General features: G+C 32.3%; 29 protein-coding genes, 6 long non-coding RNA genes, 1 other non-coding gene and 2 pseudogenes across 48 annotated transcripts in view; 11 read left to right on the top strand and 27 right to left on the bottom strand.

Annotated features, from left to right (window-relative positions):
- The window catches only part of LOC112735006 (floral homeotic protein AGAMOUS), a 4802-nt gene extending 859 nt beyond the window's left edge, over positions 1-3943 (bottom strand). Inside the window, exons 1-8 of the mRNA XM_025784558.3 lie at positions 3770-3943; positions 3419-3693; positions 1038-1119; positions 907-968; positions 735-834; positions 585-626; positions 449-490; positions 1-54 (exon numbers count right to left, since the gene is read on the bottom strand). The exon at positions 1-54 is cut by the window's left edge and continues 859 nt beyond it. Of these exons, the coding sequence (XP_025640343.1) occupies positions 1-54; positions 449-490; positions 585-626; positions 735-834; positions 907-968; positions 1038-1119; positions 3419-3672 (636 nt within the window). The 5' untranslated portion in view covers positions 3673-3693; positions 3770-3943. The remainder of the gene's footprint in view (positions 55-448; positions 491-584; positions 627-734; positions 835-906; positions 969-1037; positions 1120-3418; positions 3694-3769) is intronic.
- Positions 3944-18635: 14692 nt separating this feature from the next.
- On the bottom strand, positions 18636-21249 carry LOC112735005 (cyclic phosphodiesterase-like). Its single transcript, XM_025784557.2, has 3 exons — positions 20129-21249; positions 19975-20029; positions 18636-19181 (listed from the first exon to the last, which is right to left on the bottom strand). The coding sequence occupies exons 1-3, from the start codon at positions 20408-20410 to the stop codon at positions 18976-18978; spliced, it is 543 nt and encodes a 180-aa protein (XP_025640342.1). The 5' UTR covers positions 20411-21249; the 3' UTR covers positions 18636-18975.
- Positions 21129-23133, bottom strand: LOC112736121 (protein NRT1/ PTR FAMILY 4.5-like). The gene is made up of 3 exons (XM_025785462.3): positions 22950-23133; positions 22083-22872; positions 21129-22011 (listed from the first exon to the last, which is right to left on the bottom strand). Exons 1-3 carry the CDS (start codon positions 23131-23133, stop codon positions 21129-21131), a joined length of 1857 nt encoding a protein of 618 aa, XP_025641247.2.
- Positions 23134-25329: 2196 nt separating this feature from the next.
- LOC112735004 (MACPF domain-containing protein CAD1-like) lies at positions 25330-28898 on the bottom strand (annotated as a pseudogene).
- Positions 28899-39149: 10251 nt separating this feature from the next.
- On the top strand, positions 39150-41292 carry LOC112735003 (dynamin-related protein 4C-like). The gene has a single exon (XM_025784556.3). It carries the CDS (start codon positions 39150-39152, stop codon positions 41169-41171), a length of 2022 nt encoding a protein of 673 aa, XP_025640341.1. The 3' UTR covers positions 41172-41292.
- A 4-nt stretch (positions 41293-41296) lies between these two features.
- LOC112735002 (probable LRR receptor-like serine/threonine-protein kinase RFK1) lies at positions 41297-48000 on the bottom strand. Of its 9 annotated transcripts, none has more exons than XM_029291865.2 (25): positions 47905-48000; positions 47666-47706; positions 47315-47475; positions 47035-47106; positions 46855-46923; positions 46704-46775; positions 46512-46583; positions 46353-46424; positions 46200-46271; positions 46031-46102; positions 45875-45946; positions 45712-45783; positions 44892-44960; positions 44753-44818; positions 44561-44623; positions 44412-44459; positions 44270-44313; positions 43747-44132; positions 43478-43676; positions 43171-43320; positions 42785-42903; positions 42482-42692; positions 42166-42400; positions 41931-42081; positions 41297-41801 (listed from the first exon to the last, which is right to left on the bottom strand). In XM_029291865.2, exons 3-25 carry the CDS (start codon positions 47317-47319, stop codon positions 41433-41435), a joined length of 2760 nt encoding a protein of 919 aa, XP_029147698.1. In that variant the 5' UTR covers positions 47320-47475; positions 47666-47706; positions 47905-48000; the 3' UTR covers positions 41297-41432. The 9 variants fall into 9 exon arrangements, with proteins under 9 accessions (XP_029147698.1, XP_072086008.1, XP_029147699.1 ...); XM_072229907.1 differs by having other exon boundaries at positions 47307-47475; positions 47905-47983; XM_029291866.2 differs by having other exon boundaries at positions 47353-47475; positions 47905-47981.
- A 6562-nt stretch (positions 48001-54562) lies between these two features.
- LOC112736119 (uncharacterized) lies at positions 54563-55185 on the bottom strand. Its single transcript, XR_003168730.2, has 2 exons — positions 54861-55185; positions 54563-54734 (listed from the first exon to the last, which is right to left on the bottom strand). It is a non-coding gene; the product is annotated as an uncharacterized lncRNA (long non-coding RNA).
- Positions 55186-59313: 4128 nt separating this feature from the next.
- LOC140182720 (uncharacterized) lies at positions 59314-60733 on the bottom strand. Its single transcript, XR_011878777.1, has 2 exons — positions 60012-60733; positions 59314-59605 (listed from the first exon to the last, which is right to left on the bottom strand). It is a non-coding gene; the product is annotated as an uncharacterized lncRNA (long non-coding RNA).
- A 9431-nt stretch (positions 60734-70164) lies between these two features.
- On the top strand, positions 70165-72913 carry LOC112735001 (seipin-2). The gene is made up of 2 exons (XM_025784553.3): positions 70165-71391; positions 72238-72913. The coding sequence occupies exons 1-2, from the start codon at positions 70306-70308 to the stop codon at positions 72697-72699; spliced, it is 1548 nt and encodes a 515-aa protein (XP_025640338.1). The 5' UTR covers positions 70165-70305; the 3' UTR covers positions 72700-72913.
- A 914-nt stretch (positions 72914-73827) lies between these two features.
- On the bottom strand, positions 73828-75847 carry LOC112735000 (nodulin-26). Its single transcript, XM_025784552.3, has 5 exons — positions 75295-75847; positions 74997-75221; positions 74481-74678; positions 74209-74270; positions 73828-74122 (listed from the first exon to the last, which is right to left on the bottom strand). The coding sequence occupies exons 1-5, from the start codon at positions 75418-75420 to the stop codon at positions 73909-73911; spliced, it is 825 nt and encodes a 274-aa protein (XP_025640337.1). The 5' UTR covers positions 75421-75847; the 3' UTR covers positions 73828-73908.
- Positions 75848-82576: 6729 nt separating this feature from the next.
- LOC112734998 (nodulin-26) lies at positions 82577-85967 on the bottom strand. Its single transcript, XM_025784551.3, has 5 exons — positions 85749-85967; positions 85441-85665; positions 84570-84773; positions 83524-83585; positions 82577-82980 (listed from the first exon to the last, which is right to left on the bottom strand). The coding sequence occupies exons 1-5, from the start codon at positions 85842-85844 to the stop codon at positions 82785-82787; spliced, it is 783 nt and encodes a 260-aa protein (XP_025640336.1). The 5' UTR covers positions 85845-85967; the 3' UTR covers positions 82577-82784.
- Positions 85968-112610: 26643 nt separating this feature from the next.
- Positions 112611-115553, top strand: LOC112734996 (heat stress transcription factor A-4c). Of its 2 annotated transcripts, XR_011878692.1 has the most exons (3): positions 112611-113756; positions 113884-114944; positions 115128-115553. XR_011878692.1 is itself a non-coding variant. In XM_025784549.3 (2 exons), exons 1-2 carry the CDS (start codon positions 113541-113543, stop codon positions 114877-114879), a joined length of 1212 nt encoding a protein of 403 aa, XP_025640334.1. In that variant the 5' UTR covers positions 112611-113540; the 3' UTR covers positions 114880-115086. The 2 variants fall into 2 exon arrangements, 1 of the variants encoding a protein (XP_025640334.1); XM_025784549.3 differs by lacking the exon at positions 115128-115553 and having other exon boundaries at positions 113884-115086.
- A 1936-nt stretch (positions 115554-117489) lies between these two features.
- LOC112734995 (uncharacterized) lies at positions 117490-118710 on the bottom strand. The gene has a single exon (XM_029291305.1). The coding sequence runs from the start codon at positions 118708-118710 to the stop codon at positions 117490-117492; it is 1221 nt and encodes a 406-aa protein (XP_029147138.1).
- Positions 118711-122005: 3295 nt separating this feature from the next.
- LOC112734994 (uncharacterized) lies at positions 122006-124209 on the top strand. Its single transcript, XM_025784547.3, has 4 exons — positions 122006-122487; positions 122610-123232; positions 123325-123840; positions 123926-124209. The coding sequence occupies exons 1-4, from the start codon at positions 122235-122237 to the stop codon at positions 124052-124054; spliced, it is 1521 nt and encodes a 506-aa protein (XP_025640332.1). The 5' UTR covers positions 122006-122234; the 3' UTR covers positions 124055-124209.
- Positions 124210-127030: 2821 nt separating this feature from the next.
- On the bottom strand, positions 127031-130048 carry LOC112734993 (U-box domain-containing protein 17-like). The gene has a single exon (XM_025784546.3). The coding sequence runs from the start codon at positions 129339-129341 to the stop codon at positions 127185-127187; it is 2157 nt and encodes a 718-aa protein (XP_025640331.1). The 5' UTR covers positions 129342-130048; the 3' UTR covers positions 127031-127184.
- Positions 130049-137579: 7531 nt separating this feature from the next.
- Positions 137580-139104, bottom strand: LOC112734992 (fasciclin-like arabinogalactan protein 11). Its single transcript, XM_025784545.3, has one exon. The coding sequence runs from the start codon at positions 139028-139030 to the stop codon at positions 138107-138109; it is 924 nt and encodes a 307-aa protein (XP_025640330.1). The 5' UTR covers positions 139031-139104; the 3' UTR covers positions 137580-138106.
- Positions 139105-146390: 7286 nt separating this feature from the next.
- LOC112734991 (ER lumen protein-retaining receptor A) lies at positions 146391-148909 on the top strand. Its single transcript, XM_025784544.3, has 6 exons — positions 146391-146674; positions 146802-147067; positions 147955-148070; positions 148355-148428; positions 148512-148575; positions 148661-148909. Exons 1-6 carry the CDS (start codon positions 146584-146586, stop codon positions 148695-148697), a joined length of 648 nt encoding a protein of 215 aa, XP_025640329.1. The 5' UTR covers positions 146391-146583; the 3' UTR covers positions 148698-148909.
- A 4393-nt stretch (positions 148910-153302) lies between these two features.
- On the top strand, positions 153303-155054 carry LOC112734985 (uncharacterized). Its single transcript, XM_025784538.2, has 5 exons — positions 153303-153619; positions 153744-154320; positions 154415-154539; positions 154609-154744; positions 154833-155054. The coding sequence occupies exons 1-5, from the start codon at positions 153303-153305 to the stop codon at positions 155052-155054; spliced, it is 1377 nt and encodes a 458-aa protein (XP_025640323.1).
- Positions 155055-155377: 323 nt separating this feature from the next.
- Positions 155378-156509, bottom strand: LOC112734987 (glutathione transferase GST 23). The gene is made up of 2 exons (XM_025784540.3): positions 156056-156509; positions 155378-155896 (listed from the first exon to the last, which is right to left on the bottom strand). Exons 1-2 carry the CDS (start codon positions 156368-156370, stop codon positions 155522-155524), a joined length of 690 nt encoding a protein of 229 aa, XP_025640325.1. The 5' UTR covers positions 156371-156509; the 3' UTR covers positions 155378-155521.
- A 2442-nt stretch (positions 156510-158951) lies between these two features.
- Positions 158952-161456, bottom strand: LOC112734989 (uncharacterized; annotated as a pseudogene).
- Positions 161457-163278: 1822 nt separating this feature from the next.
- On the bottom strand, positions 163279-164419 carry LOC112734990 (probable glutathione S-transferase). Its single transcript, XM_025784543.3, has 2 exons — positions 163765-164419; positions 163279-163680 (listed from the first exon to the last, which is right to left on the bottom strand). The coding sequence occupies exons 1-2, from the start codon at positions 164077-164079 to the stop codon at positions 163330-163332; spliced, it is 666 nt and encodes a 221-aa protein (XP_025640328.1). The 5' UTR covers positions 164080-164419; the 3' UTR covers positions 163279-163329.
- A 208-nt stretch (positions 164420-164627) lies between these two features.
- Positions 164628-165753, bottom strand: LOC112734988 (glutathione transferase GST 23-like). The gene is made up of 2 exons (XM_025784541.3): positions 165305-165753; positions 164628-165130 (listed from the first exon to the last, which is right to left on the bottom strand). The coding sequence occupies exons 1-2, from the start codon at positions 165617-165619 to the stop codon at positions 164777-164779; spliced, it is 669 nt and encodes a 222-aa protein (XP_025640326.1). The 5' UTR covers positions 165620-165753; the 3' UTR covers positions 164628-164776.
- A 3205-nt stretch (positions 165754-168958) lies between these two features.
- On the bottom strand, positions 168959-170523 carry LOC112734983 (probable glutathione S-transferase). The gene is made up of 3 exons (XM_025784536.2): positions 170279-170523; positions 169577-169947; positions 168959-169491 (listed from the first exon to the last, which is right to left on the bottom strand). Exons 2-3 carry the CDS (start codon positions 169892-169894, stop codon positions 169141-169143), a joined length of 669 nt encoding a protein of 222 aa, XP_025640321.1. The 5' UTR covers positions 169895-169947; positions 170279-170523; the 3' UTR covers positions 168959-169140.
- A 4707-nt stretch (positions 170524-175230) lies between these two features.
- LOC112735670 (protein MAIN-LIKE 1-like) lies at positions 175231-177010 on the bottom strand. The gene is made up of 3 exons (XM_072229309.1): positions 176683-177010; positions 175466-176380; positions 175231-175370 (listed from the first exon to the last, which is right to left on the bottom strand). The coding sequence occupies exons 1-2, from the start codon at positions 176749-176751 to the stop codon at positions 176006-176008; spliced, it is 444 nt and encodes a 147-aa protein (XP_072085410.1). The 5' UTR covers positions 176752-177010; the 3' UTR covers positions 175231-175370; positions 175466-176005.
- Positions 177011-177132: 122 nt separating this feature from the next.
- LOC112734982 (glutathione transferase GST 23) lies at positions 177133-179397 on the bottom strand. Its single transcript, XM_025784535.3, has 2 exons — positions 178983-179397; positions 177133-177717 (listed from the first exon to the last, which is right to left on the bottom strand). Exons 1-2 carry the CDS (start codon positions 179295-179297, stop codon positions 177367-177369), a joined length of 666 nt encoding a protein of 221 aa, XP_025640320.1. The 5' UTR covers positions 179298-179397; the 3' UTR covers positions 177133-177366.
- A 227-nt stretch (positions 179398-179624) lies between these two features.
- On the bottom strand, positions 179625-181212 carry LOC140172890 (probable glutathione S-transferase). Its single transcript, XM_025784534.3, has 2 exons — positions 180637-181212; positions 179625-180122 (listed from the first exon to the last, which is right to left on the bottom strand). The coding sequence occupies exons 1-2, from the start codon at positions 180955-180957 to the stop codon at positions 179763-179765; spliced, it is 681 nt and encodes a 226-aa protein (XP_025640319.1). The 5' UTR covers positions 180958-181212; the 3' UTR covers positions 179625-179762.
- Positions 181213-186578: 5366 nt separating this feature from the next.
- Positions 186579-188745, top strand: LOC112734980 (protein GRAVITROPIC IN THE LIGHT 1). Its single transcript, XM_025784532.3, has one exon. It carries the CDS (start codon positions 187144-187146, stop codon positions 188512-188514), a length of 1371 nt encoding a protein of 456 aa, XP_025640317.1. The 5' UTR covers positions 186579-187143; the 3' UTR covers positions 188515-188745.
- An 8085-nt stretch (positions 188746-196830) lies between these two features.
- TRNAG-UCC (transfer RNA glycine (anticodon UCC)) lies at positions 196831-196902 on the top strand. The gene has a single exon. It is a non-coding gene; the product is annotated as a tRNA-Gly (tRNA).
- Positions 196903-196958: 56 nt separating this feature from the next.
- Positions 196959-201228, top strand: LOC112734978 (protein HIGH CHLOROPHYLL FLUORESCENCE PHENOTYPE 173, chloroplastic). 3 transcript variants are annotated; one of them, XM_025784528.3, is made up of 16 exons: positions 196959-197141; positions 197204-197422; positions 197552-197713; positions 197881-197931; positions 198293-198427; positions 198514-198537; positions 198615-198726; positions 198956-199081; positions 199184-199233; positions 199442-199600; positions 199688-199783; positions 199873-199988; positions 200078-200201; positions 200309-200422; positions 200499-200579; positions 200911-201228. In XM_025784528.3, exons 1-16 carry the CDS (start codon positions 197082-197084, stop codon positions 201058-201060), a joined length of 1779 nt encoding a protein of 592 aa, XP_025640313.1. In that variant the 5' UTR covers positions 196959-197081; the 3' UTR covers positions 201061-201228. The 3 variants fall into 3 exon arrangements, with proteins under 3 accessions (XP_025640313.1, XP_025640314.1, XP_025640315.1); XM_025784529.3 differs by having other exon boundaries at positions 196975-197141; positions 197204-197357; positions 197568-197713; XM_025784530.3 differs by having other exon boundaries at positions 196993-197141; positions 197568-197713.
- A 597-nt stretch (positions 201229-201825) lies between these two features.
- On the bottom strand, positions 201826-202993 carry LOC140182901 (uncharacterized). Its single transcript, XR_011879223.1, has 2 exons — positions 202257-202993; positions 201826-202177 (listed from the first exon to the last, which is right to left on the bottom strand). It is a non-coding gene; the product is annotated as an uncharacterized lncRNA (long non-coding RNA).
- A 4826-nt stretch (positions 202994-207819) lies between these two features.
- LOC140182900 (uncharacterized) lies at positions 207820-209733 on the bottom strand. The gene is made up of 5 exons (XR_011879222.1): positions 209586-209733; positions 208793-209133; positions 208596-208715; positions 208360-208489; positions 207820-208279 (listed from the first exon to the last, which is right to left on the bottom strand). It is a non-coding gene; the product is annotated as an uncharacterized lncRNA (long non-coding RNA).
- A 47-nt stretch (positions 209734-209780) lies between these two features.
- LOC112734976 (probable WRKY transcription factor 65) lies at positions 209781-211481 on the bottom strand. 2 transcript variants are annotated; one of them, XM_025784527.3, is made up of 2 exons: positions 210774-211481; positions 209781-210686 (listed from the first exon to the last, which is right to left on the bottom strand). In XM_025784527.3, the coding sequence occupies exons 1-2, from the start codon at positions 210932-210934 to the stop codon at positions 210059-210061; spliced, it is 789 nt and encodes a 262-aa protein (XP_025640312.1). In that variant the 5' UTR covers positions 210935-211481; the 3' UTR covers positions 209781-210058. The 2 variants fall into 2 exon arrangements, with proteins under 2 accessions (XP_025640312.1, XP_025640311.1); XM_025784526.3 differs by having other exon boundaries at positions 209781-210689; positions 210774-211439.
- An 18128-nt stretch (positions 211482-229609) lies between these two features.
- Positions 229610-230525, bottom strand: LOC140182837 (uncharacterized). Its single transcript, XR_011879024.1, has 2 exons — positions 230139-230525; positions 229610-230046 (listed from the first exon to the last, which is right to left on the bottom strand). It is a non-coding gene; the product is annotated as an uncharacterized lncRNA (long non-coding RNA).
- A 3965-nt stretch (positions 230526-234490) lies between these two features.
- On the bottom strand, positions 234491-235231 carry LOC112736118 (uncharacterized). The gene is made up of 2 exons (XM_025785460.3): positions 235083-235231; positions 234491-234997 (listed from the first exon to the last, which is right to left on the bottom strand). Exons 1-2 carry the CDS (start codon positions 235167-235169, stop codon positions 234647-234649), a joined length of 438 nt encoding a protein of 145 aa, XP_025641245.1. The 5' UTR covers positions 235170-235231; the 3' UTR covers positions 234491-234646.
- Positions 235232-257970: 22739 nt separating this feature from the next.
- LOC112734974 (uncharacterized) lies at positions 257971-259432 on the top strand. Its single transcript, XM_025784523.3, has 4 exons — positions 257971-258489; positions 258569-258656; positions 258863-258979; positions 259140-259432. The coding sequence occupies exons 1-4, from the start codon at positions 257999-258001 to the stop codon at positions 259188-259190; spliced, it is 747 nt and encodes a 248-aa protein (XP_025640308.1). The 5' UTR covers positions 257971-257998; the 3' UTR covers positions 259191-259432.
- A 3929-nt stretch (positions 259433-263361) lies between these two features.
- LOC140182533 (uncharacterized) lies at positions 263362-263926 on the bottom strand. The gene is made up of 2 exons (XR_011878294.1): positions 263692-263926; positions 263362-263612 (listed from the first exon to the last, which is right to left on the bottom strand). It is a non-coding gene; the product is annotated as an uncharacterized lncRNA (long non-coding RNA).
- A 12257-nt stretch (positions 263927-276183) lies between these two features.
- LOC112734973 (uncharacterized) lies at positions 276184-277275 on the top strand. The gene has a single exon (XM_025784522.3). It carries the CDS (start codon positions 276368-276370, stop codon positions 277121-277123), a length of 756 nt encoding a protein of 251 aa, XP_025640307.1. The 5' UTR covers positions 276184-276367; the 3' UTR covers positions 277124-277275.
- Positions 277276-279581: 2306 nt separating this feature from the next.
- LOC112734972 (large ribosomal RNA subunit accumulation protein YCED homolog 1, chloroplastic) lies at positions 279582-282177 on the bottom strand. The gene is made up of 3 exons (XM_025784521.2): positions 282067-282177; positions 281070-281821; positions 279582-280127 (listed from the first exon to the last, which is right to left on the bottom strand). Exons 2-3 carry the CDS (start codon positions 281624-281626, stop codon positions 279704-279706), a joined length of 981 nt encoding a protein of 326 aa, XP_025640306.1. The 5' UTR covers positions 281627-281821; positions 282067-282177; the 3' UTR covers positions 279582-279703.
- Positions 282178-287540: the final 5363 nt, after the last annotated feature.

The raw sequence follows: 287540 nt of genomic DNA, 5'->3' as shown, positions 1-287540 counted from the left end.
CAACACATTATTGTTGTTGTTATTGCTATGTTGGTTCCTCTCACTTTCTGCTATCTACATACACAAAATAATTAAGACCCATGAATGTTAATCATATTATATTAGGAAAAATTATATTTTTTTTATAAAATTTGTCAAAAATTTTAAAATTTTTATTTGCATCGAATATACTACTGACAATTAAATTTTAAAAAAATTTAGGACTAATTCAGTAATGCATGACCATTATTTCTGATTTATTTGTGTTGATGATTGTTCTTGTAAAATTATTACTAAATTAATTCTAAATTTTTTGAAAAATTAGCTGTTTTAAATATATTTGATGTAAATTAAAAAATTTTAAGACAAAATTAAAATAAAATAAAACTTAAGAGTACAAAGTTAAAGAACAAAAACTTGTTCTTTACCATGATATTACATACGTTATGTGAAATATGCAGATGCATACCTTAGCTCTAAGAAACTGGTTGTTGTTATGCAAGTCTACCTCCTGTAAATTAAAGTAGTTTAGTACATTTAACATTTGAAAGCCATATAATCTAAAGAAATAATAATAATAATCAATGTTACAAATAAACATTTACCCTCTTCTGCATGTAATCTATCTCTGCAAACAGCAGCTCGTTCTGATGTGGAACAAACATGAAGTAATTAATTACTTTGAAAGCAATAATATATATATACTCTTAGCTTCTAAAATAATAATAGAAAGATATATGTATATATATAAATACCTTCTTGGAACGAATTTTGCTAATCCCTTTTTCCAATTTGGTCTCAAGGTTTTTGAGATCCTTGATAGCCATATTGCTCAAAGCCTCACCTAAGATTTGCCTGCATAATGCAATAATTGTTCAATTTTTCTGTGATTCAATTATTTAGTAATAATTGATTCATTGAACTTGCCTGTTGTGGTTCTGAAGGTTACTGATTTGCACACGCAGTTTTGCAGATTCTTGCTGGTAATGCTGAAACAATATATATATTTAGTGAAGTATGATGCTGATGAGATTAATAATGAATTAATAAGTAATAACCTGAGCATTAATCTCAGAAGTGGATCCACCATTAGAAGAATCTGAACTGGCTTTCTTGTACCTCTCAATAGATGCTTTGACACTGTTAAAACGTTGAAGAATTGAAGGTCAAATCATCCAACTCAATGAGTTAACTCAACCTTAAACGCAACTATTCAAATACCTCAACGTCAAAGTCTGATTGGATTTGATCAAAAATAAAATGTTAAAATAGTACCCTACTCTTACAAATACCTTAATTTCCTCGACCCACTCATTGGCTGCACCTGCCACCGTGGCACACCTTCCCACAATATCATTGCTTCAACCATTTCTAGACCTATGTTTTCTCTCTCCCACTTCCACCAAAACCATTACACACCGGATTTTTCGTTTCATTAATTACTCTGCAACTCCATTAATCTTAACTAGTCATTTTATCATTTATAAAATGTGATAAATTAAGAATTTACATGTTTAAAAAATGTCATTTTATTATAATAAAATAACGGTTTATTATGTAAGTGTGCTCTTTTATGGGTTTTCAGTTTTCAATCAAGTATACGATTCAAAATTGATTTTTTTTAAAAAAAAATAAAAACTTCAACCATCTTGTTGTACTAATTTGGATCTTTGCTTGTTCCTTCTTTTGACTTTTTTCCTAAAAAAAAAGGAAAAACCCCACATGATTTAACTTTGTTCGGAAAAATGTTTTCTAACAACAAATTGTTTTGTGCAATAATAGATCAACACTTACTTTAGCATTCTAAGTTTCAAGATCATTTCCATATTAATAAAACAATGGTTTATTATGCAAGTGTGCTCTTGAGAATTTCAAGTGCAAAATTTAAAAAAAAAAGTTCAGAACTTTCAATACATCTTTTGTGGTAAATATTTAAACTTTCAATCAAGTAAAAGGGTTCAAAATTTTTTTTTTAAGAAAAAAAAACTTTATCCATCGTCTTGTACTAATTTGGATGTTTGCTTGTTCCTTCTTTGAATTTTTTTTAAAGAAACAACCCCACATGACAAAATAAACTTTGTTTGGAAAAATGTTTTCTAACAACAAAATATGTTGTGCAATAATGGATCAACACTTACTTTACCATTCTAAATTTCAACATGATTTCCATATTAATATTCAAATTCTTTTTTTTTTCCCTTAACTTATATTGAATTATTGTAATACTTTACTTGATAATCATTTTTAAATGGAACTCAGAAGTGTCCCATTGGATCCATCACTCACATTATCGTACCTTGTCTCTTCCACACTCATCCGTTCACTCACTCACTCACTTCACCCTCTTTCCCTTTAATCATATCAAAGAAAACCATTAATTTTCATTGATGTATATTTCTGCAAGTTCCTGAGCAAATAAATTGCAAAACCTCAGTCACAGTGATGAAATGAAATGTTCAGGAATCAGGCCTCTCGTTCTCTCATTGGCTCATGAATCATATCAATCTCTTTCAGTCTTTTCATCTTTTCAATCTTTGCAATATATATATAAAAAAAATATTTCCAAGGGGAATGGGAAATTAAGGAAGAAACTAAAATAATTTCACACATAACTAGAGGATGTTAGAAGTTAGAAGCATAGTTACTTTTTAGGGTTCAGATGCAAGATTTAAATAGAGATCCAAGTATGGGAATCATGACATAAACACACTTGTCAGAACTGAAAAATCATGTGTGACGTGACCAAAGATTCTTTGAACCAAAGACAACAAATTAAAGTCATTCGTAACTCTCTCCAACTAGATCACTTTAATTTGTTGAAGCCCTAACCACAATTAACCAACTTGAAACTTGGTCTTTCCTTAAACGGCGTTTAAATAAACGAAAAAACTTCAACTTTTGACACCCTTCTTGGCCATTTTCAAGTCGGAAGAAAAAAGACATCTTTTTTTATCCCTTGATTGGTAGTGGATACCCAAGTTGTGTATTATTTCCTAATAAAACCCTAATTTCTAGGGTTACTCTTCACCTTCCCACGTGGAGTATGCGGCAAGGTGAGATTTTTGAGATGGAAAATAACTGTTTCAAGTTTGGAATGGAAAATCTTTATCTAGTCTCAGTATTTCTGTGCAGATTTTGTTGTGATGGGTTAAAAAAGAGAAATTTTCTCAATAATCTGAGACAACTAAGTTTTAGGCTTTTTACAAACCCTAAAGAACCTTTCCTTTCTCTTTTCTTGTCTATTTATAGCTCGATTTAACTTATTAAGAATAATTTCTTGTAGCCCAACCTTACTTTAGTGTCAAAGGGTTTGAGGGATTAGACTAAAGGAAGCCATATTATAGATGATTAAGAGAGAGAGAAGGAAAAAAAATGGAACTTTAAGCTGAGAAGAATGAAAAAGGAGTTAGGGATTTGGGTGATTGACAGATCTAGGTACCTGTTATTAGCATATTCATAGAGGCGACCACGGCTTGAGAAGACAATAAGAGCAACCTCAGCATCACAAAGAACAGATAACTCATATGCCTTCTTGAGCAAGCCATTCCTTCTCTTGCAGAATGTTACTTGCCTGTTTGTTGTGTTCTCTATCCTCTTTATCTCTATCTTCCCTCTTCCCATGTTGTTGTTCTTTTTCTGTTGAGAACAACTGTCTGACATCGATTCCTGATGATGATGGTTTGGGAAATCCATCCTTTCTTAGCTTGCAACAACCTGAAACAACATCATCAATCATCACTCTCAACAAATATCAAAATACAGGCTAGGATCGGAGAGGTTTAATTTCAACCTCTTATACTTAGTGCCTCAATATATATATAATTTAGCTAGCTTCTTCTTTTGCACTTTGCAGAAGACGACTTTGTTTTATCAGAAAAATGAAAGCCTATAACCAAAGATGGGGTATTTATAAAAGTGAAAAAACAGGTCTTTCATCCAACAAGGTGGTTTTTTGCATCTGAAACTATATATATTAATGTACTCAGATATATCTATCTATATCAGTATTTTATATTGGTGGATTCTAGTATAATTAAATTAGCTATAGTAATTATATAAATGTTGATAAAATTAAAGTTATATTTTACTTTATATTTTGATAATATTTTTTTAAATAATATTTTAAAAATATTATTTTAATTTTAATAATATTTTTTAATATATTATAATTACCGTAACATAATTATATTAAAATAATTTTTTATATATTTTATTTTACTTTATCTTTTGTCTTTGTTGCCTTTCCTTTTCTCTTTTCTTTGCCCTATAGTGATATGTGATTGAGATGGATCAAAAGGGAGGGATAAAGCTGGAACAAAAGCCTTTAAAATTAAGCTTCGTTTACAATTTTATTTATTTGCTTATTTTATTAAACAATAAATAATCAATTGAATGAAGTAGGACATGAGAGAGAGAAGTTTTCTTCACTTATTAAAACAACATATATATATATATATATATATATATATATATATATATATATATATATATATATATATAACAATAGTCAATTTAAATGGATCAAATAATTAATTTATTTGTCTACTTAATTAAGTATTAAAATTTTGAATTTTATTTGTATATATATTTATTAGTCAATAATAAATACTTAAATAAAATTTAAATATATTATAAATTAATTTTTATTGTGTCAAATTGGTTAAATACCGTTAAAATACTATATATATAATTTAAAATTAGCTATTAATATAAAATACACATTAAAAATAATTAAACTATATATATTATATTTGTATATAAATATATAATAACTAATTTTAATATATAAATAATATTAAAAATACTATTTATATATTAAAATTAATCACTAAAATTAACTACTAAAATATTTATGTATAAATATATGTACGGTTTAATTTATTTTTAATATGTATTTATATTTTAATATATATTTTATACTAATAACAGATTTTAATAGCTGATTTTAGTATACATGTAGCATTACGATTTTGATATATGTAAAAAGTCTTATAAAAAGGCATAGAGATTATTGTCTCAAGAAAAAAATCTCATTACATCCACGAAAAATAAATATATATTCTTCTAAAATACTATTCGAAATTATAACTTATAAAAATCCCTTATTTTGATCGGCACGTGATTTTCCTTACATTACTGTGTAGCAGTATAGCACAGAATAACTAGTTTCTTTCTTTCTTTGACTTTAGTAGTATTTTCGATACAAATTTCATTATCATAAAATATTCTTTATATAAGATATATAATTGCTATTAATTAATTGTATATTTAGATTATTTTGTTAATTGATAATATATATATATATATATATATATATATATATATTAAGTACTTGTGTCACAATAATTTTTAGTATAAAAAATATATATGTAACGAAATATATTCTAAATTAGTTATCATATATTTATATATAAGTATGTATTGGTGTTTAACTTATTTTTAATATATATATATATTATTAATATTGTACATAAATTATTGATTTATTAATTGATTTTTTTAGTACAAATACCATGATTAATTTGAATTATAGTTTATTGTTTGTGAAGTTTATTTTGTATTATAGATAGTTTACCCCATTGACAAAGAAAGAGAACAGACCAAGAAGAAGTTCTCCTTTTAACTTGTATGTATATTTAATTCATACCATGTTCTTCATTTTCCATTTTGGGATGCCGCTAATACCTAATAATGCCCTAGAGAATTCGCTTTCTTCAGAGCATTATTATGTTAATTAAACTATTCTTATTCTAACAAACTGACAATCATAGACATTACATACACTTTTATACTTTTATTCTTCTTTTTGCACTTTTTCAAGGTTGCACATATTCTAACATTATATTACAATAAAAAAATAAAATACTAAACGGGAAAAATAGTTGTCCTAGTTAAATCTATGAAACCTAGGAACTAGGCTTCATTGCATAAATTCAAGAAGAGAATAAAATCCAATTCCTTTTTCAAATCAGTCATTACAAATTAATCACTGATAATTTATTTTTATAAAATATGTATTAAAAATATAAAAAAATAATATATATAAAAATAAATAGATATATAATATTATTTTTTTATTTTTTAATACGCACTCAGATTTTTTTTTCTTTATTCTTTCATTCATTCATTTAGCATACACATCACTTTTTACGGAATGGAAACTACTCTCATATTAAGGTGGCTGCAATTTTATACTCCTATTATCTACATGAATTTCAATTTTAATAATTATTTATAATTGATAATTGATAATTGATTGATAATTGATTGATTTGACTTGTTTTTAATTGCACTGGTTGCAACATAGCTACAATTTTAGGTTGCCCCAAATTCTGGAGTTTACCTCCTAATTAATAATTATTATTAATAATATTTCACTTCATTGGACCTACCAATTGCAGAGGAAATATGTATAGTTTGTTCTATTCATGGATTGTGGCAAAGGATGTGTCACCTAAATCGATGGCTATTTTGGAAATGCATGTCAAATCACTTGTTTAATTAGAAATTATTGCATGCATTTTCTTTTCACAAATTTTTTTTTCGTGTGAGAAAGATGTGTATCACAAAATAGTACGAGAAGAGAAGTGTTTTACGTTGTTATGAGTTATATAAATTGATGCTTTCGATATTTTTTATATTGTTTTATTTTTTTAAATAAATAATCACAAATTAAACAGTTCGATTTGTGGTTTAGAAAATAAAAAAAAAATTAATATTAAAATCGAATCTTTCGAATTTTATTTTTAAAAATAAAAAAAATAAAAAATACAAATCGAATCCTAAATTTTTCACACTAAAACTGAGTAAAAACTATCCCACACGTTAGTATAATACTCAGAAACTCATAATCATGAAGAACACAAACAAAGTTTTCATAACAAAAAAAATGAGCCTTTTCTTTTCTTATCTTATTTATTAAGTATTCATTTATTAAACACTAATTAATTTAGCTTTAGCTTGGGGAGAAATTCTTACGCCATCATGATGAAAAGTTATGGTGATATATTTGACTTGAGCACTACTGCTACGAAAATAATAATTTAAAATTATTTTATTTAATTTTATATATATAATATTGAAAATTATATATAATATTATGTATTAATAATACATATAAAATAAAATAACTTTGAACTGATTTTTAATTATCTATTAGTCATTTTCGATTAACTTATAGCCTCATTAGTATTAACAGAATGAGTGACTCATTTATAATCTAACTCAGTCTATTAAGAACAATAGCATTATTTATTACTAATAAATTAAATAATCGTAGTTAATCTACCATGACGGGGATAAACTAAATTTTACTATGACAATAACAATAAAAATATTAAAAAAAATTGCGTTCTTGTTATCTCATGATATAAGTACATATGTATTTATTATAGGCTAAAGCGGTTGGACAACTTTGGTTTGGTAGGAGAAGACAGGAAGAAGAGTTAAAATTAGGGATTTATGGAAGATCAGAGTTTTAATGATGTAGATTCCATTTTTGCATTTAGATGCAGGGATTATGCAGGTACGGATTGTGTTAATGAACACAATTAATATGGAAAATAGCAATATCCCTAACATGTCCCCACTCCTACAGTCCATGTGATCAACTCATTCAATTTCGTATCATTTCTCATACACTGAACTTGCCCATATTATCAACTCTAGCTACCTTAGCTTTCTTCGATATGCACTAATGCGTTTACTCATTTTTATAAATATAATAAAATTAAATTATCAACAAACTATAACTCAGATGGCATATTTTTTTTATCTTCACTTAAAAATTTTGGATTCGAATCTCATTTCTAACTTAAAAAAAAAGTTCAAATTAGTTGGAATAATAAAATTATTTATAACTTAATTAATTAAGAAATTGTAGGTCTAAATCTTAAAAATAATAATTTTTTATATATTATATATAATAAAAAATATTTTAAAAAATAAAATTGTTCACTAATCATTTTCATATCCTCATTATAAAAAATGTTTGAAAAAAAATACAAAATTTATCTATATCAGTTCAAAGTTATATCAGTTATTTTATTTTGTATTCTTTCATTATTGCTAGAATAATTGAATAATATTAATTATAATAAATATATAATTATAGATATTATATGTATAAAATTATAAATATTAAATTAAATAAAATAATTTTGATATATTGTCTTTCTGACATTACGGGCTCATTGTATATAGTATATGCAGGAAATCGGTTACTCTCATTTAATTCCTTTTGAAAATATCTCTTTAAGTTTCTTGGATGAACCTAAAAAAAATTAAGAGCGTAAAAGAAATATTTATTTTAAGAAAGAAATAATAATATTCTACAAAATCTATTTCAATTTTTACAAAAGCTTAAATACCAAAAACGCAGTTAATTAATTTCTTTTTTGTTTTTTGTTCAATAATAAAATACTTAGAACAAATTACTTAATTTTTGGTGACTCGAACAAATTACTTAATTAAAGTATTTGAAAAGCAAATTTATTAGAATACAACTTTTAAATATTGAAGATATTTTTATAATTTTTTTTATTTTAATAGAAATTGTTATAGGATGTAGTAGATCAATCTACAAAATATAGCATTTTTTTTTAATTTGCGCTTGTCAAAAACTGCTACCGAATGTAGTAGTTTTATAGGCAAATGTTATGTTGCATAAATCACAGATGAGTGTCGCATTTTATATTGGTAGTCTATAAAACTACTTTAGACAGTAGCAGATTCTTCATTTGAAATGTAAACCAAGTTTGGTTAGAGAAAGAATCTTGTTTAGAAAGAGAGAGAGAGTTGTGGATTGAGAGAAGGAGGAGGAGGCTGAGAAGATTTGGGATTTTTAGATGGACCATATTCAAGTGAGACTATGGCGGACGAAAACAGGTTGTACCGATTTAACGGCGTTGCTCATGTTGCTAGCGGCATCAATGAAAAAATATGCACCATGATATAGGCTCTTAGATATGCTCTGTGAGTACTTCTAAGACTAATGTGAAAAGATATGAACTTAAGGATGATCTCTTGTGTAATCCTATACCAATAGAAAATTCCTCTATCACACTACCTTGAGTCTTTACACTAATAGTAGCCCCATCGTACATGTCTTTAATTGCACGAATATATGCGATCCTTACTCTCTTTCTTTCCAAAACCTTCTATATAAGACCTCGTTTAGCATCCTATCATACACTTTTTTCCAAATCAATAAACACTATATATGGATCTTTTTTATTATTACGATACCTCTCCATCATCCTTCTTAACAGGTATATCGTTTCAGTGGTGGATCTGTCTGGCATAAAATTAAATTGGTTCTCTATTACTTGTGTCTTTTGTCTTAACCTCTGTTCTATCACTCTTTTTCATAACTTCATGGTATGGCTCATGAGATTGATCCCTCTATAGTTTTGTAACTTTGTATATTCCCCTTATTCTTGTAGATAAGTACCAAGGTGCTCTTTCTCCACTCATTTGACATCTTCTTTGACCTTAAAATCTCCTTAAAAAACTTGGTTAACCAACTGATGTCTTTCTCTCCAATGCCTTTTCAAACTTCAATTGAAATATTATCGGGTCCTACCACCTTGCCATTTTTCATCTGTTTTAGAGCATCTTTTACCTTAAAGTCTCGAATCCTTCGATAGTAGTAGAAATTTTGATCTTCTTTCCTTGTGCATAACCAACCAAGGCTCAGAAGAGTCTTTTGTCCTTCATTAAATAACTCGTAGAAGTAGCTTTTCCACCTTTCATTGATCTTCTCCTCTTAAGCCAAAACATCTCCGTCTTTATCTTTTATGCACTTAACCTGGTCCAAGTTTCTTGTTCTTCTTTCACCGTTGTTTGCGATTTTATATATACCTTTTTCTCCTTCCTTCGTGCCTAAAGATTGGTAGAGACCCTCATATACTCTTGGTCTTACTTTACTTACGGCCACTTTTGTCTCTTTCTTTACTGCCTTATATTTTTTCCAATTATCTGAATTGCAGCACAAATACCACTCTTTATTAAAGCATTCCCTTTTTCCTTTTATCTTTTCTTATACACTCACATTCTACCACTAAGACTCCTTATCTCTTGGTACTATCCCTCTAGATTCACCAAAATTTTTTTGTTGTTCTTCTAGTAACTTCTGCCATCTCTTTCCACATCTTCTCCGCTTCTATCCCCATTTCACTTTTTCTCTTCTCCTACCCGTCTTAGGAAGCTTCTTTGTTTCTCACCTTTCATCTGCCACCACCTCGTCCTTGGGTTCTTCATATGATGTATTTTCCTTAACTTTTGCTCAATACGAAAATCTATGGCAAGCATCCTATATTGTGTTGTTAAACTCTTTCTAGAAATAATTTTACAATTAATGCAAAATTTCTAGTCAACTTTTCTCAACAAGAAGAAGTCAATTTCAGAGCACGCCACTCTTATAGGTTATACGATGTTCATGTCTCTTTTTAAAACATGTATTTGTGATGAGAATGTCAAATGTTGAGGAAAAGTTCAAAATAGTTTTACCTTCGGTATTGATCACTCCAAAACCATGGCCTCCGTGAATATTTCCATACCCAGTTACATCTCTTTCAACATGGCCATTTAAATCTCCTCCTAAGAAAATTTTATCTCCTCAAGATACGTCTTGGACCAAACTCTCTAGATCCTCCCAAAATCTTATCTTGTGTTGCTCGTCCGAACCCACTTGCGGTGCATAGGCGCTAATTACATAAAAAGTACCTCCTTCCACCACAAGTTTAATAGAGATGATCCGATCTCCCACCCTCTTGACATTCACTACGTCCTTCTTCTATTGTTTATCCACGATAATACCTACCCCATTCTTATTCTTTACCTTTTCTGGATACCAAAGTTTAAACCTAGAAGTATACAACTCCCTAACATTTGCACCGATCCATTTTGTTTCTTGTAAGCACATGATGTTAATCTTTCTCCTTGTAATGGTATCCCCCACCTCCATGGATTTTTTTCTGTTAGAGTGCCTATGTTCCATGTCCCAAATCTCAAGCTCCGACCTTTACCTATACCTTTTTTCTTTGTGAACTAGCTTATTTACCCTCGTCCATTGACGAAGACGCGAGAATCCTTACTCATTCAACACTACACCCAGGCATCGATGAAACGACTCTTACTCATCATTTGACATTGTACGCGAGGCATACAGCGAGTTGCTTTCGAGAAACGGCCTAATTTTAGCGCAATAATGTCTTTGATCCATGTCATGAAAATTCGACTAAGTTTTTATGTTGGCTGTCGAAGACCTAACACAACCCTCTTTTTTTATCCGGATTTGAAACTGGTTATATACCGCAGGTGTAGCATATGCAGAGTTATATCTATTACATTATATTATATTAAAATTAAAATTTTTCACTTAATAATAAAATTGATATGACATATTTTATTTTTTTAAGTTATTAAATTAAATTAATTATAACTAATTAATTATACTAATTAATTAATTAATTTAATTAGATTTTTAAATGTTATACATTTTATTAACATTTATATCAAATAATTAATTTGATTAAAATAAATATTAAATTATTTACTAAATAATAAATAAGACGGCAAAATACATAAGTTAATTTAATTTAATCTATTCTTTTATATATATATATATATATATATATGAAATCAGAACGTGCATTTTGCTCTTCTCTTTATCTATTCTCTCTCTTGTGTCAAATGTACAATTTTTGAATTTTTTTATTTTTTATTTCTTTTTATCTCTATGCATTCATTCTTTTTTTTTTTCATTTTTATGATCAAACTTGTGTTTTTTTTCTAACCTCTGATGAATAAAAAAATATGTGCTCTATCTGCTATATAGTCGAATAATTTTGCTATTAATTTTATTTTATAATATTCATTTTTATTATGCATATTTCAGTTCATATGTATATTTTTTTGTTTTTTTTGGTGATCTATAATTAATATATGCATTATGCTATGGTTTATATGTTAATGTTTTTGTTGATGATCTTTATTATTTTAGTTGTATTCACTTATTTTTTTCTGTTGATGATTTTTTTAGCTGCAAACTATTTTTTATTTTTAAATAAAATTGTTACTTATAATGTTAATTTTTTTATCGATCTAAATCTGAATAATTATATTTTCACTTTTTGTTATGATCATCATATTATTAATAGTGAATAATAATTAATTATTTATATTTTTAATCATCAAGTGTTTTGATGATAATTTTTATTTATTGATATTAATGGTTGATTTTTTTTAAATAATTATATTATGATTTTATGTTACTTCAATAATGTATTGATGTTCTATCCCTATCCCTCTTATTTGGCCTTATAATAATAGCCATTATTATTTCCGTGTGAGGATAATAGATTTTGTGTGGATACTATAACATCAAATTTTTTTATTAGGTCTACAAAAAATAAAATAGTCATTTTTCGCAGTAAATCTTTTGTTTTTCGCTTATAGAAAAGGACAGGAGAATTGCCAATAAATATAAAATTAAGGAGATTATTATTATCTTATTTTTAGTTTTAAATATTTTATTTTATTTTATTTTAATCTTTTAAATATATCACTTTTTTATTATTATTTTCTTTTTTTATTATTCTATTATTTTTACTCTCAAATCATTATAACTACCGTTATGATTACTATAATTATGATTTTTTAATTTGCTTCTATCTAAAAAAATCATAATAGAAAAAATGGTATTTTGAAAAAAAAAATTTCACTAATAGACTAAAATAGGACAAAATATGACATTTAGAATAAAAATAAGATATTAGTAAACTCAAAAATTAAGAACTAAAACATATAGTACTTTGTTTTAATATCTTTTGCCATGATAATTAAAAAATTTCAAAATTTTTTATCTCAAATTTGGTCGTAACTAGACAAATCAGTTTTTATACATAGTCAATTATATATATGACATTTTTAAGAGTTTATAATATGAATGATTTAAAAGTTTTGCTTATAAATTACAAGAAAATGTCTGATAAATCTATTAATAATATTTTTTAAAAATAAAAATAGTAATTTTATTAATGATAATTTATTAAACTTTAAACACACATAAAATATTTATTTTTTATTTAAATTTTTTTAGTATTAAAAATATTTAAACTTTGCAATTGATTGTGATTTTATAAATTATAGTAATGATTTTTTCATATTTTTTCAAAAAATAAATACTTTATGTATTTTCACGTATTAATGCAAGACACGGATAAATATACTAGTTTAAGTAAAATTGAGGTTGAAAATTTATCTCATTTTTCAATTATTACAACCAAACATAGTACTAGATGAAGATAAATATCTGAGTAAAATTGAAGCACAAATATAATAGTCTTCTCAACTCTAAAGCTATCTGAATTTATTATTTCGTTCTTGTGATTAGACTTTAGTTCAACATCAACAGATGTATCCCACATGACATATATTCCATGTTTTTCTTTGAATTGCGAAGGCTTTTTATAAAGAGTAAAATCTCTTTTCGGTTTCTAATTTTTTTAATTTAGATAATTTATATTTTAATGATTAAAAAATAATAATTTATTATTTTTTTTATTAAATGCATGAGATCTTTGTAAAAATTTTTGACAAAAGATTATGAAAAATATTTACATATAACATAACTTATATAGTTTGACTTTTATCAGATTTACATGAATAATAATTATTTGATTGTGATTTTTTAGTTCTTATATAATCATTAAAAGATGTTTCAATCAAATAGTTATCATCCTTCTGTATCGTTATTTTGATAATTTTATAAATAAAAAGATCTCAATCAAATAGTTATCATTCATATAAAATAAATAAAAATCAACTCATACAACCTAAACTAATGTCACATATAAATATTTTCAACCTTTTTTTATTAAAAATTTTCATAGAAAAATTCATGCGTTTAATAAAAAAATAAAATTATTATTTTTCAATCGTTAAAATATTAATTGTCTAAATTAAAAAAAAGGACAGAATCGAAAAAAGGTTTTACTCTTTTCTAAAGCTTCCAAGTGACCTTCCACGTATAATGGGCTGATTCATAGTTTGCTTAGCTCTGAAATGGAAAAGGCCAGAGAGATAAGGCATGTTCTGATGGGTCAAACTCACAACATGAAAATCTTGCCTATATCTGCCATTAGGAGTTAGGACCACAACTTTGAGTGGTTCCACATGCCACCTTCCTTCAACCATCCAAATGCTATTCTTAAAGTTCAGAAATCTGTCATAATCATCCAGCATGATGTATATAGATTCTGATCACTTAATTATTATCAACAAATTTCTAATTAACTTGTCACTTCTCGTACATTTTATATAATTATTATTAAATGAGCATAAGCTAATTACAAATTAGGTTATAACAATGAAAATGCAGTTAAAATGGTTAATAATGATACTGTATTCTAGGTATAGTTTAGGCGCATTCTAATTAATGGTCTATATACTATAGGAGACACCTGAGATATAATTCATCGTCTAATTAACTATTATTATTATTATTATTATTATTATTATTATTATTATTATTATTATTATAAGAGAAAATTCTACTTTCTTTCTTTGAGAGATATTAAAATGATACTTCTGTTCATTCTATTTGTAAAATATATATTTTTTCCCATAAATTTTAAAAAACCTTCTGTTTAATCCATTTTAAATTTTTTGTGTTAATTAATGTTAACTTTTATCTATTTTAAAAAAATAAATTATTTTTTATAAAAATACTCATTAGCAAAAATTTTATTTTTTCGTCATTAAATTTTACTTACCAAAATACTCTTTAATAAATTATTTTTTTATTAATTAAATTGTATTTTTATTAAAATATTTTTTTTAAAATTTAATAATTAAATATTTTTTTCTAAGATACTGTTTAATAATTTTTTAAATATTAAATTATAATTTTTTATCAAAATTTTCGTTAAAAATTATAGTTATATTTTACTATTAATTTTTCGATTTCAATATATATTATTTTAACATTAAATAAAAAATCTTGGTAAGATTATTTTCTGATATCAATATATATTAATTGTTATACATATTAACATTGCTAAAAAATTTTTATTTAATGTTAAAATAATATTTATTAATATCGAAAAATTAATATTAAAATACAAAAATAATTGTTAACCAAAATTTTGGTAAAATCACAATTTAATAATTAAAAAATTATTGAAGGGTATCTTAAAAAAAATAATTTAATTATTAAATTTTTTAAAAAATATTTTGGTAAAAATACAATTTAATTAATAAAAAATAATTTATTAAAGGATATTTCGACAAGTAAAATTTAATAAAAAAAATAAAATTTTTACTAAAGAATAGTTTGTAAAAAATAATTTATTTTTCTTAAAAAATAAATAAAGTTAATATTAATTAATATAAAAAATTTAAAATAGATTAAAGAAGAGATTTTTTAAAAGTTATAAGGGAGGGGAATATACATTTTATAAATAGAGGGGAGGGGAGTATCATTTTAATATCTCTCAAGGGAGGGGAGTAGAATTTTTTCTTATTATAAATACGATTTTGATCCCTAAAATATAAGTCGAAAATTTTTTTCATTTTCAACTTTTTTTTACATACAAAATTGTCTTAAGATTTAACTGAGTTTTAAAATTGTCTTTTTTACCAAAATTTTAATTTTTATTACCAAATTACTCATAATAAAAAAATTATAAATAAAAAAAAAGAAAAAAAAAGAAAAGAGAGAGAACGAGGAGGGAAAGGGGAACCGTGAGGGGAAGGGAAGAAGGAGAACGAGGGAAAGGGAAGAAGAAGGGAAAGAAAGGAAGAGGGGGAAGGGGGGACGATGAGGCTTGGAGCCGCCGTCGCCATTAGGAATTAGTCTCTCACCAAGCGTCGCATCATCATCGAAGTTACGCTCGACCGCATTCTAGCCCTCCTTACTGCTGCTGCCACAACAATGACGTCCTCTGCCAGGTCTTCTCCATCACCACTACTGACGATTTTCAATTTTACTAGAGTTCTAATTTTGTTTTTGTTTTTGATTTTGTTAATCAAATTGTTAATTATATATTTCTTATTCTGATTTTGTTAATCACATTGTTTCTAATTTTAATTATTTGTTCTTCTACTTCTGTTATTTCTGCATTTGATTCTACTTCTATTTCTAATTTTGATGCTTTTGATTCTACTTATATTTCTGTTTTTATTTCTATTTCCAATTTTGCTTTTACTTTTGTTTTCAATTTTGTTTATGCTTGTATTTCTTCTGCTTAGGTTTTTGTTTTTTCTATTTTTAATTCTACTTTTGTTTTGGTTTTATTGTTGTTGCTGAAGGAAAAAAAAGAAGAGATGTTTTTGCTTTATTGTTATTGTTGAAAGATGGCTTCATTGTTTTTGCTTCTGATTTATTGTTGTTGCTGTGTATTTTGGTGACGAAGGAGAAGAGTATAATTGTTCGAAGGATGATTTTAAAATTAAGTTAAACTTTAGAGATGATTTTGTATACAAAAAAAGATTAAAAACAAAAAAAAATCGACTTATACATTAAAGACCAACTTAATCCTTATTATTATTATTATTATTATTATTATTATTATTATTATTATTATTATTATTATTTTAAACTTCCAACTATGGAAATGTAAAGCACAAAGACACTCTTTTTTTTTCAGGTTGAAATTTAGAGCATGAAACTTGCTTCTAGTCATGAGAAATATTTAACTAATTAAGAGTATGTTTGGGATAGAAAGGAAAAAGATTATCTAAAATAAAAATTAATAAAATAATAAAAATAAAAAATTAATTATTATTAAATTTATAATTTCATTATATATATTTTTATTTTATCAAATTTTTCACTTGCTTGATTTTTAAAAAGAAGTTTGAAATAACAAAAGAATGGAAAGACAAATTAAAAAGGGTACTTACATAAAGTGACTAAAGCTCAATGTTTTTTAGCGGTTTTCATGGGAAGATTCCAAAGAGTGGAAAGGTTAATGTGCAAGGATTCATTGTCTTCATTTAATTCTTATCCTATTTCTCTAATGTATCAAATCGATAATCACTTTCCCGTTGTCTAGAATCACCCTCTTTTAGCTCCATCAAGCAGTTTAATAATTGTACTCTGTTCAATTATTCATAGATTGCCCTTTAATTTGTGTTGTCGTATTATATTGAAGAACTGTTTCAACAATAGAGGAATGCAGAGTTATCTTTTTCCTTAGTCATTGTTTCACTTAATAAAGACAAAATTACATATACAAACAGTCAAACACCCTATTAATTCAACAATATATTTGTACTTTTATGTGATTAAGCAATATTACATATAAAGTAATTACACATGGTACCAAGGAATTTGGTGTGTACAAAATATGCGAAACAACTATTTAATATTTACAATTTAGATACAGTAAAATATCCTAACTATTTTTAAGCCTGCTACACATACAAGTATTTTTGACTTACAAATTATACAAGTTGGCCAAAGTCTAAGAAAAAAACACGCGTACTACTCCTTTAAATTGAGCGTCCAACGCACGTGCCTTACAACACGTTTATTATGCCGCACTCTTCCTCTTCTTCCTCAATCAAAACGCAAACCTTCAAGATTCAAGCGACATTCGAAACAAACTACGATTCTACGAAGAGTAGAAGAAATCAAGAAGAAAAGATACAAATCTCCATAAAAAATCACTCAAAAAAACGAAGAAACATTATTCAAGGTACTGTTTTACTGTTCTTCTAGGTTTTTTTCTAGATTGTCTCTGCTGTGTCTCATTCTTAACCAGCAAAATATTAAAAGATTTCAAAAAGAAATATACTGTCTTTTCCCTGATATTCGGTGTATTTCTTAAATCCTTTGGGTGTATTTCTGTAATCCTTTAGGTGTATTTCTGTAATCGTTTGGGTGTATTTCTGAAGTTCCATTATCTTCAAAACAATTTCAACGCTTGATTTCAGAAACCATGAAAATAAAAAAAAACAGAAGGAGATCGAAGGCAAAGAGAAAACGCACGAAGGAGATCGAAAAAAATTTGGCAAGAAACTCGAAAAAGGAAACAAAATCTTTTGAAAAATGAAAGTTATATATTCACGCGTTAATTGATTTGGATTGATTTAAAAGTTTGTTAAAGAGACACGTAACATAAACAGCGCGTTTAGAAATTTCGTTCTTTTCAGACTTGTAAAGCTTGTAAGCGCAAAATACTTGCACGTAGAGATTAATCCTTTTAAATAATAACCAATGAAACTATGAAAGGAAATAATATTTTTTTTGGGTGTACTGAAAGGAAATAATATATTAGCTGCAGTAGGGGACAATAAAATTGGGCTTTCAAATAATGTTACGGGTCGAAGTTTCTTCAATGCTAGTCCATAATATTATAATAATAAATGCATTGCACAACACATATATTTAGGTTGCTACATTGTCAACTTGGCGTCATGCTATTGTAGTGAGTTCAAGCTAGGTGGGTCAAGTACAAGCCTTTCCCACATACTTGAATAGAAAGTTGGGCCAAAATGGGAACTAAATTAATTTCAACGAATGGGGAAACCCTAATAAATTTGCTCTTCTTGAACTGCTATTGTCCACCAGAATTCCGAACCCACTATGACGCTTGATTGCATTTTAAACTAAACCATAAAATTCATCCACAACACCAAGTCAATTATTTGAGTTTATGCCACCTAAAATGATTGAAGCATATACCATAAGAGCGTATTACATCAAACAAATTTGATAGTATAATACTATAAAGTTTACCCCCGTCTGCTACAACTGTAGTAGTGCATTTCTTAAGGTAAATTTTATTATTAGAAATTTAGCAGCAGAGAAACAAGTAAAAATGAAAGAGAAAAGGACTAAAAAAGACAACTATAACTATGCAGTACAAAAAGGAAAAAAGAAAAAGTAAATATGGAAAACGGACAGTTTATAAAACGACGGCAGAGGTCAAACTCTTTGTTATTGGTGTTTGTACACCAGAGGCAGTAGTATCAAAGTTGACCAGGCTAATTTGAGTCAAGGGTGCATTCAGCAATTTTCTCCCAAGACTTGCAAGTTTTGTCTTCAGTGTCAGTTTTGTACAATGCAAGGCGATTGATCTGAAAGCTCAAGCCATTGAGACTTTCATCAAGAACATTAGCCTTCTCTATAGCCTTCTGCTTCTCTTCCTCAGTTAAATCGCCATAAATAAGACTCAAGTGTGGCATGTAAGCTGCACATGTAAGCAATATATCAACTAGTTTTTTTTTTAATTATTATAAATAAAAAGAAAAACAAAAAGGGGTAAAAGTCATGTTCCATGAATCTCCCACCTACCCTTCACTTCACATTACAGCATTGTCACTTGTACCTAAAAGGGTTTGCCTTTATGATACTGCCTCACAAATCATTTAACCCATGTAAACTAGATAGGCTTTCTGATCTATAAACCCTTGCTGAACAAGTCAACAAAAAGGGTGAACAATGAACACAGTATATCTCTCATCAGAATAGCAGACCTTAAATCCTTAATGATTGGTACTGGCACTACAAAGTCTTAATTAACTGCATGTTAGCTTAAATCTCACAGAATTGATCGAACGATTTACTAATTACTAGCTTAAAGGCTCCTTTCTTTTTCTTTTCTTGAGATAAATTAATATAAAGAGTCAGATTTTGTAATTTGTATCCATCAATTAGTCAAATTAATATTTTTAATGGTGTGATATTATATCTAATAGTATAAAATTACACACATTTTTTTTAATAGTTAAATACCAACTAAATTTTAATAAAAATGCTGGCTCCTAACACTTTTTCATTACCATAAATGCAACAGCAACACTGTGATGTAATAATGTGTGGATCGACAAAGACATAAACAAGGCCGATAAATTGAAATTGGTCCCATGTTTTAATGATCATACCTACTATCTACAGCAATCCTATTCATCAATTTATTATAACAACATATCTTATTCAAAAAATGACTAAATTAATGGTAGGAATTAAGATCTGTAACTTACCAGTTGAACGCTCGTAACCAAAGTGGTTGCAGCAGTGTGAGCTAGCTTCCATAACCTAATAATTAGTTCGACGAAAAAATAGTTTCAGTTTCCCTTCTTCCTTTCCGCAATAACAGAAATGACGAATTGAATTACTGGAAATTGAAAAAATAACCTGAGGATGGGGGTGAAGGAGAAGATAGACACACTGATAGAAAAAGGTGCCAGAGGCGACGCGGTCAACGGTCACATCGTAGGCCTTGAATCCTTCACACGCCGATCGGAGCTTGTTCTGAGCCTCATCGGCGGTCAATCTGATGGCTCCGACCACCGTGATGTGCGGCTCGAAATGCGGACCACCGAACTCCGATCGAAGTCCCGCCATGAGGTTCCCCAGCCTTGCCGCCACGTCAGGCGGTGGAATCGCCCACACAGAATACACTTGCGTCGCCATCATTCACTTAAACCAGATCGAAGAGTGTTAGTAGATGAAGACCACAACTCTTTCGGATTCAGTCCCTCTCTTGGGTTGCGTTATCTATAAGCTGATTCATTCCGTAACTCATTATTCTTTATGTGTCTTAATAAATTCTTAACACTCCCAAGTTAATTAAATTATTAAATCGCACATGTCCGTTATATTATACACCTTTTTCTTTTCTTGAAATATAATTATTTTAATTGGAATTAATTTCTATTGTTATGAAAAACTATTATTTATATATAAAAATTACTCAAATTATTATATGTTTGTGTATAAATAATGTGGTATTTTTCATGTATATATTTTATACAATGAGTTAAGTTGGTGTTAAGTTTTTATATATATTCTTGTAACATAATAATACCTATGCTTTTAATTAATTAACATTAGATTATTTTTAAATTATTCTAGAAAATTTTAATTAATTAAGTTTAATCCTCAGAAAATATTTCATATCTGTTACAAATAATATTCGTCTGAATACTGTTTAACTCAGATCAATCAGTTTATGTTACACGAAAATAATTACAATTATTATTACCTCTATAAAACAAACTCAACATTAAATAAGCGTTTCAGAGAGTTGTATCCTCCTGACCCAAGATATGAAATCAACTTATAAAGAAAGAAAACATACACACATCAATACATTCATTCATTGATACGATAAATAAAAGGGAAAGTAGAGAATTCACAAGTTTTCATTCATTGGAATGGTCCTTCTGGTAACTGTAACTGAAGCCGTAGGTCCTTGAGGTCTGTACTGGTACCTTGTTGAAACCACCAAATACACAAAGAAGTTAATCAAACTCAGCACCGAAAGTAACAAGAAGAACAAGTTCAGATGGTTCCTGTTAATGTTATTCCCCCTCAACCACCCTCCACTTGCAGTGATATTCTTCGTTGCACCATTCACAATCTGAACCATTATGGTACTAAGAAAATAGCCAAGCGCCATGGAGCACCAAAGGAAGCAAGTGGACGTGGACTTGAGCGCTTTTGGCGCCTCCGAATAGAAGAATTCAAGTAAGCCGACGTAGGTGAACATGTCCGCTATTCCAAACACAAAGTACTGAAAAGAGAGCCAGAATATGCTGAGTGGCAATGGCTCAGTTGCATCGAGCATGTTGTTGTCTCTTGCAACGTTCTTTCTTTTGACTTCTATGGCTGCAGCAATTGCCATTGAGATTGAGGAGAGGAGGAGGCCGACGCCTATGCGCTGGAGGTGCGTTATGCCGGTAGGGATGCCGGTGATCTTGCGGAGGAGGGGGACGCAGACGCGGTCATAGAGAGGGATGATGATGAGCAAGAAGAGGACCGGGATGATTGGGAGAGATGCAGGGGGGATGTTGAAGTGGTTGGTGATTCTTGTGTCCATGGTGTAGCCTTGTTGGACTGAAAAGGTTTGGAGTTGTGCTAAGCAAAGAGTCATTATTATTGTGCACAGGAATATTGGCACCATGCTTGCAATCACTTTTGCATTTTCCACTTGTGTCACTCTGCATACTTTCCATGGACCCCTTTCTGCTTCCGCGTTCCATCTTCTTTCTTGGATTGCAGCTTTGTCCAAGAATCTGCACAATTACTCTTTTTTGTTAGTATTAGCAGAGAAATTATTATTAAATCATTGCGGAATCGGACTTACCTGTAAATATTTCTATGTGGTAGATATTCCAAGTCTAGGGCTGCTTCTTTGTCCTGTTCAATCTCGTAGAGTTCCATAGGATCTGCAGGAAGTTGAAGGTTTCTGTTGCGAATTGCAGCAACATAGACCTGAATGATCTGAATGATGGCGCTTGTTTCACTTAAAACATGGATTCGGTAAAGTGGAATTCCAAAAGCAAAGATTAGGAGGCCTAAGAAAATAGCAACAGTGGAGATTCCAAAGCCCCAATCCCATCCTTTATGGTCTTCTATGTACACAAACAAGGTTAGGCTGACGGTGCCACCAACACAAACAGCAAATAACAGACCGTTGAAGAACGTGGACATCTGCACGGATTCCTTAGGGTGCTTCTCATCAAACTGATCTGCACCGTGCGATGGAAGCGAAGCCTTCACCCCTGCACTCCCCAAGGCCAAGACATAAAGGCCGAGATAGAGAAAAGCTTGATTACTGCCAGCGAGTTTGTCACACTTTGCAGTTGGATCCAGCACGTTGCAAAGTGGGGGTTTGAGGGTTTTGCTGTGTGCTTGAACTGTGAGCAATGAGAGGCCCAAGAACTCGAAGAAGGCAGAGACGAGAACGGATTTGCATCTGCCAATCCAGGTGTCGGCCAGAACGGCCACAAGAATGGAGAGAATGTAACTGACACCCATGTAGTTTGTGACCATGTTAGCCGCGTCTGATAGCACGTAGTGCATGGTGCGGTTGAAGTATGTCACCGAGTTCACTGCTATTGAGAGTGTTGCCATGTTCTCAAATGCAAACATCACTGCATGCATGCAACGTGCGTAAGTGCATGCATGTATGTAAGTGTAACATTCACTAGTTATATATACGTATACGTACCTAGTGCGAGCACAGCAACTGTGAAGCCACCATGCTTGTTTCTCACAGCTCTTCTTCCTCTCCAATCAACTTTTCCATCCACCACCAACTCTTCTTCCTCCTGCTCCACCCACTCCATATTCCTTCTCCTCTCAACAGCTTCAGAGTTTTCCTGCATATAGTATATGTTTATCTTTATCAACATATATGCGTGTGAGCTAGCTTGCTATATGTATATAAAGGAGTGAAACTCCCTTACAGTTGTCTTTAGGTAAAGTTGACAGTTGAGACTGTTCGATGACAATTTAGTCAAATTTATCAAATTATTTAACAGTTCTTAGTTATCAAATTAATGTAAAAACAACTGTATGTGAATCTCCACCGTATAAAGAATTACGTACCATGGTTAATTACTGATCAGAATGTAACAAATGCTTTAATGAGCTAGTATATCGATCTGTCCAATTAAAGAGAAAGAGAGGTGGCACGTATATGTGCTTTGTTTCAACTTATCGTTATCATTATATATAGTGTTATAGGTGCTTGTTGCTTACAAATCATGTGTGTGTAATGAGACTGAATACATCACACATACAAATTGAAGGTAGTTGATGACCAGTTCTATGAGAGAGCTGTTATTGGCTGCTAGCAGAATTGAATGTTATGCGACTTGCCGGCTTTAACAAAACTAAGATTCCAAAACACTCACCATCAACACTACAAATTTGGATGTTCCCTATTTTAATTTCATATACCTTAATGAAAAATATTAGGTGATCAACTCTTTTTCTTTATTTTTGTCTTACATTTAAATCTAACAGACTAACACTAATCACTGTTGCAGAGTATCGAAGTAATTGTTAAATTATATATAGCTGCAGAACTATCTAGCTTTCACAGTACATTGAAAATATCAATTTTATGACAGGAACGTGGTTTTTTGGTGACTTAAAAGAAAATAACAAAAACTAAGAAAGAAAAAAAAAAAACAAGAAACTGCTTAAGAAAGGCAGTTCCGCTGAATACTACTCTCAAACTCCTTCCAAGGCAATGGAAGCTCCACTTGGGGAGAAATAGTCCTCATTGCAGTCTTTGCCATGATGTCTGCTACTGTATTTGTATCTCTCAAGATCAACCGAAGATCAGCACGCCATTTCCAAGACATGATATCTCGGATATTTAACACCAAAGGATTAATAAACCCAGAGCAATCTTGTAAATTATTGACAAAAGTAAATGCCTCCACACAGTCTGTCTCACATATAATGTCTCTTTGTCCCGAGTCCCATGCTAAAAGAAAGTCTCTCCAAATAGCAAACAACTCTCCTTGCAAAATGCTACGACTCTCAATTGTTCCCAGACAGCCTCGTTGCCACCTTCCCTTCCAATCTCTGCTAACACAAGCAAAACTAACTCGAGCACCACTGCCAGGATAGCTAGCATCACAATTAATCTTAAAGGTACCCACTGAGGGGGGAATCCAAGAGCCACTAATGGTTGAGGAGATAGATAGCAGAATGTGGTTTAACATGCACGTCATAATGCTAAGAAATTTTTTTTTTTTCAAAGTTAGGAGTGAAGTTTGAACCCAAAACCTCTAGATGGATGAGGAATTCCATAAAAATATTCGAATCTGAACTCTTGTTATGTTTGACTTTAGTGCATGCAAGTGAAGCAAACTATCCGTAAAGAAAACAACTAAGAGATAGTCCAAAGATACCTTCTAGAGTATATGCGTATGTCTATTCTATTCCTTAGCGAATAATTTTATTCTCTTTGAAGGCGACTCCTAACACTCTTTTAACGATCCTTTGCAATCAGTTAGGCTTAAAGTATTAATTAGCACTCAACATTGAAACATCACCACCTTTTGGTGATAATAACTTATAGTGTTCCATAATGAGTGTCACATCTAAGAGAAAATTTTGATGGTACATTTTACATACAATCCAGAAACAATAATGCAAACAGATTTCACATCAGACTATACATAAATTTGGAGGATGAAGAAAAGTGCATGAGTTGCTATTGCTACCCCACTTGCCACTTGTTGATCCTAGTTTAAGCTCTCAACTGGCACTGATGGCGTCTCCAATTAATTAGATATTGGATTATTTGCCGGCTAATGATAGCTTTGCTGCCAATTATTATATTCAACTAGCTAGACTGATATTCTTACATATTCAATTAAATAAATAAATGCTCATTTTCAAACCATATATATATTGTATACCTCATGTCCTGATGATTGCGTTTAATTTATTTTATCTTGCATTGAACAAAATATCTTAGGATGAAAAAAGGCATAATCTGTTAACAATATCATTATATTTTAATCAATCATTGAATGGCTTATAAAACTAAACTCACAAATAAACAATTCTACTAAGAATAAAAATGAAAAAGACCCTGTGCAGGGGGGAAAGAATAATTAAAAGAGAAAGAATGTTAATCAGTAGTTAAGCAAAGAATACTTAATTCTGAGTACAATTTTTCCCTTGTCCACTCCAAGCTTAGCCCCTGTGACTAACCAATGACCAGGAATATCTTGAGGCCCTTTACACATCTCTGTCATGTCCACAATCTTTGCATGTTTTGCAGTCTTGAGTGAATTCTCTTCCTTTCTATCATCAGAGTTTTTCTTTGTCATCGACGATGAAGAACCGTCCTGCTTATGATCCCAAACAGACCTCCTTATGGTACATCCAGGTACCTTAGAGTAGAGGAGCTTGAGGTGCAACACATTCTTGGCACCAAAGTCCCAAACACAAAGCTGAGCCCCAGTCACAATGTGAACACCAGAGAGCTCCCCAATACTTGTTTCTGTGTACTCAACTGGTGCAGTGCTTACATGGGAGAACTTCTTCCATTTGATCTTTTCGAACCAACGGCTGTCTTGCTCCTCTGGACCTTGCCACTTGGGAGCACCTATGGCCATGTCTGCATCCCAGTGGGGTACAAGGATTCTTGGCAGGGAGACTAGATGCTGCAAATGAATTGCGAGTCGGTTCTGTTTGATGCCTTCTAGTCCAAGCCTTAGCCCAGTGACTGGTTTGCGTCCAACTGTTACCTGCAAACAACATGTCTAGGAGTGTAACTGCAACTTATTACCAACAACACTATAAATTGATCAACAATGTTAACTGAATCCATATATGGTTTCAGTTCAATTAAAGTTTAGCACTTTTCTCTGAGTTTTGTATTCTGAATTAGTTAATTCCCTGGATCAAGGTTTGGTAAACAATACCTGATCTGTAGTAATATAAAGCTTTGGTCCCATCAAGCTGAACTGGAGGGATGGACAGACAGGCTCCTTCCTTTGTACATTGCCCTGCTCCGGTGCCCAAACTCGAGATATTTGGAAATCTAAGAATTGCTGAAGATCTTCCATAGGGGGTTTGTCTGGTGGATTAGCAGACAGAAGAACTATTAAAACTAGACAAAACTACTACTAAAACAGTTAAAAAAAAAAAGGGAAAAGAGAAAAGGGTATTTGCTGCTTTATTAAGTATCAAACTTGTAATGTTAGGTATGAAGAATCTCCTAAAAGCTTAAGTTATTAAATAAAACTCTTGAATAGTTTAATCTGTATCAATATTTTTAACTTGTATATTTGATAGTTTATGATGTTAACTATTTGAAGGACTAATTGAGTTGCATTATCTCTTAATACATATCCACAAGAATAATGTACAGCACAGTCGTAATAACTATATTAGACTTACATTCTAGATATAGATCAATTGCACGGGTCAAATGATTTACACCAGCCACTCCTTCAAGAAGAGAAACAATGGGTGTAAATGTCATGTTAATGATATCTGGTGCTAATTTTACTGTCTCAGCCCATTTGGCATGATCTTGCTCAAGATCATTACCACCTCTTCTTCTAAAAATGACAGTAACATCCTACACCAAGAAAATGAAAGGTCGTATATTGACATAAGTTTAGTTAATCTATGGAATCATTGTCAGCATAATTTTCAATTAAATATATATAGCAACCAAAATGATGTAGCACATGACAGCCAGAACTTACACCTGCTTTTCAAAAGCATAGCCAAGTTGTATAAATGATCATGGATTAATAGTAGGAAAATGACATATACTAACCTTCTCCTTGTATTTTAAAGGATTAGGGACAGGCAGGTTTTCACACCAAGAAACCTATCATCTACAATGTCATTTACATATTTCCCAATGTCTTGGTAGCTCAAACTAGATGTTTGATGCTGCTTGATATAGATGACATCTCTGCCACCAATTGTTGCAGATGTGACAATATGTGTGCCGTAGTTCTCAATAAAACTGTGGTGGAGTAAGGGATGAAATGTTGAGTCAGAGTATGTATAGGATTAGATCCTTTTTCTACTCTAGAATTAAGTCAGATTACAAAAAATGCCTTATGCAGTCTATATTGTTACTGACTTACTGTACAACTCAGAAAGTATCTGTGATTATATGCTTACTACAAACATTTAGTGGTTAGTGGTTCAAGCATATCAAACCAAAACCATTTTCTACAAAATGAAGTTGAGAACTAGAAAATCATTCTTTACAGGCAAACAATGACAACGTAATTTACCTTGCCAAGGATGCTGGATCCCAAGAGTGAGGAACAGAACACTTGATTTCTTCATTCAAGACCAAATTCAGGCTGGTTAGTCTAACCTCGAAAAGTGGAATGAAATATCCAACAATGGCAAGGGATTTTGTAGCTGTTGCGTCGACTGTGTAGGAGCCATTAAAATTGAACATAGAATTGAAGCTTCCATTTGGAATTTCCCCAGTTAAGCCGGATTTCTCATTGAAATATTTTGCCATCTGCAAAAGTCGATCATCAAATAAGGTTTCAAGTACTCTTCTGGTGAGGAGGAATACTAGCTAGAGAACCATCAGAATTTATTATTTTTAGCCATCAGTTAGCCATCAATGTTTAAAAGTATGGGATAAAGTATATTGTTGAATTACTAGACTAAAAGAACTATACTAAAAAAGAATTGAGTTGATGGCTAAGTGATTGCCAAAAATAATAAATTCTAATTGTCCCCTAATATTTTTCTTCTAGTGAGTCCAATGCGGCCAGAGGAATTACAATGTATGTTTCATGTAAGCAGAACCAAAAGAAAATAACTCATCAACAAGAAGAAACTAAAAACAAGGACTAATGTTTATAATGAATGCAGGTACTAAAAGATGAACAGATTGTAGCAAAAATGGAAATATAGGTTTTGAAGTTCAACACATCAAGAGAGCTACAAGATTATTATTATTATCCATCAAAACACTATATTTCCATTGCAGCATAAGACCAAACATAATGCATGCACTTCATAAACTACTCATTTCAAAATAAACAATTCTTGCCACCTTGCCACCAAATACACCAAGTGTCGCAAAAGCAAAGATTATTTAACAAACAAGAAAACAAAACTACATATGAAAAGTAACTGAAAAAAAAATCTTATACCCCGACTTCGTTTTTATTCATCAAAACCAGGAGAGAGCTATTGTGAAAGCAAAACAATCACCTCATGGAAAGTGCAGACAGGGAGCTTCTTCACGTGACTGTTCTCTGCGGTGCAAGTGATGATGCCAATGTCAGCATGCACATTTGGAACAACTACGCCATCAGAGACAATAAGATCCTTCTTGGCATGTTCCTGATGAAGAAGCCTAGACCCTTTACAGTAGAGAAGGCGAAAATCATTAGAGACATCAAAGCCTCTACCAAGAGCATGGGTTGTGTTGGTGAGAGTTGCAGTGAGGGATTCAGAGCTCATTGTACTTGGATTCTCCATTGCTGATTCTCATAATAAGGATTAGCCAATGGACTGCTCGGATCGGTTGTGAATTGCATCTTTTTATGTGGAAAGTGAAGTTCTTTTTGTGATTCTTATGCGGGAAAATTGGTGGGGTTGGGATTGGGAACCTTGGACTTTGTGATTGGTGGCCTTTTGTTACATTCGTTGTTTCAAAAACATGCGTTTGACTTGAATGATGATAATGTCTGAAAAACGCGTGCTCCATGCAGATGTGCAAAACTTTGTTGACAATCAAAGTTTGACAAGAATGAAAATTCATTAATTTTAATTTGAACTGTGACCAAGAGTGATGATGACACACTGTTTGAATCATGTATCAAATGTCATTCTCGGAGCACATGTCAATGCGATCATACAACGTACTTTTTACTTTTATTAGTGTATATTCCCGTGCAGCATATAAATTTTTTTTGTTAAAAAATTAAATAGATATATATATATATATAATAAAAATTATTATAAATATTTTACAACTTGACCATATTAAAAATAATTAGTTTTTGTTTTAATTAATTTGAGTTAATTAAGTGGTCATCTCACTAGCCTGCTTAAGTAAGTATTAGAAGTTTGGATTTCATCTTGTGTGCGATTCATTGACTAGTGGCATAATCTTGTCTTCAATCTGTCAAGTTAGAAAATACTGTATAAAAAAATATAGTATTTATTTTTAAAATAGAACAATCTATTATTGATGGTAATACTTATAGAAATTTGTTTTTGTAAAAATTTACCTAAAATATTTTCATTTGTTAGTATCATATTCATTTTTAAAGTAAAAAAAATATGATCAATATTGTTATCCGTTAAAACTTCACATTTTATAACATGATTTTCAAGTTTTCAAATTTATAGACTTATGTCATTATAAAAACTATTAGATTAATCAATATTTTTTTGTAACATTACCAGAACATCATTGTTAAGTATTAGTTAGTATGAAAAGATATCAATAACAATTTTTATTATTCAATATACAATTTATTCTATTAAAAAATAAATTAATATTCTGTAAATCGATAAATATATTTTCTTTTAATTTTTTATACCATTTTATTTGATAATATTTGTCATTAAAAAATAATAAATGACCACATATTCTATAATATAATGTACAAAATAATTTTTTATCTTAAAATTAATTCTAACTAGTGAGATAAAATTTAAAATAATATTTTTATTTTTTTACTCAAATTTAAATATGAATTCAGAATTGATTAACAACTCATCCTTTTTTAATTTTAATAAAAAAAATAGTTTAGTATAAAATATTCAGCATTTAATGATTTCGATCATTTATATTTCAATTACTAAAAATTGAATTAAAAATTAATTATAATTTAATAATCAATAATATATATGTAAATACATAAATAATAATATTTAATGTATTAATTATTTATTTTTTTAACAGGACTAATATACAATTTATTATCCAAATTTTTTTTATAAATTTTATAATATGTGAAAATTGTGATATTATTATTATTATTATTATTATTATTATTATTATTATTTAGAACTATTCATAATTTTTTTATTATGTAATTAACTTAATTAATAATTTTTATTATTTATTTTCTTAGATGATAATTTAAGTAATTTATTTTATATGTTAAATAATATAAATAATATCTTATATCTTAAATTCATTAAATATTAAAAGGAAAAAATCATGCAATAAATCATATAAATAGTCATTACAAAAAATAGAAAAACTATTTATCATATATAATAATTTTTTATATAAATAGTGCCATGTATATATTAGGATTATCTATTTTAAATATGTGAGTGATTATTATTAATTTTACTTTTTTATTATATTAATAAATAATATTTAAAACTAAAAGAGAGAAAAAATATAATTAAATTTTTTTTAAAGAGATTTTAAAAAATCTCTTGTAAACATATCTAACTTTTACATATACTAAATGTTATAATATTTAATAGTATAGTATTTATTACCACAATCAATGACTCAAAATATTAATGAGATAATAGTCAAATTAGTCCCTTAAATAATGGAACATTCTTTAAATTCGTCCCTAAAAGATTTTTTCAATCAAATTGGTCTTTCAAAGATTACCAATTAATCATATTTGTCTTTCAGTGACTTCATTAATAATTTTTGTCAATGATTGATGACATAAAATGTTAACTGATAGCATACATGATACCTAATATATCCGATTATACACTGACCAAGTGCATGTTTGGGCGCCATTATTTTGTTAAAAAAAGATCTTTTTTCCAATGAAAAAAGATCTTTTTTTATTTTTTAACGTGTTTGGCAAATTTCTAGTAGTAAAAGTAAAAGCACTAGTAAAATCAAAAAAAGATCTTTTTTGAGAAGTTGTAATTTACATCTTTTTTTTAAAAGATCTTTTTTCCTTAAAAAAAAAGATGTTTTTCATGTAATAAATAAACAAAAAAGTACTTTTATATTGTTATACCCAAACATAATTGATTGATAAAAAGATCTTTTTACATGAGATATCCAAACATAAAATTACTTTTACTTCTCTATAAGATCTTTTAAAAAAAGATAACTCAAAAAAAGATCTTTTCTTAGAAGCTCACCCAAATATTAATAAATTAACGTAAATTAATAAGGTCTTTTCTTAGAAGCTCACTCAAAAAAAGATCTTTTCTTACATGGTTATATTGGGAATATAATTTATGTAAATGGAAAAAGAGACTAAATTAATAAATTTTTATAAAAATATAGTCAATATTCAATTAGACATGTCAAATATTATGTATGTTGACAATTAACGTTTATATTATTAATTGTTGACGAAAATTATTAATGAGGTCATTGAAGGACAAATATGATTAATTCGTAGTATTTGAAGGACCAATTTGATTGAAAAAAAAATTTTAAGGGCGACTTTAAAAATGTTCCATCTTTCAGGGATTAATTTGATTATTAACCCAAATATTAATTTAAGATATACTTAGATCCAGTAAGACCTCAAAACAAGTAAGATCAATCTAGGCCCATTGTTAGAATTTCAAATCCGACTTAAGTTCATTACCTTAAGGCCCAATGCAAAAGAAGTCCACGTAACCTCTCTCAAATTGGCTCAAATTATATCTCCATTACTAGTTAGGTATGGTAATAGGGTACTCAGGAGAGCGTGACGGGCCCTTTTCTGTCTCTCGTTCCCGTTTAAAAAAAAATGTCTTTGTCCCCTCTCCGTCTTCGCAAGTTCCCATTTAATTATTCCCGCAGGGAACGTAGATTCCTTCGGGTATCTATAGATATTCTTTGAAAATTTTTGAAAAAAATTAACAAAAAATGGTATAATACAATAATCATAAAACAATCAATTTAGTATAATTCAACACATTTCATAACATATTAATTATGAAAAATAACATTTCAAAAGAAAAATATAAAAACATATTCCAACACAATAACATAACATAATTTTTTAAGGAGATACTAAGCGACGTAATGACGAACTTGAGAGACAGAAAAAGTGAGTTAGAGAAAGAGAGGGGAAAAGGGGGGGGAGATGAGAATGAGTTTGAAAGAAAAAGAAAAGATTCGAATTGAAAGTATAAATTAAGGTTATTAGATTTAAGAAATAAATTTATACATATATAAATTAGGATAAATAAGTAATTTTATATTCACGTGAATTTAACGGGTCCCATGATGAAGTCGGTACCTATGTCTCCGTTCTCATCTATTTTATGTGGGTGGATTGTGAGAATTTCACGGGTCCTCATCCACTTAAGGTTGGATTTGAGTCCTAACACTAAGAGAACAAACTATTACCCGACCTTATAATAGTTTGTTAAAAATAAATTGAGAAAAAGAAAAGTAATCCAAATAAGTGTCTGACCTTTCTCAAGAACAAGAGGATAATATCCTCAAATAAATTAAAGTTTATTAAGTGGTATTTGAAAAATCATGAAAAAGCAAACAAAGCCACAATTTCTACATGTAAATCAATCAACAGCTATAAAATACTTATAAATTACAAAATAAGTATAAAAAGCAGAAACTAAGACATTTCAAAGGCCCTCAAAGGGACAAATAATATAAACAAAATATTCAAAAAGTTCAAAACAAAGCGACGAGTACCTGACTACTCAAACTATTACAAAAATAAGTGTTCAAAAGATTCACAGATGGCGCTGTCAAAGATAGAAACAAAAGAGTTCCGAAATAAAACTAAGAGAGAGGAGGATCCTGTTCATCAGTAACCATGTTAGTCGCTTCATCAACTTGGATAGGAGAGGGAGATTTTCGACAATAGGAGTGAAAAAATCCAGGAAAGTCTCATCAACTCGGGCACCAAAAGTTTTCGGGTCCTTAGAAGGGGTAGCTTCAACATCGGAAGAGACTATCTTCCCATTTACCACAATCCTGTCCTGGTCGACGAGAGAAAAGTACACCTCGGGGGCAAGAAGTCGGAGTTGGGCCTTCACATGTTCTCGGCCATTTGGTCCATATCCTCAGCTATATTAAACTCCAAGTCCTCATGGCTCTGTTTAAGCTATTCCAATTCTTCTTAGAGTTCTAACTTCTCTCCAAAGACCCGTGTGTAGCTCTTCTCCGCCTTCTCCTTCAAGCCCTCAGCCATGGCACAGGCTGTTTGGAAAAGTTTCAATTTTTCTTTAAGTCCTACCACGTCCAACCTCAAGGTCGTCCTCTCAGCCTCAAGCTCTAGTTTAGATTCCGTCAGCCTAGCCACTTCATCCCGCAGGTCAGTCACTTCCTTTTGAGTAGCACCAAGAGAAGTCACTCTAATGCTTTTTAATAAAGATGTACAAATTCCTACCGTCCGAATTTCACCTCGAGCAAGCACCTCCAGATATTTCTCCATTGAACGATCATCCATAGCAATTGAACTATGAGAAAGGATGTATTCCTCGCTAAACCCAATAGCGTCAAACCTGAGTGTCTTCCATTTACGGGGTTTCAATTCAGTATCTGATTTTGGACGCTCCTAGAAAGGGGAAAGTGAGCTCTTGGCGACTTAGAGGGAGAAGAGTCTGATTAGGGAGAAGAGGCAGCTGACTTCTTAGCCTAAAGTTGTGGGCAAGTTGGGACAACACGTTCTTCCTAGCCACTCTTAGCTTGATAAGAGAATTACTGTCATTGGTTATTTTTGCGACAAAAGGGAAAGAAAAACAAGCTTCAGAATGTAGTAGTAAAAATACACTTGTCTACAAAATAAAGAAAATAACTACTTAATTTGATCCGAACATAACTCGACTTGGCTACCAAAAATTTTTTTGGTATTTAGGTGAGGAGAACGACCCTAGAAATCCTAAAAAAAGGCAATCGTACACTGCTCCACCTCGTCCAGATCCTCCAAATTATATTTCACAACATTTGAGATCTCTTCTCAGAAAAAGACAGAACATATACTCTCCCCTCTCGTTTTGGTAAAAAGGTCGGACTTCACAGGTCGAACTTTGAAGAAATAGTTTTTAAAATCGTGAAAGAAATTTTCGAAAATCAAGAAAACTTTCCGACCTTGGGAAGCTAAAAAAGAAGCCCATTATTGTTTCTTTAAGCTTAAAGGTTTGGTAAGTTGGAAAAGATAAAAGAAGACTTTGACAAAGAGAGAGATATCAATCTCTCGACATATCAGCTGATAAACTTCATAAATCCCAAGAGTTCGGGTGAAGCTGGTAGGGAGCGACCTTTGAAGCCAAAAGGACGTCCATCTCAAAAGTGGTAAAAGGAATCAAGACTCCTAACCTAGTAAAAAGACACTCATACATAACAAAAAAAATGCTCTTTCGACTTATTATAACGGGATAGCAAATTCTCTCTTGGGGTCAGGGGCCTCTAAAGTGTACTTCTCATCTTTCTGACTACCACAAATCCTATATTGAAGTCATAATTTTTCTAAATATTCCCTATCAAATACAGAAACAGCTGACAAAATGGAACTATCAATCCAGTTTAAATCGGCAGAAACGTTAAAAGACATTATGTGAACTACTGAACGAGACATAAAGAGTTACACCTACAAAAAATAGCAAACAAAGTTATGTCACCACTAAAGCTCACAAACTACAAGTTGGGTACAATAGCACAAGATTTAAAATACTTAAAGAAGTCGGACCATCCTCAAGGATGAAAATTTCAACCTATTCTACCATAATACGAAACCATTACTCAAAATAAAAATGACACCATTTAGGGACAAGATAAAGCCCAAAAATTCAACACAAACCCAGAATTTACAAATTTTGCAAGTTTTTACAACAATATCAAAGTCCAAAACAAATGGATAACTTATAAAAATCTACTACTACAAAAATAGCTAGAAGATCATTGCAATGGCAACAAACAAGAAAATCTCTACAAGCAAGTGGTAAGAAGCCAAATTTTTGAAAATACCATTTTCACAAAAAAAAAACATCAAAATTATAGCTTCACCTATCTTAACACATCAACCAGCAAATGATAATAATGAAAGAAAAATCAACTTTGATGAAGAATAGAAAGCAAAAAGGAACATGTGCAACAGTAAAACAAACGGATGATCCTAAACGTCTTAAGTAACACGAACGAATATTCGAAGTAGAATTCTAAGAGAGAAATCTTGAAAGAAGATCAACGAAAATGAAGTCACAGTGAAGAAAAAGAAAATTCTTGAGAGAAAATGAATTAAAATTTCAGGAATAGAAGCAAAAAAGAAGAAAGAGAAAAATGATTATGTTTATATAGCCATTAGGGACAAAATGGTGAATTTATCCCTACTATAATGGCATGCACGATTACAATGTAATAGAAAAAGCGCACAAACGGTTACAAAAAGGCGTAATATTCAAGATTCGAAAATACGTTGAGTACCCGACTTGCTCTCCAAAGCATATCACAAACTTGACATTTAAGAAAATCACCCATTCAACTACTCTTGAAAAGTGTAGCTAAAAATAAAAAAAAATTATGCCTTTGGCTAAGGCTACGCTTTTTTGGCTTTGGAATCGCTTTAGTGCGGATGCCTATTTAGCCGTTACCTATTCTCAAAGACTACGCTTTTCTGTATCAAAAACTACACTTTTAGTGTTCAAAAATAAAATGCATTTTTCAAGTGATGTTGTTCATAATCAAAGGCTACGCTTTTCAACTTCCATGCATGATCAGAATTCAAAGAATAAATTACACATATTTTTGCTATTGCTTTACCTCAAAAACATAACAATGTTATATACCTATAATACTCTATATAAGCTTAATCTCAAGTCCTTCACTTTAAAAAACATTATTAGAATATATATATTCTAATAATTTTTTTTAAAACCTAATATTTAAAATATATATATATATATAATTTTATACTTTTAATTAAATTAGTCAAATATTATAAAATAAAAATAAATACATAATATTACGATACAATATTTTTTAAATAATAAAAATTATCCTTAATAACTACTTGCTTCCATAATAATAAATACATAATAATAATATATATATACACAATATAGCGTAAATTCAATACAAACTCAATATTTTTAAGATTAGAAAAATTCACAGCTACGACAGCTGTTACAGTCTCATTAATAGCTACTTGCTTCCAAGTCTTTATATTTCTTTGTTTTTTCTCGAGCATTCTTCATTCTGTCATTTGTGCAACTTGTAATAGGTCATTAGTAGTAATCTGCTTACAGTAAAAATTATAAAGCAGTAAATACAATTATGCAAGCTACGAAAATTGGTGGCCCAACTATTAGGGTGTTTGTTTATAGAGATAGGACACTGAAATAGGGATACAGATACACAAAATCGTATTTGACAAAGGAGATATGGACAGAGATAATATGTCCAGAGACACTAAATTAATGTATTTTGTGTCCATCCTGACAAGAAGGACACATAGACACTAACAAGAGACATAACTTATTTTTTATTTTTTTTCATTATTTTTATTAATTTTTTATAATTATATTTTTTTATTATATTTTTCATCTCAAATTTTTTGAATGAAAAAAATAAGAATAAATTGAATTTTCATAATTTGTTTTAGTTTATCGTCAAACAAAATATAAAAACACAAAATTTTGTGTCTCTATTCATCAGTATCTTATCCTGTCCTGTTCTCAGTGTCTTGTTCTATCCTATTCTTAGAAACAAACAAACCTTAAATCCTTTTCAATAGGAGATATTACCTCAGTTCTTGAACTCTGCATCATGTTAATTAATAGCAGCAACCTCAATTATGTTAGCTAGCTCTATACCAACCATGCTATTAGCTGTCGAGAATGATTCCTCTTAATTGTTAAAAAGAATAATTGAGAGTGTAAAGTGTGATTTTTAATTTTTTATTATTCTCTTTTTTATATTTATTTTTTGTTTAATTTATAAAATTAATAGTGAGAAATCAAACTTTACTCTCTTAATTGTTAAAAAAATTGAGAAAATTTATTTTTACCGTCAGTCATATTAACAAAATTAATCATTTTTAAATTAAGATAATAAAACACACATTTTATAAAAATTACAAAATTAATAATGATTAATTTTTTATTTTATTATTTTATTAATTTTTTCACTTTAAAAGATTCATATTCTTTTATCCAACATTTTTTTAATATTTTGTGTTAAAATGTATCTTAATAAAATATAAATATTTTTTTATCATATCCAAATATTTATGAGCATTAAAATGTATTTTTTAAATGAGTTTAATTAAAAAGAGTATATATAAGTTTACACGATGATCTTAAGTGTATTATATAATTAAATAAAAAAGATATTAATGTGAGTGGGAATAAGAAGGATGAGTGTATAACTGTATATAGATGTGTACATTGTAGAGACTAGACAGTGAGAGAGAGAAGATGCATGGAATAAAGGGTCGTTTATCTTATAATTGAAGCAAGAAAAGTCTAAGAGACAGTAATTTTTGTATTTTTTGGCCAATATTTAATCACTAAAATAAAAGTGAGTGATTTTTTATCATTAGATATAATTTTACACCATTAAAAATACTATTAATAACTAATTAATAATTACAATACACAAAAATTACTGGCCCTGTAGCATTCCTCAACTAAGCATGCATGCAACCTTGTTAATTAAGGGGAATTGAGTTACGGTTCGCGCGTGCAGCAATAATTGGAGAGTATTGGAGTTACGGTTCTTAGTGTATACTTTTATAATCATACTATAATCTATGGACCTACAGATAGATAAAATAGCATGGATGAATCTTATTCATTTAAACAATAAAATTAAAAATCATAAGACAATATTTCTTTAAGTTAATTAATAATTTTTTTATATCTTCTGTTACAAAATAAACTGAAATATTCTGAAATAAAACTTTTATTCTATATTTTTGACAATTATTAATTTATTTTTTAAATGCATTTTATAGTGTCCGTTACACAACTACACTGCTGTAGTATGTATCAATAAATTTCTTTTTATATAATTAAATCGGATAATAATAAAAAAATTTTAAGGACCAATATTCTTAATTAAAAAAAATAAAAAATAAAGCTAGTATTAATTTAAATATAAAAGAAATATAAGAAAAATATTAGTAAATACTAAATAGGAATTTCTTTATTTCATTTTATATGTTATAGTACCAATGTGCAATAACTTGGGAGCAAGAAGAATATATAAAACAGTAGTGTTAAGGAGAAGTATATTTAATTAATTTGTAGTCATTAATTAGTTATTATTAATATTTTTAATGATGTAAAATTATGAAATAGATCATCATCAGTGGAAAAAACATTTAAGAAAATAAAGTGTAATTTTTTACCTTTAATTCTTTAAGTGGAACTAAAATTAAATAAGAGAGAGAAAATAATGAATAATTAGATTCAACACTTACAGCATCTAATTTTTTTTTTACTGAAAATGATCCACTCCGATAAAATTATATCTAATGATATAAAATTGGAAGAGTTTCAAGTGTACCAGGAACATCGGTGTTCCAGTTGTTTTAACCGTTGATCTAAATTATAAAAAAATATATAATATATATTAATTAAAATTAACGGTTAAAACAACTGGAATACCGGTGTTCCCGTTACACCTGGAATTTTTCCTATAAAATTACACATTTTTTTCTGCTAGTTAATGAAAACACCGACTCCTTAGACTTTGTGTATATAGAAAACCGTGTGAAAATAAATGAAAGTAGAAGTGCAATTCCCCTTGAAATTAATTTTGGTGAAGAGCCCAAGCAATAGCAGCAGCATTTCAACTGTAACTCCAATTCCCCTTAAAAACTTTGCATGCTTCAATTCCCTTTTTCTTTGATAAACCAAACGCCATTTATTCCATGCATCTTCCCTCACTCACTCTCCCTACGTATAAATACACACACTTGTTCCTTATCCCCACTACTCGCATCTCATTTTACCATAACCATTTTGTTTACACTTGAGAGAAACTAATATGGTGGGAACAGCAAAGAAAACCAGGAGAACCAACAAAGATGACTCACTTGCAGTAGTACATGGAGAAAACCCTGAACCTGTTTCAACTATTATTGCTCCTATTGTCTCATCCTACAATGAGAAGATTCGTCCTATTCTTGATGCTGTTGAGAATCTCAGGAGACTCAACATTGCCAAGGAAGGGATTCAGCTTCCAACCATTGTTGTTGTTGGTGATCAAAGTTCTGGCAAGTCTAGTGTGCTTGAATCTCTTGCTGGCATCAGCTTGCCACGTGGCCAAGGCATATGCACCAGGGTTCCTCTTGTTATGAGGCTCCAAAGTCATCTTTCAAATCCTGAACTCATGCTTGAGTTCAATGGCAAGAGCATCTCAACAGATGAAGACAATGTGTCTGATGCTATCAACATTGCCACTGAAGAACTTGCTGGAAATGGCAAAGGGATATCAAACACCCCTTTGACATTGGTGGTGAAGAAAAATGGTGTTCCTGACTTGACAATGGTGGATCTTCCTGGTATTACTAGGGTTCCTGTTCATGGCCAGCCTGAAAATATCTATGATCAGATCAAGGATATTATCATGGAGTATATTAAGCCTGAAGAGAGCATTATTCTGAATGTTCTTTCTGCTACCGTTGATTTTACTACTTGTGAATCCATAAGAATGTCTCAGTCTGTGGATAAAACTGGTTTGAGAACCTTGGCTGTTGTAACAAAAGCTGATAAGTCTCCTGAAGGCTTGTTGGAGAAGGTAACTGCTGATGATGTTAACATTGGTCTTGGTTATGTCTGTGTCAGGAACAGGATTGGCGATGAATCTTATGAGGAGGCGAGGATTGAAGAAGAGAGGCTTTTTGAGTCTCATCCAATGCTTTCAAAGATTGACAAATCCATTGTTGGTGTTCCTGTTCTGGCACAGAGGCTAGTTCAGGTTCAAGGCATGATCATATCCAAAACTCTACCAGAAATTGTAAAGAAAATCAATGAGAAGCTGACTTACAATTTATCTGAGTTGGATAAGTTGCCTGTGAATCTGACTTGTGTTGCTGATGCTATGACTGCATTTATGCATATCATTGGTTTATCCAAAGAGTCATTGAGGAAGATTCTTCTGAGAGGGGAGTTTGATGAGTACCCTGATGAAAAGAATATGCACTGCACTGCAAGGTTAGTTGATTTGCTGGATTCATACTCTAATGATCTTCAAAAGTTCTCTGAAAAAGAGGCCACGAAAGATTTTCTCATGGACGAGATTAGGGAGCTGCAAGAAGCTAAATGGATTGGTTTGCCCAACTTCATGCCAAGAACTGCTTTTCTATCAATACATCAGAGGAAGGTTAAGGCAATTGCTCACATGCCAATTGATTTTGTTCGTAATGTGTGGGAATATTTGGAAACTGTTGTGAGTTCTGTTTTGATGCGTCATTGTGAGAGTTATTATCAGCTTCAGGTTTCTACACGGCGTGCCGGCCAGTCTCTTATCTCCAAGATGAAAGAGAGTTCTATTAAGCATGTCTTGGTTGTTGTTGAAATGGAGAAGCTGACTGATTATACCTGCAACCCTGAGTTCATTGGAGAGTACAAGAAGTTGATTTTGCAGCAAGATGGTTTTGTAAAAGCTGTTTTGGATCATCAGAATAATCAGACTTCAAAGGTGAAGCTTGAAGGTGTTGGAGAAATCGATGTTGCTCATCTGAAGCAATATTCCAGTATGCTTACTCAAGCTTTTGACTTAAAAGTGAGGATGATTGCTTACTGGAGGATCGTACAGAAGAGGTTCATTGATAGCATTGCGATGCATTTGATGCTAAGTATCCACAATCTTGTGAACAAAGACCTGGAAAAAGAAATTGTTCATGACTTGATGTCACCAAAGGGTGGTGGAATTGAAAGGCTGCTGGAGGAGTCACCTTCCATTGCAGGGAAGCGTGACAAGCTGAATAGGAGTGTCAAGGTGCTCAGGGAATCCAAAGAAACGGTTGGAAATCTTATGGTTAGGATTGGAACATATGGTGATTAGATATGTTGGCCTTTCTTGGAATGGAGCACTTTTTGTAATTTGAATGTGTCTTTTAATATTTGTGTCAATGAAAATAGTTTGTAGTTTATAATTTTGAAAGTTAATGTTTTCTTTAGACAAAAATATACTAGAACAATATTGAAGATTTCAAATGCAGTATTCATCCTATACACAAGTTTATACTAGAGTGAAAAATGGCCAAATGCAAGTCTTCTATATGCTAAAAAAGCCTAAACTATTGATCATTAAAATTGTGCTTCCCTATGATTTTGAGCATATTTCATGCATGTCATTGCCAGAGACTGAGGAAGAAGTAGGTACAAAATATCCTATTAAACTGCCTGTTTTGCTTGAAGACAAACTTTGATTTTCACCGTGTTGATAGATGTCTCTTATGGCTCTAAACCTTAAATCTTCACGAAAAAAAGATTCCGGTACAACATCTGGGATGCTAGTTTTTTCTTCAAGCATGTTCACAACCTCTGACATTGTAGGCCTAAGAGACGGCGATACATTCGTACACAGCAGAGCTACTTTCAACATGTTTTCTGCTTCGGTTGGGTTCACCTCTAATCCCAGCCTTTCATCAACCAGTGCCATTATGTTTTCAGTGGATTGAAGATGAAATGCCTGCAATGTTAATAATTATTATCTTTGTTATACAAAACTGATGTTTGCATTGGATAGCTATCAAAAGAACAAGATGGTTTTGGTTTACAATGACAAACATGGAAAAGAGATAGTAACATAGTAGAATACCTTATCTAAAAGACAAAGACAATCATCACTTGGCATGTAACTTTTATTGTTCTTTCCACTGACAATTTCCAAGACCACAATTCCATAACTGTATACATCAGCCTTGTAAGACAGGTGACCCCATAATGCATATTCCGGTGCCATGTATCCTCTGCAAAACAAAAAAGAACAAATTCAGTTCATAATAATAAAAACATTACTCAGATTTTGTATTGCCAGGTGACAGATAACTCACACTGTTCCTGCCACTCTGGTGCTGATGTGAGTCTCTTCCTCTTCATCAAGCCTAGCCAACCCAAAATCGGATATTTTAGGGTTTAAGTTCCCATCCAGTAACACATTAGTAGATTTGATATCTCGATGAACAATCTTGAGTCTAGATTCTTCATGAAGAAATGCAAGACCTTTTGCTATGCCAATACAGATTCTATGCCTTGTTGACCAATCAAGTTTAAGCTGATTCTCTGAGCCTACAGAATGAACAAAATGAAGTTGTAAAAAATTTCTATTTCTGCTGCTGAATTTGTTGATTGAACTGCTGGTATACTTACTGAATAAAGCATGAGCCAGGCTATTATTTTCCATGTACTCATACACCAGCATTAGTTGATTGTTTTCAATGCAAAATCCATGAAGTTTCACAAGATTAGGGTGTTGCAAACAAGATATCATGGCTATCTCATTTAAAAATTCACGATTCCCCTGCCGTGACTTCGAAGAAAGCTGTTTGACCGCTACCCAAGTACCATCGGATAACTGACCCTGAAATCCAAATGTTATTCAGAACTTTACATGCTGAGTCCAAACAACAAAATTCTGTGTGCCTTGCAAGAAGTGTGTTCACTCTTTAATACCTTGTAGACAGGACCAAAACCACCTTCCCCAATCTTGTTAGCAGGAGAGAAATCATTTGTGGCAGCTCTAATTTGTTCTAATGTATATGTCCCTGTCTGATTATATTGTCCATCAACACCTGTCCAATAAGTCAACCAAAAAAATATGAATGTGTGCCAGTGAAATAAAATATTGTAGTTTGGGAAATCTTTTGCACTACCTGACCTACTTCACCATGCAATATATCTCATATGGTCTATCATTATTTCATTACCAAGCCGGGATCCCTTAGCCAGCTTCCCGGATGCTAAGGCTATGTGGTTGATTTTAGATGCTTAAAGTCAGATATCACTCTAGCAAATTAAATGAACGAATTTTGGAATGATGTGAAAATGAAGGTATTCACCTTTTTCTGTCCTAATTATTCCTTTGAAGAAGTGTTTCCACCAAAGAATCCCTACTATAATAAGGACTAGGCAAAGAGCTGTAATTCCAAATCCAACTCCAACTATTATATAATTCACTGCTTTCTTTTGGACTGAACAAGGTTTAGAATCTGCAGGAGAAAAGAAGAAAACCATAAGCGAGTTGTCCTTATCAAACTTTCATGCACTAGCACTAAAAGGGAATACTGTCAAAGTATTTAGATATGAAGCCTCCAGTTCAATGTGAAGATGTTGTGATCAAATGTTGCTTAGGCTGATATGACTCACTAGAAACAATAGAGAAAGCTGATATGAGGGGACCATAAGCTGCAGGATAAGGAACCCTTTCAGTTCCCTTGCCAGCATAGTAGAGTCGGATCTCTAGAATATTGTCTGTTACGCTGACATTAGGAATTGTTGCTATATATGGTTTTTGAGCACCATGTGCTTTCTCTTCAATGTTAAAATCCTTCAAAACTAGTCCATCCTGAAACAGACCAATCTTTTTAAGTCCTGATTTGGACAACAAAACATATTAACTTCATTTTGACTGATACCTGGACATAGATATCGAATAAGCGTTTCCCAAGACTGTTACATGTCCTATCATTAGTAAACTGTATTTCTGCAAAGTGGAGCTTTACTGTATAGTTCCCATTTTCCAAGCAATAATGGAAATAGGTGAGCGAAATAGGGGACACTCGTGCCGTTGCATATAATTCAGACAAATTTGAAGGTGACAATGTCTTGGTGTAACGTGTATTTTGGATGTCATCATCATCCATGAAGTCACCAGTGCTGCTAAACCCCCAAAGCTTTTTAAGGTCATTATAATATTCAGCAGTACCACCCGGCACACTATCCCCTATATAAAGGATATTTTGACCATTTTCTTTCATCATTACATCCTTTCCACCACTATTCACATGCAAACAGCTTGAGTCTGATACAGTATTAAATTGAAAGTTACATATATATAGAAATGAAAAATCATAGAATAACTAAGAGCATCCATGATAATGCATCTTCTGAGATGATCATCATGTTAACATTCCAAAGTATTAAAGAGCCCATACTTACATCTAGGACACTTAAAGGTCTTTGAACATGGGAGAACATCCTGTCTGTCGAAAATCAAGAGCAAAAATGATATCACCAGAACTCCATTTTGCAACATAGTTGAACAGTAAATTATTGAAAGATGAAAGAATTGAAAACTTACAATTTTGTGGTCCCCAAAGAACTCCGGAACAAGTTTAAGTTTAAATTCCTGACAAACTCAAACAAGGTGAAACCATCATCAGTTTACTACTAATAGCATCAAATTTGAAGATACTTTACTAATACTTCAAAATATTTTGCATTTCTAACAAGTTATCTTGACAAGCAGATTGCCCAGGTCCTTGCCACGTAAGGTTGTTATAAGAAAGATCACTGCATAAGAAAAATGAGAAAGAGATGTTATCAGTAATGAAATGAACAATTTCATCATACCAACATGCACACAATTCATATTCAACTAGCGAAGAATTCATCCAATAAAATGACTGTTAAGAGACATACACATTGCCTCCCGCCGCCAAGATTGAGTCAGGTACATTACCAGTTAGTTTGTTGCCAGTTAGGAAGCTGGGGAAAAAAAGTGTTACTATTTACATTTGAACACTGCAGTATATTCTAAAATTTATATAAGCATACTCACATAAAAGTCATTGGTGCTGCAGGTTTGATAGTTGGAATTTCGCCAACCAACTGATTAAAACTCACATCCCTACAAAATTTGAAATAAATTTCCAAACTAAGAAGCTTGTGTGCTTACTATTCTGAAATACAGTTATGGTAGTATACTACTAAGTTTTGTTCTTGTGAATCACCAAGTTATATGAAGCAACGTTATGTAATTTGCTCTTGAAAGCAAATACTAGTTAATGAATATGCTGTTTAAAACAGCATCCAAGAAACAGTAGATGCAGCCTAAAATGATAAAAATAGGAAAGCAGGGAAACCATTTCATTTTACACTTAATTATATATGTTAATATAAGCTGTGGTGGCATATACATATGTATCTTTCATGGACATTTATCAATGAACATGTTTTGATGTTACCCCCCTATTTATTCTAGCATACTAGAATTTTCACTTCAGAATTATCACAGAACTCTTTAAAACTAACACAGCTTTGCATATTACCTTAATAACTTTTAGATTCCTCTAAACACTAGTCCCATTTCTTGTGGACAAAAGGATCCATCTCCTTATACAACAGCATTTTATCAGGTATGAAAAAATGAATAGGATGCAGGAGCATAATATTTTTATATACCAATCTATGTGTGTCTGTGTCTGTGTATGCATCTATATATACATGGGAAAGTATGTCCTATTGATGTATCAAGGGGTAGAGAGTTATGATAGTTGAATTTGATCCCAGTAACAAAAGAACTAAGAAGGGAAAAAAAAAAAAGAAAAAGAAAGAAAAACCTTAGGCATCAAAAAAGAAGGGGAAATCAAATGTCTTACAGCATTTTCAAATTCTCCATTTTCCAGATGTCACTAGGAATCTCTCCAGTAATATTGCAGTTTCTCAAAACCCTAAATGAAAAAGACTGGATTAGTTTAAATCAAACAATGGTAGATAATGTGGCATCTACTTTAAACCCATAGAAGATTGAACTCAACATACAATCTTCTCATTTTTTTCATGCTGCTTAAAACTGGAAAATCCTGACTTGGACCATCTATGTCACTAATCCTCCTGTATAATATTCACCACAATGAGCTAAATATGATGAACTGGAGGGAAAACATTACAGAAACTAACAGTATAAATTTTACTTACAAAATAGTTAAATTACTCAAAAGAGATATATTTGATGGGATTGGTCCCTCCAGTCCACTTGCATGCATCTCTCTTCAAATATGTACATATTTATAGCATATTGTGAAGACTTGCCACATAGATAGAATATTTTGTAAAAAGAAAAAAAAAGAGCTAAATGCAATCTCACAGTCTTTGAAGTAGCTTCCAGTTCTGAATGAAGCTGGGTATTTTTCCACTGAAACTATTATCACTTATCCTACTGCAATGCATGATGAGAAGATATTTATCAATAAAAGTGACAGCATTTATTTTATAAAGAAAAATATCAATAGAAACTTACAACTCTGTCAAATTATGTAATAGAGCAAATGTCTCTGGTAGGGTCCCAGACAAATTATTGGATGATAGAACCCTGCATGATGGAGTATGACATAAAAACATTGTTCTTTGCAATAAAATACAAGGGTCTTAGAAAATAAATAGAAATTCATTGTCTTACAATCTTTGCAGGTTAATCAGATTTCCAAGTTGAGAGGGTACATGACCAGATAATTGGTTTGCTTCAAGGTCCCTAATTTGAGGTGAAAGAATGATAAATGCATTATACCCTTAATAATGCTCAAAGAAATAACACTATTGGACTTCAATCAAAGTAAATCTCCACAAGATAAATGTATGAGAATAATCTTACAGGTTCACTAGAGTTGTAATATTTCCCAACTCCTTAGGAATCTCCCCCGATAAACGATTAGCCATTAGAGCACTGCATAATTTTGTTGCATTCATTAAAAGAAAAAATACAAGTTGTTGGATGCAAGCTTAATTAGTTGATAAGAACTTACATTGTAGTCAGTTTCATTGAAGCCCATTCCTTTGGGATGGTACCATTTAGGTAGTTGAGAGAAAGATCACTATAATGAGAGAATTTTTTTTCATTTAAATTAACAAATCAAGAAGTTAAAGTAACTATATTTTAATATAGAATAACTAATGGAGCATTTTAAGGTGTACATAGTTCATACATTTCTCTGAGGTAAGGAAGCTTAACCATCTGAGGTGGAAGAGTGCCAGGAAGATTGTACCATTTGAACTCACTACAAAAAGGGGAAAAAAAAGTATCAAAATGAATATACATGTTAGACTCATTCTGATTGTGTTCCAACAAAGTTGACAATGAATTGGATTCCTCATATCCATGACCAAAGGGAAATTAAAAATTTGAACACATAAACAGCTAGCTATATCAGAATATAAATGACTCTGTAGCAATCAGATATGAAAAAGAGATTTTTACATCCTTACTACATGAGAGAAGTTGTCCTTTTCAGGATGGTACTCACAACCAATGCTGCTTTTAGCTTCACTGGGTGGCTCTAATGTCACCTTTTTAATTTGACAAGTATCACCATCAAATTCCCAGTGGGTGACACCCATCATGGTAGTGATTTCTCCAAGAGCATCAACTGGAAAACATTTCAGGATGATATAAGAAAAGGAAACAAAATAACAAACAATGTTTGAAGTCCACAAGGCTGGATTAAGGTATCTCCTTAATTATGATGATCCAACATTATAACTAACTAACATGGCTGCAGAGCAGTTAGAACAAACAGATGATCCCAGTTAGATAAAATAAATGTTCTTAGTTCTTACCTTCTTCCTGTGGTAATTTGGATTCTGCAAACCTCATCCATCTGAAACAACTCAAAGCAATGATTGATAAAGCAAAGAAGATTCTGAATTCCATGCTCTCAGATGCAAAAAGTGTTGGTTTTTATATTCAAAGTTGGTTCCTTTTTTATATGAGCTATCTAAGAACTGTGCAGTGAGGACTTAATCAGAAAGAAGCCACAAAAAGACACATGCATTTGTATTATTATATTGTATCATACATTTGAATACAATGCTACGAACTAGCAAACAAGCAACCTTCTTTTCCAACAAAAGCATTACCGGCCATAAATGGTGTAAGAGGAATTGGATATTATCTCTTTGTATATCATGGTGCCACAAACTGTAGTAAATGCAGAATTGTGGGACCTCTATTCCATTATTGCAATTACAACTTTCTATTCTACCATGTAATGATGATAACCAACACTATCTTGGATGGCATACTTTAATTAATTAAATAACTTTGCTATGGAAAATATTAATTTTGATTCACATACAAAATATGATACATAGGAGGGGTGTTTGCATCGGTTTAAAAATAAAATAAAATAAAATAATTTGATGTAAAGTATATAAATTGGCTTAAGGTTTTTATTAAAAATTAAAGTGAATTTAAGTTAATAAAATAAATAAATAAAATTTACATTCACAAATATTCATTAATAATAATAATGATATTCATAATATACGAATACGATAAAAATGTGTGATAAATTAAATATATTATAAGTAAAATTTTAAATTTATAATAAAAAGATATCATATTATGAATAGATTAAACTGGTTTTGAAAAATAAATTTGAGATTCAATTTCTGTGGTTTGTAAATAACGAAATTCAATTAAATTTAAATTAATACAATTTTGATTTTTTTATATTTACATCAATCTAGATTTGAACTTCTATTGTATAGTTCCATCAAATTTATATTTTTCTGCTTTTATTTTCTCTATCCACTTTCCATTAGTTCTTTCTATTTTTTAATTTTCTATTCTTATCTGCTTGGGAGTATATATATATATATATATATATATATATATATATATATATATATATATATATATATGAGCTGAATTGAGATAGGGCTAATTATTTAGGATTTGGATCCTCTAAATTTTAGATTTTCACTTTAGAAGATAAAGTTAAATCTCTAACTATTAAGGTCTAGTTTGGGTAACCAACTTAATTAAACTCCTTTTAATAAAATAACTTAAACAATAAATGACTCTGTTAAAAGTAACTTATAAATAAGTTATTTTGTGTTTGAATTTTTAACTCTAAAAGTGCTTATTTTATAGAAATGTAATGAAAAGTAGAAGTATTACGAGAGAAGTCATTTTTTTAACTTCTCTATAAGCTTCAAAATAGCTTCTTAAAAAGTTGCAATTTGGTTTTGAAAATTGCACCAAACATTAATAGTACTATTTTTCATAAGTCAAAAGTAAAAAAAAAGATACTTCTAGAGTTTCCCAAACGGGCTCTAAATGTTTTCTCTCATGTTTTTTCTCTCTCACCTATGAAATAAATAGTGATAGATTATATTTTATTCTCTAAAATAAATTTCAAAATTTAGAGGATCAAAATCCAATTATTTAGATTATTCTATTTGTACATTTGATCATTTGATGCAATTCATCATTTTATCCAAAAAGAGAAATTAACAATATTCTAAGAAAATAAATCCTCTTAATTTGTTTATTTCATTTCATTCGCTTATAAGATATTCCCACCAAACAAACTTGTTAGAGGTACAATACAAATATACAATAATGGCCCCAAATGCTTAGGTGTCATAAAAAATAGCATTTTGATGAAAATGAGATTCTTTAATTAAGCAATAATGTTTTATTCTTAGAGTGTGACTCTGTTGAGTCACTATCTATTTGTGTGTGTTGGTACGCAACCCATTTGTCATTTGTCACTTATCACTTGTGACTTGTCCCTTTTCCCTTTCTTTTTTTAGCTCTCTTGGATTGGATCCTTCATATATCATCATATATATACCCATGTTATGCATGTGAGTGTATAGCTCACGTGAAAATTTTTCCTAATTTAAGATATTTTTTAAAAGAAGATTGTCTTTTCAAGAGTTAATCTCTAGCACTAATAAAATATCATTTTTGTGCTCAATATTTGAGATAAGTTCTAAAGTTATCTCTAATATTTAAATTGTCCTATTTAAGTTCATAACGTTTTTGTTAGAAATAAGAAACTAAATTGGAGGAAGAATTTGTGTATTATTGAGTTGTGTCCAAGTTGTCTATTTAAGTTGTGTGGAATGATACAATATAAAAGAGTATTTATAGGTACTAAGAGAATTGTAATAATAAAGACGTAATCTCGTATATTAAATATTCAGATATACTAAATAATACTAATTGATCCTAAGCGTAGACAGAACTGCCGCTTGTCTGAACGAAGCGCAGACGGAACTGCCGCTATCTGAAGGAAGTGCAGACGAAACTGTCGGAAAGAAATGCAGATGGAACTGCCACAAGGAAACACAGACGAAACGCAAACGGAACTGCCACGAGAAAATGCAGACGGAATTGCCACGAGAGAACATAAACGGAACTACCACGAGAGAACGCAGATGAAACTGCCACGAGAGAACGCAGACGAAACTGCCACGAGATAACGTAGACAGAACTGCCAAAAGAGAGCGAAAACGATATGATTTCTTCATGAGAATAGGTAAGCAGCGGATGACAATGGTGTTTGATCATTCAACTCAAAATAGGCTAGTCAGTGAGGTGAAACAGCATCAAAAGAGTGACAAAAAAGAAAGAAAAATGGCATAGAAAAAAAAAAGTGAAAAAACTACGCTGATTTCATTACAAGGAAAACAACATATTCTCTTCAAGGAGGATACCATAGCGTTAGAAATAAGAAACTAAACTGGATGAAGGATTTGTGTATTGTTGAGTTGTGTCCAAGTTGTCTATTCAAGTTGTGTGGAATGATACAATATAGAAGGGTATTTATAGGGGCTAAGAGAATTGTATATACTAAATAATTATAATTGATCTTAATTGATCCTAATTATATTCTAACATCCCTCCCAAACTCAAGTGACAACTTGATTTTGAAACATATTTAAAACAACGAAATAGAAAAAAACTGCATAAACTGATAAAACGGTGCAGACAGAACTGTCGGAAAGAAGCGCAGATGGAACTGCCACTTATCTGAAGGAAGCGCAGATGGAACTGCCGCTAGTCTGAAGGAAGCGCAGATGGAACTGCCACTATCTGAAGGAAGTGCAGATGAACTGCCAGAAAGAAACGCAGACGAAACTGCCGCAAGAAAACACAGACGAGATGCAGACGGAATTGCCACGAGAAAATGCAGACGGAACTGCCACGAGAGAACGTAGATGGAACTGGCACGAGAGAATACAGACGGAATTGCCACGAGAGAACGAAGACGGAGTTGCCGAAAGAGAGCGAAAACTATATGATTTCTTCATGAGAATAGGTAAGCAGCAGATGACAATGGTGTTTGATCATTCGACTCGAAAAAAAATAAGACAGAAAAATAGGCTAGTCGGTGAGGTGAAAAAATGACAAAAGGGAAAGAATAATGGCATAGAAAAAAATACAAAAAGTACGGTGATTTCACTGCAAGGAAAACAACCTATCATCTTCAAGAAGAATACCATGGCTCTGATACCATGTTAGAAATAATAAACTAAACTGGAGGAAGGATTTATGTATTATTGAGTTGTGTCCAAGTTGTCTATTCAAGTGGTGTGGAATGATACAATATAGAAGGGTATTTATAGGGGTTAAGAGAATCGTAATAATAAAGACGTAATATTCTATAATAAATATTCAGATATACTAAATAATTCTAATTGATCTTAATTGATCCTAATTATATTCTAACAGTTTTAAAATTGGCTCAATGTTGTCTTGTCGTTAGAGATCTATTAAGAGAATTGATGGCGAGACAAAATTGAGACAATTTTGAAACGTTAAGGACGTAAATAAGACGAAAATGTTGGGGACAAAAACGATATAGAAATAAATTTTAATTTTATCCTTCAATAATATCAATTTTTTACGGTACATAGTTATTCAATTATTTTTTAATCACATTTAAGTAAATTACACTTAACCGCGTTACTTTCATTCTAAATAAATTTATTTTTTTTATAATTTTACTTTTTAAAGATTTTTACTCTTAAACATTAAAGAATTTTGATACATTAGAGACAAAAGGTACAATTTATACTTTATTGTATATGTATCATTTTTTTTTTTTCACAAGTTTATGTACTAGTCATTCTACAAACATTTCATGATGAGTAAAAATTTTTAAGAATAAAATTATAAAAAAAATAAATTTATTTAGAATAAAAGTGATGTGATTAAGTTTAATTTACTTAGATGTGGTTAAAAAATAATTGAATAATTATGTACCGTAAAAAATTGATATTATTGAAGGATAAAATAAAATTTATTTTTATGTATTATTTTTGTCTCCAACGTTTTCGTCCTATTTAAGTCTCAAACGTTTCAAAATCGTCTCAATTTTATCCTGCCGTCAATTCTGTTAACAGATCCCTAACGGCAGGACAACATTGTGGCAATTTTGAAACGTTAGGTAGCGTTTGGTAGAGAGACAGAGATTGAAAGACTAAGACTGAGAGACAGAGATTAAGAGACAGAGACCGAAATAAATTTCAGTATTCTGTTTGATACAAAATGAGAGACAGAAATTAAAATAAGAATAAAATTCTAATTTAATTTGCACAATGAATAAAATTGAAATTAATTAATTGAAATGAGGGTATTTTAGGTATAAAATGTTATTAAAATTTCAATCTCCGTCTTTACAAATTTCAGTCCCCTGTGTCCCTACTTTTTGGAGGTACTGAAACATGATACTGTGTCTCAGTCTCTCAGTCTCTGTCTCAATACCTCAAAACAAACGCTATCTTAGAGACTTAAATAGGATGATTTAAACGTTAAAGACAATTTTAAAACTTACCCCAAACGTTAGAGACAAAAATAATACTTTACTCTTTTTATTTTCTCTCCTTCATTTGATATTCTCCCTTCTTCTTTCAAAACAATTAAGCTTATTGTTATTTGTGTTATTAGTTATTTATTGTTATTTGTGTTATTAATTAGTTTTAGCAAAAATTTCATTTTTGAATTGATGTTTGCGGAGTTTTTAATTTTAATATAGATTTAATTATGATTTTATTGTTTTTAAAATAATTTTTTATTATTATGTTTATCAAATATTGTATTTTTTTAAATATTATTTTTATGAGAATAAAATTGGATAAGATAGAATTAGGCGTAGGATTTAGAATGCAAGTAAAGTTTGAAAAGAAAAGCCGTTATTACCGATTAATATGTTATTATGAATTACACTAAAAGACAATTAAATATTGATATCAAATTCTATGTTGTTAAAAACGTATTCATTAATTCATATACCCTTTATATTGATATCAAATTTCCAATTCATTAAATAACACTCATCACATATAAAATATTTTTACTAATTTCTTCATCTGAAATTATATCCAATCTCAAATTATTCTATTTTTGTAAAAAATTAATAATAATAATAATAAGTATAACATGACAATATATGTTACTTTTATTTTTGGTTGCCAAAGTATAAATCATATTATTTGGACTTAAACCAAATATTCAATTATGAAGTAAAAGGGTTTTAATATTAAGCTCAACTCAAATATCAAAAATTGACTAATGAGTTATAACTCAAATGACATAGTCTCTCCATATTTAATTAAGAGATTGCGGGTTCGAGTATTTTATCTTTGGTATATAAAAAATAAATAAATAAAAAAAAAAACCAAAAATTGGCCAATCATTATATTATTCCGGCTCAATATTATAACATTATTAACCTTTATTATTTATGTTTAAATATAAAATTATTAAATACCTAATCAACTAACCTAAGCAAATTCTATACAGCTGCCGCTATTGTCCCCTAAAAGCACACATCATGTAAAGCTTATTGCAGATACATTTATTTTCTAAGTGTATTATTGACATGTGTCTTTTTACATGTGTAAAAATTGTTTCTTTTTTACACAATAGCATTTACCTACATCTGTTTATAATTTATCAAGTTATTTAATGTTGTTTGTCTGCTCGGTTCGTTATTAAGATTTATTTAAATAATTACCTGCATGAAGATGTTTTCTATATAAAAATAATAATAATTAAGACAAAAAGTATTATTTATATATTAAAATTAATTATTATGTATTTATGTATAAAATATATATAAAATGTTAATTTAAGATAAAAAATTTTAAAGGACGCATGACATATTTGTTACGTAGTTTAGATTTTTGGTTTCATATATACTTAAATTCACATTAAAACAATTGAAACAATAATAATAATATAGATTCATGGTAATCATATAGCTTAGTGAGAGTGATGAACAGTGGCATCTTAGTTATTCTTTATGAAAAAGTCTAAGAATTAATATATTTTTGGGTTATGCTAGATGTACATCAAAATTAGTCACCAAAATCAGTCATCAGTATAAAATATATGCTAGAATATAAATATACATTGAAAACAAATTAAAATACACATGTATTTATACATAAATATATTAGTGACTGATTTTAGTAGCTGATTTTAGTGTACAAATAACATTTTTCAATATTTTTTTTTGTTAAAATCTAACTAGTATTTAACTAATATAAAAAAGATATAATTTTATATTATTAAATATAATCTCACACTATTAAAAATATTAATAGTGATTAATTGATGATTATAAATTATAAAGAGAAAGTTTAGGGATCAGCATTTTTTTTAAATTTGGCCAATACTTAACCATTAAAAGAAAAATGAACAATCTCACACCATTAGATAAAATCTCACACCATTAAAAATATTAATGACAGTTAATTAATAGTTACAAATCAAAAAACTTGCTAACTCTCGTCACTCTTCAATTACAAAATGTACTGTCCCTAGCACCGCTGACTCTTTTATTCCAGCATGCTTCTTCTACTCTGATCATTGTGACTTTCTCTTCTACATGCAGCCATAACTTCAGTAAATTTAAAAAGTGAAAAGCAAAAAAATGGTATATACTTTTCCATATACATATCTGAGATCGATCTATGAATACTGATTATAATATATAACTCAAATACTTACCGAGATACTAATGTCTTGTGGGTGGGTAGAGAGTTATACACATTGCAATGCATGTACACAAAGTAACTTCTTTATTCTTATACAAAAATTCACAATCTTCTACACACTCCCTAAGTTCGTCGTCATAATAATGTGGAGGCAAAGGGACTTCAGGAATATTTTTTGTGTGTGGAAGAGAAGGGACTTTATTAGAAGTAATGTCATAGAATTTAGAATGTGCAGAACAAATAAACGTTCCAATAATCATCAATATGGTTATTAATACACATGTCACTTTGCTTATTATTGTAGCCATAGGAGTTTTCTCTTTTGTCTTGTAATTAGAAGTTTACCATCAACTAATTAAGTTTAATATATATGCAATATGGTTTTATAATTAAAATATTTTTTATTTAGTTCGTGTCCTCTTCTAACACTAAAAGTTATGAATTGCTAATATAAATAAAATAATTTCATTGTATCAAAGAGTTGTTCTAAAAATAATTTATTATTTTGGTAGGTTAAACTCACAATTACCTCTTACAGTACATTCAAGAAATTTCAATAAACAATAATTTTATTGCATCTATATGATATATTGGATATGGTCATAAGGTATCAAATATTAAACATTATGAGTTTATGACAGGCTGCATATGTTACTGATGAGCTTCCACTTCAATTGTCATGTTTTGCAGTTGCTCAATATTCCAATTATTAGCCTAGAATATATTCTGCTTTTATGTACTTTCCATTTTAAGTGACAAATAAATTTCAATTAAGAATGTTGCAATTTTGTGAGCCAAATATAAGTCGATGCTACATACTTGGAATATATTTCTACTCGAATATGTATTAAAAGTTAAAACCAGTTAATTAAGCAATCCAAGTTTAGTTTGGATTTGCCAATGAGTAATAGCTCAAATAGCATAATCTCTTCATACTCATCTAAGAAGTTGCGGGTTCGAGTCTTCATATTTTTGGTAAAAAAAAAAAGAGTTCAGTTTGGATTTAATTTTAAAAAAATCTTAAACAAAAGAGTAGAAGGGCAAACAAAACAATAAACGATATATAGTTCTTTTCTCTTATGATTGGTTTACTTTTCAAGATGAAGTTCTTATTAAAGTGATGACCAGCTGCTTCTTTTAGAATTGTTTTTAACAGGCCGCTTAATAGGCTTCATATGCTTTATTAATGGTGTGATGGTTGTTCTAAAGCGTCTTTGCACAACATAATGCATTTCTTCATTCATTCTTTAGTGTTGGTTTAGATTGGTTTTTTTGGGTTAAAAAAATATTTTTTTTAAATAAAATATTTTTATTTAATTTTAAACTTATTTTAATACATTTTTTTAAAATTATTTTTATATTTTAATACATTTTTTTAAATTTAAAAAGTATTTTTATTAAAAAAATAAATTATTTATTTTTTTAAAAAATTAATAATACCTTATTTAAAAAAAATAAAAGACGCTTTTAATATTTTTTGTAATTTTTTCAATTTTTTTAAAAAAATTAATTTAAATATAAAATAATTTTTGTCTATTAAAAAAATTTTAAAAAATAAAAAAAATAAATACTTTTTTAACAAGTCAATCTAAACTGCACTGTATCAGGTCATAGCTATAATAATAAAGAGGAAGATGCATTTTAGGTTTCAAGAAAAAAAATATTTGTTAATCAAAATCAGTCATCAATATATTTGTGTATAAATATATGTGTAGTTTAATTTATTTTTAATATATATTTATATTTCAACGTATATTTTATACTTATGACTAATTTTAGTATACCTATAACATAGTCGTTCCAACAAAAATAATCAATCTAATTATCAATATTGTTATTAATACAAGTGTATCACTATTTCTAGTGATAGGTTTTCCTCTCCTTTTTGTCTTCTTTTGTTCTTGCAATCACAAATTTTTCATAGGCCAATATATATATAAATGTTTTCTTATTTGGCTTACTTTTTCTCTCTTCCTTTAACTAAGAGCTATAAGTTATACATATAAACAAAACAAAAGGTTTTCATTGTAATGAAGAGTTACTATAAAACAATTTGTTATTTTCGTTAAACTTGATTGTCTCGCCTCTGATATTATAAAAACTTACATGCTATATGTTAGATATGATCAAGCGGTGTTGAATGTTATTCATAGGCTTAAAAAATGACAAGCTACATAATTATAAGAACATTCAAAGCGTGTGTACTCTTATTAGTAAAACACATATATAGTAATATTAGAAATGCCCATATATATATATAATTTTTCAGTTTAGATTTATACTTTTTACTCTTATTATAAACCATTATTTTCTTATGATGCATTTTCCATACATATAAGTATATAACCTTAAAATTTTCAATGCCACACCAAAATCATCAATATTGTTTTTGTTTTTTTCACTTTTTCACTCTTTAAGAAAATGTCTCTCTCGAAGTAGTTAGCATAAATCCTTAAAAAGTTTACCAGACTTTTTTTTGTATTAAATTTAACAACTAATTTGTACTAGTTACTAATCATGCACAAACTACTCTTTAGTTTAACTAATTATTATAAGCTTAACAAAGGAAGCATGATAGATTACACCGGCATAAAACAAGGTGAAGGATTCGATGGTCCAGAATGTTTGGACCATTAAATGGTTTCATAATAAAATATGTTTTTTAAATTTTTTAATAATTATTAAATAGTCTATTTTTAATTTTAATTATAATTAGGCAAAGGATTTGATAATTCCAGAACGTTTGGATAATTAAATGGTCCCATAACAAAATATGTTTTTTAAGTTTTTTAATAACTGTTAAATAGTCTGTTTCTAATTTTAATTACAAATTAATCCCATATATTTTATTTAATCATAAAAACTATTTTTTATTTTATAAATTATTATTTTATCATTCATCTATTATGTTTATTAATAATCAAAAACAAAAATAACAACGAATTAAATCTTCCATTGATCGTAATAATTTTTTGGCAATCCCAATCAATTAAAAGTTTATCTTTGATCAATTGCATCCGTGAAGGATTTTAAAATCGTGTTTCTTAGAAAATCAATCTATTGGATTAACAAAACAATCGATTGAATTTCAGATTTCCCATAACTCAATCGATTACCACAAAACAATCGATTGAAAGTTGCAAGGCAATATGGTTTTCGCAAAAATCAACTGATTGGTCATATTACCCAATCGATGGAAGGATGACTAGAATATGGGTTTTTTATAATTCGATTGTTTATATTACCCAATCGATTGAAGGCCGCTATTAAAATGATATATGAAGGTTTAATTGATTGGTATGATAATACAATCAATTGAATTTTGTACGTGACTAATGGTATATTCCAATTCAATCGATTGAATTGGTAGGATAATCCAATCGATTGAATTTTGAATCGCGCCGTTCTCAATTTTCATATCGTTTTTATAAATTTTGAATCGCGCCGTGACTAATGGTTTATAAATCGATTGAGTTATGGGAAACGTGAAATTCAATCGATTGTTTTGTTAATCCAATCGATTTAAGAAATACGATTTCAAAATCTTCGACGGATGTAATGGATCAAAGATAAACTTTTAATCGATTGTGATTGTCAAAAAGTTATTACGATCAATGAAAGATCTAATTTGTTATTGTTTTTGTTTTTTATTATTAATAAACATAATAGATGAATGATAAAATAATAATTTATAAAATAAAAATAATTTTTATAATTAAATAAAATATATGGGGTTAATTTGTAATTAAAATTAGAAACGGACTATTTATCAGTTATTAAAAAATTTAAAAGACATGTTTTGTTATGGGACCATTTAATGGTCCAAACGTTTTGAGACCATCAAATCCGGTGCCATAAAACAAACATAAATAGAAATAGAAATGAAATAATTGAAAAAAATAAAAAAAAATGACTGACTTTTAATATAAAAAAAGTAATAATAAGTATAAATTTAAAATTTACTTTAATATCAAAGACAAAATTAAATTAAATTAATAATTAAGAATTTTTTAAAATATTTTGATTTTTTTTAAATATATTTTATCCAATTAAAAAAAAAAAAAACACGATACATATATTCTCTTGGAGAAGTTCTTAGTCGTTGACTGTGTTGCAATGGAAAGCATTTGGAAGGAATAAAATAGGATATAGTGTAAATTAAGGATATGGGTTTGATGCTCTTCTCATAGTTGGAACTTGGAAGAGGTTCTCTTATCTTATATGATTATTAGTTTTCTTTTCTAGGTAATAGAGATCTTATTAAAGTGTTGACGTGTTTGCTTTAGAAGCTTCTTTACAATCGATATTATTAGAAGAGAAAGTCTAATATATAAACAATGGTCGCTTAATATATAAACTTCGTGTCCTTTATTATTTCACAGTGCTTCTCCAAGTAATTTTCTCGGATAAAAAATTAACTTTAGCAAATGCAGCAAATTAAAAATATATTATAAAAAAATGAAAACTTTTATCATAACTCATATATATAAGATACTAAAAATTTTTAGGTCAACGAATTATACCTCAAATTACATAATCTTTTCATCATTACCTAAAAATTTCGAATATCAATCTCACTCCTAATTTTAGAAAAATAAAAATTTTCAAAAAAAAATTCACAAGTATTCATTGAATTTTATAAGTAAACGATTTAGATACTTATCACTACTATTGGAAAGTTGGTGGGTAGAAAAATCTGTAATCTTCAATGCATATCTTCATATCTTCAATGTTCATGTTCATATCTTCATATCTTCACTATACGATGTAGATTATTGGATTTAATTAATAAATCTAAAATAAAAGAACAATATAATAATAATAATAATAATAATAATAATAATAATAATAATAATAATAATAATAAAATCACAAATATTCAGTAAAATCTACAAGTAATAATTAGGTTTTTTTTTATTAGTGTGCCACATTTTTCGAAACTTAATATCAAAATATTCTTCTTTTAAAATTAGTTACTCAAATGCCACTTTTTCTTTATTATTATAATTAATTATAATTAAAAATAAAATAACAAATCAACTACTACCTTAACAAAAAAATAGCATTTAAGTAATTAATTTAAAAATATGATATTTTAATAACAAGTTTTAGAAAAAGTAGTGTTTTAGTGAAAAAAAAAAGAGTCTAATAATTAGATACTTACCATTATATATTAATGGTGTGATGGTCGTTCGAATGAATTTTTGCACAATGCAATGCAGATCTTCATATCCACTTCATTTAATTCCTTAGTCCTAAACATATCCTCGCACTCTTGGACGCACTCCATCATTTGTTGATTATAATAATCAGGAAGCGAATGCTCTTTAGGAATTTTTCCTCTGGGTGGAGGAGGCCTACGAAAACTGCCATCCAAATTAAAATTTTCAAGAAAAATAACCAATCCAATAATCAATATTGTTGTTATTAATACAAGTGTATCACTATTTCTACTCATAGTTTTTCCTCTCCTTGTTTTTCTTTTCTTCTTGCAATCACAAATTTATCATAGGCCAAGTTTTATATGGATTTACAAATGTTTATTCTTTTTTTTTTTTTTTATCAAAGATAGGAGACTCGAACTTGCAATCTTTTAATTGAGTATGAGGAGACTATGCCATTTGAGTTATAACTCATTGGCAATAATGTTTATTCGTATTTCACTTAGTCAGTATCTCTTGCTTAATCTAAGAGCTATAAATTAGCAAAAAGTATTAGAGAAAGAGAACTAACTTTTAAGTAACTAATATTAGCAAAAAAAAAAAATTTAAAGTTAAAATTTAGTGTATAAAATTTAAAATTTAAAATTAAAAAAAAAAATTTGACCGACGTTGATAGAAAAAAAAAAATTAACTCCTTACTTGAACATATACATTTTCCATATATAAAAGATTTTCATTGTAACAAAGAGTTGCTTTAGAACAACTTGTTATTTTGGTTGAATAATTAAACTTGATTGCCTCTATGATTGCTTTAAAAGGACTATTTAGGTTTATGATGATAATGTTAGAAAAATAAAAAATAGTCAAAATTTATTTTATTTAATTTAATATTTATTAATTTTTATAATAATTAATGAATATTAAATAGAATAAGTTTTTGTTATTTTTGTAAAAGTTTAATTATTATATGATACATTAGATATCATAAGGCGGTGCTGAATGTTATTTATACGCATAAAAAAATGATGAGCTACATAATTAGAATTTAGAAGAACATTGAAAAATAACATAAATAAATAAATGTTCTAATTATTTACGAAAATTACATGAAAAACAATAGTTATATATATATAGAATAATAATTTCTTCTTCATGATTTTTGAATAATCCAAAGCAATATGACACTATTTCTATGGTTACGTAATTTATATCTTGATGATATTTGACTTTGTTTGTTTATAGATATGAGATACTAAAATAAAAATATATAAACATAAAATTGTATTTGGTAAATGAGATATAAATAAAAATATATTATATTTAAAAATATTGAATTAATATATTTTGTATTTATTCTAATAGTAATAATACAAAAATATTAACAAAAAAATACAATTTATTTTTTTATTAATCTTGTTAATTTTTATTATTATATTTTTTTTGGATGAAAAAACTGAGAATAAATTGGACTTTCATAATTTGTTTTAATTTATTATCAAACAAAATACAAAAATACTAATTTTTGTGTCTTTTTCATTTGTGTCTTGTTTTTATTATTGTCTTATTTTATTCTATTCTCAAAATCAAACACAAACTATATAAAATGGCAAACTAAAGTTGGAGTTATATTTATTTACTATGACATTTATTTAAATGATATGTAATGTTTTGGTTCTTATGGTTTGGGGTCAAAATCAAAATCGCCCCTAACTTTATTTTTAATTCAAAATCGTCCTCAATGTTTTATTTGATATTAAAATTATCCTTTTGACATTTTACCCTTATCTCACTAACCCTATCTTCATCTCCATCACCAACAGTCACACACACCCAGACGAAAAAAAGAAGAGAAAAACAAAGAGGGTGGAAGAAGAAGAAAAAGAAGAAAAAAGGAGGAGAAAGGCCGGCACTAGCAGGGGTGAGGGTTGCTATCGTCGTCGATCAAATCTCTTTCTTTGAAGTAAAAGAGAGAAAGAGAAAGAGAAGCAGAGGTGGCAACGTATCAAAGCGGCACCACACTAATAAGGAGAACGAGAAGCGACGAATTCATGTGAAACCAGGAAGAACAAAGGCGATGTGAAACCAGGAAAGACATAACAATGGAGATGGGTTGTGCATGGAGATGGACCTCTCCGTTACGATCTCGGTCTCTCAAGGTGGCATGGATGAGCAGCGGCAGCCACAACGGTCAAAGCGGTGGCTTCTCTAGTCTTTGAAGTTCTCTTCATCAAAAGTGGTGAGATTGAGTGCAGTCGCCATCGTCGAAGAGCAATGGTTTCAAATCTCTCTTTCCTTCCTTTTTCGGCGACAATTTCGAAGACAAGCGGCGGCAACAACTTTGACGGTCGTGGCGGTTTTGATGGTTTCGACGATCTCTCTCTCTTTTTTTCTCTCTCTCTCTTATTTGCATTCTCTCTCTTCTTTCGACAATGGTGGCAACGGCGGTAAATTTCTCATTGTCACTGCCTAATCTTTTTTCCTATCTTATTTTCAAAATATATGAATTACTGTGATGTTATTATTGAGTTTGAAGGATTGAATTCTTGAATTCACTACAAGAAAAATATTGAGTACCGTCGGATTTATCGTTGAAAACAATTAGACGGTATAAACCTCGCCGGTAAATGTTTACCATTAGAATTTTTTCGTCCGATGGTAATTACCATCGGATTCTGCGACAGATTACCTATTCGAAAAACCAATTGGTTACCGAGGAATTTTTCAAATGGTATTGTTGGCGCTAAAAAATGTTGTTTCATGCACTATTACCATCGGATTATTTCTACAGTAAATCCGATGGTAATGTCAATTTTTTTAAAAAAAATTTGAAATAACTGGTCAATTTTATTTTAAATTTAAATTTATTTTTCACACAATTAATGTTGAATTCATAAATAATGAAAACCTATTATTTAAAATAAATAATACAATGTTCAAATAAATTAAAAGTCAAGTATATCAAGTAAATATAATCAAACAGTAAAACAAAACACTAATCACTACAGATCCAGGTAGTCCTCGTCGTCGTCGTTGTCAGTCCTGTAGCCCTGAGTCGGCGGCACAGAATGTGGTGATGTCCGTGTGCCACCATCAGGACCTCTGCCACCAACAGGGTCGATGCTAGCAGCGCGCATCTGGGCCTAGTACATCTCCATCTAAGCCTCCATACGCTGAAGCCACTCTAGCAACTCCTCCACTCTAGCCTGAGCTTATCCGTAGATGTCACGCGGTTGAGGATCTCCTAATACCTTTTTCGATAATTGTTTAGCTCCTGAGCTTGCCGGTAAAGGCTGTGTTAGAGCTCCTCCACTTGCAGCCTCAAATCCACGCCTTCCTCAGGCTCGATGGATCGGCTGGTGGCAGAGCCTGACAATAACCTCAACATAGAGGTGCGGATGCTGCTAGCAAAGAATGATCCCAGCCCGTATACGCGATTCTTGTACGACGCCGAGGCGGTCTCATGCCAAACCGCATCAGAATCGACGACCAAAGCTGCAGAGCTATCGACGGCAATGTCCTCCCCACTTTGCTGAGACTGCTGAGTCGCAGCCTCTAGTCTTTGTGTGTAGGACTCCTGTGTAACACAAGTAGTACAAAAAATATACAGTTAATCTCCAAAAATTTTATAGCAGAAGATAATCAGATGTATATTTACTTACATAATGGTCCTGAGATCGCTTATCAGCAAATGTCTCTTTGTTCTCCTTCAATTGTGGGTGTACTTGAATGTCTCTGTCAATGCCGCCTCATGATCTAAGGACTTCGACTACACATGTTGCATTAAAATACAAAATGATTAGGATGCCTAGTAATGATATACGAAATAGTATCTAATTATCCTCTATCCAGTTTCGTTTTTCCCTCTAATTTCGATTTTAGTTTGGGTTTTGAGAAAATATTGTGATTTTGGTTATTTAGGGGTGCTTTAGTACGAGCTATTAATTAGTTTTATCAACTATTTTATAAACCCTAGGTTGATGTATGTATAAAATTGTGTATATTAGAGTATTGGGTGCTTTTGAGTACACATTTGAAACTTGAGATTAGCTTGTGGAGTTTTTGGGTGAGCCTTGAAGTGGAGAATTTAAGTGTTGGGTGTGAACCACCGTCACTAATGGTACGGTTTAAGTTTCATTTAAGTACCGTGTGGTGTGATGAGAATTCCTAGGCTAGATGCCCCTAGGATTAAGTTTGAATTATGTTTTTTGATGGATTTGATATGTGTAGATGATATCTTGTGATAATTGATGATTTGGATGAGAATAGTGTGATAATGCATAGTTGATGTGTTGTTGGAATTGGTGTTAGGTAGTGAATTATGTAATTATGAGTTATATATGTATTGAATTGATAAATATTGGGCCAGAAGCCGTGTATTTTAGGTCGAAGGCCGAAAAAGGTAAGAATAGTAAGTTGATGAATGTATTATATGAATAATGTTTGAAATTGAATGGAATTTGATAATGATTGTGTGAAAAGTTGGAATGATTGATAGGATATTGAGAATTGATGATTTAGATGTGAAGTGGATAAAATTTGAGTTGGAATAAGTAAATGAAGTAGGTTTGGTTTTGGTTGAGTGTGAATATGTGGATTTGGTTGATTTAGGTTCACTTTATTGATTGAAAATGGTTGAGACTTGTGAATCTTTGGAAAATTGGTAAATTTTACTTTTGGTAAAAAAAAATATTTTTGACCAATTTCTGCGGGCTGTAACTCAGACCTCGGAGTTAGAAAACTTTTCAAATTGAATTTTTATGAAAATTCATTTATTGATATTTCCAACAGTTCAAGAATGATTAAAAATGAATTTTGTACAAAAAGATATGAAAAGGTTTGAAAATTGGGTGCAAAAACTGAATTTTTCACTTAACAACTTTTTGCAATTCTGCAATATCGAGCTTACTTGGAGGTGTCACGCGACGCGGGTATTAAGCTCTATCCAATACTCTCGCGTATGCGGAAGGGGGCATGCGAATGCAGAAGTGTCAAAATTGCAGACTCGCATACGTGGATGTAGCACGCGACGCGAGGGAAGGCTGTTGTTTTCAACTCTCGCGTACACGGACAAGGGCTTGCGTATGCGACACCAGAATTTTCAACCTGTGCGTACGCGAACAAGTGCATGCATTCGCATAACCTCTAGATTTTACAAAAGTGTATTTTTTAAGTCGTTTAACCATTCTTTTAGCCTTTTAAACCTTTATAAGTCCCAATAAGAGTATAGAGCCGATGTAATTAAGAATGGAAGAGTTAGAGACCAAATCTAAAGAGTTAAGTTAGTGAAATTAAGAAAAAAAAATATGTAAAGTGGTGCATGATGAGGATGAAAGTAAAGAAGAGTGAAGATTGAATATGATGAGAATGATGATGATAATGAGCGAAATGAGCAATGGGTGTGAGTTATTGATAATTGGTGAATGATGGCGGATTGGGGAGGTTGAGGATTCCCTCCGAGTTATATATTGTATAAGTGAGTGAAGTTTTGGACAAGATGATGATGGTGAAGTGTGACAGGCACTATATTCCAAGATGAATAAGCGAGTTGAGGTAGAGTATTCCCTCTCTCGTGTTGTGATTACGATTAAAGAGACAATAAAATTTGTGTTGTAAGGATGGTGGTGTTATTCCGCTCACGTAAAGGCAAGTTGAGATCGAGGATTCCCTCTCTTGTTGTGGTAGACGAGCTTGAAGTTGAGAATTCCCTCACTTGTCGTACTAAAGAGTTGAATAGAAGGTCGAGTATTCCCTTTGATTTAATTTTGTAATGATTAATTCGGATTGCGGGTATGTTTGCTTGTGTTGAATTGAAATGAGTTTCGAATTGAAATGGTGAGGACGACGGTTGGATCCCGCTCACTGATAGGCAAGCTGAGATAGAGAATTTTCTCTCTTGCTATAATGGACAAGATGAGGTTGAGGATTTTCTTTCTTGTTGCAGTGGACAAGCAGAGTTGATGATTCCCTCTCTTGCAACATCGGAGAATTGAATGGAAAGGGTTGAGGATTCCCTTTTATTCGATTCCTGGCTGTGGTGTGAATGAGTTAGGTTGAGGATTTTCTATCATTACATCACAGTCTCTCTCTAAATGACAGGTTGAGGATTCTCTTCTTGAAGGTTGAGGATTCCCTTTGTGTTGAGAGACGATATCTGGGTTAGCTATCGGGTGTGTCGGGTTGGCTGTATAACCGATAGATGAGTTCATTGGCCATATGATAGGCATACATTATTTGCATATGTTTGATTTGTTTAGGTTTGCCTAATTGTATTAGTTTGCCTAACTGAATATGTTATATGACTAAATGTTACTTGCCTTATTTTTCTTACTTGTGTATTACTTGTTTGTATTATTTGTGCTTGTACAACTGAGAGGTCCTTCATGCTGGTGTTGGTTTGACGTTGAGGGCTGTCTTTGTTGAAATGAAATGATAAAATGATTGATTAACAATGATGAATACTGAATGAGATGATTTGAACTCCTTGGATAGACGTAGTGAAGTGATTTCACTTGTTTGGTGAAGATGTGAAGTATTGATATATAATCACTGAGTCAAATTAGCTGGTGTTGGTGTTGGTTCTGGTCATGGTTCTGCAACGAATTGAAAGTTGGAAAATTGAAAAAGATGAGAGATTGAATTAGACTTAGTATCCCTTAGGACAGTTGCTTAAGTTATGGATTAGTGAGAACATAGGATGAATAATTGATGAAAGGGAGATTAAGATCCTTAATAAGTTCTTATTATAATACATTGTATTTATTTAGCATGTTTACCGTACTGAGAACTCATGGGTTGGGAGTTCTCATTCCGTATATATCTCTAAATTTTCAGATGCAGGTCCAGGTACTCAACAGTGAACTGTACTTCATTTGAGAGATGACGAAGATCATTGGATTCTTTTTATATTTTGTTTAGAGTATCTCCATTTTTATTTTGAAAAACTTATATTATGTATTTATTCCTTTTTGAAAAACTTTCCTATAGAGGCGATAATGTATCCTTGGGAGAAATAGAAAATTCAGTTGTCAACTGCTTTTACTTCTGTAACTCTAGTCGGCCTAAACTTTGCGGGTCACGAATAGTGGCTATTTACTTATGTTATATATTTATATCCTATCCTTATCTTATCCTTCCTTACTCCTTATCTTTATCTTCGCTTTAAGATGTGCTTTATCTTCTATTTTATAAATACGTGAGAGTTTCTGTTTGCAATTTTATTTTACTCCTTTTCAGGCTTCTCGTTTAATATTTCCTTTCAACTTATACATACGTGTCACCCTACCACACAGAGCTTTACGCCTAGGACGTAAATCAGGAGTGGTGAGGTGCTACAACCTCTAAAAATAAAATACGTACATAGATATAGTTGAAAGAAGTTGTAACTAGGAGCCTTGATAGGACGTAAATCAAGGGTGGTGAGGTGCTACAACCTCTAAAAATAAAATACGTACATAGATATAGTTGAAAGAAGTTATAACTAGGAGCCTTGAAAAAGAAGTTAAGCAAAATCGAAACAGAAATCGCGTCGCTTATGAAAATTAAGCGTAGATGAATAAACAAGATCAAAAGGAAGGCTAAAGATTAGAATTCCAAAATACAAATACTAAGCTCCAAACTCGACCTACGAAGCAAAGGCCGACCAGAGTATATATATATATATATATATATATATATATATATATATATATATATATATATATATATATATATATATAACCCAAAATATCCCAGACTCGTAAAACTGACAACCTATTTCTCCAAGTCAACCTCTAAGAGGGACAAGTATAAAATACAAGATGGGGAATCTATATACATATGTAAACATAAATAAAATACAACCCTAAGTCTCCAGAGTTCTTCGCTTCCACATAGTCTTCGGAATGCTTAGTGAGGTACCTCTGACTTGCATCTTGGTCGATTCCCTAAGCCCGGAATACCTCAATTATCCACTGTTTCTCAAGCTCCAAAGCTCCAACTCCTCACCAATTGAATTTCCAACTCCCAAAATTTAATTCAAAGCTTTCAATATCCACCAATTTTATCGGATGTCCCCGCCAATTTAACTCCAATTCAACAAGATACACGATCGAATTCATACAATATCACAATAATCAACATTGAACTAACTCACTAAATTACCAATTCACAAGGGTTAGGATTTTTTTACCATTACCCACGAGTCAAATGGACAAAGGCCCTCACTATCCACGAGCTAATTTGACCCTAGAACATCAAAACCACATAATCTCTCAAAATCAAAACCTTAAATTTCAAAATTAAAGAAGAGTGGTTGAGTGAGAAATCGCTAGATTCTTACCAAATTGTTCGGTGGGTTTTATATAGAATTCCGAGACAAACGCGTGGTCACTGACGGCTCGTCAATTAGAGTTCCGGATTGAAAGTTACGTGGAATTGAAATGTTTAAGGAGGGTTTGGGGTTTTCGACGTAGTTTCTCTCTTCTGCGTGCTTCCAACGAGGATAATGGGGAAGAAGGGTTGGGTTCCAGTATATATAAGTGGGCCTTGGGTCCAGTTTGACCGGTTTGATTCGTTAGTTCGATTTTGGACTAAAATTTTTTAGTTAGTGTCAAAATTCGTATTTTTTAATATTTCTACTTCCCTAAATTATAAAATTTAATTTTCTAATTTCTTTGAATAATAATTAATTTATTGATTAATTATTTACTAATTACTCAAAATTTACAGTACCACCTTATTATCATTGACTTATGACTCGAATATAAAGATTTGAATATTTGGGTGTTAAAAAAAATATAATTGAAAATAAGCTTATTTAACAACTTATTATGAATAGACCTATTTATCTCATGCAATCTTAATAATGCCATTTAAATATTTATCTGCAACTACAACTATATACAATATCCAAAATTTTGTGTAGAAAATAGTGTCTTAAAAGTATTAGCCACTTAAATATACACTTTTAATTAATTAAAAAGCTTTTTGTATCAAAGTCTAAAGTACTATGAACAGAGACTAAAATCAAATCAGCATTAAAAATAAGTTTACCAATCCATTAATCCTATAAAACTATCAGCTAACTACATATGAACTAGCTAGGTAAAGTACAAACCTCAATATTAGTGTTTCATTAATCTATTAGATTTTGAATTCTACTTGAAAGAACAACAAAACTTTCTTAATTCTGGCTACAAAATTTACAATTAAAAAAATCAAAACTCTAGAATAAAAAAAAAATCAAAAGAGAGGAATAAAATTAAATTGATAAATGATTGATGAGATAAACTTACTTTTGATTAGAAGAGAAAAGTAAAGGGCGCTGAGAAAATAAGAGTGAAGAGTTTATAGATTCCATTGAGTTGTTAATTTGAATTTTGGATTTGAATTTTGAATTTTACTTCAATAAACAATAAATTTTCTAATTTTGGTCAATAAAAATAAAATTAAAACCCTAAAATAAGAAGAACTAAAATAAATCAACGTAATGCATTGATTGATATGAAAAATTCACCTTTGATTAGAAGAGGAGAATGAAGCGTGCCGAAAAGAGGAGAAGAGCAGAGTGAAGCGCACTGAGAAGAGAAGAGAAAACGGTGCTGAGAAGAGGAGATGAACGGCACAAAGAAGAGGAGAGTAAACGATACGGAGAAGAGAATAAACTGCGGAGCAATGGCGATGCGCATCATGATTCTTTTTTGGCGCGTAGATGTATTGTGGTTATTTTTGTAACACCGTATATGTATATGGTATTTTATCGTATTTGTATATCGTGGTTGAAATTGGTGGTTGAAACTGGTATACAAATAGTATTTTTGTAATTTTTTAATATTAAAATAGTTTTGTCAATCGAATTCTATTTTTTATGAGTATAAAATTAAGAGTATAATTTTAATATACTAATAGTGTAAAATATTTTATATAGTGGTACAATTATATTCATTCGTTTTTTTTTGTGACTATTATATCCATTCGTTTAAATGACCATTCATGGGATCAATGTAAAAAGTAATTATTTTTATTAATGTGTATTACGTAATTAGTTATACTTATAAAACTACTTTACACACGATACATCAAAATTAAATTAATAAAATTAATTTTGTTTTTTCATAAATAAATTTAAGAACGTTTTGAACATTTGTGAGTAGAAATAAACAAGTAGTAGTTCACTCAATTTTTTGAAAATTATGAAAGGCAAATTATCCGTTGTTGCTTGAAAATGGGAGGCAGAGCCGAATTGAGAATAACCAACCGGAAATAACGAATAACTTCCTAACCAACTAACTTTGCCTCCACATTCGCAATCGCATTTCAATGGACCCCAACGACGACGTTTATTCAGACACCCTCAATTGCTCCGACGGCCACGCCAATGACTCACCGGAACCTTTCTCCGCCTCTGCTCCCGCTCTCTGCGATCCTCAACCGCCCCCGCTCCCTCTTTATAGTCCTCCCTCCGCCAAGCTACGCCGCCGCTCCGTTTGCCCCCCATCTCTCTTTACGGAATCTACGGACACCGCTTCCCGGAGTGAAATCATCGATGACGACGACGCCAGAAAGAGCTCCCAAAAGCATCATCGGAACCTCCTAAAATTGAAGGAAATCAAGGCCTCCGAATTTGAGGAGATTCCCGCGAAACCTAATTCGATTCAAGAGAAAAAGGTTCCTCCTTTTCCATCTGCGAGTATTGTGACCAAAGAGAAAGGCGAGGAATCGACGTTAACCACAGCTGTATCTGCAAAAGACGATGTTCTTGCTGATTCCGCTGACTCCTCTGAGGTGCCGAGGCTCGTCGATTCTCCTCCGTCGAATACGCTAGAGTATGCAACGGGATTTGTAATTAGGGCAATTTTGTTTCAAATCAAAATCTTGATTTGGTTAATAAAGTTTCCATTGTGGCTCACTGTCCACACTTGCATGTTCATCGTGGACCCTTTCGGAACATGGAGAAAGGGTATTCGTTTTTCGACTCAGGTTTTGGGTTGTGCCTTTGGGTTCGTTGGTATTCCAGCTCGGGTAATTTTTAAGGATCAGAAAGCATTCTGGAACGTTGCGTTTAGGTGTGGATGGGGGTTCTTGTGGTCTATGGTCGTGTGTTGCGTTCTGTTTGCTCTTGCTGTTTCCTCACTTGTTTTTAGTGGGTTTGTGGTCAGCGGGTTAGCGCAGAAGCCAACCCAATTGATAAAAGGTTTCAACTTTGACTACACCAAGCAGAGTCCTGTGGCATATGTGCCTCTAATATCGTGTGCTGGTGTTGTTGGTGGCCATGATTCAGTGAAGGAAATTGCAGCTAGTAAGTGGGTGGGTCAAAGGGTGTTACCTCCTAAACAGAATGTGCAGGTTACTGTTTCATTGGAAGTGCCCGAATCAGGTTACAATAGAAATCTTGGGGTATTTCAGGTACCTATTTATCTGATTCATTTCATTGTAAGCAAACTTTGCTGTTGTGAAGATTTGCTAGTTCTGCATCTTCACTTAATTTAAATGCATATGGTTCTTACGTTAGTTAGTATTGGGATCCTCTGATGGTGAATATCAATAACCTAATCTGGGACCTCTAGCATCCACTTTTGAATGTAGCTATGTGTGCTTAGATGCAACTTCATGCTGTCTTAATTTAGTGCCCTTGTCTTTGTAAAATTTTGGTAGGTAACAATAGATTTATTAGCACTGCTCTTTTTCCGTAATTGGCAAGTCCACTTTTGTGTCAAGGTTGTGTTATTAAGATACTATATGGATATTTTCATGTGAGAATTTCACGACCTTCTCTCATTGAGCCTCATGCTTGGCTCCACCTTCTCAATCGATGGTAAAAATAAACACATGAAAAGATCAAGTGAAATTTATTTTCATGGGAGAGGATCCATTCCCCTTAAGACTTAAGAGGCAGGCATTTGGTTGGCCTTTGCACGACAGCCAAAACGTTTGGCTGAAATGTTTGTATCTGTTATATTTATTTATCACCATGTTGATCAAGAGACTTGAAAACAGCTTAAGATCTACTAGTCAAAGTTCAAGAATATATTATAATTGTATTGGTGTTTCTTCATAGTTTCTTCAAGCATATGAAGGTGCATTCAGTTAAAATTGCCATTTCCTTCTAGTATCCCGGCACTTGAAGAATTAGAACCTTGACGATGACAAATACTGCTCACGTATTATTGCTGGCCATGTAGCATTGCTATAATATTATTATTATTATCTTGCTTACTTTTTCAGGACTTTCATTTTGGTCTTATTTTGCAGATCAGAACAGACTTTCTAACATATAGTGGTAAAACAATTGCAAGTTTGAGCCAACCTTGCATGTTAAAATTTAGAAGTGAACCTATCCGGCTAATGACGACTCTAGTCAATATTGTTCCTCTTCTTACTGGTTATGCATCAGAAACACAGACTCTGGACGTGAAGATAAGCGGTTTTGTTGAAAGGGAGGAACCTACTTCGTGCTTAAGAGTTACCCTTGAGCCACGATCAGAGTATATACATGGTGCTGGCCTTCCTCAAATATATGATTCATCTGTGGTAATTGAGGCACAACTCCCATTTTACAAGAGGATCATATGGAATTGGAAGATAAGCTTATTCATATGGATTGCAATGACAACATTCTTTGTGCAGTTTCTGTTTCTCCTAGTGTGTTGTTGGCCTTTCATTATTCCAAGATCCAGGCAAAGGAGAGGTCCTGCTCCTCGTAATGGTAAATAAAGTAAAACATTCTTCACCCTCCATTTTTTTTTCTCCTAACAGTGTAAAGCTAGCATGTTCTGACATGTTGAATTCATTTTTTCTTCCTAATTTTCCTTTCCTATCAGCAGTGTATACATGTTTTATTTCACATTACATTATGTAATTTATAATAAAATATAGAGAGTACTCTTCAATCAAAGAATGTTACGAGTACAATCTAAGAATTCAGACAGTTACAGTTGATTCGTGTTTTTCCATTTTTTTTTGTCCCTGTCATTAGTTGATTGTAGAAATGGCTTTTGAAATGGAATGTAGGCTTAACTAAAGCCTAGTGCCAGGAAAACCCAAGTGAAGCCAGTGGGCCTTGAGAACCCTAATTCAATTCTTCTTTGATATTTGATGAATCAAATACTACTAACTGAAATGAATTGAGAAGAGCATTGATGAATGTTCATATTCTCATTCTTTATTTAAAAGAAGAGGCAGAGTTGATGACTGCAACAAGTCGTGTTTAAATTTTGATGATCACATTCACGGGTTTTTAATGAGAATGAAAACACCAGGAAACATTGGTGGTTTCCGGGTTGATGCATCATGCATGTGAATCAGACAATCTTTTGATGCAGCCCATATTCCATAACTCTGATCTTATCTGCTTCAGAGTTGACTCAGTTATCGCTTGTTTTACTTTTCAATTTCAATCATCCCTTAAATGCATGCGTACTAGTAGTAATAGATTTGGGTCCCTACACACTCTAATTTTTCATTTTTCAAAGAGCAAGACAGCATCTGAGAGGCATAAAATAAAATAAGTTACTACTATTGTGGAATGTGGAGCACTTATTAAGTTATTATTATTATTACCTGTCAAGTTCAACTAACTAATCTCAAACATAAATGATTGTCTCTTCATTTCAACATGTAAAAGTTGTCCTATAACGAAACTTGTTGAAATTTTGGTTTTTGCATGATGAGTTAGTCTTCCATTTCAGTTGTTGTTTCTTGACCCAAGTTTTTTATTTCTGCGTATTTGGAGACACACACCCCCACCACGACGATTTTACAGAGCCAATTCAAGACTTGCAAACACACACCCAACTTTTCCTCTTTGCTTGGAAAATATTAACACAACTAACCCAACTGAAATCATACCAAATTAGACTTGATAATTTATAACATTATGTTGAGAATTGATATAGTAATACAATTTGGGCATGAGTCTAAACTCTAAAGACTAGCTTGTCTTTTGACGAAAGAAGCGGTGTTTTTAATAACACGAGAAGGGGGGTTGGCGGTGTGCCTGAGAGCGTTATAAACCCAAGTACCAGCAACAGCCCCCAAAACTGGAGCTACCAAGTATATCCATATCCCTTTGTATTGATTGTGCACTATTGCTGGCCCTATGCTCCTTGCTGGGTTCATTGATGCCCCTGTTATTGCCCTGTCACTCACACCATATTACTCTATTATTTATTTCCTTCCAAAATATCATCATAAATTAATGTTGTAATAATACCATTACCGTACCCTGCAAACATCACATTCAGCAACACCGTGGAGCCAACTGCAAGCCCAGCCAACTCACCTACCTACATCATCCAAAATTAAATTACAATAAATAATAAGCCGTCCAATGCGCTCTCAGTCTCACAACTGCCGTGTCATGTAATAACAACTATTCGTCAAATCATGTACCATTTTTTATGCCCTAGTAAGAATCAGAGTCTACTGAATTGATTACCTAATAATAAAAAATTTAAGAGAAAACATTGCAAGCAAGAAAGAAAATTAGATGTTACCGCTCTGCTATCGGTTGCGACCCCGGATATGACGAACATAAGATAAAAAGTGATGATGAATTCGATGACAAATGCTTGTAGATCAGAGCCAGCTGGGAGTGTTCCTGCGAATTGGTTTTGCTTCCCATCGAATAATAATCTCAGGGTTCCACTTGCAAGTGTAGATCCAACAACCTGAGCTGCTACATAGACCGGTACCTACAACATTAATGTGGAGCCATGAATTTATACCTACATGTGTCACATGGTTTTGGTAATTAATGCCCTAGTGTGAGATAAACCTGTTTGTTTGACTCTCTAATAGTAATTGGAAAAGTCTAGGGAGCCAGCAGATTTATTAAAATCTGGCCAGCACTTAGCCAGTAAAAGAAAAATGAGTGATTTTTCACCATTAGATGAAATCTCACACCATTAAATACACTATTGATGGCTACAACTTACAAAATCTGCTGTCACCCTAGCACTCCTCGTAGTAATTCCTGTTTAACTTTTTGTCTTTATCACTAATATTCTAACCTGCTTGAAGGGGAACCTTCTAGTAGAAGCAAAAGCGATGGTAACAGCAGGGTTGAAGTGGGCACCAGAGATGTGACCGATGGAATACACGAGTGCCATAACGGCCAATCCCCAAACAATAGAAATCCCCGGAAGTGTAACGACATTGTCGTTGTTCTTGTTCACAACCACCGCAGCACACCCTGCAAATATCAAGAAATATGTGCCAACCACTTCTGCCACAAACTGTATTCAAATCTCATGTTACGTTATGCCAGATAGGTTGTGAAGAAAGATCAGAATTAATAATAAGTAATACCTTCTGCAACAAAGAGACAGGGAGAGAGGTGGGTGGTGATGATGACGAGTTTTCGTTGTTGTTGTTGTCTATATTCATAACCACTTCATGCTTTCCATTTGTTTCTGACGATGGATTCGCAGCCATAATTAATCACCTTTGATCCTTGTATTAAGCTTCAACAATGTTTTTAGGTTATGAGAGAAAATTAAAGCGCACACACAACGCAAGTGCCGAAATTCAACAAGGGAGTTGGAATAGAGATGCTTTCAGATCAGATAATCCAAATATAGATGAACAAAACCAAAATGTTTATTTTGGAGCGATGTGATCTGTTTAGTGTTTACATATTTGGAAGCTATGGAGATTTATATAGACACGGTAGGTGGATTTTGATTTTGATTTTCTACTACGAAAGCCAAAATAATGGTGAATCAATAATAAAATACAATAATAATGTAGATAAAGCTTATATGGACTTTTCGTTCCCGGGAAAGCGGTACAAAATAAAAGTGGATACGACTTTCCTCCTTTTTCTTTGATGACTAGTAATAAAAATGTTAATAATAAGTACACGTATACTTTCAATTAAATTCGTGTTTATCATTCTATTTCTTTTGTCAGTTTGGACTCTCAATTAGTCAATTTTACGTATCAGAAATTTAATATAGCATATTAAAAGGCATTATATATTATCACTTAATTAAAGTCTAACTGCAATTATTTCTAATGGTGATACTATAAATATAAATATTTATATAATTAAATCTAACTTAGATTAAACTCCAGCAAAAACTAACGTATTGTTGTATTACGTATTAGAGTTTTTTTTTATTGATATAGTAATACATAATGTAAAAAATTTTATATATAATACATAAATTTATTGGTATAATATAAAAAATTTTATATATAACAAAAATTTATCGATATAGCATAAAAATTTTTGCACATAACACAAATTTATCGATGTAGTATATAAATTTTCGCTCTTATTGTATTTTATTTATTGGGTAAGTCAATGTTTTAATATGTAGTCTTTAAAAAATTTATGTTATGTACCAAAATTTGTATGTTATGTACCAAATTTTCTATAATATATTTCTGTATTTAGTAGTTTTGTTGAATATTTATATTTTGTTAGTAGATAAGCCAATATTATTCATGACATGTGATTATTCATAAATGTCTGTGCATAATAATTTTAATGATTATATTTAGGAGAAAAAGTAGATAAGTTAATGTTTTAGACATATTATCTTTTAAAAAATTTTGTATTATGCACTAAATTTTTTTGTACTTAGTAGTATTGTTAAACATATATACAATACAAAGAAGAAAATGATAATGACGACGATGACGATAATAATAATGATGACGATGAAGATGGAAGAAAAAGAAAAAAGAAAAAAAAAATCAAATATGAAAAAAAAAAGAGGAGGAGAAGAAAAAATAATTAAAAAAGAAAAGAAATCAAATAAGAAAAAAAAATGCACATACATAAGAAGAAAAAGAAGCATAGAATGACTTAATTAGACTTAGTTAAAAAATTACTTCGCTATTTAATATTTTTTATTTTTTAAATAATAAATTTAAAAATTAATTACTTCATGTAGTAACATAACATAATTGTTTAAAATAATTAGTTTATAAAAATCAAATTTATTAAACATTATATATCTATGTCTATATATTTTATATTTAAAATATATATTATTTTGTATAAATAATTAATTTAATATCTTATTTTTTATATTTACTTATTGTATTATGGTTGAACTAATAAATAATAGTTGTTGAATAGGGTGTGGAGCAATTATTATTATTCTATAAATAAATTAAATGCATGAAGGACGGATTTATTGCAGATTGTATAATTTCATTTTTTTGAAGGGGTCAAATATATATATAAAAGGTTGTAAAATTTGCGAGTCTAGGTAAATTCGTGGAGTTGATCTAAGTTCGACTCATAGACTCGACTTGTAGACTCATACGAGTTTACTTGTTATAAATTTTTTGTAAAAAATATATATATCTTGTATAATATATATATTTACTCAAATATAGGCATTTAAATATAACAATTTTAACATCAAAATACATAATAAATTAATATAATACTACAATTATAATAAATACTCTAAAATACACATTTAAATCTTTCACAAATATGCATCTAGTTCAACATAAAACACACAATCACACAACTAAAACTTCATATAACACAATCGAAAAAACAAAAACAATAAAACAACAATTAAATATTCTAATAAACTAAATCAATAATGCTCCACTTATATAATCTTCAATATGTTCACAATTCCTGCTTCCTGCAATAATCATTTCTAACATGTTATATCAGATTCTTCAAACATGAGCTTTTAGATTTGTCTAAGATAATATGAATGGATGCAAATGCAGAGAGTAAATGGGTTGATACCTTCCTGGAAGCACCAGAGTACAATGATTAATCACAACTGCTTAAGAGAGAATTAGAGATCCAAAGCAATTGTAAAGTAAGAAAATATTCTTGTTTAAAGGAAGAAAACAAGGGAATCAATTAAGATTTTATGATAAATTCACTGCTCAACATTAGAAAGCTTTTAAACATTCTTGGTTATTCTATTTTTAGTAGGGAGGATTATTTAGTTTGCATATTCTCGCAACCTTTAACCATTTCAATGTTAATGTAACCATCTTAAACTTTCACAATTCGATTCTAATCTTAACAACCCAAGGTATATCATCATAATATAGTTAAATACATGCAAATATGCAATGCAATGCACCTGTTATAAAATTGAGAATCTCTTTGATTAATTGGTTAATTCCTTGCATCTTGAGGAGCATTGATTTCGGGACAGCTTGGAGTCAGCTTAGTCAATGCCAATTCCTCGGAAAGTAAATTAAACTAAATAATTAATTTAGTAAAATTATACACTTATTCTTATCCATCTTTAAATAATGATTAGAAATTATGAAATATGAATTAACAAAGTTAATAAATTCATATTTTAAAATTTTAGACATTTAGATTTAATAACAACTAATAACTAACACTAACAAATAACAATTACAAATTATAAATTAAAATACAGTAATTTAAAACAGACTAAATTCACACTAATAAATAACAATTACAAAATGAGAACAACTAGGGAACCAAAAACATATCAGCAAAAAATTAGCTAAAATGTGTTTGGATTCCATAAAAAAACGGATTTTGGTTTGTGCTCCGTGATCTCAGAAGCAGTTTTCAAACATATTATTCAAAAAGTGATTTTAATTAAACGGTTTTGTTTACTTTTTGGCTGGTCACGTTTTAGTTTCATGTACTTTTCCTTACAAAACACATCAATTTAATAACTATTTTTTTTAAACATACCTAAATCTAAATGACTGAATAGAGTCGGCTCAGCTGACACTGAAGAACCAAGGTTGCTGTGCTGTGCAGAAAGATAAGCGACGGACTGACAGAACGAATTGCGGAAGCGCAACGACCGAAAGAGAATACAACGAGCGATGGCAGCATGGCGAATGGCTGAGGCTCCACGAGTTCATATGCTTTGATGCAGAACAGAGTCAATACAGAGTAGAATGAGAGAGTGGAAGTCAGAGAATGGTGGAGAGGGAGACAATGACAAACGGTTTGAGAAACGGCGAGACAGCAGCGAGAGATGAACGGCAAAACGCAAAGACCGAAAAGAGATTGGAGAAGAGAGTAAGTGCGAACAAAGTGAAAAATTTAGCTTTTTAGGGTTCAAAAATTTAATATAACATATTAAAAGGCATTATATATTATCACTTAACTAAAGTCTAATTGCAACTATTTCTAATGGTGATACTATAAATATAAATATTTATGTAATTAAATCTAACTTAGTATAAAGTTCAGCAAAAGCTAACGTACTGTTGCATTACATACTTAGAGTTTTTCTTATTGATATAGTATAAAATTTTTTTATATATAATACATAAATTTTTACACATAATACAAAAATTTATCGATATAGTATAAAAAATTTTGTACATAGCACAAAAATTTATCGATATAATATATAAATTTTCGTTTTTAATGTATTTTGTTATTGGATGAGTCAATATTTTAATATGTGATCTTTCAAAAATTTATATTGTATGCTAAAATTTTTATGTTGTGTACCAAACTTTCTGTGACATACTCCAAAATTTTTGTATTTAATAGTTTTGTCAGTAGATAAGTCAATATCTTGGGTATGTGATCAAAACATGTGATCTTTCATAAATATCTGTACATAATAGTTTTGATAGTGATCATATATAGGAGAAGAAGTGAATAAGTTAATGTTTTAGACATGTTATCTTTTAAAAATTTTTGTGTTATGTACTAAAATTTTTTGTGCTCAGTAATATTGTTAAACATATATACAAGAGAAAGAAGAGAATGATGATGATAATGATGATGACGACGACGATAATGATAATAATGACGATTAAGGTGGAAGAAGAGGAGAAAAGAAGAAAAAATCAAATAAGAAAAAAAAGAAGAAAAAGAAAAAAAAATCATTAAGAAAAAGAAGAAATCAAACGAGAGAAAAAGAAAAAGAAACGCACATACATGCAAAGAAAAAGAAGCATAGGATGATTTGGTTGGATTTAATTAAAAAATTGTTTAACTATTTAATATTTTTTTATTTTTTAAATAATAAATTTAAAAATTAATTACTTAATGTAGTAACATAACTGTTTAAAATAGTTAGTTTATAAAAATCAAATTTATTAAACATTATATATCTACGTATATTTATTTTATATATTTTTAATATATATTTTATATTTAAAATATATATTATTTTGTATAAATAATTAATTTAATATCTTATTTTTGGTATTTACTTATTTTATTATGGTTGAACTAATAAATATAGCTGTTGAATAGAGTATGGAGCAATTATTATTCTATAAATAAATTAAATGCATGAAGGACGGATTGATTCCATGTTGAATAATTTCATTTCTTTGAAGGAGTCAAAACTTATATATATATAAATAGAATGTAATAAGATTCTCAACGGTTATTAGAATAGTATGAGGACGCTGACATGCATGTTTTACTTTTATTTCGTTTTTATTAGTTTTAATGTGGATACCTTTTTGTGTATTTTTAATATTCAAATTTGTAAAGCCTAAGCCTTAAATAATCCTAAAGACCTAAAGTGTATTCAATAATGAATTGAGTTTTGTAAAATACTAATTCTTTTAATTGACAATTTGCTTGAGTCCAAAATTATTAAATAAACATTAATTACATCAAAATCAAAAAGTGATTGTGAAAAACAAAAAAGCTAATGTGAACTGAGGGAGTATGTTTATTCTTTTTCTAGAAAGTAATAGATCAAGCACCTTAGGTTTATTTTGGTTTTATTTCATTTGATTTTTTTTTATTTTGATTACATTCAAAGTTTCACATTGTAACTAATGCGAAGTAGTTAGATTAAAATAGTAGATATGTTGATCTCTTAAATAAAAATAAAAAGTATAAATTCTGAAAATTAAAAAAAATAAAATAAAATAAAAGTGATTGACTGCTATCTATTATTGACACAACATTTAGGTTATATTTATTTATTGACACATGAACACTAATTATTAGACACAATAGTATACATTCATTATTTATTTGTTGAAATATAAATTTGAATAGACACATGGTACATAAATACACAAAAAAATATATATTTAGTGTTTTTTCTTAAAAATACAATGTATAAGATATAATACACAAGACACAAAAAAATAAATTAACATTTGATTTATATATGAGAGTTATTCGGATAAAGATATCAAAAACGTCTTTTTTTAAGATATTTTTAAATAATTAAAATTTAACACATATAACCGATTAAATTATGTTATTAAAATTAGACAGGACAAATCAGTTAAGCCGAAAAACTAATAAATTAATTTTGAATCGATCTAAATTAATATTTTTTTATAAAAATTGACTATAATATCTCTATTATAAAAAATAACTAAAATACCTCTATTATATATATATATATATATATTTTTTTAAATTCTAAATCCTAACCCTGTGACAGGAGAAAAATGGGCTAGAATTTAGAATTTTCAAAATTAATATATATAAAAAAAATAATATTAATTTAGACCAGTTCAAAATTTGGTTCACTATTTTTTCGGTCAAATTAATTTATCTGGCCTAATTTTGACAAAAATTAATATGATTAATCAATTATACGTGTTAAATTTTAATTATTAGAAAACACCTTAAAAAAAAGATGTTTTAGACGTCTTTACATAAATAAATTCCTTTATATATATATATATATATATATATATGTGTGTGTCTTATACATTATTATCAAACACATTATAAAATTGTATATATATCTTTATATTTATATATTTTTGTATATTTGCATATGTATCAATATATCTTAAAGACACTAACCAAACAGCATTATGAAATTTGAAACTGTAACCAGAATGAGAAGGTTGGAACAGCGTCATCTCCATCGTCTTTTCACCATCAATAATTCGATTTAATTAGCACCCTTTCATTGAAGTTTAACGAGGACGCAACAACATAAGAAAAGTTTTTTCTGCATAAACGAGAAATATAGGGTGATAAATTATTAATAAAATATTATATGTATACTAAAATTAATTATTATATATTTATATATAAATACATATATTATTTAATTTATTTTTAATATATATTTTATATTTTAATATATTATATTAATAATTACTTTGAAAAAGTTTAAGATCCCAATAACTTTTTAAAATTCTGGTCAGTAACCATTACAAAAAAAAGTAAGTCATTGGATGAAATCTCACACCATTAAAATAATCATTAATGGTTATTTGATAACTACAAATTACAAAAATTGCTGGCCCTTAACACTTCTCTTTCTTTTAATATACACCTAATCTAATTTAAAAAAAAAAAAATTCTTTCTCCAGCAGTTTCAATCGGTTAGATGAATTCAGTACACTATTAGTATACGGACTACGGTGTCATGTATTATGGAAGTTGCTTCAAACTATATGAGAGAAGAAGACGCCATTTAATGCAAACAACTTTTTTGTGCTAATTAATCTAGCGTCTAAAGTATAAATTCATTTGAATAAGAAAAGAAGCCAAGTTTTATGTAGGATAAATTTAGGTGAATATTCTTATACAATTTTCTTTATATAAAATGAATATTTAAAAATTATTAAATAATTTAATAAATTTGACTAAATTAACATAGGAAATTTAATATTTGCACGTGAATTTCTAGCGTAAATTTAAAAGGAGGAGGGACAAACTTTCATTTGTATTATTAACTAAGGAAGGCAGGCACTTCTCCATTCCATTTCTTTATCACTCCTTTGATGGATACAATAATGATGATCAAGCCTCTCCAATTGAGATAAGAGAAGCGCAAGTAATTATTAATTTGATGGGCAATTATTATTATGAAAATATGTTGCGATACCATGCATGCAAGCATGATGATGATTCAGTTGAAAGAGGCATTCTTGGTGAGGTGAATGATGGGCTTCTCCTTCTTCTCCCTAAGTATGTTGTAGACCCATGCACCCGCCACAGCTCCAATGGTGGGTGACAACAAGTATATCCATATTCCTCTGTATTCATGGTGCACAAATGCAGGTCCTAGACTCCTTGCTGGGTTCATTGATGCTCCTGACACTTGCCTGTTCATTCATTTTATATATATATATATATATATATATATATATATATATATATATATATATATATATACACACTATCATCAATATGTCTTTAAAATCATCTATAAAAATATTTTGTAAAATTTATTTATATTTTTTAAAGTTAAATAATCTAATATAATCTTATATATTAATTAATATTTATATTTTTTATTCTTTATAGATTATTTTTTGTCATGTTAATTAATAGATATTATATTAATATCTATTAAAATTATTTTAATTTATAAAAAAATATCGAATAAATTTTTATTATTTGTACTTATTAAATTATTTTTATTTTAATTTACTAAAAATTATTTTTACAACTTATTTTTAAAAAATTAATTTTAATTTTTTAAAAATTAAAATTTTACGAAATTGAATCTAAATATTTTCGCTATGATTTTTGAAATGTCAAAATTTTACCAAATTCAACATAAAAACTGAATAATGCTACACCTAATTAAACTTCAATCATCACAATGCTACAAGTAATTTAATAGGTTTGGGATAGATTAATACGCTGCAATCAGCACATTAATTAGTATGGTAGACCCGATTGCAACTCCAGCCAAGGTACCAACCTGCACATACAATTATATATATTTAAAAATAAAATTACTAGATACGTTTAAGAATATAGTAAAGACTTACATATAATTGATTAAATTATTATATAATAATTTTTAATTATTAATTTCATATGATGATACTTGTGCATGAGTTTTTATTTAACAACAATATTATATATAGAAACAACTCTAATATGAACACGCATGCATGCATGTTATATGAGTATTGACTGGCACGAGCGGTGTGTGCCTTGTGGCTTGTGCGATGAAAACGTCAACCAACTCTTGCGCACTTGCACGTCATCATGCAAAGGGATAAAAACATGCATGCATAGACAATTAGTCAATTTAGGTCCCATTATTTTTATTAATATGTAACGAGGTAATAAAGATAAGATAAAGAAAAAAAAAATTCCGGCAAAGAGATTCGCCGCCGACAGCAATTGGCTAAAACATATCATATATGAATATTAAATTTAAAAAACAAAAACTTTATATCAAAATAAAATGGCCTACCAGAAAGAAAGAACTAACCCTCATATATTCAATATGATAAAATTAAACTTTCTATAAATTTTTAATTATATCATTAAAAATACTTGATTCAATTATTCTTATTTTTATTCCAAAAATATAAATATATAATTATAAAATAACATAAAATTCTTTTTTTTTAGGAGACTCGAACCCGCAACCTCTTAAATGAGTATGAGGAGACTATGCCATTTGAGTTATAACTCATTAGTCATATTATAGAGAACAACTAGGGAACTAAAAGTATTATAATAATGAGTAGTTTTTCTTCAAGTTTGGCTAAAACAAAGCGCGCGTGATGAGTGGTTAATGGTGGTTATTGTAGTTAAAATCTAGGCAGTTAGGCATGTTGAAAATTCGGAAAAAGGATTATCATATAATTGTCAACGTAATGAGTACAGAAACAGTAGTGGGAGAAGCATAAAATATATGAAAATGAAAGCATTGGTTCAGTTAGCTTACCGCTCTGCTATCGGTAGCAACGGCGCAAATGACAAACATAAGGAAAAAAGTGAGAATGAATTCAATGACGAAGGATTGGATGTTTGAGCCACTCGGCAACGTTCCTGTGAACTGAACTTCAAGATGCTTCCCACTAAATACTAGTCTCACTGTTCCGCTTGCTAGGATCGCTCCAAGCAATTCAGCTGCTATATAAGCCGGTACCTATGCCCAATAATAATATAATAATTTAATGTACATATTTAATAAATAAAAATATTAAAAAAATATTAGAATTTATTATTTTTTTATCGTTATTTAACCATCATTTTAATTTTCTTAGTTTAGTTTTTTTTAGTCTAATAATCTAATAACATATTTTATAAAAAATTATTGAGGATTAATAATTTTTTGTATTTTTTTATCATCATTTTAATTAGCACAAATATTAAATCATCTTTAATAAATAAATTTTATTAATTTATATATACAAACAAAAAGACATAAATACAAACTATATTGATTTATATCTACAAAACTTTAGTAAATATAAATAAGAATTATATATTTGTACAAACGTTTATAAATATAAGTATAAATTATAGCAGATCAAATAATGACAAAAAATAATATTTTTTGGTCATGTGACATTGTTACATACTTTATCTCATATTCTTACACATTAATAACTAACTAATAATAAAAGATAATAAATTTTAATGATTCTATAACATTTTTCAATAAATTAATTAACAGAAAACGTGTTTATACCTTACCTATCCTCACATTTCATAATATTGTTGGCAAAGACTATAAACACATTGAAAAGGTGGGGATTGAACTGGTAATGGAAGTCGACGTTAATGGAAAAATTGGAAAGTTGAAGGTTTACCTGAGTGAGTGGAAACTTTGTGATGGAGGCAAAAGCAATAGTTACAGCAGGGTTGAGATGGGCCCCAGAGACATGACCAACGGAGTAAACGATGACCATGACAACCAATCCCCAAACAGTTGCAATTCCAAGAAGCGTTATTTGCTTCCCGTAGTCGTTGTTCACCGCAATCGCTGCGCACCCTGTAAATATCAAGAAATAGGTCCCCACCAACTCCGCCACCATCTGCACCCATCATTTCATTCACATTCACATTCACATTATTCCATCTTAATTAATTAGCTACATCATATATATCCTACTAGTACCTTCTGAAACAGAAGAAAATATTTGCTTGTTTTGCAGGTACCACCTCCTCCTGCTGCTTCCTCAACATCACCGCTTCTTGATGAATACTCACCCATATCTGATGCTTCTTTAATTTAACTTATTGTGTGTCTCTCAACATATTTTTAGCAGGCCGCTCCTCCATTTTATATGCCACAAACACCTCTTTGGAATTTTCCCATAACCTCACCCGAATCTTAAATTACGTACTGCTTTTGATTTCGAAGATAAAACCTAGGATCCATTAATAATTATCTTTATGGAATATATATCATGCTAATAATAATCATCGTTTTTACTCATTCATATTCAAACTTCAATTTTAATACGTTATTAAACTTTTATAAAAACTTTTAATAAAATGTACAATTCATATGTCAATGAGTAATAGCTCAAATGGCATAGTCTCTCCATACTCAATTAAAAGGTTGCGGGTTCGAGTCTCATATCTTTGGTAAAAAAAAAAATGTACAATTCATATTTTGTGTAAATTTATCAGTATAAAAGTCATATTACTAAAAGTTATAAATTTAACAGCAATTAATCTATTACTTTATTATTTTATTAAATTCTTTTCTTTAGAGATTTTTTTCCCCTGAATCAAGGGTGGCAGTTTAGCGCGCTTACGAGTAGAGAAGACAAATGAGCTTGCAAACAAGCCACCGCCATCATAAATGCTCTTCAGGATATCCGGCCCAAAATATTACCACCTACAACTTACTTCAGGCCACTACAAATTTATAAAATGGGTCATTATATGACTATCTTACCGTCATTATAGTTATTATGGTATTTTAAAAAATATTATTAAAACAAAAATAATGTTTTTTAATTATTAAAATATAAAAAAATTGTAATTTTAATTTTAATAACACTTCATAACCACTCTAACTACTATAATATAGTCATATTAAAATTCACTTTATAAAATATGATAAAATGATATGATGACTTGATGATGATACGATGACGAATTGATGATACGAAAATCCAAGACGTGCGAAATTGTTATTATTTTGAAAGAAACAAAAAACGAACGGAATGAAGAAAGGAAAACCGGAAAGCTATTAGACTTTATTGTAGGAAATGACTGGAATAGATAAATATTTCATAAGAGATCAGGGTTCATAAAGAAACAAATTGTATACATACTATTTTAAATAATGAGACTCCAAACAATAAAGACTACATCACTTGTCTTGTGTTTAATACATATACCGATTCAAGAAGATAACACACAACTTCTCCTAGCCACCACCGTATAAACATTACATCACATATATACTCTCATGAACCTAGCAATAATCTTTACTACTATAGTCCGTAGCAGTAAGGTATATTAAATTGTACAATATCAGTATGTATTTTGAATTTAACAATTGTTTTAGAAATTTAATTAATAACCGGCTTAACAATGTGCATATGTTCAAAAAAGCTTAGGAGCCAAATTTGTTCATTTACTGTTAACCTACATAATTACTATCCGAATAAAATACACGTGACCTGTAGTTTAAGTATGGGTAATGCTAAGTAGACAAAAAAAAAGTCAGAACTTACCTTATTTAGCATTAATTAATTGTTGCAACAATTAATAAATGTTAAATAAGGTAAATTATGCCTGCTTATGGCTGATTTTCTTTGGTTACCAAACATTTCCGTAAATATACATTAAAACATGGCATTTGTGCCTGATTATGTCTTTAGTTGTGGTCAAGAGCTTATGAGATTAGAAGGTCGGAGATCCTAACTTGGATGGCATTAGAACCGGCTGAGAGGCTACTTGCAAGATGTTTCGATATTTAATTCAATAATATTTATAGGTCCTCGTGTTTGTTAGTTTTATCGGTTGAGTTTTCTTTTTCTTTAGGGTTTAGGGTTTAGGGTTTAGGGTTTGAAACCGAAAGAAAAATTTTTTTATTTATTAATTTTTAAGCGCAAAAAATTTTTGAGAAAATTTTCAGTTTCCTTCGTACTTGTTGTAACTTCTTTCGGTTTGCGAACCGTAGGTCATTACAATTTCTCTCTCTATCAATCAATGCCACATTAAATTTTAATTAAATAACTCCAATTTAACTACTTTTACTTTCATCTTCTCAAAATATTTTCTCTCTCCAAAAACTTTTCTAAGATTTTCCTCATCTTTCTTCTCATTCTTTTTTCCCTGCTTCTATTCCAGTGAAAAGATGCTATCTTTCCGCGACCACCGACAATCAAATTATTCAATAATCTTCAGTAAATCAGTAAATTTTTTTCCTTTACTTTTTTAAGATCCATGAGCATGTGTATTTTGTTTGAAACTTTTCTACTCTATAACTTTCGTTTTTCTTTACTGTCGCATGCATTTTTTCCATGACTTCAATTTTTTACTTTCACATTCACATTCTTAATCAGACAACATAGTAGAGGTACCACTATTTTAGTTTTTTCTAAGTCTGGTAGTATTGACTTAGGTTTTATTTGCTCTATTTCTAGGTTTTCTCGTACTTTTCTGGGTTTTCCAGAATTCAGTGGATTTCCTTTAAATTTCTTTGGTGGATTTCAAAGTTTTCTCTCTGTAACATAGTGATGGTGCCCCTATAGATTTGTCCCAAGATGTCGAGAAAAAAGGTGGTTGTAACTTGTGAGCACGCTAGCACTTCCAAATGCCCGAGGCCCCGACCTGTCCCTATGCCCCCACCCAATCCAGGCACTAAGCTTGAGGTGAATATCTACTTTTGAATTTCTAAGGAGGTAAAATTGATGCCTTGTACCATTACCCAAGAGAAATTACATAACTTACGAGAAGTCAGGGTCATCTTTAACTCTGACTTAGGTAAGTTATATATGTTGTCGGTTTCGGGTCCCAACGAACACTTATGTCATATAAACGAACATGTCGAAAACGTCTTGGACTGACTGTGGATGTACAAGACCATATTTTTCCCGACTTGGAATCCGACTTCCATTTTCTAACTTTTAAATGAACATCTTAAAGCACACTGGATGCGCTACTTCTCAACTTCACCCGAATAGCTTGGCTATTATTCGCAGCTTTGAATTGTTGTGTTGATTCTTAGATCCCGAACATTAGAGTCTTCTTTTTTTTTTTTTTTTTACTTTAACTATACTTTTTAATTTTCAAGGCCGCGGGTTTATCTCTTTCTAAGGTAACCCAAATAAAAGAATATTTAATCTTTTTGAGGAATCCTACCATAAATTAAAAAAAAAAATCAAAATTGAAAGAGTGGAGGGTATAACGCTTTTTTTCATGACTTTAGAGGATGAAAAAATGTTTAACCTCTATTAGAACTTTAATGTCTCACCCCCAAAAATTCGAGTTCAGGAATTAATACTTTCGAGCCCATGAGCATTAACATGCTCATGGGTCTATAGAACAAACGTCCCCTAAGCTTGAGGGATATTTGAGTCGACGAGCATGCTGCTCGAAAACGTCGTTGGTAAGTCTTTATATTCTCAGCTCTTGTCTTCATAATTTCGAATTCCTCTCTTTCGACTTTATGAGCTTATAAAAATCTTTTTTCTTTTGAAATTTACCATGGTTGGAGAAATTGCAGCTATTGCTGCTATGAAGAAGAGGTTACAATCTCAACCCAACCTCCCGATTAACCCCAGTGACGACAGGTTGTCTTCGTTGGCTACAATGAAGAATCTGCTACCACTTCGTGAGATGGAGCTTGATGAAGATTACCATGAAGTTGACACTTTTGACACTTCTTTACATACTTTATAGCATCTTTCGACTTTATGAGCTTATAAAAATCTTTTTTCTTTTAAAATTTACCATGGCTGGAGAAATTGCAGCTATTGCTGCTATGAAGAAGAGGTTACAATCTCAACCCAACCTCCCGATTAACTCCAGTGGCAACAAGTTGTCTTCGTTGGCTACAATGAGAAATCTGCCACCACTTCGTGAGGTGGAGCTTAATGAAGATTACCATGGAGTTGACACTTTTGACACTTCTATCTTTACATACTTTATAGCATCTTTGATAATAGTGGGTAGTAATATCCGGCTCTGATGACCTTTTGAGCTAACAATTTTCTGCCCTAGTGATGTCCACAACACCCTTTGTGGATCTTCTGCAAAACATACATTGTTTGTTGAGGATTAAAATATTTCAGTAAGGACTAGGACACCTTTTTTTTTATATAACTACCCATTTATCATGGTGTATTTAGTTATTTTTAATTGCAATTTTCTAGCTTCCTTAACATCACTAGGAAAAATCCCCTGTTCCAAATACATGTATATAGGATCCATCCAAGTACTAAAGTCAGTAAGTTACTAGAATGTGAGATTGTAACTTTAGAAATACTAACAGAAGGCTCTGTGAGCACTTCTTGTATTAAGCTTCGATTCCCACCTCCAGGTTTGGTACTGGTTAATTTGGATAACACATCAGCTCGTGTGTTTTGTTTCTTTGGCACATATTTAATGTAAAAGGAATAAAAAAATTGTACCTCCTCTTGTACCCTTTTCAAGTACTGATGTAACAAGGATCTCTTGCTTGATATTCGCCATTAACCTAGAACGTTGCAACCTGTGAGTCTCTAAATATAGTGATTTATGTTGCTCCGACTTCCCAAGCTAACAGTAAATATGCATGCAAAGTCTCATACTCAACTTGGTTGCTAGATTGGGAAAATCAAATTTTATGGAGGCCTCAATCACTATGTCATTCCATTTAGTTATGATAAGACTAGCACCTTGATTTTTTTACATTAGAATCTCCATCCACATGAACTTCCCATTTTAGTACCTCGAAAACTAGGTGAGTCATCTCAGCTAAAAAATTAACCATTACCTGTGCCTTGATGGTAGAGCGCAGCTCATATTGTATATCAAATTGAGATAGCTCTATAGACCAATTTACCATCCGACTTACCCAAATAAGGTTTTTGCAAAACTTTTTTAATCAGCTGGCCAGTTCACATGATAATTAGGTAGCTTTGAAAGTACTGAAGCAACTGACGTGCCGATGTCAGTAATACTTTTCTAATTTCGAGTATCTTAGTTCCGAATCTTGAAAGACCTTACTAACAAAATACATAGGTCATTGCGGCTTACTCTCATCCTCTAGTATTAAGGCTAAAGCCATAGTTTCCTGAGTTACAAATAAGTACAGATATAGGAGATTTTCAGGTTCTGGGGTTTTGTTAAAACAGGGGGAGATGACAATAAATTTTTAAAGTGTTTGAAAGCTATCTCACACTCCTTTGTCCATGCAAAATCCACACCCTCCTCATTAAATTAAAAAATAGTCTTGCTTTTTCAGTTGAAGCTCCTAAAAATGTTGACAACGCAACTAACTGACCTGTGATTCTTTGCATCTCTTTAAAGTTCTAAAGACTCGACATATCTAGTATAGCTTGACATTTCTCGAGATTAGCTTCTATTCTCCATTGGGTTACCATAAAGCCTAAAAATTTACCTCCCTCGACTCCAAAAACACATTTTGCTGGATTCAACCTCATCTGATGAAGTTGGAGGCCGCTGAAGATCTCCTGTAGATCAGTAATCAAGTAGAAATTCTCCTTAGTCTTTATCAACATATCGTCAATATAGACTTCCATTTTTTTCCGATTTGCTGCTTAAAGACTTTGGCTATCAACCTTTGATAAGTAGCCCTTGCATTTTTCAAACTAAAAGGTATTATAGTATAATAATAAATCCCTTCAGAGGGGTAATAAAAGCAGTTTTATCTTCATCAGGCTTATGCATAAGTATTTGATTATACCTACTGTAAGTAACCAAGAAACTCAGAACTCGATAACCCGAGGTCAAATCAATCATGTTATCAATGTTCGGTAAAGGAAAGCAATATTTCGTGTAGCCTTTATTCAAATCTGTGTAATCCACACACATACGCCACTTTTCATTAGATTTTTTCACCATCACAACATTAGATTGTCATGTCAAATATGTTAGCTCTGTAATGAATCCAGCATCTAATAACCCCCTAATAACCCCTGAACTTGCTTCTTAACCTCTTTAGCCCGGTCAAGCAACATCTTCCGACGTTGCTGCGCAATCGGCTTAAAGGTGGAGTCAATAGCAAGTTAGTGAGATATGAGTGTGGGGTCAATTCTAGGCATATCAGAGGGTTTCTAAGCAAATAAATCTACATTATCTCTCAGGAAGTTCTGAAGTTCCGACTTCAGGGGGTAAGGCAGATCCTTGTTGATCATAGTATACTTTTTCGTAACATCGCTAATTTGGAATCTTTCCAAATTTCCATTGGGCTCTGGTATTGGTTTCTCTTGAACTCGGGAATCCAAGTCGACCAAGAACACTCTAGTAGAATCTTTGGCCTTATCCCTTAAAGTCAGACTTGCTTTGTTGCATTTCAAAGCAACTATCTTATCTCCCAGGATATTAGCTATCCAACCCTCAGAAGTCAAGAATTTCATAACTGAAAATTTAGTTGATATGAATACATAGAGGTCGTTGATTGTTTTCCTTCCAAGGATCACATTATAAGCTGTTGAATCCTTTAGGACAACAAACTCGGCTGGTACCACTCGAACATTAGCACCTTCTCCCACTATAAATAGGAGATCAATAGCCCGATCAGGCTTGATTTAGTGATATCCCAAACCCACTACTCTAGTAAAATGCGATTTTAGGTGCTAATCCTTTAGCCCCCAATACATTAAAAGCATTCCTGAAAAGTGAATTTGAATCTGCTTCAGTATCAATTTCACAATACCATTTTCCAACCTTACAGTGATCACCTAAGGTTCATCATCATCTGATGTGGTATATCGGAAATCATTTGCCATGAACTACACAGCTAGGATACTAGTCACTTTCAAAACTTTTTAGTTTGCAGCTTTAACATCTTTCTTCATGGCGTTCCTGGACTTTGGGAATTCAGTTTTGCCCACAACTACGTTCACAACGACTTGAGTATCATCCTGGACTTCTACAGTCCTAGTATTTCGGGAGTTTTGGGCCTCCCAATCTTCATCATCATTATGCCGTCTAGGCGACCTGACATGCTGAATAAACTCAAGGAGCTTCCCATCTTGGATCGCCTTCTCTAATGCATCTTTCAAATCCATACAATCTTTAGTTCTGTGACCATAAGACTTGTGATAGTGATAGTATTGTGTCTTATTCAAAGAAGTCCTTGGTCGAATTTGCCTCACTTTTGGAAGGATACCCCTGTGAGATACCCGCTGATACACCTCTGCTAATAACGCCACCAGAGGTGTATATATTGAGAACATGCCAACCCAGAGTGTAGACGATTTTGGAGTTGAGGGTTGGCCTGAGCTCCTAGTTTTGTTAGGTGACGGGGCTGGATTTTTCCTCTTTGTTGAGACCACTGATGAGCGGATAATTTATACCCTTTTAGCATTATTTTTACATAGTTTCTAGTATGATTTAGCTACTTTTATTATATTTTTATTAGTTTTTATTCAAAAATCACATTTCTGGATTTTACTATGAGTTTGTGTGTTTTTCTGTAATTTCATGTATTTTCTGGCTGAAATTGAGGGACCTGAGCAAAAATCTGATTCAGAGGATGAAAAAGGACTGCAGATGCTGTTAGATTCTGACCCTCCTACACTCAAAGTGGATTATCTGGAGCTACAGAAGCTCAATTGGCGCGCTCTCAATTGCGTTGGAAAGTAGACATCTTGGGCTCTTCAGCAGTATATAATAATTCATACTTTGCCCGAGATTTGATGGCCCAAACTGGCGCTAAAAGCCAGCTTAAAACTTCCTGGCGTAAAACGCCAGAATTGGCACCAGAATTGGAGTTAAACGCCCAAACTGGCACCCAAGCTGGCGTTTAACTCCAAGAACAGCCTATGCACGAAAAAGCTTCAATGCTCAGCCTAAGCACACACCAAGTGGGCCTCGAAAGTGGATTTCTACACTATCTGCACTTAGTTACTTATTTTCTGTAAACCCTAGTAACTAGTGTAGTATAAATAGCACTTTTTACTATTGCATTAGTATCTTTGAAATACTTTATCATCTCTGGACATTTAGTCCTTAGACTTTGGAGGCTGGCCATTCGGCCATGCCTGACCTTTTTCACTTATGTATTTTCTACGGTGGAGTTTCTACACCCCATAGATTAAGGTATGGAGCTCTGTTGTTCTTCATGAATTAATGCAAGTACTATTGTTTTTCTATTTAATCACGCTTGATTCTATTTCTAACATACTCACTCGTACTTCAATCTGGAGAATGATATCATCCGTGATACTCATCATTATTCTCAACTCTATGAACGCATGCCTGACAACCACTTCCGTTCTATTTGAGCTCAACGTAGTCATTGGGCGACAGCTTGAGTGCGTATCTCTTGGGTATCTAATACACGGACCGAGTCTGTGAGATTAGTATCTTTGTGGTATAGGCTAGAATCAATTAGCAGCATTCCTGGGATCCGGAAAGTCTAAACCTTGTCTGTGGTATTCCGAGTAGGATCTGGGAAGGGATGACTGTGACGAGCTTCAAACTTGCGAATGTTGGGCGCTGTGACAGTGTGCAAAAGGACAAATGTCCTATTCCGACGCTAGCGGGAACCGACAGATGATTAGCCGTGCGGTAGCTGTACATGGTATTTTTCATCCGAGACGAGCAATCCGACAGTTGATTAGCCGTGCAGAGATCGTACCTGGTATTTTTCATCCGAGAGAATCATACAGCTTGCCATGGAAGGGAGCACGCATGGTTGGAAGAAGACAGTAGGAAAGCAGAGGTTCATAAGCAACAAAGCATCTCCAAACGCTTATCTGAAATTCCCACCAATAAATCACATAAGTATCTCTATCTTATTTTATGTTTTATTTATCTTTTAATTATCAAAGCCTCATAACCATTTGAATCCGCTTGACTGAGATTTACAAGGATGACCATAGCTTGCTTCAAGCCGACAATCTCCGTGGGATCGACCCTTACTCACGTAAGATATTACTTGGACGACCCAGTGCACTTGCTGGTTAGTTGTGCGGAGTTGTGAAAAGTGTGAATCACGATTTCCCACACCAACCATCCTCGAGACGTCCTCATCACACATATACTCCCAAGTGATTTGATGTATTTCTTCCATGAATTTTACATTCTTGGAGGTTAAATATCTCCTAAAGTCTCCCTCTAATATACCAGCAATGAGGTAGAGGCACACGATTTCAGGAGTTTATGTGTTCACTTTTAACAAAGCTTTGTTAAATCGATCTATGGAATCTCAGATACTCTCTCCCACTCTTTTCTCCACGCTAAGTAGCGAGATTGGATGCTTGGTTTGAGTTCTTCTCGCGATAAAATGTGCTAAAAACATGGTTTTAATGTCAGCAAATTAAGAGATGGAACCGGAAGGCAGTGTGTTGAACTAAGCCATTGCTGGACCTGATAACGTCGTCGAGAAAGTCTTACATCAGATCATATCTCCCACCCTTTCAAGGTTCATTCTGACCTCAAAAGCATCAATGTGCTCCTGAAGATCTGACTTTCCCTCATACTTCAGGTTTGTTGGCTTATCAAAGTGCTTAGGTAGGCAAAACTGAAGCACGTGGGAAGCAAATGGAGTCTAGTGTATAATCACATGTTTCCGAGCATCCCTATGCCTTTTAAGACTCGGGCTCCTTTGCGGAGTTCGTCTCCTTTTAGACTGGACCAATCAGGACTCATCCCTTCGTCGCCTTTCGAACTCAGGATGATCGTCATCAAGTTGCAACGACCTCCTGTGTCTTAGAGGTGAATGCGAACGTCTCCGATTGTTATCTTATCGCTGATTAGGGGGACCTTTTCGGATTTTTCCTTTCACGACTATGATCATCATGGCCTATGGCGGTGTGAGTTCGAGACCGGGATTGCCTTGATTGTGACCGCTCTGCCAGGAGACGTTCCAACTCCTCCTGGTAGCGTTCCAGTTCTTGCACTCTATGGCGCATTTCTTGCATGGCATGGATGTAATCATTTCCTAACCCAGCGAAGTGACGAGCCCCCGGGTTTTGAGCTCTTGTGTTATGGGCTTCAACATTTTGCACTTTACGATTTTCGAATCCTAGGAGAACTTGACGTTTTTCATTGGTTAGTGGGATGACATCTGTTTCATGCCAGTCATCATGGAATTGCTCCATAAAAGGAGTGTTCGTGTTAATTACCGAGTGAATTTTCTCAGGCATGGTTCTGACAACGTAAGATTTTCACAGATGACGCTAAATGTTCATACCTTTAGTTGTAGTCACAAGCTTACGAGATCAGGCGAAGATCCTAACTTGGATGGCATCGTAACCAGACTGGGAGGGCTACCTGTAAGACACTCTGATGTCTAAGTCAGTAATGTTTACATGTGCTAGTATTTGTAAGTTTCACCTGTTGAGTTCCCTTTCCCTTTATTCCCTTTTTCCTAGGATAACAGTTTTTTTGGCATTGTCTGCCTTTAACGCCTGTTTTCAATGCCATAATTTAGTAGTTTTATGAGATTACGATTTTATTAGTCTTAATGATATACCCATTATTAGTAATGTATTATTCTCATTTAGCTATGATGTAGAGTGGCTAATCTTGTCCATAACAGTGTCAATTTTTGGGTATATTTTTTTTATATAACTTCTTTTTATAATATAATGACAAACTTTTTAGTTCTATACTTTTTATTTCTGTTCCGTTATCATTCATTTCAAAAGTTTAAACTGATGAGAAAAAATAACATGAACTGAATGAACATTAGAAGAAGGCAACACGAATAAATTTGCTTAATTTTTGCATATATCTTTTTTTTTACCTTATGCTATTTTTTGTCTCTTTTGAAATTCACCAGATATCGAATTTTAGACCTTTCGGATAGAGAAATATGATATCATATCATGATATTATTCTCCCCAAAAAACTTAAGCTGATATAAAAAAATAATATGAATAATTATATATTTAACACTTTTTCATATTTTTATCAATTATTTTTAATATAAAATGTATACAAAGATGTGCATATATATATATATATATATATATATATATATATATATATATATATATATATATATATATATATATATATATATATATATATATATATATATATATATCAAATGTATATTCCCAAAAATAAATAGATGATGATGGATCAAAATGTTGCATCTAAAAGCAGATAAAACTGATGCCATTGCTACAGAAGACGAAAGGAAACAGTAATATTTATAGTTTATACGGAACTACTAGTTAACGAGAATATCTAATCTAATAAATAGTATTATTCATCACAAGTTACCACATTCTTACAAACTGAAAATCTCACAGAATGTAGACGCGTAGGAAGGAGAAGTTCATCGTGCCAAAACTCTTGTTTAAGAAAATAAAAATGTTGTGTCTTGTGACAAGCTATGCAAAACTTTCACTTAGTGCTGTTTTTGTCATATTTACTTGGATTATGCTCTTATTAGTGAGATTCTGATAGGGTTAATGAGAAATATCGATCGATGTTAAACGTTATCATCTTAGTATATAAAATCTAGGATACTTTATTAATTTTATTTGGCTGGTGATAATATTTAGAAATAATATCGATGGAAAAACAAAAACAAACATCATAGGGTAAGTAGTATTATTTATATCGACTGCTTTGGGCTATCTACTCTAGTAAGTAGTAACAACACAGTGGGCTTTTTCTTTATTTGGGCAAATCGAGTATGCACAACCGATGCAGCGGAACCAAAAATTCTATATGAGAGGGCCAAATTAAATATAAAATAAGTTAAAAGATAATATAATAAAAAGTTGACATTTTTATCATAAAAAAAAAAAGTTGACATTTTACCAAAAAAAAAAGTTAACAAATTATAACTTATAGCATATATGATATATGTCAAGTCAATATATTATATAAAAGTTGCATTTAGTAATATACTTTAAAATTTTAGTATTTTAAAATTTTTTTGATATTGTTTTACAAATAAAATCATCAGTTATCATATCTGAAATAAATTTTAAAATAATTTTTTTAATATATACAATAATATAATTTGTTAAAAATTTGTATTTCATCTTTGTTTGAAAAACTGTTTTAAAATCTTCAATTCTTTATAGCTGAAAAAATGCATTCAATTATTATCATATGAAGGAAAAGATTTTAAATCTTTTATTATGGAGAATGCATAAGAAAATATGAAAGAATAAAATTTTATTAAAAATAAATTATAAGTTTAATTTTTTTGGATCATCTTAATTTTTAAATGGCTAACTTAATTTTTTTATTTATCTCATATTTATTATAATTTATTATATAGACATATTTAATACAGTTATTATTATTATTATTATTATTATTATTATTATTATTATTATTATTTATTTTAAACACTACTTGCTATTAATATATTGTAATAGACATTATTCATAATGAGTTATTTAAATATAATTTTGTTATGTATAATATACTAATATAGTAATATATACTAATTAATTTACAATATACATATTGCATGTACCAAATACCAAGTTGATAAGATATACCAAATACCAAGTTGATAAGATAGGAGAATGATAAGGAACCAATACTCTTAGAGTTTTAGTGTTAAAAATGTTTATCATTCTGTTAGTTTTTATAATTTTATCAAATTTTTAATCAAGTCTTTATTTTTTAATTAAATTTTTATATTTTTTTTTAATTTTATAATTAGATCCTTCTTAATATAAAAAAAATTGAATATTTTCTTGTAAATTGAAAATATTCACAATTAAAGACGTAACTAGATCTTTGACCATATATTTTAGAAAAAATATTTTGTTACTTTTAACGTTTTTAATATGAAAAAGACCTACTTATAAAATTAAAAGCAATATAAAGACCTAACTGAAAAAAAAATGTAGAGTCCTAATTGAAAATTTGATAAAATTATAAAGATCAACAAAGTAATTAAACCTATTAAAAAAAGACTGACCAGTGTTGATTCAAATGTAAAACAAAAATTAAAAAAAAAAAAAAGTATTAATCACCTAACATCTTTCCAGTATTCAAGCCGACCATGATTTACCCCAATTCAAAATAAAAAAATGCAAGATTGAAATCTGCAAGCATATGTTTACTTTAGCTGACCCCAAGTCAAGAGATCTTAGCTGTTTTATATGAAAAAGTCTAGGGGCCAGTAACTTTATTAAATTCTGGTCAGTATGTAACTAGTAAAACAAAAGTGAATAATCCTACACCATTGGATGAAATCTCACACCATTAAAAACATCATTGATAGTTACTTGATGGCTACAAATCACAAAAGTTGCTGATCCCCTAACACTCCTTGTTTTATATTAGTACAAGCAGAACAATCCAAAATTCTGGCACCAAATAACAGCTTAGAGTGCTAGAAGGAAATTCAGAAACCTGGCTCCAATTCCAGTGGAAAGTGAAAACACTATGCACTATTACAAAGCACACTTCCTTCCAAATGGATAATGTAAAGTGCAAACTAAGAAGCTAGTTGAACTCAAAATTTTTTTTTTACTAGGCCACAACTGAGATAGGCAACTTTGTAACAAGTTTTCTAGTGACAAAAGGCATTTCGATTAACAAAAGCCAAACTATAATATCCTACTTTTGGTACTTAGTTCGTGTCTTTCACATGTACGCGTGATTAGTTACTCTTACTAGTCTACATGAGTCATAAATTACTAAAATTAGGGTTTTCTGATTCTACTAAATTCCAGTTTCTTACTCAATTTCCCATGCTCTAATGTATCTTATTACTGAAAAAAGTAATCTTCTCAGAGTTCACACATAACAGAAGAAAACAAAGATACAGAAGGAAAGGGATAGTTTAGTTTTATGATTGTTACTTTTCCCAAAAAGCTTTGCATTTTCAGCTCTCCAAAACACATTGTACAAATTATTGATTGATTATGTAAATCTATACCACTTTCTAGATAACAAAGTGGCAACTAAATGATAAATAAGATTTCCACTCTAGCTTCAATTATCCTTCTCACCTCTCAAAATTGATGAAAATCATAGACAACATTACAACAACAACCAACCAACCAACCAAATAAACAAAAACAAAAAATGAATTAATCTGAGAGAGTAAAAAACAAAAACAGATCCAATTAACCAAAAGAGAAGGGATCTCAGCGTGTGAATCCACAAGAGAAAACCTGGTGGGGCAACCTCAATGCCTCAGATTTGGTGAAGCACATGTCATCAAGGTCGTTGCTTGTGCACCAGCTGCACTTTGAGTTCTGAGAGCATTGAGACTCCATAGCCAGCTCTCCACAGCTTGGAACCACCGTGAACCTCTTACCCTTAAGCCCAAACACCCTCCGAGTTGGGGACACCCCATCAGAGATTTGCCACAGAGAAGCAAGGAGGACCACCATAACGATGAAGGGTACCTTGGATTTCATGAGAGAGAACCCCATTGATGGATGCAGAGCTCAAAGCTTTGGACTTTGGAGAAATGAACTAGAACGAAAGTTGCTAGCTTTTAATTAGAAACTAAATTTGTAACTTTGATTGTCGCACATTGGAAAAGTGGACTTTCAGTTTGTGTACAAGAAAAGGATGTTGGAACGAAATCAAGGAATGAGAATGACTCTGTTTGATGAGAATTGAAGAATAAACTTATAAACCAGTGAATGTGACTGTTCTCCTTGTCAGAACGACATCGTTTTCTCGTTTTGCTGTGAAATAATAATTAAATAGAGTAATACCTCAACCAATTTTAATCACTAAATCAAACCTCAAATTTTTATTTTATTAGACAAATCTATCTCATATTAGATTGTTTGTCTATATAAAAAAACTAATATGAGAATTTTAAAAAATTTTAAAAATTCATATGTCAAACAAAATAAAATATTAAAAACTAATTTAGTAATTAAAATTTATTCAGTATGAAATTATCTGGCTAAATATTTTATAGGGACTAATTTAAGATATTATTTAAGTATTTGTTTTGATATGATGATAAATTTATACGTACTGGTACAGTTTAAAAATGGACAAATTAAAACACGACACGTAAATTATATTTTTCACGTCAATATTTATTTTTTTAATATATTTCATATTATTATTTTTATTAAAACATCCTTATATTTTAATAAAAATAAAAAATATTTTGTTATTTAATTTTACAAAAAGAATTAAATATTTTTATATTAGACAAAAATTACTTTGAATTGGTCAAGATTTAAAATTCAATTAATTTTAATTTTATAATTTTAGATTTTAAATAATTTAAAAAATAAAACAAAAACATATTAAAAAAAAAAAATTGTTCATATTTTTTAAATTCTAGTGTTCTTAATCTCCTATTTTCTTTTCCGTCTCTTCTCTTTGGTAAAGAAGAAGAAACCTCTTTCAGTTTCTCCATGACCATCTATCGATCTTAATCTAAATCGTCTCTACTCCTTCCTTGGGGTTCTCTCGTCATTGTGTCTTGTCACCATTAATTCCCACCTGTATCTGTCAACCCTATCGCATTCATCCTTTTCCCAACTTTTTCTCTTAAAAAGTTCTCTAAATTAATATTAGTGATCAATCCAAGAGCCAAGAAAAAAATATCTCTAGAAAGCTCAGCTAGGATTTCGACTCAAGAGTACGACTTAGTACAGCGAAATACCAAAAAAGTGAAAGATTGGACGGAACTCGATCTGAACCAAAGAAGTGAGATCAACGAGGAACGTATGCTGGAGGCCGATAATCTAGACTCTAGGACAAATGTATCCTATAAGAATACACTGCTGATGTCTCTAGGAGATCTATATTGAGGATGAAGAACCTTATGCTAAAGATAGGTGGTATACAGAGGAGGGTGAGTCCTCCAAAGAAGATAAACCCTTTGATACTTGCCCTGTCATTCCGGTCTCAAAGGACGAATTTCATGAATGGTGCAAACCATGGAAAGCGGCTCTTATTGTTAAAGTTCTTGGAAAAAAGGTGCATCTTGGATTTATGGAACAACGACTCAGTAGAGATTGGATAAAAAAAGGTAAGATTCATGTTATTGATATGGATCACAATTACTTTCTTGTTCATTTTTCAGAAGAGGAGGATTATAATCATGCTCTTCTCGGAGGTCCTTGGATGGTAGCTAGACATTATCTTATCGTTCAACGTTGGAGACCCTTTTTCCTATCAAATGAGAACACAGTAACGAAGATAGCAGCATGGATCCGTATTCCTAATCTTCCTGTTGAGCTATACAATCATAAATTTCTGTGGAGGGTTGGATCAACCATCGAAAGCATGCTAAAAGTTGATTGTGCAACCTCTATTCATTCCAGAGGAAGGTTTGTGAGGACATGTGTTAAGATAGATCTATCTAAAAAATTGGTGCCTAGAATCTCGGTCATGGGGTATACTCTACATTGAATATGAATGTCTTCACCTTATTTGTTTCGAGTGGGGAAATATGGACACAAATCAGACCAATGCCTTGAAGTGGTTGCCGGCGAGAATGTCCAACCAGGAGTGGCAGATCTTGACGATTCAAAAGGGAAAGCAGTCAATCAGGACGTGGACATTAATTAGAGTCAACACAAGAATTAGGGAATAAAGGAAATCAGCAGATTCAGCGGGCTAATCAAGATCCTCCGGATTTTGGACCTTGGATGATGGTGAGAAATCAAATTAGAAGAAAGCAAGAGAAAATCTCACTGGGAAATAAAAGGGTGAATAATACGAATGACAATTCCAATAATGGAAATGTTTCCAAAAATGGATCTAAATCTTCGATGGAAGGTGGATCAAGATTTAATATCCTGACAGTAAAAGATGATGAAATGAGAGTAGATAATGAGGCGAGAGTTTCGCAATCTGATTTCAGTCATGCTAATAATGTTGTGGAGGTTCATCCCAATGACACAAACATTACTACTATAATAGCCATGCAAACTGGGCCAGGCTCCTTGCAGGCCCAAAACTTTCCTTTCCTAGGGAATATTGTCCAAAAAAAGGTGCTGAGGCCAGAAGCGGGCAAAAACCCACAAGGGCCAAGAGAAAATTCGGGCATTCGTATTGGGCCCATCCTCCCCAAAAAAAGGATTCAAGACCAAACAAAAATATCAAGAAAATATTCCTGTGAATGCAAGCAGCATAGCTGAATCTTCCCAAGCCAAGACCTTTGCCTCAAGGAACCCTAATACACAAGTTATAAAGATGGTGATGCTGGAGAGCATGAGAGAAATAAATCGCCAACAAATTGAGGCTTACGAAATCTCCAAAAAACTTCCTAATGTGCTCGAAAATCATGTGGTTGTTAATACCTTCATGTCTCAGCAACCCCTGTCCCAGTAAAGTGGTGGTGGTGGTGATCGATAAAGGAGTTAAGGAGGTCCCTCCTTATCTAACTTCAAGTAGCACAACGGGGGAATCAAATTCAGGAAAAGGAGGAATGAAGGTTATCCCTTCGGTTCGAATCCCTTTGACAGGTAAGCCTAGTTCTCAGAACTTGGGATAAGGTTGCTGGGTCTGTTTGATCTCCCTTCTCGTGATGTTTACCATAAATATCATTGTTTGGAATTGCCGTGGAGTGGGGAGGGGGTAAAGCCTTTGCCACCCTTATCAGAGATATTAGGAGAGATTATGAGGCTCATTTCGTCGTTTACTCGAAACCCACATCAGTGGGAACCATCAAAAAATTGTTAGAGATAGAATGAGCTTTGATAAGTGTTGTATTGAAGAGGCTAGAGGCCACTCTGGTAGCATCTGGTGCCTCTGGAACTCGAATTTTTAGAAAGTGGATGACATTCTTCAGAATTCTCAGCTTATTCATTTAAAAGTGAAACATAAACACTCTATGCCTTGATTGCTCACTGTTATTTATGGGAGTCCCCAGCGTTTGATTCGGAAAGCTCTTTGGAATAATCTAAAAACCTTGAGTAACTCCATTAATTTACCTTGGCATATGATTAGGGATTTCAATGCCTTGCTCCAGGATTTTGAAAGGAGAGGGGGTGCAGGATGGAATCAACATTATGCCTGTATGGAGTTTAAATCTTGCTTTCAGAAGTGTGGCCTTATTGACTTGTGTTACTCAGGCTCTCCCTTTACGTGAAAAAAAGGCATCTTAATGAAAAGACTTGATAAAGGTCTCTGTAACATTAACTGGTATGTGACCTTTTTGGATGCTTGTGTCAAGCATTTATCTCCCCTCAAGTCTGACCATTCCCCTTTGTGCCTTCAGCTTTCAACTCCAGTTGTGCCTAATAGAAGACGCAGACCCTTTAGATTCTTGGCTTCTTGGCTCATGCATCCAGATTTTGAGAGACTGGTTTCTTCTAACTGGAATTTTAGAAACTTTTAGGATGATTGTGTGAAAGAGTTTCAACTATCTCTAAAACATTGGAACACCAATGTCTATGGGAATACTAAAAAAAGAAAACAAAGATCCTGAGAAGGCTTCATGGCATCAATAATAATCTGAGCGGAGGAAATAACCGTTTTTTAGAGAAACTCCAGAAGGATCTTTAGGCTGAGTATGAGGATATTTTAGTGCAAGAAGAACTTCTATGGTTTCAAAAATCAAGATGTAATTGGATTGAATTCGAAGACTGTAATACCAAGTATTTTAATGGAACAACTATAGCAAGAAGAAGAAGGAATAAAACTGTCTCTTTGCAGGAGGAAGACAGGGCTTGGGTGTCTGACCAAAAGTCTCTTGAAAGGATGATCACTATCTTTTATATCAATTTGTATACTGATGATCAACCTAATGCTCCTTTCGTCTTAAAAGGTTCCTTTCCTGCCTTGTCAGATGAAGATTGTGATCTGATTGGAAGGAGCTTTAATCCTATTGGAATTAAAGATGCTTTGTTTAGTATGGGGGGCTAAAAGCTCCGGGATCGATGGTATTCAAGCTATCTTCTATCAGGATAAATGGGATACTATTGGTGTGGATCTTTGCCATTTGGTTGAGGAAGTCTTCCAGGATTCGCACGCGGTGACCAGCATTAATGAAATGCTCATTACTCTGATTTCGAAAGCTGATCAAGTATCTTCCCATAAACAGATGCGCTCTATAAGTCTTTCCAATGTGTCCTACAAAGTTATTACTAAGGTTCTGGCTAGAAGGATTCGGAGTTGCATGAAAATGTTAATTAAGCCGACTCAATCTAGTTTTGTTCCGGGGAGGTAGACTTCTGATAATATTATTAATTCCATGAAGAATAAGAAAGGGGTAAAGGGTTAGACGGCCATCAAGATCGATTTAGAAAAAGCTTATGATAGGCTTAAGTGGGGTCTCCTTAGAGACACTCTTCATGATATTGGCTTCCCTCAACACATTATTCATCAACACATTTCCCTCAACACATGATATAGGTTGTTGATTATGATTGAGAATCTCTCAAATACTTCATCAATACTTTCTCCATCCTTCATGTTAAACATCTCGTATTCTTTTCACAGCATATCAATCCTTGTTTCTTTGACCTGTTTAGTGCCTTCGTGTGTAACCTGGAGTTTTTTCCAGATTTCTTTGGCTGTCTTGCATCTAGACACCTTTCGGTACTCTTCAAAGCTGATAGCACAGTGAAATAGGTTGACAGCTTTAACATTCAACTCCACTTTCTTCTTGTCATCATCGTTCCATTCAGTTTTTTCTTTTGGAGTCACCACTCCATCAGCACTTGTCTTTGTTGGAATCTTGGGGTCGCTTACAACAATCTTTCATATATTGTAATCAATGGATTGGATGAAGATCCGCATCATCTCTTTTCAGTAGGCATAGTTCTTCCCGTTGAAGAAGGGAGGCATGTTATTTGGCTGGCCTTCTGTTAGAGTGTAGGCAACTGTGGTTGTGTCCAAGTTGTTTGCCATTGAACCTTTGCTCCAAGCGGTAAAACTTGATTCTTGAGACCTTGGCTTTGATTACCAATTGAAGGTTATAGAAGGCTTAGAGAAGGGGATTGAATCTATGGCCTTCTTTTACTTTAATGATCTAAGCCTTTACTTGCAAACTTTTACTTAGAGTCTGTTTAAACTGTGCAGCGGAAACTTTATGAGACAATTTCGTTTTGTCTCATAAATAATAGAAAACAGATCTTAGAGTAAGAGAAGAAGAATGACATAAGCATGTATTCTGGTTCAGTTATCTTGTGCAATGCAACCTACATCCAGTCTATTTTTTAGTTTCTCACGGTATTTTTCAGTCTGATCCAACAAGTCAAGAACTAATTCGTCGCGGTACGAACTCTATTTAAGGATTTGTCGCTGGCCAATAAATTACTGTATACACAAGATGAAATTCAAATCTCCAACACTTAAATAAACTAATGAACTAACTATTAGACCAACCCAACTTAATTAGCTCGTGTACTATCTTTACCACGACTAAAAGACTCATGTAGTTAGACTTTTGAGACCGACCTTTTTAGTTTTGGCTTTAAAAGATTCGACCTGTTGGCATCATTAAGATTTTCTTTTGATGAGTAAATTAATTATTTTCAAATTAAAGAAAAGGTAAATTAACAAGATAGTCTTATATGTCCATATAGACAACAAAAAACATATGTCCAAATGTATATAAGGTTTATAAAATTAACTTTGAAATATATAAGTGACAAAAAAAATTTAAAAAAATTTAAAAGTATGGCAAAAATAAAAAAATATTATTTTATATAAATTGCAAATAATTTTATATTTGAAAAATGACTTATGCATTTAATTTACTATCTAAAAAGTATATATAAAAGTTCGAAACAGAAATCGACCTTTATTTTAAACATCTTTCGTTATTTAGAAAAAATAGTTTTGTATGTCATAAAAAATTTTAAGAAAAATCATTTGACCAAATTGTCACATTTTTTTTGGGTTTATCCTCCGTTAACACATTTTGGATTATTTCTTTTAGCAATAAAAACTTTTGAATACTATTTTAATAATTTATTCTAAAAAAAAACTAATATTTTGTTATATAATAAACTATTATTTCTATTATAAAAATTCAAAACATTGACAAATTTATCTATAAATGAACGAAATTAATTTTGTACCCACCAAAATATTTAGACATTAATTTTATTCATAGATAAACTTTCTAACATTTTAAACTTGTATAGATAAATATAATAGTCTATTCATTTTTAATTTATAAAAAATAAATTTTATTTATCTATGAGTAAATTTATAGATAAAAATAAGAGTCCATTAACAGTGCCAATTATGCATGCACTATGTCTGAGTAATGGTACAAGACAACAGACAAGAAGATGTTGTAGGACCACGAAAGCAGATCTACAAAATAGTAATTTCAAGCCCAACATTAGAGTGATGAGCAGCTAGCTGGAACATAACATAATGTTGCATGTTTAATAATGTCAACTTCGAAACAGCATGTCGCCCGTGTCATAAGATTGAGTTGGGACTGGGCATCATATTATTGACTCATCTAACTATTATTACTACCATAAAGATCAGGTATTAATGACTGAGGTCTGAGACACTAATAACCGAATTATTAATTATGTTCAGAGTAAATCAGGTAAGTCCACAATAATCAAGTGTATGTATATAATCTAATCTAATTAAAACACTTATTAAATCTACACTTATTAAAAACTCATCACTACAGTAATGGGTTGCATTAATGCTCAAGGAATTCTTTTATGGAAAAGTCTAAGGAGTCAGCAACTTTGTTAAATTTTGGCCAGCATGTAACCAACAAAAAAAAGTGAGTCATTGGATAAAATCTCACACCAATCTCACACCATTAAAACCATTATTGATGGCTATTTGATGGCTACAAATTACAAAAGTTACTGACCCCTAGCATTCCTCTTCTTTTATTATCTGATCTTGTGCTCTAACCACTAACTCAATTCACAATATTTTCATGTATTGCTTTCTGTTCAAGGTTAAGCAAATCCACAGTTGCTTCTAGTTTACTTTAATTACATTACATGCACAAAAATTTATTTTTGATTCCTTAAACAAATAATTCATCTGCCTTATGATTAAATCAATTCAAAGAAATAATAAAAATAAATAAAATACGATACTTACTTGTTCTTCACGTCATTTCAAACACCAAACTTGATAGGATCAGATCAACTCAAGCCACGAAATAGAGAGAAATCTTCATCATATCTAATCCAAAAATTGATGGTGCCATCGCAGAGAATGATAACCACGTAAATCAAAATAATAACTGATGAACTAATTGTAAAGCGCAGCTAATTAAATACGAAAAAGAAACAGAAAGCAATAACTACATTTTATGCTGAGAAGTGGAAATTGTTTTTCTTAACAAATACACACTTATTTTGTTTCACTTATTTTGATAAAGAGTTTAGATTTCATTAAGGGAAGAAACTCATAATGTATAATGTATGAGAAATTGAGAATAAATTTAAAATTTTAATTAAACTTTTTCATATTTAAAATATTGCATTTGAGGTAATAAGAGAAAAAAAAAGGTGCAAAATGACTTCTAAATGTTATTTATGGTAAAGTTTAAAATAATGATGTCATTTAGTCACGCGCCACACACTCTCTCTCATTCTCCTTCTCCTTCTCCTCCTCCTTTTTTTCTTATGTTTTTTTTTTTCTTTTTTTTTTTCAATGTCATCGTCGCTATAATCACTGTCGTTGTCGTGGTAGTATTTAGTTTTTATTTTTTTTTTCTTATCATCCTCTTTTATTTTCATTATCATGATACTCATCATCTTTATCTTATTTTTCTATAAATATTTAGAAGATTAGAGAACAAAAATTTTGATGCAGAACACATAAATTTTTAGTGTATAACACACAAATTTTAGTATACAACACAAATTTTTGAAGGACCATATGCCCAAAACATTGAACCCAAATATTGAAATACGCACAGTACATAAATTTTGATGTACAACATAAAAATTTTGGTGCATAATACATAAATTTTGATGTGCAACACAAAAATTTTTATAGGACTACATACATAGAACATTGACTCACCCAACTAATAAAATATATTTACAGTAAATTTGTGTGCTAGCAAAAATTTATATACTATATATAGGGGTGTTCAAAAAAATAAGTTTAACCAATTTCTTTAGTATAAATGATTAAAAGTCTTGTATCATAGTGTACTCATCATAAATGTATAATTTCAGTTTGATCAATCCATGATCATATTAGAATGAAAGATTTTATAAGAAGGAGGATAATAAACAAGAAATTTTTGTATCAAAGAGAAAAAAATAAAGATAAAAAAAAAAAACTAAAAAAAAAAGATAAATGATGATAGAAAAAAAGAAGAAGAGAGGTTGAGAAAGAGCGAAAGAGGGAGGAGAGAGGTGGAGAGAGAAAGATGGGAGGAGAGAGGGGAGAGAGGTTAAATCTGATTTTTTATGTTAAAAATTAATTTTAGCATATAAACTAGTTTAAATTAGTTTTATTTGTATGAATTGGTTTAAACTGGTGATACGAGTCCTGTGGGACAAATTGAGAACTGTCATATGCCAATTGGTTTAATTATAAAAGTAACAACTAAGAGAATAAAAGAAGATTTTGCAAACATGGCTAAATAATTTATTCAGGAGATACATCAAGAATTGGACAAGATAATGATTAACAATTATCAAAAGTCAAACGTCTTACTACTTACAAGATGTATTGAAAACTCTCATTAGTCAAGATAAATTAAAAATACATCACTTTCTTAGAATTTATTTTATGTTTATTTTATTTTTGTTGTTTTGTTTGTTTTAGACCCCATTATGATTTGACCCATTTTGTTAGCTTGGATGCAGAAGGTAAAGCTGAAAAAGTTAAAGCAATGCACTTGAAAGCACGTGAGTTGCTTGAAAAGAAAAACAAGTTGACAGCTCAACGGGTGAATAAAGGTCGAATACAACTTGTCTTTGAACTTGGTGACTGGGTATGGATTCATTTGAGAAAGGAGAGGTTTCCTACTCAAATAAAATCCAATTTAGACCCTACGGGTGATGGTCAATTTCAGGTGCTCGAAAAGATCAATAACAATGCTTACAAGATTGACATTCTAGGTGAGTATAATGTATCAGCTACTTTTAATATCTCTGACCTATCTCCTTTTGATTTAGATGCAGATTCGAGAACGAATTTTTTTCAGGAGGGAGGGAATGATACGAGTCCTGTAGTACAAATTGAGAACTGTCATGTGCCAATTGGTTCAATTACAAGAGCAACAACTAAAAGAATAAAAGAAGAATTTACAAACATGGCTAAATAATTTGTTCAGGAGATGCATCAAAAATTGGGTAAGACAATGATTAATGATTATCAAAAGTCAGACGTCTTACTATTTACAAGATGCATTGAAAACTCTCATTAGTCAAGATGAATTAAAAATACATCACTTTCTTTGAATTTATTTTATGTTTATTTTATTTTTGTTGTTTTGTTTGTTTTAGGCCCAATTATGATTTGACCCATTTTTTTATTCTAATAAACTTATGAATTAGGGTTATAAACTTACGAGGTATAAAAACCCTCTAAAATCTGGTAGTTACTTTTTCTTTAATTTTGATGAATGAAAATTTTTGAGTTTCTTTAAAAATTTTGGGTGTAAACAGGAGAGGTAGAGTGATTCCCTTAACTGTTGTATCAGGAAATCAAATTGAGGCAGGGGACTCCCTTTCTTTGATTTTCCCTCTCACTCTGAGTTACGTTCTGTATCAACTAGCGCACTACATTTTAAATTGATTTAAAATAAGTTTCTTTGTGAAAAATTGAAACATGAACACCCCTAACTATATCGATAAGTTTGTGCACAATTTTGTGTGTTATACTTTGAAAATTTGCGTGCTACGTTTCAAAAACTTGTATGCTATATGCAAAAAATTTGTGGGCTGTCGATAAGTTTGTGTTATGTGCAAAATTTAGTGTGCTATATTTCGAAAAATTGTGTGCTATACTTTAAAATTTGTGTGTTGTAGAAAGTGCAGAAAATGCAATACACACTCTAATTAGGCGCTAGTGGAGCGCGTATATACACGTGTTATTTTGAGAGTATATTTTATTGTTAATAAGTTAACTTAGTTACTAAAAAAACTTGTACATATAATATCACTCTTTCTATAATAGGATGTGATATTAAAAAAGAACAATAACAATATTTTTTGTTAGAATTAGAATGTACTACTTTTTCAATTATAAATCAAATTAATTTGTGCAGGAAAAAAATAATAATTCAAAAGAATATAAACTTATATAGAATTAATTTTTATTAACTTTTGGGTTAAGTACGATTTTGGTTTCTAAGGTAAGGGCTAAAAATTTTTTTCGTCTCCGACCTTTTTTCACTACAAAATAGTCCCAAAGATTTTAATTTGTTTTAAAATTGTCCTTTTTACCAAATTTTTTATTTTTATTACCAAATACTCCTAACTAAAAAAATTATAAAATAAAATAAAAAGGAAAGAAAGTAAACGACAAAGGGGGAAGAAAGAGAATGGGAGAGGGGGGAAAGAAAGAGAATCGAGGGGAGGGAAGAAGGGGGAAGGGAAGGCTGCGCCGTTGCGCCGCCGTACCGCCGCCTCTGATTGAGAGAACAGAAGGGGAAACCGCCACACACATGGATGAAGAGGGGGGAGACAGAGAGCAAGGGAGAAGAAAGAGATCGGAAGGGAGAAGGAGACCGCGTTTAGCGCCGCTGCTGCTACTCGCGCGCCGTTTCTGCTGCTCCTCCTCGCTCGGTCGTCGATGCTCCTCGTCGCTGATGCTTTTGCTTCTGCTTCTGTTTCTGTTTTTGCTTCAGCTTCTGGTTTTACTTTTGTTGTTGTTCTGATTTCATTATCCATTATTGTTCTTGGTGTTATTCTTCTAGTTGTTGTTATTGTTTCACTGCTTCTGCTTTTTGCTTTTGCATGCTGCTTCTGTTTCTGCATTCTGCTTCTGCCTGCTTCTATTTCTGCATTTTGGAGAAGAAGGGGGAAGGGCATTTTTGTCTTAAAGACAATTTAAAAAAAAACTGAAACATTTGGGACCATTTTGTAGCGTAAAAAAGGCCGGAGACAAAAAAAATTTTCAGCTCCTACCTTAGGGACCAAAATCGTACTTAACCCTCAATTTTTTAAAAAACTTGTGTGATATATAGGGCTAATTCTTTTTATATAGAAAAATATTGGTATTTTTGTTGAAAATAAAATTATTTAGTATAATTATAGGCGGGTGGATTTTGTAGATGAAGAGTTAACATGTAGAATGTGTGTTGGACACATGTCATCAATTGAATACATTTTCTGCACATCCATAATATTGTAATACACTTGAAATATCAATATTCAATCAAAACACCAATTTTATCTCTATGTTAAAAATAATTTCTGGACATATAAAGTATATAATTTATTTATTGAGTAAATGGTCAAATTAGTCATTCAAAGATCACATATTTTTCAAATTAGTTCTCGAAAGATATTTTTAATCAAATTTATCTTTTAAAAATTTTAAATTAGTAATATTAGTCCTTACATCACTTCCTTTGTTGAGGGTGTCAAAATTTGCGAATATAACACATTAAGTGACACTATAACACACGCATAGGAGTTTTAATTAACTTTTAACATAATAAATTTATAAAATTAAATCAAATTAAAACCTAATTGAGGAGAAAATTTGAGGCATTAGAATCTCTCAATTTGAAATTGATGTGATCTAATTTTATAGACTAATCATATTAATAGTCAATTAGGACTATTAAGTGTGTATTGTGATGTTACTTAATGTATCATATCAATAAATTCTGATGTCTTTAGTAATGGAAATAACAGAAAGACTAATATGACTAATTTAAATTTTTAAAAAAATAAATTTAATTAAAAAAATTGTTCAAAGACCAATTTAAAAAACAAATAATTTTTTAAGACTAATTTAACCTTTTACTATTTATTTATTTAGTTATTAATTATATGATATCATATCATATTCATATCACATTGATTAGATGAAGATGCGAAACTCGCCCTAAGAATTTGAGGTGTGCTCAAAAGTCAAACAATTCTAGAACACGTAATTTGCATTCGTTGACCGTCCATTCACCGGAAAGAAAAAGAAAAAGAAAAAAGAAAAGGGTTATCGAGGAAATACTCTGAACCAACGCGGTTCAACAGAGAAGAAGAAATTGGAAGCCTCTGCGAAGCGTGAAGGACCTTCTTTCGTTCTTTCTGCATCTTATCACCTTCTTTCTTTCTTGTTTTTTTCTTCTCTCTTAGCAAAGCTTCGGACTCATAAAACCTCGATCTTTTCTTTATTTTATTTCATTTTCGCTTTTTTAATTTTCAGTTGGATTTGATTTGTGAATTATTGTTACTTTCCCTGCAAGCTTCCCCTGATTTGCACGTCGAGTAAAAAAGAAAAGAATTTTTTTATTTTTTTCTTTTTTCTCACTCTTTTGGGGGAATTCAACGTTGTATGATGGTGTAAGATTTGTTTGATCTTTTTGTGGTAAAAAAGAAAAACACTTGGCTCTTTTTGGGTATTTTGAAGTTTACAAAGGAAAAAGCTGAAAGCTTGTTTTGCTTTGTGATTTTGATGACATAGTGGATCATGGCGCTGTTGCTGAAATTTAAAGTTTTGAGCATGGTTCTTATCTGTAAATAGATTAATGGGGATTCTTAGAAGTTGTTGGTTGTGATTAATTAGGCTCTAGTTTCGCTTTATTGGGTTTTGTCTTTCGCAGGTTTTTAGAAGGAAATTTTGTTATATCTTTTATATTCTGTCATTGCCTTGTAATTCATGAGCGGATTGATGATTGGCTTGGTTTGAAGTTTTTGGAAGGAGTTAATTGGTTTTGGAGTTTTGAATTAGGTAGAGGGTGAGATTTGTGACTGAGGAGATTGGGATTTGAGTGATGGATGAAGCTCAGAGCAGTTCCAATTCCCTGCCACCTTTTCTGGCAAAGACTTATGAGATGGTGGATGATCCTTCCACTGATCCCATTGTTTCTTGGAGTGCCTCTAATAGAAGTTTCATTGTGTGGAATCCTCCGGATTTCGCTAGGGATTTGCTGCCTAGATTCTTCAAGCACAATAACTTCTCAAGCTTTATCAGGCAGCTGAACACTTATGTAAGTTAATTTGAATCTGAGGGATGTTGTTTATGATAATCTCTGTTTGCATTTATTTCCACATTCTGCTTTTTTGAATTTTGATTGCTAAAATTGATTCTCTAGTCACTACTATTTATTTGGACAGGGTTTTAAGAAGGTTGACCCTGAACAATGGGAATTCGCAAATGATGATTTTGTAAGAGGTCAACCACATCGCATGAAGAATATCCACAGACGAAAACCGGTTCATAGTCATTCTTTACAGAATCTTCAGGCGCAAGCTCCACTGACAGAATCAGAAAGGATGAGTTTACAGGATGAAATAGAGAGGCTTAACCGTGAAAAAGAACAGCTTCTTATGGAGCTACAGAGACATGAACAAGAGTGGCAAGAATATGAGATTCGAATACACTGCTCGAAAGACCGTGTGGAGAAGATGGAGCAGAAGCATCAGAAGATGATCTCTTCTGTTTCCAGTGTACTGCAGAAACCTGGAATTGACTTGAATCAATTGGCATTGCTAGAAACCACAGATAGAAAACGAAGGTTACCAAGAAATGGCTATCTTAGTGATGAAACTAACATTGAAGATACAACTGAGACCGAACAAATGTTACCCACAGAAAATTCACAGGACTCCTCCGTTTTGACAATAATCACAGAGCAGTTGGATCAGCTCGAGTCATCCATGGTATTTTGGGAAACCATTTCAAATGATATTTCTGACGCGACCATTCACATTCATTCAAGCTTGGATTTTGATGAATCTACAAGTTGTGCTGATAGTCTGTCTATATCTTGTCCCCTACTAGATGTTGAAGTTCTGCCTAAGTCATCTGGAATTGACATGAACTCTGAGCCTGCTTCTGCTCCTGTTTCCGAGCCTGCTTCCGCATCAAAAGAACAACCTGCCGGCACAACCCCTGTGGTGGCTGGTGTTAATGATGTATTTTGGGAACAATTCTTGACAGAGAATCCTGGTTCATCAGAAGCACAGGAAGTACAATCAGAAAGAAAGTATCATGATACTAGCAAGGGTGAAGGAAAACCTAGTGACCCAGGAAAATTTTGGTGGAACATGCGAAATACAAGTAATCTTCCAGAACAAATAGGTCATGTTAGTCAAGCAGAAAAAACATAGTGACAATTGAAATTGATTATTTCTTCTAGATTGTGATGCCTCGGAATCAGATGTAATAAAACTAGGTATGCGTGGTTTTCTGTGCAGTAGTTACATATTCCATGCTTCGGGTGGAATAAATGTTTGTATCCTCCATTGTTGTTAGTTAATTATACTGCTCTCTGTTATCTTTTCCCTCTTCTATGCCAAAACCTGCATTTACTGGAAGATTTGATTCAAGGTTTTAAATTGTGGACTGCATCATGCAGGTGCCACATTGCACAATAACCACATTCTTCCACTAATGTCTCTTATATTGATGGAAATCACCTTGCCATTGAAGTTTAGCGATCAATTCGAAATCGCAAAACACCAGTAGTGCATGGCTACACTGGTTTAGAAACTAGAGTTGAAAGAGGATGTTGTTTTTCTATATATAAGAGAGTACTTGAAACTTGCATGGTATAGTTTGAATACTTGTTCCTTGATTTTCTTCATCCAATAATCTTGAGGTGAAATGTATGAATTCAAGATAGAATAGCATCCAAATCATTCAATTGATGAAGTGAAAATCAACCATATGCCGATCGTCCCTCAATGGGGTGGATGAATGAGTTTTTGGTTTATTTAACTTCTTTGTGTGTTGCTTAGCACATTATGTATGTCAACCTTGTTATTGAAACTTATTTGGAGTATCGAGGAGGTCATGGAGCTAGACTACATCATGGATATTATCAAACTTATTTGCTCTATTTTAAGTAGCATAGAGTAGTAGACCAAAAGAAAATGGCCTTAACAAAATAATGAATAAAAGAAAATGGGCGAGAGGGGTGAAATGGGAAAAACCAGTTTGCTCAGCCATAACGAAACTGGATGTCAGGACTAAGTTTTAAGTTGCACGATATAAGGGTGAGTATAGCCAGTAGGAACATATTTGATGACCTCTTTTTTGGCATAATATTTGTTGTTTGTTTTAAATGCTAGTTATTGGTTTGCATGCATGCCTTGTACTGTGGTAGTTCTTATCAAAGAAATTCAGGATGTGTTTATGGTTGTATCAATGTGGCTAGTTCTGTTATCAACATTTACGAGTATCTATAGAATGATTGAATGCCAAAGATGTAAATGGGAGTATATATTAGTTTTGCTTAGTAAAGACCACTTGCAACAAGATTAAAGTCGATGGACCTATTTATGAGCCCCCTAGCAAGTTAGGTAAACTTCATTGCTTTTTGCTTTGTTAGATAGTTATCCCAATAACCACCAAGTTGACTTTTATTTAGAATTGTTTTGATCTTTAGTGTTACTTGGGACCAATTAACTAATTTGGCATTGTGTAGATGTGGCATAAATGCTTCACAAAAGAAGAGGATGATACAGGCTCTAGGTATAGTTATCAAATTTAGCATTGTTGTGCCCATCAGTTTCCTGATTGTAATGTTGTCACTGCATCAGTATACAGTGTTAGTAAGCTATGTTAGGTTACATACTTTATTTATCCCCTGAATATTTAGATGGCAGGTGGCAGATAGAACCACACAAGAGCTCTAACTTGATGAACAATGGGCATAGTTGGCACAGAAATGGTAATAATTAAAATTGTGCAGAGGGCGTAGATGGAAATTCATGTTAAGTTTTGAGGATGGAAACAGAAAAGTGATTCTTATATGGTCCTGGTCAACCATGTGAAGATGGACCAAACATAAGGGAGAAGGGATTCTTTCATGGTCCTCACCTTATTCATAACTTATTTATAACTTGATTTGGTTCTTTGAAAACTCGAGAACAAAGTGTACCATCTCATTTGTTGATGCAAAAGAAAATAAGATGCAATTACATTCATAATTATCCATATAATGCATTCTTACTCAAGATTCTTAAATTCTTGCTCAAATATGTAGCGGTACATTCTGTAGGGAAAAAAACACCGAGGAAGGACCGCACTCAAAAAGTACAATATAGCCAGTCTAACTTGATAATTGTACGAGTGACTAATTCTATTTTATGAACCTATACGTTTTGGAGAAAATTAATAAAAATTTTATTTGGAAGCTTCTTTATTTTCTTTTTTAATCCTTGCATTAAGAATATGCTCTTCTATAATTTAGAAAGTGTATATTGAAAACTACTTTTACAATCCATGGTCTGTACTAACAAAGAAAGAAAGGGCTCATAATCTCATCACTCCCTTCCATTCTGCCTTTTCTAAACTAACCAAATATAGTTTCTAGGACCGTACCCATATGCTTAGAAGAAAAGTATTCAATTATGCACGTATTATTGCTCATTATCCCTCTTTTAGAATATGCCTCATTTCTTCAAGAAGTTTCATTTGTCTCCACTGTTGTTCTGGCTTTTTTCCCCGGTATCCTATGTTGACTGTAACAACTTGCAGTATGCACTTTGCATGCACAATACATAGAAGTTGAACTTTATCAAATCTGAAAACAGTAGTTTAGTTGAGATCTTGTTGCAACTTGGTTTGAATTTTACGCACAAGAAATGAAGAGAATGGTGAAATCCAAGAAGAAAAAATTAAAAAGCATAACTAGAAAAAGAAATGTTTGTAGAGTTAGAATAACTATACACATTTCTTCTAAGTTCCCCTATAAATAAAGCAGCAATTGTTGATCATTGCAACTGCATTGCTTCTGATTTAAGACAACAAACCTTGTTCACATATAACCACACCTCCCTGAAAACCTTGATGATGATATCATGATACTCACTAGAATTCAGTGTGAGATAACATGCCAACAGCTCCTCCATTTCTTCTGGCCTGCTGATCTTCCTCTGCACGATCATCTCCATCATCGAATCTCTGAAGTCTTGTTGCGGATCCATTGAGCATTTCACCACAGCAAAGCTGTCTACGCCTGCCGTTTCCTCTGAAATTTCCTCCTCTTTCTTCATCTTTAGTTTTGCTTTCTTCATGTCTTCTATGGCCTTTATTTTGCAGATTTCGACCTTGGAAGCCATCCTCGGAGAATGCACTCTTACCCTTGGACTATTCCTTGGCTTCCTCCTCTGAAGTTCTTTGCTTACATGAAGTGATTGCCTTTTCTTGTTAACCTTCACTCTCAACTCTTCAGTATTCTTCCCAGAGTTAACACCACCTTCTTTAATATTTCCATGGCCAGAATTCTTTGAATTTACAGAGGACATGTACGAATTTGTTCTTGGTGTTCGAATCGTTCTAGGCGATTCGGATTTCAGCACATCATTTTCCAAGGACTTAGAGTTGCTAGATGCAAATTCAGATTCTAGATTATCTGCAGCTTTTTCTAGTTTCAAGAGTTGATCTTGAAAAACCTTTTGTGCTTTCCTTTCATATCTCCTCCTTAAGAATTCAAATTCCTTTCCTCCATGATCACACTCATTCTCACTTGGCAACTTTCTTTCCTCTCCCATTCCAATATCCTTCTGCTTGAACCTCAGACTAGCATCTCTTCTTCCATGTCTTTTATCACTCGGTCCAAATTGTGCTGAGGACTGAATGACATCATTGGCATGATCACCATCCAAATTGTGCAGTGTTGATTTCAAGATATCTTCACTACTCTTGTTATGCTCATGACTCTCTTCACCAAATGAGAGTCTCCAGAAGGCATCATCTTCCCCTCCATAAAACCTACCTCTATTCCCACATGCATCCTTTGGTGCTGAACCATAAGATGGAACAGAATTCTGCTTTGCATTCTGCCCCGGCTTTCGCTCCGAGTTAATCCTCATCTGCTTGAACTTGGACAGCCATGAAAAAGGAGACACTTGAGAGATGAAAGAATGCTTAGTATTATTATTAATACTATTAGAAGAAGAAGCTGGTGATGATTTTCTTCCACCCCACTTCATCCTTTGTTGTCAAGATGGTTCTCTTGGTTCTTCTTTGGGTTAAGGTTTACCAGTTTGTAGTACTGAAGAGAAGGAACAAAAAAGAGAACCAAAACTGAAGTAAAGTGCAAGGTTGTGGGGTTAGATTCTTCTAGCAGTTAGTGGGACGGTTAAGCTGTTAAATAGGAACGTGGGTTTCATACTGCTATGGTTTTCTTTTCTTTCATTTTCTTTTTTGTTTTAATATGTTTTTCAAAAGAGAAACCCGCCCCACAATTCCTGTGATCACTTTAGCCACTTTTCCTGCTTTTTAGTTTTCTTACTTGAAAATTGATTTTTGCCACTCAAGGGGACCACTTTGTGTTAGCCTCAAAGAATAAATTCAAGCAGTTACACTAATTGGCATATTAATACAAGAAGAGAAGACCAAGATAAGATGAGAGATAATAATGTGTTAGTAGTAGTACCATACGTGAGGACCATGACATGATTAATTTGAAGGGGACTAAGTTGGAATTGGTTGTGTGGAACTTAAATGTAACAATGAAAACTTGAACTGCATCAACAGGAGTGGTCTTTTTCCCAAACAGCTACTTCAGAATTGGCAGTTGGCAATGGTGGCTAGCTAAGCCATGCTTGGAACATTAGGGAGGCTAATGTTGAATAGTCCCTACTTCCATTTTTGAATTTTTCACAACAATCCATGCAGAGTTTTGTAAAAGAGGAAATAGTTAAATAACTCAATAGTTCCTTTTTGGATTTTGTGATGGACTTGGAGTGCCTTTCCCGATTTGTCATATTGGACAGCTAAATCCTTGTTTCGATCGTCTTTTGCTTTTTTTTTTTCTGCCTTTATTTTAATTGATTTCTTTGCAATTTTACCAACTTATTTTACAGCGAAACATGTTTGTTATTTTTAGGATTAAAGTTGTGGGTTTGGCTTTTGAGCTGCTCTAAATTTGGTAAAAAAATCCAATATATCTAGAGTAAACTCTCATTTTTAATGATGAAACTTTAATACAACAATTTTAACCATGAATAAACGAAGCTAGTTTTGTACCCAGGAAAGATGGTTTCTATATGATTAAAGTACCAAAGCGCTAATTTATTCATGTGTAGATTTGTCAATATTACGAACTTTTATGTGTAAAAATGATAATTTTTCATCTTTTATAGGTACAAAGTTAGTTTCGATTATTCATGGATAGAAATGGTAGTTAGTGACTAAAAATTTTGAAGTTTTTATCATTATGGCGGATCTACTATGCATGATTTGGCAATTCCTATAAATTCTTTTGGCTGAGTGTTGGTGCATTAAATTAATTTCAAACTAAAAAAGGGTTTGACTTGCACCACTTTTTAAAAACTTTAAACATGCAGCATGATCCCTAGAAAAAATATCAATCTTTAAGCATGCAAAACTACTGGAATGAATTTGGCAGTCTGTGTGAAATGAATTCAAAGTCTTAATAATAATGTCTACCTCAAAAATTGACTGAATTTGACCCTCTCAGACCCAACACTAGTATAGAATCTATCAAGATTGGACCTTATGTTGTTTCCATTGTGTAAATAGTAGAAATTTACAACTCTCTTTTATGTTATTAAATTGTTATCTGGTTTCTAGTAGTATTCATGCATTTGATCAAAATAACCAAATGGTGATTTAGAGGTCCCATATTAAGAGATCTTCATGGACCTGCACAGAAATATGTGCTAAAATAACATTTAGTTTGTATTTATACTAATTTTCAACACACCTCAAAATTCAAAAGTGGAAAGATATGCCTCATATCTCGGGGCTCTTCAATAATTCTGAATACTCTATCTATCATAGATTTGGGACCTTTGTAGGATTTTGTGCCAACTGCATTACTTAAAAACACTTACAATTATAGAATATAATACTTGATTAATTTTCATGTCATTATTATGCAAAAGAAGCTAAACACAATTTTGTCTATATCATACAGTTATTATTATATCTTCAGATTCTGCTTTGTCTCCTCTAAATTAATATATATGGATGGGCTCGAGGTCCAATAGTCCCAAGGAACAGGTTTAATACCAAAAATAAAATATGGTAGGTAAGTCATAAATATTCTGTTAGTTAATGATATTCCTATTAAATTTGTAACAAATAAGCCTAATCTACTTGATTCTTAATTTAGGGGTTGACCCATAACATCAGCAAAGTAAGGAATAGGATTTTGGCTCATAATCTTTAAGGAAGCTATTTCCTTTGCACTCACAACAAGAAATCAATTCTATTGACTCACAAGAATCATATCATATGCTTCTTTTTCACTCTGACATGATCAAGGCTTTAATATTATTAACTTGGATTGAAAGAGAATCTTTTTCTTTGTACTCTATGTTATTGTATAAGATTGCATGTATGTATGAATTTGAAGCTGCTAGAGAAACTTCCATGCCCTTTTTCTTGTTTAATTCAATCTATTAAAATAAATAGTTAGGTTTGTAATATGCTAATCTTTCTATGGCGTTTGTATAACAGATAATTTGGGGTGGTATGATCCTTTTTCATCAAGTTACTTAATATCACAGTAACTGTTGTGTTAACAGACACTGGGGTTTGGTTGGAATTGCCAAAAGTCAATAAATTAATATTGGAAATATATGAATCATTATTCCTTTTTGGGAATTATGCTTACTTTTGAATCTTTTATCTTCCCTTGATCTTCTAACAAAAGAATAATTAGCAGTAATGGCAGAACTCCATCTAATATAGCTAAAATTCATCTTTGGCTGCTGCTCATAAGAGCTTTCCAATTTTAAATTTTAGTTCCATGCTCTAAGAAGTGCTTTTAGCACTTCAAAACCCAAGTACCAAAATTTTTAATTAATGTATATATGCTACTGAAGTGGGGGAAGAGGAAGAGCAGTCCCTACTCTTTAAGAGTTTTGATTATTTGGTTTAAAACCTCCCCACATTCTAATTATCCTCTTCATTACTGAATTAACACCCAACAACTGGGGCCTTATTATGATAATCACCTGATATTCCTTTTCATCAGTATTATTTATGTATAATATGAGTTAGTATCTATGTACAAACGTTTGGTTTTGCATGTAATTTACTTTCCATATGCTTTTGAGCTATCATATATAGGAAATGTTTATTTTTGAGTCATGTTTTCACGTAACTGCCAATGCTACATGTATTGCTTAGCCACTAGACAATTATGTGCCAAGTTTAAAATTTCGAAACTACCAAGTTTGCAAGAAAAGTGTGGGACTGTCATTCTCATATCTTGTTGGTAAATGGCAATGGTTTTGCTGCAAGTGTAACTCTACAACTTGTGGAATTTTCGCAAACAAATTCAGATTGGATCTCCTCCACTTGCTGAGCAACAAGGATCAAAATACTATAAACAAAGCACATAATAATAAAAAAAAGAAGACTAATAACAGTAAACAGTTTTTCTATGATTCCCTTACCTCCTTGTGTTTGGAAAATTATACAAGAGACAGAGACAGTGCATGACTGAGTTTTCTTTCATTCGTTATTGGTCTTTTAACTAATGGACAAAAATAGGAGTACCTGTTTTCTCTTTGCTCTTTTTGATTTGCTAGTCCTTTCAACAGCTGGTTTTGCGAGTGGTGTTGAGTATGTATCGGCCTTAGGCGACCCAGGGATGAGAAGGGATGGCCTGAGATTGGCAATAGAGTCATGGAATCAGTGCAATGAAGTTGGAGAAGAAGTTCCACAAATGGGTAGCCCAAGAGCTGCTGATTGTTTTGATATTTATAAGGCAGAAGAACCACAGACCAAAGGTAAGCTTAAAATTCTTAAGATACTGTTTTATACTTGTAAACATTAACACTTGTTGCTTCATAATAGTCATAAACTGTACTCTAATCATGAACCTTGATTGCCATTGTTTGTTTTCCTTAAGAGAAGAACTGCTCTATGTGCAACTTTTCTCCCTACACTGTGGTCCATAAAGTCACAGAAGATGACAATAAGCTTGGCATTGGTGATACCTTTCATGGAATGCAAGTCCAAGCCCTTTACAATGCAGATCTTTATGCTGCAGAGAAAGAACTTTATTTGGGATCTAAATGTGAGGTTGAAGACATCCCTAATCCATGGCAATTCTGGATGATCATGCTTAAGAATGGAAATATGGATACATTGGCAGCCAAGTGTCCTCGGAACGGCCAGAGAGCCGCACCTTTTTTACCGGATGGTAGCTTCCCTTGCTTCGGCATTGGCTGCATGAATCAACCATTGATTTATCATGAATATACCACACTGCAAGGCCCCAATAGGACAATGCTCAAGGGAAGATTTTTTGGATCATGGGACTTGGATGCTGACTTGAGTTCAGGATTAGTGCAAAACAGATCTTACTACTCTGTGACATGGGAGAAGGAAATTAGCAAGGGAAGCTGGATTTTCCATCACACTTTGAGGACCTCAAAAAAGTATCCATGGTTAATGCTTTACCTAAGATCAGATGCTACAACTGGTTTTTCTGGAGGATACCATTACCCTTCTAGGGGAATGTTCAAAATTGTGAGTCACATTGTTTACTCAAAACTTGTCTTTCAAGCTATCCATTTGCTGACACAAAATTAGATGAACTTACTAGTATGTGTATTGGTCAGATTCCAGAATCACCTAACTTCAAAGTGAGATTCACTCTGAATGTGGTTCAAGGCGGTGGAAATAGCAGCCAGTTCTACCTGATTGACATTGGAAGCTGTTGGAAGAACAATGGCAAGGCATGTGATGGTGATGTGAAGTCAGATGTGACCAGATACAATGAGATGATTATTAACCCAAGCACAACCCCATGGTGCAATGCAAACAGCCTCAGCCTATGTCCACCTTATCATACATTCCCCAACGGCACGCGAGTGCTTCGAAATGACACTGCTCGCTTCCCTTACGCGGCGTACCACTTATACTGCTCTCCAGGGAATGGAGAGCATCTTGAGGCTCCATACATGTTGTGTGATCCATACAGCAATCCTCAGCCTCAGGAGATTTTGCAGATTCTGCCACATCCAGTGTGGGGTGAATATGGTTATCCTACCATCAAAGGACAAGGTTGGATTGGAAGTCCAAAGACATGGGACCTTGATGTTGGAAGATTGTCACAATCACTTTACTTTTATCAGGTTATCACCTTCTGTGGATCTATATTCTACATCTATATTGTATCATCATGTCAACCCAATTTTTATTGAATACAAGTTCTAGCAGGATCCTGGAACTTCACCAGCTAGAAGGCAATGGACATCTGTTGATTTAGGAACAGAAATTTTCAAAGATCCTCAACAGATTGCTGAATGGACTGTGAGCGACTTTGACATTCTCATACCTAAGCAATGAAGCCAATTCATCAGAGATTAATGAGTTTCTCTGTGGACAATAATACTACATACATATTCATTCAGTATTATACATAATTTATTGCTTGTAATCTTTTCATCCTCACTCTCCAAAAATGTTGGAGCAAATAAAAAAGAATTTAAATTTATTACTTAAAGAGCTTGGATAGTTAGCATTACCTTAACTCCCAACTTATTTAAGGTATATTTGCGACCATTCGTGACATATAAGATACCACCAAGTATTAAAGATTCACTTTTTCAACCGGTAATATTAGGGAGACAAAAAAAAACAAAAAAAAAACAACTAGAACTTATTTTATTTAGCATTCATTAATTGTCAACAATTAATGAATGCTAAATAAGGTAAAATATGACTATTTTTGGTTAATTTTCTTTAATTACTAAATATTTCTGCTTTTAACAAAGCTTTTTTTTCAAAGTTAGCTACACCAATGCAAAGACGTCATTATATAATTTATATAAGTCTTGGCAAGCCTAACACAACCCATGTTGCTAGCAAAAAATAGCATAATTTTATTCTATTTTAATGACATTAATTAATTGTTATAATTTATTGTTAATAACTAATTTTTTTATTCGTTATATCATTAGACCATTCAATAAATTGGTTTTTGATCATTTATGTTTTTTTTGTTAGTTTGTTGTTGGAATCAACCATGAAAAATTATTTAATTTTTTTAATTAATAACAATATTTTTTAAACTTAATATTTTTAGATTAATCTAGTTTTTCTTTTATAAAAAATTTTAATTGAAAAATATTACTTTTTTAATTATTTTATATAATTTAATAAATAAGTATATTTATTATTTAAATACGATGTTATATTAATAAAAGATAAAATTATCTACTATAAAATATTAATTTATTTGATAAATATTCTAAATAATAGAATTAAATTCAATTCTATAATTTACTAATTCATTTTAAATAATAGAATTAAATTCAATTTTAATAGGAATTCAATTTCTAATAGAATTCAATTCAATTTTATACCATTAAAAATTTTCAAATAGATGGTTAGTTTTATAATGAATTATAAAACAATCTATATAATTCTTCAAAATGAATAATTATATCATAATAGATTCTATAAAATAATAAAATAATAATAGTATAATAAAAACTAATTCTGTCTATCTATATTGTATATATATTGAAGCATTTAATTAAGTAGAATATTTTTTACTTTTAAAACAAAGAGTTGTATCATAATAAATTTAATAGTATAATAGAATGATAATAGTATAACAAAAATCAATTTTGTCTATTTATATTTTATATATATTAAAGTATTTATTTAATGAAAATTTTGTTAATTTATACTTATATATTAAAATATTTGCCCAAGTCAAATTCTTTTTATAAAGTATAAAAAAATTAAAATAAATTTAAATATTTTTTTAATAAATATTTTAATATTATTAAATATCAATTGACTTTATAATTTATAATTTTATTTTAAAATTTAAAAATTTCTAAAAATATGATATAAGTTGTCTGATCTATAATATAAAATAGACTGATGCTACGTGTATAAGTCTTTTGTAACTAAGTCTAATTAAGTTGGTGCAAAGTCAGAAAAAAAAAAAAAAAAAAGCGTGCATGCGTCACTACTATGTGGCCAAAATCAGGACTGTATCTATGTGATGCATATTTTGGTTGTCCAAGACTGTATTCGATGCATTTTCCTTATCTTCTTTGGATAAAAAATTCTGAATTTCCTTATGACAGGAATCTGATTGCAGAAAATCAGATGGCCCCTCTATTTTCAAAACCTCACATATCTCTCAAAGTGCAGAAAGCATCTATTGTGCGACCTTCCTTGGTTTGAACTTTATAGGAGAAAAAGACTATTATGTCATAGGGGACCCTTATTAGTACATTCCTGGTATTGTCCAAATACATTGGTGTATGACTATTCATTTTTCATTGATTTCAATCAATTGTATGGTTTGACACTTAAACATTCTAAACGAAGTTTTAACGTTTTATGTCTTGTTAGTTAAAATAATAAATAAATATAATCCATACAATGAGAAACAGAGTTTAATCAAATTAGAAAGAATAATGCTTCTTTATGCCTAACAAGGAATCCTTCCTCACGTTTCACAATTGAGGCTAACATTGGAATCTCCAGCAAGACTCAACCCATTTTTAATCTCAAGTGATGGCCGAAGACTTGACAACAAACAGAACTTATTCCCACCCTTTATGCAAAGACGATGACTGAGAATCAATCTTGAAACCAATGGTAACAGCAACACACACCATGTTTATTGAGGGAAGTGGAAACAGATTTCACAGTTAAAACTTCTCGGAGATTTTATTTTCTTTCTTTTTAAAGGAAAGAAGCCAAGCAGTATATTAAATTACGTATGAAAATCTATTTTCCTTTTGAAAAAGTAGTTTATATAAACTGCATATCTTCAAAAAGCAAAACATATGATGATGAGAAAAAACAAAAGCAGGATGTATCTTTTCCAGTGAAAAGTTTAAGGAAAAAAGGAGAGGCATTGCATTTCAACATTAAAGATAGAATAAATGATCATTTGTACCCATGAAAGATGAAAACGCTGACATATATACCCACACTAAATCGAAACTAAACTTGTACCCACGCAAGATGCTCTCCGTGTGACAAAAGTACCCTGTCTTTGGAGGGTTGGAGCGCCACGTAGGGTACTTTTGTCACACGAAGGACATGTTGCATGGGTACAAGTTTAGTTTCGATCTAGTGTGGGTACATATGTCAGTGTTTTCATCTTTTATGGATAAAAAGATCATTTATTCTTAAAGATATTTCGGTGGTTGATTAGGATGTCTTTTAGAGTCTTACCAATAAACAAGCACAATAGCACGTATGCTAACATCTAAGTTTTACTAAAACAGTGATGAATATGAAATGCATACCTTCTTGGTCAAGGCCAAATCAAAGAAATGGACACCAGAATGGTTCAATTCATCTTTGGAACATTATATATTTTTTGGACAATACATTGTTTTCTTTTGGTACATGTTATTCCTATATTTTCTAAATTTCAATGAAAGAATCTGTAAAGACTTAAAAAAATAATGGGAACATAATAAACATTGGGGTACTATCACTACAATACAGGTAGAGAAATGGACATTGGTACTGAAACATCACCAGCAAAAATTGTTGTATCCCTTGTTGATGCTGAATTACTAGCCAATGCATATCCTAGGCCCAATCCACCATAATGCAGAGAGGCATTCTCACATCTCTGAAACACTCTTGCAAGTGAAGCCGCTTTTCGTCTCGCTCGCTTTGTTCCTGTGAAGAGCAGGGTTTGAAGTAATCCTGCCAAAGCCGGCACCCTAACCACTCTTTCAGTTGCAGCTGTGCCACCGCTGCGGCACAACTCCAGCAACGCAGCAACCGCATTCTCTTTGCCTCTTGGTGTTCCACAACGCATCATTCCTATCAATCCAGCTACTGCTGCTTGCTCACTCACCACAGCTTTTGCCCCAAGTGGCTGCCGGACAATCAAGGCCAAGGCACCTGCTGCTTCCTCAGCAATTCCTTCGTTTCCCAATGCCTCGACTAAGCCCATGACTGCTCCTGCTGCTATCATCCTTGCGCAGTTCTCAGTATGGGTGGAAAGATTAAACAATGCTGTCACAGCATCCTTCTTCCCCCTTCGGGTTCCCTCTTGCAACAGACTTGCCAGTGCTTCAACGGCTCCCACATTATCTGCAATCCTTTTTTTATAGTCATGGACAGCAGAGAGACTGAACAATGTTGCAGCAGCATTTTCCCTTGCCTCAGTTGTTTGTCCAAATTTCAACACATCAACTATTGATCCCAAGCACCCTGCCTCATCCATGATGCGACTCTTGTTTCTCTCAAAAATGGATAGGTTGAGCAATGCAGTTACTGAGTTCTCCTGCGCGACCGTGTTAGGAGAAGAAAGTAAATCCCGAAGATAAGGAATTGCCCCTGCCTCTCCAATGAAGGCACGATTCTCTTTTCCAGTTTTTGCAAGCAATCTTATCTCCCTTGCAGCTACAGTCCTTCCAGATTGTGACCCATTAGCTAGCTGCTGAATGAGAAGCGCCACAGTTGCTTTATTGGCTTCCATGGTAGCTTTGGCAGGACAAGCTGAGGCAAAAGTTTCAGCAGATGGATCAATTACCTCTGGCGGATCATAGGGTATTCCATGTGCACTGCACCACTGCACGATCAAATTCCTAAGCGTGCGGTTAGGAACAAGCCGGTTGTGTGCAAGTGTTTGGCCTGTTTTTGGACAGTTAGAATGCCCTTCGTCCATCCACCTTGATATGGAACTCCGATCATAAGTCTGGCCTGTTGATATTATCACCGGATCACGCATCAAATCCAATGATATTGGACAGCAAAAGTCCTTAGGAATGGTCAAAATCTTGTCCGCGACATCTTGATTAACCAATCTCACCTTGGCCTTCTTCTGATTCTCATTCCCCAAACCAAAGTCATCATCTTCCTCCTCAAACCGAAAGAGTAGAAACCTGCTACACCGCGTCATTGCCACCAGTCCATTAAGCACAGAAACGGTTGGCTCAATATCACCCTCATGATTAACAATCTGCTCTTCCAAAGCTTCAATCTCAGCCCTACAACTCCTAGCATCACTAATCTTCAACTCATCAACATAGAAACGCCTCAATTCATCAGAACAAGGAATCCTCCCATTCTCGAATGCCTCAAGAAAAGAAAAGAACTTTATTCTAAGGCCATCATCCTTCTTATCCACAAACAATTTGGCCCTCCTAGACTGTCTCCTCAACAACTCAATCTGTTCCCTAACATCGTCGCTAAGGTCAACGGCCCTAACAGGGAAAACATCCAAAAGGGTCGAAAATTCTTGACCCAAATCATGGAAGTGACCGGAAATAGAGTGGTTCTGAAGCAAAAGCCATAACTTACTCGATTGCGCGCAGTAATCAAGGAGAATCTTGGAACGATATACCACCAAAAAGAGCTCCCTCAAGCAGAGCGCCGCCGTGGGGAGAAGACTCACACTTGAATCCCTCAGTGACTCTAATAGAAGCTGAAAAACCTCGACCTTTCGGATTAGGGAGCGAGAGTTCTTGCGCTGGAAGGATAACCGGTGATCGGAGAAGCCAGTGACGAGGTCGCCGGCGACTGCAACGACGGTCCGGATGAGTGCCTCGTCGGAAAGGTCCACCGGCGCCAGAAAGGCCTCTAGCGACGGCGACCGGCGACGCCGCAGCGACGAAAATATAACCCCAGAAGCCATCCAAATTCCAAAAGTTCAGTTTTTTTTTCCCCTAGGGTTTACAGAATTTCGCGGAGTTAGCGAAGGAATTTGCAAAATCTTTAAGAAACCAAATGGTTAAGCGGTGAAATGTGCAATTCGCCCAAGGAAAGAAGACTTATTGTCGCGGCGATCATAATTTTCCCGGAAAATGTTTTCGGCAAAGCATTGACCCAGATGAATACGAACCAGTTTGGGGGTGGTTGGATGAGAACCTTTGAATGTTGAAAGAGTAGGTTATAAAGAGAGTAACTTTGAAATGCCCAAGTAATATAAGGAAGGGATAAAGTGACGATGACGATGATTCGGGCGAATCCGCGTAGGAACGAGAAAGAAGCTGATAAGAAAAATAAGGGACTGAATTTTCAAAGACCTTCTATCTGTATGTGTGAGTTTCAACGCGGCCGACGTAAAATTGACTTGCCCATCTTAGACGGATGATAGATTCTATGGTTCTTTCGTTATTCATTGCAAGTACTATTTCCTTCTATTTGTACTGTTTGTTTGGTTTACATGATTGATGTTGTGTAACTGCCAACACGGGATTAGGACTTAGGAGGGAGTAATAACTTGGAAATTACTGCACCTTTGTTGTGTGGTTTTGGAAATTGGAATATAAAGGCATGGTGATTGGTAAGGGTGAGGTCACACACAGGTTTGTTCTTTGCAGTACTTGTTCTGGTTTTGACTTTTCTTGGAATATTAGTGAGTGTGAGGTCCTAGTGCTATGCAAAAATTCTTTGGGGTTTATGCAAGTTGTGCTTAATTTGCTTTAACATAAAGTTAGAATAAGATCGAACCTATTGTTTTATTTGAATTTTATGAGTAAGATTTAGGCATTATAGAAAATACTTATCTATAATCAATAGTTTACTAAAATTATTTAGTTTCCAAGTGTATTTATTTTTGAGAGCCACTCAGATAAAGATGTTAAAAATGTCTTTTTTTATAAATATTTTTAATAATTAAAATTTAATACATATAACCGATTAAATTGTGTTATTTTTATTAAAATTAGACAGGACAAATCAATTTTGTCAAAAAACTAATAAATTAATTTTGAATCGGTCTAAATTAATATTTTTTATAAAAAATAATTACAATATCTCTATTATAAAAAATAAATAAAATATTCATATATATATATATATATATATTTTTTTTTAAAAAAACTCTAAATCTTAACTCTATAACGGCAGGAAAAAAATATTAGAATTTAGAATTTTTAAAATTAATATATATAATAGAAATATTTTAGTCATTTTCTATAATAAGAATATTGTAGTCATTTTTTATAAAAAATAATATTAATTTAGACCAGTTCAAAATTTAGTTCACCATTTTTTTGGTCAAATTAATTTGTCTAGTCTAATTTTTAAAAAAATTAACACGATTTAATCGATTATATGTGTTAAATTTTAATTATTAAAAAATATTTTTAAAAAAAGACGTTTTAGACCTCTTTATCCAAGTAATTCCTTTTATTTTTTGCTTTTTCCTCAAATGACTTGTGAGCTGTCACTCCTCTGAAACCCACCTTAATGTTTTCGGCCCTTTCTAGAATTTTTAACTAAAACTTTTTTGGAACAAAAATTAGAAAACGTTATTGAATAGTTACGGATTTTTCTTTTTAAAATAACCATGTGAATAAAGTAATAATACGGTAAGTTACCAAAATAAATTCTTTACAATTTAATTTTATCAGAATATAACATTTAAAGATTGTATACATAAATACAATTTTTATATTATTATAAAAATCGCTATAGGAGATCAGTAGATTAGAAACACACATAAACCGTGGTAGAAATAGAGTGGTTTTCGTAAAACACAATAAAAAAGAAACTACAACACTTCTCCAATAATTTTTTCATGAATTCTCAAATTGCATAAATTGCGATATTCCTATAACAGTTTATATTTAAGTATAAATATGCCGCACATTCAATTTGCATATAAGGTGCCAAAACGTTAGAGAAAGAAGTTAAATGTTTTAGAGAGAGAAAAAATTGTGGATTGAGAGGGAAAATTGCATAAGACTTAGAGAGAATTTGGACATTTGAAATTCCTAAAGCACGGGATCATGACGGACGAATGCATCTTGTACCAATTCAACGGCATTGTACACGTTGCCAGCAGCATCAATGAAGAGGTAAGTTTGTTTTCTTTTAGTTATTAAATTTTATATAACTTTATATGTAGTATTAGCGTGCAATAGTTAGAATACAGAATTTAAGATTTGTAGTTTTTTTTTTCCAAAGACAATGGCATATATTATTTTATTACTAAAATAATTAAAGATGTCCAAATTAGACTTACAATTAGAATTTGGGGATCTCCCATAGATTGCTTTTAGCAATAGTGAAAAGCAACAATAGCATAGTTTCAAAATAATTGAAAGGAGAACAAGAAATTAAAGAAGATCTTTCAAAGATTAAGACCCAAACTCCTCTGTGGGTAGCGTTGAAGTTCGTTGCATAGCTTTACTATCGATTCCACCACTGCAGTGGCTGAGCTGTTGGTTTGTTCGAAGATTCTCAGGTTCATGCTTTTCCAAACACTCCAATAGGTGATAGCAAGAATATTAAGCTCAAATTTGCCATGGTGCTGTTGTGCTATCTTTTCTTTCATTTGTGTCCACCGCTCCCGGAAGGTCGTCGTTCTTTGCGGCGGTAATAAGTAGCTAATAGACGTTCTCTTCCACACTTCTTGAGTCTCGATACAGTAGATTAGGCAATGGGAGGTTAATTCCTCTTCCCTGTGGCAGACGGGATACTCCCTCGATGTGTCTGAAAATCTGCGGTGGATATTTTGTAAAACTGGAAGGCGGTCATGTAGCGACTTCCGGAGGAAAATCTTTATCTTGTGGGGGATTAGGAGTTTCCATAGTCCTTTCCACAAGGATCTTTGTCTGAAGTAATCTGGACAGCTTTCGATTGGGCTGTGGAAGAAATGATATGCGACTTTGTACCCTGTTACAACAGAGTATTGGTGCGTATTACTCAGAACCCAATGTAGCTTGTCTTTATTTTTCTCCAATTGGATTGTTAGTATTCGATTACTGATGTCCACAGAAAAAATCTCTTGGATGAGTTGTTGGTTCCAACTTCTCTGATCTTGGTTTATTAAATCCTTCACTCTGAACACTGGTAATGTTGTGTTTTGTAGGTACACTGCCGGAGGTAATGTACAGGGGTGTGGCAGAGGAAGCCATGGGTGGCCAACTATCTGGATGTCCTCTCTAGTGCCAATTCTCCATTGCAGCCCTTTCTCCACCACTTTCCTTCTTTCGAGGACACTTCTCCATCCCCAAGGATCGGATATGATATCTGCATTTTTTAGGGTCGGATCGGATATCGAGTATATCCACATAATTGAACCTTCTCTTTTTAATCATATTTCTATGTAAAAAATTCAATAAAAATGTTTCTTTCACATTTTTAAACCTATTTATTTCTAAAATACTTTTAATCAAACTTTTCTTAAATAACAAAAATAAAATAATACAATATATGAATAATAACTACTAATTAAAACATACAAACAAGTAAATATAATACCAAACATTCCAACAAACACTTCCAATAATAAGTGAAGACAACAAGCACTAAAATACAAAATGTCATATTTACAATAAAACAACACTATAACACACTAAAAGTCTAAACAATCTACAAATGCTTAAAATAAAACAATAGTAAAACAAGTTGATCTCTTCTTAAATTAGCAACTATCGGGTAATTTCAGCAACCATGTATTCTGATTAAGAAAATACCAATTGAAAATTTATTAAAACATGTTAGAATAAATTAAAAAAAAATAATTTAAGTTATTATACACTAATACAAGTACTTTGTTATAATACCAAAGATGGTTCAGGAGGATGTAATTGACTTTGAACTTCAGGATCTCCAACACTAGTAACTCCAGAAAATTATATTCAATTCAAAAACAAAATATGTCAAAAACAGAGGATAGAAATCAGGAGATGTGACAGGAACTGAGAACGGAGGAGGTCAAGAACAAAGAACGAAGGACGTCAAGCCGAGGGAGCCAGGAGACAAGAATGCCAGCGAGAACCATGAACCATGAACCACGAACTACAAACCACAGTCACGGAAGAAGCAGCGGTGACAGGCAAGAACGCAACGAAGGGGACGAACCTGACTACGCGACTTCGCGAGGAACAGCTCCGACAGGAAGCACGCCACGAAGAGGGAGGAACACCAGGAGATCTCTGACGAGCAGCTTCCGACGTTCATCAGGAAGATGAAAACAAAGTGGCTGATGGGTGGTTTAGTGTCTCTGACTCTGAGAATGGGTGAGAGATTGGGGGTGAATGATTGCAGCTAGGGATGAATGGGTGAGAGATTAGGGGTGAATGGGTGAGATTGGGGCTGAATGGTTGTAGGTTGGGATTGCAGCGCCGTGAAAAGTGAAGTGCGTGAGAAGTAAGATTAGGGTTAGGTTTGGGTGAAATGTGAATTGAATTTCTAAAAGGCTGAGAAACTAACACACACACACATACACACATATATTTAATTATTATTGTGCAGATCTACGGATCAGCATGCAGATGCAGAGCATATATCCGCGATCCGATCCTTAAAGGGTGCGGATCGGATCGGATCCGCAATTTTTGGATCAGATGCGGATATTTACTGCGAATCTGCAGATGCAATCCGATCCATAAACACCCTTAAAGACAAGGTGGCTGATTATGCAAACTCAGATGGTACCTGGAAGCTTAGCATTCTAAACCAAATTCTACCTAGTAAAGCTGTTGATATGATAAGATCAATCAAAGCACCCTAATGAAATTTATGAGAGGATATGATTTGTTGGTTGTCCTCATTTATAGGATTTTTTTCTATTAAATCCACCTATTTAACAATATACCAATCCAACCCAAGTAGTGAGTTTTCTTCTGATAAAGTATGAAAACTCAATTTTTCTTAACGACTGGGAGTCTTCACTTGGCTTCTATCTCAAAATGCCCTTCTAACTAATAATAATAGAACTAGAAGAAGACTTATTGAAGTAGCGAATTTTTCAAGATGTCCAAATAATCCCGAGACCTTGCTCTATGTAATGCGAGATTGCCCTTTCATCAGCAGAACTTGGTAGAATTGGTAAACAGGAATTCACAGCAACATTTCTTTCAGACAAACACCTAAACCTGGCTGAGAGAGAAATTGTGGAGTCTTCATAATAGAAATGGAATCAACTGACCAATTATTTTCATCACCATTTGCAACCTAGCATAGAAAAGCATAAATGAACTCATATTTCAAAAATCCCCTCTAACCCTGATATATTACTTAATCAAGCTATTTACTTGGCCAAGAACTACAAAAAATGTCTCGCCATTTCTAAAGCTGGGGTTTCAGCGCCGAGTACCAGTACAGAAGATATGATTGGATGAAAACTTCCAGCTGAGGACTGGTTTAAGTTGAACGTTGATGGTTCAGTTATCCCCCGCAAGCATGGCAAGTTGTAATGGTCTGATTAGGGACTGTCAAGGCAGAACAATTGCAGGATTCATGATGAATTTGGAAAATGGTTCGATTACCTTGGCCGAAATTTAGAACTTGTACGTGGAGATTAAGCTGACTCGTGACCTAGGAATTGAGAAGTTCCTGGTTAAGACGAACTCCCTCTGTTTTCCAATTTTGTCCAAAACAATGCTTCCTCAAAAGTTGCAGGAATCCTCCTACTACGTGCCATCAAGTTACTTCTTGATGTCCATCCATGAAATGTTCGTGTCTCCTATGTCTACAGAAAAAAAAGTTTTGTGCAAATTTATTGGTTAAAAAAGTTCATTTCTATCATATTGGACTCACCTATTTTTTTTCCCTCCAGCATTCCTCTCTACGGTGTTTATGATGAATGCCTCTAAAATTAAATTTTCCAAAATAATTTTTATGTAATTTTCTGTTTTTAGACTTTATGCCACTTTACTCATTACAAATACGAGGGAGATACTTATTATGCTTTCTTAACAATAAATATTACGTGAGTTCTAACAATATGCTAAACTTGTTTCCAAAACTTATTTTCTAACTTATTGTTTTTCATTGTTGTTGTACAAATCCTCAAAACCTTATTGTTGTCATTCATTAAAATAAATAAAAGCTTCAGTTTATGCATACATATGTGTTAACAATTTGTACTTAATTTATTTGTTAGATTATATTCATCTTTTATTTATATAAATATAAAATAAATTTTTTATAAGACAAATCTCTTTCACTCTTAATATTTGTATTCAAAATTATTCACTGCAAAGTTAAAGAATCTATTATCTTAACTAATCATATGTTGATTATTATCTTATGTATCTTGCATAATAATAATATAAAAATGTGAATTACAAATGTATTTAATGGGAATTGTTTAATTGCCATGTGAAAAGTTTACGAGATGAAAAATTTTACATGGTCAACAATATTTTCATTTATCCTATATTTAAATTAATACTAATATTTAAAAAAAAATATTAACCCTCAATATTATTTAAATATGAGTACAACTTATTTTTAGTTAAATACTAATAAAAAATAATAATATTTACCGATTATCTAAAATTGTTTTATCAATATAATAGATAAACTATTTTTTATGGATAACAAAATTTTTTGAAGTGCGGAGATTCTTACAGAAACCGCTCCAAATGGAAATTCAAAAATAAAAAATATTTTCTGCGGGAATAAGGATGGAGACTAAAATTCTTTTGAAGCAAATGTCGGAATTTGAGCGAAAATTTTTGCTTGTCTCTATTAACCCCCGAATTATTAAATTTACTTAAATATTCATAATAATTTATATCTAATATAATTTTTTTAATCATTTCACACACACATACACACATAAAAAATTCTAGGAGAGTAGCCTTTTTTAGTCACACAAACACCAGCAAAAGAAAAGTGAGTAATTCTACACTATTAGATGTAATCTCACACCATTAAAAACACTAATGATGACTAATTGATAGCTACAAATCACAAAATTTATTGTCCTCCTAATACTCCTTTATATATATATATATATTGAAAAACCTAATTCTAATTTTAAAAGTGTCTTCCATTCTCTCCATAATACTAACACTGCGTCATCCTACTCCCTAATCACCCCCCAAAATGTCAGAACTTGCAAATTTCAATCTCCCATAGCGTCACAATCATACCCTTCGCCACTCCTCCTTAATGCTCATCATGTCGTTACCCTTCGTTGTCTTATATTGTCTCTGGTCACGACATCCTTTCCTCTTTTAATTTCATCGCTATGTGATTGTGTCCTTGTATGTTGTAATGAGGGACAAATTGAAGGGGGCCGCGGCAAGTAGTGACCTTGGCCCGTCCAATAAAGTTTAAACTCATATACTATTATAATAGATACATTATATAAAGTAAAATTTAATAGTGTAATGATAGAAAAAAAAAGTTAATATTATTTATGTATTAGGGTTTAAATTTCATTACATGCATTTATATTATTTATATTTTTATTTGATTTAGAGTTTCTTTTATATTGCTTTTTTTATATTAATTTTAACATATATTTTAATATTATTTATAATAATATTGTTCTTTTTTAAATTTTATTTAGTTATTTTTTTTATTAATTTTTATCCTATTATTATATAAAAATATTTTAATATATTTTAAATTCACATAACAAAATTGTTAATATAATTAATTTATATTATTTTATGTCATATTTTTAATGATATAAACTATAAAAATATAACTTATTGTCACATAAATATTTAATAAAATAAATTAATTAATAAAATATTTAAAAATAGATATTTTATATTTTATTATATTACATGTAAAACCATAAAAAAATTATAAAAAAATTATAAAAATTTAAATAATTCTTTTATTTGATAAATATTTATTTTTTTAATTAAAAAATTAATTATAATTATATCTATTATTAAATATATAATATTATATATTTAATTATATAAGATTTTAATTTTTGATTCCTTTATTTTTAAATTCTTAAATTCGTCCCTAGTTGTAATAATATTTTTTTTTTATTAAAACTTTTATATAAATGATTGATATAGAAAGATGAAAATGAGACCCGCAAAAAATGAGGATGTGCCAAAAATAAGAATAAAGGACAATACGGCAAAAATTGGAGCAAAAACATAAAACAAAGGAAAAGTCTAGAGACCAGCAATTTTGTTAAATTCTGACCAGCATGTAATCAGTAAAGAAAAGTGAGTCATTAGATGAAATCTCATACCAATCTCACACCATTAAAATTATCATTGATAACTATTTGATAACTACATATCACAAAAGTTACGGTCACATATCACATTCTCACTCCCGCCTGCCCGTTACTTTCCCTACTTATATGTCCCGAAGTAAGGACCTGGCTAACCTTTTTTAATGACTTGTAGTTTGAACCTGAAAAACTATATAAACAATGCAGCTTTCGAATTTCGATATGTTTAGCTGTAAATTTAGAAATAATAAAATAAATAATCACCTTTTCTCTTATAAAACTGGTTTCAAAACATACAAATTAAACAATAATAAAGTCAATAAGACAGCTGAGCGAAGATGAATATACCGGAGAATTTAAAAGGGAAATAATAATATAATAATGAAGAAAAAAAGAAGAAAAACGATGGATGAAGAAAATCGAAATAAAATACCACTCACCATGCATGCAGAGATACCCAACCCCCCAAAACAAAACAAAAAAATCCTATACTCTGTTTGAGATTAAAACATGGTTGCACCCACCAAAGCCACTGCGACAGCAACACTCATCATCCACACTACCACCTTCACCGATTCTGCAGAAGAAGCATCTGTCGGCAATGCCTTGTCGTCATCGGTGTCACCGGCGTCGCTACCACTATCGTCCGCAGCCGTCGTTGAATTTCCCTTTGCCGCCTTCGGCAATGCCTTGGCCGAAGCAAGACCCGGCGCCGGAGCCGGGGATTTTGCTGGAAGAACGAGGTCAAGTGGCAGAAGCACCTTGTCCACCTGGTATATGGCAAGCTTATTGTCTGAGTAAATGGTGCCAGTAACGGTGGCGTTGACGGCGCCGGTGGCCATGTTAACCTGGCTACCTCCATAGGTGGTAACATTAAGCTGAAGCCTCTGAGGGTCATCACCGGCTTGTGTCTGAACAGGGTTGGTGAGAGTATCGAAGTTGGAGATGGCGATGAAGGAAGAGAGTGAGTGGAACTGCAAGAGTTCAACCTTCTGGCGATCAGTGAGGGAGTTGAGGAAGCCTGGTTTGAGCTTGGAGAAGGCGGAGTCCTCAGGCGCGAAGAGGGTTAAGCCGCCGGAGGAAGTGGTGACGAGCTGTGAGTTTAGCTGGTTGATGAGCTGTGTTGTCTTGAGGAGGCGGATGAGGACGGAGAATCTCTTGGCTTTTTTGAGGATTTGAACGATGTCGATGGTGGGGCCCTTTGGGACCGTTACGGTGGGTGTGGGGGCCCCACTTGGCGTGGTTGGTACTAGGGGCACGGTGTTGAATCCCGGGGCGGGTGCTGTGGGCTGTGAGAGCGGCGGCGCTGGGGGTGCCGTTGTTGGGGGCTGAACTGGTGAGAGCTGTGCTGAAGTGATGGTGCTGAGTGTTATTAGTATAAGTGATGAGGAAAAGAGTAATGATTGTAGCTGCATTCTTCTCATCATTTTTTTTTTGTTATTGGAAATATTTGTTGGAATTAATGCAAATAATAACTTGCTTGCTTTGCTTTGCTTGTTGCTGTGATGGAAGAAGGAGAATGGGATTGGATTTTATATCATTAGGGGGGTGCTGGATCGGAAGAGACTGTATGATTAATTAGGATTTTTAGGTAGAAAGTTGTGCCTTTACATGTCAATCGAAATCATGGTTCATGGAATAGAGATAGTGCATCGATCGAGATTTAATCTTATAATCGTATAAAATGGTTCCCTTGGATTTGGAAAGGGGACGAATGATCTGTATATAGGTTTGGGATTTCCATCAAGGAGGAGGAAATGTTAGATCCCAATTCAAAGGGGTAGCACTCTCATGTTTATGAAAATGATGGGGTTTCTAATCCGATCCGATCCTCTACCTCGCACCTTATTAGACCTATCATCCTGTTTTCTACTTCTCTTCCAGATCGATTAACGCAACATTGCATAGCATTTGCATTTTTTCAGTCCGTGTAAACATTCAAAAATTGCCACTTCAAGTGTTTGCCATTTATACTATGATACCAAAAATATTAATTAGTTCATGTATTACGACTGCTCTTTCTACCCTTATAACAAAATTTGTTCAACATTATATTAGGAAAAATGGTAGAAAATTATCCGAATTTAATTTTGGCCATTAATTAGCCATCGGTATTTAAAAATATGTGATAACATATTTAGTTTTATTGGATTACTAGATTGAAGAAATTAAGTAGATAGCTATATAATTATCAAAAATAATAAATTTTAATGACCTCTAACATTTTTTTGTATTATTATACTGTGAATTAATTATTGTTCATTTGTTATTTTTAAGTTCTAACCTAAACTTAGGCTCGGCCCTGAGTGAAGGTAGCGTCCAAGACAATGGACCTGTGCTGGAGAATCCGGGTCAGACGGGGCGGTCTTTGCACGGTTCGTTAAGCAGCAACGACGAAGAGCTGCGCAGCCTTCACAACAACTTGGTTCTTCTTGAGGATGAGGGCGACGCACTTGTTGGGACTAGCCGGAGGGGGGATTTGGCGGGCTGCAGATGACGGAGGCAGACGGTGTCGAGGCGTGGTTGAATGAACGCGAACGCGGGTCCAATCACTGGTGAAGCAATCTGTGTCTGGTGAGAGTCTGGGTGGAGGCCAGGTTCGGATTCAAAGTGGTCTGAGGCAAAACTCCAGCCAGGAGGAGGGGGTCCTTGGGGGGAATGAATTTGGGTATGAGGAAGGTGGGAATGTCGCAGAGGATAGTGACAAGCAGGGCTTGAAGCTGGATGAGCAGTTGCTGGAGAACCGAAGGACCTGGGAGTTGGCCAAAGAGTCGGGCGTTATGCTGGTCAACGAGGAAGATGACATTATGGCAATATTGCAATCGCAGAACGAAGAAATCGAACGCAAAAGAAAATTGGCGAAGCAGAAGGAAAAACTGAGACGGTGCAGACCCAAACATAAAAAACAGGTGTGTCAAAAGATTTTTAAATGATTTTTAGCTTTTAGAATGTTAGGGGGTTACGGGGTGATGGTAAGATAAGATGGTGAAGGAGTTGAAGAAAAAATATAGATTAGATATGTTGGGCTTGATTGAGAGTAAAAAACAAGTTGTGACTAGTTTTGATGTTGCAAGAATTTGGGGGCAAGTTGGTGCAGGATGGGAGTTTGTAGGTTCTGATGGTGCAGCGGATGGACTGTTGTTAATATGGGATGAATCAGTGTTTAAAAAGAATATTTGTTACAAGGGGAGAGATGGTTGTGTGTTGACGGGGTCCTAGTAAAGAATAATTACAATTGTGCTATTTTCTTGATCTATGGTGCTCATAATAGAGATACAAAGATTCAGTGTGGGAAGAACTGAGTTACATAGCTGGGTTATGTCAAGTCCCTAGCTATTACATGGGGGACTTTAATGAAATAGTGCATGTGGAAGAAAGGCAAGGTACTGATGTTCTACCTAGGTCGGCAGAAAATAACCATCTGACATATTATGGTTTCCTTTAAAAAAAGAATAAAGGAATGAAATTTCACATGTGAAGTCCAAGAGGCATGCGACTCATAAGATTTTAGTATGAGTCACTAGGTAGGTCATGACGCTCAGGAATAGGCTCCACATTTGATTCACCTTAGGCAACATGAACCCCATCTCATTAGGAGGACGTTGTTGTTGCGTTGCCAAGAATGGATGAACTGGCATCACAGGAAGCTTTGCTTGCCCGAGGCCAAATCCAGGCATTGCCAAGTTCGGCAGAAGAGGTTGATAGGCAGAGTTGCGTATCGTGAAGGGGAAAGGTGGTACGGTGGTTGGACGGTGCTGCTGCAAATCGTGAGGGAGAGGTCGCTGCGGTGGTCTGGCGGCGCAGCTACCAACATGATGAAAAGGGGCTACGGTAGTCGTCTTTGCTGCTACAAATTGCAGAATGAAAAAGGATTGCAATGTTTGCGCTATGTTACTATGAATCTTGGTGTGGGGTGGGGCTGCAGCGTTCAACGGTGGCTGCGGCGCGAGAGGAGGAAGCCGCGATGGTAGACGGTGTTCAACGGCACTACACCTTCCGGTGGTTGAAGCTACGGCGCCATTAAAGGTTGAGATAGAATAAGAATGTGATGTGACAGGAGAGATTACGTTACCTAACCCTAATAATTTAAATTTAAAAATGGATTATTCTAATAAATTAAAAATCTGATTTTAATAATTAATTTACGTTATTCAATATTTACATTATTTACCTATACTTTCTCTTGCACTTATTCTGGACATAGTCGTGGGAGATGCTTACTAGTTACTACATAAGTGGGTTGGTTAAATTCTCGGTGGACAGCAGGTATAAACTTCAGACGAAGAAAAAAAGCAAGTAAAATGTTAAAGAATTTTAAGAGTAAGTTTAGATTGAAAATGTTGGGGTTGATAGAAACAAAGAAGGAGAGGGTGACTAAGTTTGATGTTGCTCGTATCTGGAGAAGTGACAGAGCCAGCTGGGAATCTGTAAGTTCAGTTGGGGCATTTGGAGGGTTATTATTAATATGGATGAAACAATTTTTAATTTGTATAATTGCTATAAAGGAGATAGATGGATATGTGTAGAAGGAGTTGTGGTGAAAGACAATTTCATTGTGCGATTTGCCTAGTGTATGGACCGCATGTGAGAGGTGAAAAGAATTCTATGTGGGAAGAGCTGAGTTATATTGCAGGATTATGTCAAGTGCCTTTTTGTTACTTGGGGGATTTTAATGAAATTTTGCATATGGAAGAAAGAAAAGGAACGACTAGTCTATCAGCTTCTGCGGAAGATTTCAGAACATGGATAAATGACATGGAATTAATTGATCTGGCGCTAAACGATCGTAAGTACACTTGGTTTAGAGGACAGTCGTGCAGTCATATTGATAGGAGTCTAGTTTCTTTAGGGTGGCTAGATGCATATCTAGAGACGCGACTGAGGGGAGGCCCAAGAGGTTTATCAGATCACTGCCCTTTGATCATGGAAGATAGCAGGAAATTTGATGGCCCAAGACCGTTTCAAAGTTTAGATTCGTGGTTCACACATGAAGGGTTCTTGAGAATGGTGAAGGAAGAATGGAGGGGATTAGGTAACATACAATTCCTAGAGAAGATGAAAGCACTGTTAGTTATACTCCGCATATGGCATAAACAGTATTTTGGAAATATGAATGAGAGAATAAAGAGTTTTGAGACAGAAATACAGAAGGTGGATGATATGGTTAGTAGTGGACACTATGATAGTACAATGGAGACAAAGAGAAGGACACTAGTGAAGTGCTGTGAAAAGTGGTATGTGAGACAGGAGATGTACTGGAAGCAAATGTCTAGGTCTCGGCATGCTAATGAAATGGACAGGAACACAACTTATTTTCACAATATTGCCTCGGCAAGAAGACGGAATAACCGGATTGAGTCTTTGGTGATTAATGGAAGGATAGTCAGGAATCAAGCAAGAATCAAAGTTGCAGTTCGGGACTTCTATAAAAGACTATACCACCAGGAAAGCTCTCCAAGAGTGAGCTTTAGAGATGGATTAGTTAATCGATTAGAGAGGGAGGAAGCGGAGGCTTTAGAGGTGTTACCATCAGTAGAGGAGGTGAAAGAGGCAGTGTGGGATTGTAAATCTTCTAAGGCTCTAGGGAGTGATGGGTATAACTTGAATTTTGTAAAAAGGTGTTGGAACGAGATAGGAACAAAGTTCACTACAGCTGTGATGGCTTTTTTTGTGACAGCAAGACTACCAGCAGACTCTAATATTACATGGGTAGCACTAGCGCCAAAATTTGTTGGGGCTAAGAAAGTCAAAGACCTTAGACCTATCAGCATGATTGGATGTGTATATAAGGTTATCTCTAAATTGTTGACACGGAGAATGAGGAGTGTAATGCCAGGATTAGTTGGGGAATCACAGAGTGCATTTGTGAAGGGAAGAAAGATACATGATGGAGCATTAATTGCATGTGAAACGGTGCAATGGCTGAAACAGAAAAAGAATGAATCAGCGATTATCAAACTAGATATCCAGAAAGCCTATGATAGAGTTAAATGGTGCTTTGTTGATACTGTATTAGAAAATATGGGCTTCGGGAGAACATCGAGGTCATGGGTCAGAGAGTGTGTTACGTCAGCATCCATTTCTATCTTGGTCAATGGGTCACCATCAAAACCTTTCAACATGCAGAGGGGCCTACGGCAAGGGGACCCATTATCACCGTTCTTGTTTGTTCTGGTGGTGGATGTGCTTAACCGGATGATCGGAGAGGCAGTGAGGAACGGTAGGATATCTCCACTTTTAGTCGGGAGGGATAATATAGAGTTGTCACACTTGCAATTTGATGATGACACTATATTATTCTATCTGCTGGAGGAGGAGACGGTGAGAAACTATAAGAGACTTCTGAGGTACTTTGAATTGATGCCTGGGTTGAGTATTAATTTTGAGAAGTCCAACTTGATACCGGTGAACTGCAGTCAGGAGCGGGTAAGACGAATGTGTCAACTACTAGGATGTCAGGAGGCAGCACTACCGGTGAGGTATCTTGGAATTAGCCTAGGCGCAACCCACGGTTAGTAAAAACTTAGAAGTCGGTGCTAGATAAGGTGGAGGAAAAACTAAGCTTGTGGAAAGTGAAGGTTCTTAGTAAGGCTGGAAAGCTGGTGCTTATTAAGTCGGTGATCAATAGCCTACCTATCTATTATCTGAGCTTGTACAAGATGCCAAATGCAGTTGCAGGAAGAATCATTTCTTTGCAGTGGAGGTTCTTTTGGGGGAAGGATGATGGACGACCTGGTATGGCTCTCGTGAAGTGGGAGGTGGTTCAGGCACCAAAGAAGCTTGGAGGCTTGGGGGTGGGTGATGCGGTGATCCGCAATACTGCCTTACTATTTAAATGGTGGTGGCGATTCTCAAAGGAAGACTGTCCTCTATGGAAGAAGATTGTGTGCTCCTGTAACTGTTTGAATCCGAATCACTTGTTGTCAACTCAGAAGTTACCAAGGAGAGGAGGCCCGTGGAGAGAAATATGTCAAATACAAATAACGGAGCAACATGTCAGACAGAAGATGATTGATGGCCTTGCCATAGAAGTAGGAGATGGAAGATCAACCAGGTTCTGGGAGGATACATGGCTCCAAGTGGGAAAGTTGAAAGACTCCTTTCCGAGATTCTTCTTGATTTCAAACAAAAAAGGATCAGTAATTGGGGAGTGTGGATTCTGGGATGGGATAGAGTGGGTTTGGCACTTCCAATGGAGGAGGAAACTCCGCCAATGGGAGACTAATACATTGGATCAGCTGCTTCACGTCTTGCAAACTATTAGATTAGTAGCAGATGTACAAGATAGAGTGGTGTGCAAATTTGGCAAGGAAGGAGTTTATTCTACTAACTTATTTGTGCAGATTTTGTAGGAAGAGACCATGAATGAAGAGCTTCTAAGTTATACATTCACAAAGAAAATTTGGAAAGGTCTAGTCCCACTGCGGGTTGAGTTGTTCGTTTGGTTTGTATTGGTAGGCAGGGTCAACACAAAGGATCGACTAAGTAGACTAGGAATCCTACAACAGAATGATAATGTGTGCGTGTTGTGTAAAAAATGTGTTGAAAATATACAACACTTATTTGTTACGTGTGAGCTCTCTTGGCAGGTATGGTATGATGTGCATGGATATCGGCGTTTGGCCTAGAGTGGACTGCTCCCGGTACTTTGAAAGACCATTTTGAGAGTTGGAGATCTATGCCGATGAGAAGCGAGCAGCGCAAGTTTTGCCTAGTTGGGTTCTTCTCAGTATGGATTATTTGGCTATGACGAAATAATGTCATATTTCAGAGCAAAACAACACGAGTTATAGAGTATGTGGATTAATCGTATTCATGTGCTACAGAGTGGTATAGTAAATAACTCATGTGATCGATAGCTATGTCGGAGATGACATAAGAGTTGTTTGTCTTTTATGATTATTCTAGTTTTCTTTGCACCACTATGAGTGTTGAGCTTTTTCTTAAAAAAAAAAAAAAAATCAAGATGAATTATGGGGGTATTTTTTTATGGTATAAAGATGGCCTGGGAGATTGGAGTGAGAAGGATCATAGTTGAGATAGACTCATACGAAGTTTTTTAGGAAATTAGAGAAAGAAGTGGCCACGAGTTTCTCCCATGCAAGAGTAATGTGTCCGGATTGTTGGATTGTTGTGTTGGGCTTCGGCCCGTTGGTTTACCTAAAAAAATATTAAAATTTTTATTTTCCCGTTGGAAAGCAATCTTTCTCACCGGCGTTGGATTGGATGGAGAAGCAGGTTTGCGTGGCTCCAGTTTGATCGCCCTTCATCTATTTTCTTTATTCATGATGTTTTTGCCTTGGCCGTTTTATGCGTACGATCTTTATTAGATTAGGTGAGGGAGTAGTTAGTGTGTTTTGAGAGGGAGGAAAGCTTGTTTAGTGTACCATTGTTGTGTTTGTTCTTTGAGCTGGGTTCTCCTAGCCCATTTCCTGACAACAAAAAAAGTATTATTAATAAAAATATTTAATAACCAAGTTGGGTTGGTCTAGTGGTTAGCTCACTAGTCCGCTTAAGTAAGTGTCGGGGGTTCGAATCCCGCCTTGTGCATGCAGCAACCCATTGGCCAGCGGCAAACCCTTAAATGGAGCTCAGTACCGCGACGGATTAGTCTTTGACCTGTCGGGTTGGGGGATACCGTGGGAAACCAAAAAAAAAAAATAAAAATATTTAATTAAATTTTGTATAATTTTTATAAAAATATTTTCAATTTATAACCTTTAACAGTCATCAAAGAAAATTTATAATCTTACCACATACTTTTATTAGCTAAATCCAAAAATAAATTGGGGGAAAATGAATATAAAAGAATTTGGAAAAAGGTCCTACAATTTTGAGTATTTAAAATTGTAGCGCAGCGTCGTTGGCACACGGGATCTTCCTTCCGCTCGTTCATTTTTTCCATTGCTTTGTGTTTGTGCTGCGTTTCTCTCTGTCTCTCTCTCTCTCTAGGGCATTGGAGTGTTGAGAGCGCGTCAAGATGAATATCTTCAGGCTCGCCGGCGATATGACCCATCTTCTCAGCATTCTGGTCCTCCTCCTCAAGATCTACGCCACCAAATCATGCTCAGGTCTCTCCCTCTCTTCATTTCACTCGCATTCCTTCCTCAAACCGATAAAACACTAATTTTTGAGTTAGGTCATTTCGATTCCACTGATCTTCTGATCTGAATTGGGGGCGGTTACTGTTTGTTTCAGGAATTTCTCGGAAGACGCAGGAGTTATATGCGATAGTGTTCCTGGCGAGGTATCTAGATCTGTTCACGGAGTTCATATCGTTGTACAACACGGTGATGAAGATAGTGTTCATTGTGAGCTCCTTGGCGATCGTCTATTGCATGCGCCTTCACCCACTCGTCAGGAGAACCTACGACAGGGAGCTCGACACTTTCCGCCACTATTTCCTCGTCGGTGCCAGCTTCTTCCTTGCCCTCATCTTGCACGAGAAGTTCACCTTGCAAGAGGTTCCTTCCTCTTCCCCTAATTCGTTATTTGATCCTCTTTCTTCTTTCACATCTATTTGACTTCTCGAGGGTTTTTTTTGTTTAGTAATGTGCATTTCTCATGATAATATAACACTTGTTGCAGGATAATTTGTGCTTTTTAGGTTTTAGGACTGTTAGATATTAAATTAGATGATTGATTGATTGGTTAATTTGATTTTGCTGGTTCAATAGGATAATCAAGGTCCAACTCAGTTTTGCTTTCGCCATTGTAGATATGAGGATCTGCGATTATGCACTCTCCTGCTGTCTATTGCTTGAAACTCTTACATGTCTCCTTAGGCAATTTTGTTACTAAAAACAATTCTTTGTAAATGGTTATTCAGATGTAGAGTTTTTCATTTCCCCTTTTGATGTTTTGTGTTGTGTGCATTTGTCAAAGCCTTCTTCATTTTTCAGGTTGAGCTGTGCTTATCTTTCGCGTGAAAAATATGATTTTTCTGTGCAGCGACTAACCTTGCATTTGTTGTGAACTAACTAGACTATGAAAACGGATTAGTGGATGAAGGATTGTTATCTTTATATATCTATGACCCAACCTGAGGATTCCAATCAGCAAATTGCATCTTGAATTTTCCAGTGCATACCCTAGATTATAATTTTGCTTGAGACTATATATGCCATCATAGTTAGAATCTTCCCATGTTCAAGTACTTATTGAAAGCCTGCAGATTCTTTTCCCATATATTTGTGCATGCAAAAGCTGTAATAGATTATATTCATCTCAACATTTTGATACTTCATTGGAAAACTGTTTAGGCTTTGTCACATATGTTGAATGTTTTGTTGCATATCCCAGTGAGCAACATCGTGAATTTGGTTGTTTACTTAATGCGAATCTATTGCAGATCTTCTGGGCATTTTCAATATACTTGGAGGCAGTTGCAATACTACCCCAGTTGGTTTTGTTGCAACGAAGTGGAAATGTGGACAATTTGACAGGACAATATGTATTCTTTCTTGGGTATGTATGCTTCTGTTGATGTTAGTTTCCGCCCTAAGATTTGCCTTATGATTTGGTTGCTTATACTATGAGCATCCACCTTTATATTTGAACAGTCACACATCAAAAGGGTTTAATTTCCACCACAATTGCTAAGAAATTAAGTCCCTGGAGAGTGAGATAATTTTTATCTGAGCAATTAGCTCTAGAAGTTATCCAGATTTGTCAATTTGAACTTGTCTCAGACTATAGTTATTATTGAGGCTAACATATAAAAGGAAATACTAACCATTTTTGGGATGCAGTGCATATCGTGCGTTTTACATTCTGAACTGGATATACCGCTATTTGACTGAGCCACGTTTCACCCGATGGATAGGTAATAAATGCTGAAAATTGGAACTACGTTTTAAATTGTGTTTCTACTCTAGTAATATTCTGACTTCTTTCTTGTTTATGCAGCTTGCGTCTCAGGTGTGGTTCAGACAGCTCTCTATGCTGATTTCTTTTACTATTACTTCATCAGGTAATGCTACTTACCCATTAAGTTAAATCATATTTCTGCCATGGCTGTACAACAAGTAGGTAATATGAAGAATTTTTTTTTGCAGCTGGAAGAACAATTCAAAACTAAAGTTGCCTGCTTGAATTAACACTAGCTTGTTTTGGATTTTGGACCATTGTGAGATGAGTAACTGCTGGATTTTTACAGAGCCTGGTATGGATAATGTATGTTTAGAGAAAGACAAGATATAAGCAACTCCACCCCCTATTCATGAGTGGGGTAAATGTATTTTTATTTCTGGCCAATGTACCCATCTCATAGCAATTCAAGATGACATGTTTTTGTTGCTTTCACATATCCGCCGCTTATTATTGTATAGCTTCTAGTTAGAGGTTGGCTGATTTTTGTTGATTGATAAGAAATTATTCCTGGCTCAGGTATTATACTGTAAGAATTAGGAGAAAAGACATTTTATCATATTGAACAATAGAGCATCTGCACTTCAACCCCTACAATTAAAAGTGCAAATTAACACTGAATTTTTTGGGTTGCATTGCCAATTTAGTCAATTATTATACTCTGCTAAACTTGCAATTTGATCTCTCAGCTATTTCGAACGAGTGTTATGTTTATTTAGAATAAGTTGTTGATTTGCACTTCTTATAAATGTAGGGGCTAAAGTGTGAAGTCTTATAATTTACATAGTCAAGTGGTTTTCTTTTTTGGGTTTTGTATTTAAATAAAAATGCCTAATTTACCAATGTAACCCGTACTAAGAAGAATTATGAAATTATGTATTTTGTTATAATTTCGTAGGCGGTACATGCGCAAAAGATTTGTATAATTTTTGCACTCTACCAACGAAAATGAAGAAAAATTCTTTTTTATTTTCGCATTCATAGCCTGAGAAAATAGAGCAAAATGTTTTTTTCTTAAATCAATGTGCTAAATTTTTTTCTTTTATGGACTAAAATGTATCGACGTCTTAGAAGGTATATGTAAAATCTAGCGCATAATAGTTTTGCAAATAAAATTCTATTACTTTGCTGCTGCTTGCAAATTTACATTGAAAAGTCGTTCCTTTTTTCATAACTGATGTGAATTTTACACCACAATACTATTGGCAAGTGCATAAAATTGTACTAAATAATAAACTTACGGTGAGTGTCAATTCTACAAAAATTAACGGATTAAGTAAATAATAGTCAATTGATTAATCTAGTCAAATAAAAAAAATTAAGTTTTTGAACAGTTTGATCATAAACAGCAATGTAACAAAGCAAACAATAAGTATTGAAAGGTAATATGATTACAAGAATTAAGGTTTTAGAGATGTTAAGACGTCTGAATCAATAATTTTCACTTTTCACATTGATTATACAAAGATATTTTTATGGCAAATCATTAGTAATTAAATCTCAATCCCTTAGCAATTCAATTTCTCTTTAACTTAATTAATCGCTAATTTCTTAGTCAATTACTTAAGAAAAGAGTTAAGCACATTCACTGATTCATAAGCCACACAATTCATAAGAGTTGTGAGAATTGGTTTTCAAGCTTAATTCAATTAATCAACTTTTTTGAGAAGTTAAAGGAATTCAAGTTAAAGAAGAATTGTTTCCCAACACATTCAAACCCTTTAGGAGGAAGAACGAAAACCTTTTGTTAAGAAGATATCAATGTGTTAATCAAAGGTAGAAAAAGCTAGAATATTAATAAATGAAATCAACAGAGCTCCTAACCTTATCCAAAGAGAATTAGTTGCTCATGTTTTTCAAAGAAATCTTAGAATTATAAAAGATAAAGGTGTCGAAGAAGAGAAGAGAATAACTCAAAACATCTCACTTCTCCACTTAAATACTAACCCTAAAAGGAGTTCAAATTCAAACTAAAACATAATCAAATTTAAAATAAAATAAAATCTAACTAATTAATGTTTTCTTCCCGCTAAGCTGTCAATCTTTTCCTCTCACAAATCCTCAATTAATGTTGTAATTGGTGGGCTTAAGTTGAGCCTTTGATTAACCGGACGAGTGATTAGAAATTGGAGGTTTTGGTGGTTAAGTTAAAGTCCCTGAAGTGGCAAACAATCTCACATGACACATGAGGGATTCACGTCGGACATAGAAGCCCAAATCTTGATTCAATTCACTCCTGGCTTGATCACGTGGTACATGGAGTATCCCTAGTTGAACGTGGTCTTGATTTACTTCAATTGTAGCTTCTGTTTGCTCCCAGGCATTGCACGTAGAAAAACTCACGTCCTACGCGAACTAGGTGCTTTAAATAGGTATGCCTCATGCGTACGCATGATAACTCAAAATTCTTTTATTGTGCGTACACATGATGGCCAACGTCTTATGTTGAATTGGGAGTCATGCTGCGTACGCATGAATGAGCATATTCCACCACTTGTGCGTATGTATATGCACGGCTTTCATTTTGGCGTTGCATGCCAATGCTCCCACGTCCCACGTTGAAATGTCTAATGTCCCTACGAGGCTTAATTGATTTGGCACAAAAAAAAAAAAAAAAGTCCCTCATTTAATATCATCCAAGACAAAACGACTATTAGATTAGTGAACTTGATGGAATTCTTCCATTACTTTATTCTTGCCAATCTGATCTCTTTAAATATTTTCACCCTTTCTTAACTAGCAGCTCATCTTCAATGTGATGGTATTCCCCCATTAGTGCTGCTCCTTCTCTTGTTCTGTTCATTTCTATTTCGGTCTCTTCGTCAAAGATGGTATCCCATTTTCAAGGTATTGGCAACATTCTTTAAATAAATTTAAAAAAACTTTTTTTTGTCTCGAGTTGCTAGTTGTAGATGTCCGAACTGATGAAATTTTGGTGATTGCATGAATGTGATTTTTCTAGATTTGGTGCATGAATTTTTAACTCATTTTTTATGCATTATTTATTTCAATTCCAAAGTCCAACTGCTTTGTTTATGGACAGATACATTACTTTTAATATTCATATACCTTTTTTTATTTTGGACTTCAACCCAATATCTAAAATCCGTAAAAAATCCAAAACTTATAAAAAAAATGGTTAACCTAGTTAACAAGTTACCTTTTTAAATTTAAACTATTTAAATAAAAATATATTAAATAAAAAGTTGAGATTTAATGAATTAAACAAAAAGGGCAACATTCTATACTACATGGTTTAGTTAATCCAAAAACTAAACATGTTTTTTTGGTTAACTAAAAATTTAATCTTAGTTAATTAATTAAATTAGTTTTATATGATAAAACTGATTATTAACCGGTTATAAAATTTAAAAACCAATTTTTAACTAATTATAAAAATAAAAATCAATTTTAAAAAAATAACTGATTTTTAATAGAAAATTAGTTTTTAAAAAGATAAACCGGTTTTTAGGAAAAAAAATTGATTTTTGGATAAAAAACCGGTTTTCTAAAAAACTATTTTTTAAAAAATTAAATTTTTAATCTAAAAAATTAAAATTAAAATTTAGTTTTGTTTTTAGTTAACTGGTTAAAAATTATTATTTTTTAATTTAATTTTAGTTAACTAATTTTAAAAAATATGAATATAATTTTAAAGTTATTTTATTAAATTAGTTAACTAAAATGTAATTATAATTTTTTAACTCGTTAACTATATTTTAGTTTTTTAATATACACCCTTGACAAATAGCATTTAAGGATGAGCCTAAAAAAATATACATTAAATTTAATATATTAAAGATTAGACTAGCGAGATATTTTGACAGTTGCACTATTTTAGAGTTTTGGATTAATTGTTAAAAGAAAATTCTAGTCGAAATAGTGACTACAGTCTAAAAGAGAGTGAGTTTCTTTGGCATTTTTATTAAACTTAAATAACAAGAACCTTTTTCAATTAATCTTTCTTTTTTTAAAAAAAGAAAATCAAGAATTGATAATATCCCCGGTAACTGAAAAAGGAAAACTTGTCTGAATTCTGTTACAAATATTGATATAAATAAAGGTTGATGAATATCAGTTGGAGACAAGTGAAGATACCGCTACACTGCAACACAACACTACCAAAAGGAAACAAAGTCTAAACCTCCTGAAAGCTTTTCAATTTCACTGAAGATCTTCCATTGCTGATCCTATCGTATGCTCCTTTCTCTGTGTTTTCTCTTTTCAGTTTTCACTTTTCTTTCTCATTAGGCATTACATTTTCTTTTCTTGTTCTGCAAGTTTCAATCCCACTTTTCTTGTTTCTTTGCTTCTATCATGTATTTGACCTTTCCATCTTCAGTTTGATTTGAATGTACACTATTTTTAACTGGTTTATCAAAGATTTGATTCAACGGAGGAAAAATTTTGACTTTTGAAGATTTTCTTCCCTCTAAAGATTTCAGTGCTCTTAATGTTTTGGCTGAGAAATTTAGATAGCTGTGTGTATGTATAGTGGCATGCATGATCTAATAACTATTTGCTGTTAATAGATTCGCACTCAATTATAAAGATTTGTTATCTTGCATTTCTTGTGGAAAATTAATTGTCCTTGTCCGATTTATTGAGCATATTCTGAATTGTTCTGTGTAATATTTATGTCTAAGTAAAGGGGCTCTGCTCTGAGTAAAATGAGACTCAACTTATAGTTATTCATTACAAATGACAATAGCTCCAAGAAGGTTTTCATCTTCAATGATTCTTTCTTTTCAATTACCTGCATTTTTTATGATATATTTGAATGGTTTTTGCAGGGGGTTAAACAGGCACAAATCAGTTTTGCTAGTCCAAATGGCAAGATTACGGTTCGGAGTTCAGCATTTGCTTAATCCATTTCTTCCGTATCTTGCAGAAGTGCCGCAAGCTTCCACGAATCTCCCCTTTAGGAACATGCTGATAAACACTGTGGCCTTTTGGTTAACCTTTCTTTTCTGGAGCCATCTTTCTCTTTCTAGAATACATTCAACTAAGGATGCTGATCCCTTTCATCTGATGCGCCGCATCTTTGCATCAAGCCCCAGGACATTTATGGAGCTTGGCATCTATCCAATTGTTATTTCCAGATATATGATGGACTTCTTGGCAGGATATCAGCGTCCTACAATAATGTAAGTACTTTTAGCCAGTTTTGCATCATGAGCACATTAATCTTCTAGATTTGTTTCACTTTTACCATGCTACTGATTTCTTGCATTATGACTAATGAGTATTTTCTAACCTTTTCCCATGCAGAAATTCATATCAGATGATCCTGGGAATCATCATTACAATTGTTCAAGCCTTTGGCTGTATCAAATATGGACTGTATGGCCAACTCGGATGGGAGGATAGTCTCTTTGTAATAGGTCAAATTTTATTTGGAGGAATAACTGTCATATACCTTGATCAATTTTTTCAGAAAGGATATGGTCTCATTAGTACTGGAGTCACACCATTCATCGCTGCGAATATATGTGGGAGCATAATTTGGAAAGCTTTTAGCTTCACAACAATCAAGAGTGGCAGGGGAGCTGAATTTGAAGGTGCTGTTACAGAACTAGTCCATGTCCTTATTACTAGGACAGACAAAGTTGGTGCTCTCCAAGAGGCATTCTTTCGACAGAATCTTCCAAATGTCTTCAACCTGCTTCTTACAATCGTGATCTTCCTTCTTGTCGTTTATTTTGATCGTTTTTACTTTGGTCTTCGTGTGAGATCAACTAATATTAGAGGGGCAAGGAACACAATTCCAATTAAGCTTTTCTATACCTCTTACATGCCCATCATTCTTCAATCTTCTTCTGTTTCCATTATCTACTTGTTCTCCCAGGTAGTTTTAAGTTTTTATACTGCCTGTTATGGATATTGATTTTGCTTGAACCAAGATATCTCATTCACCGATAACAAGAATTGTTTCATTGCAGTATCTGCATTGGAATTTCAGTTCAAGTCTCTTCACAAGCATACTGGGAACATGGAAGTTGTGCGAGCATTCGGGCCAATTTATTCCTGCCGGCGGTCTAGCCTATTATGTCACGCCACCAGCAAGGTAAGACATGTTTGATTCTTTCATTGGCTTATTTATCATTTTACACACACTATTTTGATCATTATGCAGCTTGGCAAACATGCTGGCCGATCCTATCCATGGTATTCTCTATGTGGCGTTTATGCTTGGAGGTTGCGCATTGATCTCAAAGGCATGGATTGAAGTTACTGGTCGTTCTTCCAAACGTCTACTTAAGAAGCTTCGGGTATGACAAATGCAGACCTTTCTTTTCCTTCTTCTGCTTCATGTTCATCTTCATACATACTCTTTGAACAATGTTTTGACTTTTGTAGAAACAACAATTGACGTTGGATGGAGAGAGGAACTTAAATATGGGAAGGAAACTGAATCTCTATGTAGTTACTGCTGCAGTTTATGGTGGAATGTGCATTGGGGCGTTAACTGTGCTTGGAGACTTGATGATGGGTTCATTTGGCACAGGAGCTGAGATCGTGCTTGCTGCTACCATCTTATGTGAGTTGTCTGACACATTAGAGAGGGAACATCGCCGCTGAACTTGGCTTTTAGGAACTAGTTTCTTTCTTGATTGGCCTTCTTGTAAATAACAATTGATTTTTCTTTCTCCTTTTATCCTTTGAACTTCAAAACTAGCTAGAGATTTGATGTATTGAAGCTTTCACAATGGTTTTATTGTACCATTGAAACATAATATTTGCAGAAGCAATACAAACAAATACACTAATTCTTTGTGAATTCAAACATGGTGCCACCAACATAGGGTAGGTCCTATACTCCTAAGTTGCAATCTTGAGGGATGTTACTTATTATTTGAAGCGTATTTATCAATTAATTTAGACTCTGTAGATACATTGGTGTATACATGCAAAAACCAGAATAGTTTTCCACCATTATTTCATAACATTTGTAAAGGCAATACAACTCAAATACCCGAGAGAAAATAATAAAATAAATAGCCTCTTATTCAAAGATAGATATGAATTACTCTTGAAAAATATGAGGTTCAAAGATACTTCATCAAGTCATGGTAAGTAGGAGACATAATCTTCTTGCGAGTGTGGATGTAAGCAACCATGTCATCTCTAGGAGGCAATCTGTCCTTGATCACAGGGTGGTTGAGGAAATTGGTCATCCATGCATTGATGGCTGGGAATCTCAAAGGATCTAATATCTGCATTGATCCAACTTCCTCATAAACAGGGATCCAGTAAGATATCCATCCAAGTGCAATGTCAAGGTATCCAATGTTGTCCCCTCCAAAGAATTTCTTCCCCTTAATCTCTTGTTCTATCTTTTCTACCGAGTCTCTTGCTACATTCAGAGCCTTTTCGGTGTCATCCCCACTCGCGACCATGGCAATGAATGAAGCATATAATAGCTGTTCCATATATACAAAGCATAGTTAGTGATAGTTTTAGGTTGGTTATTGAAGACCTAAGATATCGAATAGGAACAGAGAAACATTGAGAATGTGCTATGCAAGCAGGCTTGAAAGATAAAGTTTGTTACTAGAATTCCAAAACAACACCAAGAATACCTTATGTTCAGCAAAATTAGCCCAAAAGCGAGCATGAGCTCTTTGATAAGGATCCTGAGGAAGCAATGGATGCTGCTTCCATGTTTCATCGATGTATTCAAGGATGACAAATGACTCAACTATTGGTTTGCTGCCATGAACAAGAACCGGAACCTTCTTGTGAATGGGGTTCAGCTCCAGAAGGAGGGTGTTCTTGTTGTATATATCTTCTTCTATGTACTCATATTCCACACCCTTCAGTTTCAGAGCCCATTCAACCCGTAAGGAAAATGGACTCGCCCAAAAGCACAGCACCTTCACATCTTCGCTTCCCATTATCTTGTTCTTCTACTTTGCTTGTTTTGGTTGCTTAGTTCTTCTCCTCACACCCTATCTTAATTTTCTGTCTCACTTTTATATCATTGTTATTGTAGAGACTTCAATCTTGACTAAATGTTTAATTGGCATTGAATTTTCTGTAATGTTCAACCGCGTGATTTTCTTTCTTTTCTGATTTGTCCAATGTTTTATCAACACAGACCAGTGTCGTACTGTCGTATAATATATTATTTTTTTTATTTTAAAAGATTAGATAAATTCATAATATATCGTTGTCATTGATAGTATAATTTTTAAACCAAATTGAGTACTTGTTCCTATTGTGTTGCACCAAATTTACCACTTCAATTATTTCCTTCTCATGTTTCACTATTATATATGCAAAAGTGGTTCATGCATTCATCTCTTTCTTCGTACTATCCGACAAATTTTTTATCTCTGGATCTTGGAAAAGTATTCTCCACGTGATTTCTACTTTCACCTTTATAATTTTTTTCTCAAATATGGTAGATAAATATTAAAATTAGCGACTAAAATTAATTAAAATATAAAATATAAAGCAACAACACGTTCCACTTTTACATACAGGGATCCTTCTATAAAGATGCTTCTATAAGGAGGTTGCTCTTGTTGTATATATCTTCTTCTATGTAGTCATATTCCACACCCTTCAGTTTCAATGCCCACTCAGCTCTTTTACCGAACGGACTCGCCCAATAGCTAACCACCTTCACATCTTTGCTTCCCATTTTCTTTGTTTTGCACTCTATTTTGTTCCTTCTATGTATATATATATATATGCAAGAAACTTATAATTCATGTCATGATTGGTTCAGCACGTAATTTGTGTAAATTTTCAGTGTCATTTTGGACGGCAATTTTTGACCAAAGGGCATATTCCTTTGGATAATCAGTAGCACTTCCTCACCACATTGTCTCAATAGCCAGCCACGTGTCCATCTTCTTTCGAATTTCTCTCCTTCAAGGGTGTTTGACCAACTGTACTACTCTATTATATTCTGTATTCTGATCCTTGGCTTAATTTATTTTAGATTAGATCATAGGATAATATAATTGTTAGTCGAAAAATATTTTCGAGTAGGATAAGTTAATTCGAAATATTGAAGAAATGTTAGAATGGAAGCAGAAGTGAGAGCAAGAACAGTTATCTAAAAATTCGCATACAAGGCAGTGTCGTGTAATTAAGGATCGGAAGGAGAACCAAAGATAGGAGATTCGAACCCGCAATCTCTTAATTGAGTATGGGGAGACTATGCCATTTGAGCTATTACTCAATGGTAGAGGGTGCTCTTGTTGAATACATCTTGTTCTATGTATCCAATTTAAATATTAATGATTTATAATTGTTGGAATAAATTAATTTCAATATCTTAGATCATCCATATTGAATCACCAAAAATATAACATAATGCAGAAGCGTATCTTTACTCATAAGAGTCAGAAATTAATGGAAGAATTTGGATCTTGTGGTTCTTTCGATCTTCCTCAACCAAAACCTTCTGTATTCCTAAGTGACTGAACTGCAACTCTTTTGATGGGGAAAGAGCAACAAAGGCGGCCTTGGTATATTGGGGACCGAAACCCTGTAGGCCTATTTATATTTGAGCATAGCACCTATTAAACCCTTAAGCCCAAATAAAATAGTATCTAAAACCCAAAAGATAATATATCTAAAATCCAAAAAGATAATTATCTAAGGAACAAAAAATAATATCTGGTTTTATTCTCATTTAATTCCAAATCAAAAGTAATAATGACTTATTCAATTAGCATTTATAACAATAAATGAGATCATCATTGTATAAGTCATTTAATTTGAAATAGCATAATTTGTGATTACAATTAATATATGTATTGTCCACAAATAAATTAGGAAATTAAAATAATTTCCTAACACTAATATCTAAAAAGTAAGTAATAATATTAAAAAAAGAGGAATGTTAGGGGGCCAGCAACTTTTGGGATTTATAGTCATCAAAATAGCCATCAATGAGGCTTTTAATGGTGTGAGATTATGTGAGATTTCATCCAATGGCTAACTCTTTTTTTATGGTTACATGCTGGCTAGAATTTGATAAAATTGCTGGCTTCCTAGACTTTTCCTTAAAAAAATATAAAAAAAGATATTATTACTAATATTTTTTAATTAAATAAAATTTTTCAAATTCCACAAAGTAGATTTTTTTTATCGTCTTTCTTGATTCATTTGATATTAATTTTTTCTGTTTCAACTACTACAACTGAAAGATCTTTTTCATCTATAAATATTATGAAGAAAGACTAAGAAACAAAATGAAAGATGGATTTCTTGTTAATTATCTTTTAATTATATTAAAAAAATGCTAAAAAATTTAACACAGATTCTAATATCGATAAATCGACCACTTCAATAATAAAAAAATACACATATTTTTTGTACTTTAAAATATATTCTCTGTCGATATATTTTTATAATATATCTTACATTATATAATTTTTTACATAACTTTTTAATATTATATATGTCATTGCCACGATAATATTTCTGGATTATCAAAGGTGAACCAAAGGAGAAAAGTAACGGAAAGTAGAGTTTATTCTTTTTATTCATAATGGAATAAGTGTAGACATCAAGATGGAGACACTTCCTTTCTGCGACTGTGGTAGTAAACAACCATTTTGTCTCTTTGGGGCAGAGTGTGGTTGATGGTAGGGTGGCTGAGGAAATTGGTGATCCACGCATTGATGGCTGGGAATTTCAAAGGGTCTAATATCTTCATTGATCCAACTTCCTCCCAAACAGGAATCCAGTAAGAGATCCATCCAATTGCAATGTCAAGGAAACCGATGTAGTCATTTCCAAAGAATCTCTTTCCCTTAATTTCTTCTTCTATCTTCTCCACTGCTTCTCTTGCCTCATTCACAGCCTTTTCTTGTTCTTCCCCGCTACTACGCATTGCCATCCACGCAGCGTCCAAAAGCTATTCCATAGAGTTAAAGCTGAATTTCAAAACATTAAACAACAACACCAACAATATAATAATACCTTATGTTCAGCAAAATTAGCCCAAAAGCGAGCATGAGCTCTTTGATAAGGATTCTGAGGCATCAACGGATACTGCTTCCATGTTTCATCGATGTATTCAAGGATCACAAGTGATTCTGCAATTGGTTTGTTGCAATGAACGAGAATAGGCACCTTCTTGTGAACGGGGTTCATCTCAAGGAGGAGAGTGCTCTTGTTGAAGATGTCTTCTTCTATGCACTCGTAATCAACACCCTTTAGTTTCAGAGCCCAAATCACCCTCTGACCAAATGGACTCGCATGAAAGTTGAACAGCTTCACATCTTCTCTTCTTTCCATCGTCTTGCTCCAAATCTGCCACTTTACTTCAATTATTCCCTTCTCATCTTTCACTATTATATATGCAAAAGTGGTTCATGCATTCATATCTTTCTTCGTACTATCCGACAAATTTTGTATGTGTGGATCTTGGAAAAGTATGCTCCACGTGATTTCTACTTTGACCTTTATAATTTTTTTAGCAACTTGGCTTTTAGGAACTAGTTTCTTTCTTGATTGGCAACTAGCTTACATACAGTTAGTTTAGTTAGTTGGCCTTCTTGTAAATAACAATTGATTTTTCCTAGAATTTTTCTTTCTCCTTTTATCCTTTGAACTTCAAAACTAGCTAGAGATTTGATGTATTGAAGCTTTCACAATGGTTTTATTGTACCATTGAAACATAATATTTGCAGAAGCAATACAAACAACTATACTAATTCTTTGTGACTTCAAACATGGTGCCACCAACATAGGGTAGGTCCTATACTCCTAAGTTGCAATCTTGAGGGATGTTATTTATTATTTGAAGCGTATTTATCAATTAATTTAGACTCTGTAGATACATTGGTGTATACATGCAAAAACCAGAATAGTTTTCCACCATTATTTCATAACATTTGTAAAGGCAATACAACTCAAATACCCGAGAGAAAATAATAAAATAAATAGCCTCTTATTCAAAGATAGATATGAACTACTCTTGAAAAATATGAGGTTCAAAGATACTTCATCAAGTCATGGTAAGTAGGAGACACAATCTTCTTGCGAGTGTGGAAGTAAGCAACCATGTCATCTCTAGGAGGCAATCTGTCCTTGATCACAGGGTGGTTGAGGAAATTGGTCATCCATGCATTGATGGCTGGGAATCTCAAAGGATCTAATATCTGCATTGATCCAACTTCCTCATAAACAGGGATCCAGTAAGATATCCATCCAAGTGCAATGTCAAGGTATCCAATGTTGTCTCCTCCAAAGAATTTCTTCCCCTTAATCTCTTGTTCTATCTTTTCTACCGAGTCTCTTGCTACATTCAGAGCCTTTTCGGTGTCATCCCCACTCGCGACCATGGCAATGAATGAAGCATATAATAGCTGTTCCATATATACAAAGCATAGTTAGTGATAATTTTACGTTGGTTATTGAAGACCTAAGATATTGAAACATTGAGGAGGTGCTATGCAAGCAGGCTTGAAAGATTAAGCTTGTTACTAGAATTCGAAAACAACACCAAGAATACCTTATTTTCAGCAAAATTAGCCCAAAAGCGAGCATGAGCTCTTTGATAAGGATCGTGAGGCAGCAATGGATGCTGCTTCCATGTTTCATCGATGTATTCAAGGATGACAAATGACTCAACTATTGGTTTGCTGGCATGAACAAGAACCGGAACCTTCTTGTGAATGGGGTTCAGCTCCAGAAGGAGGGTGCTCTTGTTGAATACATCTTGTTCTATGTACTCATAATCAACACCCTTCAGTTTCAGAGCCCATTCAACCCGTAAGGAAAATGGACTCGCCCAAAAGCACAGCACCTTCACATCTTCGCTTCCCATTATCTTGTTCTTCTACTTTACTTGTTTTGGTTGCTTAGTTCTTCTCCTCACACCCTATAACATTGTTATTGTAGAGACTACAATCTTGACTAAATGTTTAATTGGCATTGAATTTTCTGTCTCGTCCTTTTCTCAATGTTCAACCGGCGTGATTTTCTTTCTTTTCTGATCAATGTTTTATCAACAAAGACCAGTGTCGTGTAATATATTATTTCTATTTTTATTTTAAAAGATTAGATAAATTCATAATATATCGTTGTCATTGATAGTATAATAGATTGTTTAAACCAAATTGAGTACTTGTTCCTATGAGTTTTGGTCAAAAGTACATCTTATCCAGGGACGGACATGCAGGTGGAGGCAGGGACGGACATAAAGGGGCGAGTGGTGGCCTCGGCCCCCCAACTTTTTTTAATAGTAATAAGTTATTATGTATAATTTAATTTTTTTTAAAAAAATTTAGTATTTAGCCTAATATAAATAAAAGTTCAGTCTAATTTAAATATTAATAATTTTTAATATCTAAAAAATAAATAACAATATTCAAAAAATCTGAAAAATATATTATTATTAATATTTTTTAATTAAATAAAAAATTTTAAATCTCATAAAGTGAATTCTTTTTCTTCTTGTGGCCGTTTTTTTATTCGTTTGGTATTAATTCTATCTGTTTCAACTGCTACAATTAAGAGATCTTTTTCAACTATGAATATTGTGAAAAATAACTTAAAAATAAAATAAAATATGAATTTCTTGCTAATTGTCTTTTAATTATATTGAAAAGAAAATTGTTGAAAATTTTGACACAAATTCTATTATTGGTGAATTTTATGATACGAAAAATCGACCACTTCGTTAGTAAAAAAGTATACACATATTTTTTTTACTTTAAAATATATTTTCTATCCGTATATTTTTATAATACATCTTATATTATATAATTTTTTTACATAATTTTTAATATTATATGTATTATTGGCCCCCCATAATATCATTTCTGGATCCGTCCCTGGGTGGAGGGGAAGCCTCGACCCCAGCTTTTTTTTTTTAATTAATAGTAGTAAATTATTAAGTATGATTTAATTTTTTTAAAAAATTATTTAATATTTAGTTTAGTATAAATAAAAATAAAGTATATTTTTTATTTTTGAAATTTGATAAAAGTTTTAAAAATATTCTTGAATTTTATTTTGTTTTAATTTTGTCCTAAAATTTTTTTATTTGTATCAAATATATCTCTGATGGCTAATTTTTTAAAAAAATTTAAAACTGATTCAATAACAATTTCATAAGAACAACCCCTCAACACAAGCAAATCAAACATAATTTTCATGTATTATCGTTAGATTAGTCTTAAATTTTTTGAAAATTTAGCCGTCGAGAATATATTTGATGCAAATTGAAAACTTATGGGACAAAATTGAAACAAAATAAAACTTAAAGGTATTTTTGAAACTTTTGTTAAACTTTAGAGACAAAAAATATACTTTACCCTATAAATACAAGTCTAATCCAACCTAAATATTAATGATTTCTAATATCTAAAAAGTAAGTAACAATATTAAAAAAATATGAAAAAGATATTATTACTAATATTTTTTAATTAAATAAAATTTTTCAAATTCTATAAAGTAGTTTTTTTTTTGTAACTGTCTTTCTTGATTCATTTGGTATTAATTTTCTCTGTTTCAACTACTACAACCGAAAAATATTTTTCAGCTATGAATATTGTAAAGAATGATTCAAAAACAAAATGAAAGATGAATTTCTTATTAATTATCTTTTAATTATATTAAAAAAATTGCTGAAATATTTTCTAATATCGATGAATCGACCACTTCGTTAATAAAAAATACACGCATAATTTTTTTACTTTAAAATATATTCTCTATCAATATATTTTTATAATACATCTTATATTATATAATTTTTTTATAATTTTTTAATATTATATATGTCATTACCAGTAATAATATTTCTGATTAGAGGTGAACCAAAGGAGAAAAGTGACGAAAAGTAGAGTTTATTCTTTTATTCATAATGGAACAAGTGTAGACATCAAGATGGAGACACTTCCTTTCTGCGACTGTGGTAGTAAACAACCATTTTGTCTCTTTGGGGCAGAGTGTCGTTGATGATAGGATGGCTGAGGAAATTGGTGATCCATGCATTGATGGCTGGGAATTTCAAAGGGTCTAATATCTTCATTGATCCAACTTCCTCCCAAACAGGAATCCAGTAAGAGATCCATCCAATTACAATGTCAAGGTAACCTATCTTGTCCCCTCCAAAGAATTTCTTCCCCTTAATTTCTTCTTCTATCTTCTCCATTGCTTCCCTTGCCTCATTCACAGCCTTTTCCTGTTCTTCCTCACTACTAAGCCTTGCGATCCGGGCAGCCACCAAAAGCTATTACATAAATTAAAGCTTGTTACTAGAATTTCAAAACATTAAACAACAACACCAACAATAATAACAACAATATAATAATACCTTATGTTCAGCAAAATTAGCCCAAAAGCGAGCATGAGCTCTTTGATAAGGATTCTGAGGCATCAACGGATACTGCTTCCATGTTTCATCGATGTATTCAAGGATCACAAGTGATTCTGCAATTGGTTTGTTGCAATGAACAAGAACAGGCACCTTCTTGTGAACGGGGTTCAACTCAAGGAGGAGGTTGCTCTTGTTGAAGATGTCTTCTTCTATGCACTCATAATCAACACCCTTTAGTTTCAGAGCCCAAATCACCCTCTGACCAAATGGACTCGCATGAAAGTTGAACAGCTTCACATCTTCGCTTCCCATTGTGTTGCACCAAATTTACCACTTCAATTATTTCCTTCTCATGTTTCACTATTATATATGCAAAAGTGGTTCATGCATTCATCTCTTTCTTCGTACTATCCGACAAATTTTTTATCTGTGGATCTTGGAAAAGTATGCTCCACGTGATTTCTACTTTGACCTTTATAATTTTTTTCTCGAAATATAAAATATAAAGCAACAACACGTTCCACTTTTACATAATAGTTAATTTTACCTAACCAACTTATGCGTATATAATTATATATTATTACTAAGATAGCTAATTAAGCTCTAAAGTGAGTTACGACTTTTGAGATTTGCATGATTGGATTCCAAGTCTAAACCTATGTTATCGCATTTAGATAATCACTACCATAGCAGAATGATTAAGCATTGGAACATTATGTTGATCATCAATTCAAGCGATAACCGAATCATGATTTGTTATCACAACGTTATAAATTACATCGAAACAAGCTAAGACAAATTTTTAATGTTCAACCTCACCAACATATACTCAGCACTATAAAAGAACACAACGCCAGCCATCCACAATAACGTAGTACGAATGTCACGTATAATGATATAATAACAAGTCATAATATTTTGATACAATCATACAACCTTTTTAATTACAAAACAATATATATATGATGATGATGCTCACAAACACACATTAGCATACATATGTATATAATTAATTAGGAGTATGTTTCTTTACTGAGAGGTGGTAGTAATCAAGGGCCTTGTCTCTTGGGGGCAAGGAATCCTTGACCACAGGGTGGTTGAGGAAATTGGTCATCCATTCATTGATGGCTGGGAATTTCAGACGATCAATTATTTGTATTGACCCAACTTCCTCCCAGATGGGAATAATGTAAGAGATCCAACCAAGTGCAATGTCGAGGTATCCAATGTTGTCCCCTCCAAAGAATTTCTTACCCTTAATCTCTTCCTCTAACTTCTCAAGTACCTCTGAGGCTGTATTCAGAGCCTTTTCCTTTTCTTCTCCGCTCTTAATCAGCGCAGTCCATGACCCTTCCTTCCCAAGCTACGTATAAGACAAAAATCTGTTAATTAAATAAAGTGTAACTTAGCAGAAAAGTCAAAGTCATCTATTCATGTCAGGACTAGGTAGATATAATCATATAATCCAAACTCGACCGAAAAATATAACTAGTAAAAATTGATAAGGGAAATAAAGTGATAGAATTTTACAAGTCACCTTTTGTTGAGCAGAAGTAGCCCAAAAGCGAGCATGAGCCCTTTCATAAGGATCGTGAGGCATCAACGGGTACTGCTTCCATGTTTCATCGATGTATTCGAGGATCACAAATGACTCCGCGATTGCCTTGTTGCCATGAACAAGAACTGGAACCTTCTTGTAAACCGGGTTCAGCTCAAGAAGGAGGTTGCTCTTGTTGGATATATCTTCTTCTATGTACTCGTATTCCACACCCTTCAGTTTCAGTGCCCACTCAACTCTTTTACCGAACGGACTCACCCAAAAGTTCAACACCTTCACATCTTTGCTTCCCATTGTCTTTGTTTCAATTTACGCACTATTCCACTATTTTGTGTAACTTTTCAGGTATGGAAGAAACTTGATTATTATTCATGTGATGACTGGTTCATCATGTAATTTGTGCAAATTTCCAGTGTCATTTTGGACGCCAATTTTGACCAAAAGGCATTTTTATTTGGAGAGTCAATAGCACTTCCTCGTCACCTCAGTAGTCAGCCACGTGTCCATCTTACCATTCTGGATCTGGCTTTCAAAGATAATTTAAAAAATTTATTATTTTTAGTTATTAATTAATAATTAATATTTAAAAATATATTATTTGATTATTAAAATAAAAAAATTAAATAAATAATTAAAAATAATAAAATTTAATATACAATCTTCTAATATTTTTAATATTTTTTATGTTGTATGATAATAGTGTTGTTCTCACATTTAAAAAAATTATTTACGTGTGATAAAAATTTATGTTATTATATATTAATATAATAATTAAAATATAACTTTAATGAATTGAAACTAAAAAAAGGTTAAATCTGTTCAAACAAAAAACAAGCAGATAAATAAACAAATAATATTAATATAATCTAATTACTTATTTGTCCAAAGTCAATCATAATTTTTTAAATATGAATGAGACCATTAATACTTTTTGTTATTTGTGGAATGTTTATCAACAATGCCCAGTGTTTTGTAATATATTTGAATAAATGAAGTATGTTCTTGCATGATGATAATTGACTAATGTATATCTCAACTTTAGAAGTAGGGATGGCAACGGGCAGGTAGGAACAGGTTTTTACTTTATTCGATTTTGTTTCGTCTTATAATAATTTGTATAAAATTTGTTTTGCTCTTATTTATGAGTAGTAAATAGTTGAACTCTAACTCACTCTTGCGGTCACCCGTCTTGTCTTTATCTGTCCATATAATTATTAAAATTTAATAAATAAAATTAAATTTAAAAATTTATATAACCATCATCACATACATAACATAAATTAAAGTAAAATTTTAAATATAATATAATATTATCAATTATTTTACTAATTATTTTATAAATATTACACATATTATATATTAAAATTACGAAAAAGTTCTGCATCCATGTATTTTTTACATGGTTGTTAACCAAGTAATTTTCTCTACACGAGCGTCCCCCACCCCTCACTCGTTTGTCATACACGCGCTACATATAACGTGCTGCAACCTAAAGTTTTGCTCAACGTAAACTTCCTGCTAAAACGTAAACCTCCTGCTACAACGTAAGCTCGCGTTCTTCCTTATTGATCTGTGTTGCCTTCGTCGTTCTCCTCTGGTCGCGTTTATTTTATCGTTTTCTTATTTTGATCTGGTTGCACTTATCTTCTTCCTATTCTTCTTCGATTTGCACTTCTGAATCGAAACAATAAATGACTCAACTTTAAATCAGGAGAGCGATTTGGATTACTCTTTTGAAACGAATCAAACTGACAAAGTTTAGATTATTCAATTTTGAATCGAATTGAATTTAATTGATAATATGTAAATTGTAGGCAGAGTTATTTGAATTTGATTTTATATAATGGATTATATTTCGTTCACTCAGTACTATACAATTGTTTCACCATGAGTACTGTGTTCAGTTCACCATGAGTACTGTGTTCGGTTCATTCTGTAGAAAGCTGTTTGAATTTGATTTTATATAATGGATTATGTTTCGTTCACTCAGTACTATACAATTGTATTGTGTTCGGTTCACCATGAGTACTGTGTTCGGTTCACCATGAGTACTATGTTCGGTTCACCATGAGTACTATGTTCGGTTCACCATGAGTACTGTGTTCGGTTCATTCTGCACTATTCAAAACTCTTCTTCCTCACCTTCTACTGCTTCTTCACCAGAGAGAGAAGGAGAAAAAGACAAAAAATACAACAGCAATAACAACAAAAGAATGACGATAAGGAGAAAACACGTGAAGAAGAAGGAACACGAAAAAGGAGGAGAAGGAGGAGAAGGAGTAACGCGAAGAAGAAGACGAAGAAGAAGAAGCCGCTCCGTGCGTAAATGAGTGTGAAACGAAGAAGAAGAAGAAGAAGAAGCGCGGGAGAAGAAGAAGCGTGGGGGAGAAGAAGCGTTGGGCAAAAGCGATTTCGTGTGTGTTAGGCGCGTGTATTTCACGTTTCATTGATGTTGGGTCAATTTGGTTACATGATTATATGGATGTGTAACATCCCTGTTAAAATTATGTTATGTATTTATACCAGAACGGATAGAAGCGGGTAGTACCTAAACCCAGTCCCAACCCGTCTAAGAATCTGTCCTGCTAAAAACTCGCCCCGCATTAAAAGGAGAAGGGATAGAGTAGATACCCGCAAATTCAGATATTGTTGCCATCCCTATCCAGAAGTGATTAAGCTTTGTTATTCTTATCTAAGAAGACATACTTTACAAAAAATGAAATAGGTATGGCCTAAGCATTTCGGTATTTAAATTAAAAAATATTTAATAATAAAAAAATAACAAAAAATAAATAACAGAAAATAAATTTATTTTATTTAATATTAATTAATTATACAATTAATAAATACTTGTCTTCCTAATAATATTAGGGTACAAATTAGTTTACAGGATACAATCAAATTTCGAACATACATGGTGTCTTTCTAGTGACCTTTTTATGGCTAATGAGGTTATCATTTTAAGATTTGATGCAAAAATGTACAGAAAAAGATAAATAAGTCCTTAATTTTTTGGTCTATAAATATTTAAATTTTTGAAAATTTATAAATATATTTAAATTTTTAATTTTCTCAAAATCTGAATACGTCGATCTCTCTATTCACTTGGGTTTGGCAGACCCAATAGAAAAATTAAACGTGACTTTCGTTGTCTTAATTTGGCCGATATACGAATGTACACATAAGAGAGTTTTTAAAATGAGACAAATTAGACTTAGAGATCAATATATCCAAATTTTAAAAAGGTCAAGGATTTAAATGTATTTTTAAATCTTCGAAAATTTAAATATCCGCGAACTAAAATGTCAAAGATCTAATTGTCCTTTTTTCAATGAGTTATGCTACGTGTACACTAAAATCAGCCACCAAAATCAGTCACCATTCACAAGTATAAAATATATACTAGAATAAATACACATTGAAAATAAATTAAACTACACATATGTTTATACATAAATACATTAATAACTGATTTTAGTGGTTAATTTTAGTGTACAAATAGTATTTTTATTTTTCAATAAAGACTGATAAACTCATAAAAGAATACGAGCCCTTGCTATACGTTACTGAGTTATAAACATTTTTTCCAAAATATTCGTTGGCATTAACCGAGTTATAATAGCAAAATCAAAGTACATAACTGAATTTTATTTTTAAAATTTAAGATAAATTCATACACAATCTATCGTTGTCATTGATAATAGATTGTTTTAAGCCAAATTGAGTACTTGTTCCTATTTTGGGTTTTGGTCAAAAGTACATCTTTTCTGAGGTTCTTTTTATTCAAAATGGACAGGCATGAAAAGTGAAAGACATCAAAATGGAGACACTTCCTTTCTGCGACTGTGGTAGTAAACAACCATTTTGTCTCTTTGGGGCAGAGTGTCGTTGATGGTAGGATGGCTGAGGAAATTGGTGATCCATGCATTGATGGCTGGGAATTTCAAAGGGTCTAATATCTTCATTGATCCAACTTCCTCCCAAACAGGAATCCAGTAAGAGATCCATCCAATTGCAATGTCAAGGAAACCGATGTAGTCCCTTCCAAAGAATCTCTTCCCCTTAATTTCTTCTTCTAACTTCTCCACTGCTTCTCTTGCCTCATTCACAGCCTTTTCTTGTTCTTCCCCGCTACTACGCATTGCCATCCACGCAGCGTCTAAAAGCTATTACATAGAGTTAAAGCTTGTTACTAGAATTTCAAAACATTAAACAACAACACCAACAATAATAACAACAATATAATAATACCTTATGTTCAGCAAAATTAGCCCAAAAGCGAGCATGAGCTCTTTGACAAGGATTCTGAGGCATCAACGGATACTGCTTCCATGTTTCATCGATGTATTCAAGGATCACAAGTGATTCTGCAATTGGTTTGTTGCAATGAACAAGAACAGGCACCTTCTTGTGAACGGGGTTCAGCTCAAGGAGGAGGTTGCTCTTGTTGAAGATGTCTTCTTCTATGCACTCATAATCAACACCCTTTAGTTTCAGAGCCCAGATCACCCTCTGACCAAATGGACTCGCATGAAAGTTGAACAGCTTCACATCTTCTCTTCTTTCCATAGTCTTGCTCCAAGTCTGCCACTTTACTTCAATTATTCCCTTCTCATCTTTCACTACCATATAGGACATCCAACATGGGGAACAAGTTACAACAATAACAAGGGTCTATAAGCTATTAAACACAAGTATAGAGCTAAATCCAAATATATTATTTTAAAAGAATTTAATTTTAATATTTTATCGGTGTAAAAGTAATTTTACACGTGCATCTAATTATATCTTACCACATTTTACATTGGCGGTGTAAATAGTCATTAAAAAAACGAACGTAATTGTACAACTATGTAAAATACTTTATGCTGTTAGTACATCAAAATTAAACTCATTTAAAAAAAATAAAAAAAGGTAAAATAGAAAAATCGTTTGCAATTAGAGCAAGGAAACCTGAGACTACTCTGCTGTTCCTTGATGGCCTCCATGCTCTGTTTTCCGTAAGTTATGAACTTTGTCTATTTTGCAATTGGGATTTGGGGATGAATAAATGTGTAAAACATTGTAAACCCAAAAATGCCCTCCGTTGCTCAATAATTGAAGCTCGTGAAAGGGACATTTGGCTGTACATACTAGATGTAGAAAAAGAACAAAGGCAAAATTTTTTCCTCTCTGCCGTCTATGGCTACAATACAATTGTTCCGAGAATTACTGAAACGTTAATTTTGACTTGAACGTGAGGTTCAAATTTTTTTATATGACGGCGTCTGACTTATTGATGCTGCAGTGCTGTCTGTCCGTATTTCTCGTCAGGAGATGGGAGTACTATCTAGGGGTGTAAGTTATCGAATCGGACGAAAATTTACTGTAAAACCGAACCAAAATTTATAACAATCAAATAAAAAACAAAAAAAAAAATTTTTTAATTAAACTGATCGGTTCGGTTCGATTTTTGGTTGGCTTGACAGAAATCGAACTGAACCAAACCAAACTGAAAAAGTGGTTAAGTGATCATTCTTTTTACCAGTTTACCTTTTAACCTAATAACAAACCTCCAAATCCCTAACCCTTTCAGCTTTCATGCAGCCATAACACAAGCCGACAACTCAATCTCACATCCATCTTCCTCATCCATGCCTGAGCCTTGAGAGAATGAGAGCCTGAGAGAGACAGAGAGCCTGAGAGCTGCCGCCGTCCTCCAGTCGAAAGTTGTCCATCGTCGCTCTCAAGGACGTCGTCGCAGGTCGCAACTATAGCAGTTATCTCCGTCACAAGCGTTGCAGAGAGCTGGAGAGCGCCATCGTCTAGCCCGCGGGGTCGTGCAGTTCGCATCGTTTTCTAGTTGACGTTGTCGTCTAGTCCGCGCTGTCGTCCATTCCGCGCCGTCGTCCAGTCGATGCCGTCACAGCAAACCCTAAACTGAGCAGTTCTTCTCCGTCGCCGAGCAATTCCTCTTCGTCACCGAGTATCCGTCACCGAGCAATAGCCTTAGTCCGAGCCCACTCTTGCAACTCACAATGTCTTCTTCTGAGGTTAGTAAGTATATTCACAATTTTTGCTTAAAATTTGTTGTTGCTGTTGCTGGTCTTTTGGAAACAGTATATTCAATTCTTCACAATTTATTGCATAAGTCTTGTTGTTATTGTTGTTGGTCTGTTAGAAACAATATATTCACAATTTGTTGCTGGTCTGTTGGAAACAATTTTTTTGAATGTTATGAGTTGAAATTATTAGTTGTTGTTGCTGGTCTGTTGGAAACAATTTTTTTGAAGGTTATAAGTTGATAAGTTATTAGTTGTTGTTGCTGTTGCTGGTCTGTTAGAAACTTTCATGAGTTTTTGAATGTTATAAGTTGATAATGGTAGAATCTTCAATCTCATTATGGCTATAATTTTGTTGTTATTGCTGGTCTGTTGCAAACTTCTCAATTTTGTTGTTGTTGAGGCATTGATTTGCACACAAAATTGGCTTGGTGCTTTTCTAATAACAACTGATTTTGATGAGCTTATTGAGAAGTTTGAGAAACTTGAATTAGGTATGCAAAAAAGAAATTTAAAGTTCCTTTCAAAGTTTATGTTTATAATTTATAATCTACATTGATTTCTTTGTTTTGCTTTTGTAGAAATTGCACCAACCGAAGAAGATGATATTGAATTTGGTGTGGATTCAGATTTAGCATGGTGGCTATTTTGGTTTTTATTTATGTTCGGTACCTGATGTTCCCGGGTACTCGACGGGTCGGGTGGTGATGAGCAGAGGAGAGGATGGGACCCTGAGCTGACGTGGAGCGAGGGCAAAGATGTGCGTTGGTGACGCCGGAGGTGGAGTGGTGCGTGGGGGGTGGCCACCTGTAAGGACACTCCGACGATCAAGTCAGTGTCCGTACAATGTGGTAGCCAGATTAGTTAAGAATGTCACGTACCTTGGGGGGAGAGCTGACCTTTCCCCTTTTATACTGTGTGGAACGGGCCCTGAAAATGACCTAGCCCACTACCCAAGAAGCTTCCAGGAGCTGTCATAATCCACGTAGGAGGGACAGGTCGTCCTGGACCTCGGGTCGGGGCTTCGGGTCGTGATCCGAAGGTATTGGCCCGACCGGTGTCCTGGGCCGTGCGGGTGGTTAAGTCGGGTATGTCCTGGGTCGGGCGTTCAAGGGACCGACCCGTCGGGCTCTCTTTCGTGAGGGGTGCTGTGGGCCTGGGTCAAGGGCGACGCCCCGACCCGGCGGCTAGTGGGTTGGACTTGTCAGTCCGTAACAATTTAGTTTTAAAGTGACTGTTTCAGTCTTTATTTAGTTTTAAAATGTGTTTTTTTTTTTGTTTATTAGATATTTCTAATTGTCTTTATTTTTATGTTTAATTATTGGGACAAGTAGTTGAAATTGTATTGAATTTGGATGTGATGTACCTATTTTAGTTTATTGACCGTTTAAACTTCATTTTATGATGATTTAAATTCTGATTATTGGCTTTATAAAAACAAAAAAAAAACGACCGAACCAAATCGCTGTTGGTTCGATTCGATTAGATTCGGTTGTTTTGCAAACTGCAAACCGAATGGTTGATATCATCAAAGAACCGAACATGTCGGTTCGGTTGGTTTTCGGTCTAAAATCAAATCAAACCGAACCGATTACACCCCTAGTGGTATCTGCAAGAGACTCCGATACTTAAGTTAGCAAGGATTTTAGGCAGGTTTTTAGTAGATTAGAACGCACATTATACCTGAGGGGTGTCGGTGTATTTATAATAAAATTGATAACCACCTTTGTTGGAGTAGTTCCATCTTTTCTGCTGGATAACTGTTCTTTTTATCTTGAATTTGTTGGGATATATCTTTTAAAAAAGATAGAAATAATAAGAGAGATTCAAGGAGGTAGTTACTTACTTTTGGACAGGTAAAGCTATGCTCTCTTGTCGGTGTCTGACCTTTTTAAAGAGGTCGGACGTGTCGAGGAGGCCACCCTTCTTCGTGAGCCTTTTATCTTATGAGGTCTAACTTTATTTAATGGATCAGAGTATGAATGACGATCAATCATTCGAAGTCACTAATATATTCTAGTGAACCTATCAAAGATTAGAAAACAGAAATATATTTATTTAATAATAATATAATAATATATTCTCTATTTAAATGGTTCTTGCATTCATCTCTTTCTTCTTACTATAAACAAATTTGTTTCCTCTTCGAAAAGTATACCCCAAGATTACTAAGCTCCAAAATGAGTTACTTTTGAGATTTGCATAATTGGATTCCAAGTTATCGCATTTAGATAATCACTACCATAATAGAACGAGCGCAATTCACATAAATAAAATAAGTTGAAAAAACTCTTACGCAAGTACAATATTGTAAAACTATAGACGAAAATGCAACAATCTCAATTGTATGTAATCCGCGACATCCTAACGCAGATTCCAAATACACATAATCCGCTACATCCTGTCGCGGATTACGTTGAGAAGCTGATTTCACATAAACTGCTACACCCTGTAGTGGTTTATGAACATATGGGCACAAAGTATATTCCGCTACACCCTGTAGCGGATTATGAGGAGAGTGACTCATTTTGGAACAAATCCATGAATACCAGTGTAATAGTAACAACCCATGATGCAAAATGCACGAATTCATACAAATGTAATCGTCATAAGCAATAAGTCGTACAAAAATAATAGCCACTAGGCATTAACACTAACACAAAATAAGTTAACTACATAAGTCATACAAATATAATAGTCACAAGTGTTTAAGACTAACAGGAAATAAATAAGTCATAATTCATACAAATATAACGGTCGGAACTAACACAATGGGCGCTACTGCTAGTCACGATCATCATCATGGTCACCCCCAAATGGACCAAGTAGGTGCGAGCCTGTGCCACATCGAGTCGGACGCCTAACTCTGGTCGCTCGCCGATCTTCGAGTGGAGCATCCTGTAGCACAACTCCAAATGCAGATGGCGGCGTCCCCCCCCCCATGCCAAACCAAGTGTCGTACGGGCTGCCTGCGGGCTTATTCAGGTCAACCGATAGCTAGGACTCAGGAACCTGGAATGGCACATCTGCTGGCTGTGGCCTGTACTCCGGAGGCTCGGACGGACTTCCTGGGATCGGACTCTGATACTGCTGAACGTCGTCACCCCGTATGATCTTAGCGAAATCCGCATAGAATTGTGGCCCAGCCAGCTGATCGTCCAAATCCATGGTGAAAGTAGTGGTAGCAAGATCAGCAAACATCTACGTGCTACATTCATGGCCTGGGAGCTAGATACGTGAGTAAAAGGTGTACCACCCATACTAGCCTCCGCAGTGCCACCAGGCTAAGTGTCAGTAGGGTGACCACGGGACGATCCAGCCTCGTCATCATGGTGGACGGATGCTCGTCCAGCACGAGCAGCCTGTCGTCTAGCACTACATCGACGCAGGCGATGATCTGCCTGGCCTCCGTCATCACCACCACCAAGCTGCTCCTCCTGGATCATGTCGTCGAGCCAGCGCCACTCCTGATCAGTGGCACGTGTACTAATACGTCGTCTCTGCTCCACGCGTCTGTTATCGAACATATCCGATGCTGGAACTCTAACGGGGGCCTGGGACGACCCTCTGAGTACAGCATCCTCTGGAACCTCAACTGGTCTGGGATTTGCGAATGCAATCCCCGGTGATAGAATTCTATGTGCAACACGGTACCACCAGTCCAGGAACTCAGCGGATGGACCAGGATCAGCCACTCTCTGGATACTCAACACAGAGCGAACTCGCTCGTCCCAATACTCATGTGATGTCCTATAGTAAGTGGGGAACCATCTATCTCCACCCCTGCCGTCCTTACTATGAAGATACTCTATGTTCAGGGCTGGCTCGGGCAGATGTTGTATGCCCCCTAGCTGTGGGAAGACCCTGCTTACCTGATGCCACTCAATCACTGCAAAGTATATCAGACTAGTGACCGCCCGCCATAACTGACTGTGCTCCTCAGTCAGTATCTCTAGATGAATGACTGCAAGTACGTCCAGCAAACCATAAGGCTCCCACACAATCTAATAGTCAGGAGACAAGTCAGCATTGTATCAATGTATACAAATAAGTGGGGAAAGAACTAATAAAATATTGAAAACAAAAACAAATGACTTACATCTCGATCACCCAGTCGATCTAATGCCAGACGATACTAAATAATACGTTGTTCCTTCCCATCAGACGTGGGTAAATATGTGGCCCATCTGAATGACAAAAATATCACATCAATTGTAACTTCATATGTAGAACGTTAATAACTTGAAATAATACGTGTATTAACGAATACTTGGATGCCAACGGAAAAGAAAAAGCGTCAAAATCCTGCGGCCTCAGTGTGAGAAACCGCCAAAAGATCCATGACTGTAGCAACCGTATGGGGCTCAGCCAAGTTAGTGACGTTTCTGTTTGCCATCCTACACATGCATCGGTACAACTAGGCCAACGCAGCTGCGCCCCAGCTATAGCTGCCTATGTCATCAAGTCTCGCTGCAAATGGCAACCAGCGAAGGTGGACTCGATTACCACTCTTGTCCAAGAACAGCTGTGTCAACAGAAGCATCATAATATATGCACATGCATATATGCGCACGGTCTCCTCGGAAGCATCAGTCGGTAACACCCTGAACCTCTCATGGAACCATGTGAAGTGGACCGTTTATAACTTTCTCTTATCCAGTGGCGGAAGCTCACCAAATAACTCCTGGAACCACTCCCATGCCGGTCTAGCCCCCTCGATGTGCAGGTGGAAGTCAGTCATGCACGCAGAAACAGCCTGGCCATCCACGGGCAGCCCCAGCTGATATGCCACATCCTGGAGCGTGATAGTACACTCTACGAATGGCATATAGAAAGTGTGGGTCTCAGGCCGCCACCTCTCGATAAATGCGCTGACCAGAGGCTCATCCAACCAGAACCAATGCGTGTTCAGCCTAGCCAGGTGGTACAACCCAGCCCTCTCCAAGTAAGGTATGATCCTATCATGTAACGGTATATTCTGTTGCCTACGAATGCTATAAATATATCGGGTTGGCTGCATATTCAGAAATAAAGAACACCTGCTTAATTTCTAACAATGACATCACCAAACCATAGCTTATGTTTCAAGACTTAAACTACCTAGGTTTTAAAATTACTAATTTACCATGCACAATTTAAATTTCAAATTCTCTACATTTAATTTTAAATTTTAACTTTCCAATTTTAAATTTCAAATTTTGATTTTCAAAACCTAAGCTAAACTAAGGTTCTATCTTTCTAATTAATAAATAACTTCCTTAATATTAAATAAAATATACAGGTATCATCCAATTGAAAGAAAATAAAGAGACTTACATCTTCATTGATGGTTCCAGCTACGTGATCAACGTCGTTGAGCTGGTACAACCGCCGTTCATCTTCCATTGTTCCACTGCTCTAAGAATATCCTCTCCCTTCTCTCTACTTTCTCTCTTTAAGTCTCTAGCCACTCTCCTCAAATGAAATCCGCTACAGCCTCACGCGGTTTTTATAGTGAGCCACTCTCTTCATAATCCGCTACAGGGTATAGCGGTTTATGTGAAATCAGCTTCTCAACGTAATTCGCGACAGGATGTAGCGGATTATGTGTATTTGGAATCCGCGTTAGGGTGTCGCGGATTACATACAATTGAAATTGTTGTATTTTCGTCTGCAGTTTCACAATATTGTATTTGCATAAGAGTTTTTTCAACTCGTTTTATTTATGTGAATTGCCCACCGAATGATTAAACATTGGAACATTATGTTGATTATCAATTCAAGAGATAACCGAAAAACGTACATCAAATCATCATTTGTTGCCACAACGTTATAAATTTCATCCAAAACAAGACAATGTTTTAATGGAAAAAAGAACACAACGCAAGCCTTCCACAATAACTTGGTATGAATGTCACATATCATACCAATTCATAACATTTTGACACATCCTTTTTACTAAACGATAGAAAATAGATGGTAATAACTCACATAGACACATTAGCATGCATATGTATATTATTAATTAGGAGCATTTTTCTTTTTGAGAGAGTGGAAGTAATCAAGGGCCTTGTCTCTTGGGGGCAAGGAGTCCTTGACCACAGGGTGGTTGAGGAAATTGGTCATCCATTCATTGATGGCTGGCAATTTCAGAGGGTCAATTATTTGCATTGACCCAACTTCCTCCCAAAGGGGAATAATGCAAGGGATCCATCCAAGTGCAATGTCGAGGTATCCAATGTTGTCCCCTCCAAAGAATTTCTTACCCTTGATCTCTTCCTCTATCTTCTCAAGTACCTCTGAGGCTGTATCCAGAGCCTTTTCCTTTTCTTCTCCGCTTTTAATCAGTGCAATCCATGAGCCTTCCCCAACCTATATAAAGTGCACTTTGTATTATTTAGTATTTACCCTTTGAATTTGGAAAATTGTTACACTAACTTAGCAGAAAAGTGAAGATTGAAAATTCCAAGTTGGGAGAACAAAAGACATATTGGCAGAAGCTACTCTGATTTATCAGAGCCAGGTTTCGATCCTGGGACCTGTGGGTTATGGGCCCTCCACGCTTCTGCTGCGCCACTCTGATTGTTGGATAAAAGTTGCTATTTATATAATATTGACTATTTCCCGTGATTTTTGATTTTCAAACCCTCTCCAAGCAACGGTGAAGATAGCGAGGTTGGACGAATTTATTTTTACTCAGCCTCGGGTTTCATTCTAATACTTATAAATTATAATGTTATTTTCCGGTGCTCAAATTTAATTTTAAACTAAATGGAAAACATTGAATTTACCAAATGTTTAATTAATATATATAATTTTGAAAATTATATGTAATAGTCTAATAGATTAACAAAATTTAATTAAACATGATTTAAAATATAATATTATATAATATAAAAATATTAAAATAAAATATAAAATATAAAATTATAATATTTTATTATTAAGACTAAAAAATAAGTATATTACTATATATTAAACCAGACATCATATAAAATATATATTAAATATAAATTAATATTAAAATAAATTAAATAATACATATATTTATATATAAATATAGAATAATAGTACACTACATATTATTTTGTGAACCAAGTTCAATTAATAAGTTAATCTAACATTAACAAAAATTATTCACAACACTTTTACAATCTCATTTGCTCACTCACTTATCTAAATTCTGTTGTTTAATTTGGGTAGATTTAATTCATAAAAAGATATGTATATAAAACATTTTTCATTAATATTTTGTGTAAACAATATTTTTGAAAAAAAGTATATATTTGAAAAAAGTAGCTTTTAAGGCAAATTGAATCAATATTAGATGATTTGATGTTTCAAAGTAACCAACTTTTCGCTCTAACTAAAGCTTCTAATTTTTTTTTTTTTTTGGGTATCTAGCTAAATCTTAATAGATCGATTAACCTGAGAGAAGTCATAAAGCGGAAGTCATCTATTGAGAACAGGACTAGGTAGATGGAGGAGAGGTCTGGGAAATATAATCCAAACTCGATCAAAAAATATAACCAGTAAAAATGATAAATTTAAAGCGGACAAAAAGATATTTGCTGGATGTTAATTACCCGTTGAGGGAAATAAAGTGATAGAATTTTTTAATTTTATATATAAGTCACCTTTTGTTCAGCAGAAATAGCCCAAAAGCGAGCATGAGCTCTTTGATAAGGATCGTGAGGCATCAATGGATACTGCTTCCATGTTTCATCGATGTATTCAAGGATCACAAATGATTCCGCGATTGCCTTGTTGCCATGTACAAGAACTGGAACCTTCTTGTGAACCGGGTTCAGCTCAAGAAGGAGGTCGCTCTTGTTGTATATATCTTCTTCTATGTAGTCATATTCCACACCCTTCAGTTTCAATGCCCACTCAGCTCTTTTACCGAACGGACTCGCCCAATAGCTAACCACCTTCACATCTTTGCTTCCCATTTTCTTTGTTTTGCACTCTATTTTGTTCCTTCTATGTATATATATTTGCAAGAAACTTATAATTCATGTGATGATTGGTTCAGCACGTAATTTGTGTAAATTTTCAGTGTCATTTTGGACGGCAATTTTTTACCAAAGGGCATATTCCTTTGGATAATCAGTAGCACTTCCTCACCACATTGTCTCAATAGCCAGCCACGTGTCCATCTTCTTTCGAACTTCTGTGCTTTAAGGGTGTTTGACCAACTGTACTACTCTATTATATTCTGTATTCTTATCCTTGACTTAATTAATTTATTTTAGATTAGATCATAGGATAATATAATATAATGCAGTACACACTTGACCATTTATTGTATTAACGCATTGAGTTTTGAACTTAATTAACAGCACAAGTAAAAAATATCACCACTCCATCATACATAAATAGCACTAATTATTTAAGCATACGTAACTGATAATTCATTAATCATAAAGAGAAGGATTGAACTGCTTTCTGCGACGGTGGTTATAAGCAAGCAAGTCATCCTTAGGGGGGAGGCAGTCCTTGAGGAGAGGGTGATTGAGAATGTTGTTGACCCAAGCAGAGATGGCAGGACACTTGAGTGGATCCAGAATCTTCGTAGACCCAACCTCCTCCCAAACAGGGAGCAAGTAAGTGATCCATCCAAGTGCTATGTCAAGGAATCCAATCCTGTCACCTCCAAAGAATCTCTTCCCTTTGATCAGTTCTTCTAACTTGTCCATTCCTTTCCTCACCTCATTCACTCTCTTTTCCTGCTCCTCCCCGATCGATATCATTGCAACATATCCACCGTACATAACCTACAATGCATCTTAATATGTTATTCAACTCAATTAATTTATAAGGAAAAAAAAAACAAGTAAGAATTGAAATTAAATAAAAAAAATAAATTATAATTAAAATTAAAATATAAAAGATAAGTTGAAATTAAATACAAAAAACACTCTTCTTTTTATTTAATTTATTAACGCAACAAAAAAGACTCTTCAACTTAACTTGTTCACATTATAGTTTGAGAATTAAATCGAAATGACTGCTCAATCTTTTACCCAATTTCTGATACAATAAGAGATCGACTCACTCAATCTCACTTGTCTATATTATCGTTTCATCACAAACTAAAAAGTGTTTTGACACCTTTAATTATTCAATATTACGACTAGAATAGTTTACGAAGTATTTATAACTTTTAGGTTAAAACAAACAAAAATTCTAAATCCCCAAACACAAAGTCTAATTTAGTAATTAAATAAATAAAGTTAAAATATGTTAAATTAATTAATATCATAGTCATAGAGATCTTGGTTCTGTTACCTTTTCATCGGCAAACTTGATCCAAAAACGTACAAGAGCTCTTTCATAAGGATCTTGAGGCAGAAGTGGATATTGCTTCCATGTTTCATCCATGTATTCGAGGATGACGAGGGACTCGGCAATTGCCTTGTTACCATGAACAAGAACAGGAACCTTTTTGTGGACAGGGTTCAGCTCCAAAAGGAGGTTGCTCTTGTTGAAGATGTCTTCTTCTATGTACTCGTAATCAATACCCTTCAGTCTCAGACCCCATTCAACTCTGCGACAAACTGGACTACACAAAAAGCTTATAAGCTTCACCTCCTCCTTTTGGCTTCCCATGATTCTCTTCGCTTTTGATTCATCTCATTATTTCTCTTCAGTATTATACATATGTGTGTGTACATTTTCCATGGCGTTTTCTAGAACTACATACACTAGTCAGCAATTTTGACAAAGTAGATCTTTTTTAATGTCAAAGATGTTATATGGCCATTGGCAGTTTAACACCTAATGCATGGATCAGAATTTAATAATGGAACCACTTGATTCACTTTCTCTGTTTTCGGCCAAATGTTTTTCGAGCAGAGGCTGAGTTACACAGAATTGGTGTAATTGATAGAATTCAGCATATATAATCGATTAAATTGTGTTATTTTTATTAAAATTATATTGGACAAATTGATTTAGCTAAAAAATCATTAAATTAAATTTTAAATTAGTCTAAATTATTTTTTTTATAATATTAATTTAGACTGATTCTTATCGATTTTTTAGCCAAATCAATTTTTCGGGTTTACTTTTAATAAAAATAACACGATTTAATCGATTATATGTATTAAATTTTAATTATTAAAAATTAATTTTTTAAAAATATATTTTAGGTGTCGTGCCTTCCTAAAATTCTTAAAGAGTTATAATTTGTTGTACATTTTTAATTGGGTTTCGAAGCAACAACTACCGGGAGTAGGCAGAATATGCATGAATTTAGCTATTGTTAATTAAATCTAATTTTATGACTTATCATATTGAGCTTAAGCTTAAAGTCAGTTTTTGACCGTGTCATTTCTTTTAAAATGAGTTACTATGATGGCAAAGGATTCGGTGACCTTCTCTGCAGAGAGGGCACCGGTAGCCTATTAGCCTATTCACAAAATAATTATGATTGGAACCCGCTTCTTTTTATGGCAAATTACAAACATCCCTTTATTTTGTTTTATTTGAAGCTCACAAGCTGGCACTGAAAAACTCTCAAAAATTTGGATTAACCACGAATATTTGTGTAATTTCGTACACAAATTGATTTTATTTCTGGACAATAAATAAATCATGTAGTAATCTTTTATTATAGATTAGTTGCTATGAAAGTGTGAAATAAGTATGGTTTCGTTCTCAAATAAAAGAAAAAAAAAAGGCTTACAAGATAGTTGAATCATGGAAACCACATCACAATTTCTTAATTCTGAGTTCTGACCCCAAAAAAAATGAACAAAAAAAAAACACAAAAGCATATTATTAATTAACTATTAAGTATTAACATAGGGTCATAGACTCATAGGCTGTATCTGGTTCATATTATTAATAAATTATCAGGCCTTTTAACAGGTTTCAGGTCAGGCTAGGCTGAATAACAAGTCAGGCCTAATACCTTATAAAGAGCATATAACAGATTGCAGGTCAGGCTCAGGCCAATTAATTATATGACAGGTCAGGCCTATTAAAAGTAAAGTCTGGCCTGGCCTAGCCTGTTTCCACCCCTACGCGAGAGGTACACCAATTTTGCAATCAAATCTAGATTGAGGTTCTACATATATCTCTTATATTCACGCGTGTGCTTAGATTTGCAAGGACAAAGACACAAAAGGGTTAAGCTGAACCAAAATTGAGTGCAACACTTTAGGGCATTGGTCCAATGCCTTTCCTTTGTTACCCGGAGTATATACAAATAATGCACTTTCTGATCATTTTCAGTTCCACTTTGGCTGCATTTTGGGCGTGGTGGGGTCAGGGTCATCCCTATTTTGCGCTGACATTGTTTCCTGCAATCCATTTGTGATCTGCCTAATTACAACACAAGCTGTTTATGTGTTGCTAATCACTAAGGAGTCATGTTATTTTCTAGAGATTAGATACTAGAAAACTATCATAATTTATTCTTTTTAGTAATTTGATCGTGTGTGAGCAAACAGACTAAGCTAACAAATAGCTAAATAATTCATAATTCCCCTCTGATATTCATTTTTTAGTACTCCATAAACCATATTTCTATAGCAGCCCATGTACGATGATTAATAAGCCCAAGTGCCAATTGTGATCCGTTGCAAAAATTGTTCAATAACTTTTATGGTATACCTAATAATAATAAGATGGATACTTCAATGACAATAATAATGTCTTCATATAAAAATTACATTTTGACTAAATGATCTAGTGATTCATAATATTATTCTCATGTGAAAATACCGTAGTTTGTTGGAGTAGGAAAAAGATCTTTTAAAGTGACAATATTAAAAAAATATGCTTTAATTACTTTTGAATTTATAACATTTATTATTTGTGAGCTCCACTGTTTTAATTTAATGGTGATTAATGATATATTTTTTTTTCTAAAGTGACAATACAATTTTAGAGGAGTCGGATCCATTGAAATATCTACTTAATAATAATATACAGAGACTCAACAACTATTAATTTCTTGAAATAGACAAGTACTGGTAATAATAATCATCAACGTCGAGGCGTCGAGCTACTACTGCGCATACTGATAGTGATCCTCTTTCAATTTGAAATAGCCTCCAGAACATGTGGAGCCACATTATATAATTGTTTATGATTCCAATTATTTGTTCATATATGTCAATGTGAGAAAATAAATAAATGAATCCATGTGAAGATCACCTAACGTCTATTTCTGTACATCTACCAAAAGTTGGATTTTTTAAAATTATTCAATTTTTCTTTATCTTTACTACTCATGCAGGTATCAACTACCCAGGCAATCGTATAGATAAATCTTCTAGCAGTAGAAGGCTTCACATAGAATTCATTATTAACAACAAAATATTAATAGTATATAATAAGCATGCATGCCACAAAAGATCTCAAAGATAAGTTTGAATGTAAGACAAATGATTTTCTGTCGCAAGCTGTACATCCAAGAAGCAAAGTAATAAGCGTTGATATAATTATAAATTTAAGACTTGAGAGGAAATGAGAAAACGGATCCTAAAAGACTACTCTGTTATATAATACATAAATCATTTTATGTATTTGAGTATATTATTTAATAGAATAATTAAATTTGTAATAGAAAAATAATCAAACTCGTTTGTGATTAAAGGGGGAAACCACATCTTAACAACTAGCTTTAAAGAGGAAGAACCATTCTCTTTATATACAACATCAAGCATCCCATATTATTAGATGTGGGACTTTGAGTATCCACAATACTCAAATTCCTAACAGATTTGTAATTATTAATTAATCATTATTAATATTTTTAATGGTACAAAATTACACACTCTTTTCTTAATAGTTAAATACTGACTAAATTTTAATGAAAGTGCTGACTGTTGAGACTTTTTCATAGTAAAATATTTTCTGACATCATCAAGCATTGACAAAATTCAAATGGTAAAAGATAGCTCTGTATATGACTCGAGTATATTGAAATTGGTCTCTAGCATAGACATCCAAATTCACTTTTGTGCAACACTATATAACAAGTCAAAGGAACCTCCAAATGCGTAGTAGCATGGACCTATCAAATTGCTTGCATTCAAGTTAAAGTGATCAAACTTTTATCCTAATTAAAACTCAAATGCGCTTTAGCTTTACATACTGAAATCATACTACTCCCACCATTTCATTTTTATTTTACCAACAATGAGACAAAACCATGATGGTATCGTATGTAAACCATTTTACGAGAGGGTCCCAAGTTGACTATGTTATTCATGATGCATGTTATAAGCTAATTAAGATCCTGATGGGGGCAATGTGTTTCTTCAGTCACCATCGTTCTTTCGGCTACGTCTGCTTGTGATGTTTTCCCACCAATGTCCCGTCGTTATATTTGACGAAATAGAGTACATTTCTCAATTTGAAAATATGGCAATGAAGACAAGATACTAGATAATAATAATAATAACTAATAATTCCAAATTTCCAATATAAGACAGACAAAATCACAAAAGAAATACACTACTGGTTAGTACAATATCTTCATTTTAATTCAACGATCTCGATAAAATAAAGTAAAAAATGGAAGTCCAATAGCTTAGTTTAATTTATTTTCTTGATCTATCAATTCAATACATATAGTTTTGCAATTATAAGAGAAGAGATTCCAGCTTCGTCTTCGTCAATCCCCATTTGCTTAATTATTAGCTGGATTAGAAGACAGAGAAGAGACAGCTCCTCCCTCCTAACTACCAAGAACAAATAAACCTTTTTAGTATTATCTATGACAAATTAAGTCATTCAATTTATTATATTAAAATACATACATAGTTACACATAGTGTGTGTTTGGATTACAGTTTGCAAACCAGAGTTTGCATAAAATTGATTTTGTAAAATTGATTTTGATGATAAGTTAGTTTGGGTTAACGTGATTTATGTTTGGTAATCTTTGTATTAAAATTGATTATAGTAAAATAAATGTTGTTTGGATTATACTACTCAAAATCACTTTTAGATGAAAAATTACTAAAATAGACATCAATTTTATATACCTGCAAAATCAGAATACTATAAAAAATATTTATCATATAAATAAAATAAATATAATAAAAAATAAAAATATAAAAGAGAGTACTATAAATTTTATAATGTCACACAAAAAGAAAATATTCTATAATTTTTTTTAGTATCGTCAGTACTCTTTAATTTAGTATTATTTTAGACTATAAATTTTTATTATTTATGACTCTATTGTTACTTATAATTAATTTTTTATTTATTTTGTCATTTTTTTATAGGATCATAATTTATATTATTCAAAATTTTGATAATAAACGTAATATATAATAATTACAATTACAAATTTTACAAATTCAGAATAAAAAATAAAAAAATTAATACAAAACAAAAATAGAGTACATCAAAGAATAGAAAAAAATTATACAGATAAGAAATAATAAAAATTCCATAAAACCAACAACATATATTATATGAACAAAAAAATACCATAAAACGTAAATAAAATTCATATGAATAAAATCAAATAAAAATAAAAAAAATTCAATTTGTTAGTGATTGAAATAAATCTGAACGATTTTGATGAAAAAAAATGGAACTAAAAAATTATGAAGAAGTAGGAAGAACTACAAAGAATAACTGTGAAGATAATAGTTACTAGTATCATTTTTATAGAAGAAAATGAAGGGTAGGGTTGGTAAAAAGGAAATATTTGAGCTTCTCCTAAACGTGAACGTAAAACGTGAAACGCAGAAGCTACAAATTTGAGCTTCTCCTAAACGTGGGTTCAGAGGCAGAATCAATTCTGCGTTCACAAAGATAAAAATGGCCAAACATAAGAGTGAAGCTTTCAAGAAGCTCAAACGTGCTTCTCTCCGCTCCAACGTGTTTGCCAAACACACCCATATATAGGGAATTACAGTTGGCAAATTGTAGTTAGATTTAACCACGCACGGGCTGGTGGGCCACTTGTTTATGGTTTTTTTTTTTTTCTGCAAAGGCAATGGTGTAGTGTGAATAGTTCCAAAACAGAGAAACAGTAACAAGCACAAGAACCCATGGAAAACCAAGCAATGCTATAATGTGAACAAGAAGACCTATATATTTAATTTGAAGCTTATCCTATACTCTTTTTGCCGTTAATATGCTAATTTACTTTTATTCAGCTTAGCCTACTACTATGAATCTATCATGATACTCCATTTCCCAATCGGATCTATCTACTACTATATTTATTTGTTGATTAATTACTGTAGCACGCTTAATCATATCATCAGTTGCTTTAATTTTTCCGATTCAAAAGATAGTTAACATGTCACCCCACCACCTTTACAAAAACAAAAACATCCCTTGGGCTTTGTTTCGATTCCTAGCTAGCCCCTGATGGTTCATGATGTTCTCCAAGTCAAGCATCACAGACTCACAGTTTCATAGTCGGTAGGGTCCATAATTACATCATGGCCATCAATCACGTATCGACCCCACACACCATGATATCTCTAGGTAGCACCACTGCAACTTATATTATTATTATTATTATTCCCTAATAAAGGATAGGAATTAGCAAACAAAAAAGAAAAAGAAGAGAAAATGAGAGTGGCTTATATGTCAAACTCCTTCTGCTTCAAGCCTACTTCCATATACCATCTTTTTCTTTTCCCGCTCTTTAATCATCCCCGTTAACTATTCATTAGTAATATAAATCAGTGTTTGCTCCAACAACACTGATATAAGAGTAGTAGTCAATGATTTGTGGCTACTTTTCCAACCAAAATCTGCTTCTGCCTCTGCCTCTGCCTCAAACATTGTAAAAAAACACACACATCTTATGGCTGAGATGGAAACCATAAAGCCAAAATCAGCATTGAAGAGCAAGAGATTCGCCAAGACATTCCAGAAAGTAATTAGCCTCAGAAGCAGCGCAACAAAAATCGCTTCAAGCAATGGAATCTGCATCCTCAACCCTAACAACATCAAAGACAACAAAGGAGCTCGGAACAGGGCAGTTATGGAGGCGCTGGTGGCGAGGCTCTTCGCAGGAGTGACTACCATTAAAGCAGCATACGCAGAGCTTCAAATGGCTCAGCACCCTTACAACAACGATTCAATACAAGCCGCTGACCAAGCCGTTGTGGATGAACTCAGAGCCATCTCAGAACTCAAACGCAGCTTCATCAAAAGAGACTTGGATCTCTCTCCACAAATCACCATCATGCTCGCAGAGGTTCAAGAACAACAGAGCCTCATGAAGACCTACGAGATCACCATCAAGAAGCTCCAAGCTGAGGTTGACAACAAAGAACGCAACATCTCATCGCTCAAGAAACACCTCCACGACTGCGTTTCCTTCAACAAATCCTTAGAGAAGAAGCTCAACTCCAGCGGCTCCTTCTCCATCTTCGACAACCTTAAACTCTCCGCGCTCAACCCAACGCATTTCGTCCACTTTCTTCACCACGCGTTGAGATCTATAAGGAGCTTCGTCAAGATGATGATAAGGGAAATGGAGAACGCTCATTGGGACCTCGAAGCAGCCGTCAATTTCATCCATCCAAACGCGCTCTTCACGAAACCAAGCCACAAGTGCTTCGCCTTTGAGTCCTTCGTTTCCATAACAATCTTCGAAGGCTTCAACTACCCAAACTTCAATGTCCAAAACGACCAAACCGTTCGCCACCACAACAAAAACCAGAGCCTCTACTTTGAAAAGTTCAAGAAGCTGAAATCACTGAACCCGAAGCAGTACCTAACCCACAACCCGAACTCTTCCTTCGCGAAGTTCTTAAAAGCGAAGTACCTGCAAGTGGTTCATGCGAAGATGGAGTGTTCCTTGTTCGGGAACCTGAACCAGAGGAAGATGGTGAACTCAGGAGGGTACCCTGAGTCTCCCTTCTTCACGGCGTTCGCTGAGATGGCGTGGCGCGTGTGGAGCTTGCAGTGTTTGGCGTTGTCGTTCGAGGAAGAGGTGAGCATCTTCCAGGTGAAGAAGAACGCGAGATTCTCTGAGGTGTACATGGAATGCGTGACGGAGGATGCAGTTTCAGGTTCTTGTTCTTCAGGGGAATCATGTGATGATTCAGATTCAGGGGAGCTTAGGGTGGGGTTCACGGTGGTGCCGGGGTTCAAGATGGGTAAAACCGTCATTCAGAGTCAGGTTTACGTGTCTCTGGTCGGTTCTTCTTCTCCGGCGACTTTCTGATAGATATAATATAATATACTCATTATGAAATATGAATTAGCTGTTAGTTATGTATCAAATAAACATATACAGATTTTAATTAGAAAGCTGCAACAGTGTTTTGTGTAATTGTATGTACAATTTTTTTCCCCTTGTCTGATTAGGTCCTCGTTGTACATTAATTAAGATGGAGAATTGGAGATTAGGATTCTACATAGATTTGGTAGATAATAGACCTTTTTGGACCCATCTCTGTGTTGTACTCTTTTATTTACTCTTATTGTTACCTAGATTATTTTTTTATTTGTATTTTTTTATATAGTGGGAGTACATAAGGAGTACATAGTATATAAGGGGTAACCCCTTATATACTATGTACTCCTTATGTACTCCCACTATATAAAAAAATACAAATAAAAAAATAATCTAGGTAACAATTATCAATAATAAGAACAAAATTGTAAGTGCCTATCAACATCGGTTCATTCGATTCGAGTCACAAAGGAAACTATTCTTGTGAAGAGATGGTGATATTAATTTTCTAAAAAAAGTATTGGTAGACAATAAAAATACTAAATAATATGAACATTGAATATATTGAATGTTTATTTTACTAGATATACAAATGGTTATTTCAATATTAAGATTTAGGTAAATAATTTAAAAATATATTATATTTTGATTTGATTGATGATTGTTCATATTGTTTAAAAAAATTATTGGTTACCTATCGTAATCTAATTTTCTATTCTCAAATTAATATCAGCACTCAGCATAGAGAATAGTTGCTCTAAACCTACTTTTGGCGCCGCATATGTATGTGCTCAATTATAAACGTTGTGCAAAGATAAGATTAGTTTATTATTATGGTTATTTTAACATGAAGGGGTTCAACTTGTCTATAAAGCTATTGCCGTCGCCTAGGTTAAAGGACCCAGTGGTATTTGTGATTTGTCATGGTTTGCTCATAGAATTTGGATTTAATCTTACATTATATATATAAATTGCTATGCGTGCTATGTGCATGATTAACTGACCGGCCAAAGTGCAGTGAGAGTAGGGAGATGCGTGAGACTGGAGGAGGGAGCCACAAATGGCGAGGGCCATGGGCATTTTTGGATCCACTTGGGCAAGACGGTGGTCACTAGCTAGTAACATTATTTAGAGTCAACCAAATTGGATTGGTTTATTAGTTAGCTCAGTAATCTATTTAAACAGAGTTTAAATTTCATTTTATGCATTCAATAATTAATTGACCAACAATAAATATTTAAATAGAGATCTAATCCGAATTATTCCTTAGTCTATTGTACTAACAAAAAAAAAAAAACATTATTTAGAGACACAGTGGTGGGGCACATAATAATCAAATTAAAAATGTTAGGCTATGTACATCTCATAGTCTCTTGTTGCTGCACAGTTTTTGCCACTACATGAAATCGATTCAAAATCAGCAACTTGCTTCCATATGATTTAAATGACATGAATAACAAGGATCCATCTTATTCTTACCTAAACTATTAATTAATATAAATTCAAATTGAATACAAAAGCAATAAATAAGATGGAGTGACCTAGACCAAGTAACCTTAGCTTTCTGGTGGTGAGATGATATGAAGAAAAGAGAGAAGAGACATTGATGATGACTATGGTTCACGGGGTTGCAAGGCAACATGCCAGGAATGCCATTTCCACACGACCTGCTACCCACCAGAGACAGAGATCAACATGAACATGCGGACCTTCAAGGCTTTAATTAATCAATTTCGTTTTTAGGTAATACTGGACCTGTTAGGGTGATTTCTTTCCAGATTTGGATATTTTAGTTTATTCGTAGCTTAATGTGCACTCCTAATACAGCCATAAATGCTAAAGACCTAATCATCAATAAGTGCCTTTGCTTCCCTTTAACAAAATTAAAGTCCATGATGTCAATTGATACAACATCAATCATGACTAAAGGAAATCTTTTTTTTTTTTTCAATGTTTTGAGGTTCTTGAAATGATGTCTTTGCCTAAAAACGAATTGGAAAAGTACAGGTAGAGAATAAAAATACTAAATAATATAAATAATAGATATATCGAATATTTAATTTATTAGGTGTGCGGGTAATTATCCTAATATTAAAATTTAGGTAGTTAATTTGGAGGTACAGTATGTTTTTACTTTATAGAAAAGTATAAATAGACAATAAAAATACTAAACAATGTGAATAATGGATATATCGGATGTTTAATTCACTAAGTGTGCGAATAGTTATCCTAATATTAAGATTTAGGTGGGTAATTTGGAGTGTAGTGTATTTTTATTTTATTGGACCAATTTTAGAGGCTATTATTCATATTGTTTATAAAAATTATTGTTTATTTATCAAAATTTTTTATTTTATTAGACCAATTTTATAATTTATTATTTATATTGTTCACAAAAATTATTGTCTACCTAACAAAATTAGAAGGAATTAAGGCAAGTAGTAGTAGTAGATTCTAGAAGTGGTGGTGGGTCGCTCTTGAATGAGGGAGTTGGAATATATTTAAGACTTAAGAGCTGTGTTATTTTAGAGATAAAAGTGAATATATAGAGGGAAAAAAAACTAATTACATTAAATGTGTATTATTTCTCAAAAAAAAAAAAAACAAAAAGATTTACACTTTAAGATATATTAAAGAATGATAGAGACCTTATTTTTCTATATTTAACTCAAGCATGTTCAGCAAATCATTGAAGCACATTAATTAGGGCATATTCTCACTGTCTTTTTGTCCGTTGGGAGAGAGGAGATGGGACTAATTAGGGATCAAATTGTGTTAAGAGTAACGCTAGGACACAAAAATTTAAAATTATTTTATTTAATTAATATTTATAATTTTATATATATAATATTTAAAATTATATATTTATTATATATAATTTTATATATTTATTTAAAAAATAATTAATAAATATAAAATAAAATAATTTGAGACTGATTTTATTACCTCTCAAATATTTTCGTAATGTTAAATATTTCTATAGTTTCTTATACATTCACTTTTTTTGGAACCCTAACACTATGTTTGGTTTAAGGGAAAATAAGAGGAAAGAAAAGTGGTGGAAGGAAAATGAGTGGAAAATTTTATTTTTCTTTGTTTGGATACCAAAGAAAATAGGAAGGAAAGAAAATTTTGGTGTGGGTCCCACAAAAAATTTTTTTCATCCATTAGAGGCAAGAAAACAAGAAAGAAAATGTTACTTTTGATGTATTTACAATACTACCCCTAATTCTATTATTATTAATAATTATTAATATAAATTTAGTTTTAATAGTTTTAATACATTATTATAATAAAATTTACATTTAAACATTATATATGTATTAGATAAATAATTTATAAAATTATAATATTTTATAATATTCATAAAATGCAATAAAACATAAATAAATAAAAATATTTATACTTTATTTTATTATAGGGGTATTAATGTAATTTTATACCATTATGATTTTCTTTTTTTTCACTTTTCTTCTCATCCAAACAAAAGAAATTTCTCTTTCTATTTTCTTTCCATTCATTTTCTCTTCATCCAAACAACACACAAATAATTTTACTTTTCCTTCTATTTTCTTTCCTCTCATTTTCTTTCCTCTTATTTTCTTTCCTTCTATTTTCCTTCCTATATCCAAACAAAGCCTAAGAAAAGAATTATATATGGTTAAAGACTATTGGAGAGTTTTCCATCCCAATCCGTGCCTAGCCGATATGAGGCTCTGTATAGTAATACTCAGAGCAAGCAAGAATCCTTCCCCTCCAAAGTATATGGCGATGCTCTACTATCATACATCATAATATCATTGTTGGATTTTTTATTTTAAAAAATAAAATAATTATAATAATTACTGAAATAAATAATTTAAAAAATATTTATCGAAATAAATATCTTTCTTATCTCGTTTAACTATAAACGAGATAATTTTGTACGTATCTCGTTTACAGTATAAACTTGGACGTGACCAGGGAACGGATCTATATATATTGTAGTGGCGGCAAGTGTTCTCACTACAATTTGAAATTTTTTGAATAGTATATGATAATAATATTTATTTGTTCCCATTAAATTATTGAATTTGATCCCACAATAATTTTTTATTCAATTTTTTGTACTTAATAGTCAATTTAAGAATTTCATATTAGATGTTTATTAGAAGAATAAATTCTCAATTTAAATGAGATTGATTTTTTTTTTTAGAGATGAACTCAAAAAATATTATTTATCTTTTCTTAAAATTAGTTTTTAGTTTTTTCTATAGCAATTACATTAATTAAAAGAACTTTTTCAACTATGAATATCACTTAGAATTGGTTTTTGATTGTATGAAAAAGTGAATTTTTAAATAATTATTTAGTGATATATATAAAAAGAGAGAGATTTCAATTATATTGTTAAAAAAATTAATAAATTTTTTTAAAATATAAAACCTAAAAAATAGAATTCTTAATTATATATTATTATTTAAATTACTATTTTAGTGTTTTAATTTGTAAATTATATATTTTGAAGACTAATCATATTTTACAATAACAAAATATAATTATAACAATAATTATGCTATATGTACATAAAAAGTAACTATCCGTATAGAATACATATTGAAATACAAAATACACATTAAAAATAAATTAAACAATAAATATATTTATACACAAATACATAATAGTTAATGAATAATTTGATAGCTAATTTTTGTGTACATATAATATTTTTATTATAAAAATTATTAGAGTTTATCTATCTTGTGCCCTAAAAGGACATATTGAGATTACAAATTGAAAATATTTTTATTGAAATTTCAAAAAATTTAAGTTTGTAATGTATTTATTTTGTAGTTATTAAATAAAAATTTAAAATCTTTCACTAATAGTAAGCTTGTTATGTGTTTTTAAGATATATGTTAGCTAAACCTAAATTATTATTATGTTATATATATTTTACTCCCATTATCAAAATTTTCTAGATCTGTCACCGGATGTGACACGCTCGTTTACACTGTAAACGAGATACGTGAAAAATTATCTCGTTTATAGTATAAACAAGATACAATAAGACAAATTTGCAACAGCTATAAAAAGGATGCGTAACTCTTGGTATTCTTCACACATTTTATATCTTTTTCTGTTCCGTTTTCCTCACAAAAACAAGGCAACAATGGCCAATAATAACATATACATAGTTGTGTATGTTTACCCTAATTGTCCTATGAGAAATGGCGACAACGGGATGATATTTGAGTGTGACAATCCGATACTGTTGCGGACTCAAAGTGTAAGTAACTGTCAGAGTTGAAGAGTTTGATATTAAGTAATCTCGGGAATACAGTTGTGAGGGAGGTGGGATGTGTGGCGTATAAGTTGCTGGCTCCCATGGGTAATGGAGTTTTCCGGTTTCGACTATTTCGACTTGTAGGGGACAAGTATGTCCGGCTCGTGTTCGACATTCATGAGAGAATTATGGTGGAACAAGTGATGGAACTTTCCGCCAAGATTGGAGATGTTAGTCATGCTGATTCTGTACACTCGACCTACGTACAGGACGACTGACCTCTCACTACCACGGTACCACCTATTCAAGTCGCCATTCTATTTGAAAAGGTTAAAATGGGACCGGTCAAAGACTGTGAATGACATATATTTAAAGATGTCTCCCAGCCTTATCTTGTTTACAGTGTAAACGAGATATACACGTGTCACGTTCACGTGTTTTATCTCGTTTACAATGTAAACAAGATAAGAGGAAAGTATTTATTTTAGTAAATATTTTTTAAATTATTTATTTCAGTAATTATTATAATTATTTTATTTATTAAAATAAAAAATCTTATTATAGTTGCTTTTGGAAAAGATGAATGATGTATGCACGGATATTGTGCATTGTGCATATATTAAACCCAAGGATAAATTATTAAAAATACATTTCAATAATTTTGTTGTTAATAAAAATATATTTAAATTTTCTTATCACAAAAATGTTCTTAAATAATTTAAAAATACGATAAAAATATCAAACATTAAATATGTATTTTTTAAAAAATATTTTAGAAATTAAATTTTGATGCGAATTTTTTACAAACACGATAAAAAAATTGAAATATTTTAGTATAAAGATATCAAATAGAATTATTAATTTAGTTTAAAGAGATAAAAAATTAAATTTGTTATTATTCAAAAATATTTTACTATATATCAAGTAATGTGTTCATTAGTTTTCACTTTATTGTAAAAAATTATTTAGATCATAATACTAATAGTATATCAGAGGGTTATTATTATTATTAATGTATTAACTGAATTTTAATGTTTATTATTTATGTATTTAAAAATTATATTTGAGAATGATTTATTTAATTTTATAATAAATTATATTTTTAAATTTGAATAATTTATTAATTAGTTTGTACTTATTATACCATATATTTAATAATTTATTGGAAAAAATATTATTTAAAAAATTATAAAGACAAATAAACCTCTAACCAATTTAAATTTAGAGACAGTTAGACTCCTATCCATTTCTGAACCTGACACGTCAGCATTTTTCTTTCAGAGTTAACAAAAAAATACTCATAAGAACCACGTTGTGTGACAGAATCAGAGAACGAAGACCAAAGTGAATCGATTTTATTTTGAAAGATCGTATTGTCATTCTTAAAAATAGATAAGAACCACGTTGGTACTTCACTCTTGAGAATGTTTATGGACTTTGAAAATCACCTGCCTCAGTTAATTGCACCTAATCCCCCCCCCCCCCCCAAATCATTAATTACAACAGACATTAAAAGAAAAACAACGAGTAAGGTGATATATAAAATCTTATTCTCCTCACACACATGCTTCTTTTTTGGTCTGCCTATATATATATATATAACAATAAGGTTTTTAGTTTTTTCTCTAACAAAGTCCAAAAATTTTCAAAGCATGAAGCGGAATGATGTCTATGCTGTATCGGGTGAAGTTTGATCAGTGAACAAAAAAAGATGAATATTGATCTCTTAACATAAGAAGAATTAATTTATAGTCAGTAATAAATTTGTACATACATATTCTTTACTATGATTTTTGTTTTTCTAGAAATAGTTCTGGTTGTTGAATATCTTCCGTTAGAGCTTGGTAGTTGCGTAAATTCAAGAAATAGAATTGTTGATCCTTTTACCACTCTTATTGGTAGCTTCTTTGCCACCATTCTACTACTGCCAATCTAAGATGTGAAGAAACTAATACATAATTGAATCGCATCATCGATATGTCAATAGCAGTAATTGCATAAATGCAGAGGAAAAGAAAGAACCCTAATGACATTTTCTCGTTTCTTTAATCCTCACAACAGAATGCGACTATAATATTGTTATGATATGCCTATGAATGCAAATTCAGAATCACTATCTTATGTGTACACCAAAATCAGTCACAACTATAAAATATATGTTAAAATATAAATATATATTAAAAATAAATTAAATCACATATATTTATACATAAATATATTAGTGTCTCGTTTTGATGTACGAAAAGCATTTTTTATTCCGAAAAGAGAAGAGAGACATAAAAAATGAATAGGAAATATTTCTTGTTTGGGTATTCAGATGGAGTAGGGACAAATCAAAGGCCCATTTTTAAGTGTCAATCTTGGTCCAAGTCAGCTACTTAACAATTCACGCATTTAGCTCAAGTGGGTTACTACAAAAATATGGGCCACACATTGGAGTGAATTCTAAGCCCACTTCTAAGGTTAGCCCAAGTCGGTTGGTTTCATTTACAATTGACGCTACTTACACTTTTATTTTATTTTTTTTAAATCCACAAGTTTAAATAAATAAATAATCAATACGAAAAAATATTTATTACTTATCTGTTCTCTTTTGTTGTTAATTTAGTTTTTCCTACAGTGTTTGGCATTCTTATTTTTATATAAATTTATTATTACTTTCTCATTTACTAATTATGTTTAATTTATAAAATATTGAAACTTATTCTACTACTTTTTATCAATTAAAAATTGTTGAGAGTCTTGTCTTTAATTATTTATCTCATTATAAAAAATATTTTTAGAATCATAAGTTTTTTTAAACAACAGTAGATTTTATTTATTTAAACTTTGTTCAGTAATCGTGGGTTTTTTTTATTTATTATTTGGTGATATAAGCTTTTGTGTGTTGTAAACTTATTTTTAGCGTGACTTTGCTAAGCAGCGTGAATTGTAAGCATTGTCAATTATAGGTTGAATCAACAGACTTGGGCTTACCTTAGAATTCCGCAACTTAATTTTTTGATTAAGAATTTTTATTAGCACAAAGAATACATCAAGCGTTTGTAGTCCAACGGTTAGGATAATTGCCTTCCAAGCAATAGACCCGGGTTCGACTCCCGGCAAACGCATTTTGTTTTTCTGTTTCTAATTTTATGATAGAAAGTAGAAACTAAGAAGGTGTAGAATATGTTGAAGAAATTGACACGTTTGTTGGATTTGTGGCTTATATTTCATCCTTGATCCTTGCATGCAAATATCGAAGCACTGTTGCCTTCACTAAAACTGAACTATACAGCTTCTTTGGAAAATGGAATGGTGCTCCATCACTCTCTCCTCCCCTTCTTCCACTTCTCTTCTCAATTTCCAGGTACAAGCATTTCCTTTTTCCCTTAGTTTTATTTGCTGCTCTTATCTAAATTCTTGCTGCAGGGCCCTGAATTGCGTACTGGAAAGCTTTGCAATAAGTCCTTACACCATTTTGGGGCATCATCTGCACTGCCCAATCACCTTCTTCGGATTGGTGAGCGAAGATTATCTTCCAGACCATATAGAGCAACCATATCAGCTGAAGCTGGAAGACAAGGTTGGGATTTTGGAAGATTTATAAAAACACTATACTTCTTTAATGGACCCCCATCTCCTGCTAAGGTGACATTTTATTCAATTTCAGACTAGTATGATCAGTGAATGATAGAGAGAAGAAGAATAATAGAACAAATTAGAAAGCTTGGTATGGATCAAACTAATGGGTGTTTTGTCATTTTCTGAATTGTAAAGTTCTTTGACTTTCTAGTTGAGAAACTGTCCGGTCCATCCCCAAGTGAATCAGTTAGTTTAATGGGAACTTCTGATATTGTTCTGGTCGCTGGAGCTACTGGTGGTGTTGGTCGAAGAGTGGTTGACATATTGAGGAAGAAGGGAATTCCAGTTCGAATATTGGTAATCTTCTGGGCTTACCTTGCTTACAGGATTTTATTACAGATACTAGTTACTATATTTTGTTTTTCAAAAAAAAAAAATGAAAGAAACATAAGTTTATAAATCTGATGCATGTTAAATAAAGTAGTGATTAGTAAATATTTACTTTCTATATCAATATTTATCAGGTCAGAAACGAAGAGAAAGCACGAAGGATGTTAGGCTCAGATATTGACTTGGTGAGTTACTTTGATTGTATGTGCTGCAGTGCTATGCAAATAGTCAAATAAATATGTCCAAATTTACAACAATTCGTGTTAGGGTCTTACTCTTCCAAGATTTCATAGTTGGGATATTTACCATTTTGTTGACAAACTGATGTTGTTGGACATATATAATGAATCCGGTAAAGATGGATGATTTATGTTGGTTTGGGAGGTTACCAAGTTTCAAGAATTGTGGGTGAAAGACAACAATGCACATCAATGTAGAATTTTTATGTTTTGCATGTTTTTGTTTTGAAAGGTCATATAGTATTCTACATGGAAAATCAATGCTGTCATTACTCCTTAGTTTTTACTTATTCTGCTGCCATCTAAGGTTGTTGGAGACATTACAAAAGATAGCACTTTGAAACCTGAATACTTTAAAGGAGTGAAGAAAGTGATCAATGCTGCCTCTGTCATTGTTGGCCCTAAGGAAGGAGACACTCCAGACAGAGCAAAATATAGCCAAGTAAGTCCACAAGCAAAATAGTTACTCATTTGATGAATGCACCATAATTATCTCTTTTTAATAGAACTAAATTGTGTCTGTTGCAGGGAATTAAATTCTTTGAGCCAGAGGTAGATATTAGTAAAACTCTTGTGTACTAAATTTGGAAGTTCATTAGGTCTGCTGGCTCATTGGTTATTGAAAGCAGATAAAAGGTGATTCACCAGAAATGGTGGAGTACATTGGGATGAGAAATTTGATCAAGTCTGTGAAGAACAATCTTGGACTTCGAAGGGGAAAACTCTTATTCGGATTTGAAGGTAGATCCCTTATTGAACAATAATAAATATTGGTTCAATTTCATCATTTAGCTTGCAAGCTGATTGCTGCAGCCTCCAAAATATGCAGAAGACTGTCTCTATTGCATGGATTCTCTTCAGCTTACCACATGCTCCAAGACATATAATGACTTTTAGTTTGTATTTAAAGAACAAGTATAGTTTTGGTTGGGTGCATGTCAATCAAATTTATTTTTTATTTGCCTCTCAGGTGATAATTATAGGCAGCTTTCTTGGGGTGCTTTGGATGATGTTGTAATGGGTGGAGTTAGTGAAAGTACTTTTCAAATTGACCCAACTGGTGGTGAAAGTGGTGGACCAACTGGTATTTTTAAAGGTATGTGTCAATTTTTGCATGTGACTGCACATTCTGTGTACTAGGATAACTTGTCTTCTGTGTATTAGTACTCAAAATAACACAATTGTGTGTCTAGTCCAGGTGTTGTTTCGACAGCAAACAATGGTGGCTTTACAAGTATCAGAACAAAGGTAAACTGCAATATATTTATATTAGCCTTTCAATCAAGCTTGCTATTGGCAGTGTTTGCTACTTGATTGACCTAAAACAGCATATGGGTATAATAGATTATGTTTTGTGGGCTTTTGTTACGATATATTTTTTATTTCACTTTAACTAATTAATATCTAGTTGAGTTCCTAATATGAAAGGGAGAGAGCTGATGTAATTGGTTTTCAGAATTTCTCAGAACCAGAAGATCTCTCTGCATATGATGGTTTGGAATTCCGTCTAAAAGGTGATGGCCGTAGATATAAACTCATTGTTCGCACAAGCCGTGATTGGGACACTGTTGGTTACACTGCAGGCTTTGACACTGTGAAAGGCGAATGGCAAACGGTAGTTAACGTTAATATCTTGTGTAATAATTTCAGCCTATATTTTATCTAACAACTCTCAAGTGTTTTGTTGCTTTGTATTCTATAGATTCAATTGCCATTTTCTACCCTGAGGCCTGTATTCCGAGCAAGGACTGTGTCTGATGCCCCACCATTTGATCCAACCAATGTTATATCACTACAGGCATGGCTCTGCTGTTAGTATTTCTTTACATCTTTTGGCTTAGCAGTGTCCTGCTCCGGTTGATAACCATGAAGCTAAATTCTCTGCAGCTAATGTTCAGCAAGTTTGAATATGATGGTAAATTAAATGGAACTTTTGTAGAAGGTTCATTTGAGCTCCCGGTATCCAGCATTCGTGCATATATAAAAGAACCAATAAAGCCAAGGTACAGCCTTATGTTTGTTGGTTGTCTTTCCCCTCCACTTCCCCCTGACATGCATGAGTTTTTACTGTACAATTTTGTGCCAATGTCAGGTTTGTGCATGTGAGCTCTGCAGGAGTTACCAGACCGGAAAGGCCTGGAATTGATCTAAGTAAACAGCCTCCTGCTGTTCGATTAAACAAGGAATTGGGTAACATCCTCACATTTAAACTAAAGGTACCAAATTCAGTGGTGGCTCCTTATCTGCCATATATATGTTACTAAATCTACCGTGTCGACGTGCATGAATGTCCTTGGCTAAAAGTGGTTAATTGCAATAACAGGGAGAGGATTTAATTCGAGAAAGTGGCATTCCCCATGCAATTGTTAGGCCTTGTGCATTAACTGAGGAGCCTGCAGGAGCAGATCTCATCTTTGATCAAGGAGATAATATTACGGTAATGCGAAAACAATCTGATTGTATTTCTGTGTATCTCCCATATACTTTGTCTAATCTAATGCCAAAAATGATAGGGAAAAATATCAAGGGAAGAGGTTGCTCTTATCTGTGTAGCTGCACTTGAAAGCCCTTATGCTCTAGACAAAACATTTGAGGTCAGTCTTTCCACTCATTCACTCATTTTTCATCATGTATAAATAAAATATTGTTTGAAATGTGAATTTCTTGAATGAGGAATCTCCTCTCTAGAGAGGCAGCATCATCCACTACAGGCCTTATGCTGAATAGTTAAATATTAGACTTTTTATTAAGGTATTGAAGAAATATCAAAATTACACTTTATTGCGTTTTTCATATGGCCAAAATGCATGCAACTCTTCAAGATTAAGATAAACTACTTTTCTCTTATGTAGAACAGTGATTTGATTGTGAACTATCTCGACCTCTCTAGTCTGCAAGCAACATGATCTTACATATTTGTTGCAGGTGAAAAGTGTTGTTCCATTTAGCGAGCCATTTACCGTGGATCCAGCCAACCCACCTCCAGAAAAGGACTATGAAAAATATTTTAAAGATTTGAAAGAAGGAATCACTGGGAAGGAAGCCCTCCAACAAGAAAATCCTCTTCCTGTTTAATGTGCCTGCAAGCACTTGCAGCTTTGTATAATTTTTAAGTCAGCCTTTTTGTAGTTGCACCTAATAGTCTTCTTAATCAAAGAAATAAAATGTAGTTGAACAAAGCTGCTCTTCACATCAATTTTGGTACCTTTTGAGAATGTAGGTGGTAGTGAATTATTTACTTCAGTACTATTTTGTTCCTCTAATCCTTTCCCTATGCTCCTCTATTTTAAATAAAATAATTTAAAAATATAAATAAATAAGAGAAAGTTATCATTAGCAAATCTCACTTTTTACATTTTTCTTGGTTCCCAATTAATGTCCTTACTTGTCTGTCTATTAAACATTGTACCTGGAAGGTTGGTAACTACTAACTAATGCTCCACTGAAGATTCCACGTTGTTTCATCAGAAAATAATCATGTTTGGTCGAATAATACCTGGTATGTGAAGTTTCGAGGCATTACTATGTGGGGTCTCAGATCTGTGCTCAAGTTTTGATTCTGAATTTTTGAGAAGACCATGAATGAATAATATATGAACTGGTTTTAGACATCTTAGAACCTTTTTCAACGATGAATAAAAGGGACTTAACAATTATGCATTAAAAAAGTATCGATTTTGAGGAAATTTAACAATTTAACAGTCTCTGAGATTGCTTTGTATTTTGAAATACGATTGTACAGAGTGGCATGGGGCCATTGTGTCAGCACAATAAAGATAACGTTTGGATGTTCTTCTATTACTATATATCTTCTCTTTCTTTCACAGGTATTACCATATCTATATCAAAACATGTGGCTGCTACCATCTTAATCATCATTAATGAAACCCAAATATACTTTAGAACATGGTAGTGTGGCAAATTAGTATCCCTACAAATTAATATGGGTACCAGATATACTGTTCCTATATATGCGCTTGTAGAAAAATTAACATATAACAAATTGATAGGTACCATACCATAGGAATCTCCTCTAAAAAAAACTAGAAAGAAATTGATATTCTATATGCTGCTAACATATACATCAATTTTGACATATTTGTATATTTCTGGTTACAAGTGAAGTAGTAGAGCTTGGAAACCTTCCTGCTTTCTCTTCATTGATCACTTAGAGTTAGGAACAACATAACACCTGCAAAAGGAATAAGAACCTTTCACTCTCTGAGTACAAATTCAGAAAGAAGAGACAAAGATATCTAATATCATCTTACAGTGAAACAATAAAGTCTGGGTTTTCTGCTGTGCCTTCTTGCATCTTTTCTTCTGAGTCTTTCAAGCATTTGTTCATCTGTTAAGATCCTCCCTGGTGAACTGAGGAACACTGAGGGACGAATCGGAGGAGACCACAAGCCGCTTTTCTCGTAATCAAAGTCGAACTGTGATCCATCGTAGAACTTCTCAAGCAGCCTATCTGAAACAGACTTTGGAACAAGCTGAACATGAACCTTTCTTGGAGAGGCCTCATGTGAAACACTGGTTTTAGCAACCATTTCTGAAAACAAAACAATGGCAAAAGAAGAAGTGAAGAGTGATAGATAATATGCCAAGGTGGTAGTGCATGTGAGATATAGAGGTTGAAAAAGGAGACAAATTTTGAAGAGGGACTAATGATTCAGAAGGTGGGAACAGTGACAAGGACTTGTATGGCTGTATGCAATCATAGATCACTAATGTTAGATGTTTTCAGATCCCTTTGGTGTATGTTTGAATGGCATTGGCATGTGTTCAGATGCTGTAATGTGAGTTGTGAGCCCTTTGCAATTAAGAAGACTTTGTTTGGTGGAAATGGAGGAACATAACTCCATTATTTCATGGCCCTACTTCATGAATTATCCTCAAGTTTTTCCATTTTTGTTGTTTCTCAGCACTGAACCATATGTGTGGCTAATCATTTCTGGTACCCACCTATATATCTTCCCCATATTGTGAAGGGATACCTTTCAAAGAGGAATCTTGTGGAGATACTCCCTCAATTTTTATAGTATTAGTTTTTAATGCGATAAACAAAATAAATGAATAGTGTATTATCACATTATTAAAAATAATTAATTTTTAAGCTTATTACTTAAAATGTTATCTAAATGTATAAATTTGATCATTTTTGTTTATTGTCTTAGCATCAATATATATATATGAAAATGCCAATGAGTAATAGCTCAAATGGCATAGATTCCCCATACTCAATTAAGAGGTTGCGTGTTCGAGTCTCTTATCTTTTCAAATTGCCAATGAATAATAACTCAAATGGCATAGTCTCCCCATACTCAATTAAGAGGTTGCGGGTTCGAGTCTCCTATCTTTGGTAAAATATATATATATATATATATATATATATATATGAAACTTGTACCGTGGAATTCATCAGTAGTAATTAAATAGAATTGGACATGGGGGCAGGGTTAGCTTGATAAAATATTCTGACGTGAGAATTGATAGCCAGTGGTCCAGCAAGACCAACTTGTCAACCATTTGATTATTCTGTGCTTTTTTTTTTTTTTCAGATGTAAAATGGTTGGCATGTACGGAGAAATTAGGTGCATATTTTAAATTTGTTTTTGCATGCATATATGTGTGTATGTTGGGTGGCTAACTCCGGCCTTTATTCATTGTGTCTAGTTAGAATGTCAGAACGTGATGATGAAGTGAACATATGAGATACGTGCATCCCAAAAACCCTCGAGGGAATAAATCTTACCATCATTTCATTACCACTAAACAATAACACGATCCAGTGCCAACAATGATGGCTAAGTATCAATGATTCCTCTGGGAATATTTCTGTTTTTAGCAACATGGGTTTGTGAATTCCCTCCGTTTATTCCCAAAAATTTCAATTGAAATTGTGGTAGGCCCTGAAACAAAGAAACAAAGATCTGCCGAGGTTGCAAATTGTAAAGCTTCGCAGTGTTCACAGTTGGATGAACGAATCCATAACCTTTGAGGGGCCAGAGCCCAAAAGTGAAAAACCAGAGGATGGGGGAAGGAACCAGAAAATTGGAGAATTGGGCTGCACTAAAAGCCTTCTTTTTGTTACTTCTGAACTTGCTACTGGGCTCACTGGGCTCTACCTAATTTTACTTATTCATGCTAGTTTAGCTCATATAATAGGCCCGTTAAAGCTGATTTTTAACAAAAACATATAAGAAACAGATAAATCAAACATGATATCGTGGCCCAAAAAAAAAAACAAGCCATGTTATAAATTAATTATGAATGTAGATGTCCTACCATTCATAACGGAATATTATTCATAATAGATATTTTTATTAATAATAAGTGAATTGGGTCATATTTAATCTAACTTATTATGAGTGATAGGACATCCACGCTCGTTATTGATTTATAACACAACATATGTTTTGGATTGATTTTTAGATTTTTTTATAGAAAAATATTTTATTTATAAAAATAACCAAACAATACTTACAAGTAGAAAAAGAAAAATTAGATCTAATTCAAAATAAGAAGATAGATATTTTCTATATTAAACTATGTGCTAACAATGAATGCAAATTTCAATTAAAAAAAACTCAATAAAAATAAATTTGAACCTCTTTAATTTTTACATCTACACATAATGTACTGTAATATTTTGAGATATCATTTTTTTAATTAAATATAAATATTTTTTTGATCTAAACATATTTTTAAAGACATCTCCATCATCATCACCACCATCAATAATAACAATAATAAAGTTTTATTTTACTAAGTGGAGTAGGCTACATAGTCAAATAATTTCATTGAACCCTATTATGTATGATGTTTACAATGAGATTATTTACATTTAGATCTACTTTAACCACCTCATATATGATCTCTTTGGGAGGAGAATTTTTCTCTAACTTTCACCACCTGTTTATCTTCTATATGATCCACTCTCTTAAGTGGATGGACTATCTATCTTTTTTTTTACATGTTCAAACCATCTTAGATGAGATTCTACCATCTTTTTCAATAAATAAATGCTATTCAAACCTTCTCTTTTATATCTTCATTTCTTATTTTGTTCATACATATTTGACCGTTTATTCATCTTAGTATCTTTATCTCTAACATACTTAACTTATATTCATGCTCACTTTTTGTTGTTTAACACTCTATTTCATATAATGTAATTGATATAATAACTAAAAAGATTAGTACTATGTTAAACTAAAATCTAAGCAAAAATTACCACAAAAAAAAAAAATATACTATAAGAAGGTTATTAAAATCTGAAATCTATAAAAAACCAAAAATATAACCACAAATAGAGAAACTAATTAAGGAGAGGTAGAAAGAAAGAGAATCGGATGAGAAGTGAGAAGAAATAGATAAAGAAAAAAAAGAAGAGGGAAGGCAACAAAAAATGGAAGGAAGAAGATAGAAAAAAAGAGGAGTGCCTGAAATAAAGGGACGGAATTGAAGATGGAAAAAAGAGAAGGAAAATATTTACTTTCCTATTTTCTAGAGAGAGAGTTTATTATGGTATTTTCAATTGGTTTTTAGACTTTCAACTTGCAACTTTTTAAAGAGAGAGAGAAATTTATTATAATATTTTCAATTGATTTTTAGACTTTGAACTTACAACTTTTTTAATTTTGTTATGTGACCAAATGATTATTTTTATTGTTTTTGAAAAGAAAAATAAATTGTGCATGGAAGCTACATAGACTAATGATTAATATTTAGAGTCTTTTACCAAAATAAATAAAAAATGAACTCAAATCGATTTTCTTGATCCAACATTATTTACATTTGCTATGTTTTATTTAGAGTAAATTACAAAGAGTCCAAATTGTTTACCTATATGTACAAATTTTGTATTGGATATGAGCAACTTAATATTTTTAAAACCATTCATAAATTACACCAATACCAAGCTATGTTTAAATATATATAATTCTAAATTTAATTTTTAATCATAATTTAATCATTTTTTTTTATTTTTGATCCAACATTATTTACATTTGCTATGTTTTTCTTACCGAATATTTTTCCTTTTTTCCCTCTTCAGTTTCATGGAATTCCGATTCCTATCCTAAAAGGTGTTGCATTCATGGGCAAAGTTGGCCTCGGTGGAAAGCTACGCATGGTGAGCAAGTTCTTTTCATTAAAATTTTGCCACTTAAATATTTGAAAGCCTAACTTAGAGTCTTTATAGCAGTATTGTGCTGGCCATTCTACTAAAGAGCTTAATGATATACTAATGTTGCATCCTATTTCCAGTTATTAAAGCTTTCTTTTTAATATTTTCTCACCAATTTTTATTGGATCTCCTGTATGATTTTCTGTTGGCATCTTCTAAAAATGATACAAAAATGATATTATTTGCCCATGTTTTGGACTTGATCATTTGATCGGTATGCTTTTGACAAACAATATATGATCTATAGCTAAATAATTTCTACTACTTCATCCCTAAACTATTCACTAGAGCTTGATTGAATTTAACTAGAACCATGCATCCTACAGTAAAATTGAGGACATCATATCTATTTGTTCCATCAGATCTTTAGCTTTCATAATTTTCATTTCCTTTAAAGATGTTTGAAACAATACCCTTCTCTGAAGCTTCCAAGAATTGTAGATTGCTTTGCTATATTAAGTCAAATTTTAACAAATTGGTTGTCTGGTTTATTTATTTATATATCAGGTTAGCTTGGTAATTTATCAGTCTAATTATTTGATGATGCAGGTCCTAAGAATAGAGAAAAGGGTAAATATGGTGGCAAAGCTAGGCTACAACCTTATGTTGTACCAAAGCAAGCTGAAAAGGTTTTAGAAAAACGGAAGGTCTAGGAAATATGATAGTTATAGGTTGCAACAATCTGAAAGAGGTTTTTGATGCTATATTCATCACAGAATGAAAGGTTGCTAGTGTTGTTAATAATTTGTAATTTTTTATCCATTATTATCACTTGGTGTTATAGCAATATAGCCATCATACTCTGTCCTTTGTTCGACATGTTTAATCACAGTCTTTTGTGGATGTGTTTAAATTGTAACTATTATGCAGATAAGTACTTAAGTGGTTAAAAAAAGAAGCAATGAGTAAAATAACCATGAATCAGTTTTTTTGAGCTCATGTATGAAATTACGGTGGTTCAAAACCGTCGCATTTTTTTAAAAGACTCACATAACTTTGCGGCGGTTTCAAAACCGTCGCAGATTTTTTTAAATCCACTAACTAAAATAGCGCAAAATCAATTATCTGATTTTACTATGGTTGTGCCAGCAGTTCGTTCGAACTGCTACAAAATCAAATCTCCACTCCCTAAACCACAACGTTCTTGGAACCGTCGGTATGTCGTTTTACGGCAGTTTAAAACCGCCGCTATTCGCCGTGTCTCTTGTAGTGGATGGAGAAGATGAAGACGTGGTCTGACTTTGAGGAGATGACGAACAAATTTGCCAATGGAGAACACGGCGATACGACAATGGAGGAAAGGCCAAGAGGAAGTAGCATGGTCTGATGAGACGATGGAAGAGACACGATGATGAACAAGACGCCGGTGACGGAGGTAAACGATGGTGTCATGGTTATGGATGAGGTCAGAAGAGCGCTTGAGAGAAGAAGAGAGAGTCGAGGGGTAGGGGAGTATGGGGTTGAGTGTGTGTGTGTGAGAGATGAGAGTAGCGTCGTTTGAGTCTAGGGATTACTTGGTTGGAAATTGCATTTTTCAACTTTAGTATTTATATTATTCAATTATTTATTTATTAAATGTGCAGATCCGCGAATTTGCGAATTGGATACGTGGATATAAATGTAATAGCTGGTATCCGATTCTATCAGAATGCAGATTGAATAATATTCGTAAAATACGAATCGGGTGCGGATAAATACCACAAATTTGTGAATATTATCCAATCCATGTGTAGCCCTACAAGCAATTTAAATATTAGGAAAAAGGACAGATAGGTCCCAAACCTTTTAAGTTTTTGACAAATACATCCCTGATAAAATCTAAACACAAAAAAATCTTTAACTTTAACAAATGGAGGACAGTTTAATCTTTCCGTCCATTTGCCTCTCATACACCAAATAGAACTGACTGACGTGGTTGAAACGGTGTCCAGGTGTCCGTTACGGTGCCACGTTAGAAGGGGGATAAAATTTGAAAGACAAATAGGTCCCTGCTGTTGAAAACGGCGTCGTTTGAGGGCAGTAGCCTGAGACAAGCTTCGCGGACATCCATTGAATCCTTAGCATCAGGCTTCAAGAGACGATCCTTCACCATCTACACACACCCTACATCAACCACATACATGCATACATACATACATACAACATGAACAACGAGAGAAAAAAAAATAAGAAGGTAGCTTTACCATGACAACAATATGATCGGGAACAAGTTGACCTTTCTCCATATACTATTTAGCAAGCTTTCCATTATCACTGCTAGTGGCGATCTCAGCCCTAAGCAAATCACCCAACAGTAACGTGCACTAAACCGTACTTCACAAATCACATACGAGTAATGAGTAAGTGAAGCGTTGAAGGAAGAAAGGGATTAATAATAATCATAATAATCATAATAAAGAGGGAGAGGGAGCAAACCAACCTTGTGTTTGATAAGCTCGTATTGAGTGCCTTTTCCGGAAGCAGGAGCACACGAAATCATAATCTAAAGAGGCTCATAATCACGTTAAGGCTGTGCATCGATTCCAAGTGTGGCCACAATCTGAAAATCAAAGTCAACTACAGGATCAGCTGATGGAAAGGAAGATAGAAATTGAAATTGTGAGAATAGAATGATACCACGAAACTTGAATTGGAATTGGGGAAGTGAAAGGGGAAGAGGAAGAGACAAAGACGGCGGCGCCGCAATGGAGAGTGAGGGCACAAGAAGAAGGATGATGACGAAGAGTTGAATTAGAAGAAGACCAGTAGCTGAGAAGTGAAGTAAGTGTTTTGGAATTAGCGAAGCTGATGGTGATGGATGGAGTGGCAAGGGACGCCACTGCCACCATGTTGATGCTCATGGCTTCGTTTCCAATTATCCCTATTTGCAAAACGACGTCGTTTTTATCAGCAGGGACCTATTTGTCTTTCGAACTTTATCCTACTTTCAGCATAGCACCGAAATGGACACCTGAACACTATTTTAATCACATCAGTCAGTTTATTTGGTGTATGAAAGACAAATTTACGAAAGGATTAAGTTGTCCTCTGTTTATTAAAGTCAAAAATTTTTTTATATTTAAATTTTGTTAGGAATATATTTATTAAAAACTTAAAAAGCCAAGGATCTATGTGTCATTTTTCCTAAATATTAAACCAATACGACAACCAGTACGTTTATTTAGACAGGTATTAAAACTTCATTCATAAATCACAAGTCGTATAGTTGTATAATTTGTTGCAATTTATGGTTTATAAACCAAAAAAAAAAAAAATACAAGCCGTTGAATTGCATTCAAAGATTCATTCATGTATTTTTTTTATATAATCTTTTTATAGAATAAAAATAATTTTAATTTTTTAATCAATTATTTTTTAAAAAATAAAAGATTTATAAAATAGATATACAGAGACGTAATAGAAATGTTACCTGTTGTATGTATTCCGTAGGTAAAGCTGTGATGATCTAGTACTCTACTAGTAGAAAATATATGAACTTCAAAATTTGATTACCATTTGAATGTAAGATATGTGATATGTATTGAGTTATTGTATAACTATATGATATATATGGTGCTGGGAATCGAAGGAAAATGAGAGAAAAGATGGGGGACCACACAAAAAATAATAGAAGATGGTGATAGACGGCCAAGTTATGCTAATTACAACCACGTTCAGACATACAAGATACAACACATACACATACCCTCCCTAATTAATCTTTTTTTAATCTTATTTATTCCCCTTTTCATCCCCACTTGTTCCCATTTCTCTCTTTTTCTATTTTCTTTTTCTTTTTTTTTTTTTCCTATCCTCAACAAACCGAAATTATAAAGAAAAAGAAAATAATTGAAAATGTAGAGTATAATTCCGATCCAAGCTGTAGCACCACCAGTTCCGTAATCAACTTGGGGTCCCACACCAGCGCCGCCGTTGCTCCGCCGTCTCCAAGAGCCCCCGCCGGAACACAAGGGAGCACTCGGGCAGCTCTCCGAGGTCCGCAAAGAGCGAGTCGTCGTCGTCCCCCATGGGCAGCACCACCGAGGCCGCCACATCCGCATCGTCGTAGCCAGAGAATATGGGGCTGTCCAGTACGGCGGGCGAAGACGTGGTGGGAGCCCCCGAGATGTCACGGAACCAGCCAAGGTCATGAATGATGGAGTCGTGGCCCTCAAGATCCGGTTCGACCGGGTCCACAAGTAGGTCCTCGGCGGAGGGCTGGGGCTTCTTATTAGACGATCTATTGTGGTTTCGTGAAGAAGGCCATGGATGGTTGTGTTCGCATGAATATGTAACTACCAGCATAGTGGGGTCCACTCGGCTTCTCTCTACCTGCTTTCTCGCCGGACACCCCTTTGAGCTGCTACATCTGTAGTATCCTCTCGGGTAAGGGGAACCTTTTATGGGTTTCTGGCCATACTTCCTCCATGCCCATGAATCTGAGGGTGGTGGAGTGTTGTTTTCCCCTTTTAGCCTTGGTCCTTCTCCCTCCTTTATTCTTATATGCACCACCCTTTTTTCTACGCCTCGCCTGCTTTAATTAACCACCAATCATTATTACTTACATATATAATTCATTTACTTAATTAATAGTTCATTATTCGTTAAATAAACTAACCTTCTCTTACTTGAAGATGATGGAGAAGAAGTAACCAAGGCATCAATGTTGAAGAGGGTGGAATTTGAAGGAGGGGAGTCCGCACCATCATTGTCTTCTTGTTCCTTCATATACAGATTTCTGCTACTCCTACTACTCCTGTTCCTCAACTTACTATCCATGTTTAGGTGCAAAAATAACTCCTTTGATTTGACTATTGATCCCACAAGAAACCGTACCACTGATCGATGCTGATGCTGATGCTTAATTATATTGTGGCTGTGGCTAAGCGCCTAAGCTATAGCATTGAAATCAAAATTAGGGTTATTATAGCTAAGCTAATAGATTCTATGTATTCCAATACTGACGATGAAAATTGAAGAGAGGTGAGAGAACAATTAAAAATGGGGATTCATGTTGACAGATTGGCCAACCTATCTCTATGGCCCTTTCTTTATTAGACGACGTGCGATCAAATACTTCATCAGATCGTAACTCATACTCATTTATATCAATAAATAAAAAAGATATCCAATTATATATGTCATATGAAAGCAACCCTGGCTTTCTTTAATGTACTCATTATTTTATATGAGATTTTTCCAATAAGGATAAGCCCTTTCTTTATTTTTTGAGGGGCCTAAAGTCTTCCCCCTCTTTTGTCATATGTGCAAGTACCCTTTCAACGAAAATTTAGTATAGTTTTTTGCTTACATATGCATCTCGCCTGCTCTCAATAAATTAACTGCTGGCTTCTTATGGATGGAATATAATGCCGCATCTAGAAGAATAATACATACACATGTATAGGATTATTAACCATTCTAATTTAGTCCCTAGCTATGATTTTAAACTTGGTTTTTTTCCACATTTACAGCCTCAGTTAGGCTATAATGTAAAGAAGGTACTTAGCACATAAATTAAGAAAAAGGGTGCAAACTTTTCACCAAACTTTAAAAGGGGGGGCGGAGGGGCCTCACCATGATAATAAACTTGCTTTCTTTCCAATAAAAATACAGACATGTTGATGTTTGCATGTGGGGTTTCCTTAACCTAAACCAACGAGAATTTTATCCATATAGAAGGGATAATAATATTTATTAAATCGGATGGCTATTGTGGAATTAGAAAAAGTTTTAGGCCACCACTTTTATTAAAATATAGCTAACATTTAATTATTAAAAAAATATAAAATTTCATATTATTAAATATAATTTTATATCATTAAAAATATTAATAATAACTAATTAATAATTACAAATCATAAAATATACTTGTTCATTAGTACTATTGTTATGAATTATGTGTGTCATTGCGAATTATCATCAACATCATCATCATATTATTTGCTATCAACATTAAATATTTAAGGGTTTTGTTCACTAATATCTAAATAACTACTATCTGTTCAAAATGTTCAAAATGTAACACGAATAAATTATTAGAAACTTAAATATTTTAATATTTTAAATATTAAATATATTTAAAAATTGTATATTTTACTAATAATAAATGAAATTAAACTCTAAAGTAGTCTCTGAAATTTACAAAATGTATCGATTTAATTCTTCACTTTTCAATTGTACTATATATATCTTCAAGATAAAAAAATGCATCAAGTTACTCCCTCTCGAATTTCCATTCAATTGGCTTTCCGACGGGAGTGACTTGGCAAATGATTGTCACGCTGGACAATAGAAAATGTCGTCGTATTAAGTTTTGGCGCTAAATTTATGACAAGACGACACCATTTCAACTAGAAAGGAATTACAAAACGTTCAAACCCACTATATTCAAAGAGATCACTTCATCTTCTTCATTTTCTTTGAACTGAAAGCTCCAAACCCTGGCATTTGGGAGTCCTGGTGAGGATTTTCGGGGTGAAGCAATTTCGAGCTCAGAGGAACCTGGTCATCGTTGGCTTAACATGGTTGTCGATTTAGGCAAAAGACTTTGCACCTGCCAGTTCTGGATGTTAATAAGTGATATTTTTTACCTTTACAATAACTTTATTTTCAGTTTCAATATGAGTAGCTTTTTTTGAATTATTATGTGACTTGGTTTGTAGTTGAACTAGTTTTTTATTAATTTACTGTAGGCATTCTATGTGTTTATGTTTGTGCTGCTCTTGTACGGGTGGACAAGAGACTAGAGGATTTCTGTCACCCCTTGGTCACAATAAAATCATACAAGAAGACCTATGAACATTACATCAATCCTCTCCCAGGCCAATCCATGTAGAAAAAATCAGTCTACAATCAGCCACAAACTCCTAACATTAAACGAAAACTAGAAAAATTCACGACCAAAAGAAGAAAGGACGCTGATGAGGATACTAATGGAATAAGAAAGCTAAGCAAATTGTTACTCTAAAGAGACAACTAAAACCATTCACATGCACATATTGTGGAGTAAAGGGCCACACTAAGAGAGGACGTAAACAGAAGAGAGGCGATGAGGTTGATGTTGCTCTTGCAGTTGCAGCAGCTGCTGTGGCGGCTTTCAAGGCCAAAGCTACTCTTACTGGGAGTACACCTGCAGTTGAAGTAAGTAACATTGCCAACGAGGCACGGCAAGTAGATGAAGCTCCTTCTAGTGCAGGTGTCCAAAATTCTCCTCATCTAGTTGTTACAGACAACCTTCCACCACTAGTGGCTACACCTTAAGTTGTAGAGGTTGACTTATCCCAACCAAATTATGGTGAAACACAAGATGAGATAAAAATTTTCAAAACCTTTGTTTTTTACTTCTTTGTCATAGCTCTCCTATTCACACTAACTTGAACTAATTTTCTAATTTTACTCAGGCACCACCACCACCAACAACATAAAGGCCATATAAATTATCAACTAAAAGGAGGAACTCACCACCACCAGTAACTGCTTCTGTTGATTCTATGCAATGAGCAAGTGCAGCAACATCTTTTAAGTTGGAAAATTTTTTGAAGTTTGTTCTAATACCAGGGTTCAATGCACCAAGGAAGAAAAACACTTGATATTGGATGTACTAGCTGCTGATGTTTGATTATATATGGAATTTGGAAATTGGTTGTTTTTTTTTTTTATTTCTATTTAAGAATAGCACATAACCAAACTGTATGGTTTATTTTTTTTTAGTAGTAAATACTTTATAAGAGTTTAAACTTAGAGATCTTCTTGGTTCAGAATCTAGTGGCTGTATTATGGTGTTTATCATTATGTGGTCTATTGATAGTGTGTTATATTGACAATACATTATTTATAATAAAAAAATTGCTATTATCAATTTACTTGTTCTATTCATTCAGTTTAAATTTTATTTTTGTAAAATCTATCTACACAGAATACACCAATAAACCAAAAAATTTCCATACATTCATTAACAAATACTTTTAAATACAGTTCTTACATTTTTACCATCACAACTAAAACTACAACTAACAAGAAAAAAAAATCAGCAATCCTAACATTTGTATTATATATTTCTGGATCCTTAATTCAGCCTCCAAATTACCAATCCTCAAAGCAAGACTGACACTCACTTCTTCATTGTTGTATGCTACAACGTCTTCCAAATTCTCATTATCATCTTATACAATGTCTGGCCATCGAAAAAGTCCACACCATCTTTTTCCACTACTTTGTGAGCAGCAAATTTAAGAGTTAGCATAAAAATACTCAACAACAATTCTTAAGGAAACACTCACATTGTAATTCGGGCATCCAAAGAAGGGCTTATTTGAGTGGGTATCTGTTCCAAACCATCGGAGCACAGGACGTTTTTCACACCCACACCGCTCTGGCACTTGCAAGGATCTGCTCCGACTTGGCGTCCTTGTCATTGATCGAATAGAACTCCCGTCTCTTTCATTTGCACGTCCAACCATCGTTTCAACCAGCACAGCAACGGCAACGAAATTGGGGATCAGGGACTAAATTGGGTTAAACATTTTCAATTGCCACATCATGTTACCGTTAGACACTCTAGCGTGGCAATCATTTGCCAGGTCACTCCCGCCGGAAAGCCAGTTGAACGGAAAATTTGAGAGGGACCAACTTGGTGCATTTTTTCAATTTCGAGAACATAAATAATGCAATTGAGAAGTCAGGGACTAAATCGATGCATTTCGTAAATCTCAGGGACTATTTTGGGGTTTAACTCCAATAAATGTCTTAACAAGAAGTATTTTTAGGATATCAAATGGCAAATTTATATTTAAATTACGTATGCAAATTATATATAATTTTTTACAAAATAAATATCTTAATTAATTGATAAAAAATAAATTACTTGAGATGGTATGTAGATTATATAACTTAATTAAAAGGACTTTATTTGGTTCAAATCTTAAAAATAGTAAACAAAAATATTTTTATTGAATTATATATAACAAAGTATTTTAGAAAAAAATTGAACACCAACTCATATCATATTCTTTTATATTATACATATAAAAAAACTTATTTACTACATGATTTGTGAATTTCAAATTTGTTCGAGGGATTCCTTTCAAATTGATACAAGGTTGTCACAATATAATCGCATAGGCCAAAACTTTAACGTATATTATCCATCATGATCTTACGCAAAATAATTACAAGCTCTTTCTAACCAAAGTGTAGGAATACAACTTTTTATATTCGTTTTCATAAACGCTTGATGCCGCATTTGAGCAAATTTCAACTTTTTCCAAGTTGGTGAAAAGAATAAAATATGTATAAATTTAAGTATATTTAATTTCATCTAAAATTAATAATTAAAAATTATTAAATAATTTAATATATTTAATTAAATTTATTAATTTTATATAAATTAACGGTATCTGAATTTTCACCGTACATATTACTGTAGCTATAGTCACCAAAAAAAAATATTACTGTAGCTATCTTCGGCCTTCACACATCTCTAGTGGTAAGTTATAATAGATGATACATGATTAAGATTATGATTGCTTTCTGAAATGGATATATTATATGTTAATAAGTGATTATCGACTTAATAATTACATAATATAAACAAACATATCATTAATTAATTAATTAATTAAGTGAATAGGAAAAGGCAACGGTTACCAGCCACTTCAAATTGTTACAAGAACAAATAATAAATATATATTGATACAACATTTATTTGGGATATAAATTCTATATAATGTGTATCTTTCGAAAAGTTTAAATAACATTTGATTTTTGTCATTATGCATTCTCTTATATAATATTCAAATCCGTAATGTTTTGACTAAGTCACCCATTGCTGGCTGTGTCGCTGTCAAGATGGAAAGGGATAAGTGCTATGGTATTGGCCATTGTGTTACATCAAAAATATCAAAGACCAGAAAACAAATAAATCTTATAAGGTTACTCGAAGCGTGAAGCAATGCAACAACTATTTTTATATTCTTGATATTTTATTATTCTCCAACAACCCTAATTTCATATTGCGAGGCTCTTTCCCACAAGCCAATTTTCTTTTCTAGCTATAATTTTATCAGAAATAATAATATTTTAAATACCAATATATAACTTATTAATCTACCCCAAAAAAAAAATCCATAACTTTTTAGCAATGATCCAGTGTTTTAAAATATGCGTATTCAATTTTTACAGCTAATTTTTATGTAAATAATGGTTGTTAAAAACATAAACACCCATGCATATACGAATTTAGATATTCTAAATTTTAAATTTTTATTTAAAATAGTAGAGTATGATCTTTTATTTTTAAATATTTTTTTATTTCGCCTATAAAATAAATCGTGAAAAATTATACTTTATTTTTTAAATTAAAATTTAAAATTTAAAGAATTTAAATTTCGCATATACTATATTAAGTACTAACAGAGAATTATTATTGTGTCTTTTATGTAAAAAAAAAAAAAAAAAAAAAAAAAAAAAAAAAAAAAAAAAAACTATAACGTATTTCTTAGGTTTCTTGTTCCCCAAACTTTGACTAGCTTTCCTTGCGGCATTATTGTTGCTACTTGCTACTATTATTCTCCTTGAATCATTTCAAACTATCGTTTTTGTTTATTTTATTGCACATCGTCAAACGCCTCATAAAGTCACTGCCACAATTCAAAGAAACAGAAGTTTCCTAATCTCTTCCCGTTCATATTTTTAAGTTATCATCAGATTTCTTTAGAGTTTATCCAACACAAATTAACCATCCCATATGACAGTATTTAATTCCTTTCCATGGTATTCTAAAGTTGATTTTTCTCCTTTTTTTTTAAGTTCTAGAACATTAATGTACTTCCATCTATTAATGAGATGCGAAAATAAAACTTCTCTCTCTTCTCCAACATGCTACATATATATATATACTTGTCATTTTATTATCTAAGGAAAATGGATAATGGTGTACCTTTAAAAGATAGTAAATATATAGTACTAGTGGTTATTAAATAAAATGATATGATTGGTTTATATTGATCCCAAATTTAATAGTGTAAAGTTTTCACCTTTCTGGTGAAGCTTAACTTGAACAAATCTTGTTATATTTTTTACATGAATGAAGTATATATATTGAATCATTCATTCAATAAATTTATCTATAGTGCTAATCATCCCAATCATTGTGCGATTACCTTAGAAAATATAGACAAGAATATGATACGATCTTAATTAATACGGCACTAGTAATGATATCCACCTATTATTGTCTGTATGTTCCGATTTTCAAAGAATAATGTGCGATGATCCCAAGGCCCACTGACAAGCAGCTAACCAATGCAATGTAATTCACGTGCTTATAGAATCCAGATCCATGTAATATGTTACTTGCATTTAATTGGAAGACTTTTTTGCACCAGTCTTTTTTTTTTAAATATATAAATCAGTAAAAATGGTCTATTGGGAGATATAAAAATTGGACCATAAGAATTCACAATAACTTTAGGTGCTCACTGTTTCAAGATTTGAAATTTTACCCGTATTTTTTAATAATATGACTTTATAAATAAAATGTTATGTTTAAAAACAAGGTTAGTTTTAGGGTGGGAATGAAAAATATCTTTGTATCTTTTGATACTTTTATAATATGAGAAATAGGAGTGAACATGGTCCGGTCCAGATCGATTCAAAGATTTGGTTCGGTTTCAAATATTTTAGGAACTAATTTGGTGTGATTTTATTAGATTTAGGGTCGGGTAAGAGTCTTAAAAATAGACTCGGTCATTATTTCGGGTCGGATCCGGATCATAGTTCGGGCCACCCGAATTCGGTCCTGTGGCCTGATCATTATACACAATTAATATGTGTTATTAGTGATGGATGATGGCTATTCTTATGTGGAATTTAAATATCGTAAACTTTAATATTTTGTGTTATTAGTCATTATAAACTATAAGTTAATGTTTTATGTTTAAAATGTATAAGACTAACTAGATTAATGCATAATATTGTGTTATTTGTATTTGATTTAAATATTTGGTGTTATTAGACAATATTATTATTAATTGTGATTATGTTTTAATTTTAGAGAATGGTTGGTTCTTGTTATATTTTTCTAAGTGAATTTTACCATGTCAAATAATGGTTAGAGTTTTAGAAATTTAGATATTTTCACATGCTAGTTTACAAGAAAGTAATGTTAACAACCCGATTTTCACCCGATTTTTACCCGGTATAATCGTGGCAAAAGTGTGTAGGTTTCATCGAATTTAGAGTCGAGTTCGAGTCTGAGTCACATTAAACTCGATTTCATCAGACTCATAAACACTCCAATGAAAAAGTATGAGATGTTGCTTTGTTAATACTAATTTTGTTTAAAAAATCTCATTTAAAAAAAAAGGAATGAACCTTTATTTTTATGTCTTAGTACCTGTCGTTGCAACTTCTAAATTATTTTATACTCATATTATCCATAATTCATCTTTTTATTTGATTCTTTTTATTTTATTCTTCTACTTAGAGTCTCTGTTTTTTTAAACAAAAACTTATTTAAACGTCTTATAGATACAAGTTATTTGTTGATGAGTGTTTTAACAATTTTTGGTAGGAAATAAATTATTGAAAAAAAATTGAGATATTTTCATTTATTTTTTAATTATATTTGGATGTGAGATTCAAACAAGAAATTTGAGGGATAGGAAACAACTTGGCTATCACTAGGCAAGACAACTTCTTGTTATATATTAGTTTTTTTTAAATATATTATATAACTATATATTATATTTCCTAATTAATATATATATTCTAAAATATTCAATTAAATATTATTAGTTTAATTATTCTGTTAATCTTTAAAATTTTATCAAATTTATAATTAGTTTATTATACTTTTTTTTCTTTCAATTAGATCTCTATATTACTTTTAATTTTGTAATTAGATTTTTTTCATTCAAAAACGTTAAAATTAACGAACATTTCTCCTAAAAAATATATGGGTGATCTAATTATTTTTTTAATTGTGGATACCTTTAGTTTGAAAAAAATTATTCTGTTAACTCTAATATTTTGTACACTGACAAGGACCTAATTATAAATTAAAAGCAAAATAGAGACTCAATTGAAAGAAAAAAAAGTATAGAGACCTAATTACAAATTTAGTAAAATTATAAAGACTAACAAAGTAATTAAATTAATATTATTTTTATATTTATTTAATTTTTTATTTTTATTTTATATTCACTTTTTCTTAAATTAACTATTTTTAATTGTACAAAATTATTAAAATAAACATTAAATTTTATTAAATATCTATAAAAAATAAACAAAAATATTTTTATTAATCATAAAATATTTACTTTGTTAATTTATAGATATTTAATAAAATTTAATATTTATTTATTAATTTTGTACAATTAAAAAAATAAGAAATTCAAAAAAGTGAATATAAAATAAAATTAAAATAAAAATATAAAAATAATATTAAATTGAATAATTTATAGTATATATATTAATTAAAAAATATAATATATAATATATGGTTATGTAATATATTTAAAAAGATATAATATATAACAAGAAGTATAGCTTGACATAGTGTCATCCAAGTTGCCTCCCATACTTTTAAGTCTCCTATTCAAATCCCACATCATTTCGACCACATAAATACTATAATTTTGAAGATAATTTTATTTGTTTATTAAGGTATAAAAAATAATGTTAAAATTAGTAAGATTAAAAAATATGAAAATTTTAAGAGAATTATAAAAAAAATAAAAAAGATTTATATAAGAACTAATTTAATAAATTTTATCATGTCATTTTTATATATTTTTTTTTCGAGTTATATTTGAAAAAAGAAATAATTTTTTTTTGGACTAAGAAAAAAACTATAAAGACCGTCAATAAAAAATAGAAAAATTCTCCACGTACAAGCGTTTTTCCATACAAGTTATACAAGTCATTTATTTCTTCTTCTTTTTCTTTTTCCATTACTCCTCTTTTTCTTCTCCTTCTTCTTCTTCTTCTACTTCGTTTTTGAAGTGTTTCATTTTCATCATCGTGTTTCTCCTCGTTCTTCTTTTAATTTTGCAACATTATGTATTTTTTTCTTCTTTGTTTGATTTTTTCCTCCCAAAAAGAATTATGAGAATATGAAATAAGAAAATGAAAAAGAAGAAGCAGCAGAAGATGAGGAGGAGAAAGAGGAAGAGTTCTGAATTATACATAAGGTGTATTTCAACGAATTTTGGGTGTATTTTTTAAATCCTTTGGGTGTATTTCTGTAATCCTTTGGGTGTATTTCTATAATCGTTTGGGTGAATTTCTGTAACCGTTTGGATGTATTTCTGTAATCGTTTGGGTGTATTTATGAAGTTCCATTATCTTCAAAACGATTTCAAAGCTTGATTTCAGAAACCATGAAAATCGAAAAAAAAAAAACGAAGCAAGAATACCAATGATAAACACTGATAAAACAACGAATGAAAAGGCAAAGAGAGAACGCACGAAGGAGATCAAATTTGGCAAGAAATTCGTTTTCATGGAGGAAGAAGAAGAAGAGTAGGAGAAGAAGAAGGAGAAGGAGGAACGCGAAGCACGCCATGGAGATCGTATATGCGTCAGCGTGCTTTTTGTTAAGTTTCTCCCAATTTGTATGACTTGTAAACCAAATGACTTGTATGTGTAGTACTCCTCTAAAAAATATAAGGTAATGTCTAATTTTAGAAACAAATTTATTTTTACTCGTTTCATTATTACTCGCAAATAAAAATAACAAACCAAAAGATATTAAAAATATTATTTGTACATTAAAATTAGTTATTAAAATCAGTTACTATATATTTTATATAAATACATATATAATTTAATTTATTTTTAGTATATTTTATATTTTAATGGATATTCTACCTTAATAATTAATTTTAGTAATTAATTTTAATGTACATATAATACACGATTGAAAAAAATATTTATCAGAATTATACTAAGAAAATATATTAAACAAAATTCATTTTTAAAACCTTTCTCAAAGATTGCATAGGTCAGATTCCTATAAGAGTTACAGAGCAAATGAACAGGAGATTCCTATAAGAAAATATATTAAACAAAATTCATTTTTAAATCATTCCCCCACACAGATTGGACTTGCATGCCCCACAAAATTTGGCACTACCAATTTGTTTGGAAATCTCCAGCCATTGATTGTCGATCTAATGGCATGGGAGACAATTTTTAACTAATACAAATCATAACTTATGATTTGTATCAAATTGTAATTAACGGCTTCTATTAAACTGTTATCAAGTATCATATCCGTGAATTATACATCGAAATCATCATTTACCTCTATTACACGTATGTAGTTATGATAAAAAAAAGTCTTCCAACGTCACAATATTTACACACACTACACATTCGTACCCACAATATTAAGAGTTTTTAACTTTTTATTTAGTATAAATATTCATCTCGGTTGCCAATAATTTTTCAAAGAACCATGAGCTCTCCAACCAAAAAAAAAATCCATTTTAGTTTGTACTCTTTAATATTGTAAAATTAATTAGTCCTAGTTAATGATTTCTTTTTAAAATATACTTATGTGATACGTTAATTATTAATATATTTTTATTTAATTTTTATAAATAAAAATAATTTAAAAATAATTAATATTTTTTAATTTTATACAATAAATTTAGTCAATATATTAAAAAGAGATAACAAAAAAATATTTAAAAAAAATTAAATAACCCTAACAATTACTCAAAATACAAAACTCCTAACAAAAGAAATTTGTCAATTCTTGTTGGTTTCTAACGAAAAAATTAACAGTTTAACATGTCATATATGATTATTTTGTTAATATAGAAAAAATATTGATAAAGAGACCAATCAATCTTATAAAAATAAAGATCAAGAGTCAAAAAGAATTTTTTTTTTTATTAAAGTCTTCATTGTCTTTCGAAATAATTGTTCAAATTTAAGATTTTTTCTCTTTTAGTTATTATTCGTTTGAGTCAAATTTTGAATTCGAATATACTTATTCTAAGACAAAAAATTTTATCACTAAATCAAGACTTTGCATATATGAAAGTATTATGTTTTTTTTTTTTTTTTTTTTTTTGGTCATATGAGAGTATTATGGTTATTATGAGTTGGAAACTTGGAAGAGGTTAAGATGGGCTATGTACTAAATGACCAAAATTAAGATAGTCTATCTAATCGTAAAAAAATGGGTGATGCTGTAACATTGGAAAAACATCATAATAGTCCAATTGGTCTATCCAATCCATTTTTTCACTCGCCATATCAAGGCTTGGTTGACCCAATAACCAATTGAATGTTTTGAGGAATAGTTTGGGCTCAGAATTATAACATCAGATTGGGTTTAGTTGCATATTGATATTTATCGTAAAAAATCATTTAGTGATAATTAATTTTTGAATTTATTATATAAAAATCATCTAGATAGAAAAATTAATTAAATGATTTTGTAAAGCTTTTTATACTGATAATGCATCTATTTTTTTTTGAATTAGTGGATCCATATAAAATAAAAGGTAAAATATATATTTTTTTAAATTTATCAAAAAATTTTAAAATATTTTAAAATTTTATTTTATTTTAATTTTGTTCTATAAATTTTTATTTTATATTAAATATATTTTTAATAATTAAATTTTTAAAAATTTACGACCAATTCAGTAATAATATATAATAATTATATTTAATTTGTTCATATTAAAAGTTATTTTTGTGAAATTATTACTGAATTTGTCCTAATTTTTTGAAAAATCAATTGTCATAGGTATATTTGATGCAATTCAAAAATTTTTAGGACGAAATTAAAATAAAATAAAATTTATAAATATTTTAAAAATTTTTAACAAACTTTAAAGACAAAAAATATCTTTTACACTAAAATAAATATCTATTTATTTTTATTATATAAAAGGTAATACCAACTTCTTCGGCATTAAATTTAAGTCATGTTTTATTCTCTAATAATATCATGTAAGTAATTTTAATTACTTGACAAAACTTAAAAAATCAACGAATCAACTATTATAAAATCATAACCCATAATTAATTAATTTATTACATATTATTATTCAATAGAAATATAAAATACTAATTAAATATAATTAACATCTACATTAAAAGTATTATAATAATAATATTAATTATAACAAAATTTAAGTTACAAATATTTAAATTCTATATCATTTGACCTATTTATATATTATATATAAGATTCTCGCAAAAAAAATATATTATACATAAGACTCTTACTACTATTATTTTATTTTACAAACTCTCACATCAATTGTTGAAGATTTCTCCAAATAACCTCAAATTTGGCATAACAAAATATCCTTATTAGATGCATTCAAATATATCATGATTATATAATCGATTCCTATTTTTATATTATAGTATTCGTATTCTTATTCATAATCAATTTTATCTAACTATAATTTTTTAATTATTTTTAAACTACAGAGTATCTCAAAACTACACAATAGAACATCTTCCTTTAGACAATATAACTAAATAAACAGATAATTAGTTTACCAAAATCTGCGTGGTTTATCTATGAAAAAATATTTACACTAATAAATAAAAAAGAATCTATCTACTTAATTAAAAATAATTATATTAAATGATAAGGTACAAAACAAAAATACTTATTACATTTTAAAAATAAATTTATAAAAAAATATTCTTATTACTTTTACTATTTATATTTTTTTATTATTTTGTAATACTTTATATTTAATTATATTTTAAAATCCTTATAATTATACTTAGTTCAACATGCTATTAGTTGTTGCTTTTGTATTAATTAAAATAATAAATGTTAACAATTTTATTTATTAATTTTTACTATAATTTACGAACATAGTAGGAAACACCTCCTCATGTAATTATGAGAAAAAAACATGATAAACAAATTTAAACATTTGTTATAAGACAAAAATATCTATACTATAAAATATTTGAAAATAAAATATGCAAATGATTTGTATAAGCCAATTAAAGGTCATTGCAACAATTTTTAACCCTTTATTTATGTTGTCATTTTTTTTTGTATATTTGACTTGATATATTTCTCCACAAAATAACTTTTAACACAATATTTCTAAAATTATTATTATTACTTGTTAATTATTATATATATAAATTAAAAATAAATTATATATTTTTTTACTCTTTAAGCATCAACTTTATTCTTCGTATTTTTATAGATTTTTCTTTAACATCTATTTGTTATTTTTTCTAATGCATGCAATTTTTCAGTGACATCTATAATAGTAAGAGTAAAAATTTTTAGAATATTTATTGTCTGTGTACATATATTGAATAAGTTATTTTTAATAAGAATAATTTAAATAATATAAAATAAAAATAGATGTTAACATTTTTTTGACGTACTTTGTCAAATAATGTCTCAATTGATACAAATTTAAAATAGTATCGGAGAATGGTCAAAACTGATTCTTTGTTCACAGCAGTTGCGAGAACAAGTATGGTTTCGTTGTACATTGGTTAGTGAATACAAAGATATGCTCTTTTTATAAAATTTTAAACAAGAATAATATTTCTACACTAAATTAGCCACCATGTATTTCTGTATAAATACATGTATAGTTTAATTTATGCTTAATGTATATTTTGCATTTTAATGAGTATTCTATACTAGTGGTTAATTTTAGTGTACACCTAATATAGTTAATTTTTAAATATTATTTTTTTAGTTTAAAGAAGTATATTTTATATAATAAATTGAACACACTATAATCTTATTTTAAGGGGCCTACCACTATAAAACTTTATACGCAAAAAGTTTTCCAACATAATTTTAACTTCATTTAGTCTTCGGTTATTCTTATTTAACTATTATATTATAATATATTCAGGTAACTATTCAGTTAGCACAACTTTGAGTATAAAATATATGTCTATTAGAATTTTCTGTGTCTGTTAGGACTCACTGTGTCTGCTAGGGTTTGAGAGTTATACAAAATCAGAGTATTTTTTGCATACGTACTAGTATGATCAAATTATGTTGCATTAGTTTTCTTTGTTTCCTGAGCGTATTAATGGAGTTAGGAGAGTCTTCCTACCATCAAAATTTTTCTGTGAATCTAAATGTCTCAGAGGAGGAGGAGAAAACTTTAGTGTTAGATGAGGAGGATGTGGGAAGGGAGTGGAGAATTGTAGTAAAAACCTTATCGAAAGATTAATAGCGGATAGGAGTATCTCTGCGGGAACAATAGAAGCTGCCTTCAACGCCATTTGGAACCAACCGGAGGGATTCAGAGTGAAAGCACATGGAGATAACATCTTCTAATTTTTCTTTGGGAAAGAATCAGAATTGATTCGGGTGGAATGGATCCTCTTGGCTTTTCAAATAATATATGATTCATCTGAGAAGGTGGTATACAAAGATGTAGATTGAGAATGAAGATTACTCTGTGTTATCAAGGTGGATTCAATTGTGGAATATGCCAGAGCATTGCAAAAAGATTGAATCTACAAAGAAGATTGGAGGAAGGCTAGGAGAAGCGATGGAGTCAGACTACTTTATGATGAAAGGCAGGGAGGATAGAATAATGAAGGTTATAGTTAACACTGATGTCAACAAAATCTTAAAATAGTCTATTAAAATTGCTAGCTCGAATAGAGCAGTTTTTGAGGTCTCCCTACGCTATGAACGACTGGGAATATATTGCATCTACTGCAGATATATTGGCCACAAAGCTAGAAACTGTTAGGTATTCCTAGAACAGTCCAATCAGCAAGATCATATGGAGGCCGAATGGAGTGGGAATTTGAAAGCTTATCAGATGGGATGGAGAGTTTTGGAAAATAAGGAGAACGATAATCCAAACAGAGGTAGAACCGAGAGAGAATCAGTAAGTCCTATGAAAAGATCTACCCGAGTAACTCTTTTGAAAGGTTTTTCTCAACTGTCAGTGACAAATCTTCTAAGATAAAATACAAACCAGATTCAAGAAACCTCACTAAACCTTTCTATACATAATCAAACCTACATACCTTTTTGTCCAATCAGAATTTCAACAACCAACCCAACGCCAAACTACAGTGGCTAACGCCAAAATCCAAACACTCCACAAAGACCAAACACACGACCTATAATACCGAACACAAATCCAAGCCAGGACACAAAGCAACACCACTTCATCAAGGAATATAACCTAAACACAATGCCTACAATAAATATTACCACAAATGACCTTCCCAACCAAATTACCCTCATTCCACAACTATTTAATTTCGGAGCTAGGAAAAAAGGAGGGATCGGTGGAATGGAAGGATGTCAAGGCGGGAGGGGACAAGGGGATGGGAGAGGAGGGGGTTACAAAGAGAAAGATAAAGCATCTGGTACGCAGTATTAAAATGGTTGACTTTATTAACCCAATTTTGGGCATCAAAAGAGGCATGGTGGTAGTGGAGGAAGAAAGGGATGAAAGAAAAGAATTAGTGCTGCAAGAATACAATGCTGATTGGGGAATGGGTGCCTACCCAAATCAGGCACCCAAAGGTCAATGAAGATGATTACGTTTGCGTGGAATTGCCGGAGTTTAGAAAAATCCATGACAGTTTACAACATACAAGAGATTAAAAGATCCCATTCTCCTGAGGTGATTTTTCTTAGTGAAACGAAAAATCATTCCTCATTTGTGGAGAGAAAGCCTAAGGAATGTGGTTATGATGAAATTTTTTGTGTAAAGCCAAGGGGGTTGGCCGGAGGATTAGCCTTGGCTTGGAAGGAAACCATAAAACTGGAGGTGATTAGAGCTAAAGATTTTTTCATTTTGTTCTCTATGGAGGACCATGAGAGGTAGATTTTTCGGCAGATTGTTGGGGTCCATTTACATATTTTTGAACAGCAGAAAAATGAGCAGTACGGAGTATTATTATATGCTATTAGAATGTGTGGGATAAATACCTACTGATTGGAGATTTCAATGCTATTATAAATGCGGAAGAGAAGGAATAAGGGAGAGATAAAACCCCACAATCTGCCCAGGGCTTCCATGACTTCATCAACAATGGGAACTTAATTGATAAAGATTTTGTCGAGAAGAAGTATACTTGGTGGAATAGGAGTTGTCAGGAAAGGATAATATGGGAATGAATTGATAGAGGGCTTATGTCAATTGACCTTAGAAGTGAGTATCCATTGGTAATGATCACACACTTAGAAGATAATGGATCATATCACAGGCCGCTGCTGCTATGCTCCAACCCGAATCACAGTAAAAGCAAAAAACAGTTCAGATTCCAAGAGAGATGATGTAAAAACAAAGAGGTGGACATCATTGTAGAAAATAGTTGGAAAGAAGATTTTCTTGATGTACTGCTTATTCTAAAAACTCTAGATAGAAAATTGTGAAATGACAAGCATCTAGTACTAGTAATGCAAGAAAGAAAATAGAAAGAATTGAAAAGGAACTGGAAGCAATGAAAAGCGACCCAACCTCGACCAACAAAACACAGATGCTGGTGCTAGAAGAATAATTATCAGAGGCTATCATTAACGAGGAGCAATTTTGGAGAGAAAAATTACGGGTCAAATGGATAAAGTAGGGAGACCAGAATACCAATTTTTTTCACGCAAAAACCAAAGCCAAAAATAGAAGAAATAAAATCTGAAAACTAGAGAAAGACAATGGAAAGTGGTGGATGACTCCAGAGACATTTGGAGTAAGAGCCCAAAACTTCTTTGAAGACCTCTTTACTACGGGGGTGCCACAAGACCCAGAAGAAATGTTTGCAAGTTTTGGAAGGAAGGTAACTGCTGATATAAACCGGAAACTCACTAAATTGTTTGGTGAATACGAGATAAAACAAGTTGTTGTCTCGATCAACCTAGAGGCAGCTCCCGGAAGTGAGTGTTTTACGGCAAAATTCTTTTAATTTTACTGAAACAAGATTAAAGGGAACATGATTAGTGTTGTCAAGAGTTTCTTTGGAGGGGGGAGACTGCTTAGGAGTTTTAACCACACTAAAATATGTCTCATTCCAAAGGTGTCGAACACAACTACCATGAACCAAGTTAGACCTATTAGTCTCAGTATAGTATTCTATAAGGTAATATCTAAGATTCTGGTGTATAGATTTTAGCCTTATATGGATGCTTTAATTAATGCTAATCAAAGTGCTTTCATTCATGGAAAATTAATTAGTGATAATATTTTAGTAGCCCACGAGTGTATGTATTTTTTGAAAAATAATGTTAGAAGTTTTGAAATTGTCTATGAAAGTTGATATGAGCAATGCCTATGATCGAGTGGAATGAAATTTTGTGTGGTTCCTAATGGGAAAAATGGGATTTCATTCTAGATGGATTAGATGGATTAAAGAGTGTGTAACTACTATGTCTTATTCTGTTATTGTGGATGATTTTTCTAACGAATTTTTTAAACCAAGCAGAGGACTCCGACATGAGATCTTCTCTCACCATATCTTCTTTTAATCTGTACAGAAGTATTATTCTATCTGCTCCACAAGAGAGAACAGAATAACCTAATTTAGGGAGTAAAGTTGACTAGTAGATGCCCATCTATTTTCCACCTGCTATTTGCAGATGATTCCCTAATATTTTGAAAAGCCACAAGAGTGAATTGTGATAATCAATTATTAATCTTTCAGAAGTATTGTGAAGTCAGTGGGCAAGTTGTTAATTTAAATAAATCTACTATTTTTTTTCAATAAAAATACTAATCAACAAGTTAGGGCAGAACTAGCAGCAGCTCTTTAAGTTGCTAATGTAAGTGTTCAAGATAAATACCTAGATTTACTGTCTATTGTGAGTAGATCTAAGAAAGCAACCTTTTCATATGTCAAGAAGAAAGTGATGAAAAAATTACAGCACTGGAAAAGGGTGCTATTATTAGTAGGTAGGAGGGAAGTGTTAATTAAAGCAATTAGTACAACTATACCAATATATACATTAGGCTGCTTTAAGCTGTTGAAAACTTTTTTAGATGAACTTCATAAACTAATGATTCAGTTTTGGTGGGGCCAAAAACAGAATGAACGACGAATGCAGTGGATAAGTTGGGATACAATGATCAGAAACAAAAAGGATGGTGGTCTAGAATTTAAAGATTTAAAAGCTTTCAACCTAACTATGTTGGCTAAACAGGATAGGAGGTTATTAACTAACCAGCAAATTTTATTCTGCAAAATTCACAAGTAAAAGTACTTCAAACATACCTCTTTTCTGGAAGCACAACCAGGAATAAGATCGTCTTGGGTCTGACAGAACTTGTTTGTAGGAGGAAAAGTGCTAAAAAAAGGTAACAAATGGATAGTCTCCCCACTTTACCTGATGCAAATACACGAGGACCCTTGGTTCGGGACAAAATTTTCTTTTAGGGTTCCGAAAATGAAAATAAAAATGAATAATATTTCTGGGTAACTCAAGTAATTGATGAAGCAGGAAGATAAAAGTAGGAATCAATCTAACAATTATTTTCTATAGAAACAACCCAAACAATCTCGCAAACATCAATTCAAGATGGAGACAAATCCATTAAATGGATTTACAATAATTCTGAAGATTATACAATTCAAACAGGGCATAAAGTGGCGTATCAATTTTATCACCTACCTGGTAATATTCTTCATCCACGGTTTGAAGCTACTCCCCTATGGAAGCAAATCTAGAAAATGAGAGCCTATTCAAAAGTGAGGAACTTCTAATGGAGATTTGCTCACAATGGCCTAGCAGTTATGACAAAAATTCATCAAAGGATCCCCATGTCAGTCACGTCTATCCTCGTTGTAGAACCTACCTAGAAATTGCCCTGCATGCCCTCCTCTTCTGCCCAGTCAGTAGTGCGGTGTGGGACAAAACACAGCTAGTCAGTTTCATTTCTACCAACCCAAATCTGCAGCCGTGGGAGTGGTGTTTGAAGCTCATCACCCAAATTAACTTAAACATTCAAATGAAGAATGAAATCTCTAAACTTAGCTTGCCTACCTTCTATGGAGTTTATGGCTGAACAGGGATAAAAGTGTGTTTGAAAATAGAAGTCTGGATCCTGAAAAATTTCTATCCCAGGCTACATGCATGGAGGAGGAATTCTCGAAATTGAATCTCTATCTGTTACACTCTCTTTGATTGAGTTTCGTGACTTTTTCTTTTACTTTTTTTCTCCAATTTTCTTTGAGATTTTGTTAAGTGATACTAGCTAGCTTTAGTTATGCATTGGAAAATTTCCTTTCTTTCGTAATGAGTTGTCCGTAATAGCAATTGAGGTAGAGTAAGAAATTGAAAGCATGAGTGTGTTCTCATACATTGATGCAGGAAGTAGAATTGAAGAAGAAGGAGACTTTGAAACGTGGAAGGTGGAAGTAGTAAAATGGTGAAACTGGAAGTGAAAGTGAAAGGATAAAACCGAAACTCATTCATTGAAAATTGTACTACTACAGTACTCAAAAATAAATTAATACAATATATATATATATATATAGTGAAGTATCAATATAAACTAATTAATCTCTTATATTCATTCACAGCCTCCCCTCAAACTTAGTAGTGGATTGAAGAATCACTCTAAATTTGTCTCGAAATTTGTGAAATAGAGATGATGAGAAAGGTTTGGTGAAAATATCCCTAATCTGATCTATAGAAGGTATATGGAGGACATAAAGTTGTTTTTAATTTACCATCTCTCTTAGACAGTGAAGGTCAATTTTCATGTGTTTGCACCTAGTATGAAGGACCGGGTTAGCCGCTAATGAGCAAGCACTTTGATTATCACAGTAAATAGTAGGTGCTATGGATTGTGGAATTCGAAGCTCCTTTAGAAGATACTGTATAGACACTAATTCTGACTGAGATGCTGCCATGCTCCTATACTCTGCCTCAGTGCTACTACGACTAACTTTGGCTTGCTTATTGCTCCTCCATGATACCAAATTGCTTCCTAAGTATACACAATAGCCAGTAACTGATTTCCTGTCCTCCAAATCCCCTGCCCAATCTGCATCTGCGAATGCAAGTAGTCTCAAGTTAGTACATTTTTGAAATTTAATACCTACTGATACTGTACCTACAATATATCTGCGTTTGACAGCTTTCCAGTGCTCAATTGTTGGAGAGTGCATGTATTGAGAGACCTTGTTCACAGAGAAAGCAATATCTGGTCTTGAAATAGTCAAATACTGAAGTGATCCAACAATCTCTCTATACAGTTTTGGATCCTGAAAGTGTTCAGCACCATCTGATGTAAGCTTTAAGGCTGAGATCATAGGGGTAGGCATTGATTTTGCAGTGTCCATTTTGGCTTTTTGTAATAGATCTCAAGCATACTTTTGTTGGAAAACTATAATGGATCCATCTGCTAAATAGGAGAATTCTAACCCAAGAAAATAACTGAGTTTTCTAAGATCTTTAAGCGGAAAGATTTTGTTAAGATCAGAGATAAGTTTATCTATTTCACCAGGGTCACTTCCAGTGACAACAATATCATCTACATAGGCTAAGAGAAAAGTGGTAGATGTATCAGTATGTTTAACAAACAATGAAATATCACTTTTGGTTCTAGTGAAACCAAACTGTAATAACGTAGCAGTCAATGTATTGAACCAAGCTCTTGGAGCTTGCTTCAATCCATAGATTGCCTTGTTCAACTTACAAACCTGTGATGTATTTCCAAATTGGTAACCAGCTGGTGGATACATGTATACCTCTTCTTCAAGAATACCATTCAGAAAGGCATTATCAAAATCAAATTGTCTTAGTGTCCATCCACGTGATAGAGCTATAGTAATTACAATTCTCACGGTAGTAGGTCTCACAACTGGACTGTATATTTGGCTGTAATCTATGCCTTCAACCTGCAAAAAATCCTTCGCAACTAATCTGGCTTTGTACCTGATGATGTTGCCTAATGGATCTCTTTTTATAGCAAATACCCATTTAGAATCAATAACAGTTTTATGCTTTGGTGGTTCAACTAAATTCCAGGTGTTACATCTTACTAAAGCTTAGATTTCAGCATCCATTGCATTTTTCCAATGTAAACACTGAAGAGCTTGTTTAACATTTTTTGGGATATTGTTAATCAAATCATAAGGTTCTACTGAAGTTATAGCTAATGCTTGAGGTCTATTGTTTCTGGTTTTTGATCTTGTGAGCATATTATGAGTATTAGAAGATGTAGTAGAACTAGTGTTTGTAGGACTTTCAAAAGGTAAACAAATTTCAAGACCTGAAATTGGGATGGAAGAATTCTGATCGAGGCTAGTACTAGAAGAGGTATGCTTAGTAATTTGAGTGTCAGGACAGGTAGTCGATGAGGTAGAATCTGAGATATCTAAAAGAGGTAGAGTTTGGAAAGGGTTAGAAGTCTTGGGTAAAGTTTTGAATGTAAAAGCTGGCAGATTTTGAACTGTATCATGATTCACCACTAAATTTTTATTGTGAAATAGAGAATTGTAAGAAAATTCAGTTTTATCAAATATCATATGTCTTGAATAGTGAATTTTCCCATCTTTAGTCATGCACTTATAACCCATGTAGTTACTAATAGCCAAAAAATAAGCACTTTTCTGATTTGAAAGCAAACTTTACTTTATTAGAAGATCTTAAATAAGGAAAGTAAACACATCCAAATATTTTAAATAATGTTATTTTATGGAGTTAACTTTTTTGCATTGTTAATTTGAATGGCAGTTCCACTATTATTGTTTTATGTCATGAACAGAAATTTTCGACCTGTGCAACTAGTTTATATATATATATATATATATATATAGTTCAAAAAGAACATATCCTCACAAGTAGGGATAGACCTATCTTATAAGGAGAGAGGTCACCTGCCCCATTTTAGAATTTTGAAGAAAAAATAAAAATTATGATATTATTTTTATTCCCATAGTAAATTATAGATAATTTTTTTTATAAGATTTATCATAAAAAATATTTTATTTAGTTAAACTTAACTTGGAGTAATGTTTACTTTGTTAAATCTGATTTAATATTCAAACTAAAAATAAATAGATCAACTCAATAAAAAAATTAATAAAAAGGATAATATATTTTTTTTAAACTAACCAATTAGTTAATTAACAAACTAAAAGTTTAATTTTTAAACATATATGAAATTATTAATATCTTTTTTCATCTTAAAAAATTATTTAATGTAAGAAAGAACATTATCTATCTATCTATTAATTAATATTATCTACTTTAGCTCTTAAATTACTCCTTTAAAACCCGTTATTTATGTTAAAAAATTTTTTTTTGCCATAAATATTATAACAAATGAGTTTTATAATTGAGTAAGAGGTAATCAATAATTAAATTTTTTTGATACCTAAATATAATTCTAACTTCAAATTATAAATACTAGTGTATTAATGGGTTTGACGTGACTATTAATTAGCTTTTTTATTTATTAAATATGTGTAAAAATAGTAAAAATATAATTAATTGAGAACATAGGATAACAAATTGCTTATAATTTAACTAAGATTTTGAGTTCAGATTTTAGAAATAGCAAAAAAAATTATTTTTTAAAAATCGTATATAATAAAAGGTATTTTTTAAAATAAAAATTGTGTACTAATTCTTTTTAATTTCTATATCTCTATTCTCTATTACAAAAAATATAAATATTAATATTTCAACAAAATTTATTTTAATATATTTTCACTTCCACTATTAAAATTTTTTGGGTCTATCACTACTTACAAGAATATATGACACGGAAAAAAAAAAAGAAATAACTCTAACTAACAACAAAAAATAAAGAAAGAGAAAAAACATTACATAAAAAAAACTAAATTCATCAACTAAAATAAATGTAAAAATGAAAACAACAAATAAAGATATAATTTTATACATTTCTAATATCAACTTTGTACTATACAAATTTTAAATAGAAAAACATTAAATTTAACATTAATTTACTTATATTTTAATTATTTATAAACAATATAAATTTATTAAAATATGCTATATACTATTATTAATTTAGGAAAAGTATAGGGTACCAACATATCATCTGTCAATTTATTACCAACAATAATTAATTATTATATTTTAAACATATATATAAAGAGACACATTCAAAAAATATAAAAACACTTTTATTAAACACAATCATAAAAAAGACATTTTTATTAGACACATCCACAAAAACACTTCTATTAAACACAGTTATAAATAAAAGTTCGCAGAAGTTGGCAGAAATGCTGTTGGTAACCTAGCGGGATTGATTAATTTATCATTCTCTGCATCGCGTATGTCTAACTCTAGTACGAATAAAATGTTAAGACATGAATTGATAGTGAATAATGATGGCAGTCCTGAAAGAAGGAGTATAAACAATGAAAGGAAGGGTTAAAACTTAAAAAAACGGATGAATTTGCTATACATTACATTGGATGAAAATGAAATGACATGGTATGATCGGAAAGAAACATAACTAAGAACACATGGACTATGATGAGAGTGGGGTTACAATGAATTAATAATATTCATTCACTCTGTTTTTCAATGGCTTTCAGAAGAGCTTCTGTAAGGTGTGTTACGTCCAGAGTTTGGTCGTTTTCTTGTGGCACAGCAATAATGGCGTCCATGCTGAAACCACCCTCGCATGATACTTTGGCATTCTCAACATTCACACTCATTTCTTCAAATGCCTCCAATATTGAAACCAGCTTCTCACCCCCTTTCTCGCACTTTATCCTCACCACAAACCTTCCACCCTTCACCTTCTCCACTTTCACTACTTCCTTCTTAAGGGAAACTGCATCTTCATACTCTCTTTTAATGCTTTCCAGTGCCACCTTTAGCTTGTATATGTATACAATACTCCTTCTCTTGCCCTTCAAAACATAAACAGTAATAACTTAATTGGTTAGAATAGTGCATATGGAATGTAAAGGAATAAGGAAGAGTAAGTTTGGTTACTTTGAGAGAATTATTAGAGTTGGCAAGTGCTCGCAGAATGTGAAGTTTTCTGCGCAAAGATATCCTTCTCTGAACCCTGCAAGTCATTGGTGAGTTCCTTCCTCTCTTTCCTGCTTTGTGTGAAGAAGAATGTTAAAGGTGGGGTTCATGCCATGGGGATTTATATAGTATATTAGGTGGTGAATGTGAATCTGTCGTATATGAAAAACTAATAATTAAATAATTAAAAGCACCATAAAGCTCTTCTTGATTATTCACCCTAAAACACCTTTTTAATTTTCTCTTGGAGAAGGAGTAGGAGAATATATTGGTATTGGTAAATGGTAATAATAATGCTCTCTATCCATAAAGTGCCTAGCTCCATAATTGGTATTATATTATTTAATTTGGATTATTAATGACAACATTATTATGAATGGAATTAAAGTGCATGCACCCCTTAATGGAATATGTACAGCAACAACACAAGAGAAGACAATATGTCTCTGGTGCATGGTGAAAGGGATTGGTAGCAGAAGAGAAGCTAAACAAAAAGAAACAAGGGACAAGTAGTTGTCATATTCATCATGAAACTGTTAAAATGTTGCATGGGAAGTGAAGCAAAATAAGTGATGATGGATGGATAGGGATGGTCTCAATCTGCAAACAGTACAGTGGTCAATATGGGTACATAGCATATACCAGTCACTGCACCATTAACCTTGCCCCTTCAGTCACGGGCTTGTGTTTCCTTTCCCTTATTTTTTTGTTTTTGGTTTCTTTCTTCCATTCCCCTTCACTAGCTAGTGGCCAAATGTTTTATCACATGCACTGACACCATTCCCTGTTTTATTCTTTATACTCTTCTCTTCTCCACACTTCTTATCAATATCAGATTCTCTCCCTATAGGCAATTAGGCATGGCCTACCTCCACTCCCATTAAATTCCTAAAGTATAACATTTATTATTATTATTATCATAATCATTTTTATTTATGTACTACAAATTCACATGCATGATGATAGTTTCTTAATGATATATTCTTTGATCACCTGGGACTAGGGAATGTATGTGAAATCAATGCATACTTAACTATTATATTCACAACCATAACTACATCTTCTCTTGTTTTATTTGATGCACACTTCTGCACCTTAATGATTTAAGTAGTGTTGCATGTATTTAAAAATATATAGTTCAGTTACATCAATAACAAAACTGTTGGAGCCAAAATGGATAAGGAATGGTATATAAAAGAATTAGTAGTTTATTTATACATTATCAATACACTGAGTAGTTACTGACACATACAATAATGCATGAATTGATGATATATATGATACATGTGTTATTTAATTAATCCAAGTAGGAATGATCCTTATGGAATCAACAGGGGGTGGGATTGGCTGGTCATTCTCTATAGCTAGAAAATGCCAAACATATATAACATAAAAAGACAATGGAAAAGGAATTGTGAACTGTTATATATCCCATTATTCTTGCACAGCCAAGCACTAGAGCTATATATTTGTAGCCTTACAAGGCAAAAAGAAACTTTGGAATTTAGTAGTTGCATGTCTCCTTAAATTGCTCTTATTAGCCTTGTTTTCTTCTAGGCACTAACCTCTCTTTTTTGAAGGATACGTATAGTAGAGGGCTACTATTATCCTTGTTTTTCATACTATTTTGTTTGTATCAAATGGAAATGGTAGAAAGATTTCATGTTTCCACTGGTTTAGCCTTGTCTACTTGTGCTTGACGCATCTCTCTCCAAATTGGAGATTGATTTGTATTTATTTATTGGCTTGTAGCAAAAAGATCCTATGCACTTTTTTTTATCTGCATTTCGTCCATGGAATATAATCCACCAGACTCACATGCTCAAAATATGGATTATGGAGGCAGTAGTTTTCTGTAAAGTGAAACATGTCTATGGGCATGGTCATCGTCATGTCTTGGGTCTCTACTTCGAGGCAAAAGATCTACAAGCATGTGTAAATTGGATATTATTTTGCCTCAGTATTAAAGCATCATATATATATATATTTATAATACGTTCTCATCAAGTTAATCATTTGTATGTAGATTTATTTAATTTTAGAACAGCGCAGCCAAAAACGTGGCCAATAACGATGTACATTACATGATTTAATCACCATATATCACATATTCACATTAAATCTCATTCAAGTTTATATATGCAACTATCCAACAAGGGTGTGTTTGTTTTGGCGTTTACAAAGAAAAAAGTACCTTCAAATTTTTTAAAAGTTCCAATTTTTGTTTGATTTTTTTTTATGAATGTAAAAATAATTTTGCAGTTAAAACTATATTTACAAAAAACAACCATTCTTAACTTTTACATCTCACTAACTAGAATTCAGCCATTGACTCTAATCATTTATTTTGTTTTTACCAACCTTACTCTTTATATATGTTATTATTTTATTAATGAAATTTTATTATTTCTCTTTATATAAACTCAATTTTTTATTTTTTATTATTTTTATTTTTTATTAATTTTTTTGTTTGATATTATATACTTTTATAATTGTGGTTTTTGTGTATTATATTTATTATTATCTTTTTATAATATAATTTATTAATCCCATTAGATAAAGTAAATTAAACAAAAAAAAATTAACCATAAATAATAATAATAATAAAAAATTATAGTCTACAAAAAAGAGTATTAAGAGAATTAAAAAATAACATTATAATTTAATGTCATGTCTTTTTTAGTAATTATCTATCTAAAAGTGATTTTAATTAATATTATCCAAATAATATTTAATTTATTAAAATCAATTTTAGTGTAAAGTTGCCAAGACACAAACTTACTTTTTACTAAAATTAGTTCTGTAAAATCACTTTTATTCAAATTCCAATTTAACAAACTTGGCGGTAAGTTTTTTTTTTTTTTTTGGGTGATAGAAGGGGGCTGAAAACCCTAAGAAAAAAAAAACAAATTAACTAGAGCCCCTTAGGATGAGGATACCAGACAAGTCACGCCTTAGTAATATAGCAATATCGAGAGGAGCAGCTTCAAAAATATGAATATCCAAGGGGAGGTCATGACCTTTCTTGGCCAAGTTGTCAGCAACAAAATTCGCCTCTACGAAGGAGTGGAACCAAGAAATGTTCTGTATCCAGCTAGCAAGGACTGCAATATCGTCTACAAAAGGAGCACACAGGCGGGAAGGATGGTGACCCTTCTTTATGAAGTTAATAACTGTGATAAAATCAGACTCTACTTCAAGGGATGTAATATTATTAGCGGCAGCAAAAGACCACGAATAATCCCCCATAGCTCCACGTACATAATCGAACAACTCCCAAAATTGACAGTAAAATCTTTTATAAATCGACCCGAGTGCTCTCTGAAGACACCACCACAAGATGCACTGTTCGAATGAGCAAGAAAAGACCCGTCCACTCAGTTTAATAATATTCTCCAAAGGTGGTTTTCAAGCAATGACAGGTTTATCAGTATGGTTTGATTTGCCTTTAAGAAGAGTATACCATGAGACTTTGATGATTTCATCAAAACGAGCTTTGACTTGATCCCTCCTAGCACGAACCAGGGTGTTATCTCCCTCGAAGATAAATCTATTTCAGAAGCTTACCAAATGGAGGAGCTCGTGACACCAAAAAGACAGGGCCAATCTCCATTCAAGGTTAAGCTCTGGAGGAGCCAGTCATGCAGATTGAGGTGGAAGAAATTAATCAGACCAGCTACATTTATAAAGGGAAGCCATATACCTGTAGCGAAGGAGCAACTCCGGAGGACATGGAGAGTAGTTTCATCCAAGTTAATTAACGAACTCACCCGATTAGCATAAGACTTTAGAGGACCGATATTCGGCACCCAATTATCATTCCAAAAATTAATTCTAGAACCGTCTCCTATGTGCCAAATATAGTTCTATTGAACATTAGCCCAAGACTTACGAATCCTTTTCCAAAGATTATATTTGTTCCTCTTTCTTTCCACCTTTGGAATAATACCGGTGCCACCACCATATTTAGCACGAATAGTTTTGTCCCATAGAGTGTCTCTTTTTTCTATAAGATCTCATCTGACTTTCATCATAAAAGCACCATTTATCAAAGATGAATGACGAATGCCAAGCCCTCCCAAAATTTTAGGGGTGCAAACTTTATTCCAATTAAGAAGATGTATTTTTCTGTAATTTTTTGTATCTCCCTAGAAAAAATTCATGTATTTACGATCAATCAAATTACAAGTAATTGAAGAAAATAAAGCAGATTGCATAATATAATAAGGAATAGAAAAAAGAACATATTTCACCAAGGTACATCTCCCGTCAAATGAAAGGGAGGAAGCTTTCCATGCTTTGGAGACTTTGGAGTGGAGGATTGGTACACCCAAATATTTTTTCAGATCATTCATTCTTGAGAACGGTAGAGAATTACTAATCCCGGTTCTAACTTATGACCAACATTCTTAGAGAAGAAGATTCTAATTTTTTTTTTACTGATAGTTTGACCAGAGCTAGCATAAAACGCTTCCAAGCATCTATTAATAATATTGGCTTGACCTAGACTTGCTTCCGCAAACAAAATAAAATCATCAGCGAAACAGAAATGAAAAATATCAGGAGCGTCCTTTTTCAGGCATATGGGTTTCCAAAATCCATGGTGGACAGCAGCGTTGATGAGCTGAGATAAACGCTCAATGCAGAGAACGAAGATATACGGAGAGATCAGGTCACCTTGTCGGACACCTCTAGAGGGGGTGAATTCATCGAGCTCTTCCCCATTCTAGAGAACTCTCATCCTTGCAGATGAGATACAATACTGGATTAAATTGATGATGTGGGGAAGAAGCCCAATGTCCGAGAGGGTGTCCTTGATAAAACTCCATTTGAGTCTGTCATAGTCTTTCTAAAGATCAATCTTGATGCCCATCCAATCTTTAGAACTTTTTTTTTTATTTCTCATAGAATGAATCACCTCTTGGGTTATAATGATATTATCTGTGCTATGTCTCCCGGAAATAAAACTACATTGAGTTAGAGTTACTAGCTTTTCCATGACTTTTCTGAGTCGATTAGCAATGATTTTAGTGATTATTTTGTAGGACACGTTGCATAAGCTTATAGGGCGCATTTGTTTGAGACTAGTAACTTGTTCAGTTTTTGGAATGAGAGTGATTAAAGTCTCATTCACTTCCTCAACCTTTTTGGGATTAGCAAAGATCTGATGCACCAAAGAGCACAAGTCCAAATCCACTTGATCCCATTGGCTTTGGTAAAAGATTGCTTGAAGCCGATCTCTACCCTGAGCTTTGAAGCTCCCCATATAAAAGACAACCTCCTTAATATTCCGATCTGAAATGTTCCTGCCAATACTATTAAAGTCATCTACATTAAGATGCGGAAAAACATTATGAAGCACATAAGGAACATCAAGGAGAGAATCATGATAAAGATCAGTAAAAAAGGTAGAGGCCATACTTTCTAAAACATTATTATCAGTTATAAGGTTATCATTAGAATCAAGGAGAGATATCACCTTATTTTTCTCTCTCGTTTAATAATGGTTGAACTGTGAAAGAACTTTGTGTTACAACCACCAAATTCAATCCATTTGCACCATGATTTTTCATATCAAAGGAGCTCTTCTTGAGAAAGTACTTCTTCATTTTCTTTCTAGATATCATATTGGAGTTTTTCAAGAAATTTGTTACTTTCATGAGACAGACTTAGAGTAATACCATTCAGTCTTCTTAGGAGGGTTCTTTTCCTCTTAAATATGTCCCCAAAAACTGTTGAATTCCAATTTTTCTAGAGAGTTTCTGAAACTGTTAATGATGTGTGTCCAAGAATTCTGCATATTCCAGGAATCCGCCACCAATCTCTGGAAATCAGGGTGTGATAAGTATAACCAAGCAGCGATGAACCAGAAGGGTCTCCTGTACCTATTATAAGAAGCGTCAGTGGAAAGTTGGAGATAGATAGGAGGATGATCAAACTTAAGGCGAGGTAAATGTATAAGAACAACTTCAGAGTATGCCAGCTGCTAATCCAAATTGCACAAGCCTCTGTCCAATCTCTCCACCAAGTCACCCCTCTTCTAAGTGAACGGCCATCCCATGTAGCCTAAATCCACCAAGCCACAATCCAAAATACAACTCTAAAAATCAAGATAGGCTCCTGAATTTGCTCTAAGAAAACCCCTGTGTCTTTCAAAATCATGTAAAAGAGCGTTAAAATCACCTAAAATTCACCATGGAAGATTGATAGTAAAAGCCAGTGAGTGCAGAGTAGTCCAGAGAGATCCTCTACTAGAGTGTTGAGGGTTTCCATAAACAGTCGATAGGAACCAAGTAGAATCATTGTTATCAGTAAGCCTGAGGTGAACAATTTGCCTATTGTGTTTTAGAACGTCCACTTTCCAAGAGCTCTAGTCCCATAAACACCAAATTCCTCCTGAATGACCATTAACTTCTAGAATAAAGGAATTGTCAAACCCAATTCTTTCATGAATAGCAGCTCCACGCAACCTACTTACATGAGTTTCAAGCAGAATAATGAAGTTAGCATTATATTCTCTTCTAATGTCTCTAATAAGAGTAGGGAAGGTTTTCCCTCCAGCACCTCTATAATTCCAGCTTATAATTGTCATTATAAAATAAAAGTAGTAGAAACAAGTCACTATGGACCGAATCACGCCGAGGCATGAGCCTGAGATTTCACTTCGGACTTAGCCGGAACATCATCGCCATTCTTAGGATGTTTAGCCTCCGAGATGCATTTAGCATTATCCGGCGGTCTTCCACTTGTGGACCCTGAGCCGCTCCTCAGTCCCCACTTCCAATTTCTTCAATGTGGCACCAGAAGGGGAATAAGTAACCAGGGGGTTGCTGTAGACCGAATAGTCTTCAAAGGGAGATTTGCCTCCTTTGCAACAATATACGCCTCATATTGCTCACGTCCAAATTGCCGCATGGAGTCCATGACAACCCCCTCCATGACAACAATATCCGGATTCTTTGGTTTAGGAACAGGAGAAGGGATGATGTTAAAGGTTCCCCCCGAAGGGGTATTAAGCTTGGTAGTGGTTTTAGAAATAGGCTTCACTATTTTGTCATGTTGGGCTGGCCCAACCTGATTGGAGATAGGTTTTCTTTCATTTTGGGGGTTTTTTCCAGCATCTTTCTTGAGGATTTTTTTTGTATGGGCTTGAATAATATCTTTTTTTTTGGACTTTGTTAGGAAAGGCCCCATTCTCGGTATTCGCAAGAGCTTCAGCTTTAGCATGCATTTCACTATCCCACGTAATTAACGTTGTTTCTTCATGCAGGGCATTAAATCTCAACCCATATTCCATCACGTGATTGTCTTCATCATTGAAGGATCTTTGATTGGAGTTAGGGTCAGGACGCTGATTTCCTCCCGAAATACTCGTATCCATGCTACCCTTTTTTTTCCTTCTGAGTGACCGTTTAACCATCATCCAAGGCCCAAAATTGGGATGATTTTGATTATTATTGAAAATATTCTGATGATTAGAATCTTGGATCTTATCATTAATTCTCGTAGATTTACCGTGATTTTGATGATCAGCATTAATGTTGGGCTCTTCACCATCGGCACCTTCGTGACTCGTCGGAATTTCCATCGGAGTTTCATTACAACCATCAGACCTGTGACCGTATTTCCTGCAAGAAAAGCAGATTTGATGCAGGCTTTCGTACTCTATATTCAACATTACCCCAAAAACAGAAATTCGAGGAACTAACTACTTCCTCAGATCGATTTCAACACATATCCTCGCAAAATGGTCTCAAGAATGAATTGATCAATTTTTAGCATATGGCCAATTGTTGAACCTACTCTCCATAGGAACCTGTGGTTATAGAGCTCAATTGGCAAGTTGGGAATGTGGATCCAAGCAGCAATTTTCCTAACTTCTCTCTCTGAGGACAAAAAGAAGGGCCTCCAACGTTGAACAATAAGATAGTGTCTCGCAATCATCCAAAGACCCTCCATCAAGGCATGATTATAGTCACCCTCATCTGTAAAATGAAAAAAAAATAGTCACAGTCCATGTCAATAACATTGATCTTACTTTTCTTCTCCCAATCGCGTTGGAGGCATTGTTCCATGAATCCCAGGTCCACTCGTTTGCCAATAACTTTGACCATAAGTGCAGAGCGCCATGGCTTACACCATTCGTCAAATCATCTTTAAATATCGAGATATTAGGGCACAGATCAAAAAGCTTCTCTGTTTGGTCATCCATCTCAGCAAGATTGTACCATTCATCCTCCGGGTTTGGCTCATCTGCATCAATGGCATCTATGACAATGTCCTCGCCGCCGATATTAAGGCCAGTAAGTTTGAGGAGGGAGTCCTTGTAAGACACTTTAGTCGTTGCAGTGGTGCACTCATCGGTCTGATAAGTAACCTCCATGTCTTCATTAGGTTGATCAATGTCAGTGTGGTCTCGCGTTTTGACTTTTTTTAGTACTGCGTTGCACTAGATCTTCCTCTTAACGAGAAACCCTAGCAAAGCTTTCTTTCATATTTTCTTCGATTGCAACAATGTTATCTAATAATACAATAAATTGTATTTGTAAGTTTGTTTTATTACAACTTATTTAGGATTACTGATAGAATAAATCTCAACAACCAAGTGATTTACTTAACCAAGTCCAACCAAGTCATTTACATATATGCGTTCTTCGCCCCCGATGCTGGGTTTTCTTCTTCTTTTTCTTTTTCGTTATTTTTCTCTTTCGTTATCGTGGTCACCACTACCACTACTACCTCCTCCTCTTCCTCCTTATTTTCTCATTGGAATTTTTTCTCCTCCTTCTTTTATCATCATCGTCATTACCACCACCTCCATCTCCTTCTCATCTTTCTTTTCTCATTTGACTTTCTTCGATCTTCTCCTTTCTTTTCCTCCTGCTCCTGCTCCTCCTCCATCATTATTATTATCATCGTCGCCTTCTTCTTATATGTATAATAGAAAAAAAAAGAAAGAAATAATGAAAAAAAAGACTTCTTATATGTATAACAGAAAAAAAAGAAAGAAATAATGAAAAAAAAAGAAGAAAAAAATACAGAATTAAAAAAGATATTTTTGTACTTTTTATATTCTGATAAGTTCTGCATAATTTAAAACCCTTCCTCTTCTTCCTTTTCATCTTCTGCTGCTTCTTAATTCTTCGTCTTTTTCATCATCGTCATCATCTGCTTTTCTTTTCTTATTCATTTTTTCCTTCTTGTTTTACCTTCTCAAGTTTTATTTTTGTTTTACTCTTTTAACAAGAATAAAAACAAAAAAATCAAACAAAGAAGAAATACATAATGCAGCAAAATTACTAAGAAGAGGATGAATCTACATTTACTCAACCAAAAGAAATAAAGAAATAAGGAAAAAAAGAAGAAGAAAAAAATGCAGCATTAAAAAAAATATTTTTATGCATTTGTAGCAAAATTTCAGTGTAAAAACTAAGATCTTTATGTATTATTGTTAAGAAATTTCGGTGTATTTTTATTTTGACAAGTTTTGCATAATTTAAAACTCTTCCTCTTCCTCATCTTCTGCTACTTCTTCTTCTTCTTTTTCATCATCATCTTCATCTTTTTTTTTTCTTATTCATCTTTTACTTCTTGTTTTACCTTCTCAAGGTTCTTCTTGTATTACTCTTTTATCAAGAATAAAAACAAAAAAAAAAATCAAATAAAGAAGAAGAAGAAACACATAATGCTGCAAAAGTGGATTCTGGATTTAATTTTATAGTTAATTGAGGTGCATTCTGAAAACAAGCTCGGACCAAAAGTGTACCTTATTTAGATCCAGAATACACCAAAATTAAATCTAGAATGTACCCAAATTATTAATGATAACCCTCTTAAAAACTTGTGTCATAATTAAAAAATTTTAATGTCAAAATTAAAAGGCTTATGTGTAACGTTAAAAAATTTCGGTGTTATTTCCTAATAAATTCTATATAACTCAAAGCTCCTCTTCCTCCTCCTTCTTTGTTATTATCATCTCCTTCTTTTCTTGTTTATATTCTTCTTATTTTACTCTCTGAATAAGAATAAAAAAATAAAAAATCAAATAAAAGAAAAAAATACATAATGTTGCAAAATCAATAGGAAGAGGAGGAAGAAAAGAAAAAAAATACAGCAATAGCAGTAACAATAAAAGAATGACGATGAGAATAAAACATACGAATAAGAAAAAGGAACGCGAAGAAAAAGGAAGAAGAATGCAAAGAAGGAGGAGGAGGAGGAGGAATGCAGGATACGAACGTTGGAGAAAACGCAAAGAAAAAGAAGAACCACGAAGAAGAACGGCGTGATTTCATGCGCTTACTATGTAAGTGAATTTTGTTAGATTAGGGTTAACTTGGTTGGATTTGATTGACAAAAAGACTTAAATATGTAGTGAGACTATTACTATATTGGTACAGAGAGTTCAAATTATAACTGTGATTCCAGTTTCTAGATACTAAATAAGCACTACCAACCACCGTTTCCTTTTTTTACACCGTACCCAAAGAACATGTCATGGTATCTTCTTTCTCATAGCATAATTCACGGTCTATTCTCTTCAAACTTGAACTATACATCCTCTTTTCTTTTTTATTATATATATATATTTATATATATCAAAAAAAGAAAAAGAAAATCAGATTCTTATTAGCATATAAATGTTAAAACTCAAAATCTAGACCATATATTCTGATTAATCAACTCAACTCTACTGTATCAAATAGCGTTATTAGCTTTCTGTACTGATTTCTACTATTCTATTCCAAGTTAACAGTTGGCTAATTAATTAAGTGGCTTTAATTTAATTTATACAGAAACCTATTAACAGATTAACTGTATTTAGCACAAGTAGTAACAGGCTTAACAGATTAACAGAAACATTGCTTATCTTAATTGCTTTTTGTTACTGGGTGTTTGATATCATGGTTACACTTCATGACAATCTAGACATCAACACATTTTACGAAATGTTAAATTGCATGTGAACAACATCAACAATAACTCTTAAGTGGCATAAACCAAATTTACAAAAAAAAAAAAAGAAAAGAAAAGATACATTGATATATCAAAGTATGCTTGTAATGCTAATAGACCTAAAAGTAAAATACTCTAGAAATATGCTAATCTGTTGAGAAAAATGTTGAAGGTGGCATTGTTCCAAGGCATATGCTATTTCTAACTAGATATATATACTATACAGCATTCATTCATTCATCTTCGAGGGTATGTGGCCAATTTTCAGTGCAGCTACAATTACAGGGCAATTTCTCTTTTGGCAGGAGACCATACCATAATGATTAATAAATAGGTCTGTGCTCGCGCCAAAGGGGATTTGTCCAGCAATTTTTGCTGCAAATACTTTTAATCTCTTTTTTCATATTATACTTTCTTTAATCTATTTACAAGCTTTTTTTAAAAATGCTAAAATCATCAAAGTTTTTGACAAAATAATAAGACATCAATTTTGATGCGTGTAAAATGTTTTACACATTCATGTAATTATAATTTTTTTTAGATAATTATTTATGTAATTAATATAAAAAATAATTATTTTTATTAATGTGATGTTATGTGATTAGATGTATATATAAAACAGTTTTACACTAACAGTATATTAAAATTAAATTCAAATAATAAAATGATGTCATTAATTTTTAAATGAATAATTAGATTCAATCATTTTTATATAAAAGCAATATGTTTTGATGAACCTTGCTTTTATATATATAAACTTGAGAGACTAATAAGGTACTTTCATAGGTTTTATAGCTAAACTAATGTTTAACCTTTCTATAAGAATTTAGGCATTTCATATGAATGCACATAATAACTTATTTGGATATAACAACAGTAACTTAGGATATACCGACAGTAAATTATTAGATAAAATTTTAATTATTATTTATTTGTATATTGTCACTCAATTACTATGCTATATTAAATGTAAACTTTTGAAGACATAAATAATCTTTAAAGTAACTACTAATTTAGTATTGAAAGATTGCGTTGACAAAAAGATAGTGAAAAATGTTATCAACAAAAATTTAAAAAAAAAATAATTTCAATAAAAATGATTAATTGTCAATTGAGTTATTTGAAATTAAGGTTAACGTGTCAGTTAACAATTATTATAAGAGTTTAATTTTGATGCTTTGATAGTGTAAAGTGTTTTACACTGCAATCACATCCGTTCTTTTGGATGACTACTCACGCGGTCAATGTAAAGATAGTTATTTATTTTTACTGATACGACATTACGTAATTAAATATACGTGTAAAACTACTTTATACCGACAATGTATCAAAATTAAATTCTTATTATAATTACAAAAGTTATTCATATTTTTAATTTTTATAATTTAAAAAATATCCCATTTCAATTTTTCAAAAACCTTCATCTCTTTCTCTTCTTCTTCGTCATCTACTAATATTTTTTCTTCTTCTCCAATATCCTCAAATATGTATTTCAAATTCAATACAGTTTTCTGGGAGTTTATTCACTTACATGTAGTAACCAATAAACTCCTCATTTTCCTTCGACGTCTCATCTACCTTCCTCCTCGTTTTTTCTCTGACCAATCTCCAGCTCTGCCTCACTTCAACGTTGTTGCCCTCCTCCTTCCTCCTTCTTCTTTCTCTTTAAAATAGGCCAAGTAGGAAGAAAAACGGGTGGGAACTTTAACAAATTTCAAACAACAAAGCTATTGTTGGTGGAGTTGTTCCAAGAAACGATAGAATGGTGTCGGTCCACCTCCTGCTCCTCTTCCGGTGGATTGCGGCGCTCCTCCCTCCATTCCAGATCCTTCTAAAAAATTCTCTCCTTCTCGAAGTAATTAATTTTAGATAGAGAAAATAGGAAAGGAAAAGACTTGTAATTTCGATTCCAATCGAAATGAGAGAGAGAGAACTTCTCCGGAAAGTATTATAAATAAAGGGGTATTATGAATTCAAAATACATATTTGAAGAGATTAGGAAAGAAGAAGAGATTTGATGGATGATAATGAAAAAGAAGAATATAGGAGAGTTTTTAAAAAAGGAATTAGGATTTAAAAAAATAAAATAAAATTAGGGTATTTTAAAATAAAAAAAATTAAAAGTATGGATAATTTTTGTAATTATAATTACTAACTGATACGTCAGCATTTAACTTTAATTCCAAATATCTTAATTGACAACTCGTCACTTTTGTCAAAATTAATTCTCTTTTAGAAATTTTTTGTCGATAACATATTTCAAGGTCTTTTTTTTTATCAGCGTTTGAATTTTTTGGATACCAAATTAATAGTTACCTCATAATATTTTTTGGGTGTCCCACGGTATCTCTCAGTTTGATAGCCTAAGAACCAATTTGTTGCAAATCTGAGCTCCATTTAAGGGTTTGTCATTGGCTAATAAGTTGCTGCATGCGTAAAACGATATTCAAATCTTCGACACTTGTTTAACCGTATGAGTGAGCTAACTAGTCAACCAACCTAAGTTGGTTGAAGAGATAAATAATATAGGGTTAAATACTTTTTTGGTCCCTAAAGTCTTGGGTCAAAATCAAAATCGTCCCCGACATTTTTTCGTTATTAATATCATCTCCAATGTTAACAAAACATTATAAAATCGTCCTTTCTCTAATTTTTGGACAAAAATGCCCTTCATCCATCATTTACCCTCATTTGTTCTTTTTCCTTCAACAACACAAACAGAGAGGAGGGAGAGCAAGAAACGAAGAAAAGAACAGAGGGAATGGTGGAGAACGAAGAGGAAAAAAAAAGAGAAGAGGAAGAAGAAGGCGCCGCCGGCGAGAAAGGGCGTCGTTGTTGACGTTCTCCTTCGGTGTCGACTCAATCCCGTTCTCTCCTTCGACGCCGACTCTTTCTCCGTTGCGCTTTTTCTCGCACAGTGCTGACCTGCGTTCTTCCTCTCTCGCAGCGCCGTGCCTCCGTTCTGCCTCCTTGCCGCGTTGCGCCTCCTTCCAGATCTATTATGCTTCCTGTTATGCTTCTCTATTTTTCTGTTCTGCTTTCTGGAGCTCATCTCTTTCAAGATCTATTCATGTAGCTAGTTCTTCCCCTCTTCCGTGACTAAATTTGTGTCATTAATTATTTGAAAAATTTTTGGCTTAGTTTTTAATTTTGGCATGAAGTTTTTAGTTGTTACATATGGTTATATTGTTGCTAAATTTGTGTTGCTACTTCATTTACTAATTTACAATCCTATAATTTCTGTTATTGTTGATTTTGGATCTGAAATTATAGTTAATAATTATTGAATTGTTGTTTGATTTAAAATTTTTGTTAATTCATTTTGTGGTTGTTTATTTTGTGATTGTTGCTGTTGGTGCGCCTGTATTAAAGTTCGCGAGTTTTTTAAGTATAAAAAAAGGACAGAAAGTTTAATTGGGAAGAAAAAGGTTGGAGATAGTAGGTGTGGTGGTAGTGGTTTAGGGTGATGAACTGGTAATAGAGAGATAAAATGTGATGGTGATGGTGGTAACGGTAATAGTGATAAAGAAAGGAGGGAGAAAGAGGGATTTTGTAAGTGTGTTAGTGGTGAGAGTGGGTGGAAAAGAGTTAAGGTTATTATTTTTATTAGGGGTAAAATTATTAAAAAATGATTTTCTTTTTTTTTTTGTAAAAATAACGATTTTATAATGTTTTGTAATGTTGAGAATGATATTAATAATAAAAATAAGTCGGAACGATTTTAATTTTGACCTATGGACAAAAAAAATCCTTAACCCAATAATATACTACATAGAATTTTGTTATGTATTTGGGCCTTGTAGTGAAAATAGGTTTATCTGCTTTTCCTTTTGTTAATAAGAAGTAAAAAGTTTAATATACGTAGGCATACCCAGCTCCAGCTGACCAGTATCCCAACCGCCTCCCTGAAATGGGCCAGCCTAGAATCAGCCCGAAGTTGAGGTTTAAGTGACTGCCCAACTTAAAAAAACGGCTCTGTCAAAAAAAAAAAACTTAAAAAAAACGAGAGTCTTCTTCACAAGTGGCTTTATTTATTAAGAATTTAAGATTATCTATATCTTGACCCAAAAAATTAAAGATTATATGTGAAAAGTATTATCTGTGTCTCTCTCTCTTTTTATTTTATTTTATTTTTTTTTTCAAAAGATAAAAGGTAATTTATTAAAAAATGAAGAAAATATAATTTTGTCCATATCTGTGTCTGTCTCTCGTACCCCATAACTTAAAATACTTTATATCTAAATATTTACTACTCAAAACATTGCAGATAGCATCAGAAACACCTAAAAAAGATCGTAGTCTTTTTATATCTAAATATTTCTTTTTGAAGATGCGTCCCTATACAAATGCACTTCCCACTAGAACACGATTACATAACCGAATATGATTTTTTGATTATATGTCTAAGAAACCATAAAGGGAAAGTTCTTTATGTCACTGCTTTTAGAATATGATGATAAGCTTATAAACTAAACGCAGAAAGATTAATTGTCGTGTTAGTGTATTAGGAATTTCATATCTGGAAAGAGGTGCCTTCGGCTTTTGCAGCTTTGGAAGGTCACCAACCTACAATACATATATTATATTATAATTCCCAAAAGAAAATATTTCATTATAGTAAATAAAGTAAAAAATATATTAATAATTTTAGTATGAATAATTATATATAATTTAAAATTGATATCAAATATGAGTGGTCTCTCAATAATCAATACAAATATTTTTAATCTCTAAAAGTTGAATTTTCTTAAATTATTATAAATTAATAACAAATTGAATTATCACTCCATATCTGAGACCTGATGAGTACATAAAAAACGCATAACAATTAGTATTTCAGGCTATCTTTGTTTAAAGACACGAGATATTGAGACAATAATATAGAGACACAAAATCGTATTTGACAGATGATACATGTATATATATATAGACATTATTTTTAAAGACATTGAATTAATGTATTTTGTATCTATTTTAACAGAAAAGACACAGATAAATTATTTTTTATTTTTGTTAATTTTTTATTGTTATATTTTTTTCTAAATTTTTTAAATAATAAAATAAGAATAAATTAGATTATATGACTAAATAAAATACAACAACATTAATTTTTATATTTTTATTTTTTATATATTATTTTCAATGTCTTATTTTATCCTCCTAACCAAACAAAGCCTTATGTCTTACATTTCATCGTTTGGTGGAGAGACAGAGACGAAAAGACTGAGACTGAGAGACAGAGACTAAGAGACTGATATTGAAATAAATCTCAGTATTCTGTTTGGTGTAAAATGAGAGACAGGAATTGAAACAAGAATGAAACTCTAATTTAATTTGCACAAAGAGTAAAATTGAAATTAATTAATTAAAATGAGAGTATTTTAGGTATAAAATGTTATTAAAGTTTCAGTCTCCATTTCTAAAAATTTTAGTTCCATGTGTCTCTACTTTTTGGAGGTACTGAAATACTGAAATTTTAGAGACAAAGACAAAAATTTTAGTATCAGTCTCTAAATCAACAAACACAATACTAAATTTCAGTCTCTTAATCTCTGTGTCAATACCTCAAAACAAACACTACCTAAAAATGTAACTTGTAAAACCTTATATTCGATTGTCATTCCCTTCCTCAAATAAATATAGAGAGAAGCTATAACTTGGTTATTGATGTAGAGAAAGGAATAAAAGCACGGAATGCAAAAAGGAAGCCAGGAAGGTATTGTCCCAAAGGATATGCCAATTGTAGAAGGCAATAAATAACGTTGCCATGCTGCCATTGGTGAGTGTGAGATCAATTCATAGTTGCAGATGCATTACAGGGCGAGTTCTCTATTGGCAGGTACCTCACTATACCGTTTATAGTGTAGCTTCCTGCCAAAGGAGATTTGCCCAGCGATACTACTGCAATTCTCTATCACCAACTGCTTCATTCGTCATATAAATTAATAATTGCTATTTTCTCACCTCCTTGTTTCTATTTTTATTTCATATCTTCTTTTTCTTTAATTTCATTATATCTTTTTTTTCTTTTTAATTCATTTTTTGGTTTATTTATTATTCAGAATTTTTCTGTTGAAATAGTTGCACTTGTGATTAGTGATTGTATTACTATTCATGATCGCTAATAATGGTCTAAACTTTTAAAAAATGTTTAACTAAAATGTATCCTAAAAATACATAATAAATTTATAAAAAAAAATTAAATATTTTTATTTAATAAAGGTAAAACAAATGCATTAAAAATTTAAATTTTTTATATTTTTAATAAAAAAAATTTTAATTTGTAAACTTACTTAACATGTGTCATAATTTTTTTAAATTTTTTTAAAGATACATGTTAACTAATCTCTTTAAAAAAATGTTATGATGTAATTTGTAGTTGCATCGCTGCAATTTATTACGTAATTTTTTGTGAATTTCTTTTACAATTTTTTATATGCAATTTAAAATTGAGGAAGAAGATTATCAAAATTTATTATTTTTGAGTCTATATTTTTAAATATTAATGATTAATTGCTAGCCAAAAATAATAAATTCTTACTACAAAAAATTTGTGCGGATACCGTCGGTAATATATTTATCGTCAGATTTAATGTCAAAATAAATCTGATGGTATAAACCTCGCCGGTAATTGTTTATTGTCGGATTTTTTTCTTCTGCCGCTAATTATCGTCGACAATTTTCTGCCCGTAATTTTTATCGCCAGATTTATTTTTCGGTAAATCGGACGGTAATATATTATTAACTAATAATTACCAGCAGATTTAACCCACATTAAATCTGCTGGTAAACTTTAACTTTGATTTAAAAAAAAAAAAACAATTCGATTGTGTTGATTGATTATGTGATAGGCTGAAGGCAGTGATTGGTTTCTGATTTGATTGATTTTTGAATGAGGTATTAGTAAAGTATCAAAAATCAAGTTAGTTCAGCATAGACTTAATGAACTTATGCTTGGAACAAATTAGTTATTCATACCGTCTAGGAAACTGATTAAGATTTTCTTATAAGAAAAGAAAGGTTTTGGATTTCTGAAAGATTAAATATTGTTTATTCGAAAAGGTTTTGAATGATTAGCCATTGGTTTTTAAAAGATTCATAAGGCAATGATAATCACTAAGCTTGAAAACAGTTTTCTTATTAAATATTTTCTTATGACAATTCTGAAACTCCGTGGTGAGACCGTGTGGTTAGGTTCTCACCCCCTACAGCTTTACCTTTTCAGGAATCGGATGAAGGAACATTATGAAGAGTTATACTGTGTTTTGGTTTATATGATATTGTATTAATTAGATAATTTTTCTTCCCTCGTCTTTGTTATTACAATTTTGTAAGAGGGATATGAGTTGTATGTTTTATATGTATATTACATTATAAGCTATTATGTAAGAAGTCTTGTATATGAATCTATGCCTGTTTGTTTTTTTTAAGATAAAGTATTTATTTCCGGTTTTCAAATAAATCAGCCATACGGTTTCGAGTCAAAGACTCCTATTTTAATATTAAGTATATAAAGTAATCGTAATACTTCTTGCTATTAGAATGACGCTGCCGGAAGCGTGATATTCTGGTAGTAAGGGTGTTACACCCTGCAAACTCATGGTCGGTTTGGACAAGATCCTAAATTTGGTTTTGAACCTATTAAAATTAGGAAAGGAGAATCACTAGGTTAACAAATCTGCCACTTAATTTGTTGTAGGAATATGTACAACTATCAGTTGCTGTCTGTTGACATTTTCTCTAATCGAATGAAGTTCCATATCAAAATTCTTTGTCTTATTGTGTAATATGATTAGTTATAAGTATGACGACACCGATATTATCACTATAAATCACTGGTATATTGGAACATTTGATATGTAGCTCAGAAAAGAGATTTAGAATCCATCTCAAACAGATCAAAATTCTTTGTCTTATTGTGTAATATGATTAGTTATAAGTATGACGGCACTGATGTTATCACTATAAATCACTGGTATATTGGAACACTTGATATGTAGCTCAGAAAAGAGATTTAAAATCCATCTCAAATCAGTTTCAGCTGCTGAAATGCTTCAAAATTCAGCCTCTGCACTTGATTTACTCATTGAATGTTACTTTCTACTGCCCCAAGATATAAGATTGGTTCCCAAATAAATGTAAAAATCAGTGGTAGAACTTCTATGAACTAAATCAGATCCCCAATCCAAATCTGCAAAGGCGAACAATTTTAAATCAATACATGGTTAAAATAAAATTCTTTAATCACTAGTACCAGCTAAATATCTCAATATACATTTGACACACTTTCAATGAGACAATAAAGGACTGTGCATGTACTGTGAAACTTTGTTCACAGTGTATGCTATGTCTGGCCGTGTCAAAGTAGCATATTGAAGGGATCCTCCTACAATAGAATGATAGTTTGTAGGATTCTCATAAATGTCACTGCCATGAATAGATAGTTTAGTAATAGTGATCACAGGAGTTGGCATTGGGTGTGCTTCTTGCATATGAGCTCTAGGAGAAGATCTCTAATGTATTTAGATTGAGATATGATATATGAGCCGAGGCAGTTTTTGTAGCTTCTATTCCTAGAAAATAGTTTGAACTCATCTGAGTCCTTGGGTGTAAAAAGAGAATGTAATTAATGTATAAAAGTTGTGATTTCTGAACAACGTAAATAACAAAGTTACATTTTATGCTCATTAACCATCCAATTTCACTTTTATTATAAATCTACTACTTTGACCTAATTACACCCCCTTCTAATCCAAACCCCTTTTCACCATAGCTAGCCATCCGTCACCTATCCCATCATGCAGTCTCCCTTGCAGGCGAGGAAGCTCCTCAGTGCCGTCGTCTCCCGCCGTCACCAATCCCGAGTGCAGGTGAATCGTTCCGTATTAAGAACTCATTTGCATTAAGAACAAGAATCCTATTTGCATGAAAAATAAACATCTCATTTGCATGAAAAATAAACATCCGCATGCGCGATGGAGGACAAGTTGGGCTGCTTGCAGCGGCGCGATGGAGGTGAGGGGGGCAGAGACAGTCCCCGCGGCGCAACGAGGTTGGGTTTCCTGCAGCGACAGACGGGATGGAGGTGCGACGAAATTGGGCTGCGTGCTGCAATTGGAGAGGCGCGACGAAACACGGATGTGTGTGGTGGTTGCGGACACACGAGGAAGCCGGAACACTTGCGGTGGTTCGCGAGAGACAGTAGGGGATTGTGGGGAGCAGGGATGGGGTGCGGTGTGGATGTGAGGAAAATTATTTGTGGTTGTTGAAAGATAAATTCAAAACAAGGATTATATATAATTAATTTAAATTTTAATTTTTAAAATTAAAATTATTTTTTTAATCTATTATTTGCATTGGAAAAAAAAAAAAAAACATTGTTCCTAAACTTTCTCTTTAGCTAAATGCCTTATTAATCAATACACTAGAGGCAGTTCATGACTTTTTGCCCGGATGCTGAACCACAAGGGATCATTGATTCATTGTAATGCAACTTCCATGCACCATAGGATGATAAATGATGTGTATATCGGCAAGGATTCGAAGCTCACTTTTGTTACTTTAATCTTTTACTTTATTTTATGCGGGTAAAATTCTTGTCCTTTATGTTAATTACGTAAAATAATTTTAACTAAAGATGAGAATATGGTTCCAAAAGAAAAGAATAAAACCATATGAAAGGTTAGAAACAGGAAGTACAAACCATAGGATATACCAATTTTACCAACCCATAAATAACATGCACAGCCATGCATTTCTCTCCCTGTGCCTTGCCAGTTGCAAATGCATTACAGGGCAAGTTCTCCTCTGGCAGTTTTCCACTATTATTAATTTATTTATTTATATGATCGATAATGTTAATTAATTAGTAGTGTGTAGCCTGCCAAAGGAGATTTGCCCAGCGATTCTCATGCAACTTCATTTCAACTCCCTCACTAGCATTATATTCTTATTCTCCATTTATTTTTGACGACCCTTTCTCATCTTTCCCTTTTTATGCTCAATTTGTTAAAGAAATAATGTAAATTATATATATTATTTATCTTTAATCAATTTTATGGTATTTTTTGTTTGATTTTTGATATCTAACTTTTGTCTAAATTATCTTTCACAATAACTTTAAAATATTTAAATTTTTTTAATATTTATTCTTTTAAATTTAAAATTAATTATTTAATCTATTTTAATAATTAGACAATATCTTTTAAGTACCATAGTAAACATTTTTATCTTTTCTCTAAGCGTAAATGTTTTCGACAAAATATTTTCTCTACGCGTAAACACTTTTATCTTTTAATAATTACACAAAATGTTTTCGACGCTAAACACAGTTTGGCAGTGGTTATTCCGGCGTTCGTAAAAAATTGCCACTAAAAGTTTACTGGCGTCTTTACTATTAGCGGTCAACCAACCGTTGCAAAATGTCTAGCAGCGATAAAAAAACTGCCGCCATCCGAAGTTTCAACCGCCACCATCTGCCGCGTTTATTGTAGTGACGCTTATGATTCTGTAAGATTATTATATTCACAAAAATCAGAATATGTATGTATTTTGTTCCTTGTTTTTATGAGAATCCGAAGCATATGTATATATACATCTAAAAATACCTGGAATTACTTTTCAACATGTGTAATGTGTATTACAAGCATAGAATAATCCAAATAATCAAATATCCATGCACTTATTGCTATATAATTCCTAATAGCTCGCTGCTTCAAGTTTCTCCATAAAGCAAACAACTTTTGTGGTCCATTATTATTTATTTCATAGTCACTGATAGCAAAATCTTGAAAGCATATATGTGTAAGCATTGGGAACATTCTCTAGTATCTTCCTTCCCTCTCTCTATCACGCCTCTGCACCTATTCTTTTTAAAGCTTATACTTTCTCTATCTTTTTCATGGATCTCGATCTCTTTTCCTACCCGACCAAAATCAGATTCCTTATGACTTAATTACGAGCAGCTAGTAATGGTCGTCGTATGAACATAACACAATTCTGATTAATTGGATACTCTACTATGCCTGAAACATGTAAGCATGCATGCAATAATAATGCAACTGCATGCTTCAAGTTTTATTGAACCTTACATGTTTACATAGGGGGATATAAATGATTAATTTTCTTTCTATACAGATAGAGAGATAGAAATAGCTAGAGAAATGTTATCGGCCACACCAAAACTTAATTTCATGATACTATTATTTAGCTACTTGTTGGCAAGAGTTCCATCTGTTTTAATTTTTAAATGTTTCATGAATAATTTGCCCTATCTCATTATATTATTAATAAGTATAAGAAATCATCTACTTTTAATTAATTAATATTAATAATTTTTTATTGCAAAATTATTTTTAGAACACTGATTTTACAGATTATTACAATCAAAATCAAGAGCATCTATAATATCTAGAGTTTTTTTCGGTCGAAGATAAAATAGTTTTCTATTTATGAATAGGTTATTATTAGTTCAAAAGCATTATTATCGTAGAAATTTTTGTACACCATGGCACATTAACTAATAAATTTAAGGTGCAAATTCAGATGTAGTCAATTTCACGTGAAGTTAATAACAGAGAGTCGTTAAATAATTACACTGATTTAACAAAATTTTTATCTAACACAACTCTTAGTTATCAACTTTATATGAAGTTGACCGTACTGAGTTTTCACCTAAATTTAATATTAAATGTGCTTGGCAAATAGTGCATAATAAAAACAGTGCAAGAAAATTATTTAAAATTTATTATTTTTTATTATTATTTAGTTATTAATATTAAAAAATATAAAATAAAGTATATTATTAAATTAATAATTAAATAATAACAAAAAATAATAAAATTTAATGATGTAAATTTACAAATAAAACAAATAAGAAAAATGATATAATTGAATGGTTTAAATTTACAAATAAGAAATATATGGACTATGGAGTGGGGGTGAGGCGGAAAGAGATGGCGCTCCAGAGTGGCACGCTCTTGCCATTGGTATTTCCGAAGCACAGTTCAGGCGCCATGGCACATGCACAAGAAATTCGAGTCTGTACCAACCGCACTTGCCGCAAACAGGGATCTTTTCAGACTCTCGAAACCCTCTCTGCCCTCGCTCCTCCCAACCTCGCCGTCAATTCCTGCGGCTGCTTGGGCCGCTGCGGCGCCGGCCCTAACTTGGCAATCCTCCCCGACGGCTTCATCGTCGCCCATTGCGGCACACCAGCTCAGGCGGCTCAGCTCGTGGCCACCTTGTTTTCCAGAGATGATGCCGATGCCACGAGCAGTTTGGAGGCCCTGGCTTTGAGGAAGAGAGCGGAGATTGAGTTCCAGAATCGAAATTTGAGTGAAGCTGAGTTGCTTCTCTCACAGGCTATAGATTCAGAACCCTTTGGTGGCATGCATGTCCTCTTTAAATGCAGGTAATTCTTCAACAATCACCACTTTAAACTTGATTATGATGATATTGGACTGAAACTGTTTCGTATTATATTGATTCAGGTCAGTTGTAAGGTTGGAATTAGGCAACTACCGTGGGGCCCTTCAAGATGCTAGGGAGGCTTTGAACTTAGCTCCTCGCTATTCTGAGGTCACTAACTCTTGATTCATGTGTTCTTGGACCTTCCATATAAATGCCTAAAATGTTATTTTCTCATTTGTATTTGCTCTGCTTATGACGAAACAAACAGAGGCTGATATTTAGATATAACTTATCATTTAAGGGTTTGTCTTGAATTTAAATGCACTTGTATTGTTGTAGAAACTTGTCACCAGATTTCTTAATTCACTTTGCAGGCTTATATTTGCCAAGGTGATGCCTTCTTGGCATTGAATGAATTCGAATCAGCAGAACAATCATATTTAGCTTCTTTAGACATAGATCCTTTGATCCGTCGCTCTAAATCATTCAAGGTAGCATTGAGTCTTTGACTTTGGATATTCTAATAGTGTGTATTTCACTCTTCTTTCTACTGTCCCGTCTGTATTCTTGAGATCTTGGTTAGATTCATGTATACAATTTTGAATTGGCTATTGTGCTTGAATAATTGTTTTCTTTTTTGGTTTACATTAGGCCCGGATATTAAAGCTTCAGGAAAAGGTTGCTGCTGTTAATACGTCATAAGATTTGTGTTGTGAATAAAGATCCAGTCAATTCTGATATCGTGATCATGTACATTCGATTATTTTCTATACTTTCTCCAGGTATGAAAAGGAGCCTTTTCTGTTGTTCAGTGTGTTATATTAGGCATGGTAGGGTAATCTAGTATTATGTGCTATGTTCTTGTACTCTTTTACATTAATTAGTTTTGGTGTACTATCAATGTAAGAGTTTTATCCTGTTATCAAGTTAATCAGTTTTGCTAATGTGTCCTTTTTTTATTAGCCCTTACAGTTAGATACATTAATAATAAGTATAAAATTGGATCAACGAAAATGAGATAATTTATTTTTCCGTATGTCTAGGTGTTTATCAAAAACACATTATAGGCTTAAAGCTCATAATGTAGGCTGTAGATATATAGGCATATAGTAAAATTGGTTTTTTTTCCCCTTTAAACATTTCAATTCCAAGAGTTGTAGAGATGACATGGGGCTATGAGACTCTTCTTTGTTGTTATATGTATTAATGTATAAGACTATACAATAGGACCACTTACAGATATCCTGTACAATTATGCAATGATACTTTATCATAATCAAACTAACCTACATTATTTCTTTCTTTCTTTTTTCCCTTTTTTCCCTTTTTTTTACATCTGAAGTTCTTAACTAAACAAGAGAGCATCTGGCTAAAGTTTAGATCATGCATAGTGGGAATCAATTTTATAATGTAGCAGCTGGTTTAAACATACATAGAATCAACTTTGAACGCCATTTGCAGTCCATTGAGCCATAAATGAAAATCTAGAAATAAAACTATATGGAACATGCTTTCAGAATTTTCTTTTGAAAGCTCAACTTATTTTATTATGACCTTCCAAGCTCACATAGGGGTGCATATATAATAGATTTCAAGTATCACTTAATAAATTATTTTGCAACTAAAAGTTGGCAGCATTGAAAACCTGTTCATTCTAAGTAATATTTTCTGACAAGTCACTTAATTTTGAAATTAATCTGTGAGGGTGTCAGTCACCAGAACACTTATTATTGATAACTTACCTCTGCACAAGGGAATTTAGTTAATCACTTATCAATTTGGCTGAGGTATCAGAAATCGTAATAGTCCTTATTGAACGCAAAATTCTGAAAAGTAAAATCATTGTCTCAAGCAAAACTTTTGTTCAAGAGATTAGTCATGCCACAGGACTCCATGGCTGATTTTATGCAGCTAATCTCTCTTATAATTAGTTATAAAGGGCAGCTCGGTGCACAAGCATTCCAGATTAACATAGGATCCGGGAAAGGGTTGCACCCAAAGGGTGTTAATAGTTATGTATTATAATAATTCTTTAACATAGTCAGTCAATGAAAGAATCTTGTCCATTTAAGTGCTATGAACCATTTTCTCCTATCCTATCAGAGCTCATTTATACTTCTAGTGGAATGAAATAGAATACAATGTATTCAGCTTCATTTCAAGCGAAGTCAGTTGATGTTGAGTTGACAGACCAAAATAATAAGCTGATTCTTATAGATTTCTTCTTTCTCAAAATGCTAGTCATGTAAATTTTGTATTGTATCTATCGAACTATTTAATAAAGGATATTCCTCAGTTATGCTCATCGATGGTATAAACCATTCAGATATCATAACTTAGAGTTCGTCAAGTCATACTGTCACCACCAAATATTTCAATTTTTTACTTTTGCGTTTAGAGTTGCATATTGCAATGCTTTCGTAATTTTGAAAATTTTATTAGGATCTTAAGATGTTAGGCACTTAGGCATAAGCTTCCAATTATGAAAGTGAGACCAGTTATCAACCCATGTGAACTCCGGTTGTTATGGCTCAATAGTGTTGTACATTAGAAGATTGTTCTCTGCTATAACAAACACACCACATCTATAAATGAATTCTATTTTACTGTACATCAAATATTATGAATATATGAGACTAAATACCTCCTCCATTGACAAAGCATGTGAGTAATTTCCGAGGGTGAATAATAACATCTCATTTTGAAATGGTTAAATTGAAGTTCCTTTGAACAGTAGGAAAGATGGTGACAGTTCCTTGATCAACAACTAATTGTTTTGTGCCTTAGAATTCCTTTGGTGAGTAGTATATGCCAGAAGATCCACTAAGCTCCATCAACACTCCTCTGGCCCTCTCCTCCCCCTTCCCCCCCAAAAAATCAACCCCAACCCTGTGGACAGTAGCAATGCAGAAAGTACAAAGGACTTCGTACATTCAATTCTTTATGAAAGAGCTTTTGCCAAAGTAAAATTCCAAGAACATTAATCTTTTTATTTTGGATATGCCAAACCAAGAACAGCATATGCCATGCTAAATCTTGTGGAGACACAATCTTCACAGCCAAAATGGATTTTGATTCTATGTTGATCTTGAATGATTTATATTTAGATTTAGATTTTCAAAAGCTGACGGAAGAAGGAATTTTCAATAAACTGACACGACAGAAGAGACAAAGAGAAGGGGGGAGAGTACATGCCTCCGGATCTTCCTCCTCAGCCAGCTCATTCTCTTTCCTTTTTCTCTTTTTAAGATTGTTATTCTACTTCTAATTTTCTATCTCTTGGGGCTGAAAAGTTGAACTACCACATATGATACGACCCTTTCTGCTCTTGGTCAGTTTTTAAAGTTTCCATTCCGTCGTGTCAAAAGAAAAGTATTATTCTGCTACTTCTGACCCTCTAAAATTTGAGGGGCTGCATAATGGAAGGACCAAATAGTAATGCAAGGGATCTTCACAGAATTTCAGGGTCTGAAGAGTTAAACCTTTTGATCTATCATCCGTATGCATGACATGTAGTTAAGTTAATAAATTCCTACATTCATGAAATGGCATTAAAAGAAGTATTTGTTATTCAAAGAAAAAAAAAGAAGGGGAAGGGGACCAACCTTCTGTTTTGATTGTATCTTTGGCTTGGAGATAAAAAATTGGTGGATTTTTATATCATACTATGAATGCCGTGAATTCCAGACTTAATTTCTGCTTGATAAAACTTAAGTTATGACACACGACAAACTTGTAAGCATATCAAATTATCAATAGTATTGTTACAATCTGGTTATTATCTTCAGTAAGCACTTCTCAGAGTATTCGGAGTGTGTTTGTGTGTTTTATTTTACAGGAGAAAGCAGGGAATTAAAAGGGCTTTGAAGAGAAAAATGGCCTCCCATTCCTTCTTTTTACACTCTTTTTTTTTTTTTTTTTTTGGTCGGGTGGATTGGACAACCTCCAATCCTAGGTACCTCAAATTGATTGGACAACCCCCAATCCTAGGTACAACACACACACCCACACGCTCCTCACATACTTACCATTTTTTTCTTCCTCGGTTGCAGTCGGTAGGAGTTGAGCCCGAGACCTTTTGGATGGGGAGGGGGCGGAATGCCATGTGAGCTAAGGCTCATTGGCCTTCTTTTTACACTCTAAACCCTTTGTTTTCTGAAGTAAAACTCAAACATAACTTAGTGCTCAGGTGTATGGCCCCCTCTGACTTTGCACTCAAATTTTACATTTGTTATTATGTGAGCTCACGAGCTATCTGTATAGGTGACTCTTTTTAACACTTCACAAGAGTAATTCCTATTCACCTGGGACAGATGCATGGCAACTAACTAGTGAAAAAAAACAAAACTGAAAAATCTGACAGATGCATGGGAAAAAAAATTGTTGATTAGAAAAAAAAAAAAAAAAAAAACCACTTCTTCCCATGTTTTATGCTCATTTTCAAATACTAAAAAGCTTGAAGTTTTGTTTGAACTTGATGAGTTGCCAAACGTGCCATGGAGAGGGAACATTAACTTGTTCAAAATGAATGTTGAGCTGGACAGCCTAAAAGTGATACATTAGCTGGAACGGGAACAGTAATGAGAGAATAAGTAGAAGAAATGAAAATAGTTGACATGATTCCAACACCGCAAGTGCTCGAGTCTATCTATAGCTTGGTGTTCTTGTTAGATGGATTTCTGAGGAGGCTCATATATCTCCGTTTCTGTTATTGAACGTTGAGTAGTGGGAACAAAATATTGGCCATTTGATTTAGACGATAGTATTCTAGTGAATGCAAACCAATTTGACAGTGATAGGGCAAAGAAATTCCTAAAACTGGAATACTGAATTATAGTATTTGATATGTCTTGAGAAGAAACACACTCGTCACTAGTTAATTTTAATATTTTATAGCTTACTTATAAATTGTACATTAGCAATGCAAAGAACAAAATTGCTAACTGAAGCTTCAATGTCTGTCTATTAACTTAAAGCACATCATTATAGTGAATAAGCGTCTACTTAAGCCTTCTTGACCCTTGATGCTGTTGTCTTGGATAACCTCTGTTTGTGAGGCATCTCTCATTTTGTTTTTCTCTTCATGTTGCAGAAATTTGAAAATCTTCTGTATCCATCTATTACCTATTGAAAGGAAAACCATCAGTTAAGAAGTTCTATATATATTTGCATAGCTAACATGAAAGAAATTTAATAGGCTTACATATGTAATTATACTACCAGAACATAGCATGTGTCTTCTAGGACCTGAAAATTATACAGTTATTACAATTTATTAATCATAAAACTATCAAGTAAATGGCAGGGCAAATCTCCTTTGGCAAACTAGAAGAGAGCACGTTCAAGTTCTCTACTTCTGTGTGCCAAAGGAGAATTGCACTCTCATTCCGTTGACAGTGCAGCTCAAACTCTTTCAGACCAAGTTTGCGTTTGAGGACATAATCACAAAATGGAAGTATATATATAGTAAGTTATAAGAGCACCTCCTGTTGGATATGCCTGTGAAGGAGTAGGAGCAGCAACAGCATATGCCAGCACAATTCCAAGTTTCCAATTAAAGGTTCTGTTTTGTTCTTTAATGGTCCTGATTCTCTCACCATCAATTCCTTTCAATAACCAAGGAGTGGTCTATATCAAGGTTTCTCTCTATTCTTGTAAAAAAGATGCTTTTCTTTAGAGGAATTGGTCATAATCTCGTTCAATTGTATACATGCATGGAATATCAGTGTTTATATATCAATAATTTTTTCCATGCAGAAGTAGACTTGCTTTTCATCTGCATTATTAAGTTCATAACATGTTCCACTGTTACCATGATCATTATCATTCATGATAGATATGCTTTCTTTTGCTGTGACACTTTTCTACACCGTAGGCAAAGAAATGATCGGATCGTTATATGTATGAATATGTACATAGAAAGACAAAATCTGCTAAGATTATTATTTGTTTAAAGAGTAATCTAAAATTTCAATATTTGATCAATATTTGTATCATTGCCAGTAAATAACCAAAAGGTGGATTTTAAGTGCTGTAAGTAGTCAATGATTAGCCTCAAATCTCTCTTCAGAGGAAGAATATATGTTTAAGCCTACTGATGGAGTTAGCTACTTGAATACAAAGATCCTGCTGATATTACTGGAATTGTATGAAGAAAAGCATAACATTTTAGTAATACTTTACTTTGAAATCAGAAGGGGTTGGAATTTGGAAATTAAACCAATTTGAAAGAATGTAATTAATTCAGGAATAATAGGTATTTGCTACCAGCATATTCTTGGACAAGAAAACAGAAAACACCAGAAGGGAATTATGCCTTCATTTAAGAATTAGTATCAGCCATTTATTACCTTGTAACACACTCACATTTCACTGCTAAATAGACAGGTCTTCCTCATCAAACCTAAATGCATGGAATTTGATAAAACAAATATCTGTGGTAAAACCAATGAGAGAAAATGTGCAGGGGCATGAGCTGTGAGAGACTAAAGGCACAAGTTGGACCACTTTCTTTATAGTAACTAGTTGCTTTGTAGAGGATGTGCTTGGAATATCCTTTGGCTAGTGCATATGTATATGCATTCATTTCTGAGTTAGTTACATCATCCAGTGCGTTATATATAAACAAGGGACACCCCCATATTATTGGTCAACAACAAGAAAGATCACACAGGTGAAGTCATGTGTGGGCACATTACTGGGCAATGACTTCTTTGGCTGTTGGCAATTCAACAGCATCTTGTCATTCAAGTAGTTAGGCTCAGAAGCTTAGCTCACTGCCAAAGAAGATTTGCCCCGCAATTCTCCCTCACATTATATCAACATAAAGCTATGTATATATTGCTTATTGCTAATAAGTTATAACATGTTCACATCATAAGGCATGGTGTGAAACATGTGCTTTTGTAGCTGTCATTTTGTGTGTGGACTTTGGTCACGCAATGACTGCTGAGGAGTTATAATTAATTACAGTATTATGCATGATGCATGGCTTTTAATTGTGTTATGATATGATGTCTACATATACAGTTTAGGTTCGGTGCACAATTATTTGTAGGCTAGTTCCCAATAATTATGCAAAAATAAAATATCATATATAGGTTAGTTGCACATTATTTTTGCCAACCGTCATCATTACCACTGTCTTTGCAAAAATATCAACTAGGGAAAAATGTTTCTCGTCATTTTTTTCCTTTACTTTTCTTTTTATCTTTAGCTTCTTTTGGCAAAAGAATCCTCCTCTGGTTCTCTAAAAAGTCTATGATATTTATTGGTAATTCGTCATCTTTATATATCTTTTGAGTTTCATCAATGTATAAAATGATAAGAATTATTGGTAAATGTGATAAAGGTTTAGAACATATTTCAAAATAATGTGAGTTCGAGTTTTTTCTGTCTTTGTGAGAACTTCTTTAGTATATAGGGTTTATAATTATCTCTTTTAAGTGTTGCCTTGACCTGACTCTGGCTGAAATCATCTAAACTACTATAAATTAAATTAAAAAGTGTTCAAGAAATTTGAAATGGAAACAAGCACCCTGTATGCATGATTGCATGTACAACACGCAAATCGTGTCAGAAATATAATAATAACTGATTCTCACCATTTGTTTCTCAATTGAGGGTGTAAAATATAATTTTTTATTATATATTTTTTAAATAGAACTAAAAAATTATAAAAAAAATTATATGATTTGTACTTTATACTCTCAATTAAAAAATAATTAAGAGAATTTATTTTTTGTTGTGGCCAATAAATTAGTCCGATTTATTTAGGTCTAGTCTGTTTAAATTTGTGGGTTATATGCATAGGCTTATTTATTTTTTGTTTGTTTACGGACCACAATTTTTAGACCATAACCATTTATGATTAATCTGATATGTTATACGAGTTGGTCTATTTATTTTTGTTTTTTAAAAAATAATTTAAATAATTATTATTTTCAAGTCAAAAAATCTTAAATAAACAGAGACTTTTAGTTAATGAGTTGAATTTTCAGGTTAGATTATAAAAATTTTGTTAAAGTGCTCTCTTTTTAGAAATACAAAAATAATAATAATAATAACGTGTTTCTGTTTAATCTGCAAAGTCAGCAAACTGGCCCTTTTAACCTGAAATTTGAACAGATCTAATTTTAAAAGTAAAAGACTAGAAGTTCGTCCATATTGAATAATCCGACTATATTTTTATTTTTGTCGTGGATTAATCCTACGAATTTAATCTATTTTAATGGATTTATTCAAAACATAAGCCCAAAAAAGGGGTGGGTTCTCAATTGGGCTTCACCCAATTATCCAGCGCATATCAATTTCTCCAAGGTGTTGCCGTTCTCTTTTAATCTTTCTTGCAGTCATTGACTGTAAAATTCATTTCCTTTTTCATAGTAACTAATTTAGTTTGACACTTTCAGAAATTTTTTGTGAGAAAAAATGCAACGGAAGTATGCCACGCGACACGCGACTCGCGACATATCATATAATCATATATCACATGTGACATGTTACATACATTAATAACATCTTCATATTTTATTTTTATTAAAGTATAATCTTATTTTAAAAATATTTTGCACATATAACTGATTGTGTATTACTACATAGTGATAGTAATATTTTTCCAATTCATTACAAATCATCTAAATAGAGGAATATGATTAAATAACTTACAAATATCGTTATAAAGCATTTTAGATGATTTTTATATTAAAACTAATAATATATTATTTCTAAATTCAATTAAAAAAATATATACTAAAAATAAAATTAAACATGTTTATAGATAATTATACTTTAGAAATTTTAAGTTCAAAAAATTATTTTTTTTGGTTAAGACATAATAAAAACATATGTTGGAAGGACAATAGATGATCGTAATTAAAATATATAAAAGTGTGTATCCATGCGATGTACGAAAAATATTTATTTATTTTTATTTATATCTGAAGTATATATTTCGAGAATTACCTGAAACAGATAAATTTGGACCTAAACGTGAGGTCCAGACTCTTATTGGGGTGGCGTCCAACGTCTTTTAGTGCCGAGGTACCGCCGTCCAAGTTCCTCGTGAGGGAGTAGGGGTGGTATCTGCAAGGAACTCTAATATTTAAGTCAACAAGAGTTTTAGGCAAGTTTTTTAGTAGATTGGAGTTATAAGAATGCCTGAAGGTGTTAGGTATTTATAAGTGTATATACAGAGCCAGTAGCACCCTTTAAGTAGTTTCACCTTTGGTGGTGGACCGGTTACTCCCTTTTGTTATGGAGGACGTTGAGATCTCCTTTTTGGATGAGTAGGAGAGATAGTAGGAGTTGGTTACTTATTAAGATAAGTAGGGTTGAACTCACATTGTTACGTTCGACCTCTATGAAGTCGAGCGGGTGTTGGCGTGACTATGTATGCAGATTTGGGCTTTATGCATTTTGGGCCTAGCTAGGTAATTGGCTAGAGTATGAACAGTGTCCTTACTTGAGGTCGAACTTCATTGGTTCGGGCTCAAGCATTCTCAAGTCGGTCTTGATTTCTTGTGGCCTTCATATTATCATGTTGGGTATGTTGCCTTTCTTTGAGCTAGGTTAGGTACTCGACGTATTTTTGGATCTGAATGTTACGTCTTTTCGTAACCGTTCGTGCGTCTTTTCAGTTACCTTGGTAACCATGCATGCCATTAAATGAGGGGTAAATGTACCATTTTGTCCCTTGGGGCTATAAAAACATAATTGCTTTCTCTTTCTTCTTTTTCATTTTAACTTCTGAAAACTTACATCATTTCTCTCGAAATCTCTCTTGTTCTTTGCTTCCATTAAATCTTTACCCAAGATTTCTCTATTTTAAAGTTCAGTTCCGGTTCAAGTTTCACATTTGGGGATTGTTCAGTATTGCCATCATAGTTATTCCTTATGTTCTTCGAGAAGATTGGTTTTTTCCTCTTCTTCTTTATCTATCTTTTGCCGTTACTGGTTGATGTTCTTTGGTAAAGCTTTATGTTGTTGTTTTTTTGCAAATATTGGTTCTTAATGTTTGCTTGTAGAAGTTTCTGCCTTTTTCCATTCTTTTTTATTATCCTGATTATCGTGAACCTTCATTACTGTTTTCAAGAACTTGTAGAACTGGGTAGAAAGAGTTTGTAAAATCTGGTAGAATCTAAATTTGCTGGATTTGTGATTTTGTTGTTGAATTCTGGGAATTTTATCTTGCCCCACAAATGATGCTATTTTTGTTCTGAGTAATGGCGCCATTTTGTATTATGGTAGAGCAGGTTGAATGTCCCATTGGTGAGGATGGTCTGACCCTTTTTGTATGTCGTGTTGTTGTTCCCGATTTGCAGCTCGTGATTTTATATGGTGACAACTTTTTTTTGTAGGTATAAGGCTTTATGTCTCGCTCAATAGTCCTCAGCATGTCTACTAAAATTCCTTTCGACTTAGATTGGATAGACTTTAATATTTTTTCTGGCATTCCTGTAGTTGATAATGAGTATATAGAGACATTTCGTAGGTAGCATAGGCTTTGTAGGGGGAGGGAGGATGAGGAGAAGTATGAGATAGTGGCCCCTAACCCTGAGGATAGGTTGCCTTCCCCGACTTGATAAATTAGAACATCATTTCATTTTTATGTATGAGGGCTTTTTCACTAAGTTGGGGGGTGAGTCTTCCCTTTTCCGACTTTGAGTTGGAAATCCTTCGTATTTGTAAAGTTGTCCCTTCTCAACTTCACCCTAACTCCTAGGATTTCATGAAAGCTTACCAGCTAGTTAGTTGGGAGCTTGATCTTCCGTTGTGTTCTAAAGTTTTCTTTTACCTTTTCCATCTTACTAAACTATTTAGTTCTAAAAAATAACATTGGATTTCTTTCTGAGCTATTCAGGGGAGGAAAGTATTCTCCATTTTTGATGATTCATTTCATGATTTTAAGAATTATTTCTTCAAGGCCTAACCTGTGGAGAGTGCCTGACCTTTTTTCTTAAATGAAAGAGAGGAGCCCATGTTTAGCTCGTACTGGAAGGAGGTCCCCAACATTATCAACTATAATCTTGAGGACTTAGATGAATTGGAGGAGTGTGTAATGTCTGTATTTTATGAGTGTTGGGGCCGAGCTCCTAATCTTGACACCAAGAAATTGTTGATAGGAAAGTCAAGCTATGTTTGTACCGAGCTAGGTAGTTAGATTTTCTTTGATGAATACTTTTGCTATTGATGTCTGAGTTATATAACGTGAGTTTCTTTTATTGTTTTTGTCCTTTGTAGCGAAGATGATCAACGGTTTGGATGCACTACAAAGAGTTCGGCATGCCAAAAAGAATGCCGCTACTCGGGCCATCCAGCTGAAAGAGGTCGGCAAGTTGGGTGACACTTCTTCTCCTTCAAAGTCGGATTCATCTTTTTCCCAATCTGCAAAGTTTATCATCCCTTTTCCTCCACCTTTGAACACAGAAACTCTGCCCTGAACTGTTTTCCCCGTGCCTCCCTTTTCTACCAAGGTTCTCAAAAGTGAAAAACTCCTTCTTCCGATCTTGACAATGTCCACGACAAAAATTTTGACGCTATTTCTTTTTTGTGAGGAGCATAACATTCCTTATAGTCATATAAATATGGATGATATCTCTCTTAAAAAGCATTTGGAGGTGCTTGTCTGGGGAGGTATCTGAACAACAGGGGTGTGTTTCGTCCTCCTAAAACAATTGGAAGCAACTCCACTTGGCTCTATTCAAAGGAAAGTGATCGATCTCCAAGCTGAGGTCACTTCTCTTTGGGAGAGCAAGTCAGAATTGGAGGTCGAAAAGGGAATTCTTAGTTCCGACCTTTCAAAGCTTCGTGAGAGGGTGAAGTAGTCCGAGGTGGCTGGTGCCATGGCCGACAGGTTGCAGAAGAAGGCTGAGGAGAGCTATACCCATATTTTTAGGGAGAAACTGGATTTAAAGGAAGATTTGGCTAAGGCGAGGGAGCAATATGCTATCTTGGAGGAGTCGGTAGTTGAGGGAATGGACGAGTTAACAGAGAATATGAAGGTTCAGTTCCGACTTCCAGCACTCGAGATTGACCTTTCTCCCATTGATCCCGACAAAGTCATGATTGATGGGAGGATATTTCCTCCTAAAGCTGAGTCCATTCCCATTGAGGACCCAAAGACATCTGATGCCTGAGTTGAGGAAGCTCTTACGGAATTTGCCATTCCCCCAGCCGAGACTCTCCCTTCTACTCAAATTGATGAAGCTGCCTCTATGGTTATTGATGAACAGGACCCTCCTCTCTTAGTTTTATTTTCAAACTTTGTTCTTATATTTGGTGGCCCGCTTGTGAGTCTTTTAAACACTTTTTTGTAATAGTTGAAGTAGTTTGAATATTATGTTGCCCCTATTTGGGCTTTTAAAAATTTTTTCACGCTTATTTTGATTTTATAAGTGTGTTATAGTATTCTGATTTGAGTGTGGTAACTGTGGTTTTGTTTGCTTCTTTGTAATTTTTCAAATATCACTTAACAAACTTTTTATCGTTTAAGGATGCTATCATTTTTTAAAGAATCGGTAATATTTTTACAAAGTATTTTGGATACTTTGTTTGGATTTTTCCCCTTTTCATAACATTTTGACCAAACTATTATAAGGTCGGGTAATAATCTGATTTCTTATTGTCGAGATTTGAACCCGATCTTAATAGGTTGGTCTTGTTTTATTATCAAGTTACTTTTGTGATTCGTTTTAGGCTTGCCTCTTTACTAACTTATTTTTGTACAAGTAGCTTAATAAGGTCGGACCACGATCTGTTTATATAACTTCTTACACCGATTTAGATCTCATTGCTTATTTTGCCAACCATCTAGATCGGTGTAAGACCTCAAATTTTTAGAAATTAAATTATGAACTAATTGAGATTTATGGTATTTAATTATGATTCTTTATTTTTAGAAAATTATCTTATGAAAAAGTAATTAAATCCAAGTTATGAGGTTTTGAGTTTTAAATCAATTAGAAATTTAGAACTCATATAATTCTTTATAGTAATGGGGTATTTTTCTATTTATAATTTAAACGTTTAGTAATTGAAAAATAATGAAAATTTTATATGCTTTAAATTAAATATATTGATTTTGAACCTTATTTAATAAATAAAATAAAATTAATTTAATTATCTCTAATTATTGAATTAGAGTACGCTGGTGCGGAATTCGAATGTCTACAAACTAACCGGCAAGTGCACCAAGTCGTACCAAATAATACCTCAGGTGAGTGAAGGTCGATCCCATGAGGATTGATGGACCAAGAAATAATGGTTGAGTGATTCACTTAGTCAGACAAGCAGAAAATAGTATTTTTGGTTCAAAAACATTAAACAATAATTCAGAAAATTTAGAAAGCAAACAGTAAATTTGGTGTGAAAGTTATATGAGAGACAGTTAAGGTTTTGGAGTTGTTTACTTTCCAGATTTCTATTTCTTACCAACTATTTTAATCATTCAAGATTCAATTCATGGCAAACTGTAGTTGACTAAACCCTAATTCCTTAGTAATTTAGTCTCCTCTAACCTAGTTAACCGCAAATTCCTTGGTCACTTAATTTCGATTAGAGATTCAAGTCCAATTCTAGTTTATTAGCCACAAAAACCGTAATTACTCAAATATAAGAGGATTATGTGTCACGTATCCTGTTAAGTCAAAGCAATTAGTGTTCAGGAGGAATTACTTTCAAGCTTTTATCCAAGTAAATTACTTTTCCAAGATTTAACAAGAACCCAAATAGAAAAAAGGTTATTTTCTAATATACCCTAATCCCTAAGATGAAGAATGAAAGCAATTCAATTTAAATCAATACATTAATTAAAATAGAGTAGTAATAGTATCAATCCCTAAAATAAATAGAACTCCTAACCTTAATCAAGGAGATTCAGTTGCTTATGACTCAAAGAGAAAACTAGGGTTTAAAAGTGTGTAAAGAATAATAATAGACTGCTCAAACATTTTGACCAAGAATAATAATACACTACCATGAAAGCATTTCCATAAGAAGGAATTATATTATTCAGACAAATTTTAATTTTTCTAACAGAAAAAAAAAGAAAATTAAAAAAAAAAATATCACAGTAGGACAAAAAAAATATAACATAATACTGAATGTATTTAGATTGAAGTTTAATCTTAAACTGAGATAAAATACATAAACCACAAATCAAGAGAGATAAAATTAAATTACCTATTTCCTGTAATTTTTTAGTATTTTTTACTAATACAAATGGAACAAAATAAAGACCTTTAAGTAGCAATTCCATTATTAGTGCAATAAATTTTAATATAAAAACACACAAATAAGAGATAATATTAAGAAAAATTAGATGGAGTAGAGTTTCTTTAAAAAAAAGTTTTTCACACAACAATAACAAAAGACAAGATGTTTATCCTATCATTGGACAATGGAGACTCAAGTTAAAGGGAATGAGTTTACATACATTAAAATACTAAAAATACATTACAATTAAAAGAGAAAAATTACTTGCAAGATAATTATTTAAAATATTTCGGATAATTTGACGGTCAAAGCAATGCTCAAATGAAATAGTGAAAAGAAATACAATTTAATTTGTAAGAACTGGAATTTTTCACTCGATTTATATTTATTTTAAAAAATATTAATAGACTTCACATAAATGTTTTATCAAAACTTAAGTGTGTTTCTAATATTTATGAAAATTTTGGTTACTTTACCATTAACGGTGTGCCGATAATATATATTCTTTTTTAGATTATATGATATGATACTACTCAAACTAAAAGTAAGTTAATAAGATACAGTTATGACGACTAAAAATTTTTGATATGGAAGTAAAATGAGTGATATACTTTAATATGGTAATTTTTGGTATTTTTTAAAATTATAGGAGTACACAAATCGGACCATGCGAGTTGTTTGATTTTAAAATTTTACTTAAGAAATCACATGGTCTAACTTGTGGTTGGACAAATATAAATTTCGGAAACTAGAAAACAAATTGAAATGGAATATCAAACGCAGCTCGAACTGTTCGTTTACTGATAAAAAACTCGCATGATTAGAGTTCTGTTTCACTGACACTACATAACTGTAAAACACCTATATTTTCCATATCCGAGTTTAACGCCACTTTTACTTCTATATTCAAATTAAAAAGCGCAAAGATGACAGCATGGGATAAAAAAAATGGCAAAAAGCCATCAATCCATATGGTACCGTGTGGGAAGCACGTGATGCACGTGTAGAATTAGGCTTATTTAACAGTATCCCTTTAAACTTGGTGGAATTCGCATTATTCAGCAAGTGCCTACTGCCCAGTCAACATCCAGATTTCATCAAACAGAATATTCTCCACGAGGATGGGAACTCTTATAATATAATATAATATTCTATTTTTCTCCTTTTCCCCTCTCATTAGTACATGCTTAATTTAAATATTAAAAGAAAAGTATGTCCAATTATTTAATCGATTACGCTTATGAACTCGGTTTTCAAGTATAACCTAGACGCAATTTTGACTTCAACCAACAAGACTCTGTCAGGAGTCGACCCGTGTCTATACCAGTTTTATTTTAATTTATTTTTATGTCAAATTAAAGGTGTTTCGACTATTATTTATGTAAAATTAAATATAATTTTATTTATCATATTTCTATCAAAGGTTATTAAAATTTTTTATAGATGTATTGAAAAATCTAAAAACTTTTAATTATTTCTCAACAAAATATGTTTTATTAAAAACCTTAATAAATATTCTTAGCTAAACACAATCAAATAATAGCTAACATAACTGTTAGGTGTTAATTTGTCATTATTGGCCAATGAATAGTTGAGATACGTTCACAACACACTCTTTCTCTTCCGCTGGTTTTAAGTATCAACATTTTGAATTTTAATATTAATACTTAATAAGATGAAGAATTATAAAGAGAGGTGAACACTTTTGATTTTTTTCTTTAAAAAAATACTTTGTGAGGCTCAAACACGAAAGTATTAATAAAATATCAACACAACTATTAATCAATCTTGAATTAGAGACACATGTAAATATATGAGTGAAGTTTTATGTTTTTGGTTAAAATAGATTGTTAGCTGACAGTGTCCAAAATTAAGAGAATAAATTTAAAATTATTCAAAAGGGAAAAAGAATTAAGAGAATACAAAATTAAGAAAATAAATGCATGTGTATTATATTGTCTTTATAATCTTGTTCACACATGTCAGCAAAAGACATTTATAATTATATAATTAGGTTGACACACATTTATAATTATCCTAATGTTGCGCTATCACGTGCATCATATTTTAACGTAAGCTCTTGTAACTACCGTGGAGTGAGTCGCAGTCCAATAATCCATGGCCCAACCTAATAATTAGATAAGACATTAATTACACCCAATATAAAATGCAAGAAAAAATGGAAATTAACATTTGTATGAAGTTCAAATATCTCTGGGCACTGCATTAAATAAATTTATATTTGAAAAAATTCAAACACTCAGTGGCCTTAAAGATGCTGTTCTGAAAGGAAATTGCCAACCGCATTACCACAATGACATGGGGATCTATCCAAGCTTTGTGTAATTTGGAAGCAACTAATTGTTGCTATTATTGTCAATACTATACTAATAATAAAGCCATTAATTTTACATCAGAACCGCTTGGTGTAATCATCAATCAAACAAGAAAGAGTTCCAACCAGCACACTCAGCACACAAGATTTCATAGACCAATTAAGACCCAAAAGAGGGAATCTTTTTTTAATATAAAGCTAATTAAATTTTGATTTAATTATAATTTTTTCGTTATTATAATTTTGAATTAGTAAATTATTTTGATGATTTTACTATTCAAATCATATTATGTTAGTCAATTCAATATTCAAGAAATAATGGTTTCAATAATAATTTCTCTAGATAAAATGATAAGTGGTGATATGAACTATCCGCCAAATTAAATATTATATCCAGCTTTATCTAGTAGCATCCATAGAATTCAGTCAATTCACTGTTCATTCACCTCAATCAACCATTTCGCATTTGCCACCTTTTGATTCATGATGATTGATGAAGCCACCTCAAAAAACATATGGACTTTTCTCACTTTTTTTTTAAATTAATAATATTATAAAATATCATTTTTTTAAGTGAAACAAAAATGATGTGAATGCAGTTCAGAATATTAATTGAAAAAAAATATATATAGGATACCAATATGGTTAATTTATTGTCTATAATAATTAATTATTATATTTTAAACACATGTATAAAGAAATATATCTAAAAAATATATTTATAAAAATATTTTTATTAGATTTAATTATAAAAAAAATATTTTTATTAGACACATCCACAAAGACATTTTCATAAAATATTATAAATAAGAGTCGACAAAAATTGACAGAAATAACGTTAGTAACGTAACGAAAAAAAATTAACACGTGTCCTTTTTTTTCTCAAGAACAAAAAACAAAACTTCCAATCGAAAAAACAGAAAAAAAAAGTTCAACACTTCAACAAACTAATATATATTAAAATTAGTCTTTATAATTAATTATTAATATAAAATATATATTAAAAATAAATTAAATCACAGATTATATTTATATATAAATAAATTTATTACTAATTTTAATAGTTAAATCTAACGTCCAAATAACATTTTTAATTTTCATAAATAAATGTCCCCAAGAGCCCTCAAATGCAAAACGTGTAAATAATAGGCTATTTTTCCCTTTAGTAATTTGAGGCTAAGAGGAAGGGCAAAAAGGTCATAAAGCGGAGTATATATATACATATATGTAGGTATGAGCATTATGTAGGTAATTTCTTCCTTGTCTGCACGCAACAATTATTCTGATTCACAGGGTTTTCATTTTGATTTGTTTTCGAAAGCCGCCGTTGATGGAAACAGAAGCTGCTGCTGTCTTGAACCTCTTTGATTCTTGCTGGTTTGAGCTCAATGTATTGATGAAAAGCTCAACAATAATCCCACCAAAAGCAACAAGTTCTGCAGAAAATCTAGATCATAAGGTGAGAGGAGAAGAAGAAGAAGAAGAAATATCAGAGTCAGCATCAAAGCTTGCACGGATCCAAACAAGTACTCATAGCAGGTCGATGAGTGACCAATCCGTGGAAGCAACAAGCTTCAAGCATGAATCTATGTCACCAGATTCCGTCCTTATGATCCCCTCAAAGCTCCAAACCATTCTTTCGGGAAAAGAAGCCACAGACTCAGAAGAAGAACCTCATCAGAACCCTCCGCATGAGGCAGTAGTGTTGGTACCTGAGAAGAACACGAAGAAGAAGAAGAAGAGGAGGGAAACAAAGAGTTTGTCAGACCTTGAGTTTGAGGAGCTAAAAGGGTTCATGGATTTGGGTTTTGTTTTCTCAGAAGAGGACAAAGACTCAACCTTGGCTTCAATCATTCCTGGGTTGCAGAGGTTAGGGAAGAAAGAAAGCTCAGATTCTGATGAATCAATGGTTCAAAGGCCTTATCTTTCAGAAGCATGGGAGGTTTATTGTTATGATAAGAAAAAGAAAGAGAAAGAGAAAGAGAATCCATTGATGAATTGGAAGTTCCCTGCTGTAAACAATGAAACTGACATCAAAGATAGCCTCAGATGGTGGGCTCACACTGTTGCTTCCAGTGTCAGATGAACCAATCAAAATCCCTATTTTTTCTTCTTTCCACATTCCCATTTTGCTAATTTTTCCTCCAATTTTTTTTCTCTATTTATTGTGATATCCGAAAACTTGTACATTGTAAATTTAGCCAAAAAATGAAGGAAATTTTTCATTTGGAGTTTGAATTCTGTTCTGGCAGATTGTTGTTAGGACTGTATCTTGTATGAGATTAAAGAGAGAATATTATTTGGTTGCTTAGCCAAAGAATTTAACTTACAATTTTAAAATAGCAAATAGTAGTAATAATAAAAATTGGGGTGTTAGTTACAAGGTGATTGGCGTAAGCAGTTAAGCACAATGGGGTAAAGAGGTAGACGGATACAGTGACAGAGTACTTCAAACAACAGAAGCATTATGGCATTCAAGTGCACCACAAAAGTTGCTGTAGCTTTTGGTAACTATTAGTGTTGTAAGTTGTATGATTAGCTCAGGTTATGTCTTGAGAAAAAACCTTAGAATTCTTGGTACTCAATATACTACTTTAGTAGTTTTTTCACTTTATGGTCTCTTTTGTGCGTTATGTTGCTTGGGTTAGGGAGAGAGAGAAAATGAGAAGTTGCAAAATCTAATGCTAGAGCCTCTTGTGAAAACATCGAAAATGATTTTAAAGGGAAAACTGATAATGAAACAAAATTTAAGAGGTGGAATGTGATAAAAACTATGATTCAGAAGATGTATAGAAGGGGAATTAAGGTAGTGTTTGGTTGTTGAGACACACAATTTTAAAAGATATGTTAGTGCATAAATTGACACAAATTACATGAATTCAGTGTACCTCCAATAAGTTGAGACACAAAATTAATATTGAGACATTGATTATTTTGACAATTTTATCTTTTCTTTTTCTTTCTATTTCAACTTCTGTCTCTTCTCTCTTCATGGCCAACTAAGCAAAATCTCTTCTCTCCTCTCTTCTTCTCCCTATTTGAACTTTTGTTTCTTCTCTCTTCATGGTCAACTAACATCTTCTTACTGAAGTGTCTCATTGCCACTACCTCACTTCCTCCTCATACTCTCCAGCAAATTGGATCTATGTCTTTTTCCTTCTTCCAAATCTCCAGATCTGCGACTTGTGTTTCTGCCATGTCGCAAGGGAGCCTCTATCATCGACCCATCGTGCCTCCATTTTCATCTCTGTTCATCATTCTATTTGTCTTTTTTTGAATTTTTTTCCTAAAATAAAGTTTTTTTTATTATTAATTTGTGCTATTTTTAAAAAAAAAATTATAGTTTGAATGCTATAAAAAGAAAATGAAGAAAAGAGGCAGAGCATTGGCTAATTTTCTTTTTATATAAAAAAATATCGGTGTTTTTATTAAAAATGAGATTATTTGGTGTAATTACATAGGAATGAATTTTTTAGGTGAGAAATCAATACGTGGGAGGCGTGTTGCAACATGCAGGGGACGTATTAAAACATGTGAGAGCGTGTTGAATATTTTCACAATACTGTAATATGCTTCAAATGTCAATATTTAATCAAAATATCATTTCCACTTTCATATTAAAAATAAAAGAAAAGTATAAATAAGTTTCTGATTTTTTTGCCTGGACATTTATATCCTTGAGAATTTAAAAATACATTTAAGTATTTAACTTTCTCAAAATCTGCACATATGAATCCCTATGTCTAATCTATACTATTTTAAAAATTCTCCCACTTGTGCATTCATATATCAATCAGACCAATACAACAAAAGCTATGTTTGATTTTCGTCGAATCTGCTAAACCCAAGTGAACAGAAGGATCAATGTGTCCAAATTTTAAAAATATCAAAGACTTAAATATATTTTTAAATCGTTAAAAATTTAAATGTCAGTAAAACAAAAGTTGAAGAACTTATTTATCTTTTTTTTTCTAAAAAAAATTTCTGACAGAGCATATATCACAGAATTTTAATATCTCCACAAATATTCAGTGTCGGGTGGGTTGTTGTTGACCACAAAATATGGGAATTTGTTACTTCAGCGGATTCTTTGGATTCTTTAACGCACGTGGAAGATGTTGAATGCATAGCCAGCATTTTTGCCCCTTCCCCCTCGGCTCTCCCTACAGCCCTACTACTAATCACGAGTAATAAATTAAAAAACAAAGCGATTAGATTTTAATATCCGAAAACATCAAAAGAATTTATCTTTTACTTCATTTAGTATTTTAATAAAAAAAAAATAGAAAGATATTAAGAATACCAAAATTAAAAAATAAAACATTTCTAAATTTTTAAAAAACAACAAATGTAAATAATTAAAATAGCAAGTGAAAATAGACATTTACATCATATCTTTAACAGTTTTTAGAGAGAGAAAAAAATTGATACTGAAACAGAATTGATTATTTGAACATTTTTTTTAATCTTTTCTTCGGGACTAATTTATCCAAAAAGAAAATTGATAGTCACTGAACTAATATACTTAGCAAAGACCAAATAAATTTTGGATCCCCAAAATGATAAAATTTATCGTAAAGGTTAACTATATACAAAAACTGAGAGTACATAAAAATAGGCATCATGGTTCAGCCTAATGAGCAAATCCTAAGAACTTGTATATATGTTACAAATGCATCTGCTCTTTTAAATTTCCAAGAGGGCCAAAGCCTTTTTTATCTTTCACTTCCTCCTGGTTACAATTACAACTGTCGGTGTTGAAGTTTTGGCCACATTTCATGCAAATGCCTTTGCACCAAGGATCACAAACTGAATTCATGGTAATCTCAAGATGCACCCTGTCTCTTATGTTCTTTGAAATGTCAATTTCTTTGTCTTCCAGGGGAAAATGCAGCCTATCGTCCAAATCGATTAGTGCATCATTGTCCTCATCGTCATCCCCGTTGCCCTCACCACTGTTTCCAAAGGCTGTATATATGTCTTCCCCATAAATAACACCCAGATCAATAGTCTCTGGTTCTTCAATGGGTTCTTCGGTGAGTAAAAGAGAGAACTCGGAAAATACACTCTCAGCAGATGGCATACCACACCTTCAACAGAGAATGATATTGAAACAAAGTTGTTAAAATTAAAAATAACAATAAAAACAACTGAGATGGATAAAGAAATACTTATTAGGCAATACAAAAAAATATTTTTCACAAAATACACCAATCATATTTGTTCTGTTCTGTTAATGATGAGGGGAAAGATGGTTAGCCATAAGTGAAAAGAAAACCAATAACCATTGTATTTTACTACCATCTGTGATGATATGGTATTATTAATGCTTGGAAAAGGATTCTACTACCTTAGTAGTTACCTAGAACCTGTTCTATTTCAGTAGTTAGCTCAATCAATAATAGTGGAGAGGAGAGGATACATCAACTTCTGTGCTATCCATTTTGTGCTTACCTCCCACACTTTTTTTTTTTCCAAAGTTAGCAATGAAACTCGAACCCGCAACTTCTAGGTGAGTATGGGAAGAATATGCCATTTGAGATATAGCTCGTTGGCACTTACCTCCCACACTTAAATCTTTATAAAACAAACAGAATAATATATAAAGATACACTTATGACATCCCTCAAAAAAATATATATAATAATAAATAAACAAATAAGATACTTATGTTGCCATTATTCCCTTTTTCCTTTTAAATAGGGAGCAATCTATCTTGTACCACGCAGACTTTAGCAGTAAAGAGCTGGTAACAGCGTCCTCTTTGAATCTAGCAGCTGATTAAACTTACTGGCCTGCAAATCTTATGCAAACTAGCTTGGCCAGCTGCATATAGCAATCAATTACTTTGTTTAGCAGGTTCATCTTCTATGGCATACTTAGATGGAGTTAAACAAATTATAAACCATGATCAGGATAACAATTACTATGTTGTTATAATTTCACTATATAGAAGCACAGATTAGACCACATCATAATGAATGCAAAGAAAATTTCAGACATGTTAATGAGCAAAGTCACAAGGGTAGTACCTACTGCAAAGAAGACCAATGACAGTTTTTATGATCCCCTCAAGCCTCAATTTTTTCTTCTTCCTGACCACATCTATTGAGATCTGAACAGGAGTTCCATTAGGATAGTCCTTCACGGCTTTTGTGACCCGCAATCCCATGACAGAAGCCCTATTTTTCGATAAATCTGTGGAAAGATTTCCTAGACCTAAACTCTCCAAGGTAGTGCAGTATTCCACATGTGAAATTGATGCGTTTCTCTTATATATAACAGCACCTTCCCATGGGGACCCAGTAGATTCAACTTCATCATCATCATCGTCATCCCAATCCATGGACTCATCAATAAATGACTCAAAATCATCAAGTCCCTTGCATTTAGCAGTATACTTATGCAGCACATTTGGTTCAATTCTACGGTTTGTATATAAATATCTGGTTTTACTATTTGAAACTGGTCTATTCCAAAAAGGGGTGAAGGAAATATATGCAATTTTATGCTTGGAGTTTACATTACAAGTCTTCCATTGAGAAAATTGTAAAGGGACTGCAGCGGATGAAGGGATAAGAAGTGACATTTTCAGGTTCCAATGATTGATAAACCTAAAAAATCAAACTCTGATTTGGAATTCTAACAATTATGCAAAAGCAATAGTTTCCAGGTAAGGCTCTATCAGCATTCAGTAGCTATATCTTTCCAAATAATTTTGCAGTATACTGACTCACAATATTTGTGCTTATGGAAAGCAGCTACAGTTGACAGGAACTGTATTCTGATAAAGAAGAAGAATAGACAACAAGTGTAATTATCAGCGTTAAATGTGGCAAATGGGTATAAAAAGGGGAAATTTAAGACGGGGTAAAGAGAAAAAGAAACCCTAAACCCTAATAAAACCCAAATTCAAATAGAATGGAAACGAAATGCGAAACATGAAAGTGAAAGAAAAAATGGTAGGCAAGTACGTGTTAAAGAATGAAAATATAATCCAAAGATTATGAACAGAAATAGAGGACTTACCGCGAGCAGATAACGGGGTGCCCATTGCTCAACTGGGTCCATCACAAAAGACCCGACTGGATGAATGCTTCTCTCACTTAGAAGAAAAGTCATTCAAAAACAAAATCAATTAAAATTAAGCCCGGATAAACAACTTAATTAAGTTACTTTTGAAAAAATAGTTTAAACAATAAATACTTATATTAAAAGTAATTTATAAATAAGTTATTTTATATTTAGTTTTTTAGTTTTAAAAATATTTATTTTAAGAGAAAAATAATAAAAAAATTTTTATTATGAGAGAAGTCATTTTTTTTAACTTCTCTTTAAACATCAAAATAACTTTTTAAAAAGTTACAATTTTACTTTAAAAATTATACCAGACATTAATACTACACTTTTTTATAAATTAAAAATTAAAAAAAATTACTTATGAACCTATCTAAACGGAGCTAAGTGGAATTGGAGTTTCAGCAACAATAATAACCAGGGATTGGCAAGGAAGACTAAACCACAATCAGCATTAGCAGTAAGAGTGTTTAAAATTTAAAAACCAATTCAAACAAAATTGATGAATGGAACTGAAATAACTGAAAATTAAAATAATTGAAAACCGAAATAATTGAAAAATGATGTTTTTACAGTTTTTTATTGTTTGATTCGGTTCGATTTAATTTTTTATTTTGGTTGAAAAAATCTGAACCAAACTAAATCGAATTGATAAATAAATAAAGGTGAAAATTTACACGTTTTTATTTTTTAGAGTAAAGTATCGTTTTTGTCCCCAACGTTTTGGGTAAATCCTATTTGTATCCCTAACGTTTAAATCATCATATTTGTATCCCTAACGTTTGTAAAAGTGATTCAATGTTATCCTGTCGTGAATTACACATCATGAGTGTTTTAGTTTGAGTTTTAAAAATCTCTTCTTGAAGTTAGAATACAAATGTCTAGGATAGAATCGATGATCTACTCCAAAAAATAGCTCATCAAATGTTGAAATTAATTCCTATAATATTTACATAATTCACTTTTCTAGGGACATAATTGAATCTAAATATAAATAGTGGGTATAATATTAAAATCGAACACATCCAAGTGAGATTTAATTGAGAATGAATACATCCAAGTGAGAATAATTGAAAAATATAATCTGATTTGTTAGTATAATTGATAGTAGGATAACATTGAACCACTTTTATAAATGTTAAGAATACAAATAGGACGATTTAAACGTTAGGGACACAAATATGACTTACCCCAAACATTAGGGACAAAAACGATACTCTAAAAAATAAAAACGTGTAAATTTTCACCTTTATATATATGAACATATTAGTAATATTTTACATATTCGAAATTGGTATTGAAGAACTAATATGTTTGGGTGATACCGTGATAGATTATCCAAAAATTTTAATTTGGGCACCAACAAAGAGATAGAAATTGCAAGACACCCATAAAAAATTATAATAGCCCACAGGATATTTATGATATATATCCCCACATCCATCTTAATCATCTTTGTTATTTAAAGTGCAAGGTTTGGGCCATGGATTATTATTGATGAGGCCTTAGATTTTCTATTCTAATAATAATAGGTTAATTTTTTTTTATGAAAATAAAATAAATGATATATTTTAATATTATATTTTTTTATATTTTTTAAAATTATAGAAAAAAATTAAAATTAAAGAGTTTAATTTCTGTATTTTAAATTTTTTTATTTTTTTTAAATAAAAATTAGAGGGTTTAATTTTATATTCGATTTCTGTACTTTCTAAAAATTGAAGAGTTCGATTTTTGCACTTTAAATTAAATTATTTTATATTTAAAATTAATATTCTAACAACTCATAATCCAAAAAAAAAAACTATTATCAACCCAATATATCAAAAAAAAAAAAATTTTTCTTTTTCTTTTAATTTTGGCCAGTATATGAATTAAATTCATTATTCTTACCACTGTACCGTCTAGCACATTAATATCTATTCGAAAAATGTTATTGTATATTAAAAATCAATCATTAAATTAAATATATTTGAATATAAATGTACGTATTATTTAATTTATTTTTAATATATATTTTATATGGATAACTAATTTAATACTTAATTTTTTATATATACATAATATATAATTGTATATAATCATAAAAGATTTATCTGATGCTTCTTCTTAAATAGAGAGTATAATATTTTTTTGGATATAATATTTTCTTTTAAATTAATTTATAAATTTTTTTAGATTTGTGTCTTCTGAAAAGTAAAAAAAAAAAAATTATAGTAGAATAAAACTTACTTAAAATCAAATAACCTAGTATAACACACATCTTTGATCAATATTAAAAAAAATTAGCCAATTATGTACATAAAATCTTAAAAAATACAATTCTATCTTTTTTAATTAAGTTAGCTTTAAAATACCAATAATACTTTTTCATGTGCTGCTTTTAATCTAAAATCCTAAAAAAAAATTGATTTAAAATGTAATAATGTTATTATATTGGCACAACACTTTATTTTTGTACGATAAACATACATCACACTTTATTAAATAATCTTTTTATAAAGTATTTAAATATTCTTTTTATAAAGTATTTAAAGTATATAAAAATGTACTCCTATTATAAAAAGAATATTTAAAAAGTCATTAAATTTTTATATGTTATTAAAATTTAATAAATACAAGTATATTTTTATATGTTATTTTTAATTCAATGTACTAATAGGAGTTAAAATTAATTTGTTATAATCTTGTTTTATATTTTTTTAGTATATTTTTTTATATTATATAGTATTTTTTCTAGTATTTTATTGTACAATGTGTAATTCGAATCAACATCATTCGAATTACATAGGACTTGACACTTGGGAGTAATTCGAACTAATTCAATTCGAATTATGTTGAATTCACGTGTGATAGTAATTCGAATTGCATCAATTCGAATTATGTATGTTTCATTTGTGCATTGGTTGATTGGTGAATCAGATTTCGTTTTGGCTGATTCATGTAATATGTATCTCTCCATGGCTTATTTTAATTTTTTACCCTATTTTTTTTTGTTAATTAACAAATTTTAACTTTTATTTGTTATATTTTATATTAATAATTTAAATTTAAAAATATAATAGATTAATTTCAATAACAAGTTATTTTCCAAAAAATACTGGAGCATGAAAAAATCTCCTTACTACAAACCCTTTATATAAAGGTGAATACTCATATAGTCAAATATAATTGTCACATAAAATTAATAGTTAAAAATTATTAAATAATATAATAAATTTAACTAAATTATAATATAATAATTTTTAATTATCAATTTTATACAAAAATAATTGTATGTATTCGAGTCTTCATCCATATAAATACTTCAAATACATAGCCTGCAAGTGGCAGCATTGCAACGTGCAGATATAGGTTCTTGTCTGACCATTCCCGAGACCCCTGTCTGAACGCACCTTATAAATTTACATACAACATGTACTTGAATAATCAGAAGGAATAATAGGCACTAGATGATTTTAATGACTACTCTTGATGGAGGCGTTAGGCAAAGAGCTTGAGAGGGAGATGGGTGGCAGTTGACCGTGGTTCCAATGCACGCCCAACTTTAATTTCACTAGTTAACACAGAAATCAGCAACGACGTTAATGCAATGGTGGTGTATGTTGGAGGGAACTCACATCAAGAGTGATGTCAATGCAAACACCCCTAAGCATGACAAGTGTGAGCGAGTTGAACAAAGTTGTTTGTTTGCTTCTGTGAGTCCGAGTGGAGCCAACTATCATAATCATCATCATTGACATCACCCGCATTCAGAGTGCCCTTCCCAATATTCAGAGTCTACTTGGTGGATCTCATCAACAACACTTGTCTCATTTTCATTCCATCTCCAAATTAAGCATCACCTTTTATCCTATTCTCTACTCATCATTTTACTTTTAGGAAATTATTTGATTTCCTAACTTATTTGTGTGCAATACATATATTAATTATAATCACATATTATGCTATTTCAAATTAAATGACTTATATAATGGTGATCTTATTTATTGTTATAAATGCTAAATTGAATAAGTCATTATTACTTTTGATTTGGAATTAAATGAGAATAAAACCGGATATTATCTTTTGTTTCTTAGATAATTATCTTTTTGAATTTTAGATATATTATCTTTTGGGCTTTAGATACTATTTTATTTGGGCTTAAGGGTTTAATGGGTGTCATGCTCAAATATAAATAGACCTTCAGGGTTTCGGTCCCCAATATACCAAAGCCGCCTTTGTTACTCTTTTCCCATCAAAAGAGTTGCAGTTCAGCCTCCTAGGAATACAGAAGGCTTTGATTGAGGAAGATCGAAAGAACCATAAGATCCAAATTCTTCCAATCGTATGATTCATGTTTATGAATTCAGGTACGCTTCCGCATTATGATATATATATTTTTGATGATTCAATATGGATGATCTGGGTTATAGAAATTAATTTATTCCAACAAGTGATATCAGAGCCATCCATTATTTAGTCATCGAAAATATTCGATTTTTGCTTTTCTATTGTCGAATCAATATATATATATATATGCATGTTGTTTACGTTATAAATTGTTGCACACGCATATATATAAACTTGTTTGAGTTTGTGTGTGCGTCAATGTATATATATATAAATTGATACGTAGATATATATCCATTGATATGCCTCCTGTGTGTTTATATATATATATGATTTTAGTATTGTTTCAGATTACATGTTATTACTGCCACTTGGATATATATACTTTTGGCTGCTTATATATATATATTTTACCGTATCGATATTCTTATTTGATATAGTAATTGATTTATTCTGAAACATTAGCACAAAGAATTATTATAATTGTCTCGTTTCTCTTATTTTGTGCGTTTTTTATTTGATATAAAGTTAATTGATTATCCTTTTAGGATATAAGGATTATTATGTATATGTAACTTATGCCAATATTAATCGATTCAAAAGGAGATTTATATTTGGCCAAGTTATGTATACATATTAATAATATTTGAATAATAAAAAATATTATTTAATTGTTACATAAAGAAACTAGTAACAATTTGGATTAGTATACCCACTTATTTTATAAAGATTTGATTTTGAAATAAATTGATTGAATATTATGCTGCCAAAGTAGCCTCTTTTGTGAAAATTGATTTATTCAAAACATAAGGAATATGGTGCTATGTAATTCATGCGAATATTGATCGGCTCAAAGGAAAATCTATATTTGGCCGAATTACATACACATATTGATGGTAAATACATATTTGGGTAACTGATTAAGAATAAAGTAATACTTATTATTTATGCGAACAATAATCGGCCCAAAGGAAGTTTATTGTTTGGCCAAATAATAAGCATTGCACACTTCTGTTTATTTTCTATTAATTATGCGGTCAATAATCGGCCCAAAGGAAGGTTATTGTTTGGCCAATTAATAGAAAATATATGCG

The sequence above is a fragment of the Arachis hypogaea genome, chromosome 20, assembly GCF_003086295.3.
Source record: "Arachis hypogaea cultivar Tifrunner chromosome 20, arahy.Tifrunner.gnm2.J5K5, whole genome shotgun sequence".
NCBI lineage: Eukaryota > Viridiplantae > Streptophyta > Magnoliopsida > Fabales > Fabaceae > Arachis > Arachis hypogaea.
Note: the sequence above shows the minus strand (reverse complement) of the source record. Positions and strands in the feature narration are given on the sequence as shown.

What these genes read in the sequence shown, in the direction of transcription:
- LOC112735005 (XM_025784557.2), bottom strand. Translation starts at nt 20,410, where the DNA reads ATGATGGCGACGCAAGTGTATTCTGTGTGGGCGATTCCACCGCCTGAC. An exon ending in TCCTTCACCCCCATCCTCAG is followed by an intron (nt 20,030 to 20,128) that starts GTTATTTTTTCA and finishes ACTAATTATTAG; the next exon opens with GTTATGGAAGCTAGCTCACA. An exon ending in TGGTTACGAGCGTTCAACTG is followed by an intron (nt 19,182 to 19,974) that starts GTAAGTTACAGA and finishes TTACATGTGCAG; the next exon opens with CTTACATGCCACACTTGAGT.
- LOC112736121 (XM_025785462.3), bottom strand. Translation starts at nt 23,133, where the DNA reads ATGTTGATAAAGATAAACATATACTATATGCAGGAAAACTCTGAAGCT. An exon ending in AGTTGCTGTGCTCGCACTAG is followed by an intron (nt 22,873 to 22,949) that starts GTACGTATACGT and finishes GCATGCATGCAG; the next exon opens with TGATGTTTGCATTTGAGAAC. An exon ending in CCACATAGAAATATTTACAG is followed by an intron (nt 22,012 to 22,082) that starts GTAAGTCCGATT and finishes GTAATTGTGCAG; the next exon opens with ATTCTTGGACAAAGCTGCAA.
- LOC112735003 (XM_025784556.3), top strand. Translation starts at nt 39,150, where the DNA reads ATGGTGGGAACAGCAAAGAAAACCAGGAGAACCAACAAAGATGACTCA.
- LOC112735002 (XM_025784555.3), bottom strand. Translation starts at nt 47,759, where the DNA reads ATGGAATTCAGAATCTTCTTTGCTTTATCAATCATTGCTTTGAGTTGT. An exon ending in CTTCCTTACCTCAGAGAAAT is followed by an intron (nt 46,924 to 47,034) that starts GTATGAACTATG and finishes CTCTCATTATAG; the next exon opens with TGATCTTTCTCTCAACTACC. An exon ending in GTTTTGGTCCTGTCTACAAG is followed by an intron (nt 42,693 to 42,784) that starts GTATTAAAGAGT and finishes TTTGGATTTCAG; the next exon opens with GGTCAGTTATCCGATGGTAC.
- LOC112735001 (XM_025784553.3), top strand. Translation starts at nt 70,306, where the DNA reads ATGGACCCCAACGACGACGTTTATTCAGACACCCTCAATTGCTCCGAC. An exon ending in GAAATCTTGGGGTATTTCAG is followed by an intron (nt 71,392 to 72,237) that starts GTACCTATTTAT and finishes CTTATTTTGCAG; the next exon opens with ATCAGAACAGACTTTCTAAC.
- LOC112735000 (XM_025784552.3), bottom strand. Translation starts at nt 75,420, where the DNA reads ATGGCTGCGAATCCATCGTCAGAAACAAATGGAAAGCATGAAGTGGTT. An exon ending in CTGTCTCTTTGTTGCAGAAG is followed by an intron (nt 75,222 to 75,294) that starts GTATTACTTATT and finishes ATTTGAATACAG; the next exon opens with TTTGTGGCAGAAGTGGTTGG. An exon ending in TCGCAACCGATAGCAGAGCG is followed by an intron (nt 74,271 to 74,480) that starts GTAACATCTAAT and finishes TGGATGATGTAG; the next exon opens with GTAGGTGAGTTGGCTGGGCT.
- LOC112734998 (XM_025784551.3), bottom strand. Translation starts at nt 85,844, where the DNA reads ATGGGTGAGTATTCATCAAGAAGCGGTGATGTTGAGGAAGCAGCAGGA. An exon ending in TTGCTACCGATAGCAGAGCG is followed by an intron (nt 83,586 to 84,569) that starts GTAAGCTAACTG and finishes TTGTATGTGCAG; the next exon opens with GTTGGTACCTTGGCTGGAGT. An exon ending in ATTAATGTGCTGATTGCAGC is followed by an intron (nt 82,981 to 83,523) that starts GTATTAATCTAT and finishes ATGAATGAACAG; the next exon opens with GCAAGTGTCAGGAGCATCAA.
- LOC112734996 (XM_025784549.3), top strand. Translation starts at nt 113,541, where the DNA reads ATGGATGAAGCTCAGAGCAGTTCCAATTCCCTGCCACCTTTTCTGGCA. An exon ending in TCAGGCAGCTGAACACTTAT is followed by an intron (nt 113,757 to 113,883) that starts GTAAGTTAATTT and finishes TTATTTGGACAG; the next exon opens with GGTTTTAAGAAGGTTGACCC.
- LOC112734995 (XM_029291305.1), bottom strand. Translation starts at nt 118,710, where the DNA reads ATGAAGTGGGGTGGAAGAAAATCATCACCAGCTTCTTCTTCTAATAGT.
- LOC112734994 (XM_025784547.3), top strand. Translation starts at nt 122,235, where the DNA reads ATGGACAAAAATAGGAGTACCTGTTTTCTCTTTGCTCTTTTTGATTTG. An exon ending in AGAAGAACCACAGACCAAAG is followed by an intron (nt 122,488 to 122,609) that starts GTAAGCTTAAAA and finishes GTTTTCCTTAAG; the next exon opens with AGAAGAACTGCTCTATGTGC. An exon ending in CTAGGGGAATGTTCAAAATT is followed by an intron (nt 123,233 to 123,324) that starts GTGAGTCACATT and finishes TGTATTGGTCAG; the next exon opens with ATTCCAGAATCACCTAACTT.
- LOC112734993 (XM_025784546.3), bottom strand. Translation starts at nt 129,341, where the DNA reads ATGGCTTCTGGGGTTATATTTTCGTCGCTGCGGCGTCGCCGGTCGCCG.
- LOC112734992 (XM_025784545.3), bottom strand. Translation starts at nt 139,030, where the DNA reads ATGATGAGAAGAATGCAGCTACAATCATTACTCTTTTCCTCATCACTT.
- LOC112734991 (XM_025784544.3), top strand. Translation starts at nt 146,584, where the DNA reads ATGAATATCTTCAGGCTCGCCGGCGATATGACCCATCTTCTCAGCATT. An exon ending in ACGTTTCACCCGATGGATAG is followed by an intron (nt 148,429 to 148,511) that starts GTAATAAATGCT and finishes TTGTTTATGCAG; the next exon opens with CTTGCGTCTCAGGTGTGGTT. An exon ending in TTTTACTATTACTTCATCAG is followed by an intron (nt 148,576 to 148,660) that starts GTAATGCTACTT and finishes TTTTTTTTGCAG; the next exon opens with CTGGAAGAACAATTCAAAAC.
- LOC112734985 (XM_025784538.2), top strand. Translation starts at nt 153,303, where the DNA reads ATGGCAAGATTACGGTTCGGAGTTCAGCATTTGCTTAATCCATTTCTT. An exon ending in TATGTCACGCCACCAGCAAG is followed by an intron (nt 154,540 to 154,608) that starts GTAAGACATGTT and finishes ATCATTATGCAG; the next exon opens with CTTGGCAAACATGCTGGCCG. An exon ending in GTCTACTTAAGAAGCTTCGG is followed by an intron (nt 154,745 to 154,832) that starts GTATGACAAATG and finishes TGACTTTTGTAG; the next exon opens with AAACAACAATTGACGTTGGA.
- LOC112734987 (XM_025784540.3), bottom strand. Translation starts at nt 156,370, where the DNA reads ATGGGAAGCGAAGATGTGAAGGTGCTGTGCTTTTGGGCGAGTCCATTT. An exon ending in CTAATTTTGCTGAACATAAG is followed by an intron (nt 155,897 to 156,055) that starts GTATTCTTGGTG and finishes TATATGGAACAG; the next exon opens with CTATTATATGCTTCATTCAT.
- LOC112734990 (XM_025784543.3), bottom strand. Translation starts at nt 164,079, where the DNA reads ATGGGAAGCGAAGATGTGAAGCTGTTCAACTTTCATGCGAGTCCATTT. An exon ending in CTAATTTTGCTGAACATAAG is followed by an intron (nt 163,681 to 163,764) that starts GTATTATTATAT and finishes TTTATGTAATAG; the next exon opens with CTTTTGGTGGCTGCCCGGAT.
- LOC112734988 (XM_025784541.3), bottom strand. Translation starts at nt 165,619, where the DNA reads ATGGGAAGCAAAGATGTGAAGGTGTTGAACTTTTGGGTGAGTCCGTTC. An exon ending in CTACTTCTGCTCAACAAAAG is followed by an intron (nt 165,131 to 165,304) that starts GTGACTTGTAAA and finishes TCTTATACGTAG; the next exon opens with CTTGGGAAGGAAGGGTCATG.
- LOC112734983 (XM_025784536.2), bottom strand. Translation starts at nt 169,894, where the DNA reads ATGGAAAGAAGAGAAGATGTGAAGCTGTTCAACTTTCATGCGAGTCCA. An exon ending in CTAATTTTGCTGAACATAAG is followed by an intron (nt 169,492 to 169,576) that starts GTATTATTATAT and finishes TCTATGTAATAG; the next exon opens with CTTTTAGACGCTGCGTGGAT.
- LOC112735670 (XM_072229309.1), bottom strand. Translation starts at nt 176,751, where the DNA reads ATGGAAGATGAACGGCGGTTGTACCAGCTCAACGACGTTGATCACGTA. An exon ending in CTGGAACCATCAATGAAGAT is followed by an intron (nt 176,381 to 176,682) that starts GTAAGTCTCTTT and finishes CTGAATATGCAG; the next exon opens with CCAACCCGATATATTTATAG.
- LOC112734982 (XM_025784535.3), bottom strand. Translation starts at nt 179,297, where the DNA reads ATGGGAAGCAAAGATGTGAAGGTGGTTAGCTATTGGGCGAGTCCGTTC. An exon ending in CTATTTCTGCTGAACAAAAG is followed by an intron (nt 177,718 to 178,982) that starts GTGACTTATATA and finishes CACTTTATATAG; the next exon opens with GTTGGGGAAGGCTCATGGAT.
- LOC140172890 (XM_025784534.3), bottom strand. Translation starts at nt 180,957, where the DNA reads ATGGGAAGCCAAAAGGAGGAGGTGAAGCTTATAAGCTTTTTGTGTAGT. An exon ending in TCAAGTTTGCCGATGAAAAG is followed by an intron (nt 180,123 to 180,636) that starts GTAACAGAACCA and finishes GATGCATTGTAG; the next exon opens with GTTATGTACGGTGGATATGT.
- LOC112734980 (XM_025784532.3), top strand. Translation starts at nt 187,144, where the DNA reads ATGGCTGAGATGGAAACCATAAAGCCAAAATCAGCATTGAAGAGCAAG.
- LOC112734978 (XM_025784528.3), top strand. Translation starts at nt 197,082, where the DNA reads ATGGAATGGTGCTCCATCACTCTCTCCTCCCCTTCTTCCACTTCTCTT. An exon ending in CTTCTCTTCTCAATTTCCAG is followed by an intron (nt 197,142 to 197,203) that starts GTACAAGCATTT and finishes TTCTTGCTGCAG; the next exon opens with GGCCCTGAATTGCGTACTGG. An exon ending in TAGGCTCAGATATTGACTTG is followed by an intron (nt 197,932 to 198,292) that starts GTGAGTTACTTT and finishes CTGCCATCTAAG; the next exon opens with GTTGTTGGAGACATTACAAA.
- LOC112734976 (XM_025784526.3), bottom strand. Translation starts at nt 210,934, where the DNA reads ATGGATAGTAAGTTGAGGAACAGGAGTAGTAGGAGTAGCAGAAATCTG. An exon ending in TCATCTTCAAGTAAGAGAAG is followed by an intron (nt 210,690 to 210,773) that starts GTTAGTTTATTT and finishes GGTTAATTAAAG; the next exon opens with CAGGCGAGGCGTAGAAAAAA.
- LOC112736118 (XM_025785460.3), bottom strand. Translation starts at nt 235,169, where the DNA reads ATGACTTGCAGGGTTCAGAGAAGGATATCTTTGCGCAGAAAACTTCAC. An exon ending in ACTCTAATAATTCTCTCAAA is followed by an intron (nt 234,998 to 235,082) that starts GTAACCAAACTT and finishes TATGTTTTGAAG; the next exon opens with GGCAAGAGAAGGAGTATTGT.
- LOC112734974 (XM_025784523.3), top strand. Translation starts at nt 257,999, where the DNA reads ATGGACTATGGAGTGGGGGTGAGGCGGAAAGAGATGGCGCTCCAGAGT. An exon ending in CATGTCCTCTTTAAATGCAG is followed by an intron (nt 258,490 to 258,568) that starts GTAATTCTTCAA and finishes ATATTGATTCAG; the next exon opens with GTCAGTTGTAAGGTTGGAAT. An exon ending in TAGCTCCTCGCTATTCTGAG is followed by an intron (nt 258,657 to 258,862) that starts GTCACTAACTCT and finishes TTCACTTTGCAG; the next exon opens with GCTTATATTTGCCAAGGTGA.
- LOC112734973 (XM_025784522.3), top strand. Translation starts at nt 276,368, where the DNA reads ATGGAAACAGAAGCTGCTGCTGTCTTGAACCTCTTTGATTCTTGCTGG.
- LOC112734972 (XM_025784521.2), bottom strand. Translation starts at nt 281,626, where the DNA reads ATGTCACTTCTTATCCCTTCATCCGCTGCAGTCCCTTTACAATTTTCT. An exon ending in ATTGGTCTTCTTTGCAGTAG is followed by an intron (nt 280,128 to 281,069) that starts GTACTACCCTTG and finishes TCTCTGTTGAAG; the next exon opens with GTGTGGTATGCCATCTGCTG.